Here is a 243,793-nt window from a genome sequence, read left to right on the forward strand (position 1 = left end):
CGTTGCCATAGAGACATTTATAAAATCACATTACATTATTGGTTAAGGTAGTCCCACGAAACTGCCATGACCAGCTCAATGCAATTGTCAGAGATCAACTTATGCCAGCTCAACTATAATATTGATGATGCTAGAGGATTAACATCCTTTCTGAGTATTCTGCTGTGAGACACATCGTCCAGACTAATGAATTTATCAATTCCCTCACAAGAGTATGTATTAAGCTTATCAGTATGTTTTTTCTTCATAGTAAGGTTTCTTATGTTTTATTTACTGAACAATGATAGTTGGTAAAAGGTTTCTACCATGGGGTATGGGGTGGTAACAATTAACTGGTATAGGATTTTGCACTGTTTTAATTTTCTGATAGTATAATTATGGTTTTTTTTTTTTTACTATGGCTAGTAAATTTAGTAACAGGCTGCATGGGATGGATGAGTAGTCTGTTCATTTTGTAACCAGATTCATATGTTCAGCATAAGTTTGTGAACTACATAGCTCCGCATAGGCTTTCTACACCAAGGTGCTGGAAGCAATTTTTGGGGCTGCAGAGAGCAAGGCAGACAGTGACATTCACTGGCCCACTGGTCCCGTCTCTCCATAAAGAAGGTCCTATAGTGGTATTTGGGAAGGTATCCTGTCATTCAGGCTATCTTATATACATTTTCAGGTACAACGTGCCTTATGTTTCTTTTCCTTTCTTACTTTATCTGTGGCACTGACACTTTATGCCACTTGCAATTTCCACTTGTCTACAAATAATGTTTTACCTCCATTTTGTCCATATTTTGTTAATATTAATGTTGATGCATAAGTTAATAGGTTTTTCCATCATCATCATCACCATCTTGGACAGAGTCCAGCCTCTGGCTGGTCTGTATGGAACATAGGCCTCTCCATCGTCTTCTGTCTTGCCACCATCTCTCCGTCTTCACCTTGGTCCAGTCTTCTCCTTTCTTCTGGATGCATTCCTCTACTCCTTTCAGCCATCTGTCTCTCGGCTTTCATCTCTTTCCTTCCAGTTTTATCTCCTGTATCCTCCTGGGTATCCTCTTCTCCTCCATTCTCTTAACATGCCCATACCATCTTAGCCTTGATTTCTCTATCTCCTACTGTAATGGTTCACCTTCATTAACTCTCTGATCCTCTTATTTCTTAACCTGTCTACCTTTGTCACTCCAAGAATTTCATCTCTCTAGCTTGTACTTTGCTTTTCTCTCTTCCTTCCATAACCCAGGTTTCTGATGGATATGTCAGGATTGGGACATAGTATGACTGGTATATAACCTTTTTACTGATTTGGGATACATGCTTGCTCCATATCAGGCTTCTGACACTCTTCCAAAATGCTTCTACTTTTCTTCCATGCTCGTTTATTTCTCTGGCGTTTTTTCTGTCTTCCTGGATCGGGCTTCCTATGTGCTTGAAATTCTCCACTCTCCACAATAGTTCCTCACCAACAGTTATTCCAGTTGTTACTCTCTCAACAGTTATTCCAGTTGTTCCTCTCTCCTTCTTTCTTGTTGTGATAATCATCTCACTCTTACTTATACTAAATTTCATGCCATATTCCTGTACTTTTCGTTCCCATACGTCCAACTGCTCTTGTACCTCCTCCTCCTTATTCCCCCAAATCATCAGATCACCTGCAAACACCATAGCTTTCATCTTCCTTTCACCAATTACTTGAGCTACTGTACTCATTATATCATCCATCACTACAATGAAGAGTAATGGTGAAAGTGCACTTCCCTGCCTCAAGCCATTCTTATGTTCAATCCAAGCTGATCTCTCTCCTACCACTTTGACACAGTTCACACTTCCACGGTACATTTCTCTTATCCTCCAGATAATTTGTTTTTCTCCTCCTCTGTTCTCCAGGGCTTTCCACACTTTGCTTCTACGTACACTATCATATGCCATATACTTTTTCAATGTCCAGGAAGGACATTAGTAGATCTATTCCATATTCATAGTGCTGTTCCTGCAGTTGTCTTACAGCAAAAATTAGATCCACTGTGGACTTCCTGTTCTGCTGCCATGTTGCTCTTCTCTCATTCTTCCTTCTAATTTTGCGCAAATTCGTGCTTCCAATTTTCTCAAAAATCTTTGCACAATGACTCATCAATGTTATTCCCCAATAGTTCTTGCATTCTTTTCTATTTCCCTTCATAAAGATCAGGACAATTAATCCCTTCTTCTATTCTTTGAGGATCATCTTCTGTCTCCAGACAATTTTCATTACTCGATATAGCCATTGTAGCTTTGCTTGGGCTCAACCATTCCTTTCTTTTCACATGTTAGCATGAAGACATGAATTCTTGTCACTAGTAATGATACAGGATAGGAATGGTTGGTGCTGTTCATGGGCCAGTTGATGACCAGGAAGGGGAGATGTATATATGGCCACCTACTGATTTCTGTGATTTTGGCTTAGAGCATGTGTACCCATACACACGATTTTTGAACCTTCATCTTTGCATGCAAATGTTGCACAAAGGTGGGACGATCACAGTTAATCACATCTGCTAGTTCCTGAGTACACTGATATGTTTCATTGTGCATAATGTGCTCAAATGATCTTCATTCAACCCCGAAGCTCTTTCCGTATGTGAAGCGTCACTAGTGTCAAAATGATCTTCCTTAAAATGAGAAAACCATTTTGTTGCTGTAATCTGTCCAGTGACATTGTCCCCATACATGGCACAAATATTTCTGGCTGCCTCCACTGCTATCACTTCTCTATTGAATTCGAACAGAAGAATATGTCAGAAAATTTCCAATTTCTCCATTTGGCACTCCATATTGTGGCATCCACAGCTCCCCTCAACATCTCTAAATGATAAAATTATAATATGTAAACTCAAATAGCAATAATGAAGTACAAATAAAAAATGACAATTGATAAATAAGCCAATAGCAATCAAATTACCAACATGTGAAACAAAAACACTGTGAACTTATGCACAAACCTAATATTTAGGTTGTGTTATAATTTTGTACTGTGTACAGAATTTTCCACACAGTAATGTAAATTTCAAAACAAGCAGTTTATTGATCCATGTTTAGTTTTACTTTAACAACTGAATATGGAAAGCTGGAGAGAAGTCCATCTGTGTTACATGTGCTGGGTGTTTATTCTCTGTAGAGAACAGTCATAAATTTAAGAACATAGGCATTCATAAATTTTGCCTAGGACAGCATACGGAAGCATGGGCAACAGAAGTAGAATTTCACAAAAAATCCTTCATAATATTAAGTGTATCTTAAAAGAAAGATTAAGGAAAGGCAAACCTACGTTTCTAGCATTTGTAGACTTCGAGAAAGCTTTTGACAATGTTGACTGGAGTACTCTCTTTCAAATTCTAAAGGTGGCTGGGGTAAAATTCAGGGAGCGAAAGGCTATTTACCATTTGTACAGAAACCAGATGGCAGTTATAAGAGTCGAGAGGCATGAAAGGGAAGCAGTGGTTGGTAAGGGAGTGAGACAGGGTTGTAGACTCTCCCCGATGCTATTCAATCTGTATATTGAGCAAGCAGTAAAGGAAACAAAAGAAGAATTCGGAGTAGGTATTAAAATCCATGGAGAAGAAATAAAAACTTTGAGGTTCGCCGGTGACATCGTAATTCTGTCAGACACAGTAAAGGACTTGGAAGAGCAGTTGAACAGAATGGACAGTGTCTTGAATGGATCAGAGGGTAGCGTGGAGAGTAAAAATCATAGAGGGAGACCAAAAGATGAATACACTAAGCAGATTCAAAAGGATGTAGGTTGCAGTAAGTACTGGGAGATGAAGAAGCTTGCACAGGATAGGGTAGCATGGAGAGCTGCATCAAACCAGTCTCAGGACTGAAGACCACAACAACTACAACAATATTAAGTGTATATCAAGCGCCTGCAGGTAACTTTAATCAGTTCATAAATCTCCTTGAAGCTGTACTGGCCCATTTAACAACCAAAAACAAAGAAATAGTGGTAGCAGGAGACTTCAATGTAGATTTCCTTAAAGACTCTCCCAATAAGAACTTATTTGAGTTAGTAACACTATCACTCAACTTAATTCCCACTGTAAAGTTCGCCACTAGGGTAGCCACTTGCTCAGAGACAGCCATTGATAATATCTTTATAGAAAAGTCCAATGAACAAAATTATACTACAAAACCAATAGCCAATGGCCTCTCAGACCATGACATGCAGTTCCTTCTGTTAAATGTTAATACTGAAGAGGATATAAAATCTGTCAAATCCGAGCTCAAGAGGGTAATCAATGAGCCAAAAATTGATTATTTCAGGACACTCCTCAGAGATAATTCACTGGAGTGACATTTACAGTGCTCATGACATGAATGAAAACACTTTTGCTAATAAAGTGCTTACCTTATTTGAACACTGTTTTCCCCCAAAACTAACCAAGGTTAGAGCAAAGTCTACAAAGAAGCCACGGATTACTCAAGGAATAGAAGTATCTTGTAAAACAAAAAGAAAACTGTATCTGTCAATCCGAAACAGTTCTGATGTTGATGCTATAGCACATTACAAGAAATACTGCAAAATATTAAAGACTGTAATATGGATATCAAAGCAAATATATTACAAGGAAAAGATAGTCGTATCAGATAACAAAATAATGACAATTTGGAATGTAGTAAAGGAGGAGACCAGTAGAACCAGATATGAAGAGGGACAAATAGCATTAAGAGTAAATGATACCATTGGTGACAGATGTGTATCGTGTTGCAGAACTTTTTAACAAACATTTTACAATTGTTACTGAAAAGATGGGGTCGTCAGGTTCTGTAGATGCTGCTGTGGAATACCTCAGACCAGACATTTCAAGTAACTTCCATAATATGAAATTGACCCTCGCTATCCCAGCAGAAGTGGTGGTGGTGGTGTGATGGGGCTTATGGGCGCTCAACATCGAGGTCATCAGTGCCCTGACACACATTAAAAGAAACGAATGTGGACAGACCTAAGAAAACTAAATCACACACTCAAAGAAAGCAGGAAAAGAAGGAAAATGCTACATAAGAAAGTAAAACCTAAGGAAAGGGGAAACGTAGCAACAAGAATGTCACAGGAAATTGTTATTGGCTGGCCACTTACATAAAATATGGGCGAGCTTGTCACACAGTGAGAAAATTAAAATCCTCTCCCTAAAATCTTTGTAAAAACATTTGACAGGGCACAGAACTTTGAAACTTTAACCACATTCGTCCGAGTGTTGCCTAAAAGAGATGGCAGGTCCGCTGGCAAGTCAGCCGCGACCCGCTGGTCAGAAAATAAAACGCAATCCAATAAAACGTGGCGCACAGTGACCTGGACGCCGCAAGCACCACACATTGGAGGGTCCTCTCGCAGGAGCAGGAAGCCATGCGTCATAGGGCTGTGGCCTATTCGAAGCCGAGCGAGGAGAACTTCGTCCCGTCGATGGGGCTGAAAGGAAGTACACCACACACGCGTTGTGGGCTTGACTATATGGAGCTTATTGTCAGTCACTTCCAGCCACTCATCCTCCCACCGACGCATGACCCGTGAGCTCAACAGCGAGGTGAGTGTGTGCAAGGGGATAGCACACTGAGATACTTGTGGGGCAAGACACGCCTCCTTGGCTGCGAGATCTGCCCTTTCATTCCCAGCAATGCCAACATGCCCCGGAACCCAGCAGAAAGCTACAACCTTCCCCAGTCGCTGTAGTCAGAGGAGGGCATCCTGGATAGTCTGGACAATTTTGTCTGCCGGATACAAACGTTGCAATGAGTGAAGGGCACTGAGTGAATCGGAACAGACAAGAAATTTAGGAGAGGAAGAATGTCTCATGTGCTCCAGTGCCCACAAGATCGCAAACAATTCTGCATCAAAGACAGTAAAAGTCTGAGGCAGTCGGACCTTGAGGATACAATATGGAAAAACAACTGAGCAACCAACAGAATCCTCTTGTTTCGACCCATCCGTAAAAACAGCTACATAGTCGTGGTGATCAGATAAAATGGCAGAAAATGCTGCATTAAAAACGGTGGCAGGAGTGCAATCTCTCTTGTACTGCAATAAATCTAAAATCACTCCGGGCCTCTTCAGTAACCAGGGTGGCAGGCGGTTAAAACCTTGGATTTGGGGTTGTACAGACTCCACACCGAGGGACTCTAGTACACGTTGCACACAGATCCCAAACGGCAATGTAGCGCGGGGACGGCGGGAAAAAAGGCAGTCCAGAGGTGGATGGGCAACAAGATGGTGAGCAGGCGATTTGGGAGCTGCAAGAAACTTACAAGCCTGGCGCACCAGCAGGAGCTGCCGCCGGATAGTAAGTGGCGGTTTGCCAGACTCAGCACAGAGGCTGGGTACGGGACTGGTCCGATAAGCACCTGTGGCCAGTCGGATCCCAGCATGGTGAACAGCGTCAAGGATCCACAAATAAGATGACCTCGCTGACCCATATACTGTGCACCCATAGTCCAGCCGTGAACGCACAAAAGCTCCATAAAACTGAAGGAGACGCGCCCCAAGATCTGTGGCTGAGGCACTTGAGGATGTTCAGTGCCTTCAGCGTTCTGGCTTTCAAGTCACGTAGGTGTGGCAGCCATGACAACCTGGAGTCAAAAATTAGGCCCAGAAACCGCACTGTGTCTCTAAAATGTAGGACAGTATCCCCCATATGCAAGGCAGGCAAAGTAAAAAGATGACGAGAACGATTAAAATGAACACAAACACACTTTTCGGCAGAAAACCGAAAACCCGTCTTCGCAGCCCACTCCTCTAACCGCCGCACTGTTAGCTGCAACTGACGGCTCACGGTTGCAACACTGGAGGAGGAACAGAAAACAGCAAAGTCGTCCACAAATAAGGAGCACTGTACTGAACTCCTCACTGTAGACGTTATACTGTTGATGGCTATGGCAAAGAGGGTAACGCTTAAAACACTGCCCTGGGGGACACCATTCTCTTGCTCAAAGTGATCAGACAGTGTGTTACCAATGCGGGTCCGAAAAAACCGCTGAGACAGGAAAGACCGAATGAAAATCGGGAGGCGACCACGAAAGCCCCATTGATGCATTTGTGCAAGAATACAGTGTCTCCAAGTAGTATCATATGCCTTACTGATATCAAAGAAGATACCGATACAGTGATACTGATGGAGAAAAGCCTGCTGAATAGCCGCCTCTAGGAGGGTCAGGTTGTCGACCGTGGACTGATATTTTCGGAATCCACACTGAAAGCGGCTAAGGAGCTGTCTGGTCTCTAACAGCCAGACCAGACGCCGGTTAAACATCTGTTCCAGGGTCTTTCCGACACAGCTTGTCAAGGCGATACTACGATAACTACCAGGACATGTGCGGTCCTTTCCTGGTTTGAGGAGAGGAATGAGAATTGCCTCCCTCCACGAGGTGGGGAACACTCCTGTCTGCCATATGAGATTAAAACATTCGAGGAGGATTTCCTTTGACGCCGCTGGCAGATGTTGAAGCATGGAGTACCGGATGCGGTCGTAACCTGGTGCAGTGTCAGAAGTCTCAGTAAGTGCCGATTCAAGTTCCCACATGGAGAAAGGGGAATTGTAGGCCTCAGAACTGTTCGACCGAAAGTCCAAGGTCGCTCTTTCGACAGTCGCACGGTAGCGACAAAACGCTGGATCCTGATTTGCAGTGGCAGTACTTTGTACAAAATGCTCTGCCAGCGTCTGAGCAATGGCTCTGGGTGTCATTTGGAGGCATCCCTGGTTCAGGACAGCAGCTATTGGTAAACGGCTATGTTTACCGGAAATCCTCCGGATGGCTTCCCATACTCTTGTGGTACAAGTGGAACGGTTGATGGAGTCCAGGAACTCCTGCCATGATCTTTTCTTGCTCTCTTTAATGACACGGCGTGCGCTGGCTCTCGCGATTCGAAAGGCGGTAAGATTGACCGCTGTTGGGCGGCATTTAAATCGGCGAAGAGCCGCACGCCTGTCCCGGATGGCTGAACGGCACTCTTCTGTCCACCAAGGCACAAGGCGCCGCTTAAGAGTGCCAGAAGACTGTGGTATGGACAGGTCAGCACCATGATGGACCACAAGCCTGATGTGATCCACCCATTCCTGTACGTTATTGTGGCGGTCAAAGACAGCCAACCGAGTGAACAGTGGCCAGTTAGCCCTGTCAATCATCCACGATGGTGGCCGCTGTTCCAGCAATACACCATCCAGGAGATGAATGTGGATAGGGAAGTGATCGCTGGAATGAAGGTCGTCAATGACCTCCCAGTGAACAGAGTCGGTGAGGGTTGGAGAGCAGAAAGATAGGTCAAAATTCGACCTCGAGCGCAAAGAGAAGTGGAGCCCCACAGGACATGATGGGCATTGAAGTCTCCCAGGAGGAAAATGGGCAGGGGAGTTGGTCGATAAGATCTGTGAGAGCGTCTAAGGTCATTGCATCCAGAGGGGGTAAATAAAGGGAGCAAACGGTAAGCCTCCGAGGTGAATGAATTTAATCTGCAACTGCTTGCAGGTCAGTATCCAGGGGGAGAGCAGAGGAGTGGTGGTCATTATTGACAAACACAGCGACTCCGCCTTTGGCCCTTTCTCCATTCAGGTCATCTTTGCGATATGACGTATAGCCCTTTAGTACAGGAGCATCAGACGGTTTTAAATGCGTTTCCTGTAAACACAAGCACAGGGGGCGTTGCCGTGCTAGGAGGTTCAGTTCCTCCACATGTGCCCGGAATCCATTCATGTTCCACTGTATAATGGGAGCCATCTATCAGGGTGGGAGTACCTTCATTCTCACTTTCTGTTGGGGAGGAGAGCCCACAACAGGTGGAGGCTCAGTTTTGGGGCGAGATGATTGCCCCAGTCTGACATCAACCTCCAACGCCTCAGAAGAGGAGTCGAGAGAGACGTCAGAGAGAATGACCTCCACATCAGGAGACTGTATAACTGCAGTCTCCTTTAGTGGGCGTGTTTTCACCTTTGTCTTTGGCTTCGATGTTCTGGCCTGAGGTGGCATTGGAGCCAAAACCTCAGAAGCAGTAGGGGGTGTAGCAGTGCTGGGCAGTGCACAAGACTGGACCCGGGAAGGGGCAGGAAGTTCCATGATGTCAGCTACCACGGCCTGGTCAGAAGGCCGGGGGGGAGCAGCAGGCTTCACAGGAACGGCAGCAGCACACGTACATTGACAAGTGCAGGTGCTAGTGCTGACAGTAGCAACCTCCGTTTGTGTAGCGACATCGGTTTTCAAGACTGGTTGTTTGAGAACGGAAGAAAAGGAAGCAGCGAACGTGGGCGGCTGCATGGACTTGTAGATTTTCTTCGCCTCACCATACGGGATGCGTTTTGTAGTTTTTAGTTCCTGGATCTTCCGTTCCTCAAGGAAAACTCTGCATTCCCTACTCCACACAGGGTGATGACCAGAGCAGTTGACACACTTGAGAGGAGAGGAGCAACCAACTCCCTCAGCAACCAACTCCCTCATGGGCGGCTTTACCACAATTCCCGCAAGTGGCTTCCCCTCTACAGCCGAGAGTAGTGTGTCCAAAGTGTTGGCATTTAAAACACCGCATGGGGTTGGGGTAATAAGGCCGTACACTGAGACGTAGGAAACCTGCCTTCACATGCTCTGGCAATTTGGTGGTGTTAAATGTAAGGATAAATGAGTCAGTCTTTATGAGAGCACCATAATGTGTTGCACGTCGACAATTCCTTCCCAGGACCATTCAGCCTTCAGTTCGTCTTGGGGAATGTCAACGAGATCTCTGCAAGTCACAACACCCTTGCTGTAGTTCAAGGTGTTGTGAAATTCAGTCTCTATCACAAACTCCCCAAGAAATTGTGCCTTCTGAAGGTTCTGGACTTGCTGGAAGCTAGAAGTTTCAACCAACAAGGTGCCATTTCGCAAGTGCTTTACAGATTTTAATGTGCCAGATTGGGTGTTAGAACCCACCAGCGGTCCACCCTTTCCGCTGGCAGGAGAAGAATAAAAGTTCGAGGGTTCCATCTCGGTCCCACGAGCAGCTAGGGAACTAGAAGTCCACCTAGACAGAGCCCCGCGTGCCTAGGTAACCCTTATACAACTGGGGCATGGCAGGTGCCCCAGAGGTTGCCCGCTTGCGACTGTTCCACCCCAACAGCCATGCGTCTTATAGGCGTGCAGCACACCGTAAGATTGAGGGGTTTTTATAGAGGTTTACCATCCTCGCAATCCAGGAGGTCAAGCCAAGATTACCACTCCCCGCAGCACACAACATTCCACCGCCGCGCCATGCGGTGGTCGCTGAAGCATGTCCGGGGGTTACGGTGACAGGAGACTGGCGGCGCTGACCAGTCCCCAGCTCAGGACCTCGGGGTCGCCAAGCCCATACTCAGCAAATGAATGCTGAGCCCCTGGGGGGGCCCAGCAGAAGTAATGTCCATCATAAAATCTTTAAAATCAAAAGCATCTTGTGGGTATGATGAAATATCAACGAAGTTAATTAAAGTGTGTGATTCTGAGTTAAGTAACATATTAAGCTATCTGTGTAATCAGTTGTTTATCAGTGGAATATTTCCTGAATGGTTGAAATATGCTGAAGTTAAGCCACTGTTTAAGAAGGGAGATAAAGAAATAGCATCAAATTTCCATCCAGTTTCACTTTTGCCAGCACTCTCAAAAATTTTAGAAATGGTAATGTACAATCAGCTTTATAATCATCTTATCACAAACAACATACAGTCAAAGTGGCAGTTCGGACTTCTAAGGGATTCTGATATTGCGAAGGCTATCTACACTTACAGTGAAAATGTACTTATTTCATTAGACAAAAAATTACAGGCAACTGGTATATTTTGTGATCTGTCAAAGGCATTTGACTGTGTAAATCACAATATCCTTTTAAGTAAATTAGAATATTATGGAGGAGCACACCACAGAACTGCTGAAGTGTCTTAACAAATCTCTATTTGCAATGCGAATTGTGTCAGACATAGGGGATATAAAAATGAAATAGCTGGCATACTACGCTTACTTTCATTCCATAATGTCATGTGGGATTATTTTTTGCGGTAATTCATCCAGCCAAGCTAAAGTTCTCCAGGCACAAAAACGTGCAATAAGAGTTATATGTGGTGTGAACTCAAGAACATCCCGCAGAAGCCTGTTTAGGGAACTAGGGATACTAACTACTGCTTCCCAATATATTTATTCATGGAATCAATACTAGACATAAGAATAATCTTCACAAGGATTTAAAGTCACTTACTCTTGTAGAAAAAGGTGTGCATTATTCAGGAACACACATTTTCAATAACTTGCCAGCAGCCATAAAAGGCTTAACAACCAATGAAATTCAGTTTAAGAGAAGCCTAAAGGATTTATTGGTGGCCAACTCCTTCTACTCCATTGATGAATTTCTCAGTAGGACCAACGGATTTGTATATATAAAATCTAACTTCTGCACCATTTCAGTGCAGTAATGTGTTCATTGTAAATAAGTATTGTAGTAGTTCTATCATATGTTTATTACCTTATAAATAAAAAAATATTTTAAATTCAATGCATTCATGTGATCTTAGTAAATGAGTGTCTGTAAAATGATTCTTTCATATAGTGTTCATTTAAAAAAATGATGATCATTCCACTTGGGACGTCTGGAAGGTACATTAGCTTATTTGTTTCAGTTGTAAATATGTGTAATGTATTATTGTTTTTCTGACATGGTCTACACCCTGGAGGACCTCCTCACTATGGATCAATTGGAATGAAAGTATATCTAATTGAAACTAATCTTCTGTTTTATGACTAGAGAGAAGCTGAAGTGAAGAAATCCACGAGTCAACTATTCAACTATATGGAGACTTTTGCCATTTGTTCTGCCATAATATCTTCAAGTGGCACTGCCTCCACTCATCGTGACACTCTGTCAATTGCCATACGACTGTAGCAGAAACCACTAGACACAGTAGCAGTCCCATGAAGTCTAAATGAAGATGTTGCAGCCTCCCATGTGGGACATCAAACTTGCCCACTGGTGTGCTTGTATGACTCCCCACCTTGCATCTCTGAAAGTCCATGCACACTTGAGTCCACTGTCAGCAACCATGCTTCATACCAGGCCATACAAAGGATTCAGTCACTGACTGAACCAACGGACATATACCAGGGTGAGCCAAGCCATGCAAATGTTTGAATATAGTCAATCTCCATGGCTTTGGAATAAATGACCACTTGTGGCCCTGCAATGTGTCCTACCACAATTTACAGTTCATAGCAGGTAGTTGGAAACAACTTAAGACTAGTTGTATCATCTGTTAATAATTGCCATAGTTCGTTACCATTATCCTGAGCTTTCAAGAATTGCATCATGTAAATGGAGTTCAACAAGGCATTAAGGAAGTCTGCAATCAAACTTTCAGTTTCACAGTTGTTGAAAACTGTCCAATAAAATCTAGATGTCTGAAATGATGGGGAGGACAGTCTCTGTTTCAGTTTCTATATATTTCACAACAACTGAAAACAGACCAATAAAATCTAGATGTCTGAAATGGTGGGGAGGACAGTTTCTGCTTGGGTTTCTAATTGCATCCACCAGTGAGTGGTGAACCACATAGATCATGTATTCTTGCCTCTCTACATCTGGTTTTAATTACCAAACTCATTCATACACAGCTAACAACTATTGGTCAAAAGCTGACAATTTTTGCTGGGAATCTGACAATTCCTTCAAAAAAATCTAAGGGGGTAATGCTGCCCCTGTATAATCTGATGCAGAACTCCACCTATTGCCTTGTCATTTGCATCAGCTGTGAGTGTCAATGGCGCATCTGCTACAGGGTAACTTAAAGTAACGATACTTTCAAGGTTACGCTTAATGTCTGTAAATGCCTGCTGCATTTCCTCCATCCATTTTTAAAACTCTCTTTCCTTCTGTATCCTTACCAGCCAATATATCTGTTAGTGACACTTGTCCCTGTGCAGCTAGGGTGTAATTCATGGAAATTTGTTGGATGTGATATTTTAGGGATAGTTTCTGTCCTCTCTGTTGTTGGTCTCATCCCCTCATTACTAACAGAGTGGCCTAAAAATGCTACCTGTCCCGTAAGTAAATTATATTTTTCTAATTATTATTTAATTAGTAGAACGCCATGTAAGTCTAGTGTACAGGAAATAGAATTTAAATGTTTCTCCTGCTCTTCTGCTGACTGAAAAAAAAAACAGAATGCCCTCTAAACAGCAGAAATAGGATGGCATACCTCTGTACATCGAATCAATCAAACCAGGGGCAGCCACGATTTCAGCTCTCAGGCTGTGCCCAGGCAAGAGTGCCAAAGCATTCAGCCTCACTGCACATTTCCCTCAATGGGATGCCACACCGTATGAGAGCGAGGAGAGGGAAGAGAGGGAGACTGTGAACATGCCGCATATAAATAGCAGTGCAGCTGCACTGCAAACGATTTGGTTTTATATTTCACATCTGTCAACAACATAGAGCACAAACAAAACAAATTTCAATATTACTTAATTATCATTGGAGTGATGAAGACATAATACAGGGTGTATCAAAAAGAATCATCTGATTTTAAAAAATCATAACTATTATGTTATCTGATTTACATGATTGAACAGCATACTGTTGCAAAGAGCAAACTCTAGAGTTTTACATGGTTCCCACTAGGTATCAGCAGTGTGTGCCCATTTCAATTCCAGTAAAAATTGTGTCAGGACAACAGAAAGCGTTTTGTGTTCTACGTTTTGTGCAGTGCGGGTCAGTAATAACTGTTCAGCGTGACTTTAATGCCAGGTATGGTGTGTATCCTCCTACAGCACAAACCATCAGACAATGTCATGAACAATTCTGAGAAATAGGTTGTTTCTGTAATGGTAAATCGCCGGGCCATCCCCGAGTGTCTGATGCAGACGTTGAACACATCTTCCATAGTTTCACAAGAAGTCCTCAGAAATCCATACGCCATGCAGTTTGACAGCTCGACATGCCCCCGATGTCCATCTGGGATGTGTTGCATTGACGTTTACATACAAAATTCAGCTACTGCAAGCTCTTCAAGAAGGTGACAAACAACAATGTGGGAATTTTGCAATTTCATTCTTGGCAAGATGGAGGATGACAGTTTTCTTCCATGCTTAGCGTTTCATGACGAAGCAACATTCCATTTAAATGGAAAGGTGAACCATCATAATGTGAGAGTGTGGGGTACGGAACAGCCACATGAAGTTGTACGACATGAGAGAGACTCTCCAAAATTTATTGTGTTTTGTGCAGTTTCACAGGAAAAGATGTATGTCCATTTTTCTTTGCCAAGAACACTGCTACAGGAAGCACATATCTCGATATACTTGAGAACTTTCTTTTCCCACAGTTGGAGACTTATTTGAATGACCTCATTTACCAACAGGATGGGGCACCACCACACTGGCATCTGGAAGGGGGGGGATTTTTAAATCAAAGGATTACTGAATGATGGATTGGTCGCACTGGACCAACTGATTCAGCCTTACTTTATAGGCCTCCAAGGTCACCAGACATGACTGTATGTGATTATTTCTTGTGGGTGTTTATAAAAGAGTCTACTTATGTACCTCTGTTACCAACAATAATGAATGAACTGAAACATCGTATTACAGCAGCTGTGGAAGCTGTAACTCAAGACATGCTCGCTGCAGAGTGGAAACAATATAAATACCACACTGACACATGTCGTGCATCTCAAGGGGGGCATATTGAACACCTATGAAAAGCTATGAAAAAAACTTTTTGAGTTTCAAGTTCATCAAAAAACAAAATTCATTGCATTTGTTTATTAGTTCCATAAATATAAACATGCCAAATTGGATGATTCTTTTTGATACACCATATACAGGGTGATTCAAAAAGAATGCCACAACTTTAGGAATTTAAAACTCTGCAACAACAAATGGCAGAGCTAAGCACTATCTGTCGGCGAATTAAGGGAGCTATAAAGTTTCATTTAGTTGTACATTTGTTCGCTTGAGGCGCTGTTGACTAGGCGTCAGCGTCAGTTGATGCTAAGATGGCGACTGCTCAACAGAAAGCTTTTTGTGTTATTGAGTCAACTGTCACAATGTCTGTATATGGGGCACTGAGAATCCGTGGGAAACAACTCAGTATGAACGTGACTCACCTAAGGTGAAAGTTTTCTGTGGCATTTCAGCCAATAAAGTTTTTGGTCCCTTTTTCTTTGAAGGTGCTACTGTAACTGGACTACAGTATCTGGAGATGTTAGAGAATTGGCTGTTCCCTCAGCTCGAACAAGAAGCACAACAATTCATATTTCAGCAGGATGAAGCACCACCGCATTGGCACTTATCTGTCCGTAACTACCTGAACGTCAACTACCCGAGGCGATGGATCGGCCGCCAGGCAGCCCGTGACAGAGCACTTCATCACTGGCCTCCAAGAAGCCCTGATCTTACCACCTGCGATTTTTTCTTATGGGGGTATGTTAAGGATATGGTGTTTCGGCCACCTCTCCCAGCCACCATTGATGATTTGAAACGAGAAATAACAGCAGCTATCCAAACTGTTACGCCTGATATGCTACAGAGAGTGTGGAACGAGTTGGAGTATCCGGTTGATATTGCTCGTGTGTCTGGAGGGGGCCATATTGAACATCTCTGAACTTGTTTTTGAGTGAAAAAAAAACCTTTTTAAATACTCTTTGTAATGATGTATAACAGAAGGTTATATTATGTTTCTTTCATTAAATAGGGTGAAGGCTCTAGTTTTGGCCACTACCCCACTTATGGCCACCTTGATGTCAAAGGTTAATTTTTAAGCTTGTCTGGAATACCAGCCAGTTCTGCTATAGATTATTATAAACTTTGTGAAAAGCTCTCTTCATTTGTCTACATAATAATTCTTTTGTCTGTTTTTGTTTGGAGACACCATTTTGTGAAATGATCAGTGTTGCAGAAGCTGGGTTTTGCAGAAGTTTTCTTTAAGCAACACATGATCTGTTTTTTTTGTATTTTACATGTTTGAATAAAACATCAGAAGAAACTTAATCTGTTCGGAGGTAAGATAAGACATTATATTTTCATTTCTTTTAAGTTTTATATCGCTCAGCCTAAAAACATGTTATCAAAAGTATGTGGCCATTAACAGATCCATATTTAGCCCTGGTTCCGTGTTATGGCCACGCATGTGGCCATAAGTGGAGACATATATGTACCCTGTTTTGGCCACTTCTAAAAACTGATACAAAAACATCAATATTAGTGTTCTGTCCTACATTACACTAGGCTAATTTTATTTAAATAGGCTTATTAAAATATTTTTGGTATTTTTATATCAATATATACCTCATTGTTAGTACTGTCTTGGCATATCATACTAATTTACCTATGCTTGTAAGATACAAAATATGCAATAGGCACTATTCAAATATGCATTATTTATAGGAAAAATGAGTCAACCAAAGAATAAGAAGTTTCAGTATTCTCCCAGCAAAGTTAAAGATGCTCTAAAGGCTATTGATGAGGGAATGAAGGTTGCTACTGCAAGCAAGTTGTACAAAGTTCCAAGGACAACATTAAGAAACAAAATTTCTGGTGTATCTCCAAAAGAATCTACAGGGCACTGTGGTCCACATTCTGTCTTAGGAGAACAAATTGAAAAAAAATTGGTGGACTGGGTTTTGGACTGTTCTAGCATGAGATTTCCAGTTACTAAAGAAAATCTCTGTGCATCTGTGCACAAACTTATTGAGAATGCAGATATGGAAAGTTGTAAGGCTACATTTACTAACAATCGACCTGGAAAAAAGTGGTATTATGGATTTCTTAAGAGGCACAAGGTTCTGTCACAAAAACATGCAGAATATGTCAATAGGTCTAGAGGTTCTGTTACAGAAGAGAAAATAAGAAACTGGTTTCACGAAGTATCCATCACTTTAAATGATATGGATGTGTTAAATGACCCAAATAGAATTTTTAATATGGATGAAACTTCTTTTTTTCTGGCTCCTAAAGGGGAATTAATCATAGGTCCTCGTGGCCATCATGTTTATGAAGAGTCGTGTAACTCTGACAAAGATAACGTTACTACATTGTTTGCAGTGAGTGCTGCTGGAAAATTTGCTCCTCCCTTAACACTGTTCAAATATGCAAGGATTCCAGCATCATTGGTGAAAGCAGCTCCTCCAAACTGGGGCATTGGAAAAACAGAAAATGGGTGGATGACAGGTGAAAGTTTTTTTGAGTATATAACAAATGTATTTGATCCGTTCTTGAAAGAAGCTGAAATTCCCCGGCCTGTAGTAATATTTTTAGATGGGCACTGCTCTCATTTGACACTTCATTTGAGCCGATATTGTAGGGAAAATCAGATCATTCTAGTTGCTCTCCATCCCAATTCTACACACATCTTGCAACCATTAGATGTAGCTGTCTTTGGACCTATGAAAAAAATGTGGAAGAAGATTGTTCAGAAATGGCATTTTGAAAATAATGGCACTGAAATTTCAAAATCTGATGTACCTTCTGTTCTGTCACAAATTATTACAGAACCTAAAATGGTGGCAAATATTCGTGCTGGTTTCAGGGCCACTGGTCTGTTTCCATTTAATGTGAACAATGTAGAGTACAGCAAGATAGTTGTTCGTAGTATACCAGCCTCAACCACAGTTCAGACAAATGAGGAACTTCAGAGACATTTCTCATACATAGAAAAGCAAATTGATCCTGTCCTTCTAGATGAGTTCAGAGCAACCAAGAGAAGCAATCATGAATGGGAAGGAAATCAAGAAGCATTATTACTTTTCAAGTTCTGGAGAAAAATAGCTGATGAGGTTGAAATGCATGGTGCTAGTGGTAACACTGATGACATTCTGACAGATAGCATAGCACCTCCCTCTGAAGATAATCAAACAGAGAATGTTTCACAAAACGCAGACAGACTTAATCAAAATGTTGATAATATTGACATATTTTCAACACGCAATTCAGATATTCCTTCAACACCCACCAACAGTCTTATTCCTGCAGATATATCAACAACCCCCAACAGTATTTCACATAATTCAGTTACTCCAATATCCAACCATAGTCCATCTTCAGTGTGTATCCAAGTGACACCACCAAAATCATTAGCAACAGTTTTTGAAAGTGTCATCACTTGGCCAGAACCTAAACAACGCGGCACAAAGAGAAAGAAAGAACATACACCCACTGTTGTGACTAGTGACAAGTGGGTGGAATATCATGAACTGAAGGAAAAAGAGAAGCAGGAGAAGGAGCAGGAAAAAAGGAAGAGAAAAGCTATGAAGGAATTAAAGTCCAAAGAGCAGCACTTGGCATTCTCACACGTAAAAAAGGGGAAAACAAGAAACAGACAAGAGTTAAGTGATAGGCCAACAAGTTCTTCCGAGGAACGAGAATGGACGGACAATGGAAGCAGTTTCGATGACTATGTAGAAGGAGATGAAGATGAAATACCAGAAAATGTGAAACTATCTTCGAGTGAGAATTTGAAAGTAGGGGACTTTATTTTGGTAAAATTTAGTTTAACAGGAAATAGAAGAACAAGACCTGCAATTTTTAAGTATGTATCTGTAATTTTGAAAGTGCTTTCTGACTCTGAATATGAAATTCAGTGCCTAAAAAGTTCTAATGTTCAGAAAACTTGTTTCGAATACATTGCAAATGATGTTTCGACTAGAACGGGTGAAGATATTATAGGGAAACTGCCAGATCCAGTCTTGATGCAAGAAGGACGTTCATTAAAAACAAAGTTCCCTGGTTCCATTGATACTCGTGAGAAATAAACTTGTGTGGAAATTGATTTAAGTAATTACTGGGACAATTCTTTGCCTAACGAATTTTTTTTTCTGTTCATTCAGTTTCTGTACCTTTTACCTATTTGATGTATGTTTGTTGTCTGTTGTCTTATATACTTGTATAAAGCAGAAATTACTTTCTGGCACATGGATTGACAATTATTTTAGCCATAGTTTTATTATAATATGAAGTGGCCATAAGTGGGGAAACAACTGGCCATAGGTGGGGTTAACATGGCCAAAACTGGGGAAATGCGCCATTTATTTTTCAATATTTTTTTCTGCTTTTGTTAAATAACTGAGAATATTTGTTTTTACATGGTTGTAATGTGTAGACTTTGAAGCAATAGATACAATTTTTTTAAGTAATTCGTATACTTTCTTCCTATACTAAAAATGTGGTGTATCTCGAATTGCCCTTAATGTGGCCATAACTGGGGCCTCGACCCTACACATTTTTAAAGTTGTGGTATTCTTTTTGAATCACCCTGTATAATTTTTATCTGGCATATGGAGAGATGCACTCAAGTTACCATATAATTCCGTGACTTACTAAGCTTCATAAGAGAATAAAGGTCTTTCACACAAATATGTCAATTGAAATAATGTAGCAGTTTTGTAACCTCAGAAAGGAGGCTTGGAAACTCTATCCAAGGAAAGCAATGTAGATGTTCTGGATAGTTTTAACGTAAAACTATTTCTCATTACAACTGGAATTACCTTGCAGATGAATCAGTTACACCTTCAAGTGCTCAAGGAGCTTTCAACTGAAATGGCAGACAGTCTCAAAAACAGCTCAAAATCAGATGTAAGATTAACAGTGTCCACAAAACCTTTATAGATCCCCCTTGTAGTTCTTTCAGGGCCACAATGAATTCTTCACACCTTGCATTTTCTTTAATGCCACTGAGCTTAGGGAACTGGACTGTCTTTGTCAGCATGTGTCCCTTCTACAAAGTGATTTTCTTCATAAATGCATCCTCATCAAGAGATAAGTTACCTTTCAATGTCTTTCCGTCAGCATCGTGCAGTCAAGTCCACTTAAAATGCAAAGTCTGTAGTCCATTCCTGATGTTCTAATTTCCATTCACGCAATCCTCTTTGATTTGTAAATTCAACAACAGCGAATTTTAAATCTACATCTACATCTACATCTACACGATTACTCTGCAATTCACATTTAAGTGCTTGGCAGAGGGTTCATCGAACCACAATCATACTATCTCTCTACCATTCCACTCCCAAACAGCGCGCGGGAAAAACGAACGCCTAAACCTTTCTGTTCGAGCTCTGATTTCTCTTATTTTATTTTGATGATCATTCCTACCTATATAGGTTGGGCTCAACAAAATATTTTCGCATTTGGAAGAGAAAGTTGGTGACTGAAATTTCATAAATAGATCTCGCCGCGACAAAAAACGTCTTTGCTTTAATGACTTCCATCCCAACTCGCGTATCATATCTGCCACACTCTCTCCCCTATTACATGATAATACAAAACGAGCTGCCCTTTTTTGCACCCTTTTGATGTCCTCCGTCAATCCCACCTGGTAAGGATCCCACACCGCGCAGCAATATTCTAACAGAGGAAGAACGAGTGTAGTGTAAGCTGTCTCTTTAGTGGACTTGTTGCATCTTCTAAGTGTCCTGCCAATGAAACGCAACCTTTGGCTCGCCTTCCCCACAATATTGTCTATGTAGTCTTTCCAACTGAAGTTGTTCGTAATTTTTACACCTAGGTACTTAGTTGAATTGACAGCGTTGAGAATTGTACTATTTATCGAGTAATCGAATTCCAACGAATTTCTTTTGGAACTCATGTGGATCACCTCACACTTTTCGTTATTTAGCGTCAACTGCCACCTGCCACACCATACAGCAATCTTTTCTAAATCGCTTTGCAACTGATACTGGTCTTCGGGTGACCTTACTAGACGGTAAATTACAGCATCATCTGCGAACAACCTAAGAGAACTGCTCAGATTGTCGCCCGGGTCATTTATTTAGATCAGGAACAGCAGAGGTCCCAGGACGCTTCCCTGGGGAACTCCTGACATCACTTCAGTTTTACTCGATGATTTGCCGTCTATTACGACGAACTGCGAACTTCCTGACAGGAAATCACGAATCCAGTCGCACAACTGAGATGATACCCCATAGGCCCGCAGCTTGATTAGAAGTCGCTTGTGAGAAACGGTGTCAAAAGCTTTCCGGGAATCTATAAATACGGAATCAACTTGAGATCCCCTGTCGATAGCAGCCATTACTTCTTGTGAATAAAGAGCTAGCTGCGTTGCACAAGAACAATGTTTTCTGAAACCATGCTGATTACGTATCAATAAATCGTTCCCTTCAAGGTGATTCATAATGTTTGAATGCTCCAAAACCCTACTGCAAACCGACGTCAATGATATAGGTCTGTAGTTCGATGGATTACTCCTACTACCCTTCTTAAACACAAGCTCATTCTAGGCATGCCCTTTGACTTAACCAACAAACTTTTCAGTAATATATGAAGTCTCCATACTCTTTGTTCACTTCAACTTAAAACTGTTGCAACTGACAATTAAATAATTCTAGCAACCAGAAATTTTACTATTTGTACCATCAATTTCTTCACGTGCTCAATGCCTGCAAATTCAGAACAAAGTGTTTCTTGACGTACAGGAGAATGAATCCCGTCTGGTTTTTGTTGTAATTGTTTGCTCTATCATTGTCAACTAAATAAATTCTCTCGACATGGTATTGTGATGTACCCGTCACTTATGCAAACTGACAATTCTCATCCACATTGATAATCTTACTGTTGAGTGGCTGAAAGCTCCTCTCCCATGATTCCCATTCATTCTAAAGGATTCAGTAGATCAATAGGCTGCCTATTTTTGTACAAACAGCTCCTGGATCTGTAAACATCCTTCATACCATGAACGAATAGTGAACAAATAGTGAAGAGTAAACAGTGCTGACACCACAATTCTGCCAATCTCAGAGAGATGTGGTGACCAAAAAATGCAGCACTGCAATGCTAAATGAAATGTCACATATTAACAGAATCTTCCGTCGGTTCTTGGTAGAACAACATTATAATAAATGAAAAGCACCAGTTTGCTTTTGTTCTACAATATATTGTAGAACAAAAGCAAACTGGTGCTTTTCATTTATTGAAATGTCACATAGTTCCGGGTACTTCCAAGAAGGACCGAGCAAAGCTGAGTGACAGGCCGGACCTTGACTCACGCGTGGCCTGCACATGCTGCATGTATTAACTCTGGCATTCCACGGCTGGCCCTTGATAAAATATTGCCATGACTGTACAGTGTTTTTAAATCTGTATGGCATTCAAACAAACTCAAACAACATGACTGGTGTATTGTTTATGTCAGGTGGGAACTTAGGGATCTGGTGGTATGCTTTTGTGTTTATCTATTACACTGAAAATTTTTGTGCCTGCTAAAGCATAGGAGAAGTCAAGCAGATTTGGTATCAGGTACATAGCTAGTACCATACGTGAATTGAGCACTCTGTAATCCCTGCAGAGGGTGCACAACCCATCATCTTCTGAGACTAAATTGATCAGGGAAGACCATGCAGTGGAGGAAGGTCTAATAATTTCAGAATTTAAAGGGTATTCAACCATTTTCTTAGCCTTTCAAAGACTGGCACAAGTCTGTGCTCTCTAGCGACAACAGGGAAACGTCCTCTGTTTGAATGTGATGTCTTGTGTTATGTAAAACTCTTCTCCCATCGCTCTTAGTCTATATTAGGTAATGTTGTTGTCAGTGGGTAGAAGTGGCTTCTGATGTCACTATCTCTAGTAGCCATTGTTTCGGCCATTGATGTGAAGGAGATCGCCTCTAGCCCTGCTGAAATTTCTGCTCCTATTGTAGTGGAGTAAGCTGCTGTTGGCGGCTAGGTGGTTGGGGTGCCACAAGAAGCAGCTGTGATGCTGCTAGATGACATGGAATTCAACCCCACAAGGATAACTAGCAGAGTGTTTATAGGAGTCATGAGAACTATTGCCTCTTGTGCTGATGCAGTGATGACTGATGTGTCTGTTGCGATTGATGGGAACATTGCTGCTAGATGCCTTACCCTACGTCTTGTGACTGTTGTTGGGTAAATTGCTTATGACTATCACGATCATGTATGATGCATTTTAGTGTGGATAAGGCTGTATTCAAATCTTGCAATCTTAATTCTCACTCTATAAATCTTGCAATCTTAATTCTCGCTCTATCATTCAAGTCTGCAAGGATTCGTTTTCACAACATAATGATGCAACTTCATGACTAACATTCCATAATTGTGAGCTCTTGCCAACAATGTCACTTTCTGTTTGGTGTCTGGAGTCCATCAAACTCCCCTGCTGTCTTGTTCTGACAGTTTGTCATTGTGCCCAGCATGTTCCATTGTGTGCACTATATTTTTCATACCCACATTGTTAATTTCCATGATATCAAAAATTGTTGACAGTTTATAGTGACTAAGAAAGTTCTGCACCTATAATCATAGCTGACAATTCAGCGACACAAAAGTTCCACACAAAACTGTATTTGTCCCACATCAACTGTTATAAGTGCATAGCCGGAATGCTGCACTGGTGTGTCATTAACAGCCCTTAAGGATATTTACCTACATTTATCACTTTCACATGAATATTCATAAAGGATGGTGCTAACACTGAGCCTGAGTCAATAAGAAAGTGTCTTTGTGATACCTAATCCCACACAAAAATTCTCGGGTCTCTAGGGGGCGAAACATCATGCGTGATTTTAGCCTCATATCCTGATAATATGGAGTCGTGTGCTGTCACTTTGTTCAGTGTGTCTATGTGTGGTGGTTGCATCTGCTGTGAAAAACTGCAGGGTAAGTTGTACTTACATGCAGATGTGCCAAACATTGCATCGAATCAACAGAAGTGTACCGAGTGGCATTCCTCTGTGTGCTGCTGAGTGATGGACATGGTCTGTGCAGTCAATGCCCTGCATTCCAGGTCTCATGCTCATAAAGCTTTGTCTGTCGCCGGCACCACTTGTGTAGTAGCCTATATCCAGTGAGCCGGTCCGCCAGTCCAGCTTCATGTGTACTCAGAAGTGGCTGGGAAACACTTGGACCACATCTATTCTGTTGTATAGGACTTGCTGCGTGCACCACAATGAAGTTACACAATACAAATACCTTGGTCTTCTCTCTTCTGAAGCACAAAAATCCTGTCTGACAAATCAAGTTTGCTGTGAATACGATACCACTGATTGGTGACTAATGCTATTTTAAAGCCAATGGCAACTTATGAATCCAGATCCTATATAAAGCAAGCTCATTGGCGTAGACACTTCATGCATTATCCAGTTAGAGACCATATACTGGATGCTATTTACTACTGGCATAGTTTGCAGCCATTTCCCACTCATGTAAACATATCGCTGCCACAATGGCACACTTCGAGCAGTCCAGTATCAACAACAGCTTCATTCAGTTTGTGTTCGGCACTGCAGCAACATGCCACATAGAGGCATACAACACTTTGATAGAGTCAGGATAGCGGTTTTACTTTTAGCATTTCATACACAGCAAAATCTTGCCAATCGGTTACATGTCACTCAAAGTGGTGTGCCTGAGGTGTGGAGAAAGTACACAGAGATGGGAATGTATACAATAGACCTGATTAACACATTCCACACCAGGATAATACTGACTCACCAGTGGTGTGCTCCAAAGATGTTTTTTGAAGGGATAAGCAGTACCAGAATTGGATGTGATGGCCCGGGAAATCAGCTTTTTAACTAGGCTGATGGGGTAATTATATGCAGTGAGGCCTGAGGTGAGAATGGTGGTGTATTGCTGTAAAGAGTCTGCATCCGAACAAATACGTTTGCTTCGGATGCCAAGGCTGTATGGGAGGGAACATTTGACATGGAAAGGATGGCAACTGTCAAAATGTAAGTACCGTTGTTTGTTGGTAGGTTCAACGTGGACAGAAGCGTGTAGCTGCCCTTTGGTGATGACGAGATCAACATCAAGGAAAGGAATGGGATTAGAAATAGCACCATGTGAAATTTAATTGGGAAAAGGTATTCAGAGATCCCAGGAATTTTAGCAGGTCAGTCCATATAGTACAAGATGTCATCAATGTACCTCAACCAAATCAGGGGCTGAATACTTATGGATCCCAGGAAAGCACCCTCCAAGTGCCCCATAAAAAGGTTGGTATAGGAAGGAGCCATCCTGGTTCCCATGGCCGTACCCCTGGTCTGTTTGCATGTCTGCCCCTCAAAGGTGAAGTATAAGGGGCGTTCAAAAAGAAACAAGCCAGAGTCTGGAATGTGCAAACCAGTGACAGGAGGGTAACATCATGGCATGTGTAACAAGGTGTGGTTCCGACCAGAGCATGAAAGTTCACAGCTCGTCGCTAGAGGGCATGCGTACATGTCATGTGACTATACACAGGTAGCAGCAGCATGCATCAATCATCCAACGCTGCCAGTCTGACGTTCTTCTTTGACCAAGATGGCCCCCTTCCACAAATATATGTAGCACTTAGGGCAACAAACATTCAATAACACGTAAACAAACTGCTTCAGTGAAACAAAAGTAAATACTAGCAAAGATAATCATTTACAGACACTAGAAATCTGCACTGTTACCAATATATACAATGTATCATACATATAATCGCTGGAAACAGAAAGTTCTCAGTTATTTTCGAAATAATAATGGTTTCTGTAACAGAAATAACGGGGGCATGGCGGCATACATGACCGTAACTTCAAAATTGTGTGTATATATATAGGTCATTTTTCATTTGAAACCCTATAATGTTTATATCAACGTAATCAGGAAAGACTATAGAATTTACTAAAGTCATAAAAAATTTCGATTTTTCCACAATTTATAACTACCCTGTATCCTTAACCAGTTCTGCATGTACAGCTGGACGTCATCATCCAAGGTGAATCGTTTGCCCCTCAGAGCCTTTTTACGGGGACCAAAAATAGCGTAATCACAGGGAGAGAGGTCTGGACTGTATGGAGGGTGGCTGAGAACCTCCCATTTGAATTTCTGTAGGAGTGCTGCGACTGCGTTGGCCATATGAGGCTTTGCATTGTCGTGGAGCAGAATAACCCCAAAGGTTAGATTGCCTGTCGTTTTAATTTGATCACTTGGTGAAGGATGGTCAGGTTTGCAAGTAACATTGGGCATTCACTCTTGCCCCGTGCTGCAAGAAGTGATTCCTGCTTAATAAATGTCTTCATGGGGGCACTCAGAATATAAATGAAAGTTTCAACCAATGCATATGGGAAAGATTACCCAAGAATGTTTTTGTAGGACTAAATACTTTTAGAAGTTGTTGTACTAGATGCAGTGATATGTTTCAATGATGGAGTGATAGAAAGATTGGAAGTCCTGAGAAATTTAGGCATAAAATGTGGCTCTAGTATGGAAGATCAATTGCTTGCATGTGACAGACAACGGGTGCATGAAGCTGAAAGACTCGCTCTTCGAGTTACCAAAGAAGCAATAAGTGCTAAAAGGAATGCCAAGAGGAAGCTTGAAGATGAATAAACACTGCAGAATGGAGACAATGCTGAAGGAATGTTCTGAGACACAGTTTAATTGGGGTCATATCTTCATTCGCAATTTCCCGAAAGTTGTATTTTTAAGAATGCAGGTACAAATATTTCCTAAAGTTTATAAAGCATTGCTCTAAATTCTTCCTGTAACTTTCAATAGTCCATACTTATGTAGTACACCTAAGCTTTATTGCAGAATCAACTAAGTTATAGTAAAAAGAACATTTTATTAGGAAAAGAATTATAAAAACTAAAATGTAAGATGTGATATTTTTTATCCTTGTAATATACATAATAGGTGGAATTAAATAGGTCTAGTACCTCAGTCACCATGTCATGCATATCTGGTAAAAATTTGGTCTCCTGCAAATGAATAACATAGGGTTAAATGATACCTGAATTTAAGGAAGCATTTTGGAAAAAAAATTGCATCAATTTTTTGTAATTTTTTTAATAAGCCTAAGCAGGTTCAAAAATATTCAAAATACTACTAATTTGTTTAGAAAGTGTGCTGCATTACCTGATATCTACAAAAAATCTGTAAAACACATACATTATAAACAGTGCCTGAAATAAATAGATGTTGATTTTTACATAACATTGAGCCAGGAAAGTACCCTGTATCCTTAACATTGCAGCCCTGAAAATTTTATGAGACAGCCATTCACCACCTTATGTCACAGCGGGACAAATGTGTCAACAGCCAGGGTCAATGCTTCTAACAAACAGGTTCTGGTTTCTGTAATTATGCCTCCAGCTTGTTTCTTTTTTAATGCCCCTTATAGTTGTTGGTAATTATAAAGTTGATTAAGGTGAGTAGATAGGATGTCATAGGTTTGGAATCAAGTGGGCGCTGACTGACGAAATGTTCAGCAGCAGACAGACCATATGTAGCGGCGGGGATATTGGTACAGTGGGAGGTGGCATCAATGGTGACAAGCAAGGGGTGTGTGTTGGGAGTGGGACAGGCACAGATTTCAGACGATCTAGGGAATGGTTGGTATCTTTGACGTAGGAGGGGAGTCTTTGTACTATGGGTTGCAGGTGTTGATCAACTAAGGAAGATTGACATTTGGTGGGTGCTTTGAAGCCAGCGACTATAGGATGGCCAGGATGATTTGGGTTTCTCGGCCTTAGGAAGAAGGTAAAAGGTGAAAGTTTGTGGTCTGGGTGGAGTGAGAAGTTCTATGGATTGAGGTGTTAGTCCTTGTGAGTGGCTTGAGGTTTTAAGGAGGGACTGCAGGTCAGTTTGAATCACAGGGATGGGATCTTGATGGCAGACGCTGTATGTATAGGTGTCAGACAGCTGGCGTAGACCTTCACTAACATACTCCTTTTGATCAAGTATTATAGTGGTAGATTCTTTGTCTGCAAGGAGTGTAATGATGGAGTCATCAGCTTTCAGGGAACGTAGAGCTTTGAGTTCTGCAGAAAACGAGTCACGGTCATGTTGTAGGGACCTGAAGAAGAGTTGTGAGGCAATGCTGGATTTGAGGAATTCTTGGAAGGCTTGTAAGGGATGATTGTGAGGTAGTGGTGGCGGATCAAGTTGGGATTGTGGTCTGAACTGTTCAAGGCAGGGTTCAATGTCAGGTTCGCTGTTGGAAAAGGTTTAGGGATTGGGTTGCAAAGTGATATTTCCAATGAATACTACATGTGAAGGAAAGTAGGTCCTTCACCAAAGCAGCATGATCAAATGCAGGTTTAGGGCTGAAAGTGAGACCCTTAGATAATTCAGGAGGGGAGGGTGCTTTAGATGAGAGGTTAAGGACACTGTACTGCTGTAACTGGTTCTTGTGATTGTGGGCTATTCTTGGTCTGGGAGGCAGTGATGAAGGCTGTGAGACATTAAGGAGGTTCGCCAAGCTTGGTTTGTAGGAAAGGAGTTGTGGTAGATGGTGTGGAGCTGCAGAGGGACAGGAAGAGAAACAACACTGTTCAGGCAGTTCAGGAGAATGTGGGATAGCTGTTTGAGGTGAAGTCTGGCATGTTGATGCAGTTTGAAGTTGGCTTGTTGGATGATACAATTCAAGGAAACAGGAGGAACAGATAACATGCACAATACTGTAAAAGGAGAGAGGTCTAGTAGAGTGGAAATTGGCTGATGAGGAATATAGATCACATATTAGCTGGGTAAGAGCGAGAGACTCCTGTATTTGTAACTGTAAAAGAGCCAGGTGTAGACTAGGATTACATCCAGATATAAGGACTTTCAATGTTAGGCCTTTTGGAATAACTCCAAGGAACACGCAGGTTTCAAGAAACAGAATGTGGGACCTCTGTTTTGATAGCGCAAAAGCATGTTTTCACCAAAAGAACGATTTAATGTGAGATGGGACTCATTGTGGCAAGAGAGGGCAGTTTGGAGAGTTAGCAAACGGGGGAGTGGCACAAAAATTATAAGCTGAGGGTGAAAAAGATAGAAGAATGGAAGAAAAGTAAGGAAAAAATTCAGAAAAATCAGAAAAATTCGTACAAAAATTGTTAATAAGCGGTAAAAGTGACGTACAAAATGGCAATAAAAGTCAATCAGAGTAGTTTGCCGAAAAACAAATGCACAAAAATGTGAAAGAATTACATATAAACAAGATGAGCGGATGGTGGGAAAGAAAGTAGCAGTAAAATCTGCAAATAAATCAGCGAAAGACGATCGGGAGAAGGCCATGCAGTGTAATGAACTGTAAACTGTTATAAGGAAATTCGTAAATAACAATGGAATTGATACGCAAATAAAAAATGGACCCATCTACGAGCACTAGAAAAGATGTATGGGCAAAGTGTTGATTCATCTTGTGATACAGATAAAAAAACGAATGGATTAGCACATAAGGTAGAAAACAGACGACAGTTTGAACAAGACAGATGGCAACAAAGACTGACAAGAGAGTTATGTAAGAAGGAATGATGGCCACATGAGCTGATATATCAACAAAAACAATCAATTATTCACAAAATAATTTAACTGGCTAGATAAAAAAAATCTGCTCACCAAGTGGCGGCAGAACACACACATAAAAGACAGTTGTAATTGGCATGCTTTCGGAGCCAGTGGCTCCTTCTTCAGGCAGAAGGGTTGAAGGGGAAGGAAGAGGGTTAAAGGGAAAGGACTGGAGAGGTCTAGGAAAAAGCGTAGATTTCGGGAAAGTTACCCAGAACGGCGAGTCAGAGCAGAGTTACCACACGCGATGAGAAGGAAAGACTGATTGTTGTGGACTGCATCGGACAAGATTAGAAATCCTGAGAGCTCAAGGGGAGTTGGAACGCTCTATCCTGACAATATTAAATTTAGTGACTTTGCTTCCCTGTATTTCACGAACCACTGTAGCCATTGACATGAAACTTTTACAGGGAATTAAACTGTATGTTCTGAGTCTACTGAACTACAATAATTGCATTTCAGCCACTGCTTTAGGAAATACAATTTTTTTAATTACATGGTTAAAATTTTGTGTACTTTTTTGTATGTTATCGTAAATAATTTTAATTATACATAACATTATGTTCTTTTAGTTCAGTAGACTCAGGATAAGTATGTCATTACTCCCTGAAAATTTGAATACTCAACTCGAAGTGGTCTCTGAGATTTAGGGAAAAATGCAACAGAAAATGTAAATTTTCTGGAACGGCTTCTAAAGTTTCAAAAGACTGTAACTCACTTAATATATGGTTAACTTTTTTTTATTTTTAGTCACTCAGAAGCACCCTGAACCATTCTGTATATTATCCTCTTGATCTTTTTCCAAGTTTTTTCTTTTGTTCTTTCTGGACTCCTTAGTGGCCAACTGTGCTGCATACTCCGCTTTATGAATGCAAACCTTGTCCATCTGTTCAAGTACTCTGATGCAGTTTGCTCCAAGATTAATTCCCATATGCTACAGCACTTTCACCCAACCAATGTTGCCACCATTAAAAGCAATAACAGCATCACTGACCCCCCGCTTTAGTGTCTTCATTCCAACAAAACCATTTTTTGGTAAGTGAGTCCATATAAGATTGTTGAATGACTCATTGGGATTTTAAGTCTGACCATGCAGACCCTTCTTCAGTAATTCAGGATTTGCCAGGTCTCTGTAAATAGGTTTTATGATATCCATGACTGCTGCTGGGATGGAATGTTTATGGCTGTAAGAACTGTTCGAGTGCTGGGCATTGTGGTAATTGCACCATGAATCAGATCCAGGAGGGTAAAGGTGGTGTACTGGTTTTTCATCAGTTGACAATCTGTGGAATAAGGTAGCCCACACTGCATGCTCCATTTTCAACAAATCTCAGAATTATTTCCAATGACCATCCTATAATACTGCTGTAGTTCATCAATGATTTTGTATGTCAGCCTGCCTCTTATGGTTCTACCATCAGAAAGTTTCTTGTCTCTCAAACTTTGTTTCAACTTCCTCAACCTCATGCCCATCCTCTTCTGAACATGACCAACACTGTTTACATTTATAACACAGCTATAGACAGCCTTCTATATAAAAAATTACCGATTTTATTAGATCTTGAAGTAATGCACGTAAAATTTTTAACATTTTCAACTGGTGCAAATTATATTTTAAAAAATAAAATAAAATACTTCCCATGTGATGTCTCTGCCCAAACTCTTTGCCTTTAAATATGTCTGCTTGTGTCTGTATATGTGCCGATGGATATGTGTGTGTGCGCGAGTGTATACATGTCCCTTTTCCCCCCTAAGGTAAGTCTTTCCGCTCCCGGGGTTGGAATGACTCCTTACCCTCCCCCTTAAAACCCACATCCTTTCGTCTTTCCCTCTCCTTCCTTCTTTCCTGATGAAGCAACCGTGCGTTGGGAAAGCTTGATATTTGTGTGTGTGTTTGTGTGTTTTTTCATTGTCTCCTATCAACATACCAACGCTTTCGTTTGGTAATTTTAGAAAATGGCTTCTCTGAAAACTATCTGGAACAGATAGTTAGGAATCCCACTCATGATGGAAATATATTGGATCTAATGGCAACAAATAGACCTGGCCTCTTTGAGGATGTGCCCATCAAAACAGGTATCAGTGACCATGAAGTGATTGTGGCAACAATAGTTGCCAAAAGTACAAAGGACAACTAAAACAAGTAGAAAGATATATATGTTCAGTAAACTAGATAAAAAATCAGTAGTGTCATATCTCAGGAGCATGTAGAGGAACTATGGCCTAAGTTCGAAAGAATAGTTGATCAAGCAATTTGTAGATATGGACCCAGCGGAACAGTTAATAATGAAAGAGAATCTGCATGGTACATACAGTCATTGTAAATAAACTTCTAAGGAAACAGAGATTACTGCATAATAGGTGTAAAATGAAGCACAGGGCTATACATACAGAGATGCTGAATGAAGCATGTTGGCCTGTCAAGACAGCAATGCATGATGCCCTCAATCACTACTGTAGCCGAATATTGTCAAGTGATCTTTCACACAACACAAAGAAATTCTGGTCATATGTAGCACCAAACGAGACAGGAACTGAAACTGAGGGTAGCAAAGCAAAAGCTGAAAGTCTAACTCCATTTTCAAATGTTCCTTTACAAAAGAAAACCCAGGAGAATTGCCCAAATTTAATTCCTATACCACTGAAAAGATGAATGAAATATGCATTAGTGTCAGTGGTGTTGAGAAACAGCTGAAATCATTAAAACTGAACACAGCTCCAGGGCCCAACGGAATCCCTGTCAGATTCTATATGGAATTTGCAGCTGAGTTAGCCCCTCTTCTAACTATAATCTGTTCTAGTTCCCTTGAACAAAAAACAACCTTGTCTAGTTCTTGGAAAAAGTCACAAGGCACAGGAATGGTAGTAGAAATGATCCACAAAACTACTGTCCAATATTCTGGACACTGACTTATTATAGAATCTTAGAACATATTCTGAGCTCAAGCATAATGAGGTATCTTGAACAGGATGACCTCCTCAGTGCCAACCAGCATGGATTCCAAAAGCTCACACTTTTCTCACCTGACATACTGAAAGCTTTGAATCAAGGCAATCAGGCCAATACAGTTATTTCTTGATTTCCGAAAAGCATTTGACACAGTACCACACCTACACTTATTGTCAAAAGTACAATTGTAAGGGGTATCAAGAGAAATTTGTGGCTGATCTGAGGACTTTTGGTAGGGAGGACACAGCATGTTGTCTCGGATGGACAGTCATCATCAGATGAAGAATTAACTTTGAGTGTGCCCCAAGGAAGTGTGTTGGGATCCTTGCTGTTCTTGTCGTATATTAATGACCTTGCAGACAATATTAACAATAAAATCAGGTTTTTTTGCAGATGATGCAGTTATCTATAATGAAGTACTATCTGAAAGAAACTGCATAAATATTCAGTCAGATCTTGATAAGATTTCAAAGTGGTGCAGAGATTGGTAACTCATTCTGAATGTTCAGAAATGTAAAATTGTGCACTTCACAAAACGAAAAAACGTAGTATCCTATGACTATAACATCAACGAGTCTTTGCTGAAATCAGCCAAGTCATACAAATACCTGTATGTAACACTTTTTAGCAGTATGAAATGGAATGATCACATAGGTTCAGTCATTGGCAAAAGCAGGTGGTTAACTTTGATTTATTGGTAGAATACTGGGGAAGTGCAATCAGTCTACAAACGAGATTGTTTACAAATCAGTTGTACGACCGATTCTAAAATATTGCTCAAGTATGTGGGAACGTATATTGAGAAGGGCAGCATGAATGGCCACAGGCTTGTTTAATCCATGGGAGAGTTCACAGAGATACTGGAGGAACTGAACTGGAAGACTCTTGAAGACAGATGTAAGCCATCCTGAGAAAGTCTATTAGACAAAGTTTCAAGAACCAGCTTTAAATTATGACACTAGGAATATGCTACCATCCCGTATGTGTTATATATATTAACTAACTCCTTAAATTATCTTAGATAATCACTTGATAAATAAATTTACTGAAGTTCTTTCAATTACAATTGGCATGATTTTGTGGTTTGTTCCACAAATTTCTGAGCACTGGCTGAAAAATAATCCAGGTCGGTTTATTGTGAATGTTCCTTGATTTAGTCGGCCTGGTGTGGCATCAGTTTTAACCGCTAGAGCAGGTAATGTTCACGAGTCAAGGACGAATCATGAGAATAAGATTAGAATAATTACTGCATGCACAGAGGCATTCAAACAATCATTCTTCCCATGCTCCATTCATGAATGCAACAGGAAGAAACCCCAGTAACTGGTACAGTGGGATGTACCCACTGCACAGTGTAGATGTAAATGCAGATGCACAAATAGGGCTTGACAATGGCATACTTCAGTCTCTATGGAAAAATGCCTTGAGTTAGTGATGCATTACATATTTCAGATATGACTGGGCTTATTATAGTGGAACAAATGTTTAGTATTCTACCTTTTATTTTTGAGAGAATATGTAATTTTATTAATTTCATAAGGAGAAGTTGGTGATAAACTGACTGAATTTTTTGAGAGTTACTTTTCCTATATACTGTTGCGTTTTTTCTATTGAACTGTTTGTCCCTATACTTTCTACTGTATTTAAAAAGTGACAGTTAAATATATTTGCTATGTGTGACTCTATTTATAATTCTTCCATATAACGTGCAGCGGTGAGAGAAAAAAATAGAGTGGTCGCAATTTTTATTACACAATATCTAAAATTTTCCAAAATAGATGTAAGCTCATACTCCTCTGAATTAAAACAGAATTCAGTTGTATGAGATTGGTGTATAAGACTGATCCAACAGAATATCATAACTGTCAGCTAGTACAGATCTCAAAATGGTAATAGGCCTATTGGGTAACACAAGGGATTAAAAAAATCAGTAACCACCCTTAGAAACCTAAGCAAACATGCTAAAATAAATACAACAATAAAACCATACTATATGAAATATTGAAGGGTCTATAGAAAAGTTTTACAGGCACCAAAAAGGCTAAGCAATGATTCATACATTAATAATGGAAGCAATAAATCAAAATCGATTTGGAAGGTTATAAACAATAGCATAGGAAAATGTAAAACCAAGGCCCATAATTTCAAAATTAAAAGTGAGGGTAAAGTGATAGAAGATGCTCAACAGTAGCCAATATATTCAATGAACATTATGTGAACATGGCACTGAACCTAATTAGAAGTCTGTGCAATTCACACAACAAAAACATAAAAGTACCAACTTGTGAAAAGACAATGTTTCTGTACCCAGTAACAGAATGTGAAGTTACAAATGCTATTAATAAACTAAAAAATAAAATGAAACTTCCTGGCAGATTAAAACTGTGTGCCCGACCGAGACTCGAACTCGGGACCTTTGCCTTTCGCGGGCAAGTGCTCTACCAACTGAGCTACCGAAGCACGACTCACGCCCGGTACTCACAGCTTTACTTCTGCCAGTACCTCGTCTCCTACCTTCCAAACTTTACAGAAGCTCTCCTGCGACCCTGCAGAACTAGCACTCCTGAAAGAAAGGATATTGCGGAGACATGGCTTGGCCACAGCCTGGGGGATGTTTCCAGAATGAGATTTTCACTCTGCAGCGGAGTCGTGCTTCGGTAGCTCAGTTGGTAGAGCACTTGCCCGCGAAAGGCAAAGGTCCCGAGTTCGAGTCTCGGTCGGGCACACAGTTTTAATCTGCCAGGAAGTTTCATATCAGCGCACACTCCGCTGCAGAGTGAAAATCTCATTCTGGAAACATCCCCCAGGCTGTGGCCAAGCCATGTCTCCGCAATATCCTTTCTTTCAGGAGTGCTAGTTCTGCAGGGTTCACAGGAGAGCTTCTGTAAAGTTTGGAAGGTAGGAGACGAGGTACTGGCAGAAGTAAAGCTGTGAGTACCGGGCGTGAGTCGTGCTTCGGTAGCTCAGTTGGTAGAGCACTTGCCCGCGAAAGGCAAAGGTCCCGAGTTCGAGTCTCGGTCGGGCACACAGTTTTAATCTGCCAGGAAGTTTCATATCAGCGCACACTCCGCTGCAGAGTGAAAATCTCATTCTAAAAAATAAAATGTCTTGTGCTATTGACGGAATTCCAGACAAGGTAATCAAACAAATAGATACTCACCTAACTGACATTATTAATACTTCTTTCAGGACAGGGGTGTTCCCATCAAAACTAAAACTCTCCATAATAAAACCACTTCACAAAAGGGATAGTACAGCTGACATAAAAAATTATAGGCCAGTGTCATTATTGTCAGGTTTCTCTTAAGTAATTGAAAGAGTAATGTATGAAAGGCTAGCTGACTTCCTGAATAAAAATAAAGTACTGACTAATGCTCAAAATGGGTTTTGAAAGAACAGATCCACAGAAACAGCAGTCTTCCAATTCATGGAAATGGTTCTAAATGCCTTGGACAAGAATGAATTAAGCTGTGGAATATTCTTAGATTTATCTAAAGCATTTGATTTAATCAGCCACAACTTATTGCATACGAAACTAGAATGTTATGGGGTCCGGGGACTTGCCTTCAAATGGTTCAAGTCTTATCTCTCTGATAGACAACAGAAAGTACAAATATGTCATGAAGGCAAAGAGTATCTTTCAGATTTAAAAAAAAACTAGCTATGGAGTGCCCCAGGCTTCCATGCTAGGCCCTCTGTTGTTCTTGGTATACCTAAACGATTTGCCAAACCATCTGACAGTTGCAAAAACGGTGATGTTTGCTGATGACATTAGCATTTTTATAAAAGGATACACTGAGGATGATCTACAGCAGAGTGTCTATAGGACAATAAATGAGACAGGAAAATGGTTTAGTGATAATGCTTTGATCATAAATAAGGATAAAACAGTATTGATGAATTTCAATAATCTTAAAAGTAAAGCTAGAAGAAGAGTAAAAGCTGAGTTAGGGAACTATGTTATTGCACAGGCTCCATACACAAAATTCCTTGGTATATTGATGGATGAGTACTTGAGATGGGAAAAGCATCTAGAAGTTTTGAGTAAAAACTTAAGTTAATGCTGTTATGTGCTAAGAATGCTTCGGGAATGCTGCATCACTGAATCATTGCTGTGTGTGCCTATTATGCTTACATGAACAGTTTGCTTAGATATGGTGTGATCTTCTGGGGAAATACAGGTACGACAAAACAAGCTTTCAAACTTTAAAAAAGGGCTATTAGAATAATGAAAGGGGTTCCCTGCAGAGTTTCATGCAGGGAAATATTTAAAGAATTTAAAATAATGACTCTTCCTAGCTTATACATCTATGAATGTGTATGCCTTCTGAAAACTCACCAGGAATTTTTCAACATTAAATAATCAGGTTCATAACCATGAAACAAGGAACAGGGATGATTTTCACAGAGACACCCACAAAGGAGCACTCTACCACAAAAGTGTAAACTACCAGCCCAAAATACTTTTTAGTGCATTTCCTTCTAAAATAAAGAAAATTAAAGAATTTCATAAATTCAAGGTAGATCTTCAACAATTTTTACTAACACATAGTTTTTATACCATTGAAGAATATCTGAATATGGAAAAGTAATATTATTTACATATTGATATAAAATATTTGTATTTATTATCCAAGTTTTTGAAACAAACAAATTGAAACCTGTATTGTAATTGACTACATCCATACAATGTATATTGTTAAAGGATGAATAAAGAGATTGATTGATTTATTTATTTATTGATATTAATTTCTTTATTGAGAAATTTGAACAAACAATGAGAAAATTTTTTTAAATCAAAACAAATGTTGCAATATGTGGTGATTTCAACATAGTGTTATCAGGGTCAAATGAACCTAATTCAAAAACAATATGAGCCCACTCATATCATTAAATTTGTGTTGTACTACTAACAATAGGCCTACATGTGGGAATACCTGTTTGGACAATATTATACTCTATTTCTCAAGAGACTTACACACTGTTAGCATAGTAGATGAATGTTTGCAGATCATGATTCACTACTTCACACATTCCAATATGCACAGTCAGATATTGATTATGTGGGTGCAAATAAGATGCCAAGCATGACATGGGTTAGAGGTCACGAAAAGGAATGTGTTAAGTTATTCACAGACTGTCTTGGAAATGCAAACGGGGACTTTCTTTATGAATATAATGTAGACAAATTAGTTATTAAAACTCTCTTTAATAATTTCTTTAAGACATACACTCTACCTCACCAATGGAAAGAAATAGTACTAAACCAAACACAAAAGATAAAAAGCGTAAATGGTACACTGATGTCCTTGCTGGTATCAGGGAAAAGATGCTTTCACTTTAAAAAATGTATAAAAATAACTGCAAATGTAGCACAGAGCAGTGTACCATTTCTTACAAAGCTTGCCTGCAATGTAAAAGACATTAAAAGTACGAATTAAACTTCTTGCAAATTAATTTGCCGATAAAAATTATGTATCAGGAGCTCTGCACAAATGTAAGGCTGCCAGGGGCATTATAAGACAAGAATTCACTTCTACCGAAACACAAGATGTTCTGCTACAGCCAGAAGAGCTCAATAAATACTTTAATGCTAGAGTAAATGAATTATAATGTGAAATAAACCAATCAAACACATCAGAAACTGATATACTCACTGATCAGCTTTCTACACGTCATGAATTCCATTAGAATCTTGTCACACCCACGGATATAGTAAATGCTGTTTCAAAATCTTCTATCTTGAAAAGCATTGACTGCTAATGTCTATCTAACTACACAATAAAAAGGACCATACACTTTATTTGCAAACTGCTTGGATTTATTAAGAATAAATGCCTATAATTTGGAGTTTTCCCTGACCAGCTCAAAATTATGGAACTTACTTGTACCTCTATACAAAAAGGGGGGAATGCATCTCCCTGAGTACTACAGCTTAGTAACTACTTAAACTTTTCTGTAGTGAGCATGGTTTTGACAAGGAAAAAAATACCACTCTTGTAGTCCTTGAAACAGTACATCATAGCTGTGCAGGGTAGCGTGTGGTCTGAGGCATCTTGTAATGGTTCCCGCAGCTCTCCCCGTCGGAGGTTTGAGTCATCCCTCAGGCATATGTGTGTGTGTGTGTGTGTGTGTGTGTGTGTGTGTGTGTGTGTGTGTGTGTGTGTGTGTTGTCCTTATTATAAGTTATTTTAAGTTAGATTAAGTTGTGTGTAAGCCTAGGGACCGATGACCTACGGAGTTTGGTCCCATAGTCCTTACCATGGCATAAACTGCATTTGAAGATAAGAATACAGTCTCTCTTCAGATATCCAATTTGACTGTATCCCTGTGTCCCCTTTGACATCTTAATAATGAAAATATTTATAATATATCTTCAAGTTGTTAGAATTTTGTTAACCATTATTTACAAAAAATCTTATCAGTTTTTCCAACTGATGTGCTACCAGTTTGACCACATGCCATTGGGTACATGACCTGAGGGAGTGGGGGATTTGAGAGATGATTAGATTATATGAATCTTTTTTTCTGTAGATCAACAGTGAGAAGATCACCAAGGATCTTCTGCAACACACCATCAGGTGGCTTGCGGAGTATGGATGTAGATGTAGATGGATGTAGAACATGTTGTAAAATGATAATACTTAACACATATTTACACAAAAAAATATAGATGCTAACATTTCTTCTGCAGATGCCATGAGAAATGACCTTCATGGATGTGGAATAAGTCAAAAATATATGCACTTCAAGGTGATTTGCAGAATATGGATGTAGATGTAGAATACTTTCATAATTTGGCTGGAGTTAAATCCTGAGTGGAAGAAACGAATCAACTACAATACAAGAGAATTTCTTCCTGAACTGGAAAGTCACTGTAGTAACATTCCTGCTCTTCATTCTCCTTCAGCACAAATGCAAAGGTGGGGAAAACGTAGATGAAGCTCCCTATGCAAATGCTCCATGAAAACAAAACATCCAGAAAACTGCAGAAATGTTTTTCTTTGATTTTAGTCAACATTCAGAATTTCTATGTTTTAAATGTAAGAACGAATACATCAAACATTACTTAAACACTTAGTTTTCTTGTTTTCAATTCAATAATCGTTTTTTATGTCATTTCATTAAAAGAAATGAAATTTCTGCCAATATATCCTGCATAAATTGCTGAAGGTATTTATGACCCCAGTGGTACTTACTGTCAAAACAAAAAAGTCCTTGTAATAAGGGAGTTACGGTAATCGAGTGTGGGAACTCAGTGTTAATATTTTCGTGTATTAATTACCGCCCATAATTTGATGAATACCCAAGAACTTTAAGTTACAGGTTGGTACCATTAATTACAATTTAAATATTGAGTATTTATATCAATGGACTGCAACTGATCTCGTCTTTGTGATGTGTTAGGGCCTAATTAATTTCTCTCTCTCTCTGTGTGTGTGTGTGTGTGTGTGTGTGTGTGTGTGTCAGAGGATAATACGTCTGGCACACTTTTGATAATTCATGTCAAATACCCTCTCCAGTCTGCTTGGAAAGGACAATTTTGGCAATTTTAATTTCAGTTTCAACACACAGAGGAAAGGGTGTCTGAAACAAGAGTACGAAACTATGTGGCAGACGCATTATTGACGTTTGACGGTTGGTCAGTTGCGGTGCTTCACAGCATTCAATTCATGAACAGTGCCCAACAGACGAGGCAATATCGTCTTCAAATTGATTGTAAAAATATGAGATAAAATTAAAATAAAATAAGAAATTCAGCTTTAAGTAAACTATCATTGTAAAAAATTTCTATCTATATTAGCATTACTGAGTGTAAGGAGTATCTAGCCAACTCTCTCTCTCTCTCTCTCTCTTCCAAGCATTCAAACACTGCCGCCAAATTAAACTCGTGGCATAAATCGTACTGAATGTTGTTCCATTTAATTCAAAACTGACTTAATGCTGTTCAAAACTGATTGTACTACATTGTGACGTATTTTTCTTTTTTTCGCGCATCTGCTCATAAGTGCATGGGAAGTTGTTACAAAGAAAAGTTAAGCAAGGGGGGTCTTCCATTATAAATTATTCATACTTAGAAACACTACTGCAAGTTTCAACATTATGTTAACCTTGCTTTGTTCATAAAAAGAACGAGGGGGATAGACGATGATTTCCAAACGTAAATATAGGTCGTCAATAAGCTATATCCCACAAATACCCTAAAGGTATGGTATTAAGTGTATAAGAGAATTATAAACTTGCGTCGGTATCTCGTTATAAATTCAATCATGGCAACCATGAGTGTTATTATATGATGTTCGATTTCAGTATCGAGTGCTTACAAAAATTTCATTTCTGACTTACCTCGCTTCTTCCTCCAGAAACACTCCTCGTTGCTTTCCCACTTACGATATGTTTACTGCTCAAATAATTACGATACTTAGAATCAGAGTCACTTCGCCACATTGTGCTTTCTTTCTTTTCTGTTCCAAGACAACAAAGCTCCCTCGTTAGGCAGTTTGAAATGCGCGGCATTCACAGTTTTTATTGTGTCAAGTCAGGATCACAGATATAACAGTTTTATTAAATTTTTTGGCCTTTTCCATATTAACAATTCAGCCACCATCCAAAACCAAGTTCTATCAAGATTAATTAAAATAAGTCAATCTATGTTACGCACAAGTTACGTTAATATCGACTGGATGCTAGACCTGAGCAACAGCATTAAATTAATATTTTAATGAATCTGTGTCACATATGTATATCATTACCTTTAATGGTGTTTCTTTTAATGTCATATCTGCACCTTTCATGTATACTGCTGGATCGACAGCAAGCTCGAGGTACTCGTAGGCTAATAGACACTCAGTTTTCTTATCATATAGCAGTGCTACACGGTTTTGGTCTGCCTTACTGTCCAGACGCTGCTGATAGATGGACGAGACACCAACTTCTAACGAAGTGCGCCCAAAGAACATGGTAAAAATTGTGAATTACAGCAGCACTGGACCTAATTACAAAGATAAAGCAGTGTTTGAAGATAGAGAAAGTGTAGCACTCTATGTCCCCAGCAAGACATTTGACTGCATCCCGCACAAAATGCTGCTTAAAAAACTTGTGGCAACTACAATGGCAATAACACTGAACTGTGGAAATAATGGAGTAGAATGGAATCGATTTTTGAGCAAGCAAGACTTTCCCGCATAAATGGACTGAGATGCGAAACTTCTTTGTGATTGTAAGGCCCTCACTCTATCTGATTCAAAAATGGCTCTGAGCACTATGGGACTCAACTGCTGAGGTCATTAGTCCCCTAGAACTTAGAACTAGTTAAACCTAACGAACCTAAGGACATCACAAACATCCATGCCCGAGGCAGGATTCGAACCTGCGACCGTAGCGGTCTTGCGGTTCCAGACTGCAGCGCCTTTAACCACACGGCCACTTCGGCCGGCCACTCTGTCTGAGCTTTAATGTTGATGCGCTTGTTCAGATTTATGAATAATAAAGTAGTAACTGTGAGTTTCAATGGCGCTAATCGTTCTTGGCTCCAATTGCCTTCGCTAGTTAGATACAGTGGTGACCATGACTTCATAGATTCTTTATAACTTTTAGGTTTTTTACATTGGGCTAATATGGGACATTTGCTTACAATGGCACATTTATATCATCAGCAAGAGGATGGGTTCCCTTTTAAAAAGGAAAAATCAAACGGCGAACTTCACACCACCATTATTTCATCAACACAACAAGACTCAAATCGGAGAGGAAATGTGGCAGTGACTATTTATTTCATGGGTCATAGAGCTGATGGCGGACCAATAGGTGAACAAATCAATGGACAGCAACAGTATTATAGTGTGCATGCAACCATATATCACGATGCCATGTATAGTGAACAATACAGACACACACAGGTGGGTCAGTTTTATAATCAGCCAGCATTATTGCGAGAGAGAACAGCGCCAGATTCTATCATGGTGGATTCTAGAGTCCCGGTTCATAATTTGACATTTTCCGCCCACTTCGCATTGTACTCTGCAATCGTTGAAGCAACGTGATGTTGAAACACATATACCGATGAGAAGTAGGTTTATATTATGTAACTGTGTATCTGTAGTTATGGAGTGTGTATTCTTTGTTATTTAAAGTCCTAGATTTGTGACAGGAAAAAAGCAAAAAGATTTGTTAAAATAATAAATTATTATAATATGTGTATTGCATAAAAAGAAAATGTTTATTGAAAGCAGGTTCATGCTTAGGGCACTCGTGTTTGTAATATATTAAAGATGTAGGGATGTCCCTCCACAATAGAAGTGGCATGACGCAATGTAAAAGACGGGTTTGGCGGTCGAATTGAGCGGCTCATTGGTGTGAATGGTACGCAGTATGTGGCCACCACAGCACGGGACACTTTGACAGTGCTAAGAGAGGCAGTTAGAAGCTTTACAATGGATTTGCCTCGGATGTGGATCTGGCTATTATTTGGTATTCTCAGAATCCGACACCAAGAAGAGATTTTATAGGGCATTCGAACTTTAAGAGCCGTGAGTACAGTTAGCTGCCATGTTGTTTGCCACCTATCTTCGACACTTCACTAACTTCATACATTCAGTAATATAATGGGCATGGACTATTAAATTTGTGTGTGGTTTGAATAATAATCACAAAAACAAATTTGTGTCCAGAACCATATTTTCTATCCTGATCACGAACCTATGCATGGTACTCACCTAAGTGCTACTAAAACTGAGTATCCTGATTTAGATGAACAATCTTGCATTTAAGTGTTTTAAAGTGATTTTTGCTTAATGTAAAACGAGTAATAAAAGTTAAAGTTAAAACCACAAAAGTTAAGTTAAATAGGATTTTCTTAAGTATCCTTAGTTTATTACAAAGTATAGTTTTGCAGGAATACAGTGCAAGATTGTGTAAATATTATTGTCCAAAATACCTTCATCACAGATGATAAAAAAGCAAATAAGTTAAGCTCATTTTCAAAAATAGTGTGGTTTTGATTTCTATCACGAATGGTACCTTTTTTGAAGTTAATTAGCCCAGTGTTGTGTTTTATTGTCTTACAAAGTAAATTATGAACCACTCCAAGTGAAGTGAATCATTATCTTTTTGAATTAGTCTTTTTGTTACTGTAATAATCAGAGAGAGTTGACTAGAGAAACTATACTATTTTATGGGTCCCCATCATATTCTCCGCTTACTAGGAAAAAATTGAACTATTACTGTTGTTAAGGAAAACTGATGTTTGTAGAGGAGCTTAAACAGTGTATTTAAGATATTATTCATCTTTATTGATTTCTTTGTATGTCAGTAAGATAAAAGCCCCTCATGTCCAAATTTAGTTCTGCACTTCATGCAGTAACATTTCAGTATTTGATTAAGTAATGCTCTTGGTTGTAGCTGTAATTAGTATGAACTTGGTGCAAAATTACTTCTTATAATTTATTGATGTGTGCATTATTGGTAACTGTTGCTACACACAGTTCAGAGCACACAGTGTCAATTTGTATACTGCTTGCTGTTCAAAGGGAAAGCCCAACGAAAGTAACTTCAGTAACCAATATTCCATTTTCTTAAACGTATATTTTCGATTTAATATGCCAAACTGGGTTAGCGACAGTTCATTTTTTTCATTCACTTACGATTTTATCACTTTCACTTACTCCCAATGTTAAAGTCCGTTTGGTTTTTTTCTGTTAATTTCACCAAATTCAAAATTATTGCCCAACTCCATTGTCCATTAGACACAGGCATGGTCAATATTTAAAATCCTCCCAGAGGGTAACATTAGCTTCTTTCATGGCAAGTTAGTGTTATAGTGTGTGCTCCAATGACTCAAACACTTCGGTATTACCTGCACAGTACTGCGAAGTGTGCATTGGGTGTTCTAGCGTGCCAGCAACATTGGTTGTACGAATCTGACAATGCAATGCCTCTCCAGCGAGGGGTTAGTACTGAAAAGCGGCCAGTGAGAATCATTCCAAAGTTACCAGCATTCCAGTCCAGCCACACACAGACTTGGTTTCAAATAATTGAATTCCTTTTACGAAGTTATGGATTATTGGATGACAAACATAATTTTGTAGCAGTGGTGAGCAATTTAGCCAAACATTCTCATATCATCTGTGATATTATTGCCTCTCCCCCTACTTCAAACAAGTTTGATATGATAAAAAAGTCATCAATGTCACACCTGTTGTAAACATCTGAATAAAAGACATGCGAGGACTTGTATGAGGAGTACATTGAAAAAACAATACCTTCGCAACTATGGTGACACACATTGGGATCAAATATATTTTCAGATGACACCTTCTGCAGAATATGGCTGCTCAATGTTCCACTGTAGGTTCAAGTTACGCTTATTTCAAGGGTATATGTAACTGTTGTTGTTGTTGTGGACTTCAGTCCTGAGACTGGTTTGATGCAGCTCTCCATGCTAATCTATCCTGTGCAAGCTCCTTCATCTCCCAGTACCTACTGCAACCTACATCCTTCTGAATCTGCTTAGTGTATTCATCTCTTGGTCTCCCTCTTCGATTTTTACCCTCCACGCTGCCCTCCAATACTAAACTAGTGATCCCTCGATGTCTCAGAACATGTCCTGCCAAACCGATCCCTTCTTCTAGTCAAGTTGTGCCACAAGCTCCTCTTCTTCCCAATCCTATTCAATACTTCGTCATTAGTTATATGATCTACCCATCTAATCTTCAGCATTCATCTGTAGCACCACATTTCGAAAGCTTCTATTCTCTTCTTGTCTAAACTATTTATCGTCCACGTTTCTCTTCCATACATGGCTACACTCCATACAAATACTTTCAGAAACGACTTCCTGACATTTAAATCTATACCCGATATTAACAAATTTTTCTTCTTCAGAAATGCTTTCCTTGCCATTGCCAGTCTACATTTTATATCCTCTCTACTTCGGCCATCATCAGTTATTTTGCTCTCGAAATAGCAAAACTGCCTTAACTACTTTATGTGTCTCATTTCCTAATCTAATTCCCTCAGCATCCCCGACTTAATTCGACTACATTCCATTATCCTCGTTTTGCTGTTGTTGATGTTCATCATCTTATACCCTCCTTTCAAGACACTGTCCATTTCGTTCAACTGCTCTTCCAAGTCCTTTGCTGTCTCTGACAGAATTACAATGTCATCGGCGAACCTCAAAGTTTTTATTTCTTCTCCATGGATTTTAATGCCTACTCAGAACTTTTCTTTTGTTTCCTTTACTGCTTGCTCAATATACAGATTGAATAACATCGGGGAGAGGCTACAACCCTGTCTCACTCCCTTCCCAACCATTGCTTCCCTTTCATGCCCCTCGACTCTTATAACTGCCATCTGGTTTCTGTACAAATTGTAAATAGCCTTTCACTCCCTGTATTTTACCCCTGCCACCTTCAGAATTTGAAAGAGAGTATTCCAATCAACATTGTCAAAAGCTTTCTCTAAGTCTACAAATGCTAGAAACGTAGGTTTGCCTTTCCCTACTCTGTCTTCTAAGATAAGTCGTAAGGTCAGTATTGCCTCATGTGTTCCAACATTTCTATGGAATCCAAACTGATCTTCCCTGAGGTCGGCTTCTACCAGTTTTTCCATTCATCTGTAAATAATCCGCGTTAGTATTTTGCAGCTGTGACTTATTAAACTGATAGTTCGGTAATTTTCACATCTGTCAACACCTGCTTTCTTTGGGATTGGAATTATTATATGTAACTGTAGACATGAAATTACACTTGGCTGACAGATTCTGCTCAGTATTATGATTGCATAGGAAGTACTTTCACACGTGAGAAATATTACTATAGTGGCCGGCACGAAAATAGGGCTTTCAGTCATCTCGCTGTCTTAAAGCATTGCCAGTTTTTTTATAGTGATAATTTCAAATGTTCATAAAAACTGAAAAGAAATATTGGGCAACTCTATTTTTAAACTATAATATGATGGAGTACTTTCCAAAAGAAAATTCTCACTAGCTGCTAGGAAAAAAATGAAAACTAATGTTACAAGAAACTTTGGAGGAAAATAATTTTTTACTCAAACCTGTGGTAGTAATAGAATCATTAATGTAATTGGACTGAAAAAAAAATGAACATCCTCAAAGTTTATAGATGCATATGCTGAGTCTTTTATTTCGGAAACATAAAAGTATTTTGAGATAAAAAATAAATATTATAAGAGGTGTGAAACTGTGCCGACTGCGGAGCGATAAATGTTGTCGGTGATGAATTTTCGTTCTGTAGGACTGCGAAGAAACTTCCCTCGATAAAGTTGTTAAGAAAACTACAAAATTATTTTTTGTAACATTTCAGACTTCATTATAGTGTCGTATCAGGTACAGAGGCAAATTACTTTAGCGATATTCCGTGAGCAGCAGCGCGCGAGACGTTGTAGGCCATCGCCAAGAGTTTTGTTAGGATGGCTTGCTTTAATATGACCGAGAATATTCCCTAATTCCGAAAAATATTTTACTGGCTGCTAATACACACCTTTCATCATTGCATCCATCACTCAAAACGCCAATATATGCTACGCAAAAGTAATTGTTGTTATTTTGAAGCCAATATTTTCACTGAAGTCGAGCAAAATATTTGTTCTAAAGGTTTTGTAAAAACCCAAGTTTTATCTAAATTTGCTGTAAGCCAATTATTCTCAGCACGCAATAGGTGCTTGGTACACCAAAGCCTCGTTCTTACTACAGCATTTCCCTGTCTTGTGTTACAAATGTCGTCCATCATTACAGTTTCTGAATTAAAAACCAAATGGGCAGGGGAGACAGTGCATTGAAGTGACTGACCAGAATAGTCAATTTTATCGCCGATATTACCCTGTATTTCTCTAGCAATCGGATATTATCCTCTGTCATACTAAAGTAAGAAAATTCTATATTCTAACTTTTTGTAAAAGTCATAAAATATCATAGATTATACGCTCTTCTCGGAGATTCAGAATAGGTACTGCGACTATTCTGACGTTACTGCACTGTTTATATATACAGTCGATACAGAAGCACCACAACGTTTTCTCATTTTATGAACTGCATTATAGTTACTAGGAAACAGCCAGTAAATCCTTCTACGAAAGAAAGGAGTTAAATTTCAATGTACAAGTAAACCGAATCCAGTAAGATTATATACGAATGTAAAGACAATCGATATAGGTTTTTAGGAAAAACTGTTGTTAATTAATGCAGAGTTGTCAATCTTATTTTAATTGACAGTTACTGGCGAGTAAACTGATCGCCAGCACTTGTGATAAATTTATCAGAAACCTGCTGTAAGGGAAAAACATTTGCAGTATGTCCTCTATAACTCAAATGAATAGACAAACATTTAAATCAAATGCTTCAAATGGCTCCAAGCACTATGGGACTTAACATCTGAGGTCATCAGTCCCCTAGACTTGTTGTTGTTGTTGTGGTCTTCAGTCCTGAGACTGGTTTGATGCAGCTCTCCATGCTACTCTATCCTGTGCAAGCTTCTTCATCTCCCAATACCTACTGCAGCCTACATCCTTCTGAATCTGCTTAGTGTATTCATCTCTTGGTCTCCCTCTTCGATTTTTACCCTCCACGCTGCCCTCCAATACTAAACTAGTGATCCCTCGATGTCTCAGAACATGTCCTGCCAAACCGATCCCTTCTTCTAGTCAAGTTGTGCCACAAGCTCCTCTTCTTCCCAATCCTATTCAATACTTCGTCATTAGTTATATGATCTACCCATCTAATCTTCAGCATTCATCTGTAGCACCACATTTCGAAAGCTTCTATTCTCTTCTTGTCTAAACTATTTATCGTCCACGTTTCTCTTCCATACATGGCTACACTCCATACAAATACTTTCAGAAACGACTTCCTGACATTTAAATCTATACCCGATATTAACAAATTTTTCTTCTTCAGAAATGCTTTCCTTGCCATTGCCAGTCTACATTTTATATCCTCTCTACTTCGGCCATCATCAGTTATTTTGCTCTCGAAATAGCAAAACTGCCTTAACTACTTTATGTGTCTCATTTCCTAATCTAATTCCCTCAGCATCCCCGACTTAATTCGACTACATTCCATTATCCTCGTTTTGCTGTTGTTGATGTTCATCATCTTATACCCTCCTTTCAAGACACTGTCCATTTCGTTCAACTGCTCTTCCAAGTCCTTTGCTGTCTCTGACAGAATTACAATGTCATCGGCGAACCTCAAAGTTTTTAGTTCTTCTCCATGGATTTTAATACCTACTCCAAATTTTTCTTTTGTTTCCTTTACTGCTTGCTCAATATACAGATTGAATAACATCGGGGAGAGGCTACAACCCTGTCTCAATCCCTTCCCAACCCCTGCTTCCCTTTCAAGCCCCTCGACTCTTATAACTGCCATCTGGTTTCTGTACAAATTGTAAATAGCCTTTCGCTCCCTGTATTTTACCCCTGCCACCTTTAGAATTTGAAAGAGAGTATTCCAATCAACATTGTCAAAAGCTTTCTCTAAGTCTACATATGCTAGAAACGTAGATTTGCCTTTCCTTAGTCGTTCTTCTAAGATAAGTCGTAAGGTCAGTATTGCTTCATGTGTTCCAACATTTCTACGGAATCCGAATTGATCTTCCCTGAGGTTGGCTTCTATCAGTTTTTCCATTCGTCTGTAAATAATTCGCGTTAGTATTTTGCAGCTGTGACTTATTAAACTGATAGTTCGGTAATTTTCACATCTGTCAACACCTGCTTTCTTTGGGATTGGAATTATTATATTCTTCTTGAAGTCTGAGGGTATTTCATTTGTCTCATACATCTTGCTCACCAGATGGTAGAGTTTTGTCAGGACTGGCTCTCCCAAGGTTGTCAGACTTAGAACTACTTAAACCTAAATAACCTAAGGACCTCACACAAATCCATCTCCGAGGCAGGATTCGAACCTGCGACAGTAGCAGCAGCGCCGCTTCGGACTGAAGTGCCTAGAACCGCTCGGCCACAGCGGCCGGCAAATATTCAAATCAAGTTAGCTTTTTACATAGACGGCACTTGCCTAAACTGAAGGATCTTCTGGCTCCGTGTCTTCAGATTCACTGTCGCTTGTTTCAGGCAGGTGTATCATCACAGATTCCAGTATGGTGTCTCTTAAACCCTGGTTCAGAAATCAGTTTCTTGCGATGGTTCTGCATGTTTTACACTCCTCTCCCAGTCTTGCTGAGTAACACTGTCAAGAGCTTCGTGTGTTAGTTTCTCGACATGAGCAAGTTTGAAAGTAGTATTTCTTTTCGCTACTTCTCGCTTTACTTGGGCTCATATCAATTCAATGGGATTATACTGGCAGTAATTCGTAAATCTTTTTGGCACCTACTTTTTTTTCCTTAGGCAGGAGTTCAGCCTTCGTTTCATCAACTGAAAATGAAACATTCTTTTTGTTTAACCACTCCATAATATCTACCTTGCGCCAATTTGAGCGAGGCAGCTTTTCTATCTGAATGGAGTGGTAGATGGCGTTATCCATCACGATAATTGACCCCTCTTCCAGCGCAGACAACAGTCAAATAAACCAATTCTTAAAAACATCTCCATTCATTTCTGAATGGTAATCGGATTGTCAAGAACTTTTCCCACCACGAAAAACAAGTGTGGCCTCTGGTATGAAGCCTGTGGTTAATGAACCATCGTGGGCGCTGATTAATCTGTCACCACTACCAGAAGGCACTTTCAAACCGCCGTTTCCTTTGTAGTCTGTGAAACCCAAGTTTCATTCAAGTACACTATAGGCCTGGTGTCTTCAGCACGCAAGAAGTGCATTGTACTCAGAAACTTCGCTCTTGCTGCTGCAATGTCTCTGTGCTCCATTAAGAATTTCCGTCCGTCATTACACTTCTTGAATCGGATACTAAGGGAGTGGAGAAGACGAAGAACGGAGGCCTCTGAGCCCGAGTAATTCATTTTTTCACGGAGCTCAGCCTGTATTTTTTTAGCTGTTGGAAACTCGCCTCTGTCATAATATCCAAGTACAGTTCTATGCACGAGCTGTTTGTTAAAATCGTCAAAGTCGGCTGATTTCCGTTCACGTTCGTATCCCTTTCTTGGAGAACCGGAACATTCATTCACACCTGGAGATTCTGCCAATGACACAGATTTGCTAATACAGCCTACAGCTGACTTGGAGTCACCACACGCTTTAGCAGTAAGTTTATAAAATTGCGCAAAATTAAAGTTATTTCTCGCTTCTTCATTGTCGGCCAGATCAGTAAAAAACTTGAGTGTTTAGCCACGTACTACTTATTACAATCTTCAGAAAGACTCACGAAGCAGTTAGGCTATAATATTTTATTTTTTTATTGCAACGAAAAGCTCATATTAACATTGAATCAATAACAACAGAACTATTATATATAATCAAAGATTAAACAATCTGTCCCTTGTGCGCGCCGCCACAGAATAATGCTATCCTTCACTGTGCGTCTACAGATGTTCTGCTGGCGACTCCCACACAGCCCCCCTCCGATAGATCGTAGCTCCGGGAATGTAGGGGTATTTGTATTTCACCCGACGCCCAGCTCTTGTGTGTACTGAAGGCATTGGTTGAACTTCTTCAGCTTCTGCTGCCGGTAGTGACGGTACCGCTTCCTCTTGTGGTGGTGAGGTGGTGTCATCCCGGTCCAGTGGTTTGGAAGGTGGCGCTTGGTGCCTGACCTCTGTGTCCTCTTCAGTCGGTAACATCTGCATGGTATGTTCATCCTGTGAGAGCACTCTGTAAGGTCCAGAATATGGAGGCTGCAGCGGTGACTTGACAGTGTCTGTCAGTAGCATCACATGTGTATATGAGCGTAGATCTTTGTGCACGAACGTATTTACCGCTCCATGTCTCGAGAAAGGAGATGGGCGAAGTCTGGCCATATGCTCGCGTACCATTTTCAGGGTAAACGGCAATTCGGTCTGTCGTTCCCCTTCTTTATCGGTGAAGAATTCTGCAGGCAGTCGTAAGGGTTCACCATAAACCAATTCTGCGGTGGATGCCCCTAAATCCGTTTTCAATGCTGTGCGTAGGCCCGACAAAACTAGTGGTAACGCTGACGACCAAGATTGTGCATGGCACATTAATGCAGCTTTTAATGTCCTGTGCCAGCGTTCCACCATCCCATTGCTAGCTGAGTGGTACACTGTGGTGCGGTGATGTTGGAACCCGCAGAGGTTGGCCAATTCTGAGAACAATGTCGATTCAAACTGACGCCCCTGGTCTGTGGTGACATGTAAAGGGCAGCCGAAACGTGCGATCCAAGATGAAAGAAATACGCGTGCCACCGTTTCTGCTGAAATATCCGATAACAGAATCGCCTCTGCCTATCTGGTGAAGCGGTCCACCGCAGTGAGGAGATAACAGTATCCTTCCGACGGCAAAAGCGGTCCCACGATGTCCAGGTGCACATGTGTGAAACGTTGTGTGGTAAGTGGGAAGTTTCCTACTGCTTTGTGAACGTGTCGTCCCACCTTGGCCCTCTGACAGTCCAGGCACGTTTTTGCCCAATTACAGCAGTCTCTATTTATACCGGGCCACACGAATCTGTCTGTCATTAGTTTGACGCTGGCGTTTATTCCTGGATGAGCCAGTCCATGGATACTATCAAATAATTGTCGTCGCAATCTCTCAGGTACGAACGGTCTCGGTTTTCCTTGCAATACGTCACACCAAACTCAGAAGTGTTTACCCCTAGGTTGTATTTGTTGCAAGCGTAACCTGGACGTACTATCACAAGAGAATTTAGCAAGTTGCTGGTCTGTTTCCTGTGCTGCAGCTATTTCCTTGTAGTCAACAGTCTGAGAGATTCTTTCCAACCTAGACAGGAAATCAGCCACGGCGTTCTCAGCTCCTTTTATGTGCTGTAGGTCTATCGTAAACTGGGCGATAAACTCGAGTTGTCTAAATTGTTGTGGTGAGCAACCGTCCTTTTTCTTACTGAAGGCGAAGGTAATTGGCTTGTGATCTGTGAAAACAGTGAATGGTTTGCCTTCTACTTGCTGTCGGAAATGTCTGATGGCTTCATAAATTGCCAGTAGCTCCCTATCATAGGCACTCCACTTTACTTGTGATGATGTAAGCTTGCGGGAGAAGAAACCTAGGGGATGCCAATTGTTTCCGCCTTCTGGTGTAGAGCTGCACCTATTGCCTGCTGGTTCACATCCACAACAATTGCCAGTCGAGCTTGAGGAACCGGATGTGCCAACATTATTGCCTGACGTAGATAGGTTTTGATCTTGTCGAATGCCATCTGCATCTCTGATGTCCACTGTAAAGGTCGTTTGCCTACTGCATCCTTGCCGACTAGTGCTGACGTCAAAGGTGCTGCCGCATTAGGCAGATGTTGTCTGTAGAAGTTAACTGCTCCAAGAAACCGGTGTAGTTGGCGGTAGTCAATGGGGCGACTCTTCGATAATGTCGAGTTTGTCTTGCAGTGGCTGGCTCTGAGCAGTATGGGACTTAACATCTGAGGTCATCAATCCCCTAGACTTCGAACCTACTTAAACCTAACTAACCTAAGGGCATCACACACATCCATGCCCGAGGCAGGATTCGAACCTGCGACCATAGCGGGGTCACACGGTTCCAGACTGAAGCGCCTAGAACTGCACGGCCACACCGGACGGCCTGTCTTGCAGTGGGCTGATACCGGTTGCTGTCACTGAGTAGCCCAAGAATGGCACCTGACGTCGTCGAAGTAAACACTTTGATTCATTGACCGAAATGCGATATGCCTCAATACGTTGATAAACAGTCCTTAGATGTAGTTAGTGCAATTCCTCAGACAACGAAAAAACCAAGATGTCGTCGAGGTACATGAAGCACTATGGTAAACCTTTGAGGACTTCGTCAATGAAACGCTGCCAAGTTTGTGCCGCATTTTTTAACCCGAACGGCATACGGAGGTATTCGAATAAACCGAATGGTGTCGTGACAGCCGTCTTCGGTATATCAGCAGATGCGACCGGTATCTGGTGATACGCTTTTTTGCAATCAATGACACTAAAAATAGTCGCGCCTGCAAGTGCGTGCGTAAAATCCCTGATATGTGGTATCGGATAACGATCGGGGATGGTACGAGTATTTAGTGCCCTGTAATCTCCGTATGGTCTCCAAGTCCCATCTTTCTTCTTTACGAGGTGAAGGGGCGATGACCACGGACTGTCGGATCTACGGACGATTCCCGAGCGTAATAATTCTTCGAACTATGCCTTCGCTGCAGCAAAACGATCCGGAGCTAACCAGCGTGGGCGTTGAGACACTGGTTGACCGGGTATAGTCCTGATGTGATGTACCGTATTGTGCTTTATTGTCTGCCCACCAGACATGGATTCGCAGTTTGCTACTTGTCTGCAATCAGACATGGACATAGGGCTTCCTCCTAGGGTGCCTCTAATGCACTGTGTCCCCCGTCGAATGCTCACTGAGCTAATAGATACCTCAAGTGCATAATGAAACAAGAAATCTGCACCCAATATTGCGTCTGAAACATCGACAACTACGAAAGTCCATGGTAAACTTTCATGGAACCCGAGGTCTACCTCTATCTGACGTTTTCCATAAGTCGCTATCGACGTCTGGTTTGCTGCTGTGAGTTTCGACTGAGATGGAGGGAGCTTCACATCACAGTTTCTAACAGGCAATGCACTAACGTCCGAACCTGAGTCGACTAGATATGCACGGCCGGACTTAACGTCTGTAACAAACAGCCGATTGGACAGTGAAGGTAAAGAAGAAAGGTTACTCACCCGTAGCTGCCCTTCGTCGATGTCACCTAGTAACAGTAGGCGCTGGTGCTCGAACTCGCGACCGGCGGCGCCTAACGCCGGCCGCTGTCGCCATTTGGGTGATTGCAGGGTGATGTGCAGCGCGTCGCCTCGCTTCCGAGTCGTCGATGGTACCAGCAGATACGCTACTTAGACACAATGTCATCTTCCTTGCTCTTCTTGTTTGTGCCTGTCTTGCCTCCGAGCAACGTCGATATCTGCTGCTTCAATCCGTCAACTTGTTTTCGTAGGTCATCCAGTTGTTGAGAAACGTCCGGCTGTTGGCGTAGTTGTATCGCCGCCGTTTCCTGTGAGTCTGTACTGTTGTGTCCGAACATCACCGTCGACGTATGCATTGCGTCTAACGAGGTGTAGACCTTGTCAGCTAATGAGATCAACGACGAGATATCTTGTGCGTCTGAGAGCGCCACAGCCGTTGTAACTGCCTCTGGCAACTGCACACGCCATACATGTTGCAGTGTCGTATCAGGCAACTCGGTGTCGTTGACTAAACTTCGCAGGTGCCGCCAGAATTCCGAAGGTGACTTATCTCCTCTCTTTTCACCGTGCAACACTTGCTGGATACGTTGTTCCACCGGCCGACGTAGTCACTCAATGAGTAACTGCTTAAAACGCGTATACTTTTGCGTGGCGGGCGGCTGAAGTATTATATTTGCGCTGATAGTTGCTGTTTGTCAAGCGCACTAACGCCGATCATAAATTTTGTCTCTTCGTTTACAATGCCTTGATGCTGAAAAGTCAGATCAAGCATTGCAAGCCACAGTTCAGGTTTATCAGGTATGAACTGCGGTGGGCGTAATTTCATCTTGCTACTGATCTCTGTCGAAATGCCGTTACTTGACGGCGCAGAAAAATTCAACACAGCGTTTTCTTGTTCTTCAATGACGCGTCGTAATTCCTCAATGTTCTTTAGCAAAATGTCGCGCCGACCCGTAACACTGTGTGCCGCGCGGACTCGCCGATCTCCTGATAGACGAAATTGAGCTGGGCTGCGTTTGTTCGTCTACAACGAAATTCTTTATGCGGGGTCACCACTTTAGCCACGTACTACTTATTACAATCTTCAGAAAGACTCACGAAGTAGTTAGGATATAATATTTTATTTTTTTATTGCAACGAAAAGCTCATATTAACTTTGAATCAATAACAACAGAACTATTATATATAATCAAAGAATAAACAATCTGTCCCTTGTTCGCGCCGCCACAGAATAATGCTATCCTTCACTGTGCGTCTATGGAAGTTCTGCTGGCAACTCCCACAAGTACATTCGATATGATTATTTTCGATTGTTTACGAATGTCTTTCCGCCCTTTACGCACACCGACTGGAATAGTACTACAAGTAGGCCGTTGCTCGTGCATTGTTGTTCACCACCGAACACACGTCAAAGCACCTTTCTAAAGACAATAAGACACTGAGATCAGACGGGAACACTCGATATAGCATGGTGCAACTGAGCTTTCAGCTGCTTTTACCTACCACACCGCTAATGGTACCTACATGGCAACAAAGCAGAGAGGCAGGCAAATCACAACCCGCTGCACCTGCTGGCGGCAGGCAGCGGTCGTGACCTTGAGGACTCTCATTTTCGTGCCGGCCACTCTAACACTACTTAGGGAGCCATGTTTCCACAGCAGTAGAGTAGTAGTTCTGGGGAAGTACGAACATTTAGGAACTCGCAAGATGCTAACATTTTGCGGCGTGAGGGATCATGGGATGCACAGAAACGACACAGAACTCTGATTAAGGATACAGGGTACCTTTCTGGCTCAATGTTATCTAAAAATCAATACCTATTTCTTTCAGGCACTGTTTATAATGTATGTGTTTTACAGAATTTTGTTGATATCAGGTAACGCAGCACACTTTCTAAACAAATTAGAAGTATTTTGAATATTTTTGAACCTGCTTAGGGTTATTAAAATAATTGCAAAAAATTGATGCAATTTTTTTCCCCAAAATACTTACTTAAATTCAGGTACCATATAACCCAATGTTAAACATTTGAAGGAGACCAAATTTTTACCAGATATGCATGACATGATGGCTGAGGTACTAGACCTATTTAATTCCACCTATTATGTATATTACGAGGATAAAAAATATCACACCTTACATTTTAATTTTTATAATTTTTTTCCTATAAAAATGTTATTTTTTCTATAATTTAGTTGATTCTGCAATAAAGCTTAGGTCTACTACGTAAGAATGGACTATTGAAAGTTGCAGGGAAAAAATTAGAGCAATGCTTTATAAACTTTAGGAAATATTTGTACCTGAATTCTTAAAAATAAAACTTGCAGGAAATTGCGAATGAAGATATGAGTCCTATTAAACTGTGCCTCAGAACATTCCTGAAATATAGTCTTCATCCTGCAGCATTTCTTCATCTTCAAGCTTCCTCTTGGCATTCCTTTTAGCACTTATTGCTTCATTGGTAACTTGAACAGCCAATATTTCAGCTTCATGCACCCATTGTCTGTCACATGCAAGCAATTGATCTTCCGTATTAGAGCCACATTTAATGCCTAAGTATTTCAGGACTTCCAACCTTCCTACCAGTCCATCACTGAAACATATCACTGCATCTAGTACACAAACTTTTAATATATTTAGTCCTACAAAAACATTCTTGGGTAATCTTTCCCATATGCTATGGTTGAAACTTTCATTTGTATTCTGAGTGCCCCCATGATGAAATTTACTATGCAAAACAAAGTCACTAAGGTCTCTAAAATTGGTTTTATTTCATTCATAACAGGCTCAGGAAGAGAATGTTTATGATGGTATATTTGATCACTTTCTTTTGCTTTTTGGTAACCACACCAAGAATCTGCTCCTTTAGGGCAAAGTATGTGAGCAGGGATGTCATCTGTTGACAACTTATGAAAGTAAGTGGCCCATACAGCTTTCTCATTGCTGTAACATCATTCAGAGGTACAGTTCGTCTAATGACCAGTCCATAATAACTCTGAAGAAGGTCTATTTCAGTTTCTGTCAATCTGCCTCGGCCAGACAGAGATTTTCCATCAGATAGCAACTTTCCTTTCATTTCCCTTCGTAGCTTCCTCAATCTAGCACCCATCCTCTTTTGCACATGTCGGCAACACTCCAGTTTTGTTACCAAGGTATCACCATAAACATTGAACACATTCATTTTGTTGAAAGCTTAAGAGTCCCCATCGCCTTGGTACTTCGCATATCTAGCGTTATAAACGGACACCGACCTCGGAAATATTTGTAGAGCTTCATCACACTCCATACATCCACTGTAACCATCATAATTCTTAGAACACTGATGTTCAGTATGTCCTTCAGTGTTACCATGCCAGATGTAGCAGTACTTAGATAAGCACTCAACATCCACAGCTTTTCCATTCTCCAGAGAAGTAGCGCTTACAACACCATTCAAGGAACAGTGTCCTCGACATTTCCATGTCCCATGAAGTTCAACAGCAATGTCCCCGGTTCCACTAATATTTACAGTTTCTTCTACTGCACGTTTCATAGGTGCTTTAGACACAACCGTCAAGGCACCTAAAAGTATTTTTATGTACTTGCTGGACCTACTGGGAGGAGGAGGAAGGACCATCAAACCACAAAACGTTTGAGCAGCCTTTATACCTTTTCCTATTGCATGCACTGCATACATGAACTTAGACTTCACATCATATGAATTATGCACAATGTTCGAAGTCATTTTCTAGGTAGATTTATTGCAAGATCTACACAGAACAACTAATTTTGACGGTAAACCCTTCCTGCTACTTTGTTGTTCAGTTATTTCCAGACAGCCTACACCATCACAGTGTTTACATTTCGCCACTTCCTTTATCAAAGAAGATAAGATGCCCACATCACCAAAAACAAATCCAGTACAAACAGCATCACTGTTAACACAAAAATTTGAATCACCAGGAGGTGTGCCATGTGAGAGTTTCTTCCCTGAAGAACTGGTACATAGATTACCTTCAACAGTGTGGCTTGCTTTGTTTTTGAAACGGATACCATGAAATTTCCTTTTATTGAATTTCTTGATGCATGGCATAGCTCGTATTTATTGCACACTGAAGGATACGCTCTTCCACAAATATATGTACCTCTTGGGCAACAAACATTCAGTAACACGTGAACAAACTGCTTCAGCGAAACAAAAGTAAATACCAGAAAATATAATTATTTATAGACACTAGAAACTCGCACTGTTACCAACATATACAACATATCATGCATATAATCGCTGGAAACAGAAAGTTCACAGTTCTTTTCGAAATAATACTGGTTTCTGTAACAGAAATAAAGAGGATGTGGAAGCATGCATGACTGTAACTTTAAAATTGTGTATATATAGGTAATTTTTCATTTGAAACCCTATAATGTATATATCAATGTGATCAGGAAAGACCTCAAACTTTAATAAAGTCATAAAAAATTTCGACCATTTATAAGTACCCTGTGTCCATATCCAACTTTTAACAGAAGCAGCTGACTCCTCCCGATGGAAGACCATTGGCCCAAGGTTCTTGGATACACAAAGAGTGCTTATCAACATCATGTGTAATGCGGGCTCATTAGCAAAGGGCATACTTCATCTTGGCTTCAAGAGAAATTCTGAGCAACAACGCAAATGTATTTCTCCTTGCAGTTTGGCATAGCAGCAACAACATACTATCAATGTGTTGGACGACAAGACTCAAGAGAAGTGCACTCTAAAAGGCGTAAAGGAGCAGAATAACATTTCGTTTTTCCAGCTTAAGATTCCAAGGATTTGTGTGCAAGATAGGATGTCTGATCGCAGCTTGCTGGCAGACTCTGGTTCCACAGTAAGCACCATACCATGGGATCCGTGCCACTCAGGCTGCAAATCACTAAGGACCTTGCTACACGCCGTTAACTACAAACGATTTCATGATTGCGGAACATATCATCTCACAATAGACTGTGAACTGCAGTGCACTTTCAACTGAATTTTTGTGATAGCAGATATATCTGTGCCAATTATAGGAGCATATTTTCTTTGCCAGTATTCACTTTCACTGGACTTAGCAAAGGGAATGATTAATTGTTCTGTTATGTGACATTCAGAGAAGATGCTCATGCACAATATAGGCACAACAGTACAGGGAGACAAAAGGAAACGGTTTACAAAATTATAGTCGATAACGAAGGGGAGATCATCAAGACTCACACCAAATTACAGTAGGTGGCACAGCAGAAAGCGTTACAGCGTCAATAAAATTCAGAGTTACAGGAAGCAATAAGGCACTAGGCTGGAAGAGACAAAATACACAGGTCAGTGGAGTGCAAGCCATCAAGAATGTACCTGGTTATGTCGGCAAAAGGATATATGCGGTCAATACAAAACGTGGGCAAAAATCATCTGGAGATGTTTGTTGTTCAAGGAACAAAGCATTACCTTCATACATCCCAAGGTCGCCCAGTCTACGCCAAGGCAAGGAGACTTGCACCCGATAGACGTCAGGTGCTAAAAAGTTGTAACAGGACTTTTCCACTTAGGCAAGATTCGTCCTTCTTCTTGTAAATAGGCATCGCCGATTGATTTAATATCTAAGAAGGACAGTTTTTACAGATTGTGTGGAGATTATAGATCACTTAACTCCTGTATGATACAAGACAGATATTCTTTTCCCAACTTAGAGGACTTTTCACACATTCTGGCAGTTTTAAATACATTTAGAGTGATAGATTGTAAAAGCACCAACCATCACATTCCAATGGCGCTTGAGAACCAGTGAATTCGTACAAAAGCCTTATGAGTGAAAGAAAAAATTCAGCTCAAACATGGTAGTGTTGTATCAACTCAATAGCAGAGTTTCTGTTCTGTTTTTGTTACTTGGATTATATACTGCTTTATTCAAAAGCAGCACAATGGCATGAAACACATTTAAAAATTATCTTTGCACTCTGTCTTATGTCTTCCTTGGTTGCTGTATGCTTCTTAAGTGGATACAGGAACGAGGAACAGATGCTGTTCATGGACATGGAATTAAGATATTAATGTATTCTACAACTAATATCAAATAGTAAAAAGAATACATAACTTTGTTGCTTTTCTTGCAGCATCAGTTGCTAACAGTAGATTTGAAAGTGTATATATAGTGAAAGTACTACTGTTAGCAACTTATATATATATATATATATATATATATATATATATATATATATATATATATATATATATATATATATGTGTGTGTGTGTGTGTGTGTGTGTGTGTGTGTGTGTGTGTGTCTGGGAACACTTCCAATTATTTATTGCACAAGAACCAAACATTGTACAGATATCATATATATGCCATTTTGAAGAGAAACCCTGAAAGTTCTTTTTTTTTCGTGTATTCTGCCACAGCACAGTTTGGTAATTTGCCGATAGCCAGTGCTAGTCGAAAACATGGCGAGTTCAGGTGCGGAGCGAGCTGTTTCATGTAATGGCCTCCCCAATCACCAGATCTCACTCTGTGTGTGACTTTTTTCTGTGGGGACACATTAAAGATCTGGTGTATGCACCACCTCTACCACGTGATGTAGCAGAGCTCGAGGAGAGAGTACGGGAAGTGACTGCCACAGTTGACGATGCCATGCTGGGATGGGAATGGCAAGAATTCGATTATCATATTGACATCTGCCGGGTCACTCATGGTTCACATATCGAATGTTTGTAAAAAAAACTTTCAGAGTTTCTCTTCAAAATGCAATGTGTATGACATCTGCACAATGTTTAGATCTTGTGCAATAAATAATTGAAAGTGCTCCCCGACTTTATGTGGTACCCCAAAAAATGTATACACTCTTTGAAACTGAACATCTCTGTAATGAAACGGGTTAGAAATACAATTTTAGTGGTGTTAGCTGCCTCGTGCTCCGACTTAAGGTGGTAAATGTTCAAACTGGTGTCCGTCCACTGCAATACACCGTCGATGGCAACAGCTGAGCGACATGCCAACTCCACTATTTCCAACGGAATAGCATCACAAGCTTGCTCAGTTTGCTGACTATGTGGCCTCGCTGTGTGGTCTTGCTGTGTATGTGGTCTCGCAGCATAAATTGTGTTCTTGAGAGTACCCCACGGAAAGAAGTCTAGAGGAGTTAAATATAGAGATCGGGTGGGATACTCCACACTCCTTCGTCCTATCCATCTGGCAGGGAATGTACGATTGAGAAATGCCCTCACCTCCAGGTGAAAGTAAGATGACGCTCCAGCCTGTTGAAAGTAATATTCATTTCCAAACACAACGTTAAGACCAGGAGTTATCATTTCCAATATTTTCAAGTATGAGTCGCCCGTGATAGTGTTGTCAAAGAAGTACATCCTAATTAACCCTCTAAAGGACAGACCACACCGGACTGTTACTCCTGGTAGATTAACATGCCTTTACTCGGTTACATACGGATTCTCCCTGGCCCAGTACACGAAATTATGGTGGTTAATTGTTCCATCAAGTTTCAACGTCGCTTCATCTGACCAAAGAATTCGCTCTTGGAAACGTTGCTCTTCTTCACATCTGTTAATGAACCACTCACAAAATTCGCTCTGCCTATCAGTATCATTCTCGTTAAGAGCATGGAGAATCTTGGAATGTAAGGCTTAAACTTCTGAGACCGCAAAATTCTATGAACACTGCTTCAGCAGATCTCAGTCTCACGAGAGCATTGCCTCACAGATCTCTTTGGTGATCGTGTGTTTGCCTGGATTACTGCATCAACACTCTCATTGTCTGTTGAACTTCTCTTTCGTCCACTGTGTCCCTTCTTCATATCATGCACCGTTCTTCCGACTTCAAACTTATATCTGATTCTTGTAATTGTTACTCTTGTCGCTGGTGGTGTCCCAAATTCAACTCTCCAACGTCACCATACTGCACTCACATTCTCTGTTTTACAGTAACACTTTAGCACCCATTTCCGTTGTTCAAAAGATAACGCCATGTTTGCTGACAATCCTGAAACAAAAGAAAACACTGTTATATTTTTCACCGTCTTCTAAATTATTACCAATAAAAACTGTATTCCTGTCTCCTTTAATTAAAAAGATATTATGTTTCAAAGACATCCTGTATATGTACACATATCAAAGAAAGTTTTGCATAATCCCCGTTTCCCAGAATTCCTGAAGACAGACGTTGACTGTGGCTATTGTATCACAGACAGTCCCTTTGACTGTTCCGAGATGCCACTAAACCCGCCCAAAGATGTGAACAACCATGCATGAGTAGCGCCTATTAGACTGGACTGGGGGTTGTCCGACAGCCGATCAGTTCTAGTTATTCCACAAGGAAGGAAATACATGGCTCGTGTTGTCTGTAGTTCAACCATACCTAGGCGGTCAATACCGCGGTTCGATGGCGTCTGCATTGTTACTTTGTGCCAGGAAGGGCTCTCAACAAGGGAAATGTCCAGGCGTCTCGGAGGAAACCAAAGCGATGTTGTTCGGACATGGAGGAGATACAGAGAGACAGGAACTGTCGATGACGTGACTCGTTCAGGCCGCCCAAGAGCTTCTACTGCAGTGGACGTCCGCCGCCTATGGATTATGGCTCGGAGGAACCCTGACAGCAACGCCACCATGTTGAATAATGCTTTTCGTGCAGCCACAGGACATTGTGTTACGACTCAAACTGTGCGCACTAGGCTGCATGATGCGCAACTTAACTCCTGACATCCATGGATAGGTCCATCTTTGCAACCACGACACCATGCAGTGCAGTACAAGTGGTCCCCACAACGTGCCAAATGGACAGCTCAGGATTGACATCACGTTCTTTTCACCAATGAGTGTCGCATATGCCTTCAACCAGACAATCGTCGGAGACGTGTTTGGTAGCAACCCGGTCAGGATGACCGCCATAGACACACTGTCCAGCGAGTGCAGCAAGGTGGAGGTGCCCTGCTGTTTTGGGGTGGCATTATGTGGGGCCGACGTACGCCGCTTGTAGTCATGGAAGGCGCCCTAATGGCTGTACAATACGTGAATGCCATCCCCCAATCGATAGTGCAACCATATCGGCAGCACATTGGCGAGGCATACGTCTTAATGGACGACAATTCGCGCCCCCATCGTGCACATCTTGTGAATGACTTCCTTCAGGATAACGACATCGCTCGATTAGAATGGCCAGTATGTTCCCCAGACATGAACCCTATCGAACATGACAGGGATAGATTGAAAAGAGCTGTTTATGGATGACGTGACCCATCAATCACTCAGGGATCTACGCCGAATCGCCATTGAGGAGTGGAACAATCTGGACCAAAAGTGTCTTCATGAACTTGTGGATAGTATGCCACGACCAATGCAGGCATGCATCAAAGCAAGAGGAGTGTACTGGGTATTAGAGGTACCAGTGTGTACAATAATCTGGAACACCACTCTGAACGTCTCGCTGTATGGTGGTATAACATGCAATGTATGGTTTTCATGAGCAATAAAAAGGAAAGAAATGATGTTTATGTTGAGCTCCATCGCAATTTTCTGTACAGATTCCAGAATTCTCGGAACCGAGGTGATGCAAAACTTTTTTTATATATATAAATCTGTCAGCCTTCAATACATCTGTTCAGAAGATGTTGAGCCCTGGACGCTATGAACCTATGAACGTCTGTAATTGCTATTCAACTGGCAAATGCACAAAGTGGGGTCAGTGCATGAATATTTGAATATTGTTCCTTTGTTTGTCTATGTCTGCAGATGATTACGTTGTCAAGATAATTAAAAACAGGAAGATCCTTTGGACCTTACCTGTTCGAGAATTTTTTGAAATAACACGGATGCAGGTGCACTTCTGTAAGGTAGGCGTTGATATTCAAACAAGCCAATATGAGTATTCGCAACAAAAATGTGTTCTCTCCACCCAATGGTAATTGCCATATGATTCTGTAAGATCAATTGTTGAGAAGAACTGTCCTCCTGCTGGGCGATCCAAAACTTACTCTTCATGGGGGTGGTAGAAACTAATGCTTGTCTGCGAATCACCGTGCATTTAAAATCTGCACAAAAACGAATTTTCCCATTTGGCTTACAAAAAAATGTTCAAATGTGTGTGAAATCTTATGGGACTTAACTTCTAAGGCCATCAGTCCCTAAGCTTACACACTACTTAACCTAAATTATCCTAGACAAACACACACACCCATGCCCGAGGGAGGACTCCAACCTCCGCCGGGACCCGTCGCACAGCCCAGGACTGCAGCTCCTGAGACCGCTCGGCCAATCCCGCACGGCCATTTGGGTTAGAAATGACGACTAAGGGTGACACCCACTAACTTGCTGAAATAGGTTTTAGGACACCAGTGGATTCCAGTTTCTGAATTTCTGTAGCCACGTCGACATGTAGTGCGTATGGCACAGGGCATCCATGGAAAAATTTGAGCTGCACATTAGCTCTCTACATAATGTGAGAGTGAAAATCTTTTGCACATCCTAGAGTACCGTCAAGCAGGTGTTGATACTCGACACAGAGTTGTTGAATTGCGGCAGGGAAATTTTTGTGTCAATGGCATGCATGTTGTTCTGTAGTCTAAAAATAGTTCAAATGGCTCTGAGCACTATGGGACTTAACGTCTATGGTCATCAGTCCCCTAGAACGTAGAACTACTTAAACCTAACTAACCTAAGGACATCGCACAACACCCAGTTTCTGTAGTCTATGTCTAAAACGAAGTAATCAAACACATCCATGGGACTCTTGCTTGAGCGAACTATAGTGGAAGGTACTCCCTAAGTCGTGGTTTTGTATTTTGCAGTTAAATGAAATGTTTCAAGCACTGCAATACGGCCGGCCGTGGTGGCTGAGCGGTTCTAGACGCTTCCGTTGTAGGCAGTGGGATGCAGACTTGATTTTTGCGAAGGTCGTTGGTCAATTCTTTCACATGTATGTAGGTTAAACAACGTGACAGAAGCTCCGGTATCTGTCTGAAAAGGCATTACTGTTTACAAATTTTCAATGTAATCCACAGTCTGTGATGTGTTCGCTGAATACATTTGTCCATTCCGTGTTGTGAGAAACTGTTCTCTATTTCCACCTGCGCACTGGGGCACATTGGTGAATTTCAAAACTGGGAGAGCTTTATGAAGTGTGTGGTATTCGCATAAACATGTGTGTGAGTGTTTTCTGCGTCTTTGCTTGTCTGATGCTTGAGCAGGAGAAGAGGCAGAAATTGAACATGAAATAACATTGGTTTCCACCTGTTCCTGTTTTGCTTTATTCCAAGGTGAAAGAGAGGTGGGCTTTCTAGTTTTCTGCAGGCAAACCGGTTTTGTATGTCCCGTGCGATGAAAAAATTGCATTCAGCTTGTCTGAAGAATCAATTCTTCTGATCATGGGTGACCTAACATTTCACACACGACTTCGTTGTGTGCGGAGCTGGGCCAGTGGAATCAGCGTTGCGCCAGCGCGGCAAACGCTGTATGTATTGTCTGGCCTTGTTTATGCGGTGCTGACATTCGAGTGCTGTGGCTGGGGCACGAATTGTTTCTGGGACACGGGTTAATTGTCGCAAGTGAAACGATAATTGGAGACAGAAATCTCGCTCTGTTACCTCTTACACTTTGTGTGCATCGATAACTTTAAGCAAACTGTCGGAATGGTGGAGGCGGCAGGTGAATTCCTTCTTTAGTTTCTGGCGCCTTATGCTGCTTGGGCTTATACGAGGCAAGAACAGCCATTGTGTTATTTGTTGACAGACTAAACAAGAGGTGATAGCTCAGCACTCTGGTGTTGCTCTCCCTGGTTTGCTAGGATTCCTTCAATATCTCAACTTAAATATTTCAGCTTACGTATTTCAACTTAATAGCATACACGCATACACGTATAAAGGAGTCAATGGAGAGAAAACAAATTGACCTACGCTGGTGTCCGAAGCTCGTTGTTCCACTCCCTTTTGCTCGTCGCCAGTCTGTTACGTGTTTCATGTACACTGTGCTGTTCTGCAGTGGAGACAGGGGCGGGGAACAGATGCTGTTCATGAATGTAGAATACAGATACTAATTTATTCTACATCTAATATCAAATAGTAAAATAATACATAACTTTGTTGCTGTTCTTGCAGAGTCAGTTCCTAACAGTATATGTGAATGTAGAAATATATACAGATACAAGGGTTTATAAATCAGTCGCTCTTCAGTACAATGTCTATTCAGAGGATGTCGAGCCCTGGCCACTATGAAAGTCTGCAAATGTTATTCAATCGGCAAACAAACAAAATGGGGTCACTACTCGAATATTTGAACTTAAGTACAACAACCACTGGAGCTCTGGCGAGGGGTGCTTGCGTCTCACTGGCAGCAGCGTAATCGTCGTGGCAGTGCCCCCTAGTCTCACTCTGGTGGCTGCAGGCAAGACCACAATAATACTCGTATATGGTAGGTGGTCTTGCTGCAGGAAACGTGGCAGTGTAACTGGCTTCGCGTGTGTTTGAAAGTGATGCCGATCAGATACTGGCCGATACCGCACTCTCAAGATACATGGTGTCGAGGTCAATGAAGAGAAGTGCCAGCTTCTGAGAAATGAGACAAGCTTTTTCGGTCATTTTGTAACTACATCTGTTACCAGTCCCACAGCTGATAGGATTGTGTAACCTCCCAACAGAAAAAATAATTATAACATTCACATTTAGTGTAACCTCCCAACAATTTATTATTCCGTAACCTCGCAATAATAACGTGACTAATCTCCCAATAAAAAATGTGACTCATATATAACCTTTCAATAATTAACTGACTGTGAATCTAAACTGGTAAATTTGGACGTCAGCAGTGCTGCGTCATGGCCCTGAAAGATCATTCTGAATAAATTGAAAATTCTTAACTCAATGAAGTTGCCGGATAACGCGTATATATCTGCTCCTATAAGAAATTTTTCTGCAATGCTGGCCGCTAGATTTGTCATGTATAAAAAGAAACAACTGATTTTTCTTTACGATAGTCGGGATGACCATGGATTGCAGAAATTAGTAAATTCTTTAAATTCAGATGAATGATTGTCAAAAAGTTAATTTTATAAAAAAGATTAGTGTTAAAAGATTTTTGAAAAACGTTTACACGGGACTTGATATAACAATAGTACTATTAGCGGCTGCTTTTACCTTATACTACATCGCCCAGGCACCGCCATCGCTCTCCACGACCGGTCCCGCCAGCTCAATCCACCAGACTGCTACTTAGTACTTACTCCTACTGACACTGCCCTTACTGCAGCCAACGCTGCTCTCTGGTCTGAGATTCTCTTATAGCATGCAGCGCGTGAGCAATCCATCGAAACTACATCTGCTGCTCGAGTGCGCTAGCAATAAATTCCTTAGTCACGGACCTCTTACAATTGGAACTATCCGCTCCATGCCTATACTTACAATCTTCAAAGAGGTGCAACGATTTCTTGGAACAGTCAGCTTTTACAGGAGACATTTGTAACAAGAAGTACAGTAACAGACACCTTTGACACACGCCTTGATGGGAAAACATAATCGTGAGAATCGTGTACTGAAGCAGGCACATGATATGCCACAGGCTTCTGAGACGATCATCTACATCTACAACTATATCTATACTCTGCAAATCATCGTGATCTCAGAACAGTTAGTAACACTAGTACATCCACCAGAGGATGCCCCTTTAATTATGGCAGCAGACGTGAGTGACGTTACAATCGGAGCAGTTTTGCATCAGATAATCAATGGAAAACTTTACCCACTGAGATTATCTTAAGAAAAAATTTTAAAAAATAACTGTGACTCAACGCAAGTGGTCGGCGTTTGACGGAATTACACATGGTTCCTGAGGCAGTCAGGTGCTTTAAGGCGGACATCAAACGACGACAATTCACAATGATGATGGATCACTGTCTCCTGCTGGACGCAACAGGGAACCTTAGTAAAGATTCTCCGGCTCGACGGTATCGGCACTTGCATCTGATCAGCCAATTCTCGATGGTTGTGGTATACATTATAGGGGCGGATAATATTGTGGTGGATTACCTTTATGGAATAAATTCTCTTTTAATATGCCTCGATCTCGAATAAATTGCAGCAGGCCAAGAAAATGTCGAGGAGCCCTAGTAGTTGTGACTAAACAACAGAATGAGTCTAAAATTTGAGCACAGGAAAATGACTGATACAGAAGACAGGTTATAGTGTGATGCATCATAAGGGCGCGCCCAACTGCTCGTTCCTATAAAGCATAGTCAAACCATCTTTCAGAAACCCACAGATTATTGCATCCAGAAATATGCCCATCTACCATACTAGTGCCAAAACGTTTTGTGTGGCTTAACATGAAAAAAGATTGTAAAGTTTAGACACAAGCTTGTGCATATTTTCAAAAAACCAAATTAGGAAGACACACGAGCCATGCATTAGGCACAGACGATGTGCAGCTGGCTGTGTACAACATGTTCACTTGGATTTGATTATCCCCTTTCCCATGTCAAGAGGCTTTAAGCACATCTTATCTGTCATTGACAGAATAACAAGATGGAAGCCAGCCAACTAAATGACACGACACTTGAGTTTAAAGCGAAAGCATTCATTGAAATACGGATGGCTTGTTTTTGATGCCTAGTGCCATCACAATAGATCAAGGCCAACAATTTGAGTCAGCACTGTTAAGCAATCGTTGTAAAATGTGCGGTGTGAAATGCTTTAGGATCACTGCTTACCAACCCCAAAGCAATGGGTTGGTAGAGTGGTGGCGTTGCTCATTAAATGCTGCATTAATGTGCCATGGGGGTGAGGGACATGAACCTCCCCATTGGCTCTTATTAGGTGTCAGATCAGCATTCAGAGGAAACTTTCAAGCATCATTAGCAGAATTTTTGTATGGTCAAACTCTGAACCTTCTGGCAGAGTTTGTCAAACCAAAAGCCTTACTAGATTCTTGGGAGTTGCTGGAATTAGTACAATGTGAAAAACTTCATATTAGCAATATCCACTTATAGGGAAGCAGCATACTCACGCCTTATAAAATTCACATCAGTCTTTCCATTGTGTGCCAGCCTAGTCCGTTGTAACTAGCTCTGACGTCATAAATATTGCGCAATACTTTAAAATGAAGTAAATAACCTGAAACGTTTCTAGCATGTCAGGAGTAATACAAAATCAATATGTGTTGAATATCAGTTCAATAACTTTAACCATTTTCGAAATTTGGATGTTTTTCTGTAAAAATCATTGGCGCAACAGAAAAGAGCTAGAAACTTAAAAATTTATATTTAGATTCCTTTTGCATAATAATTTAGTAGAAACAGTATTCTGGATCTCACAAATTAAAATTTTAGTTGAAATTCATGATTTTCTGGTTTTTGTCTTAGAAATTAAGGAAGCAAGATAGATTAAGTAGGCGAATAAATAAAGGGAGGATGTTTAAATTTAAGTAGAAGGGAGATCCGCTATAATCATAAAGATGTGAGAAGTTTCAACTGAATAACTATAAAACTATAGTGATAGCGTATCTCCAAACGGCAAGTTCAGAGCTCGTCTACTGCGTGTAGTGTAATTAAATTAATTCTCTCGCCCAAAATATTTGACTTAGCCACGTCAGACTTTTATTATGATTACTTACTTGTGAGCTGATTGCACAATTAAATTGAAAGCTTCATCAGCCATCAGCAAAGGTAGCAATGATTTATTCGATAACTTAAAGTGGTGCATTACTAGCCCAGCGGCTAGTCGGGAGAGCAGATTTGATCAGGCGTTCCCTTAGCCGTACGCACCGCAGCTTTATATGTAAGAATGCTGCGCGAGAAAAGGAAGGCCCCAGTTCTCTCCAGACGCTGATTAGCGCACCACCTGTGCCGGGAGTCGCGTCGCGTCGGTAACATTGCTATAAACAGCCTCGGATGCCGTAATAAGTTACTCGGGATACGCATAACCATGAAATCGTTTTCGAGTGAAGTGTTAATTTTGGCATGCCGTTAATGATCTATCTTTAGTTTGCGTATGTCGTATTTTCACGTGCCGCCGCAGGACAGACATTCTACCATTATTTAGCGTGGCGTTTGATGAACATTATCATTATATTATGGCGAGCATTCACTTAAACATTTAATTTGAACAGTTATATTGGCATCAGCGCATTAGACTCTGAACTGCTCTGGTAGTTGGATTGTGTGGATTCTTTTTGGTCTGTGACTTTCAGAACATAATGGACATTTTAGAGAGAATGGTTTTTGATTATGAATCCCAGACAATCTCCTAATTCCTCAGCGCTATAAGCTGTAGCTATAAATGTATTTCTCAGATGAAGTGGGCACTAGGAATTCTAATTACAAGCTTCACGTTTTGCTAATCACTTTCTGGTTGCCAATATTGTAGTTAGAGAGCCAGTGTTGAGAACGGCAAACAGCATAAATACAAAACATTTATTCTATTATTCCACCCACCGCCCCACACACTCTCTTCCCCTGAGATAACACAGTGTTACACCAGCTTTTGTACACACAGAACTGCAGAACTTAGATTTCGTGATGTTTAGAGATGATAAAAGTGAGACAGTATTCCAAGAGCCATATTCGGGCCCACATACAGTGATGCTGTGAGGTGACAACACTTACGATGTTGTACTCAATGGAAAACCACCTACAGTCTTGGTACAAAGGCTAAAACCAGCATGGATACTGCAGGATGAGTACACAATACAAGATTCACAGCCTATTTCCAACAAGCAGGATGACATCAGGGATTCACATTATGCACAGCACCAACTGTCAACCCCAGACCACACCAAAGAGACGGCTGACTCGACCTGGTCACACTGTGGATGCTGGTGCAGACCACTGGTCCATTGGGTGGACAACGTGGTGGAACCTAAGTGCTATATTACGCCACGCAGCGACTTTTACATGTGTTCACAAATAATTTTTGTTCTTCCTTTCTCTTTTTATTACATTACTGTGATGATATGACTTGGACCTCAAACTTATATGACTGGTGAAGTGGTACCATAGTTGTATTAGTACATAACCTAATCCAGATTCGAGACCTGGCCCAGCATATATTTTCACTGTCATCTTTCTGTTCTACAGCTGGAGGGGTTCCATATTCGCAACTGAGAATTTATTTCATTTATTTCATAACAGCTGTAGTCCCTGCAGCATCTGTTCCTCCGGATATGCATGCACATCAAAAGGAACATTGTCTGATGTAAGGAAATATTATTATTATTAAGCATCAGATTGAGAAGGGGAACCAACATATACTTGTGTGGCTCCCTTTCCCGTTTAGAAAGTGCCTCATACCAATGTGGAACAGTAAGGCTTTGTGCGAGCAATGTACGATTTGAGAAGTGAAGTTTGCTAAGAAATTCCCGGACGTCACTCACACTGAAAATGTACCTAAGGGCCAGTTTACAACAGAGTTTGAAGAATATTACAAGGGGGGGGGGGGGGGAAGAATAAAAGTAGTATGTTAACGTCGGTCTCGACTGTTCTGTGCAACAATGACAGGTCAGTCACGCTTGGCTCTGTGAAAAAACTTGCCACATAGAAAGTAAATGATTAAGGTTGTCCAACAACTAAAGCAAACACAAATTTAGAGTAATTGACACTATAATTACGAGCTTGGATTTAAAACACACATAACATGTTAACACTTACATCGATAACAGAGACAGAGCCTGAGTGTTTTGAAAAGTTCAGAAATCATGTAGAAATTTTCATTCATTAACCACTCTGCGTTTTTTTCACATAATAGTCTCACATGCAACAAAATAACAGTATATCTCTGTAGATTTAAACAGATTACAAATCTTATAGTGATGCCTATGTAATGGTGCATCTGTATTATATAGAAAATAAGAAGAGATTGATATTGTCCGGCAGTGGACGATGGGTTGCGCGTTTTTTTTAGTATTCAAATGTCTTCCGAGTCTGTCTTTAATATTGATGTTTTTACATGCGCACTGAATTAGTTTACAGTTTCTTAGGCTTGTCAGTAATGCTGGATTCATTTCTCCTTGTAAAACACCAAACACATCATTACAATGCGTAAATATTATACATTGGCAAATAAATGGTTCTTGGCATCTTTCATTACTCAGATCAGTGTTTAACGTGACAATATGTGGTGGTGTGAAAATACATCTCATCGCCTCCAGTGTGGAGAAAGAAAACTCCTACTGGATTCTCGTGATCCATGCATAATTCCAGTGATGTTGTATTGCACACAGCACATGGATTCCTGTAAATTTTCAAAATCACATTCTTAAATTAATTAACATAAGATTAACATCATAATATCCATAATATTTATCAAATAAATGCATAGAAGTGTTTGTGCCTTGTACTTAAAGTCCATAACATTTATGATTTATGATGATTTATTTATGACTTATGATGAATAAAGATTCTTGATTGTTTTAACACTATTATGCTTCAGTTTATTATGGTCAGTGCCATGGCCATTTGTGTTCGTCTGTCAATGAACAGGTGGTGACCTTCATTCTTTGAAAAATAATTGTGCAACACATTGATATAGCTTCCATATTCTTAAATTTAATAAATTCAGTGCTGCTGAAAAAGAGAGAAACTTCTAACCTAGCATGAAAATCAAAGGTAGATGGCTTATACACTAACCATTGTCTGTACATTTGTACAATGTTTTAGTTAATTCAGGGGTTTTGTCTCTGTTGTAGATTTTTTTATGTGTGAATTGCACAGTATTTGTTTATCGCTTAAATTTACAGTAATAAACTTTCATGTTGCACACAAACACAAAACACTTTGACGTTTTTCGCTGTGAGTTGTCGATTGTAGTTTGTGGTCTTGTCTCACCACATCTTGGCATGGCTAGGTGGGCAAGACAAGGACGCTGCGAAGCTGGAGTCTCATTATGTTAAATGTCCGTCCATGATGATAAATGTCCGTGACATGTGTTCGTTTTGGTGCATTTTTTTATCATGAAACAAGAAAGAAAACCTGAGTTAGGTTCGGCTTAACGCTAAGCTTACATCATTAATAGGGTAAGGGATAAGGATGTGAACATCATATTTACAAAGCTAGCGAGAGTACTCTCTCACTTCATTTATACATTGTTCAGTAATATCTTATTTTCATTACAAAATGACTATACCACTGTTACCGTTTAGTATACACTCGGTACTTGACATAAGTCCTTAGTTTCGATGCATTTATTGTTGTACAGGTCTCTATGTTCAGGGAAATGTCCATGTACATATTTTGAATTGCCGCTGGGCATGAGGCTGTTAAAGTCAATCAGCTAGCATTGTCAGAGAAGATACACGCCACTGTTGCCGTAACTTGCTTAGACATTCGCGCGCAGTACAGACTTGGCGGTTGTCGCCGGTACACGTGGGTTAGCCAAGCTGCCTTCGAAGTACTGTCTTTTCGTTGATAACTCATTACTTGACTGCATCGTGAGTGTGTTCGACGCATCTGTGAAGCTCACTACAGGGCGAACTTCACTTTGTGGTCCTTGGATTATTGCTGTGGTTCGTCGTCTGCAAGCTGCAAGACTCGTCTGCAAGTAAGTACATTTAAAATTTTCAGCATGCACACAGGAGTAGCACTGGTTATAATTCTCACTTCCTAACGCGTCTTGTGATGTTTTGTGTTAATTGGCGATTATACACTTGAACTTAGTCACTTCCGCTTCACATGAGTAAAACAGAAGTTTATAATTTTGTCAGTAATTGATTCACATGAGCGGTGCACTTGTCCATCTTTTTGTTCATTATCGGAAAAATCTTCCTCAATGGTCATCATTATTTCCTCGGCTTGAAGCGTAATGCCCTGATGGTGGTATAGACCCTTTATTCTTCCAGATACGGAATTGGCTATCAGACAGCAACCAATGTGTGGTTTGCACAAAATTAAGTATGGTCCCCCGTACAAGTATCTCCACTTTTTATTTAGATGGTACAGTAATGAAGGTTTGTAATGCGTCCTCATTAACACTTTAAGTTTGTAGTCTACCACTTTCCCAATCTTCTTATCGTGTGCTCTCTTTCTGATATTCGCATGAACAGTAAGTGAAATCATGGCCTGTCTGAGTTTTTCATCGTGTTCTTCTTCATCACTCTGAATTTTAGGTATCGGATTGATCCACTCGTTGCGTTCCCTTTGATTCGACAGTAGTTCCGCTGGCGTGTAACAGGTTGACAGGTGGGATAGGTTGTTGACTATCTGCTCAACGGGGTTACAAATTCTACCCATTTTGTCTGACGTGTCGGAATATATGTGCAGGTAAATCGGTTGAATTCCTTAAATACGCGTTCTGTCAAGTTTAACTGTGGTCTGAATTTTGATATCAAAATTTGCTTGATGTTGTTCCTTGCGAGGAAACCTCTCCATTGTTTACCATTAAAGTTCGAGGCATTGTCTGAAAGTATGGCCTCTGGTTTTCCAAAACGTGGGAAGTAATCCTGCTCTATTCTTTTTATAATCGCCGGCGTATTTGACGGCTTCGTTGCGTACAGACGTATATGTCTGATCTAGAAGTGCCATAAGTTATTTCGCACCTCCTCTTCCTATCGGGAGCGGTCCAGTGAGGTTTATACATACTATCTGCCCTGGTTTCTGGATTAATATGGGGTTTAATGATAAAGAATTTGACAGATTAAATGGTTTGGCTTTCTGGCGTACTAGACAATTTCATGGGAGTTTGATTATCTTTCCATGCAAATTAGGAACGTAGCAATACATTGTGGTGGGTATACCACAACAAATGCTCCACATAGGCATGGGGTATCGCACCATCTTCCTGTTTCTGTTGTCCGATGAAATAATACTCCTCGTTTTGTGTTATAGCGCAATAGGGGTGAGAGTGTCACTGATACGATACGAGAGGTGGGGTGGCAGTCACTGAAACAAAAGCGGTTTTCTTTGCGGCGAGATCTATTTACGAAATTTCAATCACCGATTTTCTCTTCCGAATGCAAAGTTATTTTGTTGACACCCACCTACGTAGGGAGAAATGATCATCATAATAAAATAAGAAAAATCAGAGCTGGAACGGAAAGATTTAGGTGTTCCTTTTTCCCACGCCCCATTCGAGAGTGGAATGGTAGAGAAGTAGTATGAAAATCGTTCGATGAACCCTCTGCCAGGCACTTAAGTCTGAATTGCAGAGTAGCCATGTAGATGTAGATGTAATTTCTAAAATTTCGCTAACCATTGTTGAGGATTTAACGTGAGTATTCCCTTTACTTTATTCCATTTTCTATTGGCGTCTTGCAAGGTCTTCATTTGTCTCCTTAGCTGTAGGTAGTAGGTTCGGTGAATCGGGTCTTTCATTAACAATATCTGTCAGTTGCGTAATTGTTCCTCAGTTTCGCAATTTTCGGCATTCCCTCCGGCATGCGTGATAGGGCGTCGGCTATGACATTGTCCTTTCCTTTGATGTAGACAATTTCAAATCGGTATTCCTGTAAGAAAGGGCACCACCTTGTTAACCTCAGGTGTAGTAATTTACAAGAAAGCAGAAAGGAGGGCTTGGTGTTTGGAATAGACTTTTATTTTTCGACCATAAATACAATTGAATCTCCGAAATGCCCATACGATGGCTACACCTTCCAATTCCGTTACTGAGTAGTTTCGCTCACACACCATCAATACACGACTCCAGAAACTAATAATTATGATTTGTTCTTACTGGAAGAGACAAGCGCCTTGACTCTGAAAGGAAGTGTTGCAAGATGTACAGAAGTCTTCATCTAAATCTAGATGGCACACTATATCTGTGGAGAGTAATGCTTCTTTTATCTCCTTGAAAGCTCGTTGACACTCGTCTGTCCAATTCCATGGAACGTTCTTTTGGAACAAGTTGTGTAATGACAGATGGTTAAGACAGTATCCAGATAGAAAACGTCGAAAGAATGACGCCATTCAGATAAACCCTGTAGTTGACATTTCGTGGTGGGTGTAGGAAAGTTTTCTATAGCTGAAAGTTTCTTGGGATCCAGACGAATTCCTTCTGAAGATCACGTCAGCTAAAACTTTGATCTCTTGTTTCCCGAATTTTGACTTCCTGAGGTTAGCAGTAACTCCATAGTCCGTGAACGTTCTGAATACCTTCTCAATCAGCTGGATGTGCTTTTCCCATGAAGCAATAGCAATTAACAAGTCATCGACGTACACCGTCACTTCGTTTAAAATTTCTGGTCCCAGAACGTGAACCAAAGCCGCAATAATGATTCCGGAACTTACATTCAAACCAAACGGAACTACTGTGAACTGATATTACTGGCCGCCGAAAATAAATGCGGTGTACTTCCTCGATTGTTGTGACAGGCGGACCTGCCAGTAGCTACTTCTTAGGTCAACACTAGACAGATACCTTACACATCTAAATTTCTGTAATTGCCCTTCGAGCGGTTCAGGCCTCGTGCAAACTGGTGATATTATTTTATTAATGTTGCGAGCATCCAGTACCAACCTTACGCTGCCATCCACCTTTAAAACAAGAAATAAGGGGCTGCAATAGTGTGAATCAGAGTTTTCAATAATGTTCCACTTGATCATTTTTCTTATCTCGTCTCTGGTGGCTGCCTTCTTGGATTGCGGAACCACATAGATGGTCTTGCATTGTATGTCGTGGGGAATGACCTTCATGTCGAACTCAAAGCCTCTTATTATCTCTGGCTTGGTAGAAAATACACCTGAATATCTCATTAAAATATTCATCATTTTGATTTGCAGCTCCTGGTGTTGGCCGTGTTTGCAGTTAAAACTGTTGGATTTGAGGTCCGCCAGTTATGCAAAACACCGTTTTCTCTCAGTACCCAGACATGTTTTGGCACCACTGGGCCATCATCAGTGAGTTTTCGTTTTTATTTATTCTGAAATGTGAACATATTTGTTAAATGATAGTAAAATTATGTGTCACGAAGTTTTCGCGCTTATATTCGTTTTTACTTACGTTTTCGTGTGGCAAGCACTTCCATTCTCCGCATCATGGCGAGATGTTGCGATGCACACGTAAGTATAACAAGTATTTTCCACAAATAACGTAGTAAAATACTTTCCACTTCACCAAAACACAATGTGATTGTGGTTTGTTGTGTCTCCCAGCCCAGTCAGTGTTCATTTGTTCACCAGAGAGTTCGGTTCCAAATTTGAATTTTGTTTGCATTTTATCTTTGTGTGTGTGAGTGTGCGTGCGCGTGTGTGTGTGTGTGTGTTTTCTGTACGTTTCTTAGCTGTGTGTGTTGTCTTTTGTATGATATTCGTTTTGTGTGTAAATGGTGTGTCTTTGCAGATTTTAGTGTATCTATTTTTCGTGTGTGGGGGGGGGGGGGGGGGCGGGGGGGGGGGTGAGTGTGTGTGTGTGTACGTCTAGACTTTATCTGTTTGTGCTGTTTTTACTTGTCAAGTTCCTTTAATGTGTTAAATTATGTGCCCTTACAGAGTGTAGTGTATTCGTTTAAGACCTGTTTTACTTCTCCTATTGCCTTCTGTATATGGACATTTTCCCCAATGGTCAGTTTCCTGTATAGGCTGTGACTGGGTTTTAGTATTCTTAAGTATGTAATTATGGATGAAAAAGAATACATAGAGAAAGCATTAGATTTTCTCAATGACAACAACATCACAAAACTGATCAGTGACCCAACAGCAAGATACCAGAAAAACATTCAACAGACACTGAAAAACATCAATAATACGTTCTCAAAAGGCCAGGTAAAGAGGATGACATAGAAAAATCCAAAAGCACCCACCCTGAATTCTCTACCAAAGGTTCACAAGGATAATATCCCATTAAGGCCTGTCATTTACTTCCAAACTGCTTCATCCTGCCACATAGCCCAACAAACACACACACTACTGAAAACACTGCTGAAAGAACTGTACACTTTTGACAACAACAGGAGTCTGGAAAACTCAAAGGAGTTAATCGAGACAGTCAAGAACATACACATACTGGACACAGCAACCCTCATATCATTCGACATCACATCAATGTGCACTTGTATTCCAGTAAATGAAACAATCAACATCATCACACAAAGGTTAAAACAACAAGGAAACACACCAGACACACACATCAATGAAATAACAACCATACTCAGGACCATAACATTACAAAAGTATTTTGTGTTCAACACAGAATTTTATTCTCAACATGGAGGGCTGCAAATGGGCTCACCAATCAGTGGCCTCCTGGATAACATGATCTTCAGACACATAATAACACCAAAAAACTACAAAGTTATATACTGGTACCATTATATCGATGACATAATATGCCTGATTGATGAACCACTTACACACATAGAACAGCTACACCATGAAATAAACAACTTACACCCAAAAATTAACTTCACATTAGAAACAGAAACTAACAACACACTACATTTTCTATATCTCACCATAGATAAAACAAACAACACACACAGCTTCACAATATTCAGGGAATGGACAACCACAAGCACCATCATTCACAACCTATCAAACCACCCATTGACACATAAACAAGCAAACTTCAGATTCATACTCCTCAGATTAAACCGAACACATATGAACAAACAGGACTAAATACAAGAACAAAACACAATAAAACAAATAGCAGTAGAAAATGGTTATACGACCCATATGTTAGACAAGTTAAATAAAAAAATATGCAAACAGTATAAGAATGAACAAACCACACACACACAAATCCTCACCCAACACAGAACAACACAAAACACAAACAATGACCACACACAAGACACAACAGAGCAACAACACACACACAAAACTAAATGGCACATAGTATGTTAACATCGGCCTCGACTGTTCTGTCCACACAATGACACCCCGGACACGGTTGGCTCAGTGAAAAAAATTTGGTACATAGAAAGCAAATGATTAAGGTTGTCCAACTACCAAAGCCAACACAGATTTATGGTAACTGGCACTGTAATTACGAGCTTTGATTTAAAACACATATAACATGTTAACATTTTCATCAATAACAATAACAGAGCCTGAGAGGTTTGAAAAGTTTAGAAATCATGTAGAAATGTTCATTCATTAACCACTCTGCGTTTTTCACACATACTAGTCTCACATGCAACACAACAGTATACCTCTGTAGATTTAAACAAATTACAAATCTTATAACGACGTCTGTGTAATGGTGCGTCCGTATTATACAGGAGATAAAAAGAGAGTGATATCGTCCGGCAGTGGACGATGGGTTGCGCGCTTTTTTTTTATATTCATATGTCTTCAGAGTCTGTCTTTAATACCGATGTTTTTACATGCGCGCTGAATTAGTCTAGAGTTTCTGAGGTGCTTCAGTGGCACTGAATTCATTGCTCCTTGTACATCTCATCGATGAGAGTTTGTATTTTGACACCACCACATCTCGTCACATAAAACCCTGATTGGAGAAATGAAAGAGGCCAAGAGCCATTTAGTTGCCAATGTATAGTATTTAACTACGCATTGTAATTATATATTTTGACGATTTACAAGGAGAAATGTATCCAGAGCCACTGACATGCGAAAGAAACTATAGATTAATATAGTGCACAAGTAAAATCATCGATATTAAAGACAGACTCTGAAGACATTTGAATATTAAAAAAAAAGAAAACATGTGCACAACCCAAATTCCGCTGCCGGACAATATCACCCTCTTTTTATCTCCTGAATAATACGGACGCACCATTACATAGGCGTCGTTCTAAGATTTGTAATTTCTTTAAATCTATATAGATATACTGCTATTTTGTTGCCTGTGAGACAAGTATGTAAGAAAAACGCAGAAGAGTGGGTAATGAATGAACATTTCTACATGATTTCTAAACTTTTCAAACCACTCAGGCTCTGTCATTGTTATTGATATAACACGTTATACGTGTTTTAAATCAAAGCTCGTAATTATAGCGTCAATTACTCTAAATTTGTGTTTTCTTTAGTTGTTGGACAACCTTAATCATTTACTTTCTATATGCCAAATTTTTTTCACACAGCCAACTGTGTCCAATGTGTCACTGTGTGGACAGAATAGTCGAGGCCGACGTTAACATACTACTTTTATTCCCCCCCCCCCCCACCACCTTGTAATATTCTTAAAAGTCTGATGCGAGTGACGCCCCTGAATTTATTAGCAAACTTCACTTTCTAAACGGGAAAGGGAGTCACGCAAGTATATGTCGCTTCCCGTACTCAATGATGCTAAATAATAATAATATTTCCTTACATCAGATGTGACGCCCGAGCACTGACTTGAATCAAAATCATAGCTAATCCTCTTGGTTTTAACTTCATGTGGGACTGGAGATGGGAATTTTCTGGAAAGGACGGACGTGGTAAATATTATGGTGACTACCAACAGAACGATAAAATACAATTGGAGGCAGTAATTGCAGTTGCGAGTCGCTGTTTCAAGACAATTCTAAGTGAGTAGGACCCTTTGTGTTTGCGAAAACCCCACTTCCACCTTGCATTTTCTGGCAGTCAGGTGCTGTGCTCATTTAAAATCCAGCTTTCCCAACAAACCCCGCTCCGTTTCGTAAATTTGCTCAGATTAGTTATCTCAAAAATATTTCTTTGAAATTTTTAAAGTCAATTTTGTTAAATTGCAAAATTTTTATTGTTGTACTGTAACTGTCTGTATAGGTTTTCTTGTCATTCAAATCCAAAATGGTGGAAATACAGCATTGGTGACAGACAGCAGCGTTTTCTTCAATTGTTTACATTCAGTGGAATCCATATTGCCTTTTTCGTGTTGCACTATTCACTTTTCATTGCCGCCAGTGACAATTGCCTCAGAGATAGACACTCCGTGTGAGCAGTACAGTAGTGTATCTAAAACGATGACCAGTGGTTCTATAGCGAAATATTTGGTTGCAAACATGGCACAAGACGAGCGAGTGGATAATTCTCCAAATGAACTTTCCGAAACAGACGCGGGTACATACCTGCTCTGCTCGCGTATAATTTCTAATCGCCCGGAGTCCCGGCTAGGCGTGTTAAATATTGAGGACGAGGAGCATGAGCTAAGATTTGGATAAACATCGCAGATGAATCAATTGGAGAAACTTGACATGTATCTCGAAATGTGGCAGAGGGATAAACGCGAACGGGAATGGAAAAACAAAGAGATACACGCAAATGGGAAGAGGAAAAACAGAGAGGAAAATGCGAACGTGATGAGAATGAAAGGCAATGCGAAGAGGAGGAGGAGGAGTGGGACGAGAAACAAGCCTTGTTATCCTCTAATTTAAAATCGGACATGGAAACTAAATTTGATTAATATGGTTCTGTGGCAATTAACTTGAAGACAGATTTAAGAACTGACTTTAAGGCAGACTTAAAAGCAGAAATAAGTTCGGCAAAGGCAGATGTACAAACTAAACTTGACTCAATAAATAATAATTTGATGTCTGAATTAAAAGTGGATATTGGTAAACTCAGATCACAAATGGTTACAGTAATGGCAGAAATCGACTCAGTAATGGATAATATGAAAACCAAGTTTGGTACAGTGGCAAGCAAGACAGATTCGGTGAAGGATGAACTAAAAGAAGGTCACAAACGTGAAGTAGATGCTTCTTGATGCAATAATATACCCACAGCCGTATGTATTGTAGAAATTTATTTTATTTTATGAACTTCTATGTGCTACCAGTTTCGGCATTACATTGAGGCCATCTTCAGGCCCCACACGTCATAGTCGTAAAATCACTATACACAGAAGGAGCCACATAACAGGATCCGTGAATCAAATCGTCCTGCAACAGCTCTTGGTGGCCAGGCGACACAGATTCCGTCGTCCCACGATCCATAATGGATCAATGAAGATGAAGTAGATGTGGTCAAAACCGACTTATGCGCGCAAATGGACAGTAACATTTCCACAGTAGCAGAGCAAATTGTGAGGTTGGAAAATGGCATGAAATCAATGGCCGACCAACTTCAGCTTCAAGTAACCGCTTGCCAGTCTGAGGCGGCGAAGACGCTAAAAAAGTATGAAGAAGTGTCTGGAAAGGTCAATAAACTTGAAGACAATATCAAGAAAATAGGCGATAAAATGACAAAATTGTCAGATGACATGGCTAAGTTGAATATAGAAAGTAAAATAAAGCATGGCTTAGACACATACACCACAGAACTGAATAAGAGCTATGAAGTTTGGGTGGAGGCCAAAGAAAAAGAAATTTCCGACAAGGTAATGAACGAGCTCAAAGACGTTGTAAAATCAGGCACATTAGAAGTCTTAGCTGCTCCCGCAACTTCAGGAGAGACAGTCTGTAGCGAGTTCGGGCAGACTCGACGTGTCTTCATGAAAGATTTACCAGAGTGGAAACGCAAACCTGACGGTCAAATTGAGACAATGCAACACCGCTTCTCCAAAACAATGACGTGCAGGGTGAATCCCAAAGCGAATTACCCACCATAAATAACTCACCGGTATATTTCCACCGCCAACAACAAGCTTGCGCAAGTTCAATACCGAAGCAGGACTACCAACTTTTACAACTCGAACAAATCGCTCAAGTATCGCTTGCGAATCTATTGAAAGAAGAGAGCGTATTGAAACTTAGAGTCTTTGAAATATTCATACCAGAGAAGAGAAACATTCACCCTGTCGTATTTTTAAAAGGATTTTCTGGCGTATTCCCAGAAAGTTGGTCAGACCGCCAACGCATACAATTCGCTATCGGATTCATTCATGAGAAAACGCCTTATGGGGAACAGATATGCTCGATAGATGTCATACCTATGCCGAATTCGAGCACTAAATTTTGCATAAGTTTTGGAGCACAGGAGTACAGCAGAGACTTCGGAAAGAAGCGTATAATTCCGAACCTTTTCATACCAAATTTGAGAGTCTAAGGACGTATTTAGAGAAATACTTGAGGAAGATTCGCAATTGGGATACACAAGTCACCACTAAAGATGTAATAATGACTCTTAAATCGGAATTGCCTATATCGATAAGGGAAAAATGGGTAAACGTTCCGGATGACGACCTGGAGATGTTCTTATCCATGTTGGACAGTTTATACCTCATCCATGAAGACGCGCATGTGCAGAACAACCACAATTACGGATATCAAACGCCAGGCGCACCGGCCGCCGACACCCAAGGCAGCGCTAGCGGGAACAGTCAGGTTAGCCAAGTGTCGGAAAGAATAATGGTAACTATAGGAATGGAAACCAGCGGATCAGACAATAATTACAGACACAGCCCTGTTTATAATGACAATCAGAAAAACTATGGTAATGGCTACAGACGAAATAGATACGGCAACGGTTACCAACGTAACAACTACGGTGGGAACCAATACGCCGAACAAAACGATGGATGCTACCAAAATGGGTCGCGAAATCATAACAATTTTGAGCAGCAGATCCAAGTCATTCAATACCAACAAAATGCGCCACCACAACAAGCAACGAATGCAAATAATCAGCAGCAGTTAAAACAAAATCAGAAGCCGCATGGAACATACAATCCGCCCATATTCTACGCCCAAGTCAGAACGCAGCCGAACTTTAATTTTACCAACCTACCGGAATTCTTACCAATGGGAACATGGTATCCAAGCCCTACCATGACGATAACTGAAGACAATAGCACGAGGGCTAAATCAAACAGTAGTAGCTCAGCTCAAGTGAAAGCGGAAAACTAGAAGCAGCTAGTCCAAGCCTCATGGGTTGGCTGCGGGTGTGCAGGGGGCGACTTCATGTTGGAGTCAATAAATCTCATACGCTGTGATCAGAACTGAGATATACGTAAAGAATTAATTGGAGAAAAGGTGACTAAACCAACAGAAGCCTTATGGGAAGACCTAGTACCAGCTTCTGCGGAGATATATATCGCTGATTTACCCATCACTACGATTATTGATACAGGTGCGAACGTGAATTCAATGTCGTTGTGTGTTTGCAGAAAAGCATCTGCATTAATCAAAGTACCCACTTTACCTGTTCAAGGCTGGACAGTCACCGGTGCTGTCGGTTCCATGATTCAAAGAGTAAACCTTCAAACCCAAATGTTGTAGTTGTTGTTGTGGTCTTCAGTCCTGAGACTGGTTTGATGCGGCTCTCCATGATAATCTATCCTGTGCAAGTTCCTTCATCTCCCAGTACCTACTGCAACCTACATCCTTCTGAATCTGCTTAGTGTATTCATCTCTTGGCCTCCCTCTACGATTTTTACCCTCCACGGTGCCCTCCAATGCTAAATTTGTGATCCCTTGATGCCTCGGGACATGTCCTACCAACTGATCCCTTCTTCCAGTCAAGTCATGGCACAAACTCCTCTTCTCCCCAATCCTATTCAATACCTCCTCATTAGTTATGTGATCTACCCATCTAATCTTCAACATTCTTCTGTAGCACCACATTTCGAAAGCTTCTATTCTCTTCTTGTCCAAACTATTTATCGTCCATGTTTCACTTCCATACATGGATACACTCCATACAAATACTTTCAGAAACGACTTCCTGACACTTAAATCTATACTCGATGTTAACAAATTTCTCTTCCTCAGAAACGCTTTCCTTGCCATTGCCACTCTACATTTTATATCCTCTCTACTTCGACCATCATCAGTTATTTTGCTCCCTAAATAGCAAAACTCCTTTACTACTTTAAGTGTCTCATTTCCTAATCTAATTCCCTCAGCATCACCCGACTTAATTCGACTACATTCCATTATCCTCGTTTTGCTGTTGTTGATGTTCATCTTATATCCTCCTTTCAAGACACTATCCATTCCGCTCAACTGCTCTTCCAAGTCCTTTGCTATCTCTGACAGAATTACAATGTCATCGGCGAACCTCAAAGTTTTTATTTCTTCTCCATGGATTTTAATGCCTACTCAGAACTTTTCTTTTGTTTCCTTTACTGCTTGCTCAATATACAGATTAAATAACATCGGGGAGAGGCTACAACCCTGTCTTACTCCCTTCCCAACCACTGCTTCCCTTTCATGCCCCTCGACTCTTATAACTGCCATCTGGTTTCTGTACAAATTGTAAATAGTCTTTCGCTCCCTGTATTTTACCCCTGCCACCTTTAGAATTTGACAGAGAGTATTCCATTCAACATTGTCAAAAGCTTTCTCTAAGTCTACATATGCTAGAAACGTAGATTTGCCTTTCCTTAGTCGTTCTTCTAAGATAAGTCGTAAGGTCAGTATTGCCTCACGTGTTCCAACATTTCTACGGAATCCACACTGATCTTCCCCAAGGTTGGCTTCTACCAGTTTTTCCATTTGTCTGTAAAGAATTCGCGTTAGTATTTTGCAGCAGTGACTTATTAAACTGATAGTTCGGTAGTTTTCACACCTGTCAACACCTGCTTTCTTTGGGATTGGAATTATTCTATTCTTCTTTAAGTCTGAGGGTATTTCGCCTGTCTCATACATCTTGCTCACCAGTTGGTAGATATTTGTTGGGACTGGCTCTCCCAAGGCCATCAGTAGTTCTAATGGAATGTTGTCTATTCCCGGGGCCTTTTTTCAGCTCAGGTCTTTCAGTGTTCTGTCAAACTCTTCACACAGTATCATATCTCCCATTTCATCTTCATCTACATCCTCTTCCATAATATTGTCCTCAAGTATATCGCCCTTGTGTAGACCCTCTATATACTCCCTCCACCTTTCTGCTTTCCCCTCTTTGCTTAGAACTGCATTTCCATCTGACCTCTTGATATTCATACAAGTGACTCTCTTTTCTCCAAAGGTCTCTTTAATTTTCGGGTAGGCTGTATCTATCTTACCCCTAGTGAGATAAGCCTCTACGTCCTTACATTTGTCCTCTAGCCATACCTGCTTAGCCGTTTTGCATTTCCTGTTGATCTCATTTTTGAGATGTTTGTATTCCTTTTTGCCTGCATCATTTACTGCATTTTTATATTTTCTCCTTTCATCAATTAAATTCAATATTTCTTCTGTTACCCAAGGATTTCTGCTAGCCCTCGTCTTTTTACCTACTTGATCCTCTGCTGCCTTCACTACTTCATCCCTCAGAGCTACCCATTCGTCTTCTACTGTATTTCTTTCCCTCAGTCCTGTCAATTGTTCCTTTATGCTGTCCCTGAAACTCTGTACAACCTCTGGTTTAGTCAGGTTATCCAAGTCCCATCTCCTTAAATTCCCACCTTTTTACAACTTCTTCAGTTTTAATCTACAGTTCATAACCAATAGATTGTGGTCAAAGTCCACATCTGCCCCTGGAAATGTCCTACAATTTAAAGCCTGGTTCCTAAATCTCTGTCTTACCATTATATAATCTATCTGATACCTTTTAGTATCTCCAGGATTCTTCCATATATACAACCTTCTTTTATGATTCTTGAACCAAGTGTTAGCTATGATTAAGTTATGCTCTGTGCAAAATTCTAACAGGCGGCTCCCTCTTTAATTTCTTAGCCCCAATCCATATTCACCTACTATGTTTCCTTCTCTCCCTTTTCCTACTGTCGAATTCCAGTCACCTATGACTATTAAATTATCGTCTCCCTTCACTACCTGAATAATTTCTTTTGTCTCATCATACATTTCTTCAATTTCTTCATCATCTGCAGAGCTAGTTGGCATATAAACTTGTGCTACTGTAGTTGGCATGCGTTTCGTGTCTATCTTAGCCACTATAATACGTTCACTATGCTGTCTGTAGTAGCTTACCCGCACTCCTATTTTTTATTCATTATTAAACCTATTCCTGCATTACCCCTATTTGATTTTGTATTTATAACCCTGTATTCACCTGACCAGAAGTCTTGTTCCTCCTACCACCGAACTTCACTAATTCCCACTATATCTAACTTTAACCTATCCCAAACCCAAATACCAGGCCAAATAGAATCAGTAACAATCGCATGTGTGTTTTTAGTTGTGAAAAGTCTATCTATTCCTTGCATACTGGATATAGAGTTTCTCTGCAAGACAAGAGCAGTAACTGATATTTATAACGGTACATGCAAGTTAACAGTCAACGAGAAAGCAATTATGGTTCAACTTTTACGTGACAAGATAAGAGAGGCAGATCGAGAACGTCATGCTTTGATGCACGGACTGTACAGGAAGGGTAAAGTACGCAACGTTCACATGTTGCATTTCAGCCAACACATTGTCGATTGAGACGAAGACGAGCAAATACCGGCTCAAGAAGAAATAATCCAGAAAACCATGGAATCACGTGAACTAACAGACGCCCAACAGCAAGACTTATTTCATCTTTTAATGAGATATTCACGCGTGTTTTCTACCAAGTCAGGGATAATAAGAGGCTTTGTGTTCTACATGAAGGTCATTCCCCATGACACATACTGCAAGACCACTTATGCGGTTCAGCAATCCAAGAGGCAGCCATCAGAGACGAAATAAGAAAAATGATCAAGTGGAATTTGTAACCCCGTTCGAGCAGATGGTCAACAACCAACACCACATGACAACCGGTTACACGCCAGCACAGCTAATGTCGAATCAAAGGGAACACAACGAGTGGATCGATCGGATACCTAAAATTCAGAGCGGTGGAGAAGAACTCGATGAAAAACTCAGACAGGCCATGATTTCACTTACCGTTCATGCGAATATCAGAAAAAGAGCACACGATAAGAAGATTGGGAAAGTGGTAGACTACAAACTTAATGAAAAAGTATTAGTGAGGACGCATTACAATCCTTCATTTAAAAAATCAAATGGCTCTAAGCACTATGGGACTTAATATCTCAGGTCATCAGTCCCCTAGACTTAGAACTACTTAAACCTAACTAACCTAAGGACATCACACACATCCTTGCCCGAGGCAGGATCAAACCTTCATTACTGTACCGTCTCAATAAAAAGTGGAGGTACTTGTACGAGGGTCTGTACATAATTCTGCACAAACCACACATTGATTGCTATCTGATAGCCAATCCTGTGTCTGGAAGAATAAAGGGTCTATACCACCGTCAGCGCATTAAGAAGTATGCTTCAAGCCGAGGAAATAATAATGACCATTGAGGAAGATTTTGCCGATCACAGCTACAAAAAGCCGCTGAAAGACAAAAAGAAGAGTGAATCTACGAGTCAAGACACTGCCGCACAGAGAGAAAAGAAAATTACTAAAGAATGTCGCCAACCAGAAGAAATTATCGGATTAGTTAGAAGTTAATTATTAAGAAGATGACGTCCTACACAGCTGATGGCCATGGATGCCGATTTATATTGAGGTTTTATTTGAATACAAAGGCAGGACGTGGCCGGTGAGCCGACTTCCGACATTCTACATGATGACTTTTGTTAGATTTAAGACGAAGATAATTTTATCCGAGGAACAGACGGCGCGTCACGATGGAGAGAGAACAATTATTCGTAACCACCGCATGTAACGACAGATATAGACCCGCGGATGACGAGAGAAACTCCAACAGCAGGTGAGATAATGAATCACGTGGACTGAGCGGTAAGAAGGAAAACAAGGCAACGCACGACGTGACCCTGACGGCAAACAGGCACGGAATTTATCAGTCATTTGTCCCTTGACACGCCCAGCTTAAATATTTACGGATTGCCGCACGAAGCGAATACTACACAGCGCAGGAAGACGGGATAATGCGACCACACCTATTCCAAATGAAAGTTTCCTCATTTAGAGATTGATCAAGCTACCAGAATATTGAAGCGTTACAAGAACTAAGACCAAAATCTTTTGCTATTTATCAAGAAGCGTGCAACCAATACAAAAGAATGATACATGAGTCTACGAATTTAAATCTGTAGTGTTCTACTATTAGAAGCCAAATGTAAATACCACCACCCACGAGGAGGCTAACGTGATATAGACACTGTAAATAAAATGAAAGTAGATAGAAAATAGTATTAGAGGTAAATGTAGAAGTAATTTATCTCATTGATACTTTTGATGCAGAAGTGTCACCGAATTTTTTTTTGTCTTCAAGATTTCAAGGATCTTTAACATTTTCTTCTCACTATGTATGTATGTATATATCTACGAATTCCTGCCTACCCTATTCCCATCCTAAGAGAGCATCACTCTATGCAAAGGGTTTTAACACTTCACGACTCCACGTATCTTCCAAATTTCTTTTAACCCTTTCAATAAGTTTCGTTCCGCGATCGCGTATTTTGTGATAGGATTTCACCGTAAATAGTCACTTATTGGTCATTTGTCTTCTTTATTACTTTATCGACTGGAACACATGCAATTGAAAATCCAAATGCCGTGACACTTCCAGTTGAATTAAGTCATTCTCTCGCTGTTGCGAGTAGACAGTTTATCTGTTGGCACACAATTCTCTCTAATACACAATCAATGAAAGTAAAAGGTTTAGAACTCATAAACAAGAAAGTAACAGAAATCTGTAAAAACCCCATTGATTTTAAAGAGTATCTTTGAGACAGAATTGAAAATTAAAATTACTCTGAAAGCGAAACCGAATGGCTATACTGACACCAAAAGAGCTGACTAGTAAAAAAACTGTACATACTAGTGATTAAGCAAACATTGTGACTAGTAGCAATTTTTCTTTGTAAATTGAACCAAACAAGAAATATGGACGTGTACACTGGTCATGTGAATAAATAAGTGACAAAATTATAAAGTTGTGTTTTCCTCGTGTGAATTGGAAGTGACTAAGTTCAAGTGTATAATCACCGATTAACACAAAACATTACAAGACACCTTAGGCAGTGAGAATTATAACCAGTGCTACGATTTTCACTCCAGTGTGCATGCTGAAAATTTTAAATGTACTTACCTGCAGGCGAGTCTTGCAGCTTGTAGACGATGAACCACAGCAACGATCCAAGGACCGCAAAGTGAAGTTCGCCCTGTAGTGAGCTTCGCAGATGCGTCGAATACACTCATGATGCAGTCAAGTTATGAGTTATCAACGATAAGACAATGCTTCGAAGGCAGCTTAGCTAACCCGCGGATACGGGCGACAACTGCCAAGCCTGTACTGCACATGAACGACTAGGCAAGTTACTGCAACAGTGACATGCGTCGCCTCTGACAATGCTAGCTGATTGACTTAAAAGCCGCGAGCCCAGCAGTAGTTCAAAATATGTACATGGACATTTCCCTGCATATAGAGACCTGTATAACAATAAATGCATCCAAACTCTGGACTTATGTCAAGTACTGAGTGTACACTAAACACGAACAGTGGTATAGTCATTTCGGAGCGAAAATAAGATATTACTGAACAATGTATAAATAAAGTGAGCGAGTACTCACACTAGCTTTGTAAACCTGATGTTCACATTCTTATCCCTTACCCTATTAGTGATGTAAGCTTAGTGTTAAGCAGAACCTAACTCAGGTTTTCTTTGTTGTTTCATGATAAAAAAATGCACCAAAACGAACACACATCATGGACATTTATCTACATGGACGAACATTTAACATAATGAGGATCCAGTTTCGCAACGTCCTTCTCTTGCCCACCTAACCATGCCGAGATGCAGTGATTCAAGACCACAAACTACCATCGACAACCCACAGTGAAGAATGTGAAAGTGTTTTTTGTTTGTGTGCAACATGAAAGTTTATTACTGTAAATTTAAGCAATAAGCAAATACTGTGCAATTCACACATAAAAAAATCTATAACAGAGACTAAATCCCTGAATTAACTAAAACATCGTACAAATGTACAGACAATGGTTAGTGTATAAGTCATCTACCAAAGATTTTCATATTAGATTATAAGTTTCTCTCTTTTAACCAGGACTGAGTTTATTAAAGTTAAGAATATTGAAGCTAGATCAATGTGTTGTACAATTATTTTTCAATGAATGAAGGTAGCCGCCTGTCCATTGACAGACGAACACAAATGACTGTGGTACCAGCCACAATGAACTGAAGCATAATAGTCTTGGACTTTAAGTTCAATGCATAAACACTTCTATGCACCTATTTGATAAATATTATGTATATTATGATGTATATGTTATATTAATTAATTTAAGAGTGTGATTTTGACAATTTACATGAATGCATGTCCTGTGTGCAACTACAGCTTCACTGGAATTACGTGCGAATCACGAGAATCCAGTAGGAGTTCTCGTTCTCTACATGGGAGGCGATGAGCCACATCTCGTCACATAAAACACTGGTTTGAGTAATGAAAGAGGCGAAGAGCCATCTATTGCCAATGTATAATATATACGTCCAAGAATTTCTTATCAAACTTCGCACAAAACCTTGCTGTTCCACAATGGTATGCAGCACTTTCTAAACTGGAAACGGAGCCATGCAAGTTTATGTTGCTTTCCCTTCTCAAGTCTGATGCTTAATAATAATAATAATAATATTTTCTTACATCAGAACTGTATCATTGTTCTTAACAACAAAGGCACTGCAATATTGTGTTAGTTTATTGAGATTTATTGGATTCATATTCAGACAAGGGTATACTAAGGAACAACTTTTATTACATCTTAATACAAAGCAAAGTGTATTGAATGGTGGCCATACAATAAGTAAAGGAACTGAGGCTGTGCCCAAGGAACATCAAAATAAATGTAACTGTGACATCATGACTATCTTAAGTGGGGAGATTTTAAAACTGAAAAGAACGTTTTCACTCCCACTGTTTGGCCATCTTAAAATCTACTTCTGACAATGTTAGAGCTTGTGCGCAACAGCACAAACCTATCTTTGCTCAATGGTTTTGTGAAAATGTCCACATACAGTTTTTCCTTTGGAATATACTCGATACTGATCTCTTTGTCTGCATACTTTTCTCTTGGGAGATGATATCTGATATCAATGTGTTTCGATATTTTATGCAATTCGGGTTTTTTTTACACTCCTTATCACACTAAAACTATCCGTTTAGTGTTTTGTTGCTTCCTAGATTTGATTTCCAAAATCACTTAGCATATTTCACAGCCATATAATGTCTTTGCAGTCGTGCTGGTTGTCATATATTCTACTTTTGTGGTGCTCAGGGTCATCATGCTCTGATGCTTAGAGGACATAGCTATCGGTCTATTTGATAAAAGAAAAAAACTTAAAAGTCGTCCTTTTTCCAATATTTTCTGCGTAATTTTAGTCGCTGGACCCGAAAAGGCGATTCTCGTCTTCTCTATTTGTGTACAATATCTTGCGGCTTCCACATACTTGAAAATGCGTAAGACAGCATGGCAGTGACTTTGTCATAATTGTCCCAGTATTTGCTCACTGCATGCGATATATTAAAATGAAACTGACTCAAGTTCATTCGCTGAGTACAATTTCACAATTGGATCCGCTAGAAAGAATACAAGATTAGAATTTTCCAAGTCAATACGTTTCAGGATTCGCGTTGTTTACGCCGTTTTTTCTCTATTTCGTTCAGTTTCCACACCGCAAAAACTTTCCCTTTTGAAACGGTTATTACAAACATTTTCGCCATTTCTCGTGGAATGACCTCAAGGGATTCTTTCAACAGCTCATCATCTACGAACAAAGCCAATAAGACCAGGTTATTGCCAACTTTCGCAACGCATTTGCATTTATCTGTGTCGCTCTTTTTGAAATCGAACTTCTTTAAGAATTTGCAAAACATTCGATTCCAGCAGTGGGAAGCCTGCTTTAAACCATGCATTGACTTTTTAATCTTACGTACATATTAGTTCCCATCCAGCATCACACATTGTGGTACTGACAGATAAATTTCCTACTTTAGTTTTCCATGTAAAAACGTAGATTTTTTGCATCGGACTGCAACATTTCAAAATATTTTACGGCCAAAATTGTGAGCAAAGTGTGCAGCGAGTCTTATATCGCTACTGGCGAGAATGTTTCGTTGCAGACCAGTCCAGAGTGTTGAATAAAGTCTTGACTGTCAACTCCAGCTTTAAATCGGGGTTCATTTACGATTTACGATACTTGGATTTTGAAATCCCACTTTGAATCTGTCATCATTTGGGTCTCTTTCGGCACGATGACCGGAGTTTCATTCGTTTGATGCACTTTGAGTTCCTATTCAATTGCCCATTTCCATTTTTCATCGTCTGGACTCAAGATTGCCTCTTTAAAAGTGTTTTGTTTCAAGACTATCTTCATAGTTCGTAATATCTATGACTGGTGGGAGAATCTAGCTCCTGTCAAGCAATCTTAAAACTGCTGCGTATCTTTGAGTGGTTGTCCGGGGTCTCGATCCCTCCACTCTTTGTACTGTTCTCTCATCTTCAGCTGGTGGCCTAAAATTGTGTTCTTCATATTAGCCTTCAGATCTTTGGTATTAGAGTTCAAAATGGGAAACAGATGACGTAAATCGACAGAATCCTGCTGTGAAATGGGTTTATGGTTGATCTGGATTCCCGCAGTGAAATTCACGTCGTGGTATTAGAGATTTCCTTGTTTTCTGGATCAAAAAGTCGGTAATAGTAAGACTCTCCTTGAGACCTGACAATGATCATTTTCTTGGATTTCAAATTTAGCTTCTTGTGCAACAGTTTAGGAATATAGACGAATGCTTCCTCTCTGAAAACCCTCATGTGTTGGACTTGGAGTTTTCTGCCTGACCATAATTTGTATGGTGTCACATTTCTTCCCTTTTTGTTTAATTCCGATTCGATGTATAAACAGCATTGATAACTGCCTCCGTCCACAGAATTTTCAGAACAGTCACACTAATGAGCGTGAACCTCGCGTTCTGCCTCCTTGTTTTGTTGCAAAGTATACGGTGGTGTGTCTCAGGTGCTACCCCGTGTTAGCTGTTATAGCTGTTTGTGTTCTTGTTCAAATAGTTCGTCCCTCCGTCGATCCTCAGGGTCATCATAGTTATGGACAGCCGGTTCAATATCATCTTCTAATTCCTTGAAAGGATCATAAACGATCAGATTTATTCCTCAAGAAATATGCATGATGAAAATTAGATCTGTCGTCCATGAACGTTACAAAATACTTTACACCACAGAGTGTTTCGACCTGCATTGTCTGCATGCTTAGCTACGTATAAAATCACCAATTTCCGAGTTTCATGCTTCGATTTTCTTGTTAAAATGTAAATAGTGAGACTTTCCATTTTGACACAGTTCACAAAAGAATGACGCATCAGACTTGCTTTTTGCTTTGATAAGACCTGTTCTGATCAAATTCGCTATTAGTTTGATGTTTACATGACCAAGTATTGGATGTTTGACACAAAAAGACATCCTGCAAATTTCGTTTCCCTGTTTTATTCTTTGGGCAATGACACATCCATCGCAATAAACATTCACTAATTTATCTAAATGCTCACCTCAGAACCTTTCGTCGTACAAATACCGACAGAAAAAAATTCTTCCTTATTTTTAGGGTGTACAGTACGTCATCAATTCGTCCATCTCCCCAATGCCCATTGATGCTTTTTTCTATTTTAACTGATTCAGTTCTCTTCGCTTCGCAGTCACCATTATCTCCAAGTGAAATTTCAATGGTTTGACATTCACGAACTTCACTGAACCATTTCCGCCGAGAAGTTATGTAAGACGATGCCCACTGTCAAAAATGCAGGTATCACTTATGTCAGCATTCAGCTTAGTCTTACAAATCACTTTATAGCATCGAACTTTCTTGTGCGACCCTCTATTTTGCTAGCTATGTTTCTTCTTCTTAGAACGGCAATTTCTCGACAGATAGCTTTCTTTCTAGAGCTCCAGCAAGCATATTTTCCTCTTGAATTCGCGTGAGAGAAAGTCGCTGTCAGGACGTTGGACGCCTCCTCCATATCTTCAATCGTTTTTCTTTGGAGGTAAGCTTCTTTGGGCCCCAGAACACTAATCCCCAGGAACCCTGTCATCGCCCGTGACTACTGCATGGACTTCCGGAAGGCTACTGAGTGTCTTGGCCATGATCTCCACGTCCAGGTCCAACACGGTTTTTCACCCACGTTCTTGACTTGACTCGCAATGTTCATGATTTTCGCAATACGTCACGGCACTGGATCACTTGGTTTCGTTTGGTATCTGTGGCAGTTTTTCATGAGAGAAAGTTTGTTTGCTTCGGATGTTTGTTCGTGAATCGTGAATAATACACAATTTCTCCCTCATTTCACGAGCAGTAGTGCACATTTTCAAAAATTCGAGCTGCGAGTGGTCGATCACGGTCGAAATGCAACATGTGGCACGAACATGGTCTTATTTCCTCTTTAGCTGTCCACCACATCTCGAATGTTGCAGGTATTAAACAAGGTTCGAATCTGAAATTTCCACAGCTGGAAATTCGATCCGTCCAGTTTTACAATGCTTCTTGTGATTCCTTCACACTAAATGGCAAAAAAATGACTCGCGAGACGTCTCGATTCGCGTATCAAACAAGAGACATAAAAACTTCTGTGGTGAAATTCTTCGACTAATTTGGGCCCACACCGTATTAAGGTTTATGGAAGCCAAATTCACATACAGGAATATAAGGAAACAACTTTTATTACTTCGTAATACAAAGCAAAGTGGATGGAGTGGCAGACACACAACAAATGAACCAACATTCCCAAGGCACATCAAAAGAAGTGCGACTGTAGCACCATCAGTATCTTAGGCATGGAGATTTTTTAACGCGAAAATAACATTTCAGTTTCGACATAGTTTCTTGAGCAGATAATCAGTATGTTCATTCCCTCGCAATTTATTATCCATTTTTATTCCTAGAAATATTATATATGAAAATTTTCTTTTTGAACTTTGAAAGCAATTTCAAGAGCTTGTACCTTCTTACTTACTGTCTAAACATGCATTAAATTGTTTTGAAAGGTTTAATAGTAGCCTATTTGCTGCAAACTATTTTTAGACATGTTTTGTTATTCCTTCAATAGGAATCTGCATTGAGGCTGCCACGCCCTTGTATCATCTATAAATATAACTATATTTGCATTACATTATTATTTACTGGTGCCAGTAGGTGATAAATATACACTAAGAAGATAAGAAGTCTAAGAATCGAACCATGAGGAACACATTACTTAATAGTTCTCCACTCTGATTTTACTGTTTCCCCTACACCTGTTGGGGCTACTCTTTGTTTCCTGGTATGTAAGTAGGGTTCTAGGCAAGCTAATATTTGTTCTTTGTTGCCATAGTGTGGAAGGTTTATTATTATTACTACTATTATTATACATTTTTTCTCTTAAGACAGTGATTGAACTTGAATGTTACATGATTATTTAGTTTTTCCCCCTTTTTTAATGATTTCTTCTTCTTTTTTCTTCTCAAAACCGCTTAATTCTTTGACTGTGTTCGTGTTTCCTTTGTTGTGACCATATTTTCCCTGGTCTCTTCCTTTGTTTTACTTCAAATTTCGTGTTCATAATTTCGTTTCTTAATTTGCCCCTTTTCTCTATCATTTCTTTATTGATTCCTCCATGTCTTAGGTCTTCTTCTATTTCATGAAACCAGCGTGTTTTTTTTGATTGAGCTGTTAACTTACATCAAAAATCATCTTTAAGAGTCCGGTGTTCTTCATTCTGTATATGTTAATCGGCGTTTCCTGATTATGTCTGTGAGTCTGTCTGTATGTTCGTACAGTTCTTAGGTTGGCCTCTTCATTCACATACTATCTCTATGTATTGCTCCAAAAATTTTTCGAATGATTTTAGGTTCTTTTCTTTTCTGTCTCTGTGATGCCCAATGTGGAATTTTTTATAGTAATATGTTATGTTTTACTCAGTCAAAAGCTGTAGCGAGCTCAAGGAATACTCTTACAGGTTACATTCTACAGTTCAGTTCATCTAGAATATCTTTTGCAACACTGAATATTGCACCCTCTGTCGTGAGCCCTCTGCGAAAGCCAAATTGGGAGAGTCATTTTTGAGTTATGTGTTTGTACTATCTATTGCACAATGCCCTTTCGAATATTTTTAAAACAACTGGCAGCAGGGAGATAGCCCAATAGTTAGTTTAATGGATTATTTTGCACGATAAATCATAATGATATGAAACGAGGATTTTACAGTCACATCAGAAATTAATTTTCAAATGTGGCTACATGCTGAACATTTGTAAGACTTTTGTAAATACAGATGAGAGTTGGTGATTCCTGCCCTCCACTTTGTACACATTACAATAATAGAAATTCAACTAAGGAATAGAAGGAGTTGTCAAGAGGAAACTTTTCCTGTTAGTTTTCAAATTTTAGTCTGTTCTATGTCAGACTTTTTATATCACTGGATAAATGATCAATGATTTTAATTGGTGCATTGTGCACCTGCACGCCTTTTGTACTACAGGGAACGTTAAAATAGAGTAATGAATGTTGTTTTACATGTTACATAGATGCAAAGAGACAAAGAATACGTAAGTAGCACAATATGCTGATGATTAAGTCACTACATTATTTTTGTGCCCTGGTAGATACTCCGTCGCACCCGGAAGAATCATTGCTGTTATCGATAGGTGTCGATGTTACCGCAAAGGCGCAAATCAAAGTTTACCGCGAATGTTATGAAAGAAAATGAGTGTGTGTTGTTATGATGTGTTTCGTGTTACGTCTTAGTGGAATTTACTGATCACTAGTGAAAGCCGCGCAAAGGAGAGTTAGTAGTGCTGTGTTTTCTTTTTTTTTAAATGAGAGAAAAAACAGTTTCCTATAGTTTTCTGTCTACCAGTTTACTATCACCCGATACTGTCATTGTAAAGGAGAAGCACCATGATTGCTGTTAGGGATGGTTATAAGTTCATCGGCACTCCACATGGGATATTATTGAGGCGTCTACGCGCACCATTAGAAGATTTTAAAGCAGCGAAGCATGTCTACAGCCAGTTGTGCCCCTGGAACAACGTGCGAAGTTTTGTGGACCATTTGCTGAAAAATATCTGTTATAATAGAGGTAATAGATTAAATGTTAAATAACGGTTTTCACGAGTGTGGAGTTCCTTGTGATGGTCTGAACAGTATCTTGAACATGAAGTTCTTATTTTTCGTAGCCACATTGCGAATACGAAGTTTCTTTAAGGACACTGTCGGTACGAACTGGGACTTGAAAATCCTTCATTACCGGTACCATAATACTAGTACATACTTTTGCCCCACGCCACAGCAAAATATTGCAGATACCCAGCCCATTTGTCAATTGAACATTTTGGTAGCTACAGTGGTATCTTGCAGCAGACTGAAATACAGGAACCTATGAATGAATGAAGGGATCAGAGTGAGGAGAAGTGTGTGTTTAGCTATTCTAGTTGTTTCCAACAGAGCATGTTCAAAGAATTTAGAATGTTTGGAATGTTTATGATCAACCGTTCAGTATAGACCCTATTTTGATACAGTTGGCACTTGTCAACATGTAAAATACAGTTAACAGTATAACTCCTGGTGTAAGTAAAAATGATATACTAAAAAAATAGTTCACTTTTAATTGTAACGTATTTAGATCCCCACTGGGAAATTTCGAATGAGTGATCTGGATACCTTACTGTACCATCTGTTAGACAGCAGCAAGTCATTAATAATCAGTGGTGGCTTCAGTGTAGATTTTCTAAAATATTCTGATAGGGGTAATTATCTGGAAATCTTATTTGGATCCTACAATTTGATCTTAGTAATTAACTTTCCAGTATGGGTGGATAAAGACGATAGGCCCCAGGTAATTTATATTTTCTTAGAAGAAGCTCAAAGCAAAAAAATAACTACCCTGTAACAAATACTCTCTCTAATCATCATGCACCGGTCGTTTGGATAAGTAACATCGTGTCTTAACAGTACGGATACTACTCCTTGGAAATCAGAATATTTAATGTGTCCGGGACAAATGGTTTTTAAGAATGATTTACAAGAAATGACATGGCATGAAATTTATAATGAACCAAATGTTAACTTCAAATTTAATCTGTTGTTGTTGTAGTCTTCAGTCCTGAGACTGGTTTGATGCAGCTCTCCATGCTACTCTATCCTGTGCAAGCTTCTTCATCTCCCAGTACCTACTGCAACCTACATCCTTCTGAATCTGCTTAGTGTATTCATCTCTTGGTCTCCCCCTATGATTTTTACCCTCCACGCTGCCCTCCAATACTAAATTTGTGATCCCTTGATGCCTCAGAACATGTCCTACCAACCGATCCCTTCTTCTGGTCAAGTTGTGCCACAAACTTCTCTTCTCCCCAATCCTATTCAATACTTCCTCATTAGTTATGTGATCTACCCATCTAATCTTCAGCATTCTTCTGTAGCACCACATTTCAAAAGCTTCTATTCTCTTCTTGTCCAAACTATTTACCGTCCATGTTTCACTTCCATACATGGCTACACTCCATACAAATACTTTCAGAAATAACTTCCTGACACTTAAATCTATACTCGATGTTAACAAATTTCTCTTCTTCAGAAACGCTTTCCTTGCCATTGCCAGTCTACATTTTATATCCTCTCTACTTCGTCCATCATCATTTATTTTGCTCCCCAAATAGCAAAAGTCCTTTACTACTTTAAGTGTCTCATTTCCTAATCTAATACCCTCAGCATCACCCGACTTAATTCGACTACATTCCATTATCCTCGTTTTGCTTTTGTTGATGTTCATCTTATATCCTCCCTTCAAGACACCATCCATTCCGTTCAACTGCTCTTCCAAGTCCTTTGCTGTCTCTGACAGAATTACAATGTCATCGGCGAACCTCAACGTTTTTATTTCTTCTCCATGGATTTTAATACCTACTCCAAATTTTTCTTTTGTTTCCTTTACTGCTTGCTCAATATAGAGATTGAATAACATCGGGGAGAGGCTACAACCCTGTCTTACTCCCTTCCCAACCACTGCTTCCCTTTCATGTCCCTTAACTCTTATAACTGCCATCTGGTTTCTGTACAAGTTGTAAATAGCCTTTCGCTCCCTGTATTTTACCCCTGCCACCTTTAGAATTTGAAAGAGAGTATTCCAGTCAACATTGTCAAAAGCTTTCTGTAAGTCTACAAATGCTAGAAACGTAGGTTTGCCTTTCCTTAATCTTTCTTCTAAGATAAGTCGTAAGGTCAGTATTGCCTCACGTGTTCCAGTGTTTCTACGGAATCCAAACTGATCTTCCCCGAGGTCGGCTACTACTAGTTTTTCTGTAAAGAATTCGTGTTAGTACTTTGCAGCTGTGGCTTATTAAACTGATTGTTCGGTAATTTTCACATCTGTCAACACCTGCTTTCTTTGGGATTGGAATTATTATATTCTTCTTTAAGTCTGATGGTATTTCGCCAGTTTCATACATCTTGCTCACCAGATGGTAGAGTTTTGTCAGGACTGGCTCTGCTAAGGCTGTCAGTAGTTCCAATGGAATGTTGTCTATTCCGGGGGCCTTGTTTCGACTCAGGTCCTTCAGTGCTCTGTCAAACTCTTCACGCAGTATCGTATCTCCCATTTCATCTTCATCTACATCCTCTTCCATTTCCATAATATTGTCCTCAAGGGCGTCGCCCTTGTATAGACCCTCTATATACTCCTTCCACCTTTCTGCTTTCCGTTCTTTGCTTAGAACTGGGTTTCCATCAAAGCTCTTGATATTCATGCAAGTAGTTCTCCTTTCTCCAAAGGTCTCTTTAATTTTCCTGTAGGCAGTATCTATCTTACCCCTAGTGAGATAAGCCTCTACATTCTTACATTTGTCCTCTAGCCATCCCTGCTTAGCCATTTTGCACTTCCTGTCGATCTCATTTTTGAGACGTTTGTATTCCTTTTTGCCTGCTTCATTTACTGCATTTTTATATTTTCTCCTTTCATCAATTAAATTCAATATTTCTTCTGTTACCCAAGGATTTCTACTAACCCTCTTCTTTTTACCTACTTGATCGTCTGCTGCTTTCACTACTTCATCCCTCAGAGCTACCCATTCTTCTTCTACTGTATTTCTTTCCCCCATTCCTTTCAGTTGTTCCCTTATGCTCTCCCTGAATCTCTGTACAACCTCTGGTTCTTTCAGTTTATCCAGGTCCCATCTCCTTAAATTCCCACCTTTTTGCAGTTTCTTCAGTTTTAATCTACAGGTCATAACCAATAAATTGTGGTCAGAGTCCACATCTGCCCCTGGAAATGTCTTACAATTTAAAACCTGGTTCCTAAATCTCTGCTTACCATTATATAATCTATCTGATACCTTTTAGTATCTCCAGGGTTCTTCCACGTATACAACCTTCTATCATGATTCTTAAACAAAGTGTTGGCTATGATTAAGTTGTGCTCTGTGCAAAATTCTACAAGGCGGCTTCCTCTTTCATTTCTTAGCGCCAATCCATATTCACCTATTACGTTTCCTTCTCTCCCTTTTCCTACACTCGAATTCCAGTCACCCATGACTATTAAATTTTCGTCTCCCTTCACTATCTGAATAATTTCTTTTATTTCATCATACATTTCTTCAATTTCTTCGTCATCTGCAGAGCTAGTTGGCATATAAACTTGTACTACTGTAGTAGGTGTGGGCTTCGTATCTATCTTGGCGACAATAATGCGTTCACTATGCTGTTTGTAGTAGCTTACCCGCATTCCTATTTTCCTATTCATTATTAAACCTACTCCTGCATTACCCCTATTTGACTTTGTGTTTATAACCCTGTAGTCACCTGACCAGAAGTCTTGTTCCTCCTGCCACCGAACTTCACTAATTCCCACAATATCTAACTTTAACCTATCCATTTCCCTTTTTAAATTTTCTAACCTACCTGCCCGATTAAGGGATCTGACATTCCACGCTCCGATCCGTAGAACGCCAGTTTTCTTTCTCCTGATAACGACATCCTCTTGAGTAGTCCCCGCCCGGAGATCTGAATGGGGGACTATTTTACCTCCGGAATATTTTACCCAAGAGGACGCCATCATCTTTTAATCATACAGTAAAGCTGCATGCCCTCGGGAAAAATTACGGCCGTAGTTTCCCTTTGCTTTCAGCCGTTCGCAGTACCCGCACAGCAAGGCCGTTTTGGTTATTGTTACATGGCCAGATCAGTCAATCATCCAGACTGTTGCCCTTGCAACTACTGAAAAGGCTGCTGCCCCTCTTCAGGAACCACACGTTTGTCTGGCCTCTCAACAGATACCCCTCCGTTGTGGTTGTACCTACGGTACGGGTATCTGTATCGTTGAGGCACGCAAGCCTCCCCACCAATGACAAGGTCCATGGTTCATGGGGGGGGGGGGGGGGATTTAATCTATTTCATGATATTTTACTTTCCGTGTCCAGGCAAGAACATTTAAATACTCTTCCTCGAAAGCACAGCAGGTTTAATAGCCCTGTCATTGGATGAAATTATATCTTCCACTGTACAGTCAAACTCTCTCTTTGGGCACATGAGCAGATGTTCAGTCGTCTGTGTTTCTTCACATTCACACTGCTCTATCTTCAGAGTAGCTCCACTTACCCATGTTTATATTGCGTTTTGAGACTCTTCTTCTTAATCCATTCAGTGCTCTTCGTGTACTGTATTGTAGTTGCTGCCCTTGTTTGATTTTCTCTTTGTGGTGCAGGTTTGCATTCTGTTGAGAGTCCAGACTTAAAGAAAGGTGGTGGCTCTCAGGTTGGCTTTCTTGCGGTACTGTCTGTTAGCTATAGCTCTTCCTTGATTTAAGACAAATTGGGACTGTTTGGTGGTTATACTTCAAGTGCCCTGGGTCAGTTTGCTGCTTTTTCCTCTCTGTTTCACTGGTTACTTTGCGTCTGATATTTGGCGGTGCCATGGCCACAAGAAACCAGATGGTAGTTGAGGAACATGAAAGAGAAACAATGGTTGAAAAGGAAGTGAGACAGGGCTATAGCCAATCCCTGATATTATTCAATTTGTATATTGAGCAAGCTGTAAAGGAAACTAAAGAAAAATTTGGAGTAGGAATCAAAGTCCAGGGGGAAGAAATAAAAGCTTTGAGACTTGCCGATAACATTGCAGTTCTGTCAGAGACAGCAAAGGACTTGCAAGAGCAGTTGAACAGAATGGACAGTGTCTTGAAAAGAAGATATAAGATGAAAAAACAACAAAATCAAAACAAGGATAATGGAAAGTAGTTGAACTAACTCAGTTGATGCTGAGGAAATTAGATTAGGAAATACTAAAGTAGTAGATGAGCTTTTTGGGCAGCTAAATAACTGCTGATGAGGATAGGGAGGACATAAAATGTAGATTGGCCATGGCAAGGAAGGTGTTTCTGAAGAAGAGAAATTTGTTAAAATCGAGTAGCCTATAGATTAAAGTGCCAGGAAGCCTTTTCTGGAAGTATTTATATGGAGTGTAGCCATTTATGGAAGTGAAACATGGATGATAAAGTTTATACAAGAAGAAAATAAACGCTTTTGAAATGTGGTGCTACAGAAGAATGCTGAAGATTAGATGGGAGCTAGTGAATAGAATTGGGGAGAAGAGGAATCTGTGGCACAACTTGACTAGAAGAAGGAATCGGTTGGTAGGACATGTTCTGAGTCGTCAAGGGATCACGAATTTAGTATTGGAGGGAAGCGTGGAGGGTAAAAATAGTAGAGGGCGACCAGGAGATGAATACACTAACAAGATGCAGAAGGATGTAGGTTGCAGTTGTTCTCTGAGATGAAGAGGCTTGCACAGGATAGAGTAGCATGGAGAGCTGCATCAAATCAGTCTTTGAACTGAAGACAACAACAACAGAGGCCACAGGTGGGTAAATTGTGTAGAGGGGTGTAGGCCTCGGGCATCCAGTGACAATCCTTGATAGTCTCATTTAAAGTGATGCTTGCTTGTTTGGAGTGGCTGGATGCCTCCAATACTGGTCCCACATATTCTCCAGCTGCAAAACAGAGTCTCATTGCTGATGATTGAAGAACTGTGGGTTGTGCTCCCCATGTTGAACGAGTCACTTTATGTATAATGTGTCGTGCACATAATTTTCCTTTTAGATCATTGCAGTGTTTTTTAGATGACATTGTACGGTCTGGTGTGACTCCCAAGTATTTTGGTTTGGTGTGGTGGTGTAATCTAAACCCTTTCCATTCTATTTCCTTGGCATTTACCTGTTATGCAGGCCGAAAGCGCATACTTCCATATTTTCCAGATTAAATCGCAGGTGATTTTATTCATAGTAGTCCTCCAGGGTATGTAGCGTGTGTCAGTTTTCTTTTAATCTCTTCAAATGTTCTTCCTTGGACAGTAATATCAGAGTCATCTGTGCATATATGAATCTCTTTATAGGCCTATCTGTCTGGTGTGGCAGGTCATTTGTATACATATTGTAAGAAAATGGGGGACGAATAGTCCCTTACGGTAATCTATTCTTTTGGTTTCTCCATCTACTTTCCTTCTCTTGCGGAGTTTACATAGAATCTCCAATTTTGCAACATGGCTCTTCACATGTAAGTCAGTCAAATGTCCTTTGTTACTTCGCAGGTTTTCGTAAGGAGGCATTGGTGGTTTACTGTATCGTATGCAGCAGGAAGATCAACAAAGAACGTGGCAGTTATCAGTTTCCTTTCAAAACTGTCTTCAATGTGTGGAGTTAGATTTAGTATTTGACTGCAACATGCTTTTCCTGTTCCAAATCCAACTTGTTTAGGGATAAGTTTCGTGTTAAGTTTGGTTGCTATTCTTTACAGAATCATTCTTTTGAATAACTTACATGTGTGGCAGGTTAAGGAAACAGGATGGAAATTTTTTGGCTCTGTCATCTCTTTGCCAGGCTCTAGAAATGCTACTAGTCATGCTTTCCTCCACAGTTTGGGAATCTGATATGTTTGCAAACATCTGTTCATCATCCTCACTAGCCATTCATTAGTTTTCACACCAAACTGCTTCATATGCTTTATTTTCTTTGAGTTCTCGCACTGCTCTTCCCAGTTCGTGAGGTGTGAATGGAGATTCTAGAAATTCACTCTCTCCTCGTATGTTTCACTTGAGATACAGTGTATCTGCGTCCTGTCTTGCCTTGTCATTCAGTAGTAGTTGTTGAGCAGTCTGTTTCAGAGTGACATTCATACTCAGTGGCAGGCTCGAAGGCTCATTGCTAGGATGTTGTATCATCTTCCATGCTCTTTGACTGTTCTGTTTTGTGCCCAGACCAGATAATAGTTTAGCTCATCTCTCCCTTCTTTATTCAGCTATGCTTTGGAGTAGTTCTTTTCCCATTTCAGTTGTATCTGGGGAAAAAGAATCTGCATTGTACTTGTTATGATAGTTGCTTAAGAGATCTTTTGAACTTGAGTCAAGGCTAGATATAAATTGGTTCCTCCTTGACATTTTCTTTACAAATTTTAAAAATTCTTAGCTGTTTGTTGGGACTGCTTTTATATTTTCAGCTTTGAGATCCAGTTCTTCTCTGTAAGCCACTTGCAGTTAAAGCATTGTTTCAAGGATATATTTTCTACCTGGATAACTCCAAAAACTATACAAAATACAGGGCAATGTTGCATTCAAGGGAAAGCTGCTTCTGCCTTTTTTGTAACATGATAAGCAGTGTTTTAGTAATGAAGATGATGATGAGATTATATCATCTCTTCTGCCATCTGCCGCTGTTTAAAGATGGTCTTAGTTTAGGATAAAAAATAATCTTCAGTCCCTCTCTTGCTGTCCAGTATTCTAGTTCTTCTCCCTTTTTTTCGTTAAATGTATCCCTGATTTACACTTAAAATCTCCCAATACAACCTTGATGTTTTTGTTATTTGGCTTGTGGAACGTAAAATCAATATTAGATGGTTTGTATCACTGATATAACAGTGCACGACTGTAGCTCAATTGATAAAATTTCATTGTTGTTTTTGTCCGTGAAACTTGTTGACTTAATCCTTATAGCTGGTCTATCAAAGAAGCGGAAGTGTCCGATTCCACCCATCTGCTTTGCCCCGTGGCGTAAGGGTGTTATGATGTGTGACGTCATTAAGGTGTGGAGTTTGAGTTTGTTGTATTTGTAGATGTCGTCTTGTTGTGTTTGATAACGCCCTCTGTTGTGTGTGTGTGTGTGTGTGTGTGTGTGTGTGTGTGAGAGAGAGAGAGAGAGAGAGCGTAGTTTTTACTGTAGGCGTTGGTGTTTTGGTAACGTCAGCTGCAGTTGACCTGTATAGGTCAAGGGAAGTGTCCGATTCCAATAGATTTTGTAATTATTTTTCTTGTCCATCATTTTGTGTGTTTTGGGATCGTGTTGTTGTTGTTGTTGTTGTTCCCTTTTTTTCCTGTTATATTTAGCTTGTCCCTTCTCTAAAACCCTCAGTTTGCCGCAGTTGTCCCATTAGTTTGATTGTATTTTAGGAGGGAGATGTTATTGTCTTATTTATACATATTTTCGTGTTTGTTGCTGTATGTATGTAGTGACATCATTGGTGCCATATTGAAGGCGCTTAGAATAGCCATTTCCGCCATGTTGATGACATCATGGGTCAAAGCAGACGGGTGAAATCGGACACTTCCATAATCCCAAGACAGCACTACCATATTGTTCTTGAGGGCATTCTGATACCATATTCATGCCTTCAGGTTTTGGTCTGTGGTCATTTACCTCACTGTGTGCTGCTTGCAATGTTAAAATGTCCCATGAATATTGTTTGCACTTGTCTCATGATAAGACTTCTTTCTCTCTTGACAGTCGTTCAATATTTCAGGAAGTTGTCACAATTTTTGTTCTTCAGGTGGTCCAGTTTTGTGTGCTTGCAATTTTTCTTCGATGTTTCCCAGTAGTAGGGCTAGCTGTTCATGCTAGTTCGTTTCCAGGGTACACCCGATTGTGTTCTATGTCCCTTATTGCATTATAAACCCATAGCATTATTTGGAAATTGCTTTCCACATAAGTTAATCAGAAAGTTCGGTAAATAACCATGTAAAAAAACCATCTATAACTAGAGGGATTAAAGTATCTTGTGAAAGGAAAAGGGAAATGTATCTGTTGACAGGAACAAGTAGAGACCCTGCAGGAGTTGTACACTAAAATAACCACCCAAAATTACTAAAGAAGGTTTTTAAAAAATGCAAGGAAGGGGCAAATAATGTCAGAAATCAGTAATTCCAACAACAGACTTAGGCTAAATGGACTGCAGTGAAACAAAAAACTGAACAACCAACCACAGATCAGGATAACATCACTGTTAAACTAAATGGAAGGGCTATAAGTGATGCATCACAGGTATCAAATATATTAATCATTTCTTAAATGTAGTAGAAAGCATAGGGACAAACAGCTCAAGATAAGAATAACAGCATTATGTAGGAAAAATAACTCTCATAAAATTCAATCGTATGACTGCATCACCAACTTCTTCTGAAATTAAGAAAATTATACACTACATCCTTCCAAAGATAAAAGCTCATCTGATTTTGATGGTGTTTCGAATAAAGTATTAAAGATTTGTTCCCACATAATAAACCCAGTATTACCCAAAATATATAAGCATCAGTAACTCCAGGCATTTTTTCAGAGAGACTGAAATGTACAGTTGTTAATCCCTTCTTTAAGAGAGGTGATAAGAGAGATTCAATAACTATAGGCCTATTTCACTGCTGACACCATTCGCCAAAATTTTTGAGATGGGGATGTATTCTAGAATAGTATCTAACCATAGCAATAATAATATCTTCAGCAGATCACAGTTTTGATTTTAGAAGAGTTACTTTGCTGAGAGAATACCATTTACATGTTCAGTCACCAAATTTTGCAAGCATAGATAACAAATAATCACAAGTTGTTTATGGCTATTGTGTGTGTGTGTGTGTGTGTGTGTGTGTGTGTGGGACAGTCTTGAGTTTGGTAAATGCATCATGTGACTATTTCTTGTATTGTGCAAATGAACATTATTTCTTAGTCTTGATCACAACTCCAAGTAATGTCACATTCTTATCTCATACTTTATTGCACGGGGAGTGATAGAAATTCTTCCGTCCTTGTTCTGTTAGTGGATAGCTGGACGGCCATACAGCAGTAGTCAGTCATTCCAATTATTTCTCCGTTGTAGTTTTGAACACTTTGTATGTTGGCACCTGTTATCAGTGTTATGTCGTCAGCATATAATATGTTCTCGCATATGTGATTTGAGAAATCCTGTATGTAAGCAATGAAAAGGGAGGGTCCAAGAACCAACCCCTGATTTCATGTTTTATTTTCAACAGTTTTGATATCTGATTATTTGCATAGCCTTTCAGATAGATAGGTTCTAAATAAACATATTAAATTATCTTTTATGCAATAGTGCACAGATTTTGTTACTAGCCTCATGTGAGTTGAAAGCTTTGCTCAAATCTATAAGCATAGCACATTTAGTTTCTCTCTTTTCAGCCTGATCATATTATTATCTATCAGATATGCTACTGCTTTCAGTGTTAGGTAGTTTTACGTTGCATGGAACATTTGCACAATAAATTGTAATGATGTGGCATGGTCACAGTGACAGACTGGTGTGTAGCATAGTCTGAGGCTTAGCTGTGTTGGAAGCTGACAGTTTGGTTGAGAGTTGGTGAAGCCAGTGAATGTGTCATGACCACTTTAATGGTAGAGGGCAGTACGTTTCAGGTGTAGTTGCCAGCAGAAATGGCTGCAGAACTAAAATAGTGTGTTATTGACTCTGATGCAGCTTATTTGTTAAGCTCAGGTGTGACTGGCTGTAAATTGTGGCAGTGGTGCATTCTTGGAGTGTAATTCAAACCCGTTATAAAGATGCTTGAATTGAATTCAACTGAGTTTTATTTGATCATGTAGGATTTTACTATGTGCAAGCGATTGTATGTTTAATGTAAGACATGTCAAAAAAAGTATATACAAATTCAATGTAAAGGCGCGTTTACACTGAGTTCGCAACATTATTCACAACATTGTTTGCAACAGTGTTCGTGGCTAGTAATGGACTACTAATGTTCGCAACCCAAAATCAGTGTTCCACAGCTGCATCGGTAGAGTTCAAAGAAACATTGTTCGTGGCCTGCTACCACTAAATTCCGCTACGCAGCGCGAGTATTCATTTGCTTTCAGTGAGTGTCTTGGTGTTTGTTTTGCTGTGAGTGTAGTGGTGCGTTTATTTTATTTCCCTTCATTTTTTATCTGAAATAGAGTGGTCACGAGACAAAATTTTCCAATTGATATCGCAGTATGAGGCAGAGGAGTGTCCATGGAATGTACATTGTGGAGGTTACAAAAATACTAAAATGAAACACGATTCCGCTTGGAGCCTGCAGCAGTGATGTGGACAAAAAAATTAAATCTCTATTGTCTCAGTACCGACGAGGGAAAAGAAAAATAGGGGACACTAAAAAATCTGGATGTGGTACTGACACACTTTACAAAACGAAGTGGTTTGGATTTAAATACCTACGTTTCCTGGATGATATCCAGGAAGCAAAGGAGACCCGGGACACAATTGAAGAGGTAAACAAGGTTATACTTGCATGTGATTAATTTTATTCTCTTGTACAACAATTTTAACAGTAATTATTTTACCATGGAACAGCTCCTCGTGGGCTCACAAAGTAGTTGGCAAATTCGTCGCGAATTTTCTTGAATGTTTGAGAAGTTCTCCATGGTATATTTGGGAGTGTAGTAATAGAGGTTACATTAACATCTCGTCTCCATGCCCCTGGAATGACTTCTCCTGTTTGTGGACAAAAAGAATCGAAGCTTCCTGTTGGGCTATAATAACTTCTTGACTCTGAATTTTTTCTTAAAAAATTATCCAGACACTCTGCTGTCATTGTGATGGTTTGTGCCTTCTGTGGTTGTAATAGCATCGGTGTGCTGAAGACCCGGAACACTGAAGCCATAAAACCAAATGTGTTTTCCACACTCATCCTTGCCTTTGACATTTTGTGGTAAATAAATGATCGTATGGCATAGACTCTCTCTTTAGAGCCTCTGTTGTGCTTCATGATGTTTTCATGTAATGGAAAAGCATCATCTGCCGTAAATACGTGTGGTAGTGGCTTTGTCCTTCCAGGTAAACACTCGTGACGTGGCAAGTTCAGTTTCTTTTTGTGAATTAGTTCACTTATGGAGGCTTTCTTGAAAACACCTCCATCAGAAATCCTCCCTTGGCAGCCAACATCAGCATATAAAAAGTTGTAGTTGGCATCAACTACAGCAAGCAACACAATGCTAAACGATCCTTTATAGTTATAAAACTCACTTCCACTAGCAACAGGGCACTGTAGAACAGTGTGCTTCCCATCAATGGCTCCCACGCATTGAGGGAAGTGGAGTGCTTGGCGGAACACACTTTCTTTTGAACACCATTCATCTTCAGTAGCTGGCATCTGAAACAAGTAAATTTGGCTTCAGGTTTTGCAAGAGCTACCTCAACATGCAGCAACTGAAACAGAGTAACCTGCAGAGAAGGGTGAAGAGGACAGCACACCACCTCCACAAAAGCTGGCCAAGAGGGGGGGGGGGGGGGGGGAGAAGAGACCCCATATATAATGCAGCAGAAATGTTGCATAATATTATGCAGCAGCAACATCAACGCCAACTGAATGCTCTGAGGAAGCAGCAGCATACCGTAATAAACATAGACATAGCAGCATCATCAGCGTCAACTTCAACCACAGATTCCCCCGTCACATTCATTGGCACCATATCTGATTTGGATTCTGAAGAAATTATCTTTATGGAATGATGCAAATATGTAAATATTAATATAAAAATAAATATCTAATAAAATAAATACGTCGCAACCTGGCAAGAACAGTGACACAACTAAAAAAATGAAATATTTGAGGAAATACTTTTAAAGAATTATACGAAACTTTTAGTGAAGTAGTACTAGCTTCTTTTACATTTCAAGTAAGTATTTAATGGTAGTATATTCTGTTATATTATATACAAAAGTAATACTGTAATTGTATCCATATTTTTCAGTGACTTAAACTCAAAACTGCCATTTTCGAGTTGTGTCACTTTTCTTGTTGGGGTATATGTTTCAGTGCTGTTAACGTAGCTTAATTACCTTTCCATAATCCTTCAACCAAAGCTTCACAAACTTCCAGAACTATTTGAGATATGGCTGGCTTTGAAATGTGGAATAAATATGCAAGGCTTTGATAGGAGTCTCCTTGATGCCAGAAAATGAAGAGTAACAGCAAGTCTTTACTTCAAAGGGATTGCTTTTCTGAAATTTGTGTCTTTCTTTGAAACAACTGGTCCTATAATATTCAACAACATTTCAAAATCTGACGGCGACATCCTAGTGAAGTTACGAAAGCCAGAACCGTCTTCCAAATTCAGCTCGCAAAGCATGTCATTCCCGCCATGTCTTCTATAGTATGTTTTGGTTCACCAGTGATCACTATGTCATTTTCTTGGTCTGTTCATTTTGTTAAGTATTACTATTGCAGCACCAAATGTCATTAATTCTTCCTCTTCACTTGACAAAGCGTATCTCTTGTCTTGGATACACAAAGTAACCTATCAGTTCACTATAGCAGACTATGCGAATACGTAGAAATGTTGGTCGCTAGTGGAAACAGGAATGTGAACAACGAACAATGTTGCCAACATGTTGAGGGGACAAGTTGCACACAATGTTCCAAACAAAAACATGTTCTGAGCACAGTTTAAACGCGCCTTAATAGGTACTCTTCAACACTAAAATTCTTTTTTTGCTAGGCAGTTTTCTTTGGAAAGTTAATGTCATGTGTACTACCACATAGGTTTTGAGCAGCTAGTGGAATTTGTGCGGACATTCTGGAAAGTAGGTTAGGCCCTAATGCTAAATGAGCATAGGTATACAATTTTTAAATTGTGTCCATATGAGATGTTAAATGTTTGTACAAGTAAACCAGTTGTAGTGACAAGGCACGGGTTGAGAGTCAGGTGGGTGCTTCCTAAGAATAGATACTTTTCAGTGCTATACCTAAGTTGCATGTGGTGGGTAAGTTCAGACTGTAAATCCAAAGGTCCTGCTTTCAAGTCGTAATTCGTTCTAAAGATAAATTTTTGTTAAGTGTTCTGTCTCTCACCCCTGATGATGATTTAATAACATAAAAAATGCTAAGCTGCTCAGAGGTTTCGATTGGTGCAGATGGGATATTTTGAACCCATCACATCCACAATGGGGAATGGCAAGTAAATGTCTTCACTTTTTGTTTGGGGGCACTTGTTCCTTGGCATCATGGTTAAGAGATGTTCAGAAGACAAGAAGAAAAAGAAAAGAAAAAAGGTCATGGCTATAATGGATGTCATGACAACTGACTGGTTGTCGTCGTCGTCGTCGTCGTCGTCGTCTTCAGTCCTGAGACTGGTTTGATGCAGCTCTCCATGCTATTCTATCCTGTGCAAGCTTCTTCATTTCCCAGTACTTACTGCAGCCTACAACCTTCTGAATCTGCTTAGTGTATTCATCTCTTGGTCTCCCTGTACGAGTTTTACCCTCCACACTGCCCTCCAATGCTAAATTTGTAATCCCTTGATGCCTCAGAACATGTCCCTTCTTCTTGTCAAGTTGTGCCACAAACTCCTCATCTCCCCTATTCTATTCAATACCTCCTCATTAGTTATGTGATCTACCCATCTAATCTTCAGCATTCTTCTGTAGCACCACATTTCGAAAGCTTCTATTCTCTTCTTGTCTAAACTATTTATCGTCCATGTTTCACTTCCATACATGGCTACACTCCATACACATATTTTCAGAAATGGCTTCCTGACACCTAAATCTATACTCGATGTTATCAGATTTCTCTTCTTCAGAAACACTTTCCTTGCCATTGCCAGTCTACATTTTATATCCTCTCTACTTCGACCATCATCAGTTATTTTGCTCCCCAAATAGCAAAAATCCTTTACTACTTTAAGTGTCTCATTTCCTAATCTAATTCCCTCAGCATCACCTGACTTAATTCGACTACAGTCCATTATCCTCTTTTTGCTTTTGTTGATGTTCATCTTATATCCTCCTTTCAAGACACTATCCATTCCATTCAACTGCTCTTTCAAGTCCTTTGCTGTCTCTGACAGAATTACAATATCATCGCTGAAACTCAAAGTTTCTATTTCTTCTCTATGGATTTTAATACCTACTCTGAATTTTTCTTTTGTTTCCTTTACTGCTTGCTCAATATACAGATTGAACAACATCGGGGAGAGGCTACAACCCTGTCTCACTTTCTTCCCAACCGCTGCTTCCCTTTCATGCCCCTCGACTCTTATAACTGCCATCTGGTTTCTTTACAGATTGTAGATAGCCTTTTGCTCCCTGTATTTTTCCCCTGCCACCTTTAGAATTTGAAAGAGAGTATTCCAGTCAACATTGTCAAAAGCTTTCTGTAAGTCTACAAATGCTAGAAATGTAGGTTTGCCTTTCCTTAATCTATTTTCTAAGATAAGTCATAGGGTCAGTATTGCCTCACGTGTTCTAGCATTTCTACGGAATCCAAACTGATCTTCCCCGAGGTCGGCTTCTACCAGTTTCTCCATTCGTCTATAAAGAATTCGCGTTAGTATTTTGCAGCTGTGACTTATTAAACTGATAGTTCGGTAATTTTCACATCTGTCAACACCTGCTTTCTTTGGAGTTGGAATTATTCTATTCTTCTTGAAGTCCGAGGGTATTTTGCCTGTCTCATGCATCTTGCTCACCAGATGGTAGAGTTTTGTCAGGACTGGCTCTGCCAAGGCTGTCAGTAGTTCCAATGGAATGTTGTCTGCTCCCGGGGCCTTGTTTCGACACAGGTCTTTCAGTGCTCTGTCAAACTCTTCACACAGTATTGTATCTCCCATTTCATCTTCATCTACATCCTCTTCCATTTCAATAATATTGTTCTCAAGTACATTGCCCTTTTATAGACCCTCTATATACTACTTCCACCTTTCTGCTTTCCCTTCTTTGCTTAGAACTGGGTTTCCATCTGAGCTCTTGATATTCATACAAGTCGTTCTCTTATCTCCAAAGGTCTCTTTAATTTTCCTGAAGGCAGTATCTATCTTATCCCTAGTGAGATAAGCCCCTACATCCTTACATTTGTCCTCTAGCCATCCCTGCTTAGCCGTTTTGCATTTCCTGTTGATCTCATTTTTGAGATGTTTGTATTCCTTTTTGCCTGCATCATTTACTGCATTTTTATATTTTCTCCTTTCATCAATTAAATTCAATATTTCTTCTGTTACCCAAGGATTTCTGCTAGCCATCGTCTTTTTACCTACTTGATCCTCTGCTGCCTTCACTATTTCATCCCTCAGACTTACCCATTCTTCTTCTACTGTATTTCTTTCCCCCATTCCTGTCAATTGTTCCCTTATGCTCTCCCTGAAATTCTGTACAACTTCTGGTTTAGTCAGTTTATCCAGGTCCCATCTCCTTAAATTCCCACCTTTTTGCAGTTTCTTCAGTTTTAATCTACAGTTCATAACCAATAGATTGTGGTCAGAATCCACATCTGCCCCTGGAAATGTCCTACAATTTAAAACCTGGTTCCTAAATCTCTGTCTTACCATTATATGATCTATGTGATACCTTCTAGTATCTCCAGGTGTCTTCCATGTATACAACCTTCTTTCATGATTCTTGAACCAAGTGTTAGTTATGATAAAGTTATGCTCTGTGCAAAATTCTACCAGGTGGCTTCCTCTTTCATTTCTCACCCCCAATCCATATTCACCCACTATGTGTCCTTCTCTCCCTTTTCCTACTGTCGAATTCCAGTCACCCATGACTATAAAATTTTCGTCTCCCTTAAGTACCTGAATAATTTCTTTTATCTCATCATACATTTCATCATCTGCAGAGCTAGTTGGCATATAAACTTGTACTACTGTAGTAGGCATGGGTTTAGTGTCTATTTTGGCCACAATAATCCGTTCACTATACTATTTGTAGTAGCTTACCCGCAGTCCTATTTTTTTCTTCATTACTAAACCTACTCCTGCATTACCCCTATTTGATTTTGTATTTATAACCCTGTATTCACCTGACCAAAAGTCTTGTTCCTCCTGCACCGATCTTCACTAATTCCCACTATATCTAACTTTAACCTATCCATTTCCCTTTTTAAATTTTCGAAACTACCTGCCCACTTAAGGGATCTGACATTCCACGCTCCGATCCATAGAACGCCAGTTTTCTTTCTCCTGATAACGACGTCCTCCTGAGTAGTCCTCGCCCGGAGATCCGAATGTGGGACTATTTTACCTCCGGAATATTTTACCCAAGAGGACGCCATCATCATTTAACCATACAGTAAAGCTGCATACCCTCGGAAAAAATTACGGCTGTAGTGTCCCCTTGCTTTCAGTCGTTCGCAGTACCCGCACAGCAAGGCTGTTTTGGTTAGTGTTACAAGGCCAGATCAGTCAATCATCCAGACTGTTGCCCCTGCAACTACTGAAAAGGCTGCTGCCCCTCTTCAGGAACCACACGTTTGTCTGGCCTCTCAACAGATACCCCTCTGTTGTGGTTGCACCTACGTTACTGCCATCTGTATCGCTGAGACACGCAAGCCTCCCCACCAACGGCAAGGTCCATGGTTCACGGGGGGAACTGACTGGTAAACAGGCTTATGTAGGGACTACTTACTACTTCCTGTTTTTACTGTAATGTCGTCACATATTTTGACAATCCACTGAAAAATGATCAGGGAAGTGAGTATTATATTCAAATGTTCTATGTTTTGTATGTTATACGAATCATGTCATTTTTGGGTCTATGGAATGAAAACTGAATCTAATCTTATCTCTAGTCTAACGTTGATCTCGCCGAAGCCACATCAGTTTTTAAAAAGACCCGTCAATCCACATTGTACACAAGATTGTGTACTACGAGGTGGTGTTCTGTAAGAGAAAATGTCAACATAGGTGGCTTAGAGTTCGTTTATGACATGCAAGCAGCTTGGAAGAAAACAAACGATCTCTTTCAGCACCCGTCCATGCACAAGGAAGCAAAGTCCTGTGAAGACTGCTGCAACACGGTTAGGTGGAACTGAGTAGCAAGGCCATCTCAGCAAACATCAAGAATAGTGATTGAGAGAAAATTTAATAAATAAATCTACTGACATCGAACATAAAAGGCATACAGTTTGCACACAGGAAGTGTAACATCAATACCTTACACAGACAACCATCAGTGCTGCATTTCAGATGGAGAGCATCGTTGTTTTCTTTTATGATGACTGTAAAAGATTTTGTTATAGAGTTAGCAAAAACTTAGCTCTGATGTCCAGACCTGGAATTCTTAGTGGTGGTCAAGGATATTACGCATACAGATGGGCAAAATGTTTAGCCCAGTCTCTAAAAATAACAAGTTTGGTGACATTGCATAATAATAAGAAGCTGGAGCAGAGAGGAATGTGGAAGATAAGTGTTTGCCACCGAGATGTTCTCCTATCCGTTGTTTCCTTACGATCTTTGTAGAGTTATTTCTGAATAGCAAGCCACATTTAATGTTTAGTGCCATTGGATTGAGAAGATATTGAGGAAGGGGAAGGTGCTTTGCAGAGTAATGTGTACCTTTTAGGTAAAACTGTTTCATCAGTTACTTGAATGTGAGTGTGGGTAATGATCTAAGTATGAGCACATCTGGTGTTCTCATAGACAAAAAGTGCTCTGCTACTGCTGCTGCATTTAATCTCATGGCAATAATCCGTATCAATAACATACATGTGTGTGTGTGTGTGTGTGTGTGTGTGTGTGTGTGTGTGTGTGTGTGTGGTCAAATGAGCTGTCTTATTCCATATTTGATCTTTCTGTATGTAAAGTAAAAATAAGGTAAATTTTCATACTAAATCATTTGTTGCCAATAGTGTACATCAGTAACACATTTTAGATCCATAAAGTTATTTTTGTATTCACAGATGGACTGGTAATTCTTAACAAGCCTTATGGCATAAGTGTGAAACCACCAACTAAGAAAATTTTTTTATCAGAATCATATCTATTGAACACAGCAGTTGTGGGAGACTGTCAGGAAACTCTTTTAGATGCCTTACCATACATCGCTGAAGAATTGGGGTATCGCTCCCTCAGTCCAGTAAAGACCCCTGGAAGGTATGGCTAATGTTTGCACATTCGAAATAGCTTGTAGTTATACTTTCTATATAAGTTTGTACCCTCATATTCATCTTTTTACTCATTCCTAGTATCATTTATCTGATTATTTTTTTTAGTGTAACACTATTTTTAATCTCCAGAAAACTAGTACCTTTCATGAAAAGCTTAAATGAGAACAGGTGGATAGATAACCCTTGGGACGCCAAACATGGAAATTTTATGTGATTCTTCATGCTTTTCTGGTGGATATGTTCCATATATACCGCGTGGGACTGTCAACGGATCATGTTTGGAGTATTCCACAATATTTCCTGAAGACTGCTGCTATACATTATTCAGTAGTGGCTGCTTGTTACTGCAGGCAAGTAGCAAAAGCTGGTATCAGCACTGTGACGATCTGTTATGGGGACATCATTTGAAAGTTGCAAATGCGTGGTGAAGGTGCTTGCAGACCGATGACAGTAGTGTGTTCAGAGACCCCTGCTGGCTTGAACTTTTGGGCACAGATATTTTTCAACCCAAAAAGCTTCTGACACATTACGTATTTCTGTCTATTGCAGACTCTTTTTCCATAATAAATACCAAATAGGACTAACAGGTGATACTGAATTAATGCAAAGGCGGGTGGCATGAATAGTCACTGGTTTGTTTCAGACATGGCTGACTGTCATGGGAATGTTGAAGAAATTGAACTAGCAGGCTGTTGAAGACAGGAGCTTGCTTACAAAGTTTCAAGAACCATTTTTAAGTGAAGAATCTAGAGATATTCTTCAGTCCCTTATATATTGCATCCACAGGTATTGTGATGAGAAGATTAGCCTAATTAGAGCAAGCACAGGGGCCTTTAAGCGATTATTCTTTCTGCACTGCATACTTGATTGGATCAGGAAGAAACCATTACATGTGGTGGTGAGTCACTAAGGAGAGAATGAGAGTGACTAACAAGATAATTTTAAAAAGTGTTCAGATAGACTTTTTTGTGTGATGCTGTCTCACTCACATGGTTTTAACATAATGGCCCAGAATGTCGTCTGATAAAACCGGCAGAAATTATAAAGGTGCCTTTTGGGCAGTGGAAGAATGCATTTGTTAAATTATGCTGATAACATAACAGCCCTGCCCAAGTTGGAAGCTGCAGTAGTGGCAACAGTGAGGAACCTAGCCTATAATGTCAGCAAACTCAACCTTAAAATCAACTCTGAGAAGATGGAAGGATTGTGCTATACAGTGGAGCATTACAGGCATGAGACCTGAGTTTGGCTGAGGAAGGAAACTTCAAGTAAATGTATACCTGGTTTGAGAATCACAGCAACTTAAAGCTAAATATAAAACAGTGGGTTATTAATGCATCCAGAACGTATTTCGGCATTAAGTATATTGGGTCTTCACACACAATTTCCAGCAGAAGCAAACTCACGTATAATGCAGTAACAGCTCTGAGTGGCATTATGTGGATCAGAAACTGTATTTGCCACAAATGAGGATGATGAGAGACTGTTAGTATTTCAACAAAAAGTCTTGAGGAATGTTTTTATGCAATGCAAGATGCTGTTAGCTGCAAAAAGCAGAGCCAGGAATTGTATGAATTGATGTGGCAACTCAACATAGTTCAGTAAATGGAGGAAAGAAGACTGACGGGCAGGATGTATCTCACACGTTTGAACACCCTGCCAAAACTGTGATGATGGAAAGACCTGATGGAGACATCTTTGTGGCAGACCCAAGAAGTGATAGATGAATAAAATTTTGAAAAGATTAAGACAGTTGGGATTAAATTGACCAGGGTGCAAACCTCTCAAGAGAGCAATTACTAGAGGTAGAGTATGAGGTAATTGAATGATCTTGAAGGTTGATAAATGTGGTATGAATAAGTTAGTTCTTTATGTTCCTTGGCCAGATTTCACAGAACATATTTCAAAAGACTTGACGTGTAACTTTGGTTTTACACTTAAAAAAGAAAACTAATACAGTGCACAATCTGGACTGTGTATCACTTGCGGCACACCATTATTATTGTAATTGGTTAAATATTGATTAGCGTTACTAGCACTCTGGGGGGAAGCATTATTGTCATGTGGACATTAGGCAGACAAGAATTAAATATTTATTATTTCGCTTTTCTGTGGGCCCATAAACTCTAGAAATTGTGTGAAGGAAAACATGATCTGTAGTAGGCTGTGTTATTATTTGTGCTATCAGTCTGTTACTACATTTATGTTATTATCAAGCATCTAAAATAAAACATACCATAGTGAAACCCATTGTAACAACAACAACAACAACATCAACCTAAAAGACGTAATAACAATCTTGTTACAGACATAGAATAATCCTTTACCTCTACTTTCATGTGGATGCACACCACAAAATGTATCATATTAAATGCGGAACATAATTTGAAATTACGTTCCACACTTGAGGCCACATTTTACGTAGTTCACATCTAACATCATTGTGAATGAAGCCATGTCATTACTTTTATATGACCACATGACAATATGTGTAAAGTTGTAGCCATTTGCTACATAAACTGACAGTTACAATTGGCCGTTACTTTATGTTGTCAAAGATGTACTTAACGTCGCCGACTCTCGACTACAGCATGTCAGAGTGCACAAACGTCTCCATTGGTGTGCCAGAAAAGGTTAGCATATATTACATTCAAAAATGGGGAAACGTATGACTAAATTAAAATATACAAATGTGTGTAACAGATACTTGATGTGCAGTATGCTTTATGTAGCACAAGGAAAAATGACCCCCCAGGGGTAAACAACTCTTCTGTGGATACGTGCATTGCAAGCATGGGACCCCAAGCTAGTGTGGCTCTCTTTCCTTTCCGGGCTGCATACCTTCCTTTTCCACATCCTTCCCCATCCCCCATCCTCCCCCCCCCCCCCCCCCCCCCACTTACCTCCACCTCTTCCCTTCCCCGTCTCCCCCTATGAGAGTATGTTTTGTGCCTACGTGCGGAGACGGACGCTTATAACCATAAGACAGTCTCTCTACTTTGCTTTCTATGTTTGAAAGTCTGTCCTCCCTTTGTCCTTCTCTTTTCCTTGCCTCTTCTCTTTACCCTCTTCTCCAATGTGGCGTATGAGACCTCTCTTCTTTCCTTTTCTTTGTTCCTCCCTTTCTCTTTCTGTCCTCCCTGTGCGTGTCTGAAGGCCGATCCACGCGTTCCCACGCATGCGTAGCCAGTGACGGGATAACACGTAATTCCCCACCCTGGGTAAACAGGTAGGACACGTACATACCCCCTGGTAACAGCCAGGCCCAGGCAGGGGTGATTACCAGAGCTGGTACCTTCTGAATGTGCCGACTGGTCCCTCTGTCCGTTTCTCGGGAGGTGTGACCTGAGGTGTGAACAATCACCTAAGGCGGGAGTGCCCTCAGAGAGTTCCCCCACAAGGAAGGAGCACACCATCGGAGACACCGGTAATCATGGGGGATACTTCTGCAATGGTTTCCTCTACGTCTACAATTTCTGCTCACAAATTAAAGTTTGAGTCCCAGCCACGGACAACTCTTCCATCAATGCCACAATTCCTTGTTGTTTCTCAGTCGGACGAAGGTCAAGACTTTTCCACAGTCAACCCTTTCATTATACAGAAAGGTGTCGACGCAGTTGCAGGTCCTGTAAAGTCTTGTTACTGATTACAAAATGGCACCTTGTTGTTAGAAACAGTCAGTGCCCTCCAGACCCAAAAATTGCTGGGAACTTCACTGCTACACACCTTCCCTGTCTGGGTGGAAGCGCACCGCACTTTAAATTCATCACATGGGATGATTTATACACACTCACTCGACAGATTGTCCAATGAGGAAATTCATAACTACCTGTCTGACCAGGGCTTAACGGCTGTACATCGAGTCATGAAAAGGGTTGACATGGACTTGGTACCAAACTGTACTATCTTCTTGACATTTGACGGAGTTCAACTTCCACCGAACACTAAAGCGGGCTATGAAATAATTTCAGTTCGCCCTTACATCCCCAACCCTACGTGTTGCTATCGGTGTCAGTGGTTTAATCATACCAGCCAGTCGTGTTCCAATCCGGTCAAATGCGTTATTTGTGGCAAGGATGCCCATGAGGGTGCTTGTCCACCTCCATCCCCACGTTATATCAACTGTATGGGTGACCACGATGCTTCCTCTAGCGATTGCCCCATTTTCAAAGATGAACAGCTTATTCAGGAAATCAGAGTGAAGGAAAAGGTGTCTACATTTGCTGCTCATAAGTTATTTGCCAGTCGAAAGCCCACTGTGCCTCCAACAGGTAAATATAGCACTGTCCTTGCATCTCCTCGGCCTACTAAGGAGGCAGCCATGCAGATTTGTGATCTTGCATTTAGTGCCACGGTCGTCAGGTTGGCCAGCACAAAGATCGCCTGTTCAACCTCTCCACTATCACCTGCTCACTCTAGGGCTCACCCTACATCGGCTTCTGCTAAATCACGAGCCCCAAAATCAGACACCCGGACTTCCAAAAAAGAGCCTACTCGCTAAGATTTTTTATGTACCCCGACTTCACAACCATTGATTCCTCCCTCATCTCAATGTCCTGTTTCCAAGAAGGCTCATAAGAAACCAAGTTCCTCTCCTTCTCCGACTCGGCGTGTCTCATCTACAGCGCCACCTGGTGGTAACCGCCCTCGGCCGTCCTCTGTGTCGCCAAGGTGTGCACTGTTGGCAGCCGATCAACCGGCTGATTGCCGTTGGCAGGAGCTGCCCCCGAACAACCTATGGATCAGGATCTTCTGCCTTTGGCTGAATGCCGTTCCACGCTGTTGGCCAGCTCTCAGCTGTCGTTGAGTTGAGAGCAACCGTGGTAAGATTCTTCCCTTTTCTGTCCACCCTATGTCAATTATCCATTGGAATATCTGCAGCATTAGAGCCAATCGGGATGAATTGTCGATCCTCTTATGATCCTACTTGCCGGTCATCTTCTGTCTTCAGGAAACAAAGCTGCGTCCCCACGATCGGTTTTTTTACCCTCATTTTCAGTCAGTTTGGTTTGATCTCCACTCTGTTGATGGCACTACAGCACATGGGGACTCATGATTCTTCTCCATCATACTGTCCATTATCACCCAATCCCCTTAAACAGTTCCTTCCAAGCTGTTGCTGTCTGTCTTTCTCTTTCTGGATACACCTTCTCTCTCTGTACTGTATACATAACATCGTCCACACTGGTGGCAAGAGCTGATCTCCTTCATCTCCTTGGTCAGCTCCTGCCCCCCTATTTGCTGGTTGGCAACACTGTGCCAATGCGGACTCTTAGAGTATTTGCTGCATTAAATAATTATAAAAAACGTTGTTATTAAGCTGTTTTTAAACGTTTACAGTTGTTATAAATATAATCTAAGTGTTGTTAAATTAGTAGGAGTGTTAGTGAAGTATACAATAAGATTAAACGGGGTAAGAAGCGTATTTTTCTTCTCGCGCCTGTAGCACAAATCCTAGGCCTAATTTCATGCGTGCGAATCGTAAGTGATTAATTAAACTTACAGGTAAACGTTTCCTGAGGGTATAAATATAATATAAGTGTTGTTACATTCGTGGAAGTGTTAGTGAAGTGTTAAAGGAGATTAAACGGGGTAAGAAGTTTATTTTCCTTCTCGCGCCTATAGCACGGATTTTAGGCTTAATTTCAAGCGCGCATATCGTAAGTAAACAATGACTTACACTTATATTTAATCACCAGTTTTTTTTATTTAGTAATCTTTCAATTTATTTATATCTGTTTGAATAGTTTCTAGGGTCCTTTGTTTACGTTTTAGTCAGTACTTAAATCAGTTTATACGATTTCTGTTTTTACCGTGAGTGAGAAGTGTGTGACATACCTTAGGATTGTTAGTTCCGGGGTGTGGTGTGATGGGTGCTGTAGTTTCTTTCATTGGGGCGAATGTAGTGGCGTGGGAAATGGGGACATAAATGAGGCTCACCAGTGGTATTGTAGGATCTGCAGTAGAGACAGGAAAATACTGGAACAGGAAGGGAAAACTGCAGCTCTTCAAGCTGACTTAGACAAGGCAAGGGAGGAACTGGACAGGTTAAAGAGGGAGAAGGGTGAACAGAGGTGGGAAGTGGCAACAGGTAATGAGGGGAACAGGCAAAGGAGAGCATCAGACAGCTTTGTCATAAATCTTGAAAATAGATTTGACCTGTTGCCTCAGTCAGAATCGGATGAGCCTCATGTAGCTGAAGCTGTAGAAGGGCACAACAAGCTTTCAAGGACTTGAAAAAGGTAGGGAAATTTGTAAAGAAAAAGAAAGTTCTGTTGTTAGGTAGCTCCCATGGTAGAGGTGTTGGGCAACTACTGCAGGAAAATCTAGGTCCAGAGTACCAGGTCACAAACTTTTTCAAGCCTAGTGCAGTTCTGGGTCAGGTAACAGAGGATGTAGGTTCTTTATGCAAAGATTTCACGAAGGAGGATGCCGTGGTTATAGTGGGTGGTCCGGGAAATAGCATTGACAGATACTCTGAATATTCTATAGAGAGTGACCTGGTGAAGATAGCATGAGCAATGAAGCATACGAGTGTGGGATTTGTGTCTGTGTTGAGACGCCATGATTGGCCTCATTTGAACTCTTCCGTCAGGAGGGTGAACTTGGAGTTGGAGTGGCTGCTTAGGATGGATATAGGGTCCCATATTGGTTTGATTCCTGTGGATGCTATCGATAGGTGGGACTACACTAGGCATGGCCTTCACCTCAATAGGAAATGGAAGGGAAAACTGTCTGGGTTGACTGCAGAAAACGTAAAGGGGGGCACTGTCGCAAGTGGTAAAATACCAGTCGTCAGAGGTGTCAGAGGAATGCCTTTTTTAGGATAGGGAAGGGGAAAAAGAAATGAGTTTTAAGAGAGATTGGCAGACACACTCAGTTTGAGAAAACAGATGAACAGGAGTCAGATTTTAGCATACAGATTCCATTTAAACAATGTTTAACAGAAAGTAATCAGAAACTACCAGTTCATCTTCGCCAAAGCAGTTATAATCCCATTAGTATGCAGTATCAGTTATCTTTATTACACCAGAACATTCCAGGACTCAGAAATAAAATTGATGAACTACTCATTTGTATTGATGAAATGAATTCATCTAGCCAAATTGACATAATCTGCCTCTCTGAACATCAAGTGACTACTGGCATAGATATGTTAGACATTTCAGGATTTAAGCTAGCTTCCTACTTCTGCAGAGTAGATATGGATGGAGGAGGAGTTGCCACATTTATTAAAAACTGCCATAAATTCAAGAACATTGACATTAATAAATTCTAGAATGAGATTTTCACTCTGCAGCGGAGTGTGCGCTGATATGAAACATCCTGGCAGATTAAAACTGTGTGCCCGACCGAGACTCGAACTCGGGACCTTTGCCTTTCGCGGGCAAGTGCTCTACCAACTGAGCTACTGAAGCACAACTCACGCCCGGTACTCACAGCTTTACTTCTGCCAGTACCTCGTCTCCTACCTTCCAAACTTTACAGAAGCTCTCCTGCGAACCTTGCAGAACTAGCACTCCTGAAAGAAAGGATATTGCGGAGACATGGCTTAGCCACAGCCTGGGGGATGTTTCCAGAATGAGATTTTCACTCTGCAGCGGAGTGTGCACTGATATGAAACTTCCTGGCAGATTAAAACTGTGTGCCCGACCGAGACTCGAACTCGGGACCTTTGCCTTTTGCGGGCAAGTGCTCTACCAACTGAGCTACCGAAGCACGACTCACGCCCGGTACTCACAGCTTTACTTCTGCCAGTACCTCGTCTCCTACCTTCCAAACTTTACAGAAGCTCTCCTGCGAACTATGCAGAACTAGCACTCCTGAAAGAAAGGATATTGCGGAGACATGGCTTAGCCAGAGCCTGGGGGATGTTTCCAGAATGAGATTTTCACTCTGCAGCAGAGTGTGCGCTGATATGAAACTTCCTGGCAGATTAAAACTGTGTGCCCGACCGAGACTCGAACTCGGGACCTTTGCCTTTCGCGGGCAAATGCTCTACCAACTGAGTTTTAATCTGCCAGGAAGTTTCATATCAGTGCACACTCCGCTGCAGAGTGAAAATCTCATTCTGGAAACATCCCCCAGGCTGTGGCTAAGCCATGTCTCCGCAATATCCTTTCTTTCAGGAGTGCTAGTTCTGCAAGGTTCGCAGGATAGCTTCTGTAAAGTTTGGAAGGTAGGAGAAGAGGTACTGGCAGAAGTAAAGCTGTGAGTACCGGGCGTGAGTCGTGCTTCGGTAGCTCAGTTGGTAGAGCACTTGCCCACGAAAGGCAAAGGTCCCGAGTTCGAGTCTCGGTCGGGCACACAGTTTTAATCTGCCAGGAAGTTTCATTAATAAATTCTGTTTAGACCAGCATCTAGAATCATGTGCAACAGAAGTAGAGTTCCATAACAGATCCTGTATAATAGTAACTATTTACCGAGCACCTGCAGGAAATTATAATCTGTTCATAAATCATCTAGAAGCTCTTTTGGGTTATTTAACAGGAAGAAACAAAGAAATTTTGATTGCTGGTGACTTTAATACAGATTTTCTAATGCAATCTTCCAGTAAACATTTTCTGCAGTTAGTAATGTTGTCTTTCAATCTAACTCACACTGTAAACTTTCCAACTAGGCTCACTAAATCCTCAAGGACAGCCATTGATAACATTTTTATAGACAAATCAAAGGAACAACATCATATCATAAAACCTGTAATAAATGGACTATCAGGTCGTGACATGCAGCTCCTTGTTTTAGATGTAAATTCTGAGCAGATTATCAAGACTGCTAAGTCTGAGTACGGGAGAGTAGTCAGTCAACCAAAAATTGAGTGTTTTAGAAAACTGCTCAAAGATATGAACTGCAAAGATGTTTATAGTGCCCATGACATGAATGAAAAATATAATACATTCATGAACAATGTCAGTACCATTTTGAAAACTGTTTTCCTTTAAAAGTTACTCAAATTAAACAGAAGTCTATAATAAAACCATGGATTACACAAGGAATAAAGATTTCCTGTAAGACAAAAAGGAAAATGTATCTGTCGACCAAGAATAGCTCCAATACTGATGATTTAGCTAAATACAAGGAATACTGTAAAATATTAAAAAAAAGTAATTCAGACATCTAAACAAATGCACTACGAGAAGAAGATAGCAATGTCAGGGAACAAAATAAAAGCAATATGGGATATAGTGAAAGAGGAGACTGGTAGAACCAGAAAGGAACAGGAGCAAATAACATTAAGGGTAGATGACACATTAGTAACTGATGGGCATAGTGTGGCAAATCTATTTAACGAGTACTTTATATCCGTTACTGATAGAATGGGATTGGCAGGATCAGTAAATAATGCCCTTGAATATCTGAAACCATCCTTTACAAATAGCTTCAGCTACATGAATATGTCACTCACTTCACCAAAAGAAATAACTTCCATAATAAAATCTCTGAAAACAAAGCATTCTAGTGGTTATGAAAAAATATCAACAAAGTTAATTAAGGCATGTTCTTGTGAGTTTAGTACAATTCTAAGTTACTTGTGTAACCAGTCAATTATAACTGGGACATTTCCTGACTGGCTAAAATATGCAGATGTTAAGCCTCTATTCAAGAAAGGGGATAAAGAGATACCATCAAACTACAGACCAATTTCACTTTTGCCAGCATTCTCAAAAATTTTAGAAAAAGTAATGTACAGGCAGCTTCTCAACCATCTGACCACAAATAACATATTATCAAGAACACAGTTTGGATTTCTGTAGGGTTCTGATATCAAGAAGGCTATTTACATCTACAGTGAAAATGTTATTTAATGAATTAAGATTCATTAAATATCAAATTACAAGCAGCAGGTATTTTCTGTGATTTGTCAAAGGCATTTGATTGTGTGAATCACAACATCCTTTTAAATAAATTAGAATTCTATGGTGTCACGGGCAGTGCTGCAAAATGGTTCAAGTCATACCTAGGTAACAGGAAACAAAGGGTGTCAGTACAAGGGACTAGTGAATTAAGTCATCAGTCATCATTAGAATGGGAAGAAATTACATTGGTGTCCCACAAGGATCCATCTTAGGGCCATTGCTTTTTCTTGTGTACATTAATGATCTCTCATCAGTTACACTGCCAGAATCAGAGTTCGTTTTGTTTGCAAATGACACAAGTATTGCAATAAATAGTATGTAGAGTGTAGTTCTAGAAAGATCTGCTAATGATATGTTCGTTGTTGTTGTTGTTGTGGTCTTCAGTCCTGAGACTGGTTTGATGCAGCTCTCCATGCTACTCCATCCTGTGCAAGCTTTTTCATCTCCCAGTACCTACTGCAACCTACATCCTTCTGAATCTGCTTAGTGTATTCATCTCTTGGTCTCCCTCTACGATTTTTACCCTCCACGCTGCCCTCCAATACTAAATTGGTGATCCCTTGATGCCTCAGAACATGTCCTACCAACCGATCCCTTCTTCTGGTCAAGTTATGCCACAAACTTCTCTTCTCCCCAATCCTATTCAATACTTCTTCATTAGTTATGTGATCTACCCATCTAATCTTCAGTATTCTTCTGTAGCACCACATTTCGAAAGCTTCTATTCTCTTCTTGTCCAAACTATTTATCGTCCATGTTTCACTTCCATACATGGCTACACTCCATACGAATACTTTCAGAAATGACTTCCTGACACTTAAATCAATACTGGATGTTAACAAATTTCTCTTCTTCAGAAACGCTTTCCTTGCCATTGCCAGCCTACATTTTATATCCTCTCTACTTCGATCATCATCAGTTATTTTGCTCCCCAAATAGCAAAACTCCTTTACTACTTTAAGTGCCTCATTTTCTAATCTAATTCCCTCAGCATCACCCGACTTAATTAGACTACATTCCATTATCCTTGTTTTGCTTTTGTTGATGTTCATCTTATATCCTCCTTTCAAGACACTGTCCATTCCATTCAACTGCTCTTCCAAGTCCTTTGCTGTCTCTGACAGAATTACAATGTCATCGGCGAACCTCAAAGTTTTTATTTCTTCTCTATGAATTTTAATACCTACTCCGAATTTTTCTTTTGTTTCCTTTACTGCTTGCTCAATATACAGATTGAACAACATCGGGGAGAGGCTACAACCCTGTCTTACTCCCTTCCCAACCACTGCTTCCCTTTCATGTCCCTCGACTCTTATAACTGCCATCTGGTTTCTGTACAAATTGTAAATAGCCTTTCGCTCCCTGTATTTTACCCCTGCCACCTTTAGAATTTGAAAGAGAGTATTCCAGTCAACATTGTCAAAAGCTTTCTCTAAGTCTACAAATGCTAGAAACGTAGGTTTGCCTTTCCTTAATCTTTCTTCTAAGATAAGTCGTAAGGTCAGTATTGCCTCACGTGTTCCAGTGTTTCTACGGAATCCAAACTGATCTTCCCCGAGGTTGGCTCCTACTAGTTTTTCCATTCGTCTGTAAAGAATTCGTGTTAGTATTTTGCAGCTGTGACTTATTAAGCTGATAGTTCGGTAATTTTCACATCTGTCAACACCTGCTTTCTTTGGGATTGGAATTATTATATTCTTCTTTAAGTCTGATGGTATTTCGCCTGTTTCATACATCTTGCTCACCAGATGGTAGAGTTTTGTCAGGACTGGCTCTCCCACGGCCGTCAGTAGTTCCAATGGAATATTGTCTACTCCGGGGGCCTTGTTTCGACTCCGGTCTTTCAGTGCTCTGTCAAACTCTTCACGCAGTATCATATCTCCCATTTCATCTTCATCTACATCCTCTTCCATTTCCATAATATTGTCCTCAAGTACATCGCCCTTGTATAGACCCTCTATATACTCCTACCACCTTTCTGCTTTCCCTTCTTTGCTTAGAACTGGGTTTCCATCTGAGCTCTTGATATTCATACAAGTCATTCTCTTATCTCCAAAGCTCTCTTTAATTTTCCTGTAGGCGGTATCTATCTTACCCCTAGTGAGATAGGCCTCTACATCCTTACATTTGTCCTCTAGCCATCCCTGCTTAGCCATTTTGCACTTCCTGTCGATCTCATTTTTGAGACGTTTGTATTCCTTTTTGCCTGTTTCACTTACTGCATTTTTATATTTTCTCCTTTCATCAATTAAATTCAATATTTCTTCTGTTACCCAAGGATTTCTACTAGCCCTCGTCTTTTTACCTACTTGATCCTCTGCTGCCTTCACTACTTCATCCCTCAAAGCTACCCATTCTTCTTCTACTGTATTTATTTCCCCCATTCCTGTCAATTGCTCCCTTATGCTCTCCCTGAATCTCTGTACAACCTCTGGTTCTTTTAGTTTATCCAGGTCCCATCTCCTTAAATTCCCACCTTTTTGCAGTTTCTTCAGTTTTAATCTACAGGTCATAACCAATAGAGTGTGGTCAGAGTCCACATCTGCCCCTGGAAATGTCTTACAATTTAAAACCTGGTTCCTAAATCTCTGTCTTACCATTATATAATCTATCTGATACCTTTTAGTATCTCCAGGGTTCTTCCATGTATACAACCTTCTTTCATGATTCTTAAACCAAGTGTTAGTTATGATTAAGTTATGCTCTGTGCAAAATTCTACCAGACGGCTTCGTCTTTCATTTCTCACCCCCAATCCATATTCACCCACTATGTTTCCTTCTCTCCCTTTTCCTACTCTCGAATTCCAGTCACCCATGACTATTAAATTTTCGTCTCCCTTCACTACCTGAATAATTTCTTTTATCTCGTCGTACATTTCATCAATTTCTTCATCATCTGCAGAGCTAGTTGGCATATAAACTTGTACTACTGTAGTAGGCGTGGGCTTCGTATCTATCTTGGCCACAATAATGCGTTCACTATGCAGTTTGTAGTAGCTTACCCGCATTCCTATTTTCCTATTCATTATTAAACCTACTCCTGCATTACCCCTATTTGATTTTGTGTTTATAACCCTGTAGTCACCTGACCAGAAGTCTTGTTCCTCCTGCCACCAAACTTCACTAATTCCCACTATATCTAACTTCAACCTATCCATTTCCCTTTTTAAATTTTCTAACCTACCTGCCCGATTAAGGGATCTGACATTCCACGCTCCGATCCGTAGAACGCCAGTTTTCTTTCTCCTGATAACGACATCCTCTTGAGTAGTTCCCGCCCGGAGATCCGAATGGGGGACTATTTTACCTCCGGAATATTTTACCCAAGAGGATGCCATCATCATGTAATCATACAGTAAAGCTGCATGCCCTCGGGAAAAATTACGGCTGTAGTTTCCCCTTGCTTTCAGCCGTTCGCAGTACCAGCACAGCAAGGCCGTTTTGGTTATTGTTACAAGGCCAGATCAGTCAATCATCCAGACTGTTGCCCTTGCAACTACTGAAAAGGCTGCTGCCCCTCTTCAGGAACCACACGTTTGTCTGGCCTCTCAACAGATACCCCTCCGTTGTGGTTGCACCTACGGTACGGCTATCTGTATCGCTGAGGCACGCAAGCCTCCCCACCAACGGCAAGGTCCATGGTTCATGGGGGGGATGATATGTTCATGTTCATGGGTATTAATAAATGGTTTAAAGCCAACTCATTGACATTAAACTTTGAAAAGACTCACTACATGCAATTCAGAACCTGAAGAGGTTTCCACCCAGCATATGCATAAAGTATGAAGAAGAGCAGATAGAAGAGGTTGACAGTCTTAAATTCCTGGGATTACAACTTGATAATAAATTCAGTACAGAGGAGCACACCACAGAACTGCAGAAACGCCTTAACAAATCTGTATTTGCAATTCGAGTGTTAGCAGACATAGGCGACATAAAAATGAAAAAGCTTGCATACTTTGCCTACTTTCCTTCCATAATGTCATATGTTATAATATTTTGGGGTAACTCTTCAAGTCAAACAAAAGTTTTCAGAGTCCAAAAGCTTGTAATATGTATTATTTGTGGAGTAAATTCACGGACGTCATGTAGAAACCTCTTCAAAGAACTGGGTATACTAACCACTGCCTCACAGTATATTTACTCCTTAATGAAATTTGTCCTAAATAATATATCTCTTTTTCCAACAAACAGCTCAGTTCATACACACAGTACCAGGAACAAAAATGATCTGCATAAAGACTTAAAAACACTTACTTTAGTTCAAAAAGGGGTCCACTACTCAGGAACACTCATCTTCAATAATTTGCCAACAAACATAAAAAATTTAGTTACAAATAAAGATCAATTTAAAAGGAGCCTGAAAGACTTACTAGTGGCCAACTCCTCCTACTCCACAGACGATTTTTTTTAATAGAAACGAATGATGTATATATTCATACTATTAGTATTGTTATTTCAGCTAAAAAAAAATTGGCATGTTCCACATCCACGAGGATCTCCTCAGCATGGATCTATGGAATGAAAAACTAATCTAATCTAATCTTGCTGGTTGGGGACTTCAATGCCCACCACCCACTTTGGGGATCTTCGCGTCCTTGTCCGCGAGGCTCCCTATTGATTGACATCTTCCACCAAGCAGATCTTGTTTCCCTCAACACTGGGGAACCTACATTTTTGTCTGCCTCCATGACAAGTTTCTCTCATTTGGACCTTTCGGTCGGTACTGTTCAGCTAGCTCGGTGCTTTGCATGGTTCGCTCTTGCTGGTACACACTCAAGTGACCATTTTCCACGTGTCCTTCGATTGCAACCACAACTGCCATCTATGCACCCGAGACACTGGAAGTTTGCCCAAGCCGATTGTACACTTTTTTCGTCTCTAGCGACATTCGATGACCGTCATTTTCCTAGCATCGACGATCAGGTCACTCATGTTACAGAAGTTGTTCTTACAGCCACGAAACGTTCAATACCTTGCACCTCCGATTTGCCCCCGTGCCCCCCCCCAGTTCCTTGGTGGAACGAAGCGTACCATGACAGAATACGTGAGCGGCGACATGCTCTTTGTGTTTTCCGCCACCATCCTACTTTGGCCAACTGTATCTGCTTATAAGCAGTTATGTTCTCGATGCCGTCGCGTCATCCACGATAGCAAGAAGGCAAGCTGGGACTTCTTTACTAACTCTTTTAACACCTTCACTCCTTCCTCAGAAGTTTGGAGTCAAATTCAATGTTTATCTGTCATGCCTGGTTTCTCCCCAATCTCTGGGCTCACTGTCGAGCATGATACCTTAGTGGACCCCGTCACAATTTCTAACTCATTGGGTCAACACTTTGCTGAGATTTCGAGCTCTTCAAATTACCCGCCAGCCTTTCTCCCAAAGAAATATGCAGCGGAAGTGCGACCTCTTGCTTTCTCCTCTCAAAATAGCGAAAACTGTAATACTGTTTTCTCCATGTGGGAACTCCAACACGCACTCTCTTCTTCTCGATCTTCCGCCCCAGGACCGGATGGTATCCACATCCAAATGTTGCTGCATTTATCATACCGCAGTCTGCGTCAACTCCTTCACCTTTATAATCAAATTTGGACTGACAGTACTTTCCCAGAAGATGGAGGGAAGCTATCATCGTTCCTGTTCCGAAACCTGGAAAGGACACACATCTCCCCTGTAGCTATCGTCCCATTTCCCTCACGAGTAGTGTATGTAAGGTTTTGGGGCGTATGGTGAATTGCCGTTTAGCCTGGTGGCTGGAGTTACAAAGCCTTTTAACACCTGACCAATGCGGTTTCCGAAAGCATCGTTCTGCAGTTGACCAACTTGTTGCTCTCTCCACTTATATCATGAACAATTTTCTCAGGAAACGCCAAACAGTAGCAATATTTTTTGATCTGTAGAGAGCATACGATACCTGTTGGAGGACAGGCATCCTCCGCACACTTTTCTCTTGGGGCTTTCGAGGACAGCTGCCCCTTTTTATTTGTGAATTTATGGCAGAGCACACATTTAAAGTGCGGGTGAACACTATTCTCTCCTGTACTTCCTCCCAAGTAAATGGGGTACCCCAGGGCTCTGTTCTAAGTGTTGTACTGTTTGTCATCGCCATAAATCTAATTACAGATAATCTCCTTCCTGATGTCTCGGGCTCCCTCTTTGTGGACGATTTTGCAATCTACTACAGCTCTCAACGGACCAGCCTTCTTGAAAGACATCTTCAAGGGTGTCTCAATCGCCTCCACTCTTGGAGCATCGAAACCGGCTTCCGCTTTTCTCCCAGTAAGACAGTTTGTGTCGATTTTTGGCGTCGTACGGAGTTTCTTCCGCCTTCCGTACATCTAAGCCCTGTCGACCTTCCATTCACGGATGTCGCTAAATTCTTGGGTCTTATGATCGACAGAAACTGTGCTGGTCCTCCCACGTTTCCTATCTTTCAGCCCGCTGTCTGTGATCTCTCAACACACTCCATGTTCTGAATGGTACCTCCTGGGGAGCGGACCGAGTGGTGAAGCCTTAGTGCGCTCCGTAATGGCCTATGGAAGCATAGTTTACTCCTCTGCTCGGCCGCCTATTCTTCGGGCGTCTTCACTCTGTCCACCAGCGTGGATTGCATTTAGCATCTGTAGCTTTTTACACTAGCCCTGTGGAAAGCCTTTATTCTGAGACTGCTGAACCTCCGCTGTCCAATCGGCGAGCTGTCCTTCTGAGTCGTTACGCTAGCCATCTCTCTTCCATGCCTGCTAATCTGGTCCATGACCTTTTTTTCAACGCCTCCTTGGATTTAGGGTATGCAGGCTGCCCTTCCTCTCTACTGCCACCGGGAGTCTGCTTCCGTCAACTGCTATGTTCTCTTTCCTTCCACTTTCCTAAAACTTTCTTGACAACTGGGGGTATAGCACCGCTTTGGCTCCGCCCCCGGATCTGCCTGCTCTGTGACCTTTGTCAACTTCCAAAGGATGGTACCTCTTCTCTCGTTTATCATCAGGCATTTGCTGCTCTATGCGCACAAATGAAGGACACCACATTCATTTACACTGGTGGCTCAAAAACATCATTTGGTGTTGGGAGTGGCTGTATTGTATTACTCTTTTATGGCATGCACATTGGTCTACTCTTCCCAATAATAAATTGCGGGACGTGAAAGCTCTTCGTTGTGCTTGGACCTCTTCCTCCCGAACACGTCATCGGGAGGAGGTAATTTTAACTAGACTCCGGATAGGGCACTGTCTTTTTAACCATCGACATCTTTTAAGTGGCTGTCCCCCACTTTGTCCCCACTGCTCTCAACTGTGGACGGTGAGACACCTTTTACTTCAGTGCCCCTACTTTACTTCGTTACGCTCCCGTCTATAGCTGTTGCCTGATATACCTTCCATTTTAGCAGATGACACTCGCTCAGCCGATCGCGTCCTCGAGTTTGTCAGTGTCAATGAGATGACGTCGGTCATTTGAAGCTCTTTTTGGGGAAAACAACCCTCCCTTCTATAGTGGTTTTCTAAGCTTTCCTTCTGTTTTTTAGTTTCCCCACTTTTTGAGTTTCACTCCCATTGCTGCTGATTTCCAATTTCTACCTAAGCCGTAGACCGGGTACTAATGACCGTAGCAGTTTTGCGCCTTAAAACCATAACAAAAAAAAGGAAAAAGGAAAATTCTGTTATAATCAGGCTAAAAAATTATGTTAATTTTTCATCTATTGCAGATAGCTTTACTATCATAACATATGCAGCTTTACTACTTAAATGTCCAAGTTGGGCTGATATAAACTACAATAAAAATAAATTAAAATATTTAGAATAGAAAAGACATCTCTCTGCATATCTGTTATTAAACAAATCCATGTTTTGAACACTTGTAAAATAGCATGTGTATGTATGTTTTTAACACCCCTTGAATGAATAACTCTTCTATATCTGCGTTGAGAGTATATTCCATGTAAATCACCGACTGTGAATTGCTCTAAATATGCAGTAAAGCTCTGGTAATCAAACAATGGAAAATCCAGGATGGAATGTAAAAATGTAATTAAAAGGGTAGTTGCTACTCATCATATAGTGGAGATGCTGAGTTGGGGAAAGGCACAACAAAAAGACTGTTGGAATGTTAGCCAACAAAGTGTTTGTCAAATATAGACCCCCCACCACACACACACACACACACACACACACACACACACACACACACACACACACAGAGAGAGAGAAAGAGAGAGAGAGAGAGAGAGAGAGAGAGAGAGAGTGAGTGAGTGAGTGAGTCTCTGGCAGCTTTTTTTTTAATGGACATATAACACACAATTTTTTGCCTGATTATATTAGAGTTTTCATTTTTCTGTGTGCTTTATATAGCATATTGTACTGCAGGTTTCTAGTTACAGAAATTAGTATACCATAATTGAGTTATCTGCTTTCCTATTTTGGAATGTAAGATATGTCGACATTTCCTGTCACACCAGCAAAGATGTTCATCCCCTCTGACATGCGGTAGTACAATGTCTGTGATGATGTGTGAAGTATGGCTTTGACAACATTGAATAACAGCTGATTGTAACTGAAAGCTTGTGTATTGAGTGTCCACAGCTTTCACATATTGTAAAGTGGTCATGCAAATGTAATGACATGATTTCACTCACATAGGAGTTTGATATGGGCTGTGTAAAATGTGGCCTCAAGTGTAGAAATTTGGATTATGTGCCACGTGTAACCTAATACATCATGTAATGTGTATTTGCATGTAAGCAGAGGTAAAGGATTGTGCCACATCTTTAACAAGATTGTTTTGTGCCTTGTAGATTTTTACAAAACATACACTGATGGATCATGTCAGAGGGACCAGGACTCCCCAATCATCCATCTCCAAATGTAATCAAATTTGGTGTGAAGGTTCTATATTGTCTTTGACAGTTACATACCAAATTCCAATTCAGCATCTTCAGTGGTTGAAGTTTTAGGGGCTTTTAAAGAGAGGCTACTCATCTTCGCATCATGTATGAAGGTGCAAACGTGCCAAGTGTGCTAGGCTTTTTTAAAGTTCTAGCAAACATTTGGTCATAGCTGTAATATACAGAGACAGCTTTTTGTGCTGAGTCCCACCATGGCAAAAATCAGGTATTTAGCCACACCTAAATACAGAGACAAGCCTCTAAAGTGGCTGAAAAATTCATCGCACTATTCTGAGAGCCAAGCTTTGACCATCCACTATTATTTTGCATATGAACCAATCACACCAAAACTTCAGAGGGTTATTCATACCTATGATGTCTATATATGGATCAGATTTAATAAACATTGGATGCCTAGATGAAAAGGTATGCAGCTGCAAAGTTGGCCAAAATTTTCTATGTGCAAATTTTAGGGTATTTTTTAGGGTGTTGGGGGCAATATCTCAAATGTGTCTTGTTCACTCCTTTTCTTCTTGCCACACCTGTAAAGAGCATGCCTTAAGCTTTCGAAGCTATATTGTTTAATTCTGGATCTTGCATTTTGATGAGTAAGAATGTGTTTCTAAAGTTATTATTTTAGCACTTCGAGAAGATTGAATAGTGAAATGTTTTGCTCATTAAGTCCCATGATTAATTTTTATATTCGAGTGTAAGTCCCATGATTAATTTTTATATTAGAGTATATAAATCAGCTTAAAACATTAATTTAACACATACCATAAAAACAGGTATAATACACAACACAGCAAATTTAGGGGCGGAAAAAAAGGTCAGTCCACTTTTGGTTAAACAGTTTTGCAATTTTGTCAAGAACAGATTGTGGGTAACTGTATTGTCTTCCTGGTGATGATGTTGGTGGTGCATCTATAGTCATGAAAATATGCCGCTCAGGAATTCAGCAGGTGCCTGTAGCAGTTGGCCAGTGGAAGGAATGAGCTGAATCGTATTGGTGCATAAAGCTCATGACACCTTGTTGTTCATGTGAAACATTACATGCATTTCCAACCCTCCAAAAATTGTCATATATACATGCAACATACTGTCCTGGTTGTAAACTTGCAATTGAGATTGCTGGAATTTCATCTCTGAAGACATAACTGTGAATGCTGTAGCATCATTGAAAGTTGTGCTTGCTCTGAACTGATTATAATTAAGTGGCTTAAATTAATGATTTTCTCTTGTTCCAGAAATTGTATGTCCTCTGGCAAACCTTGTTTCATGATCAAGCTGATTTTTTTTCAGTTTCTTCTTTTGGTACATAAGGAAACTATGCCTGTAATAATATCATCACAGAATTTGAACAAACCACATGGAGTCAATATTTTGTTATCTAAGGCCTCTGCGGACTAGTAAAGGCTGCTAGTCTTTTTTGGAGTTCCCCAATGCCATCACAAGGTGAGCCATGCGTGGCCACCCATCCTATGCCTCCTTTTTCAATTACTCCTTTGATCGCCAGTATGGGGCATGTCCCTCTTCTCTGTTACCTCCTGGAGTTCACTTTCAGCTCTTGCTCTGGTAGCTCCGCTTCATGCGACCTGCAACTTTGCCGGTGGGTGTGAACCCTTCACTACCTTTGCTTCGTGCGGCGACCCATTTTCACCTTGGTCTTCATTCACTTCTTAAGGACACTACTCCGACCTCACTCTATCACCTTCAGTTTCATGACCTACACATGGAACTTTGCGATAGCACCTTTGTATACACTGATGGCTCTCAGACTGACCTTGCTGTCAGGTATGCCTTTGTCATTGGCTCTGAAGTTTTTCATTATTGGCTTCTGGAACACTGTTCAGTATTTACAGCAGAGCTCTTCGCCCTCTATCAGGCTATGCAGTACATCCTGGGACACAGGCTTTTCATTCGAGTAATCTACTCAGACTCTCTTAGTGCCCTTCAAAGCCTTCGTGTGCTGTGTACTGTCCATATCTTAGTGCAATGAGTCCAAGACTGTTGTCACTTGCCCACTCCTGACACATCACTCTGGCAGGAAACAAGGCCGCTGGTGCTGCTGCCATGGCTGCAGTCCTTGTACCTCAGCCCATTGGCTCTTACATTTCCTTTGATGATCTCTGTGTTGCCGCCTGTCAGCATGTGGTGTCACTTTGGCATCACCACTGGTCCTCCCTTCAGGGGAGCAAGCTCCGGGTTATTAAACCTCTCCCAGCAACTTAGACGACCTCCTCTCAGCCCTCTCATTTCGTGCACAAACTATGCATCAGTTGCTGGCTGCCCATGCGTTACAACAGTGCCGTGTGCAACCTTGTCTTTGTTAGCACAGACCACGTGTGCTGATCCCACTCCTGCGACACCCGAGTGCTTTACTTCTTCATCGGTTTACAAAGTGGACAACACCCAATGTATGTCATCAACATTCCTAGGCTAGTTTCTGCCCGCAGTAACCATTCAGCCCCTCAGTGCAATTTACAGGCCCCCACCTGAGGTGAGAAATGTGCGGCATGCTGATACTGACTGTGGTTTCCATCTCTCTGAATGTGCCTCGGCTCGTCATGTCGACAGCCCGGTAGGAACATTTTACTGTGCTGCTTCACATACGTTCTCTCTTCCACCCCCTCACCAACGCAAGTAAACTTGCAGGGGTTTTCTCTCGGCTGCAACCGTTCATCCACTCGCTTTTCACAAGGCGCCAGCCATGTCTTCCATGCCGGACTTCCGTGACGCGAATGTTGCATCAGGCAGTTCTACAGCATCATTTCCTAGTGCTTCAGTGCCATTCTCATCCACTCTGACAGACTGCTCGCTCGCACCCTATGAAGTGCCATCTGTGTGGCTGCACTGGTCCGGCATCCACATCATACGAGTGATACGAGGGACTCGGGTACAGAACTAGCTGTGACTTCATCGCCACCACCAGGCCGCTTACCGACCCTGCCCCTGTTACCCAAGGACAACCCAGAAATGTGGTTTGCACTGGTGGAGAACTTGTTCGAACTGTACCAAGTTACCGACGACAATTCAAAATTCCTGTGCCTCACAACTCAACTGCATGAGCACACAGACCTAATCTGCGACCTACTTCTGATGCCGCCGCTAACTTCGAAGTACAATTTCGCAAAACATACTATCATCGAGGGCCTCTCGTGTTCCCCACAAGATGTTATTCTGCAAATATGGTACGAGGAACATCTCGGCAACTGCTTCGGCGCCAGCTACGCCTGCTGGTCAGCAAGCAAGTGATGCCAGATGAAACCCTGTGGTCAGTGTGCTTATCAAATTGCCTACAGATCTCCAGGTTCACCTCGTCCCTCACACCCTGGAATCCATTGGTTCGCATCTGTGGATGGCTGACCAGGTTTATTTGCTCACACGCCAGCAGGAGCTCACGCAACAGGTTGCCACTCCTACACCAGTAGCTCACCTGGCCACAGGCAGGGACAGGCTGCACTCCGTCCCCCAGACTGCTGCACCACCTGACACTCAATACACTCACTCTCTGCCCACCGAGCCACTGCTTATCGCACCTACGCTGACCGCCCCGTTGCACGAACCCCATCACATAGAGGACAATTGGCTGCCTCCTCTCTCAATGTACCCTCACTGTTGGTACCACACTATATCCAGCGATGATGCATAAAAGTGCCACCCCCTGTGCAAGCATCCAAAAGCCAATAGTCCGATAAGTGGCAACCCATGCTACATTCCATCCACGCCTCTGTCCTGTTGAATGGCCGCCTCTATGTCAAAGACTATTCTTTGAGTCGCAACTTCGTGTTGGCACTAATGTCTCAGTCATACCTAAATCAATGGTCACACGCCCCCTCACACGCACAAACTCATCTACACTCCAGACCTGCGGTCTGTCGAGCTTCAGTTTCAACTCTCTAACAGCGTCTCCCTCCCTGGATCTTCCAATCGACGGATATTGCAAACCGATCGTGGAAATGGACTTCTTATCACACCACCACCTGTCTCCAAATGTCGTTCAGTGTTCTCTGTTTCACCCCGCTTCTAACTCTCACATCCCATGTGACTGTGCTCCACCACCTGCTCAGAGTGTAAATGCCTCTAACTGATCAATGCTTCAGTGCGCGGCTCTCGTGAGTAGAACTTGTGCAGCTGTGAATCGCGTACTGATGGAAAGTGCCAAGACATGTGCCCCCCTGTGAGAATGCCATTTTGAAATATCGCATTGCAAGCACAGAGGTTGAGCTTGCCGCAATCACCGCCCGCATCAATTTACACTTCTCGGCAGTGCTGACACCCAAGCCTTCAGCCGCCACACCTGACAGCTCCACTGACATCAGCACACAGGTTAGCAACACCACACCTATCTCGTGTGACTCCAGTCTCAACCACACAGTGTTACGCCCACTGTCCCCGCCCCCATAACGTGTTCCGCTCAACGTGTCTCTCACCTGTTTCACAAACAGACAATCACGCACCTCATGACAATCCACCCGCCCGGGCTCCAATCACGCTCCTTGCTGCCATGCGTGCACAGTGTGTTGATAAACATCCCCCCCCCCCCCCCCCCCCCCCTCACGCATATTCGAGCAGCTCGCCTATAGCTCCATGCACGCCAGCAGCGCCGCCACCACCAAGCACGCCTGTCTTGCGTATACGAACAATAGATAGCCTCTTATGTGCTCCGCTCACGCTCGCCTCATGCTCAGCACTCGCAAACTGCCATCCATGCTGGCGTAAACATAGCAAAAATGTTACTTTTTTTGCTGCCATTCCCCTCTCGAGCAGACGATGATGCTGTTTCCAAGCCGTGCGCCCCTAATAAATCAACCGATACCACACCCCACCTGCACTTAGTCATCGAACATTCGGTTTCCACTGTCATGAACGGAACTGTTGTTCGCATCATACGTCCAAGGGCCCACCTATTCGCCACAAGGATCACCAGCAAATACAGGAACTTCTTGAGGTGGGAATTTTACAGCCCATGGATAGTAACTGGTCATCACCCATACACCTCACCTCTACGCAGGATGGCTCCTTTTGTAGGTGTGGCGATTACAGATGCTTGAATGCTAGATCTGTGATGGACAATTATCCTATACCGAACATTTCCGACTTCACTAACCTTCTCGCGGGTGCTAAAATTTTCAGTGTATTGGATTGCAAATGTGCTTATCACCAAATCCCAGTCGCACCCGAAAATTCTGAAAATGGCGATTATCACTCCTCTCGGGTTGTACAAGTGCTGTTTCATGCCATTCAGGTTAAAAAGTGCCACCCAGACATGGCAACACTTTATTGACTTTCTCTTGCTCCAGTTCGACTTCTGTTTCGAATATCTCGACGATAACCTGATCTTCAGCAAATCTGCGCAAGATCACGAATGCCCCATCACAATAGTAAAGGACGCACTCTTCAAATGAAGTTGACATCAACACCGACAAAATGCAACTGCGCCAACAATCCGTCCAATTCTTGGGCCACCTGCTGGTCTGGGGGTTAGAATAGGCGCAAAGTATTCCTGCCTGCCATAAGAGGCAACTAAAAGGAGTCTCACACGTTTCGGCCTTTGTGTGAAGGTCCCCTGTAGGGTTTGACCTCTCTTTTTCAAAATTTTCCCGGAGAGCGAGCCAATTGGGAAAGGGCGCCTTATATGGTGTATAGTGTCCATCATGCACTGAGACCTCTCACATCCTTTGTCGACGTGGATCTGCATTTCTGCACATTCTCCAGCTGTTGGGTGAGGTCACCCTCCTGGGTGCGTTTTCCTCCATCCTATGTGCAGTATGACTTTCGCCACTGTTGACGATAATGGACTTCTTAGCTCATTTGCACCTGTCATCCAGCGTGGTAACCGTCCATTGTGGTGCGGCCACTATGTACCCTGTTGGTTGTAACCCTCTTACCACACAGGGATCGCTCTGCTGATGCCTGCGCTGTTAACTCCCCATGTATGCCAAGGAATAGATGCGCGTCACCCTGGGGCATCGGGACTCCCAGCAATGGCCATCCTGCCAGGTAGCTGTTGCTGCGGCTGGGTGGTGACCATGGGGAGGGCCCTTGGTTGGAGTGTGTCACATCAGGGCGGATGACAGGCCATGAAGCGTAGTACGTCATCTCTTGCTGGTGGTCAAACACCAGCAGTCTCCAAGTGATCAAGCTCCAACTTCAATGCTAAGAAATACAACCCAAAATCGTTGTACCCCCCGCCCCCCTCCGCTCCCCCTCCGGCCACATCATGGGAGGAACGCCAGGCTAAAGATGGCAGCGAAGCTTATTCATCCTGGTACCTCGTATGTATGAGAGTTGATGGGGAATCTTTCTTGTCAATGAAACCTCAGTTTTTTGTGGAGCATTTAGAGGACAAGTTTGGGGAGGTGGAGGGCTTGTCCAAAATGCGGTCAGGGTAGGTCTTGATCAAAACAGCATCATCTGCCCAGTCACAGGCACTACTTGCCTGTCACAAGCTGGAAGATGTTTCTCCCCCATAAGAGCTTAAATATGGTCCAGGGTATTATATTTCACAGGGACCTTTTTTTGCAGTCTGACGATGAGCTGTGCGCCATTTTAGAGCAGCAAGGTGTCCATTTCATCCTGCATGCCCACCACGGTCCGAAGGATAATCAGGTTGCCACTGGTGCCTTCACTTTGGCCTTCGAGGGTGACACATTTTACGAGAAGGTCAAGGTGATGGTCTACCACTGTGACGTAAAGCCCTATATCCCTCCCTGATGCGGTGCTGTATCTCGTGCCGGGATTGTGGACGTCCTTCACATCCCAAACCTCCTTGTGCCCCGCCTCCCATTTGTGTCAAATGCAGAGAGCACCATTCGCTTTGCTCGCCAGACTGCAAGATTCTCCAGAAAGAAAGAAAAATAATGGAATACATGATCCTGGACTGACTGACCTACACTGAGGCTAAGAGAAAATATGGGATGCTATATCCTGTGCATATGACGTCAATCTATGCCGCCGCTATGGCAACGGTTCCACCATCTTCTGTTCCGCCGCGTACAGTTGGTTCTCAAATCCATCAGCCTTCACTTGCCCCCTTGATGGTGGGGGGCACATCCCTCCCTGTTGCTCCTGCACAACCTACTTCAGGAACACACACCCCCCCCCCCCCCTCCCGAAAAAAAATTTGCCATGTCAGTCCCCACTTCTCAGCCGGAGAAGCAACCACAGGTGCCTGAAGCAACCACCGGTATCTGGTGGTAGTGCTTCACAGTCCTCCTCAGTCCTTGAGACTGAATCAGTGAAGCCCTCCCAGCTGGACAAACCTAAGGAGCAGTGAGAGAAACCTAAAAAGAAAAAGAAGCCCAAGAACCAAGGCACTGCAGTGGCACTCACACCACCATGACCTACAAGCTCTGTGTCTGAGGATGAGGTGGAGATGCTGGCATTTGCTGAGCACCTAGATCTCGCTGGGCCCTCAGACACAATGGATCTTTATCACACAGGTACGCATCTGGTGACAGCAGGTGACCTTGAGGCGTAGACTGCCTCATTGTGTTTCACGATCACATAATCATCCAGTGGAATTGCAGCGATTTTTTCCCACCATCTGCCTGAACTACAGCAGCTGTTAAGCTTTACACCTGCTTTCTGCATTGCCCCCCAGGAAACTTGGTTCCCGGCAATGCGGACCCCTGCCATCTGCGGCTATAAGGGATATTACAGGAATTGTAGTGACTATAATCGAATGTCAGGTGGAGTTTGGGTCTATGTCCTGAACTCGGTATGTAGTGAACCTGTGCTCCTTCAAACCCTTTTTGAAGCTGTGGCTGTCAGAATCAGGACGATGCAAGAAATACTAGTTTGTAATGTATATCTTCCTCCAGATGGTACAGTATCCCTGAATGTATTAGCTGCACTGATTGATCAACTCCCTAAACCTTCCCTACTTTCGGGAGATTTTAACACGCATAACCCCTTGTGGGGTGGCGCCATGCTTACTGCCCGAGGTAGGGAGGTTAAAAATTTAGCCACAACTCGACCTCTGCCTCTTAAATACAGGTGCCCCCACACGTTTCAGTGTGGCACATGGCACATATTCAGCCATTGATCTCTCGGTTTGCAGTCCTGGCCTTCTCCCATCTATCCACTGGAGAGCACATGATGACCTATGTGGTAGTGACCACTTCCCTATCTTCCTGTCACTCCCCTGGTGTCATGCTCGTGGACACCTACCCAGATGGGCTTTAAACAAGGCAGACTGGGAAGCCTTCACCTCTGCTGTCACCGCTGAATCTCCCCCACATAATGCCATCTTTGTTGTTGTTGAGCGTGTCACTAGAAAGATTGTTTCTGTGGTGGAAAACGCGATCCCTCGTTCTTTAGGGGAGCCCCCGGCGAAAGACAGTCCTTTGGTGGTCGCCGGAATTCTCTGAGGCAATTAAAGAGTGTCGATGAGCTCTACAGCGACATAAGTGGCACCCTTCCCAAGAACACCTAATAGCCTTTAAGCCTCTCCATGCCCTCATTCGCCAGCTTATAAAATGACAAACAGGCATATTGGGAGAGGTATGTCTCGACCATTGGGTGCGATACGTCACTTTCCCAAGGCTGGACGAAGATCAGACGTGTTTGTGGATACCAGACCCCGACAGGTGTTACTGGCATTAATGTCAATGGTGTGTTATCTACTGATGCAAACGCGATTGCCAAGCACTTTTCTGAGCTCTATGCTTGAGCCTTTGCATTGGAGAACTATCCCCCAGCCTTTCGCACCCTTAAATGGTGGATGGAACAGAAAGTCATCTGGTTCACTGCATGCCACAGTGATCCCTATAATGCCCCATTTACAGAGTGGGTGCTTCTCAGCGCCCTTGCACATTGCCCTATCACAGCTCCTGTGCCGGATTGGATCCATAGTCAGATGACTAACGTCGCTCGTCTGACTACAAGCAACATCTCCTCGTTATCTTCAACTGGATCTGATGCGATGGTATCTTTCCATCGCAATGGCAGGAGAGCACCATCATTCTGGTGCTAAAACCTGGTCAAAACCCACTTGATGTGGATAGCTACCAGCCGATCAGCCTCACCAGCTTTCTTTGTAAGCTGCTGGAACGTATAGTGTGTCAGCAGTTGGGTTGTGTCCTGGAGTCACGTGGCCTACTGGCTGCATGTCAGGGCGGCTTCCGCCAGGGTTGCTCTACCACTGATAACTCGAGTCTGCCATCCAAAGAGCCTTTTCCAGACTCCAACATTTGGCTGCCATCTTTTTTGACTTTCGTAAAGCATACGACATGACCTGGCAACATCATGACCTTGCCACATTGTATCCAAAACTTCCTGTCGCTCCATACTTTTCATGTCCAAGTTGGTGCCTTCCATAGCTCTCCCCCCTCCGCATTCATAAGAATGGCGATCCACAGGGCTCCGAATTGAGTGTCTCTCTATTTTTAGTGGCTATTAGCGGTCTAGCAGCAGCTGTAGGGCCGTCGGTCTCACCTTCTCTGTATGCGGATGACTTCTGCATTTTGTACTGCTCCTCCAGTACTGGTGTTGCCGAGTGGCGCCTACAGGGAGCCATTCACAAAGTGCAGTCATGGGCTCTAGACCATGGCTTCCAGTTTGTAGCCTCGACGTTGTGTGTCATGCACTTCTGTCGGCGTCGTACCATTCATCCCGAACCAGAACTTTACCTTAATGATGATTCACTCACTGTAGGATAGACATATCGATTCTTAGGACTGGTTTTCGACGCACGATTGACTTGGCTACCTCACCTTCATCAGCTTAAGTGGAAGTACTGGCAGCATCTCAATGCCCTCTGGTGCCTGAGCAACTATAACTGGGGTGCAGATCTCTCTACACTGCTGCAGCTCTACAGATCCCTTGTTCAATCCTGCCTTGACTATGGGAGTCTGGTTTACAGTTGGGTGGCGCCCTCAGCATTGCATTTACTCAACCCAATGCACCACTGTGGCATTTGCTTAGCAACGGGTGCTTTTAGAATGAGTCCAGTGACCAATGTCGTGGTGGTGGACGGAGTCCTTCGATTGAAGGTTATCCATGCACAACTGCTTGCCAGTTACATTGCACACGTTTGTAGTTCTCCTGTGCATCCGAATTACTGTCTCCTTTTCCCAACCATGGCAGTTTATCTCCCGCATCAGCGGCCCCGGTCAGGGTTTACTATTGCGGTTCATGTCCTACCCATTACCACCTCTCCTTGAGGTCCATTCACGTACACCTCCATGGTGTACACCTAGGCCGCAAATTTTTCTGGACCTTTCGCATGGCCCTAACGGCCCTGCAGCTCTCTGCTGTCACTTCCTCTCGATTCTCAACATGTATCGGGGCCATGAAGTGGTTCACACTGACAGCTCAATGGCTGATGTTTCACATAGGCTTTGCGTATGTTCATGGAGGACATATTAAACAGCACTCGTTGCCAGATGGTTGCAGTGTTTTCACTGCAGGGCTGGAAGCCATATCTAGTGCTCTTGAGCACATCCGCTCATGCCCTGGTGAGTCATTTCTACCGTGTACTGACTCCCTGAGCAGCCTACAAGCTATCGACCTGAGCTACCCTCGCCATCCTTTGGTAGTGTCCATTCAGCAATCCATCTATGCCCTGTACGGTCCTATCCTTCAGTGGTGTTTGTGTGAACCCCAGGACATGTCAGAATCCTAGGCAACGAACTTGCCAACATGCTGGCCAAACAGGCTATGCGGAAACTGCTTCTGGAGATGGGCATCTCCGAAACTGACCTGTGTTCTGTCTTATGCTGCAGGGTTTATCAGCTTTGGGAGAGGGAATGGCTTAACAGTACGCACAACAAACTGCATGTCATTAAGTAGACTACGAATCTGTGGAAGTCTTCCATGCGGTCCTCTCACACGGAATCAGTTGTCGTCAGCCAGCTCCGCATTGGCCATACGTGGCTAACGCATGGTTACCTCCTCTGATGCGAGAACCCACCTCGGTGTTGCTGTGGGTCACCGATGATGGTCGTCCACCTCTTGCTGGACTGCCCACCTTTAGCCGCTCTGCAGTGGACTTTTAACTTTCCCAGCACCCTACCTTTGGTGTTGGGCGACAGAGTCTCAACAGCAGCTTTAGTTTTACATTTTATTCATGAGGGTGGGTTTTATCATTTGATCTAAGTTTTTGCGCATGTCATTCGTCCCTCTGTGTCCTCCACCCTAGTGCTTTTAGGGTGGAGGTTTTAATGTTTTGCAGAGTGGTTGGCTTCTCCTTTTTATTGTCATGGCCAGCCAGCCATGGTAATCTGCTCTCTTGTTTTGATCTCTTCTGCATGTTTCTTGTGTCTCACTGTGGTTTTCTTGTCCAATTTTGTCAATTTTATTGTTTGTTGCCCTTGTGTCATTCTTATAGTTTTCACCTTTTTTCCAGCTGTTTTGTATGTCTCGGTTATTTTTCTCCCACCCTTGTGGAATTATTTTGATCAGAATGAGGGATCGATGACATCTACATCTACATCTACATCCATACTCCGCAAGCCACCTGACGGTGTGTGGCGGAGGGTACCTTGAGTACCTCTATCGGTTCTCCCTTCTATTCCATTCTCGTATTGTTCGTGGAAAGAAGGATTGTCGGTATGCCTCTGTGTGGGCTCTAATCTCTCTGATTTTATCCTCATGGTCTCTTCGCGAGATATACGTAGGAGGGAGCAATATACTGCTTGACTCTTCGGTGAAGGTATGTTCTCGAAACTTTGACAAAAGCCCGTATCGAGCTACTGAGCGTCTCTCCTGCAGAGTCTTCCACTGGAGTTTATCTATCATCTCCATAACGCTTTCGCGATTACTAAATGATCCTGTAATGAAGCGCGCTGCTCTCCGTTGGATCTTCTCTATATCTTCTATCAACCCTATCTGGTACGGATCCCACACTGCTGAGCAGTATTCAAGCAGTGGGCGAACAAGCGTACTGTAACCTACTTCCTTTGTTTTCGGATTGCATTTCCTTAGGATTCTTCCAATGAATCTCAGTCTGGCATCTGCTTTATCGATGATCAACATTATATGATCATTCCATTTTAAATCACTCCTAATGCGTATTCCCAGATAATTTATGGTATTAACTGCTTCCAGTTGCTGACCTGCTATTTTGTAGCTAAATGATAAAGGATCTATCTTTCTGTGTATTCGCAGCACATTACACTTGTCTACATTGAGATTCAATTGCCATTCCCTGCACCATGCGTCAATTCGCTGCAGATCCTCCTGCATTTCAGTACAATTTTCTATTGTTACAACCTCTCGATACACCACAGCATCATCCGCAAAAAGCCTCAGTGACCTTCCGATGTCATCCACAAGGTCATTTATGTATATTGTGAATAGCAACGGTCCTATGACACTCCCCTGCGGCACACCTGAAATCACTCTTACTTCGGAAGACTTCTCTCCATTGAGAATGACATGCTGCGTCCTGTTATCTAGGAACTCCTCAATCCAATCACACAATTGGTCTGATAGTCCATATGCTCTTACTTTGTTCATTAAACGACTGTGGGGAACTGTATTGACGCCTTGCGGAAGTCAAGAAACACGGCATCTACCTGTGAACCCGTATCTATGGCCCTCTGAGTCTCGTGGACGAATAGCGCGAGCTGGGTTTCACATGACCGTCTTTTTCGAAACCCATGCTGATTCCTACAGAGTAGATTTCTAGTCTCCAGAAAAGTCATTATACTCGAACACAATACGTGTTCCAAAATTCTACAACTGATCGACATTAGAGATATAGGTCTATAGTTCTGCACATCTGCTCGACGTCCCTTCTTGAAAACGGGGATGACCTGTGCCCTTTTCCAATCCTTTGGAACGCTACGCTCTTCTAGAGACCTACGGTACGGTACACCACTGCAAGAAGGGGGGCAAGTTCCTTCGCGTACTCTGTGTAAAATTGAACTGGTATCCCATCAGGTCCAGAGGCCTTTCCTCTTTTGAACGATTTTAATTGTTTCTCTATCCCTCTGTCGTCTATTTCGATATCTACCATTTTGTCATCTGTGTGACAATCTAGAGAAGGAACTACAGTGCAATCTTCCTCTGTGAAACAACTTTGGAAAAAGACAGTATTTCGGCCTTTAGTCTGTCATCCTCTGTTTCAGTACCATTTTGGTCACAGAGTGTCTGGACATTTTGTTTTGATCCACCTACCGCTTTGACATAAGACCAAAATTTCTTAGGATTTTCTGCCAAGTCAGTACATAGAACTTTACTTTCAAATTCATTGAACGCCTCTCGCATAGCCCTCCTCACACTACATTTCGCTTCGCGTAATTTTTGTTTGTCTGCAAGGCTTTGGCTATGTTTATGTTTGCTGTGAAGTTCCCTTTGCTTCCACAGCAGTTTTCTAACTCGGTTGTTGTACCACGGTGGCTCTTTTCCATCTCTTACGATCTTGCTTGGCACATACTCATCTAATGCATATTGTATGATGGTTTTGAACTTTGTCCATTGATCCTCAACACTAACTGTACTTGAGATAAAACTTTTGTGTTGAGCCGTCAAGTACTCTGAAATCTGCTTTTTGTCACTTTTGCTAAACAGAAAAATCTTCCTACCTTTTTTAATATTTCCATTTACAGCTGAAATCACTGATGCTGTAACCGCTTTATGATCACTGATTCCCTATTCTGTGTTAACTCTTTCAAATAGTTCAGGTCTGTTTGGCACCAGAAGATCTAATATGTTATCGCCACGAGTCGGTTCTCTGTTTAACTGCTCAAGGTAGTTTTCAGATAAAGCACTTAAAAAAATTTCACTGGATTCTTTGTCCCTGCCACCCGTTATTAACGTCTGAGTCTCCCAGTCTATATCCGGCAAATTAAAATCTCCACCCAGAACTATAACATGGTGGGGAAATCTACTCGAAATATTTTCCAAATTATCCTTCAGGTGCTCAGCCACAACAGCTGCTGAGCCAGGGGGCCTATAGAGACATCCAATTACCATGTCTGAGCCTGCTTTAACCGTGACCTTCACCCAAATCATTTCACATTTCGGATCTCCGTCAATTTCCTTCGATACTATTGCACTTCTTATCGCTATAAACACGCCTCCCCCTTCACAGTCCAGCCTGTCTGTGCGGTATACATTCCAATTTGAGTTTAGGATTTCATTACTATTTACATCTGGTTTCAACCAACTTTCTGTCCCTAGTACTATATGGGCGTTGTGACCGTTTATTAATGAGAGCAGTTCTGGGACCTTTCTGTAGACGCTCCTGCAGTTTACTATTAGCACATTAATATTGTTATTCCCTGTTGCATTTTGCCTACTCCTACCTTGCTGTGTCTCAGGAGGTGTCTTGTTGGGCCTAGGGAGGGGATTCTCTAACCTAAAAAACCCCCATGTGCACTCCACACGTACTCCGCTACCCTTGTAGCCGCTTCCGGCGTGTAGTGCACGCCTGACCTATTCAGGGGGACCCTACATTTCTCCACCCGATAGCGGAGGTCGAGAAATTTGCACCCCAGATCTCCGCAGAATCGTCTGAGCCTCTGGTTTAAGCCTTCCACTCGGCTCCAAACCAGAGGACCGCGATCGGTTCTGGGAACGATACTACAAATAGTTAGCTCTGATTTCACCCCGCGAGCGAGGCTTTCCGCCGTCACCAATTCCGCCAACCGCCTGTACGAACTGAGGATGACCTCTGAACCCAGACGGCAGGAGTCATTGGTGCCGACATGAGCAACAATTTGCAGTCGGGTGCACCCAGTGCTCTCTATCGCCGCCGGCAGAGCCTCCTCCACATCTCGGATGAGACCCCCTGGCAAGCAGACAGAGTGAACACTGGCCTTCTTCCCCGACCTTCCCGCTATTTCCCTAAGGGGCTCCATCACCCGCCTAACGTTGGAGCTCCCAATAACTAATAAACCCCTCCCCCCGTGTGCCTGCTCGGACCTTGCTGAAGGAGCAGCCACATGTCCACTCACAGGCAGAGCGGGCGATGCCACACGGCCAGCCTCCACATTGACCCTCCGCCTCGTGCGCCGCGAACGCCGCTGAACCCGCCACTCCCCTTGGGGAGAGGGTGGCCCAACCGCGCCCAGTACACGCGAAGATGTCTCGACAGCAGCGGCCATAAACACGCTCAGCTGTTCGCGAACAGTGGCCAGCTCCTCCTGCGTCCGTACACAGCAGTCACACATCCTATCCATCCTAAGGAATCAATTTACTGAAGAGAGTTAATCAACCTTTAACTAGACTGCTAATTCACTAAAGGCGGCTGTTTATTAACTAAACTGTGGTTGCTAGGCACTTCTTGTAGAAAACAATGAAAATAGCACTACCTGTCTCTGGACTGTATTGAAAACAAACACTAGCACTACTGGCACTATGGTTGACTAAAGGGACTCTCTCTGACTGTATTCAAAACACACGAAATCTATGGAACACTATTAATAGCACCCGACAATTAAAGCTTCCTAAAAGCAAATACACACTGAAGAAGAAGTGGCAAGTAAGAAAAATACAGTTAATACTTAAATTAAGGTAGCTCGCTGCACAGCAGACGTGAAGCAGACGGCAGTTACGACGACACTGACTCCACAGGCACTATGGCTGACTAAAGGGACTCTCTCTGACTGTATTCAAAACAAACACGAAATCTATGGAACACTATTAATAGCACCCGACAATTAAAGCTTCCTAAAAGCAAATAAACACGGAAGAAGAAATGACAAGTAAGAAAAATACAGTTAATACTTAAATTAAGGTAGCTCGCTGCACAGCAGACGTGAAGCAGATGGCAGTTACGACCTAGCAGTTTGGTCCCTCCCCCCTCCTCTTTTAAACCAACCAACCAATTCTTTGAGTACACAGTCTCAGCCGCTTGTATACGCCCCCCCCCCCCCCCCCCCCACCGAATCGAAGGTGCAATCAATCTTATTCATGCCACATTCTGCCACATACAAAGAGCTCCTTCGATTCCTGGGAACAGTAAGTACTACCGTCGTCATTTGCCTGCAGCAGGCCAACACCCAGGCCATCCTCACTAACGCCTTTGCCGGCAAGGAAACTTCAGGGACGTGCCCTGTTCCGTGGACGGAACCAGTGTGTGCAGACTTCCAGGCCCTGAAAGACACTCTCGCATGAGCTATCACCCCGCTCATCCAATCTATGATGCTGAACTCTTCATCGCCACGGATGCCAGTGACTCTGTGGTAGGCGCAGTTCTACAACAATGCCACAACATCGTTGTCACACCACTTCAGTTCTTTTCAAAGAAACTTTCACGTGCCCAACAAAAATACTCTGCCTTCGACCACGAATTTTTTACAGTTTATGAGGTGGTGAAACACTTCTGCCCCGATGATGAGGGCCAACCTACCCATATCCTGACCGACCATAAACCAGTAGCAGATGCCATACGCAACCCCCGTCTCGACCCTCCCTGCCCTGTCGCTTTCAGCATATCGATTTGACCTCTGAGTTCTCTACTGACGTCTGCCATATCAATGGCGGCGACAATATTGTTGCAGATTTCCTTTCCCGAATTAGCACCATCTCAACGGTCTTCGACATTTCCGATCTCGCATCCCTACAGAACCAGGAGTCCTGGGCCCGGAACTGCATCACATGCCAGCGCAACAAAGTCACCAGGTACACTGTTCCACTTCTCTGCAAATTCGACATTCCATCTGGCCACTTTTTCCACGTACACCTGGACCTCATCGGCCCCCATCCCCCCTCAGAGGGCTTCCATTATGTTCTTTCTTGCATCGATCATTTGTTGCAGTGTGTAGAGGCCGTAACTCTCACCAATACAACTGCCAAAACTATGGCTATGGATTTTGTGTCTTCTTGGATTTCTCGCTTTGGCTGCCCCATTACTGTCACCACTGACCAGGGCCGGCAGTTTGAATCAGCACTCTTCACCCAACTGTGCCAGCTGTGTCATATCAACAAATGTTGCACGACTGCCTACCACCCCCAAAGCAAACTGACTGGTAGAATGGTGGCAACACACTTTCAAGACAGCACTGCGGTGTCACTACAGTCTTTGGACCGAGGCCCTCTCGTGGGTACTTCTCGACCTACTGTCGTCGTACAAACCAGATATCAAGGACAGCGCGAGTGAGTTCATCTATGGTGAAAACCCTGTCTTCTGTGGGGAGCTGTCACAACCTACCTCCCCCAACAATCCCCTCCTCCTCCCCCCCTTCCCTTCCCGACTTTGTAGGCAGGATCTGAATGCATTTTGCAAACATTTCCCTCACTAGCCATAAACAACCCCCCCCCCCCCCCCACTCTTACATGCCCTCCGATCTCCTTTTGTGCAAGTTCGGTTTTCTCTGCGATGACACCATTCGGGCCCCACTTACCCCACCATATTCAGCCCCATACGAGGTCATAAACTGCATCGCTAACTCAATGGACATCCGAGTTAAAGGTTTGCTGTTCACCGTTTCTCTCCACCACGGGAAACCGGCACACCACGACCCAACATCTTTCACGCCCAACGACGTTATGCAGCCTCCCAGCACTAAGGACTTGCACCCAAGCTATAGCCCCTCAGAGCTGTCGCTGCAGCCCTCACCCGAACATGCGACACCATAGATGCCGTTCTTCAGGTTCTCGCCTTCTCTCTACACCTCCTGCCCCCTACCTCCTCTAGTGGTTCTGCAAACCAACGTCCCACCCAAATGTGTGGAGGACGTCACCATCCTCATTGACGACAACCACATCTTCGTCCTGCTGCAAGACATCCCGCCCCCCCCCCCTTCTCCCCCACTGGTTACCTGGTTTTTCAGTCGATTGCCAGCTCCTGTGTGGGGTTGACTACACGCTCCTCTGAGCTTTGGGAATCCCCCCCCCATGGTTGCCTCTCCCATAATGCCCTGCTGTTCACAGTCTGGGTCCAGCTGCAAGAGACTGTGGTCATGTGTGCGAGTTGCGTTTGCATGAGTGTGTGTATGTTGTGTACTTTTGATAAAGGCCTTGTTGGCTGAAAGCTGACTTTCCAACAGTCTTTTTGTTGTGCCTTTCTGCGACTCAGCATCTCCGCTATATGGTGAGTAGCAACTATCCTTTTCATTATATTATTACATTCTGTCCTGGAGTCTCTATTGTTCAATAATGAAATGTGTAATTTTATTTATCCTGTAGATCAACATTGTGTCAGAGAATCCCATGATGATATAGGACAAATTAAAAATTTTTGGCTAGTGCTTTTTTGTTCATGTTGATCTTCTTGGAAATCTTGAGCTCCTGCTGTTGCTGGTCGAAACTGTACTCTCAGATGGAATGTGAACACCTGACACACATTAGAATCTGCAGAGGACTTGCAGGTTTTGCTAGTTGGGCTCTTGATTCGATTTCTTGGTTCTGGAATAGCAGCAAGCCCCAACTGGAGTTTCATCTGTTTTCTTGAGTGGTGATTTTTCATTTTCTGTTGCTTCAACTGAAGTTAGTGGAAGTTTTGGTGTTTCTGTTTTTCTTTCGGAGTTTCTCAGTAGTGATGGAGTCATATGAGTTTGCGTTGAAGTTGAAGGTAAGTCTTCTATCATAGTTGATATAATTTCACTGCTTCAATTGGTCATTTGAGGGGCCAGTGTAACCACGTCTTCAGGTGCTGAGGGGTAATAGGTCAGAAATTTGGATCTGTGCATTCCGCATTAATGGCTTGGCCATTTATTTCACTGATATGTGGTTTACCCTTTCCATTGAGGTTGTAGCGGTTCTGCCTGCTTTATCTATTTCTTCGTTCGTTGTCCTCAGTGTCGATGTATTGTGTTGCTACACTGGCTGAAAAATGGGTTGTGGATTCTCACACTAACTACTGTAAATAATGTAGCTGACAGGTGCACAGTTACGTTTCACAGTACTTTAATTTCACTGTTCAAAACCCCCTAATAATATACAGTTACATGGCCAGTGCACTATTGTTTAACTTTCAATAAGCCCTCATTAATAGTTTTCAGGCAATCCTCCACATACTGTGACAATAGTTTACCATTGAACATCTTCGAGCAGTAACAACCTAACCACAAAGCACACAGTTCTTAAAGAAGAGAAACGTACGCATGGAGCAGACACTGCCAGTGTTTTAACACATGGCCTATTGGTGTAACACTTATTTCACTGTTACGTTTATGCATTGTTGTCATTTTAAGCAACACACATTCCTCATCTGAAACTCGGCTGTGGACTGACTGTCTTGTGACCAAAAATCAGGCTCTTATCACAATAATAGGCCCTGAAACTACACATTGTTCGAAATTAAATATACAGAAATTACAATTAAAACTTACCTCATTAAATTTACTGAATACATCGAAAAATTGGTTCTTTTTAACAGTTTCTTCTACTAAAATGTTTAGGCTGAAATATATTTGTTTAAATGATGAAATTAACAAATATCGCTACACAAGCAATACTTTTGTCAAAACTGTTAATTACTTTGGAATTAAATAAGGTCTGGCTTTGCTAACATGTTTTTGAATAGAGCCAAATAAATACTTTAAGAATATTTTTAGATGTTCCTCCAAATGTTCATAATAAGTCCAGAATTTATATTTGGTTATATGTCAACAATAGAATTTAAGTTACAAAACAATTACTGATTTCTCCCTACAATGAAAGATACTAATTAGTAATAGTAAAAATAAATTAGAAAATCAATTACATACATAAAACAGCTCAAAATTAGATCTGGTGTTAAATTCTTTAAAACTGAGGGCCAGTCTTTTTCTATTATGAAAATACAGATTATATTCACGTATGTTAATGGTAAGTAGTTAAAATTTTTAAAAAAGGAATTTATGTAGGCAGATGGCAAAACAAGAGTGGAAGTAAAATTATCCCAGCTTGTTTCGTCGCATCACCCCCTTTGTTTCATCACATCACCCCCTCATTCGATTGACGAGATAAATATTGCAAATTAGGCAATTCAGTGATGACAAGTGACACCAAAAATTGGGTTTAAAATCTTAACACACAAAAAAATATTACATAAGAAATCTTATCAAAACTGCAGTAGCCTCCATATGTCTTTTCAAATTTATACTTATGTGAACTTGCCATACGAAAATCCCCATACAAAATGTTTACATACAGTGTATTGCAAAGTTACACAAAATATCCACAAGTTATACTTTTAACAGAATTTAGCATCTTCATCATAAGTGATGTCCTTTATGGATAAATGAAGATTACACTTAAAGATACATATAATTTTATAAAAGTCCCGCCTTGCTTAACAAAAAATTAATTCTCATGGGTAGCAAAAAGTTGAATTGCACTGCGCATTGCAGTTGATGTTTAGACAAAAAATTTCACTTGCTCAGTGTTCAGTAATTTTCACAAGCACTTTCACTTTTTCAATGAGCTTTAACACACTTTCTCACAAAGCTGTCCACACCTTCAACAGGTCCAAGTGGGAGCTAGCAAAGAAATGCACTGCGATTAGTTCCCTTGGAGGTGGTTCTCCTCGGCCACAGTACGTGAGAAAATGAGGCAAAATACCCTACTTTACTACATTTACTTTTACTTCTAGCTTAAGTCTAAGAAAAAAAATGTTTAACACTAATGGCAAATGGTAGTCATTACATCATAAATAAATACATAGTTCTCATAACATTACAATAATTATCACTAAATTTGACTATAGTACAAAAGGTGTGAACTAGTAAAAATTTAAAATCAAGTGCACATTACACTACAAAACATTACTCTAAGTCATAACTGTCTCAAAGTGCTTAAACTTGAAAGACTTTTGTTTCTTTCCCATTTGCAAAACAAAAACTCAAGATGTGTATCACCTCTAGTATAAACTCAGGATATGCAGTAGCAGAGATTTACTAATCATTGCGTTGTGAAAAAAAAAAAATTCATCATTACATGGCTTAATTACTATTCGAATCGAAATTAAGGAGATTTGTACCAAATCATAGCCCCACTTGTCTACTCAACTCTGAACTCTACTCTCATTCAACCAAAAATTAAATCCTCACAAACTGTTACCAAATGGTTAATCTTTCATCAGTTCAGCACCACATTTATTATTTGAACAGCAAAATTACTGTTCTTTGTTTCCAGTATTACCACTCTAAGCTCATAATTCCTCAGAACACTAATAGAAGTTTTCAGATGACCTATAGATCCAATGATGCAGCATTATATAACTTGTACCTCACAGAAACATTGCTCTTTATGTTAAGCTCTCATTCCCAGCCGCAATGTCACGAATTGCACAATATATACAGTACCCAATAGTATCGAAGGAAATTGACGGAGATCCGAAATGTGAAATAATTTGGGTGAAGGTCTCAGTTAAAGCAGGCTCGAACATGGTAATTGGATGTCTCCCCGCTCAGCAGATGTTGTATCAGAGCACCTGAAGGAAAATTTGGAAAATATCTCGACTAGATTTCCCGACCATGTTATAGTTTTGGGTGGAGATTTTAATTTACAAGATATAGACTGGGAGACTCAAATGTTTGTAATGGGTGGCAGGGACAAAGAATCCAGTGAAATTTTTTTAAGTGTGTTATCTGAAAGCTACCTTGAGCAGTTAAACACAGAACCGACTCGTGGCGATAACATATTAGATCTTCTGGTGCCAAACAGACCTGAACTATTTGAAAGAGTTAACACAGAATAGGGAATCAGTGATCATAAAGCGGTTACAGCGTCAGTGATTTCAGCTGTAAATGGAAATATTAAAAAAGGTAGGAAGATTTTTCTGTTTAGCAAAAGTGACAAAAAGCAGATTTCAGAGTACTTGACGGCTCAACACAAAAGTTTTATCTCAAGTACAGTTAGTGTTGAGGATCAATGGACAAAGTTCAAAACCATCATACAATATGCATTAGATGAGTATGTGCCAAGCAAGATCGTAAGAGATGGAAAAGAGCCACCGTGGTACAACAATCGAGTTAGAAAATTGCTGCGGAAGCAAAGGAAACTTCACAGCAAACATAAACATAGCCAAAGCCTTGCAGACAAACAAAAATTACGCGAAGCGAAATGTAGTGTGAGGAGGGCTATGCGAAAGGCGTTCAACGAATTCGAAAGTAAAGTTCTATGTACTGACTTGGCAGAAAATCCTAAGAAATTTTGGTCTTATGTCAAAGCGGTAGGTGGATCAAAACAAAATGTCCAGACACTCTGTGACCAAAATGGTACTGAAACAGAGGATGACAGACTAAAGGCCGAAATACTAACTGTCTTTTTCCAAAGCTGTTTCACAGAGGAAGACTGCACTGTAGTTCCTTCTCTAGATTGTCGCACAGATGACAAAATGGTAGATATCGAAATAGATGACGGGGGGATAGAAAAACAATTAAAATTGCTCAAAAGAGGAAAGGCCACTGGACCTGATGGGATAACAGTTCGATTTTACTCAGAGTACGTGAAGGAACTTGCCCCCTTCTTTCAGCGGTGTACCGTAGGTCTCTAGAAGATCATAGTGTTCCAAAAGATTGGAAAAGGGCACAGGTCATCCCCGTTTTCAAGAAGGGACATCGAACAGATGCACAGCACAGAACTATGGACCTATATCTCTAATGTCAATCAGTTGTAGAATTTTGGAACACGTATTGTGTTAGAGTGTAATGACTTTCCTGCAGACTAGAAATCAACTCTGTAAGAATCAGCAGGGGTTTCGAAAAAGACAATCATGTGGAACCCAGCTCGCGCTATTCATCCACAAGACTCAGAGGCCCATAGACACGGGTTCCCAGGTAGATGCTGTGTTTCTTGACTTCCACAAGGCGTTCGATACAGTTCCCCACAGTCGTTTGATGAGAGTGATTTCAGGTGTGCCACAGGGGAGTGTCGTAGGACCATTGCTATTCACAATATATATAAATGACCTTGTGGATAACATCAGAAGTTCACTGAGGCTTTTTGTGGATGGTGCTGTAGTATATTGAGAGGTTGTATCAATGGAAAATTGTACTGAAATGCAGGAGGATCTGCAATGAATTGACACTTGGTGCAATGAATGGCAATTGAATCTCAATGTAGACAAGTGTAATGCGCTGCGAATACATAGAAAGAAAGATCCTTTATCATTTAGCTACAATATAGCAGGTCAGCAACTGGAAGCAGTTAATTCCATAAATTACCTGGGAGTAGGCATTAGGAGTGATTTACAATGAAATGACCATATAAAATTAATTGTTGGTAAAGCAGAGGCCAGACTGAGATTCATTGGAAGAATCCTAAGGAAATGCAATCCGAAAACAAAGGAAGTAGGTTACAGTACACTTGTTCGCCCACTGCTTGAATACTGCTCACCGGTGTGTGGGATCCATATCAGATAGGGTTGATAGAAGAGAGAGAGAAGATCCAATGGAGAGCAGTGCGCTTCGTTACAGGATCATTTAGTAGCCACGAAAGCATTACGGAGATGATAGATAAATTCCAGTGGAAGACTCTGCAAGAGAGATGTTCAGTAGCTCGGTACTGGTTATTGTTGAAGTTTCAAGAACATACCTTCACCGAGGAGTCAAGCAGTATATTGCTCCCTCCTACGTATATCTTGCGAAGAGACCATGAGGATAAAATCAGAGAGATTAGAGCCCACACAGAGGCATACCGACAAGCCTTCTTTCCACGAACAATACGAGACTGGAATAGAAGGGAGAGCTGATAGAGGTACTCAAGGTACCCCTCCGCCACATACTGTCAAGTGGCTTGTGGAGTATGGATGTAGATGCCTAGTTCACAATTAGATCATCAGTACAGCTACACAACATTTGTTTGTATACAGTTACCTCCTTTATTCACCATGCCTGTCAGCTACATTATTTTACTTGCATTTCTTGCCTTGTTAGTTAACGGAGTGCACTCTCAAAAAATATACCGACTGCAGAGACAGGTTCCCTAACCATTAAGACCCTAACATTGTTCATTGTTATATTATTCCATTATTGTTTCATTATCTAAGAAATAAATATCTTCTCTGCTTATCTAATGCAAAATTGACTGTACTGAAAAACACCCCACAGTAACAGATCCTTATGCTAAGGCAAACTTATCTCTCATTTCCAATCAGACAAAATCATCACTTCGAGAAACTATTACTTCCCTGTATTCCATCAAATTGCTTAAGATTCTAGCCTGAAGCATGATATACATAAAAACATTGCTTATTCTTTCCACATACATTACTCCAGGCAACTATGTCTAAAGTTGTAATTCCTTAATGTTAAGCAAAGCTGTACCATGACACTTCTATGGGTAGGTAGTTATCTTCATATACTGATTGCACCAAACACACTTGTATTATACCACAATTAATATTAAGATGTAGTATTAAAGATGGTTTTTACTGCCTATTGCTACTGCTGCTGTGCCAATTTATACTAACATCACATGTGAGCTGATTACTTCAGATGTTACTTATCCTCCACATATGCTGACAACTTTCATTTTCTGTTTACCTTACCTCCTTGTTTGACAGAAATTCTTTCACCATTGTACCACTTTATTTTCTTCCATCCTCTTACGATTACCTTACTTATAACTAACACAACATAATATACGTACACACACAGATAGAAACAATGGAGAAACCTTTTCTAAAATATTCCTATACTTAAGTATCCTACTGTAGTGATTTACTTATGAACTACAGATAGGATAGGAAAAGAGTTTGACAGCCTCAGGAGACATGAAGAATGAGACAGACAGCTGGGGTAAGCACTATCGCCACATAATGAATCCAACACAGATTGTTGACCCCCTACTTGCTAATTGCACAATAAATTAGTCCCAAATATTACATCACTACTGAGATTTTTAAACACTGAGAAATTGTATTTCAACAGCTCTCCTGCCAATTCCACAGTTAATAGTATTTCGTGTTTCACACTCTTTGATAGTTTAACTGTAGCACCAATAATTTCACTTTCTCTATGCGTAAAATTATGTACTTCTTCCACTTTTTTCTCCATTTCTGTCAATTTTGAATCTACAGTTTCATTTACTTTTACCAGTTTTTCCTCTGCCACTACTGTACACTTGATTTCTACCTCAGTTTCTGAATCATTTGTAATGTGATCGTTTGGTTCTCAGGTTTAAGTTAAATTAGATCTGGTGTTAAATTCTTTAAAACTGAGGGCCAATCTTTCTCTGTTATGAAAATACAGATTATATTCACATATGTTAATGGTAATTAGTTAAAACTAAAAAATAATAAAGTAGGCAGATGGCAAAACAAGAGGGGAAGTAAAATTATCCCAGCTTGCTTCGTCATAAAGTGTTGTAACAATTGAAAGTGGTGATTCAGCAATGTATTGCTGCTTTATAATGCCAATGAAAATTGAGTGACAGTGCATATATGCACCACCACGCATTGTAGAGTTAAAACGTTCTGAAGCAACATAGCGTTTCATCATGATCTTCTAGATTTTATAATCTTAGGAGCATTTTCCGAGGTTTTATTATATTTACATTCTGTACTTTAAAATAACGTAAAAACACTTCTTATTGGCATAGTTACATTCCATAAACATTAGACAAATCTTGTACTATTAAAAGACACTATAATACACATACTTTGATTTACAACTTCCAAGTGCAGTAATTTTTTGTATTTGTCGGCAATCCATTTTCCTTACTTTTGATGGGTGTATTTATTCATCATCAAAATACAAGATACAGAAATGAAACAGTATAGCTTTGAAAGCTTAAAGCATGCTCTTTACAACTGTGGCAAGAAAAAAAAGGATTGAACAAGACACAGTTCAGATATTGCCCCCCCCCCCCCCCTCCCCAAAAAAAAAGGAAAACATAAAATTTGCACATAGAAAATTTTGCCCAACTTTGGAGAAGCATACATTTTCATCTAGGCATCCAATGTCAATTGAATTTCATCCATATATAGACATCATAGGTGGGAATAACCGTCTGAAGTTTTGGTATGATTGGTTCACATGAAAAACAGCAGTGGTCGGTCAAACCACGGCTCTCAGAATAGTGTGACAAACTCTTTAGCCACTTTAGAGACTTATATCTAATTTAGGTGTGGCTAAATCCCTAATTATTGCCATTGTGTGATTCAGCATAAAAAATTGTCTATGCATATTAAAGCAAGTGACCGAATGTTTGCTAGAACTTTAAAAAAGCCTAGCAAACTTGACACATTTTCACCTTTGTAGCAGGAAAGCTAGAGAATGCAAAATAGGAGATGAAAAAGGGTTTGTGTGAAATGAGATGGGGAGAGAATGGGGAGATAGAAAGTGGAGATTATAAGCTCTTTTAACCAGGGGCAATCAAGAGTGGCGAAAACAGAGTAGGAATATTGATAGGGCAAAAGCTGAAAACTTAAGATAATGAAAGTACAATATATTGATGGAAGACTGACGATGATAACGACTGAAGGGTAGTTCTAAAGATTTGGTGTTAACATAGGTATATATGCCAACCAACCAGCATAGAGATGAGGAAGTGGAAGAATATTATGAGAAAATACAAGAACTCATCGAGAGAGAAAATAAAAATGCCTGCATTATCATCATGGGGGACTGGAAAGCAGTGGTGGGTGAAGAAAGAGATGAAGATACAGTAGGAAAATTTGGGTTAGGAATAAGAAATGAGAGAGGTGAACGACTAATTAGTTTCTGTAAAGAAAATTCAGTAGCAGTGGGTAACACGTTATTTGAACACCACAAAAGGAGACGTTACACAAGTATATCAATTTTGAATAGGGAAAGATATCAGTTGGACTACATCCTGTTGCAAAAAAGGTTTAGGAACTGTTCGAAGAATGCCAAAGCTTATCCAGGATTGTATATAAATTCAGACCACAACCTAGTAGCGGGGGAAATACAAGTGAAGTTGAAAAAAGTCCAGAGAGGTAAAGCAAAAGAAAGACTAAACATAGAAAGACTCAAAGAGGTAGGAAAGGCATCAGGTTTCGAAAACAGATTTATGGAGAAATGGGAAAGAGGTAGTGTTGATGAAAGTGTTAATGACAAATGGATAAAAATGAGGGAAGGACTCATGGACTCTGCCAAAGAAGTACTAGGAATTAGAGTATCCCAAAGCACCAGGAAAGAATGGATAACAGAAAACATGTTGAGCGGAGAAAGTGGAAAAATGTAGAAACTGAAGAAGGCAAAAAGAGGCACAGGAAACTGAATAATGAATTAAGAAGAGAAACTGAAGAAGCAAGGAAAAATGGATGAAACAGAAATGCGACAAAATAGAGAAAGAGGGAAAGTATGAAATGATGTATAGGCTGGCTAGTGAAATAATTTTTGAATGTAAAAAAAAAAAGAAATAACATGGAAATAGAAAGAGCGGATGGTACTCTAGCAGAAGAACCACAGGAGGTTTTTAACAGATGGCAAGAATATATTGAATGTCTGTATAAGGGGGATGAAATACAAAGTGAAATTAAGATTGAAGAGGAGCAATATGTGCCGGAAGATGGAAAGGGATTCACCATCTTGGGAGTAGAAGTAGAAAAGGTGCCGAAGAAGATGAAGAATAGAAAGGCATGTGGAGTTGATGATTTGCCAGCAGAACTGTTGAAGAGTCTGGAAAACAAGGCAAGAAAAGAAACAGTCTACCTCTGTAATGAGATATATGACAAAGGGGAATGGCCTGAGGACTTCCTTGCAACAGTTCCGATACCAGTAGAGAAAAAGAGAAACACTAAAAAATGTGAAGAGCATAGGACCATCAGTTTAATTCTCATGCAGCTAAATTGTTGCTGAGAGTGTTGAATAGGAGGCTGTATGGCAAGCTGGATAGGGGGATTGCAGACGAGCAGTTCGTATTTAGAAGAGGAAAAGGAACAAGATATGCTATTGGCCTGTTAAGAACTATAGGGGAAAGATATATGGAAAAAGGTAGAGAAATATTTGCTGTTTATAAGATTTAGAAAAGGCTTTTGACAGAGATCAGTGGAACAAGCTGATGGATATTTTGAAGAGGAAAGGAGTAGATAGGAAAGGGAGACGACTGCTACAGAATGTGTAGTTACACCAGAAAGTAAGGATAAGGACTGGAAATGGAAAGTCAGAAGAAAGCAGCACTGGATGAGGCATTAAAGACAAGGTGCTGCCTTCCCCCACTGTTGTTTAATGCGTATCTTGAAGAGATTATTGTGAAAGGCTTAGATGGGGAAACAGGAATATGTATTGGTGGAAAGAGAATAGAATGTATAAGATTTGCTGAGGACACGATATTAGTGGCAGAAAGTGAGCGGACAGTGAATAACATGCTGAAAGATCTGAATGAAGCTTGTGTGGAATATGGGATGCAAATAAAACAGAAAAAACAGTGTGTGGTCATCAGTACAAAATGCAGACTGTCCAATATTAAAATAGGACAATCTACCATTAGCCAAGTAAGTGCAATAACTGAAGACTTGAGATGTCACCAGGAGGTGAAAACTCGAGTTGCCACAGTGAAGGAGGCATTCAACAGAAAGAGGAGACAGTTATGTGGCAGGTCTAAGGGAAAGGCTTGGCAGATGTTTTGTCTGGAGTGTGTCACTATATGGGGCAGAAACATGGACGCTGAGACGAGAGGATGAAAAAAAGATTAGAAGCATTTGAGATGTGGATATGGAGGAGAATGGAGAGAATAAGCTGGATGGAAAGAGTGAGTAATAGAAGAGTACTGGAAAGGGTTGGTGAGAGAAGATGTCTGCTGAAGGTTAACAAGAGAAAGGTAAAAGAACTGGTTGGGACATTCATTAAGAAGGGTGTGCTTGCTAGCAGATGCTTTGGAAGGACTGGTTTGTGGGAGAAGACTGAGAGGAAGAAGGAGATACAACAGGGTGTATACAACCCGGGACAACTGGGAGATCTGGGAAAAACCCTGGAATTTTTTCATCCGGGAGAAAACCGGGAAAAACCCGGGAATTATTTAGAATTCCAGGAATTTTTCATTGTTTTAGTTTTCAGTTAACTTTTTGTGATTTTGAGTGGTAAGAACCAATAGTCCAACAAAGGATATTACTGTATCCCGCATCTGCAGAATAATACTGCAGCAACAAAACATGAATGAGAGAGAGGGGGGAAAAAAAACTTAAGTCGCAAAGGAAATATGCCATATACAACAAAAAAACACAGCACTCATAAAAGTGTCTGCCAACAGCAAAGTGTGTCAGAGGCTTTAGGAAGACTATGCAATGCTTCCTAACAACAAATTGCCTCATGAGTGTGACGTGGCAGCTCTTTACATTAGATTCTTTTGAGCAGTTGCGGGCGGGCTCTTGTGCATGTGCAGTTCAGTTGCGTGTGAGTAGTACCTTCTCCCGCTTCTGACTACAGATGTGTGGCTGGGTGCCTCTATCTAGTATTGGCCCGGTTCGAAAATATCGTAGATCCGGGGCTGATGCACAGAGCAGTCTGAGTTGTAGTGGGGAGGTGGGTAGTCTCCACGTGACCTGTGTTTACATTTAGTGATTTTGCTGTTTCCTCTTCATTTATTGCCCTAACATTAAATGAAAAGGAAACGGATTTCTGTGGCCGGGAGCTATCAGATGAATTAAAATACGTTCGCATAATTACGCCCTAAATCGCTCCAGGCAAATGCCAGGATGGTTCCTTTAAAGGGCACAGCCGACTTTCTTCCCCATCGTTCCCTAATCCGATGAGACCGATGACCTCGCTGTTTGGCCTCCTCCCTCCAACACTCCAACTCCACATAATCACGGAAGGCTAAAATATGTTATTAGTTACAGGTTTTATTTCAACCTTTCTGACAATCAAGCGTTAATCGCCTTGCAAAACAATGAAGTTATTTTTGTCATTGCAGAACAATGAAGTTATTTTTGTCGGTTTGCTAAAGAGATTTGGCTTTTATTAATCTTTTCTGTGAGGCAGTTTTCCATCTTCTACCTCGTATGGCATTATGCCATAATAAAGAACCAAACATGAGATAACTCAAGAAAATTTACATCTGAATCTGGACATACGAATGTGCCCTTTAAGCCGAATTATGCATTTCAGAATGGTTCACGAAATTCCGATGCTCTTGAAGTATTCTCTGACGTCTTTTTTTTTCTTTTATGACATAATGCAAGATCTTTTAATTTTTTATACGTACGAACATACGAGCTTCCTGCGTCATCGTAGCTGCACAAGCGCAGTGACGCCTGTTATCTGGCGCTCTTTGACAATGCTGAAATGAACCAGTTTCTAACAGGTCACGGGAAAATATTGTGAATGGTGGTTTGAAAAGCGTTACTTTCAAAGTAAATTTCCTTTTACGCAAGATGAACTACGTGCGAAAATGTAATATGAATTTCTTAAATAACAGGGCGTTTGACTCTTATTTAAAAATCAACTCCTTGAGGACGACCATCTAGAAGAATTTTGTGCCCAGAAGATCAGACATATACGTCATTATTAAAAATTTTACTGGCTGCAAGAAAGATCAACATTATATGTGGAAGCTTAGCTTCTCTTGCAGCTTATTAATCTTAGAGACCAATCTTACATGTGAAAGCTTTTCGTTTCTTGTAGCAACACTATGCATATTAATTCAGACCATTAACTTTTCTTATTTGTGTGTTCGCGCTACTTAAGAGTGATCTTGCTATTGGCTGACTACATCACGTGTCCATTGCTGTCATCAGATGGCAAGATCACATTACATGAGCTGTGACTGGCTTACAAAAGCACGTTGCAGTCTCGATTTCAATGCTTCGGAAAGTAACATGCGGTGTTGGCGGTATTCGAATTTATGCGTTCGTAACACGAAAATATGCAGTGTACATGTTGCTGCACATCAATGATCTTTCCAAAATGTGTTCCCCCCCCCCCCCTCCCCCTGAGTTTCGTTTTCTAAGGTGTTGGGAAATTCTACATCAGTGTATAAAACCATAAACATTCCAAGGATTGATAAGTTTTACACTGCCGAGGAAAAGTGTACTGTCATTTAACACAGAAAAACTGTATTTTCAGCCGGGAGAAAGTGTATTTTCAACTGGTAAATCTGGGAAAAATCCGGGAATTTTTTTTTCCATGTCCATGTCTACACCTTGTACAAGATGATAGACTACGCGGACCTGAAGAGGATGGCAGAAGACCGGACAGCTTGGAGAACTACCAAGTGAAAATGTGCCTTTTGGCAGAACACTAATGATGTACGTTATGTGAAGGTGAATAGCCCCTAAAAATTCAACCACTGAAATTTGGTAGACTGTATAACAGTGAAACACCATGTAGAACCTTCACACCAAATTTAATTAGGTTTGGAGTTGGTCGAGTGGAGACCCTTTTAATATTGGCCCCATTGATGTGGAATGACCCTGATGACACAGTGTGTTCCACATTAATATGTTTTATTGTAGGTGCTTGATAATGACATTTGTGTCAAAATCAGCTGATAGTGCGATCTCCCATAAGTCCAACCCCTCGTCCAAGTCGTGGGAGATGGGCAACGGCACAAAGTAGGGGATTGCCTTTAGGGGCGATGTACAGCGGGGACTTCGTGTGCCCCAGGACCGCTACGGTAGCTGAGAAGGCCCTATGGGAACCCTGAAACGTGACGGCTAACGGGGCTCTGGTGAAGCTGCGATAGGCCTAGCAAGCCAGTAGTGGATAAATCAACTGCTTTCAAAAAGGGAACATGCCTCGGATCACGGAACGGATTTAAAGGAAACGGACCAAGCAATGGAAAAGGATTACGAGATGGTTTATGGCTGGGCACCTTAAACGTAAGGACTCTAACTGGGAAGTTAGAAGAAATTGTAGAAATGATGGAAAGGAGGAAATTGGACATCTTGGGACTTGCTGAGACTAGGTGGAGAGGAGTTGGTGAAAAACCACTAAGTAAAGGATGTAAACTGTACTGGATAGGGAATGAGAGGGGAAGAAATGGAGTGGCAATAGTGGTCAGAGAGGGTCTGCAGGAGGAGGTGGAAGGTATCAATGATCGAATGATAAAAGCCAGAGTACGGGTGAAAGGAAAAAGCATTGAAATCATCCAAGCATATGCCCCACAGGTGGGGTGTACAAAAAAGGAGAAGGAGGAATTTGAAGATGACATGCAAAAGCAGCTAAATGGAGGAAATCAGATTATAATAGGGGACCTCAATGCACATGTTGGCACAGACAGGAAAGGATTCGAGGAGATAATGGGACCAGAGGGCTGGGGGAACCGAAATAGAGAAGGAAAATTGTTGCTGGAATTCTGCAAGAGGAATGGGCTGGCGATCGCAAATTCGTGGTACAAGAAGAGGAGTAGTCACAAAATAACTTGGTACAGTGGGGACTGGTCCCAAACTTCAGTAGTAGACTATGTACTAGTGGATAGGCAGATGATGAGCAGCCTCACAGATGTTAAGGTCATACCATCTGAGGCCTTAGACAGCGACCATCGGCTGTTGGTAGCCACCCTAAGAGAGAAAAAAGATACGAGGGCAACAGATATACAGGAGAAAAGGTTGAAGACATGGATGCTGAAAGAGGATGAACGGAGGACCCAGTACCAGACACTGATCAGGAAGAAGCTGCCAAAGGAAGATCAGAGAACAGTGGAAGAAGAATGGGGCAATTTTAAGAGGGCTCTAGTTGAGGCAGCTGAGACTGTGTGCGGAAGAACTAGCACAAAGAGGAGAAGTAGGGAAACCCCATGGTGGAACAACATATGTAAAGAGGCAGTACTTCGAAAGAACAAAGCCTTCAGAGAATGGTTCCAGACCCGAACAGAGGAAGCTAGGGTAAAATATAAGGAAAGCAAGAAAGCGGCACAGACCATAGTAAGGGCGGAGAAGAAGAAGTGGATGGAAAAATGGACAAGAATGTTAGAAGAGGACAGTGAAGGGAACAAAAAAGTACTTTACACCATGGTAAGAAATAAGAGGAATGACAGAAGCGAGTGCCTGAGGATCATGGATAATAATGGAAGAGTTGTGGAGGAAATGCATGAGCTCAAAAAGATTTGGAAGGAGTACTTTGAAGATCTGTTGAATGCTGCCAAGCAGGTAACTAACAGCGATGGAGAGCCTAAGGCAGCGGACGATTATAATAGTGGGGAAATTGATGATCTAACTTGGAATGAAGTGGAAGAAGCCATAAAGAGGATGAAAGGGGGCAAGGCACCAGGTTGGGACGAAGTAACAGTGGATATGATACGAGCAGCAGGAGAAGTAGGAACCCAGTGGCTATACAGAGTGCTGAGGGTGGTGTGGAAGGAGAACAGAATTCCTGAGGATTGGAAGAAAGGAATTATAGTCCCGATCTTCAAGAAAGGGGATAAAAGGAGATGTGAGAACTACAGAGGAATCACCCTGCTATGCCACTGTGGAAAAATCTATGAAAAGATGCTGGAGAAGAGAATAAGAAGCAGTATGGAAAGTAGACTGCAAGAGGAGCAGTACGGTTTCAGACCGGGAAGATCAACAACGGACCTCATATTTGCGGTAAGGCAACTGCAGGAAAGGCACTATGAGTACGGGAAGGACTTAATCATGGCCTTTTTGGATATTGAGAAGGCGTATGATAGTATCTGTAGGGACAAGCTCTGGGATGTGCTGAACGCAAAAGGGATAGATGAAGAGATTACACGAAAAGTCAGAAAAATGTATGAGGGAAGTGAGAGTTGTGTGAAAGTGGGGAGGGAACGTACTGCATGGTTCAAGCTGGAAAATGGGCTGCGACAGGGAAGTGCACTTTCGCCTTTATTGTTTATTATTGTTATGGATGAAATCCTACAGCAAGTATCAGATGCAATTGGAGATCATAAAATGAAAGCAGTGCTTTTTGCCGATGACCTGATGTTATGGGGAAATTGCGTGAAGGAGGTGCAAGAGCAGTTAGATGCATGGGAGGCAACGGCAGCACAATATGGAATGCATTTCTCTGCAAAGAAAAGTGAAATAATCGTCACAACAAGGAAGAAGAATAGGCCAAATGTGGATATAACTTGTGGAGGGGAAAAACTACAAGTGGTAGAGAACTTCAAGTACCTGGGAAGCGTGATTGAAAGTAAGGGGGGAAACGCAATGGAAATAAATGAAAGATGCAGAAAAGCAGGGCAGTTCTACAAATGCATTAGGGGGCTTATTTGGAGCAAGGAGGTGCCACAGAAATCCAAGGGAATTATATACCGAACCTACTTTGTCCCCATATTGACATACGGAAGTGAGACATGGGTAATGCACAAAAGCGACAAAAGTAGAATACAGGCTAGTGAAATGAAGTTCCAGAGGAGCAGGTTGGGTGTAACAAGACGAGACAGATTGCGAAATTTGTATGTGAGGGAAAGACTAAAGGAGGAACCAGTACAGGACAGGATAGAAAAATCAAGACTGCAGTGGTATGGACACATGAAGAGAATGGATGAGGGACGAATTCCAAAGAGGATGTTTGATCTGCAACTGGAGGGGAAGAGGCCCAGAGGAAGACCAAGAGATAGATGGGTGAAGGGAGTGAAGGAATGTGTGATGAGAAGAGGAGAGAACTGGACGAAGGTGGAAGAGGGGGAATGGTGGAAAGACAGAACACGGTGGAGAGGCTTGTGTTCCCGACAGACCCAGCCAGTGGCTAGAAACTGTCCAAGATGATGATGATGAATTCAGCCTACTACTTGTTTTCCTCCACAGAAAAGGTTGAAGGCATTTTTCTTGGAGGTCTTTGACAAGGACCTTGAGAATTGAATAATAAACTTGCATATGAAGAGGTCTTGTTACACTCTGCTGAAACAGATGATGCTCCTACAAATCTCAGATATTTATGTTCAGACATAGAAGTCTTTATTACTTATTGCATATAAATGCATGTCATGTCGAACAGGTCACAGAAAATCCTATACCACATTAAAGTAATATCAGCATAAACATTATATGACTGCATCCTTCTGAATACTTTTTCTCGTAACATACTTCATAAATGGCGGGATTAATCATGTGACTACCTTGCATGTATTTTTCAGATAGATTACTACAAATAATGGCTGCCTCCATAATTATTTTGTGGCTGAGAGCAGTGTGTCATACTCTAGTTTCCATACCAGAAGAGACAAAATGTCATCTGTTTTCCACATTGGATCTCACTATACATTACAGCTTTCTCTCATGACATGCTGAAAGCTTTCGAATCAATTCAGTCTGGTAGATGCAGTATTTCTTGATTTCTGAAAATCATTTGAGTCAGTAATACACCTACGCTTATTGTCAAAAGTATGATTATATGGGGTATCAAGTGAAGGACCATTTGCTAGGATGCAGCATGTTGTCTTGGATGGAGAGTCATCATCAGATGTATAAGTAACTTCAGGTGTGTCCCAGCGAAATGTTTGAGATATTTACTGTTCATGTTGCATATTAATGACCTTGCAGACAGTATTAATAGTAAACTCAGACTTTTTCCAGATTGTGCAGTTATCAGTAATGAAATACTGTTTGAAAGAAGCTGCATAAATACTCAATCAGTTCTTGATAAGATTTCAAAGTGGTGCAAGGATTGGCAACTTGTTTTAAATGTTCAGAAATGTAAAATTTTGCATTTCACAAAACGAAAAAACATAGTTTCCTATGACTACAGTATCAGTGAATCGCTGCTGAAATCAGTCAAGTCATACAAATACCTGGGGGTAACACAGTGTTGGGGTGTGAAATGCAATGACTACATAGGTTCAGTTGTGGGTAGAGCAGGTAGTAGATTTCAGTTTATTGGCAGAATACAGGGGAGGTGCAATCAGTCTACAAAGGAGACTGCTTACAAATCACTCGTGTGACCATTTCTAGAATATTGCACAAGTGTGTGGGATGTGTATGAAATAGGACTAACAGGGGTATTGAACGTATACAGAAGGGAAGCACAAATGGTCACGTTTGCTAGATCCGTGGTCTAGTGTCGCAGGGATACCTACAGGGATGGTGCAGTGTGACTGTTTAGGCAAACGAGGTTTCTCACTTCCTGTGTATGACAAGGAAAGATGCTCATGACAGAATAGTTAAGTGGTATTGATAGAGAATAAGTCACAAAACACATACTGTGCATGGTTGTTTTGTTTCACATTTGTGCAGAGTTGAATGGAGAGGTGTGTGGTTCCAGTAATCAGTGAGGCACAACAGTGAGTAAATGTCTTCAACTGCTGTGGGCAGGACCTTTTATGTTTTGACATAGTGGCTTGGTGATTTCTTGACTATCAAGGAGCAGACACCTTCTCCAAGAGGGGGGGGGGAACCTCTAAAATGAAAAGTCACTTACTACTTGTCGAGCAGTCAAGGTGGATGTTATATGTAATTTACATTGTATCTGCTCCAAGTTATGAAGTTATTGTGATCTGTAGACTCATTGAAACAGAAACAAGACAGTCAGTGACGAAATGTTGACAGTGTTTCTTAGCGTACATTTCATGTTTTCCTTCCATGAATAACAGCTGCAAAGGAGATGAGTTGAAGTCTTTCCTGGGCTACACACGGTTCTACAGAGATACTGCTTTGCAGGATCTCCACATAAAGAAGATAATTAACGGCAACCAACTTACGTTAAAGGTAAATTAACACTCGATACTTGGAGTGACAGATCGAATTTGAGTGTTCTGACTTGACTTCAAACACATAAAAAGTGTCAGTGGACAAAAATGGAAGCACTAAAAATATGACATGTTACCATGCCAAACACTGTGCAGAAAAACTGTTGGCATTCAAAACAGCTTCCAGTTACCTCAGAATGGATAAATACATATCCTGTATCGATTTCAAAGGTGTCTTATACCATTATTCCTGGAAAATAGTGATAAGTTCAGGTAACAATGATGGAGTTGGATAGCGATCATGCACCCATCTCTCCAAAGTATACTACAGAGGCTCAATAATACTGAATGATGTGACTATAGTGGCCAAGGGAGTTGCGACATTTCATCCTCGTGCTCACGAAACCAGTCCGGGATTATACGAGCTGTGTGAACAGGGGCCCTGTCATCTTGGAACACATCACCACTATTGAAGAACAAACATTGTACTGTGGAATGAAACTGATCACACAGGATGAACCTGGTCACATAATCCTCGGCAGTGGTGCGGCCTTGCAAAGTAAACATAGGGCCATTGAATACCATGATATGACTGTCCATATCATCAACGAACCCCCACCAAGTTTCACTCTTGGGACATGAGCTGAGCCAGAAGTTGGGAACAGTGTGACACAAGACTCATCCAACCAAATGACATTCTTCCATTGGTACATCGTCGTCATTGGTGCAACAGCCCGTTGTGAGCTGTGGCCTTCTATTGAAGATTACTGGATTCTTCCCTGTTTAGTGCTTAACTCCAGTTCTGAATTCCAGTTTACTGTATGTCCTCTACACCTTCCTTCCACCTTGGCTTTGGACTTCCCACACTTGTGGTTCCTTCAGGCACTGTGCTGTATATCTTCTTAATCATTCTATCACTTGTTCTCAGTATATGTCGTGCCCATTGCAGACTTTTAAATCTTAATGTAGCTGACAGTGCTGGTTCCTTATACAGAGTATGTAATTCATAGTTGACCGTCCTCCTTCAGACACTATTTTCTTCCATTGGCTCAAGAACTTGTCTTGTGATTTTTCTTTCAAATGTGCCCAGTTGCTTTTCAAAAATTTTGTTAGGGTCCATGTTACAGCACCGTATGTTAGCACCAAACTTACTAAAACTTGATGCATCATAGCTGTAGTTTTCCTGAACAGCAGCTTAGATTTCAGATGTTTTCTGAGGCCTTGGTAGCACTTGTTGGCAGATAGTCTTAGTATTTATAGATTTCAGATAGTTTAACATGGTTCTTATAGTTTACTTCTGATCCAAAGTAAGTGAAACTACACACATTGTCAAAGCTTATGCAAACCAATTTCTATGGATTGGAGCTCATGCAGATAACCTTTTTAACTAAGGATATGTACTTAGTTTTCCCTTCATTTACCTGTAGGTGCATCTTTGTAGTAGCTCTCTCAAAACTTGTAAAGGCTTCTTTCATTGCTTTTGGTATTCTTGTAATTTTGTCAGTATCATTCGCACATGTCAGCACCAGAACTGATTTTTACAGGATAGTCCCCTTTGTATTGATGCCCACATCAAGGCAGGAGAATGTCGTCCTTCCCTAACCCTTTATTTATTTATTTATTTATTTTTTTTTTTTTTTTTTTTTTTTTTTTTTGCCCACAACCCTTGATAACATATTTTGGATTGTAACTTGTGTTTTCCATAGTAGCTTTCTCTAAGGCAATCAATGTATTAGGAATCTCTAACTTACCATTACTATGTACAGCTTCCTTCTGTCAGTATTCTTGTAGGCTGATCTTAAGTCTATAAGGAGGTGGTGTGTATTAGTCCCAAGTTCTTTGCATTTTTCTAGTATTTGCATTATCATGAAGATCTGATCATGATAGTCATCAACACAGATTATACCTGTTGCCCAGAGGCCGTGGCATGGATGTGCATGCTCTGGGTTTTGTTGGGATATGTGGTATTTCCTCTGTTCTGTTAGTATATATTACCAGCACAAAATGCACCCACAAGACCATCCCACCCTCCTCACCCATACCCTCCCACACATCCATTGCACCATAGTCTATGTTTTATGTTATTAGTACCACGTTTCCCTCTTGCGGGCATTTGCATCACTGATGAATGGTTTTGGAATTCCAGCTCACCTTGCAATTCTCTGCTGATGAAACTCCATATTGTTTTGGTGCTTACAGGGTTTGCAATTTCAACGTACATTTCTGTAGTGACTTTTGCAGCTGTAATCCTGTTCTTTTTGTCACAATCCACTTAGATGATGTGAACATATAGTTACATATTGCAGTTTATGGATGCTTATTTGGCTGTTGAGGGCTGTTTTATATATCTATTCACAGTGTAATAACTGTTGTTGAACAAATGTTTTTGAAGCCATTGGCCAAAGATGCTGGTATTATATCCAGTGGCAACCTGTTGTACAGTTTAAGTCTGTGATATGACACACTGTTTTGCATTTTAAACTCCTCTTTCCTGGGTAGATGGAAAAAGTGACTTTCTCTAGTTAGATTAGATTAGGTTCACCATTGTGAAGTTGATGGCAGAGGGTGCTTCCCATTGTACCACATATTAAAGTTCTTCCCATTTCATTTGCTTATGGAATGGGGGGAAAAATGACTTCTTAAATGGGTGTTGCAGGCCATAATTTGATTAACCTTGTCTTCGTGATCACAGCAGGTGTGATACATAGAGAGGCTATAGTACATTCCTAGATTCCTCACTTAATACTGGTACATTGAACATTGGAAGTAGACTTTTGAGAGGCAGTTTGCAATGGTCTTCAAGCATCTGCAAGCTGATGTAATCTCCCCTCCCACCATCCTTATGCTCTCTTGTGGATCAATTAAACATGTGGCCATTGGTACCACCCTTCCTTTTGTATATTCAGTGTCTGCTGATAGTCCTATTTGGTATAGACTCTACATCCTTGAGCAGTATTCGAGGGTCATCGCATGACCCTCCCCCTCCCCCCCCTCCCCTCACAGTCTCCTTTGAAAACTAACTGTGTTTTGCCAGTATCCTACCAATGCAATCACCATATACAAACCGTTATGTGGTTTTTTGAGCTTATGAGATAATTTTAAGAGTGAGAACCACAATTGATGATCTTTAAACATACACTTACCTCGGCCACTTTTGAGTGCGATGATATCTGGGACTAGGCACATACAGATTATGACAACCATTTCATGGTGGATGAAATTAGCTGTAATAGTTTTTGTAAAATGAGTTTCTCCTTTTCACCTAATTTACTGTCCCCACCCCCACCCTATAGAAGATCAGTAAGAAAATTCAAAAGTGGCAGTACGTGAAGTAGACGTGGGTAAAGACTTATAAAATATTAACTCAAAGTTAGTAGGCCCACGAATCACCATTCCACAGAATTTAAATTAATAATGTTCAATCGAATCTTCATTTATTGAACTATTCTGGTTTGATAACATTTAAAATAAAAGTGGAAAATTTGTTGCAACATTCATAACTGTTGATAAAAGAACTCTGGATAAATTTTGAGCTATTTTTGGAACTGGTAAAAGTGTTTGCAGTGTGGATGATCTTCATACAAATTGTGTGTCTGTGCCTATTCTCCTTCTTCGTAACCACATTTTTGGCATAAGTAAACTACTAATCCTATCGTCAGATAATGCAGAGAATATAATTTTTGCATCATACACAAAGCAAATACACCACTCAACTAGTTATATGAAAGACCTTAGAGTAAAGGCTCCCGGTAAGACTGGGATGCCTGCACGACCAACAGTGTACCAGCAATGAGACTGCAGCATAAACGAAACAAGGCTCGCTGTGAGCAGTGAGGTACCAGCTGTGAGGCTGCAGCATAAATGTACCATTAGGTACATTTTTGCACTGGCATGAGTGCGCCCATCACTTATTATAATAATTAAGCAAAGAAGGAAATAAAAATTCAATAATTTGTGTTCCTGAAACCGTTAAAAGTGCATGCAGAAAACTACAGAGTTGTATAACACAGTGAGTATACTGTTTCTTACCAGTCCAAGTGCACCACATCAGTTAGACAGTACTATGTAAATTTCTAGCAATAAAACAGTAAAATAATAAATGTGATGTAAACTTGAAATGTAAAATTGTCGATTTAATCATATGTAGACTAACAACAAATAAATAAAATGTACACAAATAGGTGAAAGGACCCAATCTAGTTTGACCACATGATTTTAATCAAATATGTGACAGTTAAAATGTTCAGGTATGTAAAAGTTTCTCTCTGGAGTGATTTAAGGTTGAACAGTCACATAAATTTAGTTCTGGGGAAGGCATACGACTGACTAAAAGAATATTGAAAAAATTCTGAGGAAATTTAACTCATACAAAAAAAGGCCACTTACAAAAATATCGTTTCACTGATTCTTGAATATTGTTTACTAGTCTTATACCTTTACCAAGTTAGATTAATTGAAGAGAAAGAAGAGTTCCACATGGATTTGTGTAGTCAGCATGTCACATGCAAAAACAACACTGGGTATTAAGGAGATCCTTAGTCACAAAATTCTAAGACCTGTGTTACAAAATAGGTCATGAACTATACTATCTTGTGCAACATACATCTCACATAAATACCATACAACTAAAATTAGAGATTCAACAGCCATACAACAGGATACCAACAGTCTTTCTTCCCATATACTATTTGTCAATAGTATAGGAAGGTGGGAAGTGATACTAGTCAACAATATATTCTTTGCCCACACTGTACAGTGGCTTACAGGGTACAGCTTTAGATATCCTGCTTCTGATGCTAGCTGTGAAAGAAAAGTACCAAAACATTTCTTATGATTTTGTGAAAAGCTTATTGTCTTTTCTCTTTGACAGACTGCTTCTTGTCGTATGTGAAGGCTGTACAATAAGACCAAGAACTGAAGTATGCATTGCCGCAGATGTAAGTGTTGGCACTCTTTCTGTTTCACATGAGGCGTGTCAAGAAAGAAAGCACCTTTTTGGTGAAAACACTCATAAAAACATTTTTTCAAACCAAAATTTATTTTTACAAGAAAGAGCATTTCTTAAACTACTTTTCTACATAGTTGCCATCATTTTTCAGACATTTGTCGTAGCGAGAAACATACTTTTCTATGTCCTGTTCATGGAAAGCTGCCACTAGTGAAGACAGCCACTGCTGAACAGTTTTTTGCATTGTCATCACTGTAAAAGTGTCTTCCTCCAAAGTTGTGCTTAAAGTTCAAGAACAAGTGGTAGTTAGAAGATCTGAGATCGAGGCTGTGCGGCAGGTGATCGAACTGCCCCCAAACAAATTTTTGGATAAGGTTTTGAGTGACACCAGCAGAATGGGAAAGTGCGTTGTCGTGAATCAATGTTATACCTTGACTGAGCATTCCACGTCTTTTGTTTTGAATTGTGTGCTAAACTTTTCTGTGTTTGACGCTTTTAGTGCACTGACTGTTTCACATCTGGGAAGGAACTCAGCAGGCCCAACACAGTGCAAGTTTTTGTGCCTCCACTCCACCAAATGTTGTTTTGGTTCTGGAGTGACACGACAAACCCGTTTCATCACCAGTCAGAATTCTGTTTAAGAATTCATCTCCCTCATTTCTGTATTAGGTAAGAAATGTAAAAGCACTGCCAAGTCGCTTCATGTTTGTGGACATCTATAAGCATTTTCAGAACACAATTTCCAAAAATTTAAGCGATTTGTGACAGTCTGGTGCAAAAGAGTTTTTGAAATTTGTGTAAACTTATCACAAAGCATTCTATTGTTAGGTGTCTGTTTTCACAAATTTCCTCAGTTAGTTTCCCAACCGAATCATCATTGACAACAGAAGGCTGCCTGCTCTGTGCTTCGTCATGAACATTGGCTCATCCATCATTAAAATGTTTGACTGATGACCTCAGATATTAAGTCCCATAGTGCTCAGAGCCATTAAACTGTTTCACCCACTTTTTCACCATTCTATCAGTCATTAAATTTTCACAATAAATCTCTAAAAGCTGACAGTGAATTTCAGCTGGCTTACCATTCTTTGTATTCAAAAACTGTATTACAGAATGCACTTCATGGCTTGTGGGCTCACAGGTTAAACATTTTAAATGATCACAAACAAACGTAAACACAACATAATTCTGCTGTATTGGCATCAATGGAAAGACAATCAGCCAGAGAGAAGAATTGTGACACTAGTGCTGTGGTGGCAGTAGAACAAAAAAGGACAACTTTCTGGACATGCCTTGTATTTAATCTGTTGACTTATACAGTATATTTCTGGAGAAGGTGTAAGCTATAAAAGATTCAGACAATGTGTGTGTGTGTGTGTGTGTGTGTGTGTGTGTGTGTGTGTGTGTGTGTGTGTGTAGGGTGCATACTGAAGATGCACATAAAAGATGATGCTCAGAAATGTCAGACATCTTTCAGCATAATCAGAGCTGTGATGTGATTTTGCTGGAGATTGGACATCCACAGAGTTCCAAAACTTTATCAGGCATTGGAATGCTCAGTTGTTGATTACAGGAGTGGATTGTATGAGCCAGTTGACCTGAGTATTCAGGCAGCTTTTGAATTTATTGATTTCGCGATGTGCAGCATGTTTAGCAAACAGGTGCTAGAGTTTGTGGTTGGTCACGTTTCGGCAGTGGCATTTAATGCAGATGCATGGCCATTTGCCCTGTCCACATAAGACACTGCACAATAATTATAACACAGTTGCTACATGATGTGACTGCTTTCACATACAGCCATGCCTGTGACTGAGTAGGAAATACGAGGTGCTATCCAAAATTTTCGGGACTGGTGCTGCCATCTGTTGAAAACCTTACCTTTAGACTAGTGGTCACCATCATCCTCGAAGTAGTTCCCATCCGCACATACACACCGGTCCCAGCGCTTCTGCCACTGGACATACGTTTTCTGAAAGTCCTGTTCTTTGAGGGTGTTTATCACCACCAGCGATGCTTCTTGAATCCTCTTTAGAGTGTCGAACCGACTGCCTTTCAACTTGAGTTTCAGTTTTGGGAATAGCGCGAAGTCCCAAGGTGCCAAACCTGGTGAGTACGGTGGGTGGGGTACAACCACCATGTTGTTTTTTGCCAAAATGTTCCTGGTGAGCAAGGACGTGTGACAGGGCATGTTGTCATGATGCAGCAACCAGTTCCCTTGAAGCTAAAGTTCGGGCCGTCTTCGCCGCATGTTTTCATGGAGCTGTCGCAAAATGTCACAGTAGTAGGCAGAAATCACTATTTGGTTGGGTGGGACGAATTCTTGTGCACAATTCCCTTGGTATCAATGAAAATGATGATCATGCTCTTCACCTGTCTTGCTTTTTTAGGTCTTGGAGAGCCCAGGCTCTTCCACTGGGACGATTGTTGCTTTGTCTCTGGGTCATAACCATAAATCCAGCTCTCGTCGCCAGTGATAACCCGTGACAAGAAGGTTGGATTATCAGATGCGGTCTGACGAAGGTTCGTGCACAGTTCAATATGCTGTGCCTTCTAATAGGCAGTCAAGATCCTTGGAACAAATTTTGCGGCAACGCTACGCATGCCCAATTCATCAGTCAACATTCATTGATATGTCGCATAACCAATACCCACTTCATCCGCAAGGCCTTGAATGGTTCGACGTCGATCCGCACAAACCAATTGTTGAAGTTTGGCAACAATGTCTGGCATTGTGTGGCTAACGGGCCGTCCAGTGTGAGCATCATCTTAGATGCCTGTACTGTCAGCCCTGAACCGAGCATGCCACTCAAACACACGCGTATAGCTCACACTCTGTCCCCCAAACACTTGTTGAATTATTGCAAGGGTCTCCGTAGCACTTTTCCCGAGATTCGCACAGAATTTGATACACACGCACTGTCCTGTTCACGGGTCTATCGTAAAATCACCACACATCAAACACAGAGTAATACGGAAATCACTGTGGACGCGCAACACGCCTTCTCAGCTGAATGCCACCTGCACACTGACTCATTAGATATGCAGCTCTCGCCACCTAGTGGTGCAAAGATCTACTATTCCTACTTTCCAGATGGCAGCACTAGTCCTGAAAATTTTGGATTCCGACTCGTATGTGTGATTGGACAGCAGTAGCAAGTGGCGATTGAATACAGGGGAGTAATTCATGGTGAGCAGACAAAGAGCAGGAGTGGCATGGAATGGATCAGGATACTGTATAGGTTGGATGGGCAACAGAATACTAATTTGATGGATGAATGTAGGATTCTGGCAAATTAGCCCTCATCCCAGGATACAAGAAGTAGTTTTAAATGTTGATGAAGTAAGCGATCAATGTTTTCATGGAATGATTGTCATTGAGTGATAAAGGCAATGTGAAGGATGAGGGAGAAAAAGTCGCACTTTATACTAATTTTATTCAGCACCATGAAGTAAATCAAAGTGGACTGATACAGTGAATTAGCCTGTGATAGTGAATTAACCTGTGATTTGTCCAGGGTAAGTTGGCACTGCATATATCACAGGCCAACCCTAAAAATAACCACCCAGCACCAGACCCATCACAATAGTTCATCATGGCCCAATCAATACCGAATCGAAGAGCAGGGCCATGCATAAAAACTCTGATTTGATTCAGTGATCAACAGCCAACTGAGAATTAATCAGTATACAAAATAACACAATGGTGATTGCAATATGATGGTGGCAACTATTCATCCAGCCAGGTAATAAATAGGTGGCCCAGTTCCTATGTCACTAGTAATGCTGTGGAGGGGCTTGGGAATTAATCTGAAGCAGTGTTGCCTGGATGCTGTCCACTAGATCCTCGTCTGACAACACTGATGTACCTTGCAGACAATAGTGACTACTGTTTAGTGAATGGCTCACAGTGATGATAGGGTATTGATGTTACAAGAAGAAATAGTGTAGGAAATCCATTTTCAGGTATGCTGCTTCTGAACCACACTTTGGGGACAACTGCAATATCTTCCGGCGAATGTGACAGGGGTTTCTCTCAAATGAATCTTACAGGCACTTCATACAGGTCATCTATCCTTGTACAGACAAATTCTGCACTGCTGTTTATCAGGATGGTAGGGCCTCCTCTCACTCAATTCAAACGTAATAAATATGTAGATTCATGGATGCTCCAAGGTTGTTATTCTGCAGTTTATTACAAAAGCAAGAACTGCTCTAGAAACAATGTGTGTGCACTAGAAGTATGATAAAATTGTGGAAGTTACTGGAATAAAATCATCTTTGGGTGTACCGGAACCTTGTCTTTCAGGTAAAAAGCACAGATGACCACTATCAGTTTTACTGTAGAGAAGTAAACCCAAGCCATTGTGTGTGCTGGCATTTCAGAAGCAATGATCAGGGAACTTGGAACAACAGTCATACAAGATGGAATCTCAGTATCATTATTTTAAGCAGCTCCCAGGTTGACTTGAATTATTGTCTGCTTCACCTACTATCTACCTACTGCTTAATATCTTTCCTCTTCCTCAGCTGGTACTTGCTCTGTTTGCAAGTTTTCACTTTTTATTTCTGCTCTCCTCTCAGTTCCATACCAGTATTCCTCTCTTTGCCCTTTTATGTTTTGGTTCCGTGTTCACTACAAGTTTGATGCTATCATTGGACTTATTTCTCTCTTTTTGTCTCGCCATTTCCTAAAACTTTGTAGTATTATTCCAATTTGTTTCATCATACATATTTGTCTTGGTTCTGGTTCAGTTCCATGACCAGGCTGAGGCTTTGCATCTACAGTGTTTTTGTTGTCTTTTTGCCAAGTTACTGATATGTTTGTTGGGTATTCAACAGATTTTCCATTTTGGTACAAAATATGTCTGTCAAGAAAGGCACATTAATATATAGCTCTTACAATTATTCACCATTTTTGCAGGTATGCTAGTGGAATCACCATTTTATCAGCAGATGAGAGTGTTGCTAAAAATGTAAGGAAGTCAATGAATTATGGCAAAGTACAGGACAAAGTGATCTACAACTATTGGTTGGTTGTAGTAGGGCAGCCCCAACCTGATTCCGGCTCTGAGAACATTGGTATCACATTGAAAAAAGGACCTGGACAAAAGGAATCACAGGTAATTTGTATAACAGTTAACAGAACATTATTGTACTCTTGTTCTCTCCTTTTTAAAATTTGTTTATTATAATTGTGTAATATTTACAGGTGATTCTTGAGACAAAATGGTCAAAGAAGTCCGTGAAACGTCAGGAAATTTTTCCTACATTTGTAGAGTACTCCACATTGGAAAAGGGATCTCTTTGTAGCCTGGTAGAATTCAAAACATCACGCACAAAATGGCATTTTATTAGGATTTACTCAGCATATTTGTTGAGTCCAGTGTTAGGAGACCACCTTTATGGCGGAAGAGTGCAGCATGTTCTTGGTATACCTGTAGCTATAAGTCCCTACAGTGATCACGCAAAGTTGCCTCAGGTAAGCACAGAAAAATTTACTCTTATGCTCATTTATTTAATTTTTGTAGACACTGTATAGCATTGGTGTAATTAATGTATAAGTGAAATTTGCATGGGCCACGTATGGTTCATTGCAGTTGGGAAACTAACATTTTTGTTGGTTTCTTAAGAATGGGTTGATTTTCAAAAACTTTTACGAAGGCACATTTGTTTTCTATTTAGCAATTACCAGCACAGTGATTGAAAGCATAGGATCATTAATTCACTCAGCATATTTCTACAGAACGTTAATGGATTTCCAGTTTTGACACAAGTTTTGCTAAATATCACTACCACAGCTTCTGAACACTTCACAAGCACAGTATAAATGTGAGATATCCTAACATTCCTGAACGTATGAAATCTGCATTTTATTAAACATCTGTTATGATTCTCGCTTTCTCAGTGGTCACTGTTGCAGAGCGAAGTTTCACAGATATTCATCATTAATCTCTTGGGTATTTGCCACACCCCAGCTTTATTAGGCTTACTCAGCCATGTGGAGCTATCAATTTTTCATTCATTTCTAACTTATCACAGGTTCCGAATGGCTCCCAACAATTATGTTCTCAGTCAACTTCCAGTGTCAGGGGTGTGGCCACTGGAGGTTTGTAATAACTACTCTACACAAAGACTTCAGGCCAACAATCCTTCCAGACTGCCATTGAATGTAAATAGTAGTAACAGAGCATACCACTGCATAATAATATGTAGAAGAGACATTCAAGAGAATTGCTGGAACTACTAAATACACTGAAAGGTTACGTTCACTCAAGTGTCTGAATTACTTGTTGAACTTCATGTTGATGTTGAGTCATGCTGTTAACATAGAGCCAAAGAACAGTGAAACACAGGGGCAAAAGAGGAAACAAAATTACGAAGTTAGTTAATAGTGATTTGTGTTTGCCAGAGAAACATACCACTATGCGCTCATCGCTTCCACAGAGTTAAAAGTTTTAGCGGTCACAGTACATCTGCCATTTCAATTTATAGTATGCTCTGTATATATTCCATCACAAGGTTCTGTAGACAGTAAAACATGTAAGGGCTTCTGAAACAATTCTCTTTTGAATTCCTTTTATTTAGAAGACATCAGTGGATACTGTGTGCTATGAGACCCTTCCCCATTCACTCCAAGGACAGAGCAATTGAGAGACTGTTACTGTAAAAGGTCATTTGCATATTACATTCTGGACAAATATCTGCACGAGTTGTTTCACATTATGGATCTCTTCCTATACTATCCAGCCCCCACAGATACTGTTTAGTGGAAAGTGAACAACATTTACACTGCATTGGCTACTTTACCCTCTGGCTCCACTTATCAGAGACAACCCTACTCAAAAGAAGGCCATTGTAACGGGATGATCAGATGAGTAAACTGGACACTGTGGAGCCAACACTACAGTAGCACTCAGGACTAGGTGATGCCATAATACCATTATCTTTCAGCCAGCCCAGAAGAAAACCAGACTCAGTGGAATTGGAAATCACGTCCAGCAGTCAGTAATAGGAGAATGACACTCAATGCATGTGTTTAAGAGTAGATCAAGTAGAGAGAACTTTGCAGCCTTTTGGAAAGAACTGTGTGGATACATTTCACAAAATTTATCAACAGCTTTACACCATCAGCAAATGTATAGGAGTTAATCAAAAGTATATTAGGGAACAACAATTTTTCCCAAATATCTGGCAATTGAATAATGGTGTCCCAACAAACAAGCTGTAGGGATATAATGTAAATGATGGTGCATCATGTATGTGATTTTACTGCCTTTCACAGTATTAGGAGAGAGTGAGACAGGAGTTTTCATTCAACAACTCAAAAGTACAGAACTGCCCCTCTCTGTGTGATAACTGTAGTTTGTAATGCATAACACAAATCATTCAAGACAGAGTGCGGTGGGGCTTCCTGCGCTAACCAAGAATATACCAAACTCTTTAATGAAGATTTGTATCTAGACATAAGAGGAGACGTTTGATACTGCTTCTAAAGCCAGGGAACAACAGATTCCCCATATACTTCTAACATAGTGTTAGCCCACAGAACCAGAGGGTTAACCAGACACTTTCAATATTTGTATGACAAACAGCATTCCACACTCCACCTCATCCAATTAGATGGAACACTACCTGAATATTTTCTTACCAAAGAAGTATTTTTATTGGAATCTTTTATTTGGAGAAAGTGTATCATGGCAGGTGAAGATGTATTTACTTCATTTGTACATCATGTCCCAGAAGCAGCAACTGCTGTACACTTCAGTAAGGTAGACTAACAATTAACTGACTAGTGTTGGAAAGAAGCTGCTGCTACTTTAGTTATTTTAAGTAGATGCTGTTTATCTTCTATCAGTACTCCATTTTTCAATATCAGTGCAATCTAAAAGCAAGGGGAAACTACAGCCGTAATTTTTCCCGAGCGCAGGCAGCTTTACCGTATGGCTAAATGATGATGGCGTCCTCTTGGATAAAATATTCCGGAGGTAAAATAGTCCCCCATTCGGATTTCCGGGCGGGGACTACTCAAGAGGATGTTGTTATCAGGAGAAAGAAAACTGGCGTTCTATGGATCGGAGCGTGGAATGTCAGATCCCTTAACCGGGCAGGTAGGTTAGAAAATATAAAAAGGGAAATGGGTAGGTTAAAGTTAGATGTAGTGGGAATTAGTGAAGTTTGGTGGCAGGAGGAACAAGACTTTTGGTCAGGTGAATACAGGGTTATAAATACAAAATCAAATAGGGGTAATGCAGGAGTAGGTTTAATAATGAATAAAAAAAATAGGAGTGCGGGTAAGCTACCACAAACAGCATTGTGAACGCATTATTGTGGCCAAGAGAGACACGAAGCCCATGCCTACTACAGTAGTACAAGTTTATATGCCAACTAGCTCTGCAGATGATGAAGAAATTGATGAAATGTACGACGAGATAAAAGAAATTATTCAGGTAGTGAAGGGAGACGAAAATTTAATAGTCATGGGTGACTGGAATTCGAGAGTAGGAAAAGGGAGAGAAGGAAACATAGTGGGTGAATATGGATTGGGGGTGAGAAATGAAAGACGAAGCCGTCTGGTAGAATTTTGCACAGAGCATAACTTAATCATAGCTAATACTTGGTTCAAGAATCATAAAAGAAGGTTGTATACATGGAAGAATCCTGGAGATACTAAAAGGTATCAGATAGATTATATAATGGTAAGACAGATTTAGGAACCAGGTTTTAAATTGTAAGACATTTCCAGGGTCAGATGTGGACTCTGACCACAATCTATTGGTTATGAACTGTAGATTAAAACTGAAGAAACTGCAAAAAGGTGGGAATTTAAGGAGATGGAACTTGGATAAATTGACTAAACCAGAGGTTGTACAGTGTTTCAGGGAGAGCATAAGGGAACAATTGACAGGAATGGGGGAAAGAAATACAGTAGAAGAAGAATGGGTAGCTCTGAGGGATGAAATAGTGAAGGCAGCAGAGGATCAAGTAGGTAAAAAGATGAGGGCTAGTAGAAATCCTTGGGTAACAGAAGAAATATTGATTAATTGATGAAAGGAGAAAATATAAAAATGCAGTAAATGGAGCAGGCAAAAAGGAATACAAACGTCTCAAAAATAAGATCAGCAGGAAGTGCAAAATGGCTAAGCAGGGATGGCTAGAGGACAAATGTAAGGATGAAGAGGCCTATCTCACTAGGGGTAAGATAGATACTGCCTATAAGAAAATTAAAGAGACCTTTGGAGATAAGAGAACCACTTGTATGAATATCAAGAGCTCAGATGGAAGTTCTAAGCAAAGAAGGGAAAGCAGTAAGGTGGAAGCAGTATATAGAGGGTCTATACGAGGGCGATGTACTTGAGGACAATATTATGGAAATGGAACAGGATGTAGATGAAGATGAAATGGGAGACACAATACTGCGTGAAGAGTTTGACAGAGCACTGAAAGACCTGAGCCAAAACAAGGCCCCGGGAGTAGACAACATTCCATTGGAACTACTGACGGCCTTGGGAGAGCCAGTCCTGACAAAACTCTACCATCTGGTGAGCAAGATGTATGAGACATGCGAAATAACCTCAGATTTCAAGAAAAATATAATAAATCCAATTTCAAAGAAAGCAGGTGTTGACAGATGTGAAAATTACGGAACTATCAGTTTAATAAGTCACAGCTGCAAAATACTAACGCGAATTCTTTACAGACGAATGGAAAAACTAGTAGAAGCCGACCTCGGGGAAGATCAGTTTGTATTCCGCAGAAATGCTGGAACACGTGAGGCAATACTGACCCTACGACTTATCTTAGAAAATAGATCGAGGAAAGGCAAACCTACATTTCTAGCATTTGTAGACATAGAGAAAGCTTTTGACAATGTTGACTGGAATACTCTTTTTCAAATTCTAAAGATGGCAGGGGTAAAATACAGGGAGTGAAAGGCTATTTACAATTTGTACAGAAAGCAGATGGCAGTTATAAGAGTCGAGGGACATGAAAGAAAAGCAGTGGTTGGGAAGGGAGTGAGACAGGGTTGTAGCCTCTCCTCGATGTTGTTCAATCTGTATATTGAGCAAGCAGCAAAGGAAACAAAAGAAAAATTTGGAGTAGGTATTAAAGTCCATGGAGACGAAATAAAAACGTTGAGGTTCGCCGATGACATTGTAATTCTGTCAGAGACAGCAAAGGACTCGGAAGAGCAGTTGAATGGAATGGACAGTGCCTTGAAAGGAGGATATAAGATGAACATCAACAAAAGCAAAATGAGGATAATGGAATGTAGTTGAATTAAGTCAGGTGATGCTGAAGGAATTAGATTAGGAAATGAGACACTTAAAGTAGTAAAGGAGTTTTGCTATTTGGGGAGCAAAATAACTGATGATGGTTGAAGTAGAGAGGATATAAAATGTAGACTGGCAATGGCATAAATAGTTTGAACAAAAAGAGAAATGTGGTGCTACAGAAGAATGCTGAAGATTAGATGGGTAGATCACATAACTAATGAGGAGGTATTGAATAGAATTGGGGAGAGGAGGAGTTTGTGGCACAACTTGACAAGGAGAAGGGACCGGTTGGTGGGACAATTTCTGAGGCATCAAGGGATCACAAATTTAGCATTGAAGGGCATTGTGGAGGGTAAAAATCGTAGAGGGAGACCAAGAGATGAATACACTAAGCAGATTCAGAAGGATGTAGGTTGCAGTAAGTACTGGGAGATGAAGAAGCTTGCACAGGATAGAGTAGCATGGAGAGCTGCATCAAACCAGTCTCAGAACTGAAGACAACAACAACAACAACAGCAATCTAATATTTATTAGATTGCATTGATATTTTTCAAAGAAAATAATTACATGTGAGAGTATGCTGAAAAGTAATCCTGTTAATTTTTTTATCTGAAAACTCATAAAGCTTTTCAGATAAAACAAACTTTATTGATTTTCAACATCTTTGTGCTTCAACATAGTCACACATTTCTCCCAACAAAAGACCAGTTTGTTGACACCATCACTGTAGAATGATGGACATTGTTGACGGAGCCACAACCCCCCCCTTGCTTGCGTCACTTTATCGCTATCAAAGTGAAGTTCTCAATGGTGTTCCTTGAGTTTTGCAAACAGACGAAATTCGGATGGGGCCAAGTCTGGATTTTATGGAGTATGATCAATGACAGTGAACCCAAGGCATCAGATTGTTGCAGATGTCACAATGCACATGTGTAGTATGACATTGTCATGCTGAAAGAGAGGGTGCTCCATGTGTGGACGAACTTTAAAAAATTCATGCTTTCAGTTTTGTGAGGTTCCAGGACCTTGCAGAGTTTATGGTGATGACTTCAGACATGAATCCCAAATGCACCACTCCTTGAACATTCCAGAAAACTGTGAGCATGACTTTGCCTGCTGGTGGCACAGTCTTGAACTTTTTGGCATCGGTGTTCCTTTGTGGCGGAACTCTATTGGTGCTTTCATCACGTGTCACAATGTTGTTAAGGAACCCATCACCCTTACGTTCAAAATGCAAAAGAAATTGTCGATGTGTGTGCAGTATTGTCTGTTTCATGTCAAGAGTGAGCATTCGGTTCATCCATTGTGAAGTATTCCAGACCACAGTTCTATAATGATGGCCTGTACTTGACCTCATGCTAATGCTGCACTTACCTGAAAGCTGTGTCCATGCTGTCTGACTATTTCCTTTGATGACTTCATCAACTCGATACTGATGAGTGTCGTTGGTTGCCGTACACAGTTGTCCACGCTTGCTCTGTCACACATGTTGAGGTTAGCACGAGGCCATTTCCTTTATGAAGAGCACAAACAATCTGAAATCGCACATTACTGATGTTGATACAATCGTCACTGTACACCCCATCATCTTGTATGGATTTCAGCTGGAGGCACGATTTCATATTATTGAGGAAAAAGACCTTGTTTCACAAACCCCCTAGCAACCAGCGCACATTGGTCTATCGATTTCATATATGATTTTGAATGCGTCCCTGTTCGTTTTTGAACAAAGTCTAATTCGGTTTCTGAAAGAATCGTAAGTTGAGTTTTGAATGCGTAAACTTTCCTGCAGACAAATGGGGACAGGTCTATATGAGCTGAGTGGAATAATGCCGAACGGATGAATGCAGTCGCTGTTTATGTGGTTGACAGGGTTTGCAAATGATCAGTGTTGTTATAATTACTAGCGAATTCCATAGATTTAGACTACCAGAGTGGAGCAAAACGACTAACAGGAATAACAGGCAACAAAGACTGCATATTTCTCCTCCGTGTGTCCAAGAAAATGAAATGTTGACAGAAAATTTTTGCCCAGACCGCTACACTGCTAATAGCCAGTTATACTGTCCTCGGCTAGCAGCAGCTTAAGTTCTATTCTGGGAGTAGCGTGGAAAACGCGTTGTACGAACACATAATACCGCCCAACCTGATAACTAAACTGTTGAAGAAATTAACCAGAGAATAAGTTTTGACACTGGCAGGAATAGTTACAGAATTAGTGATAAGATTGTTTGTTAGAACGAGGAAGGAGAAGAAACGGGGACTCACACAAATTACGCGAGAATATGATGATTCGGAATTTATTTAAAATGTAGTATTATTACTTTTCGATCTGATGCTTCAGAAGCTAGAGAGTATGAATGAAATGTGAAACTATTTCCTAACACAAAACGTTTTGCTTGTAGTAGGCCTAATAGGCATTTGATATTGGTACTTCGTGAATTATATTCCGTCGTGTTATAAAAATGACCATTTGTGCCAAAACAGTCTCTTTTATTTGGTGTGTGTAACAACTGCTCCAATATTGGGCAGGCCTATTTCGTTTTATATAGCAGTGACAAAATACACGTAATCAGATCGAGAAACCACACCAGTCTTGGGTACAATTTGTATTAACAGCTTTTTTAGTATTAGACAACGACATTTCATTTTTTCATGTAGCAAAACGTTAACGAACTTTGGTGAGGTAGTAGATTCTTTCTCAGAAAGGGAAGTACGCCATATAAAGCTGTGTCAAAATTAGAGAGAAAAGAAGCTAGGTCTCAACGATTGAAGAAACGTGTACTGTCTTGCTTGTCTCTTGTCTTTTGTCTTTACTCGTTTTATGTATCCTATGTTTAATTTTATGTCACACAAATCAGCAAGTTATTAGCTAATAGGCAGTAAAGACTGCAAACTTTCTGAAGCGTTCTTGTTCTGCCGGTTACAAATAATCCCAACCAGTATTAATTCCGAAATTTTTTTAAAGAGTAGCAGGATGTCAAACTGGCCGACTGGGAGCAGGAGAGGCACCACAGGACTTTTTAATTTCCACTGGTGTGAATATAGTTTGATGGCACCCATTCCATTACAAAATATTACACGTTTGAATTCCACAGAGCGAAATAAAAGAGACGTGCGATTGAAGAATGCTGTGTGGAGAGGCATGGCACTGCACTTTGCCACACTTAAGACCAAATAACATGTCTTACGTTCCCTCGAATATATATGTTTTATGTATCAGACTCTTCAGAAAGATGTGCGCTACAAAATGAAGATATTTTTGAAAAGTCAATTTTTAAATTTTTGGCGTCCTACCTCAAATGCTCAAGGGAGGGGGGGAGCGCCACTATCTAATATCGCCCCAGTTCGGAAATATCCTAGATCCGGACCTGATTTACAGAGGAGTCTGAGTTGTAGTGGGAGGTGGTAGTCTCCACGTGACCCGTGTTTTCGTTAAGTGATTTTGCTGTTTCCTCTTCGTTTGTTGCTCTCACTTCAAATGAAAACAAAAAGGATTTCTGTGGCCGGGAGCTATCAAGTGAATTAAAATACATTCACATAATTACAGAAGGCAAAATATGTAATTAGTGCAGATTTTATTTTGTTTCCACCTTTCTGACAGTCAAGCGTTAATCGCCTTGCAGAACAATGAAGTTATTTTTGTTGGTTTGTTAAAAAATTTTGACTTTTACTAGTCTTTTCTGCTGAGGCAGTCAATTTATTTGAAACTAAGTGTTTTATTCCACACTATTGGCTAGTTACAACTGTTCGCTGCATTTCAAGTTCACGTTTTCATCTTCTAGCACGTATGGCATTATGCCTTAATAAAGAACCAAACATGAGATAATACAGTACAGGTACTCCAAGAAAATTTAAATCTGAATCTGGACATACGAATGTGCACTTTAAGCCGAATGATGCATTTTAATATAGTTCACAAAATTCTCATGCTCTTGGAGTGTCCTCTAATGTCTTGTTTCTTTTATGACATAATGTAAGATCTTTTAATGTTTTACACGTACGAACGTATAGGCTTCCTGCATCATCATAGCTGCGCAAGTGCTGCGACACCTGTTATTTGGCGCGCTCTGGCAACTTTTAAAACGATTCTATTTCTAACAGGTCGTGGGAAAGTATTGTGAATGGTTAATTGGAAAGCATTACTTTCAAAGTAAATTTCCTTTTATGCAAGATGAACTCTGTGTGCGTGAATGTCCAATGAATTTCTTAAATCACAGAGCACTTGACTCCCATTCAAAAATCAAATCTTTGAGGGCGACCATTTAGAATATTTTCAAGCCCAGAAGACCAGACATTTATGTCGTTAAAAAATTTACTGACACATTTTTGTGATGTATCTTTAAAGTGTAACGCGCGCAGAAATGATCATTATGTGTTAAAGCTTAGCTTCTCTTGCAGCTTATTAATCTTAGTGACCAATATTAAACGTAAAAGCTTTTCTTTTCTTGTAGCAACACTATGTATATACGTATGTTAGTTTAAACCATTATCTTTTCCTATTTGTGTGTTCGCGCTACTTTACAGTGATGTTGCTATTGGCTGACTACATCATGTGTCCTGTGATCTGAATATCCGCTGTCATCAGCTGGCGAGATTGTTTGACATGAGCTACAACTGGCTTACAAAAGCGCATTGCAATCTCGATTTCAATCCTTCGGAAAGTAACATGCGGTGTTTGGTGGAATTTGAATGTAGACTTTCGTAATACGAAAATATGTAGTGTACATGTTGCTGCACATCAGACATCTTTCTAAAACGTGTTTTTTCTCCTGAGTTTTGTTTTCTAAAGTGCCAGGAAATTCTGCACCGGTGTATAAAACTACAACCATTTAAAGGATTGATAAGTTTTATAGTTTCGAGGAAAAGCATATTGTTAATTAACACGGAAAAATGTATTTTTAACCGAGAAATCTGGGAAAAATCCGGGAATTTTTTTTCGTCGTCCACGTATACACCCTGTGTTTATCATTCTGGGGCATCGGAACTCTGTGCAACAGCCGCTGTGTCACACACCCTTGCTGTGGCTGGGGGTGGCACCCGTGGGGAGAGCTACTGGTCAGAGTGGGTGGTATCAGGGCAGATGCTTTGCATATGAAATGTATCAAGCTCCAAAAATCTCTTCGGTTAGTAATGGATAATTTAATGCTGCTTCTTATGACCCTTTGGCCTCATCTACCCTGGCTACACCCTGGAAGGAGGGCCAGGCGCGCGAGTGTGGGATGAAACACTTTCCCCACTACCTGGTCTGTACTAGGACTGACACTGCTACTGAGCCATAATTTTTGTGGAAAGTATTGATGACCAGTTTGGCAAAGTAAAGTCTCTCAGGAAGATGCAGTCGGGTTCACTGTTGATCAGAACTATTTCTGCTGCCCAGTCAGCAGCCCTTCGTGCTTGTAATCAACTTGGAAACTTCCCACTTTCACTTGCTCTTCACCAGTCTTTGAATATGGTTTAGGGAGTTATTTTTTTGGGACCCCATCCTTCAAATTGACGAGGAACTCTTGGCCAATGTGGAACAACAGGATGTTCATTTTGTTCGATATGTTCACGAAGGCTGTAAGGATAATCACATTGATACCAGCACCTTTTTTCTGGAATGTGACGGAGGTACTCTCCCGGAGAAGATCAAGGTTGTGTGTTATTGGTGTGTTGTGAAGCCGTAAGTCCTGCCACCTATGAAGTGTTTTCGGTGCTTGCGTTTTGGACACGTCTTCCCCCCCTGTACAGTGGACCCTGTATGCAGCGAATGTTGACACCCACTCTGTGAGGGTAACCCCTGTGTTCCGCTGCTCACGTGTGTTAATTGTCACAACCGTCACTCTCCAAGGTCGCCAGACTGCCCGGTTTGTAAGTCCTTTGATTGTTTGTTCTACACTAAGGGTCGTCTGAAATATGACTGACTTGTGTCAATGATCTCTAACTTTGCCTCAGTTATGTCCTTTCTCCCTCCTCCCTACCCCAGTTCTGCTCCCCTCTCCTCCTCCATTTGCCCTGCACTTCCCGAGTCCTCACAGCTGGGTACCACTCCCCATCACCAGCCAGAGAAGTGTCCCCCTCCTGCAGCACATGCAGTTGATGGCACTCCCTCCTTGGACCCCTTCCCCTAACATCTCCCAGTCCAGAGGTCTGCTACCATAAGTCAGCTGCGGGACACAGTTTGTGCGCCCCAAGATCGCCCACTCTGTTTCAGTTTCGGAACTAGCAGAGGCCTGCCCTCTCTCCGTGCCCTGCCCTCTCCAACTTTCGAAAGAGAAGAAAATGAAGAAACTTAAGTCCCAGGTCAAGGTCCCTCCGATGCCCCCCCAAGAGGTGCCGATTCCCCTCGCAACCTGGGTCTGACCTTTGATTTATAGATGTCAACCTGTTGTCGTCGGTGATGGATGGTGACCTGACGGCGTGATTGGCCCCAGCCTGTTCACCTCCCATTTGGATCCCCATTCTGTGCTTATTCAATGAAACTGTAATTTTACTACCGTCAGCTCCCGGAGATGCAATCCCTTATTTCCTTTTAATTGGCAACTTGTCATTCTCCAGGAATCTCATCACCGACCCTTCCAAGCTTTCTGTTAGAACTGGCTCGCTCTGTGAAGGCTTCTGGTGGTGTTTGTACGTTGGTCTGTATGGGCATTGTTAGTACATGGGTCCCCCTTTGTACCACATTGTAAGCAGTTGCCATCCAGGTCCACATGGACTGTGGTCACAGTTTGCAATCTCTGTCTCCTTCCTGACAGACCACTTATGCAAGCTGCCCTAACTGCACTGCTTTAGCAACTACCTCCTCCCTTCCTCCTCCTCCTCCTCCTCCTCGAGGATTTTGATATCCATCACCTTTGTGGAGGCAGTGCTTTTTTGTCTGATCGGGGGCTCCTCATTGACCAGTTGCTTGCAGACCACAACCTCTGCCTTCGTAATGATGGTTCCACTACTTATTTAAGTACCAGATATGGCACTTTTTCGGCCACTAATCTTTCGCAGGCTTCTCCTCCACTTCTTCCTTACACTGGTCGTCACATGATGTCCTGTTGATCCTCTCATGCCCTTACCATCTCTCAATTGCCAGGTTACCCTGCTGGGCTTCCATCATGCCAGTTGGCCTCTGTAGATCTCCCAGGTCATGTTTACACTTTCTTTGCCAGTATGTATTGATGAAGTGCTCTGTCCAGTAAGATAATTCACATTGTCGTTCCTTGTTCGCTAGGCCCCGTTCACTGTGGCCTTTGTACAGATTTGTTGGTTCTCGCAGATCACTTCATGACTCATTTTGCGACGGCATCGGCATCAGCCTCCTATCCATCACCTTCCTCTTTCAGAAATAGCAAGCTGAAGCCGTCCACTTGTGTTTTAGCCTTTATCAGGTGGACTTCTTCAATGAAACTTTCACTGAATGGGTACTTTTTCTGACCCTCTCTTTTTCCCATGATTCAGCCCCTGCTCCTTATTCCACTGCTTCAACACCTCAGTCCTCTACGATGACAGCATCTCCTCTAGATGTTTAATTGCCTTTGGCTACAAGAGATTTTCCTCTCTCAATGGAGAAACAATATTGTGGTTGCTGTCCTTAAGGCTAGCAAGGATCCGTTGTCCCTTGATAGCTACTGGCCAATCAATCTGACCAGTGTCCCCAGCAAGTTAATTCAATGGATGGTGGCACAGTTGGGCCCTCAAATCATGGGGTCATTTATCTCTGTAACAGTGTGGCTTACGGGAGTTGCGGCCTCCGATCAGTCATCTGCTTTGATTGGAAACCGCGGTTTGGCAGGCTTTTTCTCAGTGCTGCGGGACCCCCTCCTGATTTTTATTCACTGGTTCGTGTCCCACTGGCCATTTGGAGTTCGGGTTGGCACACCATATTAAGTGTCCTTTTTCTCATCACTATTAATGGACTTATGGCCTCCACCAGGCCGTTAATTATCCCTGCTCTGTATGTCGATGATTTCTGTATTTGAGCTTGCTGCCTCTGCAGAGTGCCAGTTCCAGGGTGCCATCCAGTGTGCTTCCATGTGGGTACTCTCACACAGTTTTCAGTTCTCTCCCCTTAAGTCAAGGGTGGTGCATTTCTGTCGCCATACTACAGTCCATCCTGATCCAGAGCTCTACCTCGAGGCCAAACACCTGACCATGATCCCCAGTTCCATTTCTTAAGTCTTAAGACGACAAGCTTACGTGGTTGCTCACATATCCGTGATCTGAAGGTTGTTTTTGTAAACTCAATGTCCTTCACTTCCTTGTGCACACCTCTTCGGGCATGGATCGTACAATATTTCTCTGTCTTTATAGTGTATTACTTCTGTCTCATCTGGACCATGATCATCAAGTTTATGGATCAGCTGCCCCTTCCACTCTGCTCCTCTTAGACCTGGTTCACTATCGTGGTATCTGTTTAATCAGCAGTGTCTTTTGCACTAGCCATGTTGATAATTGTCTGGTTGATGCTGGGATCCCTCCCTTTTAGGTCCAATGGTCACAGATCCTGGTTTCTTATGCCATCATTATCCCCTCTTCCCCCCCCTCACCCCTGTTGTTCTATTCTTTTTGTGGCTTTGGGACGTCACACGCTCACTGCCCATCCTTGGGCGGGTTTACTGGTTGGGCTCTGCCTCGCTTCTCTCTGCCACGATTTCCATCTCCTCTCCTCGTCCTCTTGCCCATGTCCTCTCCCAACCAACTCCCCTTGGTTAGGTCCACTGCCCATGTTTCAGATGGATCTCATCTGGGATCGAAAAGCCTCCATTGCTCCAGTGGTGTTCCATTGTTTGTTCCAAACACTCTTATAGTAGTTACAGGGTGCCATTATTTTTCACACCAATTGCTCTAAACTCACTGATTATATGGGATATACCTTCACACCTTCTTTTGGCATGGAACACCATCTCTTGCCTGCTACACATGGGGTGTTTACTGCAGAATTTATGGCCGTCTATCGGGCCCTCTGCTTTATTAAATGGTCCTCCCTCACCCGAGTTTTGTTATGTACAGACTCAGTGAGTGGTGTTCAGGTTATTGCTTGGTATTTTTTCCACTGCCCCATGGCCACTGCCATCCCCACCTACACCAACATTCTCTGTGACCCCTCTGGGGGCAGATTTGTGGATTTGTCAGGTCCCTTTTTGCTCAGTTGCGGGCCGACTCTTCAGAGGCTACACCCCTGTCTAGTAAATAAGCAAGGAGATTCCCACCACGTGGAATTGTTCCCTCTGCCATCGTCATACCTGCCATACTAGGTTGACCTATGGCTTTTTCTCCACAGTGAGTCGCCTCCCTTTGTAGTTACAGGTCGTCCCGTATGGTGATCTATATTTTGCTGGAATGCCCCCTCCTTTTGGCCCTTCCCACTGAATATGCCATCCCACTTCTTCGTCCGGATGTTAGCAGATGACCCTTCACGTGGTTACATCTGTCCTCGGTTTTCTTCGCAAAACTGGTTTGTTCTCTAAGGTTTAAGTCCTTGAATTTTCCTCTGGAATTGGATTCTCCCAGTTAGTGTTTGCATTGGTTATGGAGGTCTTGGCCGTGCCCCTACACTAGCCAGGTTCTCCAGCCTTTTTCACTATGTGTTCTCTGGTCTTTCGTGCAGTTTTGTTTCCCCATTTCTTGTATTTTCTTCCCCCTGGTGGCGTCCCTATTATGTTTTGATCTTGGTTGCAGTGCTGGTACCTCAATGCATACAGCATTTCTGGGGCACCCCTTCTCTCCCCATTTCCCCCACCCCCCCCACCCCTCTCTTGTTCTTTCTTCTTTCTGTTGGCCCGATCTTCGTTTTACATCTTTGTTTGGCCATTTCCCCTTCACCTTGACTGGTTTTTGCTGTTTGTGTCATTCCTCTCTTGGTTACTGCCACATTAAATCATGGGGCCGATGGCATTGCTATTTTGTCACCACCTGGAATCAGCCAACCAACCAACCAATGTTAAGAAAGTGAAGCAGGATAGTTGAGTGAGTAGTATGCATGACATGTTACACATTTATCCTTTTAGGCCGACAAAAGATGTTTGTGTAGGTTGAAAATGTAGTCTTAGTTGCTCTCATTTTATGAATGAGCAGGTCAAATGTACGTCATATCAACACTGGACATCGCCAAGGTGTAGTGGAGAGGACTGTTTGTTCACTGGGCGTCACAGCTTTATGGCGCCTTCAAGGCCAAAGAGCAGAGGGGCACATGCAAGAATGCAACACCTATAAAAAATAGTTGAAATTTACTTACAAGAAATGTCATTGGTTGAATGAACTTGATAGCTGATGTGAAAGCAAGCTACATTTATTGTAATCTATCATTGAGCCACGAAGTTAGATGGATCTGTTCATCCCCTATTGTAACCAAATTATACAAAAATAATGTTGTCCATAAAATACAGAAGAGCTGGCGCTAAATTGTTTGTCATTTGGTAGTTTGGTCACATTAAAGCTCCCTTCCTACATCCATGCATTGCAGAAAGGAGGTAGTCCAACAACGTGGCTCCGTGACAGTGAATGGCAGGAAAGTGTACTTGCCATCCAGATCTCTTAGTGCATGTAAATGCTGCTGATGGTGTTTGTGTCAGTGCCAGTGCTGGCTGATATGGTCATGGGCTATTGATTGTCGTGCGGAATATATGATGGTTTTACTTAGTCTGTGGAGACTGTAGTAGGCTTGCCGTTTACCAGTATCTCAAAGGTGTGTTCCTCCTGTTGGAAAATCATGTGGAGGCCATTGTACAGTATGCTGTGAAATTCTGACACTGTCCGTGTGGAATGTGACGTGGATGCATGTCAGTAGGTCCCGATGCATGTAGATAGCAGAGATGCCATGTCCTGAAGCTCAATATTTGCGAAGTCGGGCAACATTTTCCCTCAGTCGAAGTATGAAGTTGCTATCATCAAGATAATATAACTGCGACCGTTGTGTTTGTGCAAACTCTCCTGGTAGGCATAGGGTTTCGCTGTAAACAAGTTCTTCCGATGATGCTTCTGAATTGGGTGTACATGTCATTCAGAGGTCTGTAATACCATTGGTAATGCGGTCATCCAATCTGAATCTTGGCTCATGTTTGCTTCTTTGAGTGAACAATGCCAGCTTTCAGTCATACTATTACTGGCCGGGTGATAACTTGTTGTCATTAGATGTATTGTGCTCCAGAACTTAGTTAGTTGGGAGAACAGGTCCGACTCAAATTGGTGGCTGTGATATCTTTATGTGCAGTGGGCAATCAAAGCAAGAAATTCAACTTCAAGTAAAGGAGGACGTCAATGTTTCTGCAAATGTGTTATCCACCAGAACTGCTTCAGGCCAGCGTGCAAGGCGATTGATCATGGTAACGAATATCACTGTCTGTTGAAAGAAGGTGGGAGAACCATGACGTCAGTGTGGATTTGTGTATTAGTAATCAGGAAATTACCACCTGGTCTGTGTATGATTTATTTTTTTTTTTTTTTATTTATTTATTTATTTATCTCTTGTTCCGGTGATCCATGTTGTGACAGTATCACAGGATATGGAACGTGTCAATTTTACAAGCTTTTGGCCAGAATTTATGGTAATACATAAAACAAAACAAAAACAGTAAACAGTAACTTAGGTCCCACTACAAAAAAATACATTTTAGATATAGATAGAGATTACAAAACAAAAAACAGTGAACAGTAACTTAGGTCCCACTACAAAAATACATTTTAGAGAGAGATAAAGATTACAAAATAATAAGTGTTACAAAGAAATAAATATTGCAAAATATATGTTCACAATAAAAATATTCGGTATTACAAACACAAATTTGGGCATTTCACAATACAAGAGATGTTAAACACTGTGTTCATAAATGCCTTTTTGTATTCTCATCCACACAAAGGGTTGTTGAAGATGGGCTTGCGAAACACTACTGGGGCTTGTTTTTCCAGTCGAAAGTATATTTTGGCATCAGCACCAGGCACATCAACTACCTCAATTCCAGTGCTGTGCTTGGATCGCTGAGATAAGTTTTGGAGCTCTTAGCCAGATTTCTGGCATACGTTCAGTCAGGTGCTGGAATGTTTCATAGAGTGATGCACTGAAGAGAGGTATCGATGTCAGTTGGTGAGGTCTGGCACGAATTTGGTTTTCCAAAACATCCCAAAGTTGTTCTATAGGATTCAGGTCAGGACTCCATGTGGGCCAGTCCATTCCAAGGATGTTATTGTCATGTAACGACTCCGCCAAAGGCCGTGCATTATGAACGGGTGCTCGATTGTGTTGAAAGATGCAATCACCATCCCCAAATTGCTCTTCAACAGTGGGTAGCAAAAAGGTGCTTAAAACATCAATGCAAAACAACAAGGCATGCAAGCCCATTCCATGAAAAACACAACCACACCATAACACCACTGCTTCCAAATTTTACTATTAGCCTACACAGGCTGGCAGATGGAGATGATATTCACTGGGCATTTGCCATACCCACACCCTGCCATCGGATTGCCACATTGTGTATCGTGATTTGTCACTCCACACAATGTTTTTCCGCTGTTCAGTCGTCCAATGTTTACACTCCTTACACCAAGCGAGCCATTGTTTGGCATTTACGTGCATGATGCATGGCTTATGAGCAGCCGCTCAATCATGAAATCCGAGTTTTCTCACCTGCCACCTAACTGTCATAGTATTTGGAGTGGCTCCTGATGCAGTTTGGAATTCCTGTGTGATGGTCTGGATGGATGTCTGCCTATTACACATTACGACCCTCTTCAACTGTCGATGGTCTCTGTCAGTCAACAGACGAGGTTGGCTTGTACGCTTTTTTGCGCTGCACATGTTCCTTCACGTTTCCATTTCACTATCACATTGGAAACAGTGGACCTAGGGATGTTTAGGAGTGTGGAAATCTCACGTACAGACGTATGACACAAGTGACACCCAATCACCTGACCACGTTCGAAGTCAGTGAGCTCCGTGGACTGCCCCAATCTGCTCTCTCACAATGTCTAATGACTACTGAGGTCGCTGATATGGAGAACCTGGCAGTAGGTGGTAGCACAATGCACCTAATATGAAAATTGTATGTTTTTGGGGGCGTCCAGATTCCTTTGAACACACAGTGTGTCAGTATGTTTTGGCTTGTAGAAATTGTGAACTCCCTTGCTTCCAGCTGTGCGTGGAAATTTTATTGTCTCATTGTGAGGAGTCCCTGATCGTAAGCACACCTCTACTACTGAGGTGATGCCAGCTTATGGACGCAGAAGGCCAGAGTTTACTATGTGTCCTCATGGATCTGTTGCAGAGCAGCCCCCATTGCTAATCCCCCCCTGCAGGTCTGGGGGTTAGAATAGGCTTTATGTGATGGTCCCCTGTGGGGTTTGGCCACCATAGTTCAAAATTTTCCTGGAGAGCGAGCCAATTGGGGAAGGGCGCCTTATATGGTGCTTCATGTCCATCGTGCGCTGAGACTTTTCACATCCTATGTCGACGTGGATCTGCATTTCCGCTCATTTTCCAGATGTTGAGTGAGATCACCCTCCATCCATTGTGCAGTATCGTTTTTTGCACTGATGATGGTAATGGACTTGTTTGCGCCTGATATCCAGCACGGTAGCCAGTCCATTGTGGTGGGGCCGCCATGTAACCTATTGGTTGCAGCCCCCTGACCGAAAAGGGATCGCTCTGCTGATGACTGCACACTTAAATCCCCATGTATGCCGAGGAGTTGATGCCCATCACCCTGGGGCATCAGGACTCCCGGCAGTGGTCATCCTGCCAGGTGGCCTTTGCTATGGCTGGGTGGCACCCGTGGGGAGGGCCCCTGGTTGGAGTGGGTGGCATCAGGTCAGATGACATGCAATGAAGCATAGTCCATCATCTCTTGCTGGTGGTGAAATACCAGCAGTCTCTAAGTATTCACAAGCTCAGTTCAATGCACAGAAGTACAACCCCAAATTGTTCCCCTCCCTGGCCACACCATGGCAGGAACATCAGGCTAAGGATGGCAGCGGCTCTTATTTGCCCCGGTACCTTGTATGTTCGAGAGCTGATGGGAACTGTTTCATGATAGTGAAGCCTCAGTTTTTTTGTTGAGCATTTAGAAGCCAAGTTAGGGGAGGTGGTGGACTTATCCAAAATGAGTTCTGGGTCACTCTTGTTCAGAACAGCATCCTATGCCCAGTCATGGGTGTTACTCGCTGGTGACAAGCTGGGGGATATTTCTGTAATCATCACTCCCCATTAGAGTGTAAATATGATCCAGGTTATCATATTTCATAGGGACCTTCTTTTGCAGTCTGACAATGAGCTGCGTACCAGTTTAGAGTGGCAGGGTGTACATTTCGTTCAACATGTCCACTGGGGTCCGAGGGATATCAGGTTGCCACCGGTGCCTTCATCTTGGCCTTCAAGGTTGATACATTACCTAAGAAGGTCAAGGTGATGGTCTACCGCTGTGATGTAAAGCCTTATATCCCTCCACCAATGCGGTGCTTTAAATGCTGGAAGTTCAGCCATATATCTTCCCGTTGTACTTCCAGCGTCACATGTCAAGATTGCAGATGCCCATCATCCCAATACTCCAGGTGCTCCGCCTCCAATCTGTGTCAACTGCGGAGAGCACCATTTGCTTTGCTCGCATGACTGCAGGATTCTCCAGAAAGAAATAAAATTAAAGGAATACAAGACCCTATAATGACTGACCTACAATGAGGCTAAGAGAAAATTTGAACGCCTACATCCTGTACTTATGACATTGTCTTACACCTCTGCTACAAAAGTTCTAGCCCCATCAGCTCCGCCAACCCCAGTCACCTCTCAGAGCCAGAAGACTACACCTGTCGCCTTGATGGTGCGGGGCACTTCTCTCTCCTACTTTGGGAGCCAGCCCCCCCCCCCCCCCCCCTCCCCAAACCATCAGGGATATCACTCCCCACTTCTGCGCCAGAGAAGCATAAGGAAGAGGTGCCTTGGGTCACTCCTTTCCCAGGTTTCTGCTTGTGGGAAAGATGACACTCACCAGTGGCTGAAGAGCCCAAAAGCAGCTGGTTGCAGGGCTTCACACTTATCCTCAGTCCCGGAGGCTGAATCAGTGAAGTCCTCCCAGCCGGGCAATCCTGAGGAGCAGTGAGAGAAATCCAAAAAGAAGACCCCCAAGACCAAGGAAATTGCATTGGCACCCACACCACAGCTACTTACAAGCTCTGCGTCTGCGGATGAGGTGGAGATTCTGGCCTCCGCTGAGGACCTAGATCTCACCAGACCCTCAGACAAAATGCATATGGACGGCCGGGCAATAGGTTGGTGGCACTAGATGACCCTGAGGCATAAACTGCCTCATTGAATATTCCGCCCCCTTTCCAGTCTCACGTCGTTGTCATCCTCCAGTGGAATTGTGGCCATTTTTTCCACCGCCTGGCTGAGCTACGGCAACTTGTTAAGCTTTACACCTGCTTTCTGCATTGCCCTCCAGGAAATCTGGTTCCCAGCAGTGCGGATCCCTGCCCTCCATGGCTATAAGGGACATTACAGGAACCGTAGCGTCTATAGTCGAGTGTCAGGTGGAGTTTGCATTTATGTCCTAATCTGAGTCTGTAGTGAAATGGTGTCCCTTCGAACCTCTCTTGAAGCTGTGGCTGTCAGAATAAGGACGACACAGGAAATAACTGTCTACAATGTATATCTTCCTCGAGATGGTGCAGTACCCCTGAACGCATTGGCTGCACTGATTAATCAACTCCCTAAACCTTTCCTACTTTTGGGAGATTTTAATGCAAATAACCTCTTGTGGAGTGGCACTGTGATTACTGGCAGAGGCAGAGATGTCGAAACTTTACTGTCTCAGTTCGACCTCTCTCTCTTAAATATTAGGGCCTCCACACATTACAGTGTGGCTCATGGTAGTTACTCGACCATTGATTTATCAATTTGCAGCCCAGGACTTCTCCCTGTATCTACTGGAGAGCACGTGAGGACCTGTGTTGTAGTGATGGACTGGGAAACTTTCACCTCTGCTGTCACTGTTGATTTTTCCCCACATCGGAACATCGATGTGATGGTTGAGAAGGTGACTACAACAATCCTTTCTGCACTAGAAAACATGATCCCTCACTCACTGGGTATTCATTGGACAAATATATTATACTAGAACTGACATGTGATTACATTTTCATGCAATTTGGGTGCATAGATCCTGAGAAATCAGTACCCAGAACAACCACGTCTGGACGTAATAACGGCCTTGATATGCCTGGGCATTGAGTCAAACAGAGCTTGGATGACGTGTACAGGTACAGCTGCCCATGCATCTTCAACACGGTACCACAGTTCATCAAGAGTAGTGACTGGCGTATTGTGACGAGCCAGTTGCTCGGCCACCACTGACCAGACATTTTCAATTGGTGAGAGATCTGGAGAATGTGCTGGCCAGGGCAGCAGTCGAAAATTTTCTGTATCCAGAAAGGCCTGTACAGGGTCGTGCTTTATCCTGCTGAAATGTAGGGTTTTGCAGGGATCGAATGAAGGGTAGAGCCGCGGGTCGTAACACATCTGAAATGTAACGTCCACTGTTCAAAGTGCCATCAATGCGAACAAGAGGTGACCGAGACGTGTAACCAGTCGCATCCCATACCATCACGCCGGGTGATACGCCAGTGTGGCAATGACGAATACACGCTTCCAATGTTCGTTCACTGCGATGTCGCCGAACATGGATTCGACCATCATGATGCTGTAAACAGAACCTGGATTCATCCGAAAAAATGATGATTTGCCATTCGTACACCCCGGTTCGTCGTTGAGTACACCATCGCAGACGCTCCTGTCTGTGATGCAGCATCAATGGTAACCACAGCCATGGTCTCCGAGCTGATAGTCCATGCTGCTGCAAACATCGTCGAACTGTTCGTGCAGGTGGTTGTCGTTTTGCAAATGTCCCCATCTGTTGACTCAGGGATCGAGACGTGGCTGCACGATCCGTTACAGCCATGCGGATAAGATGCCTGTCATCTCAACTACTAGTGATACGAGGCCATTGGGATCCAGCATGTATTATCCTCCTGAACCCATCAATTCCATATTCTGCTAACAGTCATTGGATCTCGACCAACGCGAGCAGCAATGTCACAATACGATAAACCGCAATCGCAATAGGCTACAATCCGACCTTTATCAAAGTCGGAAATGTGATGGTACGCATTTCTCCTCCTTACACGAGGCATCACAACAACGTTTCACCAGGCAACGCTGGTCTACTGCTGTTTGTGTATGATAAATCGGTTGGAAACTTTCCTCATGTCAGCACGTTGTAGGTGTCGCCACTGGTGCCAACCTTGTGTAAATGCTCTGGAAAGCTAATCATTTGCATATCACAGCATCTTCTTCCTATCAGTTAAATTTCGCGTCTGTAGCACGTCATCTTCATGATGTAGCAATTTTAATGGCCAGTAGTGTATATACAGACTCTCAATCATCACGGAGTGATGCTTGCATCTTTTGGAATGTATTCTTCCACCATGGGTATCGATGTATACGCCTTTGCACAGTGCAGCACACTAAAAATTGTCACACCACAAAATGCATAGCAGTAGAGGAAGGTGATACTGATCTGGCATCATCCGGGCATTGTAGGTGCAATAATCCACGCACGGACAACATGCACTGTCTTTTTTTGGTACCAGATGTAAGGAAGAGGACTGCTAAATGGCCGTATAAACCCTCTCTCTGTATAGCATATTAAATTCTGCCTGTGTGACTGATAACCATCTGGGACCAGACTTCATGGATGACAGGAAACTGTTATCTTGATATGATGTACAGTATCATGACATCCCACTTCCAGTGCTCTTTGGGGTTGCATCGCGACTGGGAACTCTTGTAATAGGTGCACATACTCTACAGTATATGCCATCACAACTTCGGCTGAGTTCACTACTGCACAGCAACAGAAACCCTAAGTCACCAGGCCATTTATTCCGTCAGTCAGTTGGCATTCCCCACGTCCAGTAGCAGGTGGCAGTCTGCCAATAGATCAGCACTGATGATGGACACTGTGCATCTGTGGTCGTAATATCCGATATGACTGGCAGCATTGCGGAGTTGTTTGTACTGGACAGGCAGAATGAAATTGCTGGTCTAAGACAACATGGCAGTCTCTGAGAAAGATACACAAGTCTGACTTGGTATAAACTAGATATCTGTAGCCTGAATTCTGATCACTGATGAAAAGGCACTGGGACGAGACTTGGCAATCGAAGGCAGCACTTACGTCAGACTGCTGCCAACATTTTGGTACATGCATAGTGAGTGCACCTGTATCCCAAATGTTCTGTGATACCAGCAAAGTGAATGCTGTTCTTGTCCAGATGTCGACGAGGTAGTGAAGGAATGACTTCTGGAAATCATGTGGTACCGGTTTCTGTCGCTGGTGCTGTCATGCTGGGACAGCAACTCGTTGATTCACTTAGTGAGGGCCTCGATCTTAGCTGCCATGTTGTCGAAATCTGCCCTTGTGACCATTGCTGATGCTAGGCCATGACACGTCACAGACAGTCAGGGAAGAGAAAGTCATCAACAATACTGTATTACTAGTCACTTTCGGCATGCTGTTCCACATAGTGATCGTCACATGAATCATGGCAGGAACTATAGCGTCTGCTATCCTGTCAGCCACCACGTCCACAGGCATCTCCATTTGCAATGCCGTTATGGCTTTCACCTTTGGCAGTAAGCAGTAGCTCCACAATTAGCGCAGTAAGTTGTCCAGCACAGTTCCATCGTCCACATTGATGCAAAAAATGCCGTAAATATTGGGAAGGTTTTTGGTCCACTATATCCTCTTGGGTTAACACTTGTGAGAGGCTTTCTTCCTGTGATGGGGAAATCCAACATATCAGTTTCAATTTCAGCTTTTCACACACGTCGGCTCCAGGCTGTGCAGTGACCTCATCTTCCACTTCAGTGGCGTATTGTTGTTCCAGCTGACTAATGATTAACGTGAATTTAGTGGAGCCTGGTATAATGCCTACATAGAGGAAACTGGCTATCAGTTGCGTGAACCACTTGTGGCCAGAATGGGGAAAGCTCACTGCAAGTCGTGGAACTGATGGAATTGTCACCTCTGATGGATCCGTCATACCATATCCAGCATAGTCACACCTCCTGTTTTTGTATTCTACATCATGTCAGGTCACCACTGCGGTTGTACTGATAGATTCATCACTGACCAATTTTTTGTCTAATGTATCTGAACTGAAAACTATTCCTAGTTGCTAAGATAAGAACACATACCAAAAGTGTGGATTATTACCATTACTGGCTGGGTGGTAACTGCTAGTTCTATGGTGCACTGTGTCGCAGAGCGTAAGTTGTTGGGAGATGGGTGAGGCTTGAAATGGCAGCCACTGATACTGCAGTATTATGAGCACACCATCGAACTGCTAACTAAACATCTTAGCGAGACCAGGCAGTCTTGGGTGCCAAATTACAGAGACAGCATTAAGATGGAGCATCCATGACAGCCTGATTTTCCCATGCCCAGGTCTCAGCTGTGTTATGAATTCAGTTAATGTATACATTTTGTGTGTCCAGTACTTAGATGTACAAAATAATTAAAATACAACATGATAAATAAAAGCACAGTACAGTAATACAAGATACTAAAAGTAATAATACAATACAGCAAGACACATATGGACTGCAAGTTCCAGAATTCCACAGTTTTGATAGCTTTATCACTTTTTGCATAAAGATCTTTTGTAGTGCAGGTACCAGGCATGTTTCTGCAGACAGGGAGAGTTGTGTGTCCTGTAGCTCCTGTAGGTTGGCACACACACATAAGTCCTCCTCAGTGACATAGTCTCATTTCCTGAGGTTTGCCTCCCATCTTGACACTCCTGTTCTCAGCTGGTTTAGAGCCTTCCATGTCACATATGGTAGATGAAAGCCCATTACAGGTTTCTCTGTGATTATCTTCCTATCTGTTTCACTTAATGAAACTTGCCATATCTCTGTTTTACGATTTCCAGGTGGTGACAGAATTGCGGATGATGTGTGCATAAAGCTCCTTCTTGACCTCAGCCTAGGTCTTTGTGCTTCATGTCCAAACAGGAGATGCCAGGGGCCGGTTTCCTGTCCCTTTTCCTCAATTTCTGCAGCTGTTCTTCTGCGTATTTCACGTGGCACTGTACCCATAATTTGGTGAAAGGAGTTGGCTGTAAGCAGCCAGCCACAATGTCTACAGTCTCATTCAATGCCATGTCCTCCTGTTTGCATGTGTGGAGTTGTGCCAGACTGGTGCTGCATATTCTGCTCCAGAGAAGCATAGTGCCAGGTTGGATTACAGATTACGTTAGGCTATGATCCCCAAGTGGTGCCAGTAAGTTTACGTATTATGTTTATACCAAACATATCCTTTCAGCCTTGTTTCTTGATAGTGATGTTTGACTGTGAGCATGCAATCCAACTTTACCGCCAGGTATTTAAGAGTATCATAGTTGTTGCCCTCTCCATGTAATACTCAACTCCCTCCTGGCTTCCCAGTTTCTCAGATGAAAGGCATAGACCTGCATCTTTCTGGGATTTTGCTTCAGGTGGTTATCATCATAATAGGTGCTGAGATCCTTGAGGGCTGCTGCCAGCTTCGTGTACACTACTTCAGAGGTTTTGCCTTGAGCTGCAGTTGCTGTGTCATCTGCATAAATAAATGTTCTTGTTCCAGAGCTGATTGATTGGTTGTTAGTGTAGATGGGGTGCTAGTATGCTACCTTGAGGGAGACCATTCTTCAAGGCTCTCCATCGGTTCTTCCTGTTATGCAGAGTGACAGAAGACCTCTTGTTTTGCAGCAAATACTGTATGACCTGTGTTAAGTGGTAGTCTTTTGTAACTGAATATACCTTTCTAATCAACTTCTTGTATTTAATGATGTCATATACTGCTGACAGATCTATGAATGCCACTTCTGTGACTTCTCCTCTTTTGTATCCGTCTTCTGTATATTGAGTCAGATTGAGATTTTGACTGCTGCATGACCTTCAAGGGGGAAACCTGGCTGCTCACTTATAAGGTTTTTATCAACATGTGAGATGCAATTGAGGATCAGTCTTTCCAGGACCTTTTATATTTGCAAAGAAGAGAAACTGTTCGGAAGTTCTTAGGATGAGATGTGCTTTCCAGGACCTTTTACATTTGCAAAGAAGAGAAACTGTTCGGAAGTTCTTAGGATGAGGTGGGTACTTTCCAGACTTTAGAAGTGACACAACTTTGGCTTTGCACCAGATCTCAGTGATCTGTAATTTTGAAATGCAGGTGTTCATTAAATTTAAGATCCATTGCTTTGTTACTGGCCCAAACATTTCCATTCGCTCTGGTCTTAGATCATCTAGGCCTGCAGCTTTATTGTTCTTCATAGATCGGAAAGTTGCTTCCAGTTCTTCCATCAGCATTTCTTTGAAGCTTCCTGTCCACAGTTCTTCTTTTAGTTTTCCATTTCAATAATAGTAGTTGTTGTTGTTGTGGTCTTCAGTCCTGAGACTGGTTTGATGCAGCTCTCCATGCTACTCTATCCTATGCAAGCTTCTTCATCTCCCAGTACTTACTGCAACCTACATCCTTCTGAATCTGCTTAGTGTATTCATCTCTTGGTCTCCCTCTATGATTTTTACCCTCCACGCTGCCCTCCAATGCTAAATTTGTGATCCCTTGATGCCTCAGGACATGTCCTACCAACCGATCCCTTCTTCTAGTCAAGTTGTGCCACAAACTTCTCTTCTCCCCAATCCAATTCAACACCTCGTCATTAGTTACGTGATCTACTCACCTAATGTTCAACATTCTTCTGTAGCACCACATTTCGAAAGCTTCTATTCTCATCTTGTCCAAACTATTTATTGTCCATGTTTCACTTCCATACATGGCTACACTCCATACAAATACTTTCAGAAACGACTTCGTGACACTTAAATCAGTACTTGGTGATAACTAATTTCTCTTCTTCAGAAACGCATTCCTTGTCATTGCTAGTCTACATTTTATATCCTCTCTACTTCGACCATCACCAGTTATTTTGCTCCCCAAATAGCAAAACTCCTTTACTACTTTAAGTGTCTCATTTCCTAGTTTAATTCCCTCAGCATCACACGACTTAATTCGACTACATTCCATTATCCTCGTTTCGCTTTTGTTGATGTTCATCTTATATCCTCCTTTCAAGACACTGTCCATTCCGTTCAACTACTCTTCCAAGTCCTTTACTGTCTCTGACAGAATTACAATGTCATCGGCGAACCTCAATTTTTTTTCCATGGATTTTAGTGCCTACTCTGAATTTTTCTTTTGTTTCCTTTACTGCTTGCTCAATATACAGATTGAACAACATCGGGGAGAGGCTACAACCCTGTCTCACTCCCTTCCCAACCACTGCTTCCCTTTCATGCCCCTCAACTCTTATAACTGCCATTTGGTTTCTATACAAATTGTAAATAGCCTTTCGCTCCCTATATTTTACCCCTGCCACCTTCAGAATTTGAAAGAGAGTATTCCAGTCAACATTGTCAAAAGCTTTCTCTATGTCTACAAATGCTAGAAATGTAGGTTTGCCTTTCCTCGATCTATTTTCTAAGATAAGTCGTAGGGTCAGTATTGCCTCACGTGTTCCAGCATTTCTGCGGAATACAAACTGATCTTCCCCGAGGTCCGCTTCTACTAGTTTTTCCATTCATCTGTAAAGAATTCACGTTAGTATTTTTCAGCCGTGACTTATTAAACTGATAGTTCGGTAATTTTCACATCTGTCACGTCTGCTTTCTTTGGGATTGGAATTATTATATTCTTCTTGAAGTCTGAGGGTATTTTGCCTGTCTCATACATCCTGCTCACCAGATGGTAGAGTTTTGTCAGGAGTGGCTCTCCCAAGGCCGTCAGTAGTTCTTATGGAATGTTGTCTACTCCCAGGGCCTTGTTTCGACTCAGGTCTTTCAGTGTTTTGTCAATCTCTTCATGCAGTATCATATCTCCCATTTCATCTTCATCTACGTCCTCTTCCATTTCCATAATATTGTCCTCAAGTACATTGCCCTTGTATAGACCCTCTATATACTGCTTCCACCTTTCTGCTTTCCCTTCTTTGCTTAGAACTGGGTTTCCATCTGAGCTCTTGATATTCATACAAGTGGCTCTCTTTTTTCTCCAAAGGTCTCTTTAATTTTCCTGCAGGCAGTATCTATCTTACGCCTAGTGAGATAAGCCTCTTCATCCTTACATTTATCCTCTAGCCATCCCTACTTAGCCATTTTGTACCTCCTGTCGATCTCATTTTTGAGACGTTTGTATTCCTTTTTGCCTGCTTCGTTTACTGCTTTTTTATATTTTCTCCTTTCATCAATTAAATTCAATATTTCTTCTGTTACCCAAGGATTTCTACTAGCCCTCGTCTTTTTACCTACTTGATCCTCTGCTGCCTTCACTACTTCATCCCTCAAAGCTACCCATTCTTCTTCTACTGTATTTATTTACCCCATTCCTGCCATTTGTTCCCTTACGCTATGCATGCTTCAATAATAGTTGACATGCAATTTTATTAGGCGATACATTAAATAGGCTTGGAGGAGAACTTGTGGGGTCACTGTTAAGTTTCTTTAGCAGCCTCCTCGCCTTGCAGCTGTTCTATTTCATGTCTGGTCATGTCATTTTCTTCTTGTTGCTAATACAGCATTCAATAGCTCCTCACCCATCTGAGTCATTTCTTCAGGGAATAAGTCAGCTTCAAATAGATGTTTGTATTTCCAGAGGAGAGCTTGAATTGCTTTTAAGTCCACAGATGTAAGATAGAATCATCTCTCTAAGATACATTCCTAGAGCATGCACACTAATTTGATAAACCTAGCATAGAACTCTGGGTTTGGCTCAAGTTTGTCACTGAACTTCTCCCACTGAGCTCTCTTAAAATTCAGTCTTTTAAATTGGGCAGTTTCTGGCTTCGCCACAGCTGCCACTGTGCAAACCACTGATCGATGCTGAGTGTGAGGGAGAGGCCCCAAAAGTTGGTTCTTTGCATGCTGGGCAATAGGATCACTAACATATGTTGTTTGGGTTGTACTGTCCACGCCATCTCCCATTGTTGGAGGAGAATGGCAGCTTTGGGTCATGTATTAATATCAACCCCATCTGTTCAGCCCATTCTTCAAGATCCTCTCCATTCTTATCAGTCTCCCGGTTACCCCAGGATGTGCTATGGCAGTTGAAGTCACTGCGACCAGGTTTATTGACTGGAATTAAAAATTAGGGGTTCCATGAACTTGGTGGTTTTTACATTGATATCACCATGCATGACTGGATCTCAACAGTCAGGATCTCTATATCATTTTCAGAGGTTATACCTGTTAACAGGTTGTTTAGGCCAGCTTTCACAAACGCAGTACTAACATACTTTGTATCATACTTATTAAATGATAAGGTCCATTCCATTTATTTGTAGTCTTCAGTCTTGTGGTCCTCTGTGGGTCTCCAGTACCAGCAAAAAGTCACAATCTGTATTTCTTCAGATCTGATACCACTACTTCTTTATCTGGTGATAAGCCTTTAATATTAACTGATTTATCATGAGAGTTGGCTTTGAGAAAAGCCATTGTAATGGAAAAATCATTTTTTGTTCCATGTTTCAATCACAATCTGCTGTCTCCTTCCTTGTACCCCAGGTAAAGAAACCAGTACAGTAGAATAACAAACACAGGCCAGGCCTTTATAAATATTGTTCATTTCCAATAGAGATGTGTGTAGTGTGCTGGTGACCTGCAATGAGCAACCTATGTCAGTTCATAATCTACTCATCTAGCACTCTACAAACTTCCATATTGCTGCAAGTTCCACCCTGGGGTTTTGGATGCTGTTAGCTGCAACACTGCCATTCATACCAAGTCAGATGTGGAGGACTTACGTGCCTTCGAAGAGCAGGTCATTTGGTGGCTCTGGCACAAGCCTGGATTTACAGCCACTCTTTCATCATTGCTATGGTGAGCAGTCTCCCAGCTGTCCATTCTGTTCCTGTGGGCATACTCCATTGCTGCTGGCTATATCTCCTTTCCAGAAGCTGCAGAGTGAATCAGCATCTGTGGTGCAACCCATGCAGTGCTGGTATCTGACACTGGGCAGAGTAGCTGATGTGCCATGGATGGCCTCCAACATCTGCAGCCTTAGGCACGTCTTCCACAACAATATGGGGCATGTGCTGACGTCGGTGCCTTCCTGGCTGGGCATTCGCTCCTGCTGCCCTGCTGCCATACGTGGCCTGATGGATCATAATTGCGTCATTTGTGTATTGTTGAACAGTAAATGTTTGATTCTTTAATGCCATGTTACTAATGTCCATTAGGTGTCGGAAAGGTAGCTGCTTACCAGGCCACTATTCACCTGTGCCTGACCTCAACCCACCAATAACTGCCACCTAACATAACATCCAACCATCGATCATTACACCTAGCATCATAAGGGTTGCTGTCTGGCACCGTTTCATCTTGTGGGAGGACTGGTCATTGGCATCTGCAGCTGGTTACAGGACAGCGTCTTTAGCTGCAGTGTGCAAGCCATCAGCAGTTTTGCTGAACGTCTCCTACATTTTTCTTGTTTTGTAGCCGTGGTTGGTAAGCAGGATAATCAGAGAAATTTAAGTGACACTTGTGAAGCTGCAATAACCAATAGATCTCTCACAATTTAGGAATAATTATGGTGAGTCCTTTTTGAAACCACTGAGATGCCAGTATAGCAACTTAGATGGGCATGAGTTGCAGTGAATGCAGAAAATTTGGCCATGAAACACATCAATGCTTTGCATTGTGTTGGACTATGTTACATTGTAAAGATTTTTCACCCAGCCTCATTTTTATTGTATTGTTAAATGGAGGTTCTACAAATGCTGGAAACACCAACAGCAGCAACGCAAGAAGTGACTGAGGAGACAAATGGCTGAGTTGCAGGAAAGTAGTGCTGTGTTTTGAAGACAGGTAGGTACTTTGAAAATCATTAATGAGTGTAGACAGTCAGTCAATGGAGGCAAAAGCTTTGGTTAATATACTTGTTCCTTCTATGGAAACTATTGCAGCTAATCTTGTAACTCCTTTTTTGGGTAAATTGACTCAGGATGTTTCAATGCTTATTTGTTATATAGCTACCACTAAGTTAGGTAATTGATCATGTAGTAACCAAGTAATTCACAAAACTGATCCAAGTAACACAAAAATGGCTATATTCATAGACCTCTGAACAATAATGGAAGTAAGCCTCTTGTGACTCCACACAAAAAAGACAAAATAATCATACAGAAAGTACAACGTAAGTGATGCACAGAATAACTGATGTATCAGTACAAACTAAAAGAAAATAGTGAGAGTGAGTCAGTGCTGCTCCACGTGTATATAGGCGTGAGTCATCAATAGACAGTGCGGTAATGAACGTGTTGTGTGTAAGCTTGCTACAGGTGGCCTGTAGTGGCTGGACCACACTGATACAGTTGGCGTTTGATTTAAGGACACACACATGGCAACTCTACCCTTGTCGCACTCACTCTCGTATGCAGTAGGAGCAGGATACAGCACACCTGTCCCTTGTGTGAAGAGGGTGCCTAGGCAATGGAGGAGACACATCCATTGGACCCAGAGCAGTGGCAGCCGAAGCCGATGTCTGGGGAGGGACAATGTGCCAGGCAGGCATCTGACCATAGGACTGGAACGCGCAGAGATGCGAGCATGCCCGAGGGCAGTGGGCCCGCGCGGCACATGACAACAGCACTGGGGAGGACGGTGCCATCACCATCTCTGCATCATCATCAGCAGGTAGGTCCTAGTGCAGAGGGGATGGGGCTGGACCTACCAGCAACAATGGCCGTTGCGATGATGGCAAGGGGCCACTAGAGGCAGCTCGACTGGAACAGCAGGCTGCAGCAACCGACCCACGGCTGGAGACAGACTGGTGCCCGGTGCTGGGAAGTTGTATCTCGATGGGGTCGCCTCCACAGCAGGTGATGGTCAGCTGGAGGAGAAGTGCGGTGGAGCAAGCTGCAGAAACGGGTGCCGTAGCCGTGAACTGGCAATGAGTGGGGGAACAAATGATCAAAATGGCATGCCACCAGCTTGTGGGCCATATGCGTGTTACAAAGACAGTGTCCCCGGTGGTGGACAACAGTGGTGACTGGTATCCACTAGGGCAGTGACTTGGGCATACTCACAGCAGAAGGGGGAGGAGCATATGTGGCTGTCAGCTGTGGTGCAACTCAGCTGGACTCCGCTTCCCCATAGGTGTGAAGCAATAGGTACTAACAAAACGGAGAAGGGTGTCATGCAGCAAAGAATCCATAAACTTTTTCATGTGGGACTTGAATAAATGCACTAGTCATTCCGTCTTGCCATTTCATTGAGGGTGGAATGACAAAGCAGTAACATGATGAATGCTGTGACAGGAAAAAAACACTCGACTCGAAAAATGTGAGAGACGAACTGGGGGTCATTATCGGAAACTAAGGTACAAGGTGGCTCCTTAAAAAAAAAAAAAAAAAAAAAAAAACACTGAAAAGCATTGAATCGTGACCTCAGTCGACATTGACACACACTGGAGAATGTAAGAAAACCAGGAAAATCCTTCCACAACCAAGAGACAATAGGAATTCAAGAAGGGACCCCCAAAGTCTACATGAATGGTTGGTTGGTTGGTGGGATTAAAGGGACCAGACTGCTACGGTCATCGGTCCCTTTTTCCAAAACTTAAAAACACCCACACAGAATAAAAACGAACAATGGAAAAGATGACAGACGACACAGGACAAGAGAAACTTAGACAAAACGAATTAAAATCACACAGAGTGTGACGGTGGTTGGCTGACCACAGAGAAAAAAAGGGAAAAGCCAACCACCGAGAAACATATTAAAAACTCAGTCTAAAACCATAGGCCAAAAGCCACACTCAACACTAAATAAAGATAAACACTTAGAGCAAATGATTAAAGCCCTCTGCCCGAATAAAACGCAAAACTAAGCCCGCCTTCGCAGTGTCATCAGTTAAAAGGCAGGGAGCGTATCGGGCAGCGCAAACGTGTGCCTGAGCACACTTAAAAGTGGACAGTCCAACAAAATGTGGACCACCGTCAAAGCCGACCCGCATCGACATAGAGGCGGGTCCTCATGCTGCAGTAAAAAGCTGTGTGTCAAGCAGGTGTGGCCAATGTGGAGCCGGCAAAGGACTACTGAGTCCCTGCGAGTGGCTCGCAGGGATGACCGCCGCACATCCGTCATCTCCTTGACAGCACGGAGTTTGTTAGGGGTGGTCAGATCGCACCATTCAGCGTCCCAAAGAGAGAGAACGGTGTGGCATAAGACTGCCCGCAAATCAGTCTCCGGGAGGCCTACCTCCAGAGTTGGTTCACTGGTGGCCTGTTTGGCCAGGCTGTCAACATCTTCATTGCCGGGTATCCCAACATGGCCTGGGTTCCACACAAAGACCACAGAGCGGCCGCAACGGGCAAGAGCATGGAGTGACTCCTGGACAGCCAACACCAGACAAGAGTGAGGGAAACACTGGTTGATAGCTTGTAAACCGCTCAGGGAGTCGCTACAGGTAACGAAGGACTCACCTGAGCAGGAGCGGATATACTCTAGGGCACGAAAGATGGTGACCAGCTCGGCAGTGAAAACGCTGCAGCCAGCTGGCAAGGATCGTTGTTCGTAATGGTCCCCTAGAGTTAGAGCATAACTGGCAACCATCGAACCTTCAGTGTAAAACACGCCAGAGCCCTGATAGGTGGCTAGGATGGAATAAAAGCGGCGGCGGAAGGCCTCCGGATGGACTGAGTCCTTCGGGCCCTGTGCCAATTCGAGCAAGGGTGGGTCACACACCACGGGGGTGTACGCAGAGGGGCCCAGAAAGGAGGTGAAAGAGGGAAAACCCCAAGCCCAGAAGAAGCTCTCTAGGCTCACCGAACGCGATCGTGCAACCCGACCGGGGCCAACGTTCTGGGAAATGGACAACCGACTGCGGGAACAGGAGACGATAATTAGGATGCCTGGGCAAGCTACAAACATGCGTACCATAAACGACCAGTAAACGTTGGCGCTGTAACCGCAGTGGAGGGACACCTGCCTCCACAAGTATGCTGTCCACAGGGCTGGTCCGGAAAGCACCAGTTGCAAGTCGGATCCCGCTGTGAAGGATTGGGTCCAGCCCATGCAATACAGAACCATAAGCCAGGCTCCCATAATCCAGACGGGACTGGATTAACGCCTGGTAGAGCTCTAAGAGGGTAGAGTGGTCGGCACCCCAGCTGGTGTGGCTCAAGCATCACAGAGCATTAAGATGCCGCCAACACATCTGATTAAGCTGCCGAATATGTGGGAGCCAAGTCAACCGGGCATCAAAAACCACACCCAAAAAACGATGGGTCTCCACCACAGCAAGAAGTTCGCCAGCAAGATAAAGCCACGGCTCGGGCTGAACTGTTCGTCGCCGGCAGAAATGCATAAAGCAGGTCTTGGCAGCCGAAAACTGGAAGCCATGCGCTACAGCCCAAGACTGCGCCTTACGGATAGCGCCCTGCAGCTGATGTTCAGCAGCTGCAATGGAGCTATAGTAGAGGCAGAAGTCGTCAGCGTACAAGGACACTGAGACAGACGTTCCCACCGCCGCAGCGAGACCGTTAATGGCAATTAAAAACAGGCAGACACTTAAAACAGATCCCCGTGACACCCCGTTCTCCTGAACTTGTGAGGAACTATGGGAGGCTGCGACTTGCACGCGGAAGGTTCAATGCGACAGAAAATTTTGGATGAAAATTGGCAGTGGACCCCGAAGACCCCAACCATGAAGCGTAGAGAAGATGTGATGTCGTATCATACGCCTTCTGCATGTCAAAAAATACAGCGACGAGGTGCTGACGGCGGGCAAAGGCCGTCCAGATGGCTGACTCCAGGCTCACCATCCATTTGAGCAACTTGCAAAGAATGTTGGTGAGGCTAATGGGGCGGTAGCTGTCCACCTCCAGAGGGTTCTTGCCAGGTTTCAAAACGGGGATAACAATACTTCCCCGCCATTGCGATGGAAACTCTCCCTCGACCCAGTGGCAGTTGTAAAGGTCGAAGAGGTGTCGCTGGCAGTCCTCTGAAAGGTGTTTCACCATCTGACAGTGGATGCGATCAGGGCAAGCGGCTGGGGCACTGTGAAATTTCCACTCACTGAATGGAACACTGTAGGATTCAGGATAGTGGGTGGGAAATGAAAGGCTCCGACGTTCCATCCGCTCTTTAATGGAGCGGAAGGCCAGTGGGTAATTCGCAGAAGCGGAACTCAGAGCAAAATGCTCTGCCAAGCAGTTTGCAATTACGTTGGAGTCAGTACAAACTGCTCCATTCAGTGAGAGCGCAGGGACGCTGACCAGGGTCCGATAGCCATAGAGGCGTCTAGTCTTGACCCAGACCTGCGATGGAGAGACATGGAGGCCAATGGTAGAGACATACCATTCCCAGCACTCCTGCTTGCATTGGTGGATAAGGTGGCGGGCCCGTGCACGCAACCGTTTGAAGGCGATGAGGTGTTCTATGGAGGGATGTCGTTTGTGACGCTGGAGCGCCCGCCGGCGATCTTTAATCGCCTCAGCAATCGCTGGCGACCACCAAGGCACAGTCCTCCGCCGAGGGGACCCAGAAGAACTGGGAATGGCAGATTCTGTGGCAGTACGAGTGAACCACTGCATCAATGGCTTAAGTCCCAGTCAGCCTTATTCATAGCCCACCTGCAAGGGCGCCCAGAAGACTGACGCTGTGGCAGTGAAAGAAAGATCGGAAAGTGGTCACTACCACACAGGTCATCATGCACTGTCCATTGGACAGACAGTAAGAGGCTAGGGCTGCAGATCGAAAGGTTGATGGTGGAGTACGTGCCATGTGCCATACTGAAATGTGTGAAGGCACCATCATTTAAAATGGAAAGATCGAGCTGTGCCAATACATGCTCAACGGTGGCACCTCGACCTGTTGCCACTGATCCACCCCACAGAGGGTTATGGGCGTTTAAGTCGCCCAGTAACAAGAAAGGTGGCGGCAATTGGACTATCAGCGCAGCGAGGACATGCTGTGGGACATCACCATCCAGTGGAAGATACATACTGCAGACAGTAACAGCCTGTGATGTCCACACCCAAACAGCAACAGCCTCTAAAGGTGTTTGTAGAGGGACAGACTCGCTGTGAAGAGAGTGGAGGACATAGATGCAGACGCCACCAGACACACTTTCATAAGCTGCCTGGTTCTTATAATAACACTGATAGCCACGGAGGGTGGGGGTTTGCATCACTGCAAACCAAGTTTCCTGAAGGGTGAAGGCTGATACGTTGTAGGAGCTCAGCTAGATGGTGGAAGAAACCGCTGCAGTTCCACTGGAGGACGATATTGTCCATGGCTCAGAAAGGCGTGAAGGGACTGGAGAGGCAGATTACGCCACTGTGTCACTTGCAGCCATCGATTCAGTACCCGCGCAAGTGACATCCATTGCGTCCGAGGGTCTGGTGAGATCCAGGTCTTCAACAGATGCCAGAATCTCGACCTCATCCTCAGACGCGGAGCTTGTAGGAAGTGGTGGGACAAGTGCCACTGCACTGTCGTGATTCTTGGGAACCTTCTTCTTTTTCTGATTCTCGTGCTGTGCCTTCGGTGGGTCAGGCTGGGAGGGCTTTACTGGGTCAGTCTCAGGGACAGGTGTCGACCGTGAGGCCCTACGACCAGCGACTGGTGGTTGTTTCAGCCACTTGCGGGTGTCCACTTTTCCGCTGGTCAGAACTTGCGAAGGGTGGTCCCCAAGGTACCCTTTCCTGGTGAGAGTGGCCGAAGAAGTCTTACTCTTCTCCGGCTGGGAAAGGGGAACTGATGTCCCCTATGGTTGGGGGGGGGGGGGGGCGGGTTGCTCCTGGAGTAGATGGAGCAGGAGCAACAGGGAGTGAAGTGGCCCCCCACCATCAAGGGGGCAGGTCTGGTCCTTCGACTCAGAGCTGACTGGATGTGTTGCAGCTGATGTAACTGTAACAGGGGTGACAGTGGCGGCATAAGAAGACGTCATGCGCACGGGATGAAGCTGCTAAAATTTTCGTTTAGACTCCGTGTAGGTCAGTCGGTCCAGGGTCTTAATTTCCATTATTTTCCTTTCCTTCTGCAGAATCGGACAGTCCGGCGAGCAAGTGGGATGGTGCTCTCCGCAGTTGACACAGATGGGAGGCGGGGCACATGGAGTATCAGGATGGGATGGTCGACCACAATCGCTACATACGAGGCTGGAAGCACCACATCGGGGGAGGGATATATGGCTTTACATCACAATGGTAGACCATCACCTTGACCTTCTCAGGTAATGTGTCACCCTCGAAGGCCAAGATGAAGGCACCGGTGGCAACTTGATGATCCCTCGGACCCCGGTGGGGCGCGCTGGATGAAATGGTCACCTCGTCGCTCTAAGTTGGCCCTAAGGTCGTCATCGGACTGTAAAAGGAGATCCCTGTGGAAAATAATGCCCTGGACCATATTTAAGCTTTTATGGGTCGTGATAGTAACTGAAACATCCCCCAGCTTCTTACAAGTGAACAAGGCCCGTGACTGTGCAGGGGATGCTGTTTTCATCAAGACTGAACCAGAACGCATTTTGGACAAGCCCTCCACCTCCCCGAACTTGTCCTCTAGTTGCTCTACAAAGAACTGAGGCTTCACAGGTACAAAGGATTCACCATCAGCTCTGATACAGACGAGATACCGGGGCGAATACATTTCACTGTCATTCCTAGCCTTTCATTCCTCCCATGGTGTGGCCAGGGAGGGGAATGATTTGGGGTCTTACACATTAGCTTTAAAATGAGCCCTCGAACGCTTAGAGACTGCTGGTGGCTGGCCACCAGCAAGAGATGATGTGCCATGCTTCATTGCGTGTCATCCACCCTAATGCCACCTACTCCGACCAAGGGCCCTCCCCATGGGCACCACCCAGCCACAGCAAGGGCCACTTGGCAGGATGGCCATTGCCAGGAATCCCGATGCCCCAGGGAGATGAGCATCTACTCCTTGGCATGCATGGGGAGTTAACGCGCAGGCATCAATAGAGCGATCCCTGTGTTGTCAGGGGGCTACGACCAACAGGGTACATGGCAGCCCCATCACAATGGACTGGCTACTCTGCTGGATTTTAGGTGACATGTAGTCTATGGTCGCCATCAGTGCGGAAAGTGCACGCAGGAACGTATCCATGCCCAAGAGATGGAGAGCAGGCAGGACTTGCAGTGCAACGACGAATAAGCTGGCGAAAGTTCTCAACGCAAGGTGGACACAATGCACCAAGTAAGGCGCCCTTCCCCAATCGGCTCGCTCTTCGGAAAAATTTTGAGATATGGAGGTCAAACCTGACAGACCATCACATAAGGCCGAAATATTTGAGACTCATGTTAGTCACTTCTTACGACAGGCAGGAATACCGCGGGCCTATTCTTACCCCCGAACCCGCAGCGGGGCTACGTGAATGCATTCCCATGGTTGGCATGGAGTGGGCCAGGGGCACAGAGGCGTTGGGAGATGCCTGTTGCAGGGTACACTGCCCACAAGCTGTGACAAAACAGACAATTTCACCATCAATCCCTGGCTAGAAAACATGTCTCATAGCTAACAGTTTAGTTTGCGAAACTTCACATTGGCCATGGTGGAGAAAGCGCAGAACCTTGTGCCATAATGAGGCAGGAATGACTGCTCTGGAGAGAGGTCTTCAGTGGACAACAATAGAACACCATCAAAAACAGAGAGGTGATACTGTAAGGAAACATACTTGTGCAGGGGGTCCGAAGCCCATCCCAGCAGTTTATTTGGCCAGCCCTGTTGAACCTGGATCAGGACCTACAGGAAGGCGGAACAAGGCGTCCACATTGGCATATTTGGACGTAGGTTGAAAATGGATTTCGTAATTGTAGCAAGACAAGAACAGAGCATTGTTGGCAGTGTGCTGCCTTGTCAGGCAAGGAAGTGTGAGGGGGGCTAAACAAGGAAACCAAGGGTTTATAGTCAGTAATAAGGTGAAACTTGGAGTCATACAAAAAAAAAAAAAAAAAACTACAAATTTCTGGCGAGAATGGGCAATGTCGAGAGCTTTTTCCACCTGAGAGTAATGCTGTGAGGGACCAGAATGAGAGATTTAGAGGCAAAAGCAACAGGTCATTCAGATCAGTCAGCATATTGGAGCGCTGGGATCCCGCCGAGGCTGTACTGTGAGGCATCTGTCACCAAAACCATGTGCTGGGCCGGAGAGAATGTAGCTAAACAAGAGGCCAAGAGCCGTTTAGTTGTCAACGTTTGAAAAACACATTCACAGTCCAGGCTCCAGCAAAAAGGTATGCTCTTGCATGCAACGGGTGGGCCATTGTGGCTGCCCCAGCAGGAGTTTATGGTAGTAGGCTGTCTTCCCTACGAAGGCTTGAAGCTTGTTCGTGGATGAAGGACGAGGCCTAGATGTAACAGTGGGAGATGTGGTCTGGCAAAGAGCAAATCTCACCCCATGAGACCTCAAACCCCAAATAAACAACAGAAGGTTGAAAGAATTGAGATTTTGCGAGATTAAACTGTAAGCCTGCGGACTGTAAGACAGAAAACAAACTGTGCAAATTTTTCAGGTGATTGGCTGTGGAGGAGCCTGTGAAAACAATATCATCCAGATAATTCATGCAACCTGGGACAGGCGTAGTCACTTGCTCTAAAAATCATTAAGGCTTAAATGTTGACAGAGACCAAAAGGAGTATTCAAAACAAGAACTCACAGAGTCTCTTCTTCCACAGGAACCTGCAGATACTTCAGACAAATCAGTTTAAGAGAACTTCCCAGTATTTTCACCAACAGTTCCTCTTGTTGTGGGAGAAGATACATTTCCACAATTGACTGTGTGTTGACAGTAGTACTGAAGTTTCCCCAATGGCTTCAGAACTACAACCAGTATAGATGACTATAACATGTTGCACCATACCTAGAGATTGAAATCTGTCCAATTCTGCCTTCCATTTGATCTTTCAGGGTGACAGGAATAGGATACATATGACAAAAATGAGGCCAAACTGCGGATTTCAAAGAATTATGAGGAGAAAAATTTGTAGCTTTCCTTATACCTTTCGAAAAAAGGTCTGAAAATTTTCTTGCACAGTGTTTCCAATTGAGAATACGGTAGCTGATCGTACACGAGGTGAACTTAGTTTATCACAGACAATCCAAATACCTGAAATGTGCCCATCATGAACAAGTTCTCAACACCAGCATCAGCAACTACCAAAACGTAATGGAATGAACCACCAATGTGTAAGAGGCAGATGCCATAAAGTGTTCCAGCAGCGCAATGTTCTGTTTGCTATAACTGACTAGCTTCCGTGTGACTGGTGTTAACGGTGGAAAGCCTGAACTCTCATCAGTTTGAGAATTTAATAACGTCACTGCAGTGCGTGTGTCGACCTGTAGCTGGAGCACTTTGCAAAAAACACTTAACTAGATAAACAACCTGGGAGAAGTCAGAAGCATTGGGGTCACACAGTTTACGTCCATATCCATATTCTGAGCAACCTTCAGCAAACGACACATGGAGGCAATGTGGCCTTACTTCTGGTAAGCATTACAAGTAGCCCAGCATTGAAATCTGCAGCAATTTGCAGAAGAGTTGCACATTTGTCACGTCAAATGATTCTCTTCACTCATCGTTGGTTCTGTTCTTGCAGGATCTTTTTCCAGCCACAATGACGTCGGAGATTTGACGTTTTACTGGGTTCCTGTGACTCACGGTACACTAGTGAAATAATCATACTGGAAAATCAGCGTCCCATTGCTCGTGCACCAACTGTAACACCATGTTCAAACTCACTTAAATGTTGATAACCTGCCGTTGTAGCAGCAGTAATCAATCTAACAACTGTGCCAGACACTTGTTTCTTATATAGGCATTGCCGACAGCTCTGCACTGTATTCTGTCTGCTTACATCTCTCTGTATTTGAATATGCACGCCTATACCAGTTTCTTTGTTGTTTTAGTGTAGTAAAAAGTGTGGGGTCACATTAACTAGAAAATATATTTTCAAATATGATGTGTGAGTGAACAGCCATTGCAAATGTAAGTGCATGTAAACAGCAAAGGAAAACACAATAATATTCTGTTTATGATCAGTGTGGTGAAGTTTTGTAATTGTGATTGGTTAGAGGACTGTCGAGTCCTTTTACTAATAAGTTAAGATGTTATTTCAGGTTAGATTCGAACCATCAGTCTGCGGACATCGCCTTAAGAGATTCGACAGTTTGCCGCTCTAATAATTTTCACTACGACTTTAATCTCGTTGAATGATGCTATCCTTTGCTGTAACAGTCGGAGAGCACATCTCATAGATAAATTAATGTTAACTTCACAGTGCGACATTTTTTCAATTAAGTTAGTGAACTTGTGCATTTACAGGGTGGCAAGTTGCCAGTACAGTGCAACCACATTTTAGGCATCTTCTCATTGTCTGAAATACTCACAAACAACTTTTCAGGCATTTCTGTAGATGTGTTCGTACAATATGGTATTACACAGCATTTGTAACCCATTTCCCAAAATGTGACATCACTGTGAATTAGCATTACGACAGTAGGAGCAGCGAGCTAGCCAGTGACTGTCACAGGTATCACGAGCCGAATGGAGAGTTTTAGTGGGTGTTTAAGTTATTTGAATTTCATTTCCATTTTTATAAAAGAATACTGAAATTCAAGAGGAAAAAACAGCATGTTGGGAGCATAAAATGACATAATTAATAATTTAAGACAATTTCCAGGAGGGATATCGTAATGCTAGTTAAGAAGGTAGTCCCCGGCGATTTATTATTATTATTATTTATTTCTTGTCTCAGACGTTATGTCTGGTTAAAAATGGAAGGTGATGCAGACCTTGATCAAGCGTGACTTCCTTTTAACTGTACGGTATATGTTACATTGCATTTAGGAACTTTCGGGTAATTGAACAAGTGTCAATAATTACAGATTTCTGTAGTTGTATATATAAGTATGGATGTACTGGTGAATTATTATTATTATTATTATTATCCCACTTTATTGTAGTGTTCACCCCGAGTTCACCGGAAACTTTATCGAGTTACAAGGTGATCTGTGAAAAAGTGTCTCCAAAAACCATTCACAGCAGGACGACAAATATAGTTGACATTGCAACCAGTGTGGCAAGGTGTAATTTCTACGATGGCCTACAAGGCATTATGTAAATTATGAATGTCCTTGAACTTCAGATCGCACCAACCTGTTGTACCTTCTGCACAAAATCGGGGGAAAAGCGTACTGAGCAAACGGGAGTGGATGAGGGCTGCCACACAGGCCCACACCACTACCATGAACATAAGTGTTTAATGACCTGTCAACAATGTGGTCATTAGAGACGGAGTACAAACTCGGATTAGGGAAGGAAATTGGCCATGCCCTTTCAAAGGAACCATCCCGGCTTGAAACGATTTAGGGAAATCACAGAAAACCTAAATTAGTATGGCCAGAGACGGGTTTAAACCATCATCCTCCCGAATGCGAGTCCAGTGTGCTAACCACTGCCCCACTCAGTAAACACACGATTTTGATCAGAATTTGAAACTGCGTTCTCTACCAGCATTCATGGCTATTTTGTGTTATCTTAAAAAGTCTATTTTTGGTGCACGCTTTTGTCTCAATGTTTTGGGCGAAAAACATGAATTTGTCTCAACATGTCACTGTTAAAATTTAAAATTTTTAAATTGTCCTGTAAAGGACTTACCAAAATTATTTTGTTATGGGTCCAATAGGAGGTCTTTGGGAATTTTCGTCCATGACTGATGCTCCAGGTGAAAGAGATCCTTACACCTGATGCTGTAGTTACAGGAAGCATCTGACGCGGACGCAAAAATGCTTTCTTAAAAACAAAAGTGTCAGGAATAAAACTATATCATCAAATTGAGAGTTACTTTTTTTATTTTTATTTTATAACTGAAACAAGAGGGCTCTCCCATTAATGGTACAACCTGCAACATAGTGGGCATGACATTCTGTCGGCCATCTACTTTCACGGGAAAGACTAGTTAATCGGACACAACTTTAGTTGTATTGGCTGGAAAAGCTGCTAGATGTGTTGTCTAACCAGAACCAAACTTAGTTAAATGATACCCTTAAACCAGAATTCTTATATCCATTAGATGGGTCACAAAAAGAATGGATCACAGTGAAACAGATGTTTCAGGATATACAGCAGTATTGCAAAAAGTAACACAATGAAGTTACGACTATTAAGTGTCACAGGTTTTAGTGCTATATTGTTTCAACCTACACCTACCTTAAGCAAAGATCTGTACATGGCCACAAACTGGCTGTGCATAACATACCAGTAGATTGTGTTACCAGTAACAAATAAAGATTAGTTAAGATATAGTTAGGATAATTGGTTACCTGGTAAGTGAGACTGAATTATAGGATGTACAAGAATTTTGTTGTGGGACAAGGATTGTACTGGCTTGGAGGTAATATGTTTCTGTGGGAATACGAGTTCATTGTTTTAGGATTGTAAGAAGCTGAGAAAAGCGGTTAAACTATAACAGCCTGATGGAATTTCAGCAAGGAGAATCTGCTGGTATTGCAGTATTATGGACACTCCACTGAGCCAGTCACTTCACACCCTAGACAGCTGGAAGTCTATGACTCAGGTGGCCTAATTTCCCCATGACCAGGCCACAGCCCTGTTTCGAGTTGAGGTGAAGAAACCAGTATGGTAGCAGAACAAGCACAATACATACCGGGTGATCAAAAAGTCAGTATAAATTTGAAAACTGAATAAATCACGGATTAATGTAGATAGAGAGGTACAAATTGACACACATGCTTGGAATGACATGGAGTTTTATTAGAACAAAAAAAATACAAAAGTTCAAAAAAATGTCCGACAGATGGCGCTTCATCTGATCAGAATAACAATAATTAGCATAACAAAGTAAAGATGATGCGCCCGTCGGCTGTTTGTCGGTCAGTCCGCGGCTGGCGCGCTGCCAAGATTGCGTAGCACCGCCTTATCGGCGGGGTCAAAGGTCAAGCGCTCAGAGAGCTGACGTAACATGCTGTTGCATACTCTATGTCGACAGATTCTAGATGTATGTTCCCCAGTTCTCAGCTACGCTACAGATCACTTTATTTGTGAAAATACATTGTACAATCTCCTACAAATTTAACATATTCACAGGTACCTTTACCTTTGATCCAAATAAATACAGTTTCATTAACAGATATTTTACGTCTACTATGTGTATACAAGGAAAAGGGTGAGGGTGACATATATGATGATTTCCCAAAGTCTTTATTTGCATTTTCAGTCACATGATACGTTCGATAGGCTATGACGTCCCGATCGACGAAACTCTCCAATCCTGATACATTTGGTACGCCTGTACCTCCTCGTACGATTGCAACTGTTAACCAGCCATTACCATGCGAGAAGGTATCATTGAGATCAATACTAAAGTTTAATCTGCAACCACAGAATACGGCGGGTCCATCGAGTAGAGAGTGTGCGGCGACAGACTTGATAGTATTCTTTTTCTTGTCGGCAGCGGATGTTGTCATTTCGACGTCTTCAATTGTTTTATATATTGTCTGTCTTGCACGACGACGGTATCTTCTGTACGTATGAAACTGTATTTATTTGGATCAAAGGTAAAGGTACCTGTGAATATGTTAAATTTGTAGGAAATGCTCAATATGTCCACCATCATTCCTCAACAATAGCTGTAGTCGAGGAATAATGTTGTGAACAGCACTGTGAAGCTTGTCCGGAGTTACGGTGAGGCATTGGCATTGGATGTTGTCTTTCAGCATCCCTAGAGATGTCGGTCGATCACAATACACTTGCGCCTTCAGGTAACCTCAAAGTCAGTACTCGCATGGACTGAGGTCTGGGGACCTGGGAGGCCAAGCATGACAAAAGTGGCGGCTGAGCACACGATCATCACCAAACAATGCATGCAAGAGATCTTTCACGCGTCTAGCAATATGGGGTGGAGCGCCATCCTGCATAAACATTGTACGTTCCAGCAGGTGTTTATCAGCCAGGCTAAGGATGATGTAATTCTGTAACATATCGGCATACCTCTCACCCGTCACGGTAGCAGTTACAAAACCAGAATCACGCATTTCCTCGAAGAAAAAAGACCCCATAACAGTAGATGTGGTAAATCCAACCCATACCGTGACTTTCTCGTCGTGCAATGGAATTTCCACGACAGTTGTAGGATTTTCGGTAGCCCAAACTCTGCAGTTGTGGGCGTTGACAGACTCTCGGAGCATGAAATGAGCTTCGTCGGTCCACAACACATTACTCAACCAATCGTCATCTTCCACCATCTTTTGAAATGCCCATGCCGCAAATGCCCACTAAATCACCAGGTAACAGCTCATGATGCCGATAGATTTTGTACAGATATCATCAGAGGGTACGTCTCAGTGCCAACCAAACAGTAGTGTATGGAATGCCGGTGTGACTGCATGAGCGCTGACTTCCCCGTGCATAGACAAACCCGCTACAGTCTCCATTTCTTCCTGAACTGTCTCAGCAGCTCGGTCGGCCACTACGGTCCGTGTCTGTCGTCTAAACAACCCGTGGCTTCGAACTTTGAAATCATTCTCGCCACATTTGTAAACGAACCTTTACCGGTTCGAATCCCCTTCCTATGGCAATAGGGTCGTAACGCTGAACTAGCACATTCCCCATTCTGATAATACAGCTTCACTAAAAGCGCCTTTTCAGGTAACGCCAACCTGCTGCGACTGCTGGCGCGTCTGATTCTCTCTCTCATTACAGCTCCTTTTATACACGATTGTCATGCGCAGTCACTGACGTTTTGCTGCCCAGCGCCATCTGTCGGACATTTTGTGAAGTTTTTTTGGTTCTAATAAAACCCCATGTCATTTCATGCATGTGTGTCAATTTGTACCCCTCTATCTACATTATTCCGTGATTTATTCAGTTTTCAAATTTATACTGACTTTTTGATCACCCGGTATATTGAGGAGGACCTGTGCTGGCCCTCCCCATCTACTCACGTAGCCATCTACAATTTTCCATGCTGCAAGCCCCACTGTGGGCACTTGGACACTGTTAACCGCAGTGCCGCCATTCGTGCAAAGTCCGATAAAGATGACTTACGTGCCTTCGAACAACGAACTACATGGTGGTCTCCACTACAAGCCTGGACATGCAACTGCTCTTCCGCTGTTGCAGTGGCAAGCAGTCTCTTGGATGCCCGCTTCTGCTCCTGTGGGCAGACTCTGCTAATGCTGGCTGTCTTCCATATTCCAAAGCTGCAGCGTGAATTAACGCACCATGACATGCCCTGTGCAGTGCTGTCTGCCTGCCACTGGGAAGAGTAACTAATGTGCAGTGGGCGACACAAAAATGTGGGCCGCACACCGATATCAGCGGCTTCCTGACTGGTCGTTTGCTGCTACTGCCACAGATTATCTGGAATATAGTCTGATTGCCTGTGTATTATTTAACTATAAATGTTGGGTTCTTTATTGCTGCTTTACCAGCGCACATCGGGTGTCAGAAAGGCACCTGCACCCAGGTGTTGTGGTCCATCAGCATCCCACCCACAACCGCCATTCAGTGTAACGTCAGACCTTCCGGTCATTACAGAAATGATACAGGTGTAGCAAAATATGGAACAAAGTAGGACGAAACGGTACCAGACACCAAACCAGCTATAATCAAACAAATGACACAGAACAGTGTCAGATGTGAGGAAGTTGTTAACAAAACATTTTGGTAGTAATTGGAGAAATACTTACAACCTGCAATTTTACAAGAAAATAGAATAAGCTTTCAAGATGTATAAAATTATGAAGACTAATTGTACTATCAGCGTTGGATCAGTGTGTATTAGTGGAGTGCATGTTAGCTTCCAAATCAAGAATTTTTATATTCTTTTCAGTGTTGTCTAAATATTATTTAAAGGATTTAAGGATCTTCCTTATACTAGGTCTGTATTGAGTAATACATGTTGCACAGTTTGCGAATTTTGAGATGGCATAGTTAGAGGAACAACTCGTTTCATTAAATTTTGCGCGAAACTCGAGAAAACCTTTACAGGCTCACCAAATTATGCAGGAAGCCTACGGTGATGAGTGCTTAGACCATACTCAGTGTTACGAATGGTTCACATGGTTGAAAATGGCCAGACTGAAGTTAAAGGTGACCCTCGTTCAGGATGTCCTTTGACATCTACCGACAATGCTCATGTCAGGAATGTCAACAAAATTGTGCATGCCAGTCAGAGACTGACTGTTGGAGAGATTGCAGAAGAATGTAAAATTTCAGTCGGATCGTGTCGTGAAATTCTGACACAGCATCTTGGAATACATTATGTTGCCACCAAGTTTGTCCCGAGGCTCATGAATCAAGGTCAGAAAGACCTTCGACTCGCAATCTGTGAAGAGCTTTTGGACTGTGCAAATTAGAATGAGATGTTCCTTAAGACAATCATAACTGGTGATGATGAGACATTGGTCTACGGTTATGATGTTGAGGTCAGGGTTCAATCTTCACAATAGGTTGGAAAAATTTCTCCAGGACCAAAAAATGCTCATCAGGTGAGGTCAAAGCCATACTGATAGTTTTCTTTGACTTTCAAATGAATTCATGCCAACAAACTGTTAATTGATGGTACTATCGGGACATGTTAAGATTCCTGCGAGAAAATATGAGAAGGAAATGGCCTGAAATGTGGTAAGACAATTCATGGCTCTTGCATCAAAATAAAGCATCTGCACATTCATTCCTGTTGGTGACTGATGACTGCACGAAAAACAAAATCACTGTGCTGCCTCATCCTCCATACCCTCCAGACCTGGCCCCTGCAGACCTTTTTTATTTCAAGAGTTGAAAACTCTGTTGAAAGGATGAAGATTTGCAACTATAGATGAGATAAGTGCAAATTTGCAGATGGTGCTTTGAGCACTCCAGCAAAAAGTGTGCCATGACTGTTTCTGGAAGTGGAAATGGCATTGAGAGCGGTGTATCAATTGTGGACGAGAGTATTTCGATAGAGACCTTGCACAATAATTAAAGATAAGTGTAGAAAAATTTGGTAGATAAAGTTATGAAATTTTTTGAACAGACATTGTATCTCCTTCCAGAAAAAAAAAGTGAGAATCAATTTCCTCTACGCCAAAATTGAGTTTCAAACCCTTCCATGTGCATACTTCACAGTCGGGTTGGATCGATTTGGGGGAGGAGACCAAACAGTGAGGTCATCGGTCTCATTATACCATTCTTCCTCCAAAACAGTGGCACATTCAGGTAACGATGGTGGAGGTGAATAACAATCAGGTACTCTTCTCTCCAAAGTACACCACAGAGACTCAATAATATTGAGATCTGATTACTGGTGGCCAGTGGAGTACTTAGATTCATCCTCTTGCTCACAAAACTTTGTGAACAGGGGCCCTGTCATCTTACGAGCACTGCGTCACCATTGGGGAATAAACATTGCACCATGGAATGGACCCGATTGACCAAAATAGTCACATAATTTTTTGCAGTAATGCAACCATGCAGAGTAACCATGGGTGGGAGGGGAGGGCGGCAGAAATATACGGCTGCCCAAAATCTAAATTACAGCCATTTTTCACTTTGTATTCTAGGCGTGGGACAGCATACAACTGATGTAAGCCCAGGCAGAAGTTGAAAGCAGTGTGAAACAGGATTCATTGGATCAAATTACATTATTCCATTGCTCCAGTGCAGGTTTTTATGGCTTGTCACCACATTTTCCTGCTGCGGACATTTACATTACTGATGTGGTTTAGGAGTTCCAGCTGTCTCAGCAATTCACAGCTTATAGAGCTCCTTTCAAGTTGTTTTGGTGCCGACAGGATTCATGAGTGGGACATTCAGTGCTACAATGACTTTAACAGCCATTATACTCTTCTTTTTTGTCACTATACTCTTCAGTGACAGTCTGTCTTGATCCCACAACACACACTTTTGTACTAATGACTTAGTGAATGATGATTTTTCCACTTTCCCTGTATGCTGTATAAATCTTAGATATGGTGCCTCATGGAACGCCACACACTTTGGCTACTTTAGTTACAGCAGCACTCACCAGACGAGCCCCAATAGTTTATCCCTTTTCAAATTCACTAAGCTCTCACATAACAACACAGTTGCCAGAATACTTCTTGCGCTTTTAAAAAGGACAACTGCTGAGATTTTAATTTTATTTGATTGTATGGTTCATTTTTAATAATTGTGCATACTTTGTATGTAAAATAAATGCTACATGTACAGTCTGCAGTGCAAGTTCTTGTTAACACTGCCATAGTTGCTGTGACCAAATTCACTAGCTAATACCAATTGAATGTAACTGCCATAGTTGCTGTGACCAAATTCACTAGCTAATACCAATTGAATGTATCTGAAAACTTTTGTGTTCTGACACAAAGGCAATATGATATTGAAGGTAATTTAGTAATGAATTACTGCAACAGTATCAATGTACGGAGAAGGCTGAAAATCTGATATGTGACTTTATAAAAGTGGAACCAACTTTAAGAAACGAATAAATAGAAAATGTAACACACATTATCACCAGAAGCACGTCTTGCGTATTCTGTATAGGTACTCCTTGGGATCGTTTATTGACTGCCAGTTTCTATGCATTCACTGTTGATCTTTTGCTCCAGGCTACATGTACAGTCTGCAGTGCAAGTTCTTGTTAACACTGCCAGTGGCTTCATTGTATTGTTTTTATTTTCAAAATATGTTAAAGAGGAGACTGAAGTGTATTTACAGTGCGAGAAAGGGTATACTTCATGTACCAGTTTCCAATGCAATTCTTTCGCACTCATAAATTTGTGTTGATACTTTTGGATTAAAGGATACCACTCACCGAAATGCAGGAGCTGTGATTTGTCGATAGGCAAATACAAAAAGGAACAAAAATTGCTATAGTTTAGTCGCCGTAAGTTGATACCTGACAGTTGAAGTGGGGTGGGTGTGGCAGCTTCATGGAGCTGCCTCTATCAGTAATGGAACATAATTTTGTAAATGTTTCCATGGCAATGCCTCAGTGTTGTCACATATCTTTAGACAGCTACAGTTTTCACCTACAGGCATTAATGCTTCGCAGTTGAAAGCTGGCAACAGCACTATGAACTGTCGGGGATCTACCTATGCTGTCTCGACTATAGCTTTTATAATCATTTCTTGAGCTAGAATAAAAGGTGCGCGTGCGTACTGTGCCGGCTGGACGCAGTGCAAACACTGCATTTCAGCAGGTGGCCTGGGTTGTAAAGCTTTGGAATGTAGCATGTCATAATGAGTTGCACGATGGGCCAGCAGATGGTGAACTTTGTTCTTCACAGCAGTTTGGTGGTGGTCATTCATCCTGTTGACAGTTGGTTGGTAGTCATATTAATATAACAAGCTGTGCAGTGTTTTTCAGCAGAGATGATGTGACATGCCTGCTTTCACCGGTGGCCCAACCTCTGATGAAGTAGGATTATCCTGTGACAGGAGAAGAAAATGGTGTGTGTGTGGAATGGGCAGATCATGCACCTGTCTTCCACACGGGATATGATCCTTGTGAAAGGGGTTGGGAGTTGCATAGTGGTGGACTAGGTCTTGCACCTGGGTCTTCCTCAGGGATATGATTTTTGGGTGAGTGATGGAAATCACTATAAGAGGGTGGGAAGGATCTTAGGTAGGATGTCCCTCATTCCAGGTCATGTTGCGAGGAATAATCAAAGCTGTGGCTAAGAATATGGCTTGGTTGTTCCAGTCCAAGGTGATGACAGGTATGCTGCTTTTTAGCTGATTCTTGATTCTTGGTGGTGATGGGAGGATTGGGGGTTTGTGAGGATGGGGCATGATTGATTCATTGAGAGAAAGAAAGAGTGTCTGCTAAAAATGAACTGAATCAGTCAGAGGAGTCAAATTGTAAAAGAATGAACATCAAACACACACAGTATAAGCATAAAAGATTAGACCAAATCTAAAAACTGGAAAAAGAGAGGGGGGGCGGCGGTCTTGGGGTCACAGAACGTGAAGACTGCTAAAAGAGTCCCAGTCACAACCAACCCACCCCTGCTCCAAGACTAAAGGAGAACCTTATATCTGGAAATAAAAACCACTTTCACGGAGGAAACCGAGGACCAGGTCAACCATCCGTGGATCGTCCGCTAATGTTAAATTTAAGGAAGCAGGAAGACTATATGTAGCATGAAGGGTCGAAAGAAGGGGACACGCCACCAGTATGTGAGACATCGTCAGTCTGGTGCCACAACTACATTGTGGGGGTGGGTCGTTAAGTAGAAGGAAACAGGGTGAACCAGGTATGGCCAATGCGTAAATGACATAAAACAGTGGACTCCTTCCGAGAGGGGTGGAAAAAAGTGCCCCAAACTGCAGTAGACTCCTTGATTGTGCGGAGTTTATTACTATGAGCAGTAGTGCTCCAGATGGCATTCCAATGGTGGGCAGAGAGAGATTTGACGTAGATCCGCATATCCGCAGCTGGAATCGGGAAAGGAAAAGGGGGGGGGGGTTAAGTATCTGTTTCTCTAGCCAAACGGTCAGCCGGTTCATTCGCTGGGATTCACACATGACTCGGGATGCAGAGAAAGATGACGGTGGCATGAACAAGGGCAGAGAGGTGGTCATGGATGACAGAGACCAAGGGGTAGCATCAATCAATAGCCTGAAGGTTGCTCATGGAGTCGGAACAAATTAAAACACTATGGAGGGAGGCCTGAGAAACAAAAAGGAGGCCCTGTAAATGGCTAGAAGCTCTGGCAACAAATGGTGCTTGAAGCTGGTAGGAGACGTAAAAGCGTATTCCACCTTATCAGTAGTTTTAGAACCATCAGTGTAAAAGACAGTGACAGTGGCACGCTGGAACTCTGCAAGGATGGCACATACAAGACCTCGGTAAACCATTGGAGCAACGGAGACCTTAGGACCCTGGAAGAGAGTGACCCTAATCCGTGGTCTAGGCACCATCTAAGGGGAGGTACGGGAGGAAAGACATGGGGCGCAGTCCAGTGAGTGCAGATGGAGATCCCAGCAAAGGGTAATGAGATGCATGCCAACCAGCAATCCCACCTGTGGGCGGGTGTTAGGAGGGAGACATCCCTCATTGGCAAAGAGCACAGGGTATACAGGATGGTCAAGGAACTAGTGAATGGCGACTGCATAAGAAACAAGGAGTTGGCTCCGTTGGATGTGTAGAAGGGGAATCCCTGCTTCTGTCAGGAGACTATCAACAGGACTAGTGTGAAAGGCACCAATAGCCAGATGCACCCCACAATGATGGACAGGGTCAAGGAGATTCAAAGTGGAAGGAGCTGCTGGCCATAAACTTGACTACCATAATCGAGTCTGGACAAAACCAGAGCACGGTAAAGATGGGGAAGAGTGGAACGGTCTGCACCCCAAGATGTGTGAGCCAGGAGGCAGAGACCATTAAGCTTCCGCATGCATGTAGTCTTTAGGTGGCGAATGTGGGGCAGCTGTGTCAGCTTGTTATCAAAAATAAGGCCCAAGAAATGGGACTGCATTACTACATCAAGGAGCTGGTTGCCTAAGTAAAGTTCTGGATCAGGGTGTACTGTGGGTCAACGATAAAAATGCGTAACCCGCGTTTTAGAGGAGGAAAACTGGATGCCATGGGCAGTGGCCCACATAGAGGCACGTCAGATGGCGCCTTGGAGCTGGCGCTCAGCAGACGCCATCGAGTGGAAGCTGCATCAGAGGCAAAAATCGTCAACATACAATGCCGGGGCAACTAAAATGTGATGGTACCAAGCCATGTCACATGCCTTATGTAAGTCAAAGAACACTGCAACAAGGTGCTGGCAGTGAGTAAAAGCCTGTCGGATGACCGATTCCAATCGGAGTAAATGGTCAGTTGGAGATTGCTCTTCCCGGAAGCCACACTGATATGGTGACAAAAGGCCCCGAGATTCAAGTACCCAACATAATCTGGAGTTGACCATCCTTTCAAGCAGTTTACAAAGCACATTTGTAAGGCTAACGGGGTGGTAGCTGTCGAGAGACGTTGGGATTTTCCTGGGCTTAAGGACGGGGATAACTATACTGTCTTGCCAATGTGACGGAAAATCACCCGTGAGCCAGATGTGATTGAAGACCCTGAGGAGCTGTTGCCTATGGGGAACATCCAAGTGTTGAATCATCTGATTGTGAGTGGAGTCTGGCCCTGTGGCTGTGTCTCATGAAGAGCTAAGAGCCTGCTCCAGTTCCCATTCAGTGAAAGGAGCATTGTAGGGCTCAGTGTGGTGTGATGCAGGATGAAATGGGAAATGGGAAAGGGGGGGGGGGGTGTGTCTGTTCCAATCTGCGTTTCTGAGGATGGGGCATGGGAAATCTCTTGCTGAGGTGGAGGGGGAGTGGGAGTAATACCTGTCTGTGAGGGCCCTCTTGAGACTTTCAGCATTACTAGCACTGTGCACCCTGCCAGCACCATGTAGGGGCAAAGGAAAGGAAAGGTAGGTGTGTGTGTGTGTGTGTGTGTGTGTGTGTGTGTGTGTGTGTGTCTTAAGTTCTCTATAGCATTTATAAATTTGTCTTCAGTACAACAACATGACATGTTCTCCTGTATTTTACAATGAATTGAAGGTTTGTTTCATCCCCCAAACAAGCACTGACTCACTTCTGCACTTCACTGTTGAAATTATGGTACATTTTTTGATTGCAGTTTTGTGAGCACTGAAATAATATGTTTGAAATAGAAAGAATTTTTTTCCCATGAGTAACTGAGTTATTTGTTATTTTGTCTTACTGATGATAGAAGGACCTTTACATTTCTTCGACATGCTTAGCCCTTCTGACTTTGAAAGTCAGCATGGGTTTCGAAAAAGACAATCGTGTGAAACCCAACTTGCGTTATTCGTCGATGAGACTCAGAGGGCCATAGACATGGGTTCCTAGGTGGATGCTGTGTTTCTTGACTTCCGGAAGGTGTTTGATACAGTTCCCCCCAGTCGTTTAATGAACAAAGTGAGAGCATATGGACTATCAGACCAATTGTGTGATTGGATTAAAGAGTTCTTAGATAACAGAACACAGCACGTCATTCTCAATGGAGAGAAGTCTTCCAAAGTAAGGGTGATTTCAGCTGTGCCACAGGGGAGTCTCGTGGGACCGTTGCTATTCACAATATACATAAAAGACCTGTGGATAACATCGGAAGTTCACTGAGGCTTTTTGTGGATGATGCTGTGTTGTAACAATGGTAAATTGTACTGGAATGCAGGAGGATCTGCAACGAATTGATGCATGGTGCAGGGAATGGCAATTTAATCTCCATGTAGATAAGTGTAATGTGCTGCAAATACATAAAAAGAAAGATCCTTTATCATTTAGCTACAATATAGCAGGTCAGCAATTGGAAGCAGTTAATTCCATAAATTATCTGGTAGTAGGCGTTAGGAGTGATTTAAAATGGAATGACCATATAAAATTAATCGTAGGTAAAGCAGCCAGTGGAAGACTCTGCAAGAGAGACGCTCAGTAGCTCGGTACGGGCTTTTGTTGAAGTTTCAAGAACATACCTTCACCGAGGAGTCAAGCAGTATATTGCTGCCTCCTACATATATCTTGCAAAGAGACCACGAGGATAAAATCAGATATTAGAACCCACACAGAGGCATACCGACAATCTTTCTTTCCATGAACAATACGAGACTGGAATAGAAGGGAGAACCGATAGAGGTACTCAAGGTACCTTCCGCCACACACCGTCAGGTGGCTTGCGGAGTATGGATGTAGATGTAGATGAACATTTCATTAAATGAAAAAGCAAAAATAAAATGTGATTTTTTTCTGAATACCACCCAGACTGGGTTTACTTCTATGTATTTTTGTAAATAAGCTGTTCCCATGTTAGCTTAGAGCAATTCTCTTCTGGCAGATCAACAAAAAACAGATGCGACTACAGCTTGTGACTGTTCACGATGCATCTGGGTAATAGGCAGCTTAACCTGAAAGCTGCACTTATACTGAGTAATTCTTGTAGTAACATTTATTGGATACCCAATCAAGAGGGGGACCCAAAATTCAACACTCTTGGAAAAACAAGATCCCACCCCCTGGTTTCCTTAACAGTGTTATGCTCGTATGTAGGCCTACATTGTGCCAACTGAGAATACAGTGAAAGATTGTGTAAATTGGCAATCTCTTAGGATGAAAATTGTATAATTTTTAATGAAAGCGTGTTCTTACTATCACAGGCAACAAGAATTTAGTATCAGAACAATGCATAACAAGATTTTTATTTTCTTTTTCAGAGGTTAAGTAAACAGTTAGTTGCTGCCCTGGAGCTAAAACCTGGTGAAGATCTGATTATACCAGCACACATTCACTTGAAAAGCTTGATTTTAAGAAGTTATGAAGGCAAAAACAGTGATCTGATAATTGATGCCCCTCCTCCAGACTATTTTTTGTGGTCTTGTAAAAAATTAATGCTAGAGAGAGCATGTACAAGCAAAATAAATTTTACAATATAACAGCTTGCAAAAATTTATTTCTTAACTGTACAATGCTACTGTTTTAGCATTAGATTCATGCGCTTAATACACATAAGAATCACATCAATAATGTCTTACAATTCTTTCATCCACTGTGAACTAACATAGCTGAACACAGTTTCTGCTTTTTGTAACTAATGTGAGAGAACATGTTTCCCCTTCAGAATTCTCCTCATTAGAATCTTACGTCCTTCCAGTGTAGACATGCGTGTCCTCCAACCATGTATTTTGATTCTTTTAGTTTCTTTGGGCCGTGGGAAATTATTTCTTACTTTGCAGCGGATCTGAGTGACAACTCCTGAAGGAGGATGCAAAAGGGAAGGTGCATTTATTGAATGTATAAATGCATATTGTACAGTAGTCATTGGGTAAAACATGTTAGCAGCATTTCTTGTGCAGCACCTGAAACCAAAAATTAATGTTACAAAATGCTTCAGTAAGAAAGAAAAAGTAAAATTACATTCTGAACTGCTGTATATATTTCTAATTATCATGAGAATTTAAATACAATTATATTTTCAAACAGTAGTTACTCAAAGGAGAAATGCATGCAGCTAGATTTATGCAAATGTTCACTCAATAACGACAATACATAGTTGATGTGTAAATCCCCTTCAGCCTCGCAGTAGGACATCCAAGATAAAGTGCAAAAAGTAAAATATCCGAAATGTTTGAGGCAGATGATAATCATAGTTCACAGCACACTCCAGACTCCATAATACACTGTATAATAGTTAAATATTTACAACAGGATCACTTTATATAATTTACTCCATTTGGTCATTACACCTGAACTTCTTTCAGTGAAGAATTGTCAAAGTTTCGCCAGATCTGAGGGCTTATTCATAGAACTCTCAAGAATGATGCTAGGAAAGTAAGTGAAAAACTTAGCATGACAATACTACTGTCCAGTCAAAATATTTTGTAATTTAATGTTGAAAACTACAATGTTTAAAGAGTTTGGCACTGGTAACTCTACACTGTTGACGACGATTAAAAACAGATCAAATGGCAGTGGTGTTAGAGGCAAAGAGAGAACTTGTAAGAATGGCTAAACAAGAGGTTGTAGAAAGATTCAAATAACGCAGGTCTCGGAGCGAGATTTGAAACTTTCTCTGCGTACAGATTGTTCCATAAAATTTCTGGTGAACTACCAGATGTCTGCAACTTGCTGCCATGATATTTCAGCACAGAGTCTTTTGGCCATCCTCGTGTGATTACTGGTAGTAAAGGTACTGAGCTTACATTTGTAAGACCCCACCTGCACTTGCGCAGTGTGTCTAGTCGGTGTCGCGCATGCACTGTTTGTCTGCAAGTATGTGTGCTGCGTTGTGCCCTCCATTGTGAAAGCTGCCACCACCGATATCAGACAGATTGTCTTCACATGACAAATGTTGCCACCTACACAGAGCACAAAGTTTTTCTATGACAAGATCTCGTGCAGAATTTAACTGGAAACTGCCATCTAAATTAATAAGGTACTCAGGCAGTCTTATTTCCATTGATTCACTGATGCTGGAACTCCAGAGGTTTGGCGTGGAGAAGGTGAGTATACCGCTGATGTTCTACAGTGCATTCCTGCCCTGTGCATATCATTTGTCCTATGTAAGATTTGCTGCATTCACATAGAATTCTTTGAACACCTGCCTTGCACAACTCTAAGTAGTCTTTAACAGATCCCAATAGTACCGAGATTTTAGGAGGAGGATGAAAAACTGTTTAACTTTGCCCCTTCTTAATATTCTGCCTATTTTGGCTGAAATCCAATATATGGTAACTACTGTACCACCCACAAACTGTGTTCCAGAACAATGGATATTCATCACAACAAGTACAGGGAATGCTACAGATGTACAAACGACAAGGCAAACAAGAGGATGAGGCCTTCAAAATGACTGCCTAGTTACCATATATTTGAAATATTTCATCTCAAAATAGGCATAATATTAAGAAGACAAAGTTAAAGCAGTTTTCCGTCCTCCTCCTAAGATCTCGGAGCTATTGGGATTTATTAAAGACTACTTAGAGTTGCACAAGGCATATGTTTACAGATTTCGATGTGAATGTGCAAATCTTACATAGGACAAAATGACACACACAGTGCAGGAATGCATCATAGAACATCAGTGGTATACTTGTCTCATCTAAGCCAATAAGTCTGCTATTGCATATGTCAAACTCTTGAAGCTCCATTATCAATGAATCAGTGGAAATACAATTCCCTGAATCCCTTATTAATCAAGACGGCAGTTTCCTGTTAAATGCTGCATGGAATTCTGTCATAGAAAAACTTTGTGCTCTGCACAGGCAGCATCGTTGCCATGTGAAGACATTCTATCTGATATTAGTGAAGCCAGCTTTCATAACGGAGAGTGCTCAATACCGCAAACAGACTTGCAGACAAACAGTGCATGCGCCACGCCAACTGGGCACACCACGCATGTGCTGGCAGGGTATTTAATTCATGAGCTCAGTGCCCTTCCTATCAGTATTCACCTGAAGACTCTGTGCCGAAATTCTGTGGAACAAAACAAATGAGTATTCAAACATAGACTGCTTGGAATATGTCCAGAAAAGAAATGTAACAGTGTTATAAAAATGTTTTTGGTGAACTAATTAAGGTTTACTGATCAGAACTACTGATTGGTTGCAGTGTACATTCCCTTCAAGACTCGAAAAAATGTGATACAAAATATGTCTCCAACATTGATGTAAGTGGTACACATCATCACCCCTTAAGGAACAATCGTAATCAATGGGGGGAGGGGGGGGGGACTCCAAATAAATAAATATTGTACTGGTAGGTGCACCTCAGATATGTCTGAAAACTACTCTTATTTTCCAGCAGTTTCAAACTGCAGTGTTTTAAAATGGTAAGAATATTATGGGTAGAATACATTTGAAACAAAATGTGAATGGTGGCCCCTCTACACTAATTGGTTTCTCATTTGGGTAAGAGATTTTTTATGAGTAAAGCATAAAGTTCGAATTAAGGTTGATAATTGTCCAGCACACTCTAATATTAGATTAATAGCTATAACGCTTATATATTTTTTACCACTGTGTGATGGAGGTGCTGAAATTTTTCCATCGAAAGCAATTGCTCCAAAAATATTTACTCACAATCTAAGCAAAATATTTCTCCATTAGTTTATAAGATACATTACACATATTTGACACAAAAGAGAATTTAATTTTTTTCCACCATTTTTCAGAGAGCCTGACTCTTTGGCTCCTCCTCAAAAAACTGATGGCTATTTAAATGGAGTTGACATTTAATGACCTGGTCCAACTTCATTTTGCAAGGGAATATTGTTGATGAGAGTCTAACAATGATGAGTCACGATTTGGCCTGCAATCACCTTGCAAGAAGTCCAGGAAAGGTATTCCCCTTGCATATTCTCATTCAGGATGCGTTTTCAGGGTTGTTCTCTGATGGTATGACTGTAAAAACAGATTTGACCTTTGCAGAGAATGAGAGCCTTACAGTACATCAGTATGTGAAGGAAACCCTTTCAGAGCCTGTTGTGCATTTATTAGGGTGATTTTAACCCTAATACACACCAATAGGTTGCCAGAGTTCTTGGAGAAGTGCAGATTCATGGTATGGCTTGGTGTGCCTGAGGCCCTGACTTGAATCCTTTGTGCACTTAATGGGACCAGACAGGCTGTTGGCACTATTTTGAAACCCCACAGTACCTACAGGAAGCCCTCCTGAAAGTAATGGGAGATGATTCCACAGGAGAACATTGCAACATTTATCAGAAACATGCCTGAAATGGTGGATGCCAAGACTGATTCAAGAGGAGATAATAAATAATGAATTTCCTCAAAATTTGCTTAGAGTGTGAATCCATTTCTGTTAGGCCCTACTTCCTTATCTCTGTCTCAGTTTGTTTATAATTATTCTTTGTCCATTGTTAAACACCTAGATGAGACCATAACACAATACTGCATCATAAAATAGTACATCAATCTCATAAAACTAACTAGAGTTTGAAAGTGAAGTGTTGCGTTCTTGTGTAAGTCAGTGTACATTACAAACTCTACACATAAAAGTGTGCAACATGTGTGGAGTTAATTATGCTCATTGAAAAGGGCGACAAAAAATGTGTTGGCGAAACAAGAAGTAAGATGTGCATTTTTCATAAAAAGTGGTAATTATGTGTGTGCTGATTTGTACTTATTTATGGAATTTTATATTTAAATGAAGTATGTATTCGAAATTAATGAACAAAACGAGACTCAAACCAGCCACCCAGTGATTACCAGTTTTGAGCACAACAGAGAACTACTGAAGCCAGTCAAATTTTCCTACCTTTAGTGAATTAAAGTAACTTGGAAAATCTCAAAGTCACTTTTCTCAAAAGTGTTTATGAGAATGGCATCAAACTGCTTTGGCAGATCAACACTGGACTCAACATACCGATACAAAAAATTACAAAAATTTGATGGCCGTGTGGCCCTGTTGTAAGAAAACATGCAAAGTTATGCAATGTTTCTATGTAAGATTTTATTTGTGTATGAATTCTCATTTACAAACTGCGACAAATCAATCATAGCAATATGCGCTACAAGTGAGTTTTAAGTCCACACTGCCTGAAAGAAGTGTATAACTACTATCATGATTTGTCAACATCTACGTTCTTTCAAAAATCACATACCTGGTCACTATTCTTCTGATGGGTCTCTAAATAGCAATAAGAATTTACAGTTCCTAACAGATATTCTCCCATAGTTAATGGAATACATATCAATGGCCATAAGACAGTTCATTTTTATCAGCAAGACAGGTGTTATGCCCATATAATTACAGACCTTTGTAACAGAATATGTAGAATTTGTTTGGGGAAAGACAAAATTGATGGACATTACACTTAACACCTCTGAATATTTATCTGTGGGGGAAATTAAAACAAGAGGTCTGCAAGGGAACATGGTTGACACCCAAAAACATGAAATTCCAACATGAGTGTTCTGTGCCATGTGCGATATTATCTGCCAGTGATCGCTACTTATGAATGCTCAGGATCAATATTTCGAGAGCAACTAATATGATTTTCATAATAATGTACACATGAACCATACCAGAGTTTGTGTTTGTTTGCTTTTTGTACCGTAGGGTGTCATTTGCAAGATATCTCCTACTGTTGGAGGGACAGTGGATCACAGTGTTGCTATCTTGTTACTATTTCACAAAGTTCTACACATATCTCTCACTGAAATCTGTCTTTCTAGCCTTTTTCCAATACTTTTAGTTTAGTTTGAATGTGGGGTCCCACAGTAAAAACAAATTTCCAGGATGACAATAATGTGTCACACTTGCTGTCATTACTTGGCTTGCAAATTTTCCAATGCCACACACAAAAATTTATAGTTCCTTTAAAGAAAAACTGAGTCCGTGACTTATTTCAGCAATTATAAATAGTAAAATCCACCACATAATTTTCTATAAATTAGCAAAAACTGGATACATTTTGGGTGGCATGTCTTAGCTGCCTCACTCTGTATATAGACCAAAAGGACATCAGAAAACACAGATGGAGGACAGTTATTAAGACCGAAGGTAGTTAACATCACGTCATTAAGAACTCACCGTTTTGTATATAGATGTTATGCACAGCAACGATACTATGTGTGTAAGGCAATGCACCAAGAAAATGGAACTCGACAGTAGGTAAGTGGATAATAGCTTTTAAGTGTTAAGAAGTATGTAAGTAATTAATAGTGAAAAAACAATAGATTTGCGAAAGTTACTCATGACTTCCAAAACAAACTACTTTAAATTTATTTCCTGGAATCAACTTAATCAAACATAAAAATTAAGGTAACAATTTTGTAGGAAGAGAGAGATTGCTACTAACCATAAAGATGACATGTTAAGTGGCAGACGAGTACAATTAAGACACTCCACAAAGCATTCAGCCACAGCCCTTATTAGCAAATCAGGAACTCACAACATTCATACACACAAGTAAGCACAGCCAACGCCACCTAGAAATAAGGCCCGAGCGCTCCCTGCGAACAGCATGATGGGTATTCAAGAGTAGTCATAACAAAAGGAAGCAACAAGTCTGTTATAACGTTGTGCTGAGCATGGGAGTATGTGAATGCAGCACAACGTAACTGTTTT

At 41.7% G+C, this 243,793-nt stretch overlaps 1 protein-coding gene and 1 non-coding gene across 2 annotated transcripts; one reads left to right on the top strand and one right to left on the bottom strand.

Moving 5' to 3' along the window:
* The first annotated feature begins 97,314 nt into the window (after positions 1-97,314).
* LOC124805038 (mitochondrial mRNA pseudouridine synthase Rpusd3-like) lies at positions 97,315-237,696 on the top strand. Its single transcript, XM_047265458.1, has 5 exons — positions 97,315-97,732; positions 116,581-116,773; positions 181,765-181,963; positions 182,053-182,322; positions 237,421-237,696. Exons 1-5 carry the CDS (start codon positions 97,552-97,554, stop codon positions 237,637-237,639), a joined length of 1,062 nt encoding a protein of 353 aa, XP_047121414.1. The 5' UTR covers positions 97,315-97,551; the 3' UTR covers positions 237,640-237,696.
* On the bottom strand, positions 124,433-124,507 carry Trnal-caa. Its single transcript has one exon. It is a non-coding gene; the product is annotated as a tRNA-Leu (tRNA).
* Positions 237,697-243,793: the final 6,097 nt, after the last annotated feature.

Source organism: Schistocerca piceifrons, chromosome 7 (assembly GCF_021461385.2).
Source record: "Schistocerca piceifrons isolate TAMUIC-IGC-003096 chromosome 7, iqSchPice1.1, whole genome shotgun sequence".
Taxonomy (NCBI): Eukaryota; Metazoa; Arthropoda; class Insecta; order Orthoptera; family Acrididae; genus Schistocerca; species Schistocerca piceifrons.

Bases quoted from the DNA above. Each gene is read 5' to 3' on its own strand.
- LOC124805038 (XM_047265458.1), top strand. From the start codon at position 97,552: ATGATTGCTGTTAGGGATGGTTATAAGTTCATCGGCACTCCACATGGG. The intron at 97,733-116,580 runs GTAATAGATTAA...TTGTATTCACAG, and splicing joins AAATATCTGTTATAATAGAG to ATGGACTGGTAATTCTTAAC. The intron at 181,964-182,052 runs GTAATTTGTATA...TAATATTTACAG, and splicing joins CTGGACAAAAGGAATCACAG to GTGATTCTTGAGACAAAATG.